Below are 260,137 nucleotides of genomic sequence, written 5' to 3' on the forward strand. Positions count from 1 at the left end.
TTTTAAGCTATGTTTAGTTTTTGGAATATTTGAGGAAAAATATAAGAAAAAAAGAAATAGAGAAGATTTAAAAAAATTAAGAAAAATAAAAGCTAGATTTAAAGTTTATAAATAATTTTTATATATTACTTCAAACTCATTTAACTTATTTTAACTATTTCGTATAAATATTAAATAATATGAAAATATATAAGTTTTTAATTGAGAAAAAGTGTATTTTCTAAAAATAATTAGTGTTTTATGCATTTTTTTGGTCAAAATCACTAATAATTTAAGTACTATTTTTTTTATTGATATAAATACTTTTTTTATCATTCTAGATTATATATATGTGTGTAAAATTTGAATTATTTTTAAAAATATCCTATTTTGTAATTATTTTTACATGAGCGTGTAAAAACATACTTTTTTTTTTAATTATTTAATTTTCTTTAATATTTTCTATAAGAAAATCAAACATAAAAATTAAAATCATTCTTCTTAATTTTTTTTTTCATTGATTAATACTTTTTAAAAATCAAATATAACCTTAAGCAATCCTGCAACCACTTAGCGATTATTGCTGAAAGCAACTTTTATTTAGTTTATAATTTATACCTTGTTTTTTATGACTTTAATTTAATTTATAATTCATACCTTATTTTTCATGTATAAAATAAATTGTAGTTTTATTTAAATACAATGTCCACCAATTTTATTGATTTTGTTTCACAAATTTTGCAACCAACTTGATTGCTCGATCTCTCTTTATTAATTTATAAATCTTTATTTTTATGTTAAAGAGTAATATCAACATGATAAAAATTACAAACATGGTAATAATATTTTCATCCACAAATTATCATAAATATTTATAATAATTTTTTATATATTATTTTATTTTATCATATAATTTGTTGTGTCACATTGCAACACTACATGCACATAGCACAAAAATATGTGGTTTTAATGTGCTATCGAAGCAACATAGGATCCCACATTTTGATGTGAAATGACATATAATATGATAAGAACAAAGTAAATGAGATGAGTAGTAGATGGACATTATGGATAAGTTAGTTTGGATATTTTTATTTTGATAAAAAAAATAAAATTATCTCACATGGATATTATTTATTAAGACCCATAAAAACATAAAGTTTCCCACTAGGCCAAGAGGAATAATTCACCTCTTTTAAAGTATTCCGGTTTGGAATTTTAGTAGGATGGGTGTTACATTATTTTATACATTTTCTAATTTAAAATAATTTTAATTATACCCAACACATGATGATGAAAGAAGACTATATGTTGTGACCAAAAACTTGACCATATCCAAGAATGAAATGTGTATCACCCAAGTGCTAAGCCTTGACACATTCTAGAATCTAAGATCATGGTTATACATTTTTTTATTTTTTTATTTTGGTTAGGATCTTGACCAATTTAAAATTGCTTCATGCTGGCCTGAATTGAGTCAAAACGAGAAACCAAATCAAACCAAAAATCTTGAAAGCTCCAAAGTGTTTTTGCTTTTAAATTTTTGGTGCCGTTTTTGGTATAGTGATGATGATAAATAAGATTCCTGACTGGCTAACAACCTCCACCACTTCCAAAGCTTGATGATGAACCCCCTCTGTACACGGATCCTTGAACTTGCCCATATTAGTTGCCATTTATCCATCTATCCACCACCACCACCACCCCCACCCCAAAAAAAAAAAATAAAAAAAAATACATATATATACATGTATATATAAAAATATAAAAGTGACCCTCAATCTAAATTGGGAATATGACACTATCCATTTAGTTATTTGGGCCCACATTTGCTCCTTGTTCATGCATGCTCCAAGGGAGAAGCAACCATTGGTCAAAAGGGAGTCAAAGAAAAGAGATTTTGAGTGGGGGGTGGTGGAGAAACAAAAGTAGCTTTCAAAGGGTTCATGAGCTCTTATCATTTTGAGAAGTTGGGGTGATCCCCCACATTGCCCCATCTTCTTTTGGGCACCCCATGGCCCATTCAAGCTGTCCGCCTCTCCCTCTCAATGTTATGGATGCAATGCATCTAGCTATCTCCATTGGATTCATCCAAAATTTGAGAATTTTTTTTAAACTTTATTTTTTATTTTATTTTATTTTTTTTTCGAACTTTACCTTCTCAATCATTCACTCCATGAATTGGCAACATCCTTGAGATTTTATGCATTAATCCATTTTTGTCCACGTAGATATGATGAGTGACATGTCATTGCAAAAATTTGTTGTCAATTGGATCAACGCGTATTTCTATGAGGACCTCAAGGTTTTGATTGACTGTACCCCGATTGGTGGCATCGAAGGAAATAGCATTTTCCTAATTAGGCCGACAAATAAGATTTTTTTATATAAGTTGTTGGAAATAATTTGGTTCATATGGTCCTACCTAGTTAAGGAAGTATTGATCAATCGATTCTTAGATTAAAATGGAACACGGTTTTATCAAACAAGTTTTTTGCCAATAATTGAAGAAATTTGATATTTGCAAATATTTATCAAACACGCTTTTATCAATAATGGGAGAAATTCAATATGAAAATCACTTAAAAATTCATTGTTAAAATCTAAAAAAAGGACTCACTATCCCACATTTGAGTCAAATTTACCAGCCTACTAAAATTTCCATAAATGTGAATGAGAAAGTAAATTTTTTAAAATCAATTTTTATTCTACTTCTATATTAATTATTTTACTTAGAACAGAGTATGGCTAATAATTTCTTCAGAAAAAGAAAACAAAAAGAAATATCACAAACTTCCATAACATTCAATTATTGGAAGAATGGTATGCCCCATTTTATTTTATTTTTTTATTTTTTTTATTTTTTTGGGTTTTAATTTGCAGTCTTTCTGGTTTCCCTTGGCTATCATTACTTGAGCTGGAAGCATGAAAATAATTCCATGTCCTCATCAGCAATAAAGGCATTTTCCTTTATGTCCCCTCTGGCATATCCCTTGCTACTCATCTTAACACAATTTCTTTTTGGCTATGGTCCCAAGAAGTAGCAAATTAAATTATTGTAATAACCCAATTGAACAACACTAAACTACAATTCCATGCATATCTTCTTTAAATTGTTGCAATCCATCTCAATCTCCAATCTCAGTATCTTCTAATCATCATTTTGTTACATTAACAAAGAGACACTGACTAAATGTCACTCTCTAATCATCTTTTGTTAGATTCTATCACCCTCTAATCATCTTTTGTTAGCCAAACCACCCTCAACTTAGAAGATCTCGCAAACTCCAATCACTTTCAGCCATCTTGCAATCACTGTTTGAAAGGCTAATAGAATTCAAAGAACCCATCAAACTCAAGTCCAATCAACTTGTTTTTTACTCAAAATCACAATCAACTTAGTTTTTACTCAAATCACCTTTACAAGACACTAATGGGCTTCACTCACCAACCCCATTCACACCCACAATCACTTCCAAATATGAGAATGAGAAAAATAAAAAATAAAAATAAAAATTCCAAGTATTTTTATTGATGAGAATCAATGATCACTTTCCCACAAAGTGTGAGGGTAATACAAATTTCAAGTATAAATTTCCAAGTGTGCTATGTATATAGCATGAAGTGAGAGTACAATTCTTTGTTTTTTGATGTCATGAAAATTTTAAAATGAAGGGAAAATCTTGAGCATCTTCATGTGTTGTATGGCAAAGAGGAGTAAGAGCCAAAAGTCAAGTCAATGGGACCATGTTGAGTTGAAGGAGGTTGCCCTCCATGTACCTTTCCCCTCTGCAACATAAAACATTAAAGCTTAACCATTAGGGTACATTATAATTAACACATAGAATCATATATTTAGTATCTGCAATATTTCATATGTGTTGAGTTTGGTTTGAGCTTCACCTGAATTGTTTCTAAGGTATCTGTATCTGAGTTGAAGTCATAATATTGGCTTGCTGCAGTAAGCTTCATGGAAAGAAACTGAATTCCAAAAAACAAAAAAAAAAAAAATTAGAACTTTGATTTGATAATTGATAATCTTTAATGTGAAAAATGGATTTTTTTTTTTTTTTGGTATTTGGTGGGCAACTTACCTCAACTTGATTTTGCAAGGATTGGACATAATTGATGATTTCATCCAACATGACTGCCATTCCCATAGTCTGCAATTCAAGTTTGAATTAGCCAAAGGTGTTTTCTTGCAACACAAGAAACAATCAATTGAATTCAACCAAAAAGAAAAAAAGAAAAGGTTTCTGAGTAATTAATTTACCTTGTAGCATCCTGGGACAATGTCTTGTAAGCATCTGAGTCTCTCATTGATTTTTCCTCTTCTAACCTGAAATTCATGGCATTAATCCCATGCCCATAATTGCTTCCAAACACAGTTGTTTTCTGTTTTGAAAAACAAGGGTGTTTTGTAAAAATAATTACCCTTTCTGCTAAGCTGTGACTGTCTGTGGCTTGGCCTCTTCTGGCTCTCACATGAACCACCTCCCTTGGTTTCTCATCTTCCTTCTCAATGCTTTTCATGGCTCTCTTCCCTCTTCCTGAACTCTGTAAAAAACACACAACCCATTAATCTTAGCTTTCAAAAGAAAGCAAAAACACTGAAAACAATTTCAAAAAATAGACTAAACCATTACATTTTTCCCCCTCTTAAGCCCACTCTCACAAGCCGGAGTGGAAGAGTTCCCAGAGCTGCTTTCTGATGCATCCACCCTTGCCTTCCTCTTCTTGTTCTCACATAAACTATCTCCAGCGGAAACCTCCGCCTGAGCCACCGGCACCGCCACCTTCTGCTGGAAAATTTCTGCCAGGTTTCCCGGAAACTCTGGCGGTTGCTGTGAGAAGAAGGTCTCAAGGGCCTGGAAATTCAAGTTTGGATTGTCGAAAAAACCTTGGTTCTGCTCTGTGAACTGGGTGCTGATGAGTCCCGTGTTTGGATCAGCTTCAAATAAGGGATATGAAGAGGTTTTGAACCCCTGCAAATCTGCAGTGAAATCAGCCATTGAAGATTGGATTGCAGAGCTGGAGACAGAGAGCCAAATGGGGTGAAAATTGGTTACACAGACAAAGAGCTTGAGTCAGACATCAATTTATAGAGAGTCTGATTCTTAAATTTTTATTTTTTTTATTTTTTAATCTTTTTTCTTTTTGCATTAAAGATGGAAAAAAAAAGGAACCACGTGGCAATTCCAGCTTCTATGGTTGTGTTCCCTTGGGTTGGTCCCACATTCAGGGATATATCCATCTAATAATAATACGTCCCATCATAAGCTAAAAATACATATATATCAAAAAGTTCATCAAAAGCTTTGCCTTTTTTAATTTTAGAATTATTTATTTATTTATTATCGATTTATTTATTTATTTTTATAATGGGCATTTTGAGAAATAGTAGAAAATGACATGAGGGTGAGGGTTGAAGGTAAGCATTGGCTGTTAGCTTATTGTCTTCCAGTCCATAGATTAGTGATAATATTAAGTGGAAGTCTCCTTCGAACAAATTATATCACCATCACATATTTTTAGTCATAGTTGATCATCATGTTCCATCTGAAGAGGATTCAGGATGTTTCTTAATCTTTCTGTCACTTACAAAAATAATTAAATTAAAATAAGTAAAAAAAAAACAAAAGTAAAATTATAATTTGAAAATTTTTTTTTTGTCGATTTTCAAGAATTTTTGCAATACTTTACTTTCTTTATTTTGTAAAATAAATAAAAGGATTTAAGATTTCTTTTTAATTTTTTTTCCTTGGCCCTTAACTTATGAGATCCTGATGATATTGTTTGTCTTTATCTTTATCTTTAAAATATTATTAACTATTTTGTTAAACTTATTAGTGATATTTTACAAATGATCAGAATTTGAGCATTTGAGATGACAATGAGATAAATTTATTTTCAGTATTTATTTCTCTTCATTTTTAATGAAATGTGCTTGGAATTAGAATAAATCGATTAGTGGCATGTTTAAGAGTTTTTTATTTATTTATTTGAGATAGATTCGGATATTGTCTTGTCTCGTCCTACTTTATCATAATTATATATAATTAAATTAAAAAATAGTTTGATTTAACTTTTTTTTTCCATTTTAATGCATATAAAAAATAACTTTCCAACAAAATAAGTTATAAAAATTATAAATTTATTTATTTATAATACATGTATATTTTCGAAATAATTACAGATTTAAAATTTTTTAAATTAGATAGAATGCAAGGGGTACTAAAAGTCTTATACTTGTCATTTCTCATCCCACTTAAATTTTTTTTTATTGGGATGCAGATGAAAATTAATTTATATAAACATAAATGAGTCGAAATGAGGGCAATTTGGTCCAAACCCATCTTGTTATCATCTTTTGATAATTCATGTTGATGGATCATGTTTATATCTTATCAAAATTCAAACACTCAATTAAACGAGTGAACTTAGATATAACAAAATAATAATATAATAGGATTAAAAATAGAAATTTAAATATTATTTAATTATTAAGCAGGTGACATATTATGGAATCCATTTAATAATCATGTTTTATTTAATGATTTTATCAAATTTAATTTTATTTAAGTTAATATGATTAACTTCCCAACCTAATATATTTATAACTCAATTAGCTATTTAATCACAATCAAATTAAAATGAGTCAAAATTTGTATAATAAATCGATCCAAAAATAACCTATTTGTTAAAATGGTTATACATGTCAATATGAATTTAACCATCATATTTAGTTCAAATTTGCCAAAAAATATGTCAGTTTAAATTTGTTAATTCAAATCACATCGATGATTTTACCTGTCCTAAATTAGTAGCAAAATAGAATTTAACTTAACCTATTTAATTTGAGTATGTGAATATGATTTGAGTATGTGAATATGATTTGAGTAATGTTAAATTTCTAGATAATTCTTGTTGAGAAGCTTTTTGTAGGGGATTGGGTCTTGTAAAAGATGAATTACATGGGATTAGTTTTGGGAAAATGGCAAAAGAAATAAATGAGAAAATAAAACAAAAATTTGCAATAAGTTTTGTAGAGACAAAATAAAACTGTGGATGGAGAGGGATTTGTCTTGCACTTCATCATAACCTTTGGCCATGTGGCTTACACTGGATTTGGCTTCTTCTTTCAATTCAAAAGGAAAAGTAAAAGAGGGAGGAGGGTGGCTTAATTGGCTCATGACATGTGGGGTGTGTGTTTGGCACATTGCAATACATTTAATTTAACATAAAGGCATAGATTCATAGTGTTTGAAAATCCAATAAAGAAAACAGAGATGGGTGGTTTGACAATTTCCATTGTGGGGTTTGGATTTGGGTCTTCATTTTACTAAAACATTAGTGGTAACCTTTGCCATCAAACCCCCCATTTCCAGCACTTCCTTCCCCCTTTCCTATCCTTTTCATTTTTGCATTCACATACCCATAAGGCCCTGTTTGGCAACTATGGTAATAGGATTACTCTTTCATTGTACTAGCTAGATTTTGCCTATGATTCATTTGTCTCCCATGTTTGTTTTGTCTTTGGTTTTTTTTTTTTTTTTCTTTGTATATTTTCATGACCATTCAAAATTTTAGTTATAATTAGTGACATCCAAGTTTCCAACGGAGTTATATCAAGCTTGAACTCGTGACTAAATGTTAACATGACATAAAAGGATGTTTGGATAAAGCTTCTAAACATGAATCTCATACTTCTTAATATAATTTATTGGTATTTTAAAGAAGTATGAAAGCTCGTACTTTTCATTGAATGTTATTATGAAACGTAAATTTTTGCATAATTAAATTTATAAAATATAAAACTTATCTTTATTTGTCTTGGTTATTTCTACTTCTATTTTTAATATCAAATGCAAAAATAAAAAATATAAAAAATTAAAAATGATCTTAAATGTATTCTAATTTTCAACAAGTTAATATAGAAATATAATGAGTTTTTAATTTCATAAAGATCAAAGAAAATGTTGTTGTTTACCATATTAAATGATTTTAGACTTCATAATTTCTTTTTATACCCTTCAAGAAAAACATAGATTTTGTTTTGTCTTTAATACCTTTTTAATGTAGACCTTTAAGAGGTTTTGAATCATATTTTTATTTTTTAACTTTAAAAATAAAAAAATAAGAAGTTCATCCAAGTCCAAACTAAGCTTGTAGTCCATGTACAGTTGACAAAAAGCTTTCGATAATTAAAATGTTGGCAAGCAAAATTAAAAGGGGTAGTTAAGAGAAAAAGTGTTGGGAAAGATTTGCCATTTCATATATAGAAGAAGTCATGGAATTGGATCTTGTTTTGACTTTGAAAAAGCATTGCTACCTTAAAATAGCAACATCACCTAATTTTGGGTAAAGGAAAAATGCATTGATAGTTTTTTGAATTTATAGTCACTTTCTCTAGGGTTAGGTTTATAAATGGAAAAAGTGTTCATGTTTGAATGAAATTTAGAAGCAAAATGCTAACATGCATTATTTGTACCCATCGGATTCTAAATCAGACTCATTGAATGTGTGTGATGAAATCTACATCATTTAATGACGATACTAATAAATGAAATCAAGTAAAAATTTATAAACAAATGATATTATCGTAAAAATAAATGAAATCAAAAAACGTTAGATGACATCACTTGATTGATGATGCTCTTTTGGTATAATATTAAAAAAATATCATTTGATGCCATAATATCATAAAATTTAGAATGAAGATTAATAATTTTTTTATTTATAATTTTCTCATTCTTTTTAATCATTTTTATTTGTTTGTCGATAAAACTTGGAATCTCATAAGGAGATCTGCAATGCTAAATAACTTTTATTTGTTTCAAATAGTATTAGGAAATTAATAATTTTAAAATGAAAAAAAAATTAAATAATTTTTACCACATTTTATTTTGTTTATTGTATTTTCATGGAAAATCATATAAGAATTTTTTTAAAAAAATTCCATTTTTTTTCATATTTTTTTCCTTTCCCTACCCTTTTTCAAATTATAGGTATAAATTTAGATTTCTTATTTGGATGACTATTGACAGCATAAATGAAAAATCAAATACAATAAAAATTATTTAAAATCTAAAGATTTTTAAATTCCTCAATATTTACATAAAAGAGAAAATAAGAGGCATAAATTTGAAAAAGCATACAATAAAAATGTATTGAATTCAAACCCAATCTAATTTTTATTTATTTTCACTTAAAAAAAAAAAACCAAAACTTTCTTTCTTCTTACTTTTCCTCAAACTCTCTATGATTGAAAACTAGAGGGCTGAAAATGATGCATAGTGGCTTCCGTCATTCATCAACCAAGTTAGATGATGTGGGACAATTTCAAATGCTATGTTCATGTTTGTGTTTTTTTTTTTATTCACTATGATTCTGAATTGTCCAATAAAGTTTGACCGAACACTTAATTTTTATTTTTAGTAAGCATAAGAACATGTTTTTGTCACATTTTATTCCAATAACTCACAATAAACAAAAATATCCACTAGTAACTTAATAATTAGTTTATAAAATTCAATATTTTTTATTAGTGCTTTTACAATTTCAGCTTAGAGAAAGTTTGAATAAAACAAACATTGTACTTATACTACTATTAACTTATTATCAATTTGTGAAATCTTAAATTTTTATTAATGTACAAAAAAAATTGTCATCCATTTCATCAATAAATATTTTGGATAAAAATCCTAATAATTTAAATTTTTAAGAAAATTAGGAACTTAATATCATATTAAAATTCGGGTTAGTCCAAGCATCCTTTGGTTTAAGTTTAATTTAATTTTTTTTTTTTTTTTTTTTTGTAATGTACTTCATTCACAAAATCTTAAATTTTTATAATGTGATGTTTGTTTTTTGACTGAATATAAAAAACTAAAATATTTAGTTTTTTTATTCAACTAAAAGTAATCTATTAATATCAACCAACATAATTAAAAGTGAACTTGTTATTACTAATAAGTTTAATATAATTATATTTGTTGATATTAATAAGTTACTTTTAATGGAATAGGAAAAACTAAGATAATGTTTGTTTTTTGTTTTTTCTATTCAGTTAAAAGTAACATGTTGACATCATCCAATATAATTAAACGGAACTTATTTATAACAAGTCCACTTTAGTTATGTTGAATAATATCAACAAGTTGCTTTTAGCTAAATAGAAAAAGTTAAATATTTTGATTTTTTCTATTCAATCAAAAAACAAATACCATCTAAATATTTTGACTTTTCTATTAAGCTAAAAAACAAATATCAATGTATAAAATAGCTTTTTATAAAATGTTTTGTAACCTTAAACAAAATATTAACAAAATAATACATGTTCCCAAGAATTTCTTGGTCACATTGTGATCTTCCATATGGTTTCTTTCCTCAAGTAAAGATTGTTACAAATTTTTGAGTTAATAAAATTTTTTATTAGGCTAATGTTTGGCCCACGAAAAGCATTAAGGAAAGAAAAAATACTGAAAATTATTTTATCATATTTGGTTTTAACATAGAAAATGCAAAAGAAAGTAAATAAATTAGAAATTATTATATTTTAAAATTATTTAATATTTATATAAAAGAGGAAAAATAAATGAAATGAGTTTAAAATAATATAAAAAATAATTTATTAATTTTAATTTTTTTATTTCTTTCACTTTTTTTTTTCCTTCTACTTTTTTTCTTTCCTAGTATTTTTCTTAATATTTTCCAAGAACCAAATATAACTTTATGTTATATTTGGTTCCCATAAAATTTGAGGGAAAGAAAATAAAAAGGAAAAATTGAAGTAAAATAAAAAATAAATTTAAAGTCAATAAATTATTTTTATATATTTTTTTAAAAATTTATTTTATATATTTTCCTTAATTATATAAAATTTAAATAATTTTAAAATGTATAATTTCTAACTAATTTTAATTATATTTGATTTTCTTTTATATTTTCTATAATGAAATCAAACATAAAAAAACTATTTTTCTTAACATTTTTTTACTTTTCTTAATATTTTTTTAGAACTAAACATGGCTTAAAGATTTTTTTATTATTATTATTAGAAATAGGTGGAGAAGCTCATGTGATAAGTATTAGATATTAACATAAATTTCTCCATAATATGTTGGAATCAGTTTAATTTACTTATTATGTATTTGCCACATAAAACGAAGATCTATTAAATTTAAAATATGATTTTTATAATTTATTAAAAACTTTTCCATGTAATAATTTCAAAGTACAGTTTGGGGTTGTGGGTCCCTGCAATAATTTCAAATTGTAGTCTGGGGTTGTGGGTTGGTGGGTGAGGTATGATCATTGAAGTGTTGATATTTTTTTTATTTTTTATTTTGGAGTTAACCATTTTTTTTCTTTAACAACATCCACCAATTTTTTATTTTATTTTATTTATTTATTTAATATTGATGGCCCTTTTAGCAAATATTCAAAAATTAAAAAGCTAGAAACCCTAAAGTACAGAACAAATCTTTATCTTTTTCTTTTAATATGCTTTATGTCCCCTCATAAAGATTTATTTATTTATTGGGGCAATGTGGTGTATTATGTTGCAGATTTGGCTTCTAGTGACATTGATATATAAAAAAAAAAATAGTAGGAATTCATTGCACATGAGAATTCAATGAATATGGTGGGCATTTTGGGCCATCCATTGTAGTTGCGATGCCCTTTTTGCAGGGCAGCCTACATTGTTTCTTCTGTTTGGATATTGTTCACTGTTGTACCCAAATTCATCTGTCGGAGTATATTTTCCAGATTCAATTTCATTCCATGCAGTCCAATGACTTTTACGAAATATAAAGGGGAATCTCAAAGTGTGTACTAATCCTTCCTACCCCACTAATTCCTAATCTTAGAAATGATGTACAAAAGGAAAATACAAAAGATACCATTGCTATATTGGAGTCTGAGTTGTTGCAAATCCCCTGTCACAACTCCATCCCCCTTAGAAAGATTTTGGCATTTTCTTTTAACTTCATCCTTTTAATTGCATCTTTGGTTTTATTTTAGCAATATTTGAGTCAGAAGCCTTTAATAAAACTTTACCTCGTCTTGAAATTGTAAGATTTTGTTTGGAATAGTTTCTTTTCTTCTATTTTAATGGGATGAGAGCAGAGTCATAATTTTTAAAAAATAATATTGGATTAATAAAAGTTTTATTAAGTATGAAATAACTTTTTATATAACCTGGAGTTTAGACAAGAAGTAATTTTTATTTTTATTTTTCATATTATACTTTTTTTTTTAAGTCAAAAGTTTTTTGAATAAAATCAACAAGACAAGTATAGAAGTTCTCGTTGAGCTAAAAAAGAACTTTTGATTACTCGAAGTTGATGTAAAGCAAGACTAAGTATAAAATTAAGGAGGTGTTTAGTATGTGGGATTAAGGAGTAAAGATATACATCTCATTTCTTCCCTCCATCGTTCTTATGTTTGGATAAATTTGATAAAGGTAGGAATGTAATAAAAAAATAATTACAAACTTAAGTCAAATATCGCTTATAAGTGAAATTTCAATTCATGACAAGTAGGTGATATTTTTATTCATTCATTCCATAAGCATAAGAAAATATAAAATAATCTAAAATTATTATTTTACCCTTAAATTTCATTCATCAAACCTCATGTCTTTCATCTTATAATAAGACTATTTTTTGTCTTATTATTTAGTAATAAGAAAAAAAACTCTCAAAATTTTTAAATGAAAATAAAAAAAATATTTTAAACTATATGTAAAGATATTATTGACAATTTATTTATTTTTCATTCTCATTTCTATTATTATCAAACATTAAAATGAAAATAAATAATCATTCCAATTTTGAATTCTTATATTCATCCAAATACTAGAAATTGAGTCACCAAATTCATTTCCATTCACCAAAACATACAAATGAAAAAAAATATTCATTTACATTCCTTATTCCTATTTACTAAACACCTCCTAAATGAATAAAAACACTTTTATGTGTTTTTTCAAAATGTTTTAATATTAGAAGGATCATTTTTTTTAATTAAAGATTATCTTAACTCTTTTAATCAAATACATATATATATATATATATTTACTGTAATTTTGACTATCTTAACTCATATATAAATTTGAAAATAATCTTATCTTGATTTCCCTTTTAATTTTATAGGATTAAGTTTTGTAGCTTCTTATTGATTGATTCAAGGTGATATTATTTTTCTATCACATTTGAAAATTAAATATTAAATCAAAACTTTAATTTTATTGACATATAACCTAAGTTTAATTAAACATTGAGTTATAGAGCAAATGTATCTCATTAATTTGTAAAATAAACCATTTCACTCTTTAATTATCTTGTTTATGAAAGTACAAAATTAATTTATTACTTAGTGGGTGTTTGGTAAACCAATTTAATAACTTAAAGTGACTTAATAACTTAATTTAAGTTATTAAATAAATTAAGTATGTTCGATAAAATAATTTAATGGAACAATTTAAAGTTAAAAACAACTTTAAATAATAAGTTAAAATAATTAACTTATTCTTAAATTTAAATTTTTATTCTATATTTTTGTTGTCATTTGTCAAAATCATCTTCATGATTTTTTTTGCTATTTCACGACCTCCATTGCTACTTGATCTCCTTTACTCTAATTATAATTTATGAGGATAAATATATCGATTTGATGACTTATAATAAATTTTAAGTTAATTTTATCAAACAACCTCAATACTTAAAATAGGAATTAAGTAATAAGTTTTAAGTTAATAACTTAAGTATAATTTAACTTAAAATCATTAAATCATTAAGTAATAAGTATTAAGTTTTATCAAACACCCCATTAAATTATGTTCTCATACCTTACAACATTTTACAATAAAATCCTAAAGTAAAATAGGAAAAAAATAAAAAGTTAAATTTAACCTCTATAAACAATAAATAGTTTCAAATCCATAAAACTATTTGACTATTTTTTATTTATTTGTTTTTTTATTGTCCCACTCCATTAAACCAAATAAGAGAATTTGAATTTCCTACTTTTTATTTTTTATTTTTTAATATAAACAAAATTTAACACTAGGTTTGGTTCTTGGAGAGTGAAATTGAAGCAAGAAAAATAGAGAAAAAAAAAAAAGAAAATAAAAAGTAAAGAAAAATAATAAATGAATTTAAACTTTTTCACTCATTTAAATTATTTTTCCCTTTTTATATAGGAATTATATGAAAATGTATAATATATTAATCATCAAAGGCTTCATGGGTGGATGGACACTTTGCCCCCACAAGGTAGAAATTAAGATTTACAAATAACTCATAAGCGAGCTTGGTGGTGATTGGTGATGCAACAAACATGGTGGCAACGCATGATGCTCCTGGAATCGAAATTGAAATTTTCTACTAGAAACCATCATAGTCAAATGGAGAGATAAAACATATTAATGTCATGTTGGAGTACTTAAGACATTATGTCACCTCCATAGTAGAAGAGTTCGGTGAACTCAATGAATATAATTTATTTTAATTATGTTTGATTTCTTTTTATATTTTTTTTATCATGGAGGAACATACTAAAATTATTTTTTTAATTTTTTTAATTTAATATTTGTTAAAAATTAAACATAACCTAAAACTTTAATAATTAATTTTAAATTTTATAAAAATATAAATTCACTCATTTAAAATCAATCCAAATCAAATCTCCTCGTGGGCATAATATTTTTATTAGATTTGAGAGGAATGGTATGTTAAAACAAACATAAACAAATTAAAAAAAAATCTCAATGGAAAATTAGAATTTCCAATAAGAAAATGACATTTTCTTACAGTTGGGGATTTTTTTTTTAAGATTCAAAAGCTTTTATATTAATGAGTCAAACACAAACTTTGAAAAAAAACAAAAAAGATCAAAGAACTTTCAAAATTTGATTTTCGAAGAAGCCAAAATAAAAGATTGATCTCCAATCTCCAATTTTAAATTCCCAAAATATGGAATGATTTCGGGTTGGCCTTGGACCCAACATTGGATTCGGGTCGGTCTGGATTTTGGACCGACCCGAATGAATTCTAAACTATAGCCCCAGCTCGACAAAGTGCAGCTGCTACTGAGAGGGAGAAAGAGCTTCATTCGGCGGCTAGGGTTTCACTTCGTCAACGTCTCCGAAGAAGAGAGCTCCGAACTTAGCAGCCATGGCGACCACCAAAGTCCAGAGGATTATGACCCAGCCCATTGTACGTTTCGTCTTTTTTCCCCCCTTCAATCTTATTTGCTGTTAGGGTTTATGTTCTATTTTATTTTATTCTTTATTTTCACGCCATTTCGTTTCGTTTTTTTACTGATTTTTTTTATGCTTTATCTTTCGATTTCTCGGGGGTTCATGTGCGCCAGAATCTGATATTCAGGTTTCTTCAAAGCGTAAGTCTCGTAATTTTATTCATTTCTATTGATATTGTGTCCGTTCAAGTTAAGGCTTTCTTTCATGGGTTTTTGTTGCTTACTTCTGGGTTTGTTCCAATTTGTTTGTTCTTTCATAGGACTAATTTCGCTTTCTTCGTTTGTTTTTGGCGCTTTGCAGAAAGCTCGAATTCAGATTTGGCTATTTGAGCAGAAAGATTTGAGAATTGAAGGCAGAATCATAGTAAGTATATGCTTTTGAGTTCTTTCTCCAGTGCTTATATCATTGATGCGTGCATGTTCTTAGTGTAGGGTTTTAGTTTAGGGTTTTGGGCTATTTCATCTACAAAATATCGGTTCCTTTATCTTCAAATGTCTTACATTTTTTAAATTATTCATTGAATAACACGAACAAGCTTTCCTATCAAAAAAATAACACGAACAAGCTTAAAACTTAGATTAATACTGATTGAGAGATATTTTTTTTTTGTTTGTTTTTTCTTGTGTAAGTGGAATTGGCTTTTTCATCTGTATCTTGCATAGTCATGAACAGTGAATGCATTCGCATCAGAAGTTTTAGAATTATGAGAATTAGTAGGGAGAATATTGGGAACTGGCTTTTTCATTTGTATCTTGCATAGTCATGAACAGTGAATGCATTCGCATCAGAAGTTCTAGAATTATGAGAATTAGTAGGGAGAATATTGGGAACTTATTGGAGGATGATTTTGATGTAGTGGACATGACAGTATGGGATAATGAGTTGTAAAACCTTTGAAAATTTTCAACTCTATTTGTTAAGCAGCCTCCTTGAACTTTGAATCATCTGTTGCCTTGCCTTTCATATTAGGGGCCTACAGATTATTATTCTCACCTAGTCAAATGGGAGGTGGTGTGCGCGGATAAAGAAAAGGGAGGGTTGGGGTTAAGGAAGCTTGATTGGTTGAACAAAGCTCTTCTAGGAAAATGGATTTGGAGATTTGCGCGTGCTAAGGAGGAGCTTTGGAAAAAAGTGCTTGAGGCTAAGTATGGGCAAGAGGAGTTTGGGTGGAGGACAAGGAAGGCAAATGGGGTGTTTGGAGTTGGAGTTTGGAAGGAGATCTTGAAGGAGTCCGCTTGGTGTTGGGAAAATATGGTGTTCAAGGTGGGAAAAGGCAATAAAATAAGGTTTTGGTTAGATCCTTGGTGTGGAAACAATGTGCTGTCCCAAGGATTCCCGAACCTCTTTTCCATGGCTGCCCAAAGGAACGTCACAGTGGAGGATTATTGGGATCAGAATCTGGGTCAAGGAGGGTGGAATTTAAGGCTGTTAAGAGACTTCAATGATTGGGAGTTGGGGTTGGCAGGCAATCTCTTAGTTGAGTTGAGGAATTATAGAGTAACTTTGGAGGAAGACTCGGTTCTTTGGAAGGAAGGAGCGGACGGGCTGTTTAAAGTCAAGAAAGCGGATAGGGTGTTGGATAATGCTGAAGGAGCGGACTTCCCTCATAGCAATGTTTGGGTGGACAAAGTTCCAACCAAAATTGTTTTTTTTGCTTGGGAAGCTACTTGGGGGAAGGTTCTCATGTTGGATAGGCTGCAGAGAAGAGGGTGGCAATTCCCTAACCGGTGTTTCTTGTGTGGATGTGAAGAGGAAACAATCAATCATATCTTAATTCATTGTACAGTGGCAAAAGGATTGTGGGATATCATTCTTGCGTTGTGTGGTGTACAGTGGATCTTTCCAAATTCTGTAAAGGAGGTTCTTAGTAGTTGGAAAGGCTCTTTTGTGGGGAGAAAAAGGAAAAAAGTGTGGAAATCCATCCCGCTATTCATTTTTCGGACAATATGGAAGGAGAGGAATAGGCTCGCTTTTAAGGGGGGAGTGTTAGCTTTTCAGAAGTTAAAAACTTCGTTTGTGTATAACTTTTGGGGTTGGGCTAAAGTGTACATTGATATGGAGTCGAATTCCCTAATAGGTTTTTTGGAGTGGTTAGCCTCCAATTAGGGGTTGGGTTGTTTTGTTTTCTGATTGAGGGGTTTGTAGCCTCGTATACTACCTGTATGCTTTGCGGCTTCTAAGCCTTCTTTAATACATTTGCTTGCTTATAAAAAAAAATTAGGGGCCTACAGATTATTATTATTAACTCGAACCAGTGAGGAAACTATCCTTTGGAGGAAATGAAAGACTAGGCTTGAGCTTAGAAGAAAATTGCATGTTAATAAAAGACATGGATGGGTTGCCATGTTAGAATGATACATATTTTGGAAGTAATTCTGGATTATTCTAAAAATTGGAAGCTCAGGAATAGGATGGAAACTGTTGAAACGTATGGATATTCCCCCAATGGTTTTGGTATGACATTCTTGCAGTAGAACTAGGAATGAGGGAAACTGCTATGGTTATTATGGATGATTTCATTGTATGGGGCCTTCCAAAAAGAGCTTAAAACAAGTTCCATTTTGCTAATTCAAGAGAAAGGAAATTTGAGGGATTGAGGATTTCAGACCTATTATCTTGGTGGGTTTTATTTACAAGTGAACTGCTAAGGTTTTATCTCAGGATCTAAACAGGTGATTAAGTTTGTGATGTCTGAGGCCCAGCAGCTTATCAACCATTAGATTTGATGATTCATTCGTAAAGTGCTCATGTATGACAACTGGAATAAGAATTTTTTCTCTTGTTCTAGAAGCTTTTGAATTGAACAAGAGCTAAAATGAGTTCTAAAGAGTTTTGTAAATTTTATAATAATTATTGTTGAAATTTTCCAACTGCTTTGAGTTTTTCTGAACTGGGAAGTTCAGACATCATGGTGCCTTGCTTTGGTTGGGTTAAAAATGGAAAGATTTTTTGTTCTGATGAAGATGTTATTTTATTCCCCTGTTACATCTCCTATTCCTGTTAGAGACTCAGGTAGCTCTTGCACTAATATTTTCTCTTCAAAATAGTGAAGATGAGTAAATAGATTTATTTTTGGCATTGCTTTTGGGTTCTACAGGGATTTGACGAGTACATGAATTTGGTTCTGGATGATGCTGAAGAAGTCAATGTCAAGAAAAACACAAAAAAGACTTTAGGTGGCTGACTAGATACTCATTTTTTTCTCTCTCTCTTTCTATTATGTGCTTGCACTGAATTGTTTCTTGTACTTTGATCAGGAAGGATTCTCCTCAAAGGAGACAACATTACGCTGATGATGAATACGTGAGTATAACTGATGCCTCTCTAGCTCTTTGTTAATGGGTTTTTGTTTTTCTTTTTTTGGTGGCCAACTCATCGTTAATGCTTTTCTTTCACATTCCAGGGGAAAATGATGTTTTTGCAGTGCATGTGATCACATGGAGGTTGATGTTTTTAGATTCTGCAGTAGCCTTTTAATTCAACTCGGGTATCGTATATGTCCATAGACATCTTAAAGATGACTAAATCTGTGTACCTTGGATTCATAGCAAATGATATTATTCTCTTCCTACTTATTTTGCCTGTTGTGTAATTGATCTTGCTGTATGTTCACACATGAGACTTCTGATTGGGTAATGGTGAAGAGCCTATACTGCTCATTGGGGGCTCCTTTCATTCCCCATGGTATGATTAAAAATTACCTCAACCTCCAGATATTTCTTTCTAGTTGCAAGCTTGAAGTCAATGGGTTTGTCCACCCTGCTTCAATTGGCAAATGTTAATTAGGAAGCATTTTTGGATCTTTTGACAGATAATGAATCTTTTGGTGATTATTGGATGTCTTCATTCCATGAGCTTCTCTAGTTTGGGCAATAATATGCGATGATTCAATTTATGAGAAGTCAATAGGCAAGATAGCTTTGAAAGACTAATCAACATTGTCTTTAGGAACTGAACTGCTTAACCATTCTCCAAACTGGACATTCCAAGTTTAAACATATGGGGCCACATCAATCATGGTTCAGGAGTGACCTGGAATCAGCAATCAGTGTCTATAGTACCATGGTGATCCGAGGGAGACTAGCTGAGCATATAAGAAAAACCAACTGGGCAGCTTGTTCAATTACAATGTGGCTGCTTGGAAAGCCATTTTATTAGCAATACTGATCAAGACAACATGGAAAAGTGGATTTGGCTGAACTAGGTATTGAATATAGTATTACCAGCCTATGAAACATGTTCCTCCTGGATGTTGCTTCCAGATGCATCATTTTAATTGCAATTTTTTTTATTTTTTGGGTTTGCTTTATTGGATTAAAACCACCTACTTTTATGGTGACCAAATGTTATTTTTGGCTTTGTAAGAGCTGAATATTTTGTTCTTACCTTGAGAGGGGTATCATGTCTGACCTATGCTGGTTTTGAACAGGCCTCTGGTCTAGGACATTGGGGGCAATGGAGCCCCAACCTTGTATATGCCTGGGATGTATGCATATCCAGACTATCCTGTAGGTGGGAAAACTGAATCAACAGGACACGTGCTCCTTTCTAAGTTTTTTTTTTTTTTTTTAATCTTTTGTATTTATTTGGTGACCAGGTTCATCCATCAAAATCAACTGATAATATGACAGTTTATAGCTCAAGCTCTAGCTTGTTCTGATATTTTCTACTCTCTGCTTGGTTGAATTTAAGAAGGAAAGAAAATTGAATTCCCATGAGTTCTGTTTGCTCCCTGGGGAGGCAACACGCTCAACCGTTCGAAACCCTACAATTGTGTGAAACCCAGTTCAACTCTTCTTCATTCCTCTGGATGTGAAGTATGGGTTCAAATTCCTTTCCTTGTTCCTACAGTTTCTCCATTGGCAAAACACAGAACAGGAAGGGAAAACCCCAAAAAGAAAGTGGAGAGTAATTGAGTAACAGAGCCAAGTGGAAGGGGTTTGGTGTGATTGATGTCTAGGTAGCAGTGAGCTGGCCTGGGTGTTGGAGGAAAGTGACCCAGTTGTTTGGGGTTGGGGGGGCTGGGTTGGCCTTGGAAGTGGTGGGGGCTAAATGTTTCTGCTTCCCCTTTCCCAGTATCTGTCAACCAGTTATTTAGACTATCATGTGTCTACCCATGGGGGGAAGCAACCACTCCACCGACCTTGTTCCTATCATTATTAGTCATTGCTGAGATACTGCTCACTCACTCATTCATCCTTTACACATTCAATGTCAAAACTTGTGTTCTTCTGACGTGTTAGTAGTGCTCGATCATTCTTGATGTTTAAAATTTGGTTAACTTTTCTTCAATATTTCCAATTTTCTTATATAGTACCTCCAACTACCATAAAAAGAGCATCTCCAATGGGATGCTAAACGGGTTATTTAGTTATATATATTGCATTTAACGTTATTCCTCTAATGGATAAGACTATTTCATATGGCAAAATGTTAATAATATTTCCTGTACTAAATTTGTCATTGCTTAAAACAATGTCCTTTTGTCTGAGATATACTGGTAACATATGGAGTCTTCTACCATTATTAGCGTCTCAAAATGCTTGCTTAATCTCCCAATTGTACAATTCTGTGTGCCTCTTGCTCTTTTTAAAAACCTCTGGTGGGGTGTGGCAATCTGAATAATTCCTTTTATTTTTGGAAAATTGGATAGTATGTTTACAAAGTTTTAAATTTTTAATTACTATTTTATCATTTGCTCCCAATTTATTAATTAATTTAAATAAATAAAATAAAATATAAATTATTATTAATTAATTTATCATTCATGGCTAGAGCCTTGGTATTATGCCCCCAATTTATTTAAAATAAAAAATAAAAAATCTTATTTTGGGATTACAACGGTGGAGTGATATCTTTTGTGACCCTAATTCTTACAAAACCGATTTCTGCTCTCATGATCCATGAAAGTTCTTGAAACCTATTGTTTTCTTTACTTTTGTTTCTACTTTCATATTTTGGTCTTCATGTGATTGTTTTTATTTCGGATTAAATGCTCTGTATGAAAATATATACATGATAATGATTCTGATCAAAGCATTCTTGTAAGCGGGGAGAGTTTAGTTGAGGTGCGGTGTTATTATTTCGTTCATATGAATTTACTTGAAGCAAATTCTAATCTATGATTGTAATTCTGCGAGATTTTACTTCTAATTAAGGTATAATTTGGATGAGTTGACTCAATCTAATTGATGTGTCGATGAATTTAGATATCATTTTTAATACTTATGTTAAATTTGATTAAATTTTTTCAACTCGAAGTGAATTTTGGCTAGGTTCGGACATGGGTTTGGGCAACCTGGAATTAATTCTTGATTTATTTAAAATATATATCATCCTATATAATAATTGATTCGGGTTGGGTTCGAGTATGGTTTGGACAACCTGGAATTAATTCTCGATTTATTTAAACTATATATCATCTATATAATAATATCTATTTTTTAAATTTTTTTAAGGCAAAATATTATATTATAACTATATTATATAGTTTTTCATTTTTTAGAAATGTATAATTTTTTTTTATTTTTTTTAAAAATTGTATCTTATTTACTATTTAAATCTTGATATAAATATATAAGAAAAAGGTCTTTAAAAAATATTGGGAATGGATTTTTGATATGAATCAACCAAATTAACTCAAATATAATTCAATTAATTTGAGTCTATCAAGAAGGACTTAGAAAAATGAGCTTGGATTGAGTTTAGGTTGATTGAGTTATTGGGTTGGGCTCGAAGTAACCCCAACTGGACCAACTAGTACAATTTGCAGCCTACTTCTAACCAATGATCACAGGGGTTGTTTGGATAATTTAATAGCTAATACTTCAAGAATACACTTGGATGACCCTGACCAATGGGTATTGCCGGCCTGCTTCGGGACCATACGTGGGTAGTCTACTGGTTGAAGCTGAGATCCCTGGGTGTAAATATACAAAAGCAAAAAAATTGTTAAGGAGTCAAGTTTGAAGGAAGAAAAGAAGGCTGCAGCATTGGATTGGCTAAGTGGTGACTTGGGTGATAAGTCCCCACAAAAGTAACATCAGATTCTGGAGAATTGGTGATCAAATCATTCCAAAATCTTGTTTAGTAAAGGAGTCATCAAAAAATGGTTTGTTGTGCGTCCAACAATCATTTCCAGGCATCACTTTTCAATGATAAGCCATCAAGAACCTGTAAAATGACCCTCTGCCCGACAATCCATTGATCAATCCCAGTAGTGACCGGTTTAATCTACTTGGCCTGCAATTTGGATTTCATTATCAAGCATCAATATTTACCATTCATCTACTTTGATCTATCAAGTTTGCATTTTCTTTTGCCTATTTAGGGTAACCCTTTTTTCCCCCCCTTCTAATTCTGATTTGGTAAGAACAAATTTCTTTAAGAAATCAGGGTCTCCATTTAGGCCATGGAAAAGAAGAGAGAGGAGAGAAAAAGGAGGCTGAAAATCACTTAAAATTGGATTACTTTCTCAAGCTATTTTCACCATTTTCCCTTCCTTTGCTTGATTCTTTTTGTGATCTGGACAGAGTTGAAGAAAGAAATTGATCTGGGGAATGAAGGGCCATTCAAATTCTCTGATTATATGACTTGTAACTGCTTCAAATCCTCATCAACCAAACAGTCCTTCCAATTATAACATAATCTAAATTAGCTAGACATCAGCTCCCTCAAAAGCAATGTACGGATACTGAATTAATGTTACTTATCTCTCTTAATCTTTTGGCAGAGCTTGAAGTGTCAAAGGAGCCTCAGTTGTTTCCTCAGTCCAATCAAAGCCCATTTCAGAAATTGCAACCTCTGCAGTTTGTTCCTCAGAGTGCCACTCTTTTTCATCCCCCACTTGCAGGGGCATATAAAATTAATCTATTTTATATTTTGGATGAGCTTATTGGTTGCTGGCACACAAGTTGTACGTTCTCTACCCTACCTAGGCATTATTTTTCAACATCATATTATGGTGAAAATTTGATCATTCAGAATCTGAAAACTTTTTCCAATTTTCCTAACTAGTGACTAGAAGGAATCTAAGGATTTTATTTGAATATGATCCAAAAGCTTGCTCTCACCTATGAATTTATGCTCTCTTACATGCCTTTGTGACATGTCCTCAAAGCTCAGCCAACTGCCTAATATGCATTCAGTATGCATACTCAATCAGGCTCGATGACAGGATTCGAAAATCGAATCACAAAAGATATTGCAAACTTGCAGGAAGATGAAGCACTAGAGACATACCAAAGATCCTTAGCATCCTTGATTCCAATCTGAATAGGTATGGCTCTTCCTATTGATGTTATATTGCTCTTATTAAACAAACCATCCACCTGCATTGGCCATATGATCTGACAGACAAATGTGCTTGAATATGTGTTACACACATCTTTCTTCTCCAATGCATCAAGTGAGTTGCAGGGATCACATTATGAAATTTTCTCATCTTTTTTGGTTGTTTTTCTGGGAAATGGGGACTGGGAAATTTGATCCAAAATATATTGCAAAGTACTACAGGAAAATGATATAACCTGGAATGACAAACCTAAAAGAGAAAAAAATGTTCTGTTGAGTCTGCAGATGGGCTAGGTTATGTGGACCATGAGAAATTGTACTACTTCCCCTGTCAGAACAGTGTGGGGCTTCTCGATGAGTATAAAGATATTTCAATGCAATCTTGAGTTTATGCAAAGAGGGCAGGGCACTGGACATGATAGGTAATCAGGCTCTCAATAGAATCTGTTGCGTGTATATTCCGTTATGTGGTAATTATATTCTTTTCATTGTAGACTTATTATAATCTAGATAGACGCCGCTAATGGCGCTTCATAACTGTAATTTCATCATCACCAATCTGTCATCACCGTGCGCTTCGCCATCTTCATCATTATTATCCTTATCCTTATATTGTCATCTTCTATCACCCTCCTCGTCATCATCTCTCTCCATCTCCCTTTCAACTTTTGTTGTGACCTTGGCTAAATTCTGAGTTGGAGTTCATACCACCACACTGATATTCATTCTTTATTTGTCTGTGTCATGTTCTCGTCAACTTGTTATCATATTCTAGGAATATAATATACTGGGAATAGAGTTAGAATTTTCTACAGCTAGCCCAATTGCTGGGTGGAAAAAGGCTTGAACCCCTGTTGTGAAGAACTTGGTAAAGGGTTTTGGATGAATAAAGTGGATTAACCTGTGGCCCACTCTGTGAAGGGCTCTCAAGATATTTGATTGTTATCATATGAATTAACCTGAATACACGCAAAGGGTGAAGCTGTCGTTTCCCCATTGTTTTATTCCACAGAGTATGCTATTGGAGGATACTGAGTCCTCCCATGGCTATAATATTTTTATGTATTTGTAGATATTTTCCAAACGAAATGAGTGGGTTTTGATTTACAATCAAAATTGATATGACTAGGACCCCAAGGAATCTTCCCAACACAAGTACCACATACATCTCACAAGTCCCCCCAATAATTACCTGAATTACTTCCCCACTTGTGATCAGAAAAACTCAAGCCCATGTAAAGTTAGAAAACTATATTGCAGAATTATAAATCAATTCTCCATCCGTTAACTTTTCTTCTGTGTTTTAACAGCTGAGAAAACATGGTAAACGAAAAAGAGGAGCCAGAAAAATCTTACAACATATGCACCGGCCTCAGATTTCTCACCAAGAAGGATAATGACAGGGAGAATGATAGAAACAATACAGTTAAGGGAGTCAAATATGGCTGCACTGACAAACATGGCAGACTTTTCAACTGCCCATAAGGGGTATGTATGTGCTTGAGGGGCTTTGGAGAAACAGGAATCACATAGGGAAAAGGCACTGCGGATTGTGCAGGGCAGACATCGCATGACAACCAAGTAAAAAGTGGAGGTCATGCTTTAAAATTCCAAGCAAATGCCGCCTCACTTGGAAAACTACATTAATCCCACGTTTTGGTGGAGGCTGTGTAGTATAATACCATATTGTCCAGTCAAGCACGTTTGTTCTATTAAAGAACCTAGAAAGAAGAAGGGCCTCGCAAGTTGAATGACGCATTTCCCATAACAAGACCACCATTTCATTTTCAAGAATTCATAGCTATGCCCTTTGATTCTTCCTCTCTTTAGGCCTTTCTAGGGCCTACAAGTCCTTGAGGATATCTCTTCTTTAAGGGCAAGTCTTCAATTAAAAAAGAAAAAGAGACCAAAGAAAGTCACATTTGAGTAGAGGACTGGAATTCTAAGAACACTGTAAATCATTCTTAAAGAAAATTATCCCTTTGTCTACTTGTTTGTGCTTGAAATCAGATCGTCCTGGTTCACTGATTGGCTAGGACCCACCAGCCAATGGAGTATCACACCATTTTGTATCATTCAACTCACCTCAGGTATTGAAATCATCCAAGTTTATTCTGGTAAAACATCAAAAGGGTGTCGTAACAACCAAAACTGAAATGATTAAAGACTCATGGTTTGATAGATCCCATTTGGTACGCTAAATAAAATCCATCATTTGGTGGATGCCCTTGATGAGAGAAACACTGTTTTATCTATCATTTTATTTAGTTTTCTTTTTTGCTCAAATTGCATAAAAACAGTAAGTCCAATGGTGAGATGCTAAGGATCAAGTCATTTGGGTTTTTGTTTGACTAAAGAGTATTCTACAAGTTAATTGGGCCCTACTATCGTACCTAGGTGCATGCTTATTAGAGACATGGAGTCATCAATCTATAACTGGCTAAGAGACCAAGCCCTCAATCCCTCCAAAAATCCCCAATTTCTTTTCCCAATTTTATAAGGCATAGACACCAGGAAGGTGAATGGAAACTCCATCTGGAGTTTACCGCTGCTATCCACTTCCTTTGAAAAGTTGTAGGTAATACAGTGTATCTGGTAAACCTTTGGACCTCTCCTAGTTTAAATATCTTGGCCCATCTACCTGTTGCTTCTCTAGCCTGGCATCAGGTTTCCAGAGCCCTTTCAGTTGTGTGTCTTCTAAATGAGAATAGCCATGTCTACTTTGAGCAAGAGTGCAAGCAGTTCAAGTGAAGAAGATGCTGAGCTCAGAAGGGGCCCATGGACTCTTGAAGAAGACACTCTTCTCATTCACTACATTGCTTCTCATGGCGAAGGCCGTTGGAATTTGCTAGCAAAGTGTTCAGGTATACTTAACTTTAATTTTACCTCCCTTTTTGCCAGCCCTGATGATTCATATAATCTGGGTGATGATTTTTAATTGTTTTTTCTTGGGTTCAGGACTGAGGAGAACTGGCAAGAGTTGCAGATTGAGATGGTTGAATTATCTGAAACCAGATGTCAAGCGCGGAAATCTCACTCCACAAGAACAGCTCTTGATTCTTGAACTCCATTCCAAGTGGGGCAACAGGTGCTTATCCAATTATCTATCATCTTTGAGGCTTGAACTATGCTTGTGGATAATATTTAAGCTCGTCATCAACTTGACACAGAATACTGCCTAAAAGTCATGTTATTGTGATAGCTGATTACATATTCATGAACAATCACATTTTTGGCAATGATTCTTTGAACAACAAGGAATCAAAAGATGTGGTTATTGGTTGTTTTCCTTTCAAATTCTTGAAACCTCTTTGTTTCCCAATTGTTGTTCTTGGAATATCTTTCCACTATTCTTCACCCATCAGCCAATTTCCCAAGCTAGTTCTCAATTGTATAGTCATTGTATTCTTTTTAACATATTGGATTGTAGGTGGTCCAAGATTGCACAACACTTGCCTGGAAGGACAGATAATGAAATAAAGAACTACTGGAGAACTCGGGTTCAGAAACAAGCAAGGCATCTTAAGATTGATTCCAACAGCAGGGCATTCCAAGATGTGATTCGGTGTGTGTGGATGCCAAGGTTGCTTCAAAAGATAGAAGGGTCATCCTCTACGTCATCCACAACATCCCAAGTGTCCATAATTCCTCAATCTCTCAACCATGCCGATTCTCAGCAGCATTCGGCAGCAGCAGCACCACCAGTAGTAGCACAAGCTCCTGTGCAAGGGCCCCTCAGTATAAACGAAACAATCAACAATTTGGAACATAATGAGAAGAATTCAAGCTCAGAGAACTGCACCAGCCCAAGTATATGCTCTTCGGAATCCATGAACATCTCACAAATCTCTCAAATTCCAGACTACCCAACAAGTCCTTTTCAGGCCATGAGCAACAGTGACGATTACAGCACACTCCTGAAGGGTTATTATAATGTCGACAGCAGTAACTTTGAGATGGAAACCTTCAACTTGGCATCCATGTCAGCGCCACAGGGGGACTTCGAAAATCCAGTTGGGGACTGCCCCATGGTGGAAAGCAATTGGGTGGATAGTGATTTGGCAGATAGCCTATGGAACATGGATGAATTGTGGCAGTTTTGGAAGCTACAAGAGGGGGGACCTAGGCTCTTTTAACTGGGATAACCCCCAAACAGATGTTCATTTTCCATGCCTGTGACATAGATTAGATAACCAAGCTATTTTACTATCATATGATCCATAAGAAATAGTTAAAGATTTTTCTTCCCAGGAAGAAAGAAAAGGAGAAACCCAATTGTTGATAGAAGTCCCATATGTAGAACTTGTGTGGTAAAATCATACTCAGAAGATGATTTATTTTTTTCTTTTTTTGTCCTTTTAGTTTCTTTTGGGAATAAATGCATTTTTTGTATATGGATGCTAGTGAACCACACTTGGGCTTCTTCCTATTAGAAAACTCCCAATGAAGTTTGTTTTTTTTCATTTAATTCTAAATAAAACTTAACACGAAATAACATTTAACAGTGTTAAGTATTAAGTTGTTTGTATTAAAAAATAAATAAAAATTAATATGTTATTTTTATTTTTATTTTTATTTTTTTAATTACTTCAAAATTTATAATAAGTCACCAAAAAGTAAATAAATAAATAATTTAAAACTCGAAAACAAATTATTTTTAATAAAAAGTTAAAAAAACAAACACACTGTCTTATCCCTCCTCATAATTTCAATAATAATAATAAAAAAAGATATTGAAGCATATATAATTTGGTAAAAAAAAATTAAAAGAAAAAAATTCTTAAATTAAATTAAATTATTTTAATTATAATAACATTTCTTTTTTAACGGGTCATAGAAGACATCAAATGGAGCTATAAAGATTTAACCTACCACATATTGTGAACCTACCTACACTCCAATTAATAATATTACATTTTAGAAAAGTTGATAACTTAATATTATTCTATCATCCACTTGTGATTTTGTGCAATTTACTCTTTTATTAAAATTTAACTATTATGTCATAGATGACAATCTCATTTATTTATTTTATTTATTTTGAAAGACTTTCATTTGTACTTAATGGAATATCTTGAGAAGAGAAGAAAGACATAGTTCTAGAGTGTGCAAAGCCCAAGGTGGGCTTCCATGGTCTTCATTGAAAACCCTTTTTTCTGTCTTTGATCTTCCAATTGGTGGGATGGTGGAGAAGTGATCAAAATTGAAATCATTTCTTCTTTGAACATTCTGATTAAATTTTTTGGTCAAAATATATCTGGAAGAGCACTCTAGTTGAGTTTTGACTTTTCTTTCTCTTATGATTTTTCAAATCACTAGATTCCCCTCTTTATACCATATTTAATTTGTTTGCAACCATGATTGAATGATGTCATTAGGCTCACATGCTGAGTTTCCTCAAAGGATCTTTGGGCATTTTAGAGGGATAATAATCCTCTTTATTAAGGCAATAATCATCAAGATTTGAGAGGTTGATCAACCTCCCACAAGTGGAAATTAAATAAATCATTACAATTTTGGAATTAAGCACTAAATATGAAGGGATACCAACCAACTAAAGGTAATACTAGGAGGCAAGTTCAATTACCACCATGCCTCTTATAGAACAGACCCCACCAATTTTGAAACCATCATGAAATGACTAGAATTTGCATTTGACAAATTGGAAAAATATTGTATCCTTCCTTATTCAAAACATTCATCTTGAATTGACCATAACTCCATCACCAACCCCCTCTTGCATGTGACCATGACATTTGTTTGTGTTGAATTTGTTGATAATTTTTTTATTTTTTATTTCTGATGTTTAAAATAAAAATAAATTAAAATATTATGTTAAAATTTGGCTTCTATATCAATATTGAATATGAATCATCCATCTGTCTCATGTCATGCAGCCTCTAGTGATGCTTCCATTTATCACGTGTCAAATTGAAGCTCAATCAACGGAGAATTTAAAAGATATTAAAATTGAGTGGAAGATAAGTTAGAAGCGATGGCCATTTGGAAAGCCACCGACGGAGAATTGACAAATATTAATAATATTTCTTGTCATTGATGAGACATATAAGGAATTGATTTTTTATTTTATTTATTTTTTTCTATGGGGAACGGTCAGTATCATGACAAAGAAAGAAGAGCTCAATTTTTCATTTTGATGAGAAAATGACAGGCTAAGTAATCTGCATCATACAAACGTACAATCCCAACTGCCTCTGGAGAAAATTCTTACAGCCAAATTGACCATTCTACTGCATCTCTAAATTGCTATTTCTTTTAGATGCAAATCCTTTTCATGATTGATGGTTTTAAATTCTCCCACTAGTATGACAAGTTTGGAAATTTCCTTGGGCGTTTGAATTATACTGAAGGGACATTGTGGTGGTAATAATTTGGTCTTTCTTTTTATTATTTTAAAGGTTGAATCATTTTGGCCTTTTCAAAATTTAATTATAATTTCTAAAAATAGATTATTTTTTTTTAGAAAAAGAAATTTTGATATAGTTTATCACCTAAAAATGTCTAAAAAGATATGAAATTATAAAAATTACTTTTAAATTTTAAAGTTTGTAAAAGTAAAAAATAAAAATAAAAATTAGGTTTTTAAAGACCCTTTTAATCGAATAACCCTTCTTATATTTTATGAAGAAGTTAGAATCATTTTCTACAAACATGTATGTAAGGAATGATGCATAAATACATTTTAGTTTATAGACAAAGAAATTGTTTAAAGAACATAAATAAAAAAGTACAAATATTAACATACACGGGAAATATTAGAAAATTTATTTGAAATATTTTTAATAATTAGATAATTAAGATTCAAGCATATATCAAATAAATAAAATAAAATAAAAAGCTAATCGAAAAATAAGCATATGAGAATAACTGTTATATAAAATACAAGAACTTTTAAAAATTTACATTGAAAAAATAATTATTTTAAAACTTTTTATAAACATAATATAATTTATGTAGAATTTTTTGGTTTTAAAAATAAAAAATGAAAAGTGTATTCCAACACACACTAAATTAATAAAAAGTGTTAGTCGGCTCTTCTAATCATATTTTGATGATAACAAACCATAATTAAGTTACTAATTGGTTTGAATTATAAAGAATTTTAGGTATTAATTTGGAAATTCATCAAATGACCTAATGGTTGCAAAATCAAGACTTTTGAAAGACCTTTAATCATAGGAAACATTGTAAGATGAATGCATAGTTGCACTTAGGATTTACATATCATTTCATGCATCTTTAAAAAACTCGGTTTATGCTTTAAAGTTACATTTCCATCAAAATCTGAGTTCTATTAAATGAATCTTAGGCAAAATGTTTCAAAATTAACATATTATTTTACCTAAAGACCTTGCCTAAGTGCTAAAAGCAAAAAGACCAGAAAAAGATAGGTTTTTGGGCCAAAAATGATAAATTGATCGAGGCACTAGTCAACCAACTCAACCGACTAGGGTATCGATCGACCGGTTACTCATTCCCGGTCAAGGTCCGATTGAGGGGTCACCTATCAAACATTAAATGCTCCAACGATTAGTGAATCGATCGACCCCTAACTCGACCGGTAGAGACTGTTTTTTGATTTTTTGTCTCTCGAAATTAGAAACCTATAAGTTGAGAGCTATACTTCATTTATGAAAAAGAGAATATTTGCATTTATTTGTTTACCTACTTGTTCTTACCATAAAAGCTCTCATTTTTTTCTTGGTACATTAAATCTTCATTTGCATATTATTTACTGCACCATTGTGATTCATTTTTGCCTTGAGTTGTATTTGAACCATTGTTGAGGTAGGTCGAGAGATTCATACTCGTTAATTGAGTGTTAAAGTCTTCAAGTGAGTAGAGACTTGAAGAGATTGTATAAGAGCCCATTGAAACCAGAATCCAAATGTAAAAAGTGATAAAAAAAACTTAGTTGAAGTTTCAACTATAAGTGGAACCCTCACTCGAATAGGAACTTGAGAAGAGTGGATATAGGCAAGGAAATGCCGAACCACTATAAATCTAAGTTTGTTTTTTATATCCTTATCTTTTTATATTTGTGATTCTTGTACTTAATTTTATCATGTTTAAAAGGAATTTTTTTAAAAAACTTTAATTCATCCCCTCTGAGGTGTTTTTATCCTATACCATGAAAAGATTATTTAAGACTAATTTAACGTGTTTCTTACAAACAATCATTTTTTCAAATAAATCACCGAATTTTCTTTTTTAAAGTTTTTAAAGATTTCTCTCTAATCCTATAATTAAAGTAATGATAGACAAAGGAAAAAAGAAACGGTGGTAAAGAAAAAGAAAAAGCAAAAAAGTAATTGGTTTTTTCTTTATTCTGTCCAGCCCTTGGGATACGATGGAAACACTATATATATAAAAAATAATAATGATTTTAAAAACTCGAGGTCAAAAAAATTTTACTATCTCAATTTTTGAATGTTTTATTTTTACGTAGCAACTTCTAATTTTAAAAGCCAAAAAAACAGGAACTATATTCAAACCGACATTTAAATGTCTATTTAATTATTTTTAAATATTATCATATTTATTAAAAAAAAAAAAAAACAAGCACCCCTCCCCTAAAAAGTCGCTTTATTGGGGCTTATCACAAATCAAAGATTGGCTATGACCTTTGGTGGGTGTCTCATCAGGAATCTTAGAAATTGGAAACCAGTAATAAAGCAAGTAGGACTGTGGAACTTATAGTATCTTTTTTTATTTGAGTGTGAACTCAAAAAAATTTATGGCAGGAAATAGCCAGAGAAAAAGGGTTGCCCTCAGAACGCAGGACTTGGTAGAATCATGGGCTGCAAGTGGTCCAATTCCAACTCAAAATCTTGGGTTTGAAAGCTCAACCCTCTCATATGGATTTCAGAAAGCGATTTTGGAGATAGCAGCTTTAAAAGAAATCGCTATGGTCACTGTCAAAAGACTCGTGATGAGTTTGAATTCCGCTGCAAACCAGGCTGCTCACTCCCACCCTAATCCCCATATGCATGTATGAATTCATGTGTGTGCACGCGGCCGTTGGGAACTTGGGATGGCGTTTTCCTCTAGGCGTGGGGCCGTGGGCCAAGGAGATCATAATCACAAGCCACCTTCTTAAATTATTATTGAAGCCTTTGCAAGAGTACCTCTAGTCCGCATCGAACACTCAACTTCTCAACAACTTTGTCTTGTTTTAGTTGTTTGTCCATGGCTCCATTCTGGCATTGTCGTATCTTTAAATGTATTTTTCTTCGATTTGAGCTTTCATAGAATTGAAAAAAAATAAAATTGGATAACTACTACATTGAGATTGATTGGTCGACCTAGTGATGTAGTCTATCTGTTGAATGGAGTTTATGGACGATGGCTATTAGTAATGTAATTCAATCACGTACAGCATTTGGTTTCAAAGCCGCCAAATGAAGTAATTCAATCAAATTATATTGACATTGAATTATATTTATATGTATTTTTTTACACTCAGAACTTTCAAAAATCGCTTGATGGCTCCATATTGGAATCGAATTATATATATATATATATATATATATATATATATATATGTATGACGGTATTCATGGACGGTGCTTACTAATCATATAATTCAATCATGTACAACATTTGGCTTCAAAGTTGCCAACTGAAGTAATTCAATCGAATTATATTGACATTGGATTATATTTATATGTATTTTTTTTTACACTTAGAGCTTTCAAAAGTTGTTTGATAGCTCCATATTGGAATCAAATTATATTTATATGTATTTCTTTTGCTATGAGCTTTCAAAAAGTTCAAAAAAACAAAGAAAAGAATAATTGATACTAAATTAAGTTGAGGACCTAGTGATATAGTGGATGGTATTTGTAGGCTATGACGGCTAATCATGCAATTCAATCACATGGAACATTTATTTTCAAAGTCACCACAATATATATATATATATATATATATATAGATGGCGGTATTCATGGACGGTGCTTACTAATCATGTAATTCGATCACACGGTGCACGGTTTCAAAGTCATCAATGTATCCAACACCTCTCCACAAGCATAATTGATGGACTAAAGTGAGCAAGATTAAGCCTCAAGGTGATGACAGTAGACAATGAACAAATATTCGAGATCAACTTGTAATATAGATAAGATATAAGTACCCATTGGATGATAGTTATGGACGGTGACTACTAACCATGTAATTCAATCAAATGGAGCATTTGGTTTCAAAGCCATCAATGTATGTATCACCTCTGCATAAGCATGCACACAATTTAAGTTGATGGGCCAAAGTTAGTAGGTTTGAACTATTTGCTCCATGGTTCTATTTGATCTTGGACCATTATAGACGATGACAACTAATCATATAATTCTCAACCTATAATCCAAAGAGAATACAATACCCATTGGATAGTATCGGTGGACGGTGGCTACTTGATTTCAAAGCCATCAATGTATCCATCACCTCTCGACAAACGTTATCATAAACACACACAATCTAATTTGATAGAGCAAAGTTAGTAGGTTTGAATTTGTTTACTCCATGGCTCTATTCAATGTTGGACCGATGATATCCATCACCTCTCGACAAGCATTATCATAAACATGCACAATCTAATTTGGTAGAGCAAAGTTAGTAGGTTGGAATTTGTTTACTCCAAAAGTTTGTAAGTTTGAATTTGTTTACTCCATGGCTCTATTTAATGTTGGACTATCATAAGTCATTTGTTCAATGATTCCATTTTGGTATTAATTTATCTTTACATGTATTCATTATTAAGCATGTAATTATCATTTTAATTTATAAAAAAAAAAATTAAAACCGTATTTTTCAAATACAATTTTTATGAAAATCTATAAAAGAAAAAAAGAAAAAGAAAAAGTTAAATATAGAAACTTTAATGTAAATTTAAAAATCACATCTAAAAAAATACTAGTTTAACATAAATTTGAGACCTCCATTTTAAAACTGCAATTTAATTAATAAAAAAATTCATAGCACATGAACAAAAAAAAAATGGCATCACCTTAAATCAAACAAAACCGCATTTGGATAATACGACTTTACTTCTTAAATAAACAAGTTTGACTGTCAACTTGACATACACTTGACCAAAAACAACTATTTAGAACACAAGCTTTAAAATAAGTACAAACACATAACTATTTTTTTTTTATCAGACATATTTATTTTAGTAATTAAATATTTCCCACATGGAGATTTATTTCAAGTTTTTATTAAAATATCGTTTTCAGTATATAATATGACTCATAAGAAAGTCTTTTAAATGGGCTAATAATTTTTACCTTATATAATATTATAATGGGACCAAAATAAAAATAAAAATTAACAAAGCCTTTCTTCTCTTGATGCGTGAATATGTCAACGAGTTTGATATCCATCACTGTTATCATCGATCAAACCAAGAAAACACAAAAAACAAAAAAAAACAATGGGGGATTTTCTTCCATTTGATATTCGACAATACCCTATATTAGAGAAAAAATATAAAACTATACTAATTAATTGGATCCAATAGAATTTTTCATTGACTCATGCAGAGTCTTTAATTGTTTTAGTGTTTGATTCAATATTAGTAGGTAGAAAACATCTATTAATGTTTTGTTTAATGTAAGGAAATTAGAAAAGAAGGGTAAGTGAAAAATATAAAATAATACCAATATAATTAGAATTAGTTAAAGGGTTATATATTTTTAAATTATTTAATTTTTATATAATAAAGATAAATTAAGTGAAATGAGTCTTAAAAGAATTTAAGAATAATTTACCAAATTTAATTTTTCTTTTCCTTTTTTCTATTTTTCTCCTTTATTTTCTTTTCCTGGTATTTTCATCAACTTTTTTGGTATCTTTGGCTTGGAAAAAATTTTATTAAGACTATATTTGGTTTTTTAAAAGTACTAAAGAAATTTAAAAAAAATTAAGGAAAATGATTTTTTTATATTTAGTTTACTATGAAAAATATGAAACAAAATTAAACATAAATAAAATTAAATAAAAATTTACATATTTTTAAATGATTAATCTTTCTTTATATATACAAATAATTTATTTTCCAATAACTAAACATAGAATAAAAAATGATTTTACCTTGTTTTGTTTACCATCAAAAAATATAAACAAAAATAAAATATAATTAAAATTTTAAATATTTAATCTTTATATAGAAAAGAAAAAAAAAACTAAATAAAATTAAAAAAACTTATAAATAATTTATTAACTTTAAACTTAACTTTCTTCCTTTATATTTTTCCTAATTCGTTTGTGAATGTAACATACGACACTGAAAAACAAACATAACTAAAAGTATTATAATAGGACAAAAAAAAAATAACAATGCCTTTCTTCCCTTGATATGTGAATATGTCAACGAGTTTGATATCCATCACTATTATCATCAGTCAAACCAGGAAAAAAAAAATGGAGGATTTTCTTCCTTTTGATATTCGACAATACACTGTTAGAGAAAAAAATGAAGAACTATATTAATTGTAGAGTCTTTAATAAGTTCTTTGTTTTTGGTGTTTGATTCAACATTAGTAGGTAGAAAACATCTCTTAATGTTTTGTTTAGAGTAAGGAAATCACCGATGAAAGGAAAAAGGAAGGGTAAGTTTTACTATGAAAAATATAAAAGAACACCAATATAATTAGAATTAGTTAAAGAGTTATATATTTTTAAATTATTTAATTTTTATATAATAAAGATAAATTAAGTGAAATGGGTTTTAAAAGAATTTAAAAATAATTTACCAATTTAAATTTTTTTTTATTTTTTCCATTTTTTTTCTTTATTTTCTTTTACTGGTATTTTCATCAACTTTTTTGATATCTTTGGCTTGGAAATTTTTTTACTAAGACTATATTTGGTTTTTTAAAAGTATTGAAGAAATAAATAAAAAAATAAGAAAAATGATTTTCTTATATGTAGTTTATTATGAAAAATATGAAACACAATTAAGCATAAATAAAATTATATAAAAATTTACATATTTTAAAATGATTTAATCTTTCTTTATATATACAAATAATTATTAATTTTAAATCTTTTTTTTTTTCATTTTTTCTTGCTATTTTCTTTTACTTTCATTTCCTTTAATTTTCCAATAACTAAACATAGAATAAAAAATGATTTTACCTTGTTTTATTTACCATAAAAAAATATAAACGAAAATAAAATATAATAAAAATTAATTAAAATTTTAAATATTTAATCTTTATATAGAAAAGAAAAAAAAACTAAATAAAAAAAAACGTATAATTAATTTATTAACTTTAAACCTAATTTTCTTCTTTTATATTTTTCCTAATTCCTTCGTAAACTTAACATACGACACTAAAGAACAAGCATAGCTAAAAGTATTATAATTCTATGCTAAATAACATTAAAAAAAAATTATTTATCAAAGTCTAGCCAATTGCGTTACCGGCCCAAGATCTAGCCCACCCTACATACCACAATTCAATTTCAATATTATAGCGACTTTCTCTACAATGGCAAATGTTAGATTAAATGGCCTTGAATTAGTCGTCTATCTCGGTTTCACTTTGAATATCTTTTAAAAGTATAAGCGTAACATCAATTGGAGTCTAATCCAAATTCAATCAAGTCAAGTTTGATTAATCAATGCTAACTTAATGTCTAATTACATGATGACTAGATTTGATGTGACTTCCAATTTAAGATATTATTAATTTAGGTCTAAGTCAGTAAGTAAATTATGTTTCAATCATAATTAATTAACTTAATCATTTCAATTACATTATTTAAAAAAAAGAAAGATATTAAGTTACTTTTTTTTCTCTAAGGTCCAACATTAAACCCTAATGGTGTTTGATTATGATAGAAAACATAATTTTTATTTTTTAAAATTTGATCCGCATGCAGAATTCAAGTTAGTCATCCTATTTAGTTGGTAAAGTGAATCATTCAAAGACAAAAATAAAATACCACCCAACTACCAATACAATCAATTAAATGTTTGATTGAAATTATGTTGAGTTGGAATTTCCATGAAGCTTCCTTTGTAATCAGATCAAAATCTGTTACTTCGATGGGCTGCTGAGAATTAAGCCTTACGATTCCATTTTTATTTAAGTCAATGCTTCAAACCTTTTATCCGATAAAGATAATGTCATATACTTAATATTAATGACTTAAATTGACTTTAAATTAAATTATTTGATATTTATTTCTTAAATACTTGTTGTGGTCTCTAATGCCTAATTATCTAGCTCACGTGCCAAATTATAAGGAATTATCTACGAGCTCCAATAAATAATTAGATAGAAGTAGTGTAAAATATTTAACTTTTGGGATCTTTAATTAGATAATATTTGGTAAAAACTTAGGGGGTTTGTTTGGTAACTATTTTCGAAAACAATTTTTGAAAATTGTTTTCGAATGTTTTATAAAACAAAAGTATGTTTGGAAATCTAAAATGTTTTTAACTTGTTTTTAATATTTTTAAATATGATTTTGAAAATAATTTTTATATCTAGTGTTTTATTTTTTATTCTTATTGGGAAATGTCTCAAATTTCTAATTAGTATAGATTTTTTTTTTTGTAAAGAATAATGTATAGAATATTTTGAAGTTGATATATTATTATAATATTAGACTTCCTTATATAATAAGGAAGATTGTTGGAAATATCTCTATAAATATTCTAGATCATAAGAGGAAAAAGTTATGAGATGAAGATCGGCTCTTAAAGAGTATATGAGGTGAATAGAGATGTAATGAAGAATGGGTAATGCCTGATGGAGCAAGATGACTCATGGTAGGGCATGGATAAAGAAGGCTCATGGTAAGGTATAGATATAAGCAGTGGGAAAACATGAAATGTTTCTAGAACTCAATAATTGTATCTAGTTTTATCCTCTTTAATATTCTATATTATATAGTGAAATGATTCTCTCTCATTCGTAGATGTAGGTATAGTTGATCGAACCACGTTAAAACTCATGCACCTTTGTGTTGATTATTTTATCTTTGTGTTCTTGAATTAATATTGTTTTTATTAAAGCTTCCGTTGATACAACAAACTAGTATCAGAGCACCAAGTTGAAGATTTCTGGAAAAACAAAAGCACATAAGATGAAGACAAAAGGAATTTCAGTTGAAGGTGGAGTCGATTGCCCTTTCAGGGTGATATGATACAAAAAACCTATATCATCGGGCGATTGACTCTTTGGAATTTTGTATAAGGTGGAAATTGCTGGGAAATGTCCAAATTCCTAATTAGTGTAGATTATTTTTTGTAAAAAATATTGTGGAGAATATTTTCTAAGTTGATATATTATTGTAAAGATTATACGAGGTGGATAGAGATGTAAGGAAGAACGAAACATACCATGTTTCAGGAACCCAATAGTTGTATTTGGTTCTATCCTCTATAATATTCTCTATTGTATCCTCTATAATATTCTCTATTATATACTAGAATGATTCTCTCTCATTCGTTCTTTCTCATTCGTGGATGTTGGCGTGGTTAGCCGAACCATGTTAAAACCTTAGCATATTTGTGTTGATTATTTTATCTTTGTGTTCTTGAATTAATATTTTTTGCATTAAAGTTTCCACTAACACAATAATTCTACATGTTTGTACAATTATTTTTTTAAACAACCTAAAAAACAAGTGAAAACAAAAAAAATAACTAAAAAATATTCTTTTACTCGTCCATCAAAAAAATAAGTTAGTTCCTCTAATCCTCTTATACCCTTAGTTAAGGATGTTTCATAAAAAGCATCTATGTAACCACGATTATATGACCAATTATACACCTTATTTATTATTTTATCCCAAAAATTCTCTTAGGAGCTTTTTTGGCAACTGAATTAATTAAATCCAAATTTTGTAAAGATGAATTAACAGGATTATATGAAAAGGACACTAAAAATATTCCAAAATAAGATATACTGACTGAAAAAATTGCATTTATAACAAATTCATACCAATCCCCATAGTTATTCAAATTTTTATGTAAAAGGTTTTAAGAAAATAAAGGTTATGCTTGAATGAGAAAAACACCCAAGAGGTGGGTGAATTGAGTTTTTCAAAACTTTTTCAACACAACAAATTCAAACACAATATAATAAAAAATTAAAGAGATAGAGTTAGAGAATTCAAACTCAGATTTTATAGTAGTTCGGCACTTCCTTGCCTACGTCCACTCTCCTCAATCTCCTAACCGAGTGAGGGTTCCACTAGCTTGAAACTTCAACCAAACTTCCAATGCTTTACACTTGGATTCCGGCTCCAATGGGTTCTTACACAATCTCTTCAAGATTCAAACCTCTTGAAGGCTTTAACACTCAAGTTTTACAAGGAAGAATCCCTCAACCTAGCTCAAAGATAGCTCAAATATAAAACAAAGTTAGGATGACTCACAAGGGTGCATTAAAAGATATGTAAGTAATGGTTTAATGCACTAAGAAAGAAATGAGAGCTTTTAAGCCAAGAACAGGTAGGTAGACAATTGATTGCAAGTGTTCTCTGTGTCATAAATGAAGTAGAGCTCTCAATTTATAGGTTTCTAAGCTCGGGAGCCAAGAAAAGCAAAAGGCAGTCTCGACCAGTCAAGCTAGGGGTCGACCGATTCACTAGTCGTTGGAGCATTTAATGCTTTGGTAGGTTACCGTTGCCTCGACCGGATCTCGACCAGAAGTTAACTAAGAAAGATGGAACCTCAACCAGGAAGAGGAAGCTACTAGATGAGAGAGAGTGTTTTTGGCACTCCTCGACCGGACCTTGACCAGACAAGGGAAAATGGTCGACCGGTTCCCCAACCAATTGAGCTGGTTGGCCAAAGCCTCGACTGGTTCAGCCTTTTGGCCCCGAAAACCTATCTTTTTCAATTCATTTCTTTTCTAACACTTAGGCAAAGTCTTTAGGTAAATTAGTATGCTAATTTTGAAACATTTTGCCTAAAGTACATTTGATAAAACTCGGGTTTTAATGAAATAAGAATCTTAATGAATAAACCGAGTTTTTAAAGATGCATGAAAAGGTATGAGAAAACCTAAGTGCACCCATGCATTCATCTTACATTCGTTTCCTATGATCAAAAGTTTTCCAATAGTCTCGATCTTGTATCCCTTTGGTCATTTGATGAATTTTTGAATTTATACCTGAGATTCTTTACCATTCAAACCAAACCAATTAGTTACTTAACCATGGTTTGTTATCATCGAAACCCGATTGGGAGAACCCTTAGGCTAACATGTTTGTAGCCGGACTTAACCATTTCGATAATATATCAAAATCCATTCTTTCTTGATTGAAAGGAATTCCTATGGCTCCAACGAAAAGTAAATAGGGCTAATGCAAACAAAAGGAATATCATAGTATTGTCCGATTCCTGGGGATACAAAAAAGTGTTCTTATTGTCAAATTTATTAATAGCAATAAAGGGTTGTGTCATCTTTCTTACATTACCATCAAGTCGATATACCTTCTTCGAAAAGAAAAAGCCTTTTCGTTTTCATTATTATTCGTTGTTAATAAAGTTAATAAACGAATTTTTTTTAATTGTTTTTTGACCTTCTTTACCCCCATAGAGATATTGAATAGAACAAGCTATTTTTTTTCCACTGTAATTTTTACAATGAACATTAAAATATCCTTCAAAAGTAAGTAAATAGATCTGAAACATATAAAATGCGATTAATCCTATCGTTAAACAAGCTATTATTGCAAAAATAGGTGAATACAACCAACTATCATTAAGAATTTCATCTTTGAACCAAAAACAAGCAAGAGGCGGAATACCACAAAGACAGAGTGTACCTAATAAAAAGGTATTTTTTGTAATTGGCACATGTTTTGTTAAACCACCCATAAGAACCATATTTTGACTTTTATCTGGAGAATATCCAACAATAGCTTCCATTGAATGAATAATCGATCCAAATCCTAAAAACAATAATGCTTTCGAATAAGCATGAGTAATCAAATGAAATAAAGCAACTCGATAAGACCCCATACCTAGGGCTAAAACACTGTCTTCTATTCTTAAAAATAGAAAACACAAAACAATTTTTTGTTGCAAAACGTATTTTCCTAATTTTTTGTTACAAAGAATAAAAAATTGTTCTCGAAAATAGTTACCAAACAAGCCCTTCATGTTAAAAGCTTAGGTTATATTTGGTTTTGAAAAGTTTGAAGGAAAATGTGAGAGAAAAAAAATAAAGATGAAAAGTATAAGAAAATAAAGAGTAAAAATAAAAAATAGAGTTGAAGTTAATAAATTATTTTTATATATTATTTCAAACTTTTATAAAGATTTACCTCTTTTATATAAAATTAAATAGTTTAAATATATATATATATATATATATATATATATATATATATATATATATATATATATATATATATATATATATATATATATATATTAACATTCTTTTACATTTTTCATAGTAAAATCAAATATAAAAAAATCATTTTTTTCTGTATTTATTTTTTTCTTAATACTTTCCTAGAAGAAACATAACCTTAATAGTTAATGGCTTTTTGTTGATTTAAATATTATTGCTTAATTCTTGCTTATTATTTAAATTATTTAGTAAAACCATTTTTTTTAATATATATTAAATTGGCATATTTATATGTAATGAGGTTATGAAAAAAAAAAATGGTTGGCAACGAGATAAATGATATTTAAGATTTAAGAAAAATATTTATTTTTAACTTATTATTTTAAGTCATTTTTAAGTTGTAATACTAAAAATTTGTTTCCTGCTTTTGCTTTTTAATTAAAACTTAGGAAACAATTTTAAAATTTATGTTTGATAGCATTGTTTTTACATTTTGTATTGGTACCTAAATAATGGTATCAATAGTTTGCTCTATTTAACATGACGTGTTAAGTGACGTCATGACCTTGGATTTGATACAAATTATTAGATCGAGTTTTGATCATCTTATTTAAAAATTAATTATCATATATTAAGTTTTTTGTGCCATTTAACATCAGAATTTGGATGAGGCATGCGTGGATGGAGACGTAGAGAAAAAGATTATTGCATCCACAAGGTTCAAAATTGTGTGGTCAGCACTCAGCACACATTAGCAATCCACAGAAGAGGTAGCAAAACCTTGAGAGGACATAACAAAGACTGGATCGAGGGACAGCATACCAACCACTGTGTTCACATGAGAATGGAACTTCGAAGGAGAGATGAATTGAGAGCTAGCTCACTCAAATCTCTGAAGCGCACGTCAACCTCAATGATCAAGTCCAGGTTGGCACTGTCATAAGACTCGTGACGACACTGAACTCTCATGAGAACTGTGCTCTATCATATGTATCATCTCTCCATGTTCATATGAATGCACGCACAGGCACAGCTACAGCTGAGGATACTTTTATCTGAACAGAGCGGTGGGTCTTGGGCATGAAAGTCAGAGTCTTCACTGGGGCCGAAAGTGGACACCATGAGTTATGGTTATGGATAACGTGAGCTTACCAATCTTTGCAGCCGGACTAGGAGGAGTTTGCTGACCATCAAAATATGCATGGATGACAAGATTGACAATAGTCATCATTTACAGCTAATTTTTGGACTTTTTGCTGGACGGCGTTGATCATCGGCCAAGGACACTGCTTAGCTGATGTGCTGCGCATATTTTATATAAAAACAAATAATAACAAACCATGCTTTGCATGTAAGAAAAGGTTGCTGGACAGAAGACGTGTCCGGCCCACGGCAAAAACTCTTAATACTTATGTCTCTTTTCTTTCTCATGACTTATTGTTGTTATTTATTATAATAAAATTAAGTATCTAGAGTTGAAATATTATTAGTGACTTATGGTTTTTGGTTGGAGGATTATTAATTAATGGGAGAATTGTGTTTTAGACCTAGTTGGGCCCAAAAATTAAAATTTGGCCCATAAAAGTTGTATAATTGATGGAAATGATATAAAATGTGAAGAGACCAATATACCCTTCAAAACTATTTTGAGTATTTTCTATCATAATGTTTGACAAACTTTTTTATTTTAATTTTTTTAATAATTATTCTGAAAATTTATTATTTTTAGAAAACTAATTTTTAAAAAAATATATATATATTCTAAAAATATATCATTTAAAAAAAATAATTTTGACATATTTTTAGTTATTTTTTACATACATAATTTAAAAATATATATATTTTCTAAGATGTTTGATTTTTAAATAATAATAATAATAATTTATTTTTATTTTTTTGTAAAATGGTGTATTTTTTTCCAAATCACTAAATTAAAATAAAATTTATTGAGGTTTACAAAAGGAATAAAATTTAAATTAATGTTTTCCTACTCTCTTTTTTTCATAGTTAACAAATGTCATTTTTGGAAAGATAAAAAATTCATTTCTTTCTTCTCAATTTCCACACTTTCTCTAGGTCTTGGGCTTAAATGATGAACTCATATGGACCAAAGCTTAATTTTTAGGTCCAACTAATTCCAAAACACAATTTTCCCTTAATTAATTCCACGAAAGTGTGGTTGCTACTTCATTGAATGCATAGTTTGACTACGAGGAATTCTAGTTTGAACACGTCTTAAAGTAACAACTGGAATCACTTTAATTTTAATTGGTTAATGTGTAATTGAATTTTGATGCCACTACTACTTATATTATTTATAACGCTTCATTCTTATTATGTACATATTATTCACTATAAGTTTAAGAAGCGCTCATTCTATCTATATATATATATATATATATATATATATATATATATATATATATATATATATATATATTGAAAAACTGCAATATTTAGAGGATCGGAATGAATGAAAATTAAAAAGTTTAACATATGAGTTGAATTTTTTTAACTTATCAAAGGGATTTAAGTCAATTTAAATCAATTGAACCGTGTATGATAAAATGAATATCCAACGCAAACACAATTACACAATTGACAAATAATTTTATGTGAAAAATCCTCACACTAACTATGGAGATAAAAATTCACAAGTTTAAAACCTTTAATCAATAATTCACTATATGAAATTAAGATATATAAATTTACATAACAGTTTTATTTTAAAGACTTACTCTCTAACTTGTATCGTGATCCATGTCCACGATGCAACACCTTCAATACTCCAATGCATTCACCTTAACTTCTAAAGGGATGTAGGTCATTCTAACAACTTAAAATTCAATTGATGAATTCTCAAGAGAGTTTGGGAATGATATAACAAGTTAGGATTGATTATCCCAAAGCATATAACCAAAAAAAAGGATTTAGAAAAGGTTTATATATGTACTAAGACCTAAAAGATTGGTACCCTGAAATTTTCCAAAAAGAATAAATCTTTAATGTCCAAAAATGTGATCTACCATATTGTATTAGATTCGGAGGGAGTGTTTGAGCGCATTTATAGTGCTAATGTCAACGCTTGAGATTTTCCAAAAATAAAATAAAGAACAATTTAACTCTAAAAAAAAATTCTAATATAATCCAACCCTTTAAACACCTAATTTTATCACTAAATAAACTTTTTTAGACTTATTTATGATTTTCCGATTGAATGAATAGTAACTTCAAATCTTCAATAGAGAACAAGTCACTATCTAAAAAACTTCTTATACCAAAAAGAAAATGAATAAAATTACCAACAAAAATAGTATAAGACCTCAATGTCTTATCATGTGTTTATATATATATTGTTAACAAAAATAATATAAGACCTCAATGTTCTAACAAAAATCTCATATTTGTTTAAATAATAAGACTATATTTATTTGGATGTTATTATTTGAATAAAAACCAAAATTCTATTATAGTTATTTTTGTACTAAATTTTGATACTTTTGAGTTTAAAAGCTCAGTGATATTAGATTATTAGATTGACCAGCAATTAATAATAAGACATTTGAGATTATGGGTAATAACGAGGTGATACGAGTTACAACTTTGTAATTTTCTTTTATGGTAGAACCACTTTAGGAATAGTTGGGGATTTTGAAAAAAAAAAAAGTTAATATTTCTAAAATTATTTTTTAAAATATAAATAATTTAAAAATATTTTCAAATTTACTATAATAAGAAACTAAAAAGATAATTTCAATTTATTATAATTATTTTTATATTTTAATTCAAACTTTTATTTTTTTTTAAAGAAATTTAATCAAACACGTTTAAAAGCTCTTATTCTATACTAAAAACACAAAGAAGGAAAAAGTTTTCTGAAGTGAAATCATTGAAAACTTTACGTCTAAGATTCCCATTATACATCAGCCACAATTTTTTTTGTCCCATGAACAATTCACAATTTTCATCACCTTTCTAGATCAAAAGAAAGAAATTGGCTCCTTTTTTGAACTTTTTCATCTTACTAACTTTGAAATCCAAATCAAAGAAAGCAAACAATCCTTCAAGTATGTTCAACGTGAAAACAGTAGTTCTAGAATTGTCATCAATGGTGCTTTCAAATCAAAATAAAAGATTAGCCACTAATGGTTTGTAAGAATTCAAACACCCCTTTTGAAAGAAAATTATTGCAATTGTTTGATATTATGTTTGGTTCTAGAAAAAAATTTAAGGAAAGAAAAAAAAATGCTAAAAATATGTTTTTTATATATATATTTGATTTCATCATAGAAAATATGAAAGATTAATTAAAATTTTATATATTTTAAAATTACATAATCTTTACATAAAAAAAAAGTGAAATATGTTTGAAGTAATATATGGAAATAATTTATTGAATTTAAATTTTTTTTTTGTTTTTCTTCATTTTTTCTTTCTTCTACTTTTCCTCTTCATTTTCCTTCCCTCATATTTTCCCCAAAATTTTCCACAAACCAAACATAGCATAAAAAGGGTCCAAACAACTTACATTGACAAATTAATTAGATCCAAAAGCCATTTAAACAATTTGATTTTGTAATATTTGTTTAAGAGCATGTGAAATGAAGGTGGTGTTTGTTTTTTTATCAAATAGAAAAAACTAAAATATTTAGTTTTTTCTATTCAGCTAAAAATAACATATTGATATCAATCAATATAACTAAACTAAACATATCGATAATAAGTTCATTTTAATTGTATTGGTTGACATTAACATGTTACTTACAAATAAATAGAAAAAATCAAATATTTTTTACTTCTTCTATTCAACCAAAAAATAAACATCACCTTAATTTTATTATTATTATTATTTTCTATTGTCAAAGCTTCTTTCAATAACCCAAGAATAATTTTTTATGTTTACAAACTTTAATTAAATAAAAATTAAGTAAACACACTTTTCCCAAAATTTTATCTATATACTCTTAAAATTATTATTATTTTTTTTTGGATGCTGCCCTTAATATTATCGAAGAAGCTATCGTGGAGGCAAACAATCGAACGATTTGGATCTTAATGGTCCGCGATTAATTTTTAGCCCAACAACATTTGAAGCCTGGCTTTATAAATGGGCTTGCCCAAAAGGGAAAATGGGCTTTCCCAAAAGGGACAATGGGCTGTTGAAGGCTTGAATGTGCCATGCCCTTTTATGGTTTCTTATTATTTATCTTGTTAACATACTTTTATGCTATTTTGATTCCGATAATTTGAGGAAAATGCGAGAAAAACAAAATAAAGAGAAAAAATGCAAAAAAAAAAAGGTGCAAAAAGATTAAAATTATTAAATCATTTTCATATACTACTTTAAAATTATTTTATTATTCGAATTTTTTTATATAAAGATTAAATTTTTGAAAAATACATAAATTTTTAATTAATTTAAATTATGCTTAATTTTCGTATTTTTCATAATAAAACCAAATATGAAAAACTCATTTTTCTTGATATTTTTTTCTTTCCTTAAATCAAATATAATATTAAAGTTACGTTTGGTTGAAAAAATTTCAAGGAAAATGCAAGAGAAAAAATACAAAAGAAAAATAAAAACAAAGACAGATATAAAGAAAACAAAAAATTAAATTTAAAATTAATAAATTATTTTTATATACTATTATAAATTTATTTCACCTATTTTAACTCTTCTAAATAAAGATTAAATAATTTAAAAATACATCAATTTTAACTAATATTATTTCTTTAATAAAACTAAAAATAAAAATATAAGAACCTATTTTGTCATGTGAAACAGAAAACAGTTTATAAAAACTTCTAACACTATTCAATTGTTGTCTCTAGAAACAATTTTTGAAAACAAAATGAAATAGAAAACAATTTTCAGAAAAGAAATAAGAATTGTTTTCATCAATTTTTAAAAAGAAAGAAAAGTATGGGTTCGTTTGATCAAGTTTCCTTAAACTTGTTTTTAAAAAGTGTTTTTAAGTTAAAGAATAAAAAAAAATAACACTATATTTCATAAAACATGGCTAAACAATCCTAAATTTCTTTAATATTTTTGCTTTTCTTTTCTTTTCCTTGTACTCTCCTAAAACCAAATATAGAGTAAACCTTGTGTAATCTCTTTTGGATGGTGTGCTCTAAAATATCATGAAAAGGTTTAACCTACTGAACTCAACCCATTGATTAGGCACAATAAGTGAGCTCAAAGCCAACAGGCCAAGTCACACAGCATCTGTTTACCGACCATGCTTTGCTAAATCCATCTCCAAACACAAACTACATCAAAATACAAAACAAAGACTAGATAAAACCAAACATAAAATCACAAATATAATTAGAAAGCTAAATACAGTATGCCATTACCATAGATGATAGAACTAACAACTCACCCATACATAGGAATGCTGTCTGAAGAAGCTAGTGGATGTAGATGATATTTGAAGTAACAAAACAAAAGCATTTCAAATCAACTATTAATCCAGCCCATGGGTATTGAATATGCTTCTGTCTTCTACCATTTGTTGTTTATATAAGACTTGGGTGCCTATCTGAAAAGTCTGTATTATTGAAAACCTCTGTTCTTGTGCAAGGACACTGTAAGTAAACCCTGGATATGGTACTTAGATTCGATACCAATTATAGTCCTGCACAGCGACAATCGCGTGGGCCATTTAACGTAACCATATCTCTCATGCTTTTGCAGATAGTTCTCAGCTGAAATGGGGGAAGAGAATTGGAGGGAAAGCACCTCCTTTCCTTACCATCATTAGTATAAGAGACTTTTTCATGTTGGATGGAAATAGGAATGGAAATGGAGGGTCCCGCTTCCACATCCGATGGGCAGGTAAACAGTTCTTAGCAAATGTACGAGCTTTTCTTGATCATATAAACATGCCGACAATATTTACATAATAGTAATAATGATAGACATGTTTTAAAGCTTCAACCTAGACAATATTTATATAATGGTAATAGTGAGTGGATAGTTACAAATGGTATCAGAACTAACCGGTAACCTGGATATGGTTCTTTGTCTATCTGGCCAGCAATGACCCGTAATCCAATGGAATATAACGTGAATAACGACGGTTAATCAAAGTTTTGAAAAGAGTAGGCTTGGTTTAGAATGAATTTTTTATTCCTAAGAAGTAAATTTCATATTCCATTGTTTCAAACAAGGCCGTGTAGGACCTTGGATCCGGAAAAACAGTTGATAAATTAATTTAAATTTGTTGGGAGGTGGGGATTGGAGAAGAAGCATGAGCTGGCAGTACTCATCCCTCATGCAGAGGACGCTTGTGGATCAGCAGTGCTTGCAGACTAGAACCCCACAAAGGAAAAAAGCAACTAAAAAAGGCAGACAAAAGTGAGAGAAAGCGGGTTTGGAGGAGATCCCGTGGGCCGCCTGAGGATTATATATGTCATATATCGTATGGGGCAGATTGAGAATGATACTGTTATTGAGAATAATACTGTTACCTTCTCTGTACTCCCTAGTCCTTGTCACTCTCGCCTTTCTTTCTTTCATCTCTATGCAAGCCATCAATTATTCCATCTTCTATACTTCCAGCTTATATCAAACATCAGCTAAGAATTATTCCTAAGTTCTATGATCTCTGATGCCTCAAACAAGGTTTCTGATACACTCACATCAAGTTTTTTTCACATACCTGAATTTCATCCGTATGTACATGCCATCATTTTATTTTATCGATGCTATGATGTACAGATAGAATAAGAAAACAAAACAGAACACAATCCCAGTACAGAAATGTTTGTAAAGCTGTAGTCAGCACGACACTGCAACAAATTTAATCAGCATATCATTAGAGAAAATCAAACTCCGTAGACTACTGCATTGGAGAATGCAGAATTATTGGATCTTCCTAGTCAAGAATCATCATCAATCCTGTTTATCACATAAAGTTTGGATTATGATCAAATCCAAGAGTAGGCCCCATCCACTAACGGACAGAATGTATGAAGAATTCTATTATTGATTTTCTATCAGAAGTTTGGCGTTTATGGGTAAAATAGTACTTGCTGGGCTCATTCTTGTGTGTAGACATTCACATGTGTCTTACAATTGGTCGGTTGGTCGCTTATTCTCCTCGAGTTGCGTGTTTTTTTTTTTTAAACAATCTACTTTTTTTCTTTTCTTAACAGCAGCCTGAGTTAAGAAAACAAATTTACACTTCTCAACTCTTAGACAATTACACAGACCTCTCCTCTAGTTTCAACAGATGCTACTCCAATACACATTCATTAATTCAAGAGCTACCTTCATTTCTGACAGTGTACTTAGTAATAAAATGATTTCATGTGTTCTAGAAGCACTGTTGTGAGAACCCATTGGACTAGAAACAGACAATATTTGTATGTGAGGGAACAGGTCATTAGATAATTTTGAAAGAGAGATGCCATAAAAATTCTAAGTTTGAAAGCCTTGATTTGAGAAAACTGGGATGTACCCTTGAAAGAACATCAATTCTCCTCTCACTTTGGACCAATCTGTTCTCATTTTTTCAATGAAAACCTTACCATCTACAGAGCATAGTGCACAATTTTTTTGTGCATATCATGAAGAAGAAAAATGACTTCATTTTCACCCAAGTGAAAATGTCATCAGCTGGGGCATCAAGGACTCAAGGTTGTTAGATTCCATTTTCTAGGAGAGGCAAAAGAGATGGATTCCATGTGATTGCTTCTGTTAGCTCCAATCTGTCGTTCTTTATTTCTTATTTTTGGTTACAAAGTCAGAAGCTTGTGGATTCCAATTAATACTTTTTGAGTGTTCACAAGTTTAACTAGTCTATTCCTAATCTTTTCCTCTAAATATGGATGAATCTTTTCCAACCATTTCCAAAGTTTGACATAAACCATTAAGAAGCAAGTGGCCAAACTGAGCAAAAGAAGATGATTTTTGTGTAGACAGAAAGCATAGGATCCATAACTTTAGTGGGTCAAAAACTTCTTTCCATATTTTAATGGGTGAAGACAAATGTAAAATTGATTAACAGTGGCAATAGAGAAACAATGCATACATGTCCATTAGCAACAAACTGCACAAACAGGAAAAGAGCCTCAGTCTAGGCACAGAGATATAAACTCAGGGCAGCATGAGAGAGATGGGATGTTCCCTTCATAAGCAATCAAAATTTAAGAAGTTCATTCAATCTATAGATGATGCCAGCTCCAATATTGGTTCACATAGACCAGTGGTTGAAACCATTCAAAGTATTGAACTAGGTATTAGATCTGTCTAATTGAAGACCATAAGCCATCAAAATTTTAGTTATACAATTTATAGATGATGCCGACTCCAATTTTCATTTGCATAGACCTGTGGTTGAAACCATTAATAGTATTGAAATAGGTATTAGATCTGTCTAATTGAGGATAGCAGTGAAAAAGACATGAATTCACCTTGAGGAAAAAGAGGAAGGATAGTCCATTTTATTTATAGGGAAAAAGCGTATTCCATTTTGGTTCTAGGTCCTAGGTATTAATTTGCACAACCTACTGTAGTACATATTATGATGCATTTATAATCATAAGAGCGTCTTTTGTAAATGTTTATATATGCCTTCACCTTGATGCAGCTTCATGTCATTAGCCTCCTCCTTGGACGATCCAATGATGGAGGTGAATGAGAGAGACATGGAACTTACTCAACATGGTTTCTTAGAGGAGTTCCTTGATCTAAGGGGAGAAACTTGGAACACATATCCTACTATGGATGAGTTCATTCCTGATGGTTGGAACTTTGATACTTTCAATGAGAATGTAGTTTTTGCTACAACAAATTCTTCATTGGAAGGATTTTCCATGTCAAAAGGGCCTACATTTGAATATCCATTTAATGAAATTCATCCTTCTGTCGGTGGATTTACTGTACCAGAGATTGATTCATTACATGGCAAGAACATGATGCTACAATTTCCAATTCAGTACCCATCAGTGGTGAAGGATGAAGAGATCAGCCTACTCAACAATAGTCCTCACATTGTGGAAGAAAGGGATAATAGCTGCAAATTTGAGATGGAACAAGCTGCCAATACTCCAGTTTTCAGCACAAGTCCCTTTGGAGAGAGAAAGGCTCGAGTTAAGAAGATGGAGGGGCAGCCTTCAAAGAATCTAATGGCAGAAAGAAGGCGAAGGAAGCGACTGAATGATCGCCTTTCCATGCTCAGATCAATTGTTCCAAAAATAAGCAAGGTATCCATGTTATTCTCGTTATGGATTGATCATTTGCTTTTTAGATTGGTAATGATTCATGTACAGAGGAGGTTCCCAAATTTCCATTTTTGACTTGATACAACTAATAGAATTTCGGATGTTAGCAGATGGACAGAACATCTATTCTTGGAGATGCCATAGATTATATGAGAGAGCTCCTAGAAAGAATGAATAAGTTGCAAGAAGAACAAATGCAAGCAGGCACAAGCAGAACCAACTCACCAGGCATCTTCAAGGAGCTAAAGCCAAATGGTATGATCACGAAAAATTCTCCAAAGGTGTGTTTCCTAAACTTTTACTAATTAGAACTGCCAACTCAATGAATCCTCAAGAACCCAAGTCCTGAATTGAATTTTCTACCACTATGCTTTCACAGTTTGATGTGGAAAGAAGAAATTTAGATACCCGGATTGAGATTTGCTGTGCAGAAAAACAAGAATTGTTGCTGTCAACTGTGAGCACGCTAAAAGCATTAGGACTTGAGATTCAACAGTGTGTCATAAGTTGCTTCAATGAATTTTCAGTGCAAGCTTCTTGTTCAGATGTATGTATGTTCATCTTAATTTCCTGACATCATATCTACTTTACATGCTATGAATCGTCTAATCTTTATTTTCAAATGTATGTTTTTTGCTGGTGTTAGGCAGCAGAGCAGCAAACAATGCTAAGTTCTGAAGATATAAAGCAAGCATTATTCAGAAACGCAGGTTATTGAAAACGATGAGAAATAGGTGTTGTCGGTTTGGAGAAGCTTAAAGAGATGGATCTCCAAGCCTGTTCTTAATGGTATTTTTCGAGTGAGAGATTGTAACAAAGTTACTACTTTTGTGTTATCTGCTCCAATTGATATAAGGATGATTTATTTACAGTTCTTTCCTATAAGCTCAAACAACACTGTTGAATTCTTAGTTCTACATCCCACATACTGATAACAACCAGAATTTAAAATTCTCAAGAATAGTGACCTTTAGCTTCTTAATCTTGTATGAATATATAAGACAGAATCGATGAAATCTAGTTAAAAATCTAGTAAGAGAGGCCAAATATCCACTGTAGATTTGACATATCCAGCCAAGAGAATTTGTTTTTATTATTTTCTTTCTGTACTCCATACATGGATCTTGAATGCCACATATACTAAATGTTCTTTTATTAATTCTACATTAGAAATTAATTTGGGAAATAAGGTAACTTGTTTGTCCCTTTATCATATCTATCACAATATTTTGGCAGGTTTACATATTTCATAATTAGGCAGTAAAATTGAAAATTCACAACTAATGGTGAAACAATGCAGTGCCTGTTGACAGGATCGATGTTGTATCACAGCAAATCCAGTGATTTTTATTCTAATCCTGATAATTTAAAATAGAAGCATGCACAAAAAATCATAAAAACCAAATATTTTATTTTAAAAGCTCCTAAATTCAGAGCTTGTACTTGTATTCATAATTGTATATTTCACACTTTATATGACAAAATATACCAGTTTTCAAATGATATGAGGATGTTGGATTTCCAGAAGAAACGAGCTTATTGGACAATTTAAAGGATGATCAGAGTAATATACTCTCCAGTGAGTAGAGTTTTAACAAGAATAACTAAGTAGGGTTTTGCCAATTCTTCACTTGAAAAGCTTAGACTGCCCATAACCCATCAATGGTGGAAGATGAAGAATTTAGTCACCCAGAAATGATAAAGGTAGAACAAGAGATAAGCAAGGCAGAGTTGCACTATTATTATTAATCCCCATTTTGCTCATAATTCTAATTTAAGTTTTCTGGTTCATGTTCATCCATTGACCTAATTTTGTTGAAAAATAGATATATTGATGGTTTCATTTTCCACTCTTGTAATGCATTTTACTATCAACAAAATAAAATGGATAGAGCTGAGAAAGGATAAAAATAAACATATGCCAAAGAAAGGTTTCTGCTCTAGGTTTTATATCAACTCTTACCAGATATTCCTGGGTTGGAATCCTTCAAACAATGCCTAACATTAAACAAAAAATAAAAGATAAAAATACAATTATCAATTATCAATTGCATTATCCAAGACAGTTAAAATAGGAGAGTTCAGTCCAATGCAAAATGTGAAGCAATGTGTTTATCTTCATATGATTCATGGAATATCTCTGCAAGTTGCCTTCAAGTCTAACAAAAGAAGACGTCTTTCATAGTTTGGAGGTAGGAACATAAAAAATAAGCCATGCTTAATTTCCTAGTTCTTGGCAAGTGTGACCCCCTCACAAGTCACAACTAATCAATCGGCTGAAATGAGGACCAATTTGAATCAGGTTTTTGTGGTTGGATTTCATCACATAATGATAATGACCTCTAGCCCTGAATATTTTATACATTCTAAATTATCATTGATAGTTAAGATATAGAGCAAAGTAGAGATCTAAAAGAATAATTGTGAAATGCTCATCATATGTAATAACAAACTTTAACAACATAACATACATAACAAAATCAGTTTCTAACTTCAAACTAACTATACTTAACATCCACCCACAAGTGGAAGTGAGTATTTGGTTCGAGATTGAGCTTGGATGAAAGCTAATCAAAACATGACTTAGGTAAGGACTTCAGAATTATATCAGCTACTTGATCATTAGTTGGAACATGTTGAACATCAAGCTTTTCACTTAGCAACAACCCATTCTCGAACAAAATATACATCAATCTCAATATATTTCTTTCTAGCATGAAATACAAGATTGGAAGCCAAGGAATTAGCACTTTGGTTATCACCACAAAACTGGATTTGAAGAGATTGTGATGGCTAGTTTAATGAAAAGAGATTATAGCCAAACTATCTGTATAGTGGCTTGAGCTAAGGCGCGATACTCTGCCTTTATCAATAAGTAAACCACAACTTTTTGTTTTCTAGAGCTCCAAGTCATTAAGTTCCCTCCTAAGTTGATACACTAGCCAATGGTGGAGTATTGATCAGCAATGCAACTAGCCCAATCAGCATCAGAAAATTCTTCAAGATGAAGGTGTTATGCAGGTTTGAAGAGAATGCTACAATCAATGGTGGCCCTTAAGTAACAAAGAACTCTGTTACAAGCCTTCCAATGATTTTCAGTTGGAACAAGCAGGAATTAGCCAAGTTTATTAATAGAAAATGCAATATAAAGGCATGTCATGGTGAGATATTGTAAAGCGCCAATTGAATAAAGTGGGATTAGAAAGGGAAACACCATCATGAAGGGAAAGCTTTTTGCTGGAACACATTGGAGTAGAGCTAGCTTTGGCATTTGACATTGTAGTTTTCTTAAGTCAAGGATGCGCTTAGATTAAAATGCAAACCTGTTGAAGAGCGATGGGCTTCAAATCCTAGAAAGCAACTCACAGAACCAAGCATTTTTAGAGCAAACTCAGAATTCAGGTCATGAATGATGCATTGAATGAGGCCAGAGTTACTTCCAGTCAAGAATGAAACTAGTTACAAATTAGCAAAGAATAGCCAGAAGCCGAATTCACATTTATATTGCCAAAGCAATCCGGGGTCGGTGGTTATAGCAGGCAGCTTCAATTAGTGCAGAGAACTACTAAATCTCAATATAGACAATTCGATGAAATCAAGAAGGATCTGTTAAGTTCCATCTTCACCTTCGTCATCCTCATCAACATTAACACCATCACCATCAAACTCACAAGAGTTAGATAAGGGATTGGCCTGCAGATATTGGAATTGATTGATAGCATCCCTTGCATCACAAACCAGAGCATTTCTTGCAGCTGTAATCGCATTCATTTTCTGGACATGACTCTCCTTTCTATCCTCTTCTCCAAGAGTGGATTTTGCTACCTGTACTGATGCCATTTTTCTTCTAGCTTCCCTGCTGTGTAATTGATCAATGTATTTCTCATGTAAGGCCCTATTCTTCACTGGCTTTAGGACTGGAGAACTTACAAAAGCACTTCCAAAAGAGGTACTCAATCTTGAAAGGGGTTTCTTATGGTCTGAAGAAGATCTCTCACGGAGCTTCTGAAGAAACGTCGATTTTCCCTGCACATGCTCTGGGGTGGAGAGCATCACACTCTGCTGGGAAGTTTGAGTAGATGGAGTTGCTGTGGGCTCAAGAACCAAGAACAAATCCGCTTCATAATCTTGGTCCACTTCATAATGCTTTTGCAGCAAATCCCTCATAGCTTTCTGGGTACGATGAGTCTTCTTTTTACTGCATCCTGGCCTTTTAATCTTTGGCTCAGCAGGCCTAAGTATTTTACTTGCAGAAAGTGGGACAGAAACCTGAGATGAAGAGTTTGATCTGGTTGCCCTTGAACGAGGCCGATGTGGAGGTGGGGTTAAGTGGTCAGAGTGGACTTTGTCAAAGCAATCCTGTGCAGACTTTCCAGGGACCTGCAATGGATTTTGTATACTTAAAAGCTCACATTTGATACTAAAATAAACATTGTGAGAGAATAACCAATATATTTTTACGAAGTGGGAAACTGATGATTACTTCTTTGTATTAGATTAGTGTAATATTCTATGTTGATGTTAACCTTCAAGAGAATATTTGAAATGTTGATTTTTGAATAATAAAAGCTTACTCTTAAACTCTCAGTTGATACACAACTCCTTTATTGACTGAGGGAGAACCAAATAAACCCCAAAATAAAGCAAATATCAAGGATCACAGTTCCCAAGCCACTTTGCCATGTAGAAGGAAATGACTGACTAATTCATCACTTCCTTCTGCACATGATACACCAATTAGTAGGAAACATCCTTTTGTCTTCAGAAGATCAAATTATTAATATCCTTTTCCACATAGCTGCCCAAATGAAAAAGGCTAGCATCGAGGCCAAAAATCCCACATCTGCCCTTCTCGGGAAAACCATCCTTAACTCTGAGAAATGGCATCTTGGAGAACCACTTTACAGAGGAACACCCATCAGCCTGTTAAGCTTCATACCATGATACCCATGCCTTCAATATAAAGCTGAATCATGAAGGAGTCAAATAGATCCCATTCTAATCATTTAAGTTCCTAATGAACCTTAAATACCAAAAGCTTCCTGTCTGCAAATGACCAGTGTAATCTGTCATCTTTGCTCTACCATTCGCAATGACTGAATATATCTGGGAAGTCTCCTTCCATGGTTGATCACCATACAAGCATCAAGCCAAAACCTTCTCTCTCCCTATTCTCACTTTGAATCAAGCATACATAGTAAACATCCTCTATCCCTTACTGATGAATTTCCATAACCCTTCGTTGCCATTGACCTCCACCACCCTTCTACCTCCCTATACTAATCTACAATCACCCTCCTCCATGGACCATTCCCATCAACTGCAAACCTCCACCACTGTTTTCTTAACAGTGCTCTGCTGAAACTTCCTAGCCTACCAATTGCCAAAGTCTCATACTTTTTGGGGAACAGACAATCTCCCACCTGACCATCCTATGTTACATGCCTAGGCACCCTATAAAAATTCCTCTCCGATTTCTTCAATTCCCACTAAGACTGGAATAGTAAAAGATCACATAAAATAGCAAAGTAAGCTCAACAAAGTAATGTTGACAATCTATATATCTTCCACCCTGCCTAAGAGATATGAGATTCTCTTATGATAAACTTACTGTAGAATTACAAACAGATGTGTGATAAACTTTTTTCCGCATTTGTGAGAGGCTTATTGACATCCTCAAAATAATTTAGTTTCATGGGAAAAACCAAAGTTCATTCTTTGATTGTAACTTCTTTTAATAAAAACAATTCAGACAAAAAAAGGCATGTGTAAGGGCATGTCCGTCTCCATTCCCTGCCTAATAGTTTTAAGCTTGGGTCCTGGACTGCTAGATCTTTCATCTTTATAAACTAATTATTGAAGGAGATGGAGATGTTGTGATTTCTATCTGCCCCAGTTTCAATGACTTGAATTAAATGCATATATAACTTGATATCCGTTACCATGTGCAATTGACAAATGACTCCATTTATGTTGAAAAGACAAAGCATGGAGTAAACCCAGAAATTGGATACTTGAAGGATGCCCCCTTAAATTTAAAATTTTCAAAATAAATTAGAACAAAATAAAACATACAGAATACAACCTTGGTAAAAATAATAGAGGTAAAATGAAAATAAGGTTCAAAACTTCGGTAGCCTTGATTCAATCATATGTAGGTCATAAGAGTTCAAGGTGGATACTGCACAGCAAATTGAAGATAGGTGGGCAATCATGACCAAACACAAAATGGAGAAATTTTACAGAACAATAGTAAGTTGGCAATAACAGAACTAAAATTTTTACACAACTGAAACAGAGCTTAGACAAAGATGTTAGGAAAAATGAATAAAAGCTAGGAAATATGTAAGCTCACTCAAATTCAAGGGGTGGAAAGGACAAAAAAAAAATAAGGCCAAGCAAACTTCGTAGGATGAGTGGAATGGGGATCTAATATATGTAAAGCTTTAACTGAAACTTGATTTTAAAAAACTCAAATTGCAATAAGATCAATGTTTTGAAAGGAAAAAACACACAAACATAACTTTTTTCCCTACTTTTTGTTAATTGAGAAAGCTAAAAATAAATTAATAGAATATCTTGGGTGAGATTGATCAACAAGAACAGGTGGAGCCCCCTAAGGCCTTTGCAATTGCTTGTGTCCCAAGGTGGGGTGGGGTTTGGATAGCCTCCCCACTAATTTTGTCAATTTCAGCAGCTTCTTAGGGTTACCTATGGAGGGATTTAAAAAGGAGATTAGTTCCCTACAGAAGAAATTGGAGTCAAGAAAAGGGCATGGGGTCAAGGTTTCAGGCAAAAAGGGGAGTATTCCCTTGGCTTCCCGTTTCAAGCTGGAAATCCGTAAACTAGAGTGTTTGGTAAATTATAACAAGTCTCCGGCCACTGTTAGGGGAAGGGAAGGCGCTTTAGGGACTTAGAACCTGTTTTGTGAGGTTGGTCAAAAGTTTTGGTCTGTGTTTGGTTTAAGGGGAGCTTCAGGTTTATTGGGGATGGTCGGTTAGTTAGGGTGGTTGGTGTTTGTTCTCTCGTTTCCTTTTCTTCTTTTTGCTTGTCCTTTGGCCTGTTTTGTATATTCCGTGTGTACTTTATTGTGCCATTTTACAAGCACTTTTAATATATCCTCCTTTTTTACTTATCAAAATAAATAAATAAATAAGAAGAGGTGCCTCAAACAGGAGAGTGGGATAAAGGAGTGCTTCAACCAGAGGAAAGAGTACAACAACCTAAGAGGTAGAGGAAAGAGGAAAAAAGTGATACAAGATGGAATTTACCTAGGTTAATGCCTACAATTCTGGTTCTCATAAAATAAAATAAAAAAACCTACTATTCTGGCATATTCCAGAAAGAGCCATTAAGTGCAAGAAAGTGAAAGCCAGCAGGGGCGATGGCATGAATAACGTGCCCAGCAACCACTATCCCAAGATTCTCCTCCCTCTGAGGTGATAACATGTCAAGGCACAGCTTCACCTTACCAGGGTTCTATTCTAAGTTCCTAACCACCAAACCAAAAGCCTAAAGGCTTCCCATGAATTGACAACACAGTCAACTGTGATTTGGTGTGAAAAAGAACCAAGTTGCTGCAAAGCTTGATGGACCTGGATCTGGACTTAGACACCAATCTATAAAAGTAAATAGCCAATTATGTTGTCATGAATGAGGAGACAGGATTGGTGACTATGTATCAGTGGCTTCACAGACACAATCTTCAAATTTTCATTTTGGACATGTAATTGCTAGAAGCAATGGCCTTTTAATAACTTGTAATGCTAAGTCTTCCACCTTAAGAGAACTTTGCTTAAAAGAGTGTATACATTCATTCCCTACAATCAATAATAAAAAGGCATAATGATCCAAAATTAGGCCCTTGAGACCTAGCTCAAGTGGCAACACCAGGGGTGGGGATGGGAAGTTTACAGGTTCTATTCCATGTAACGTCAAAAAAAGGAAGGAAAAAAAATGACTTCCGGATAAAAATATCCATATTTCAGTCAACATGGAGGCACAGCAAATGATGGCTATAGCCAACTCCACTAGCATATTTCCTCTCTCAATCATCCTACAAAATCACTCATGTAAATTCTTCATAATCTAGCTTAGCAATCTTGCTATCTCAACAACAGAGGTCTCCACCCCTTCCATTAAACATGTATCGTTCTTGAATGTTCTACACTTTAGAATTTAGGGAGTATCTAAGTATTTTATGAGCTTAAAAGCTGTCACCATTCTCAATTATTCTATGGATATTGTTTCTCACTATTTTGGACACCTTTTAATTAATCCAATTGTATTAATCACAGAAGATACTTAACTAGTATAGTCCAATGAATTGAGTTACATGAAACTTAAGAAGCATAACTCTTCTCATTGTATCCAATAAATAATGTTAAATTTCAAATATCTAAAATAGAACTAGGGATATTCTACAATTGAGAAAATATGGGCAATGTAAACACCACAAAATCCCAAAAAAAAAAAAAAAATACAGCTATTATTCTGCTTAGAGAATATTTCTTATTGTAAAAATAATTTGAAACATAACGAAAAAACAAGCCATTGAATATCAAGGGATGTGAAGAAATATACCAATTTAGCAACCTTCTTCCAAAAATGGGGTGTAGGATTTACAGCAAAATAAGCCCTCTGCAGTGCTAGTTCTTGCTCCTTTGTCCATCCGGAGAGAAGGCCAATGTCACCCTCCTCCCCTAGCTTTCTTTTCCTGTTACCCTCAATATCCGTAGTGCCTATATTGATATCTTTCCTCTTATTATCCCTTCCAGCAAGTGCGGTGGCTGGAGAAGCAACATAGCTACTACTCAACCTTGTTTCCCTCTTCCCCATTTCTTCTTTACTAACAACCACTAAAGCATCTTCCTTGGAAGACTCAATCAAGACAGAATCACTAAACCTATTACACTTACCGTCAACAGTCTTATCAACACAATTATTGTTGTCTCCTTGACTAGGAAACCTAGGAGACCGTCTGAAGCCCTGAAAGACCTCAAACTCATTATCTAATCTTGCAGATTTTGTCAACCCATCTTTGAGGTGCATCATCTCGACGTGTTCACCCGCGTTTTCTTGGTAAGGATACCTGGGAGACTCCCTGACACCCTTGCTCAATCTTGAGGATTTTCTCGGCCCAGTAACCGATTTTACACATTTTTTCAACTCATCGCTGGATTCCTTCAATTCCCTCCCAATATTTTCCACGCAATTTTTGTGGGTTTTCTGCAGAGAAGCGTATGGTGATGAACAACCCTCGACCCCACCACGCAACCTGGCAGATTTTCTCGGCCCAGTGCTGAAACTCACGCACTTTTGCAACTCAGCACTCGGTTTCCTCAAATCCTTCCCTACTTTTTCGGTGCAACCTTTATGGATTTTCTTCAGAGAAGCATCTGGATTTGCAAAACCCTCAACCCCACTCTGCAATCTGGGAGATTTTCGCAACCCGGTACTCGAACTCACGCACGAGTTCGATTGACCCAACTTCACCGTAATATTTCCAGCGCAATCCTTGTGGGTTCTCTTCACAGAAACATTCGGTTTTGAGCTGAGAGGATGATCCACGTAGCGTGACCGGTTGTTCCTGGACTGGGGCTTAGGGGTTTTGGGGCCTTGTGGTTCTGGAAGGTTGTTGTGATGGAGAAACCTGGGAGATCTTCTGAGAGCAGTGGAGTTGTCAGTGGTAACGGCGGAGTTTCTACTGGGCATTTTCAAGAACATCTGGCGATAGGAAGATGCGACTAAAATTGCAGGGCTCGAACGCGGGATTTTCTATATTTAAACGTTATTTTTAAAATAAAATACATGTGAAAAAAAATGGTAGCCGTAAAAATAATTTAGAAATTTATATCTGAAAAACTATTCTCAAATTACAGTATTTTTATAAGTTGTGAAATAATTTTAGTATAAATTTTAAAATTTAAACCTATTTTTCAATATAGTTACACGATATTTAAATTATCTTTTGAAAACATTAATTTCTTTATAAATTCTAAAATTTATCTAACTTTTTAAAAGTCAATACTCTGGAAATTGTCTTTAAAAAAACCTTTTTTTAAAATAATATATTATAAGTGTGCCAGTTTAATAAAAGTATTTTTAAGAGAATCACTTAAAATATATTTTTGAATGATTTTATAAAATATTTTCAATATTTTTAAAGCTTAAATAATAAAAAAAATTTAAATATTAAAAATATTAAAATAATTCTTATAATCACTTATAATATATTATTTTTAAAAAAGTGATTTTTTTTATCGAATGAGTTATAAAAATGCTTCAAATACTCTTTTTGTCAAATGAGTTAGAGAGTGGCGATTTTTTTCTTAGGGTTTGTGGTTAAGAAAAAATATGTTGAGGTAAAAAGAAAGAAAACACGAGTGTGAGAGAAAATAATCTTTAGAATATTTAAAATATATTTAAAATTATAAATGAATGTATTAATAAAATTATTATTTTTAAGGGGATGTATAAATAAATTGAACGTAGTTATCAAGTGGTGGAAATAAATATAAATTCAGGTGTCTAAATAAAAAGTCACAACAAACTTTCATTTTCTTGATTTCTATGCCAATTTTATTACATACTATTATAAATTTTTAATATAGACAAGGGCTTCAAAATGTACCAAATTTCATCTTAATTTTTCCTTCTCATTTTCTCAGCCAGTAAAAAAATACTATGATTTGTTTGGATGTTTTCTATTTTCTTTTTTAAGAATAGAAAATAAAATGATTATTTTTAAATTATATTTAAAAATATTAAAAATATTTTAAGTTTCAAATATATTTTTGTCTATAAAACATCAAAGTCCAATTTTTAAAAACTGGTCTTAAAAACAATTTTTCAAAACTATTTTCAAAACATGATCTGATTTTTTTTTTTTTTTTTTTGTTTCTACTTAGGTGCATTTGTTCCTTGTTTTTTTAATATAGAAATATAAAATAAAATAAAAAGGGAAAGGTTTAAGTTGGATGATGCCAACTTAGCCTATAAAATTAAGCACCATCCGTTCACTTAATCTACCCTGTCCACGTGTACATTTGACCATCCCAGCCGTTCATTTGATCGATTTAAGCCATCTTTTCCCCCAACCCTAGAACCTCCGTGAAGCGCGAAACCAGAGCTTAGGGTTTTCCTCTCACTCGCAGATCTCTTCGCTCTTCGCTTCGCCTTCAGGTACTTCTTCAATTCACTTGCCCTTCATCAATTATCCATTGTTTGTCTCCCGAGAAAGCTCAGAAACCGTAAACAAATTCTCTAGCTTTTTCTCTTCTGTTCAGCACCCGAGAAAAACTAAAATATCCCTTGTACTTACACAAGTTGATTTTTTCCCCTTTTGTTTTATTTTTATTGTTTTGATTGTGTAGGTTTTGATTTGCTAATTGGGTGTGTTAGACTTTTCCTTTTTGGATGAATGGGTAGATGATTAGATTGTTTATGTTTCACTGATTGGTGTGCATTGGAGTTGATGATTTTATGCCTATACTTTGCACTATCTAATGGATTAGATGCTTTAGGGAAATATAATTATTTTTTCTTTTTGTGTTTGGTTGCCGAGAAGACAACTTGGAGATTTATGATTTTTGGTCATTTATTCTAGAAAGAGTTGAAATACTAAACCGAAATAAGGCCAGTAGTCCTGTCAGGCTTAGTTGATATTTGAAATGAGGTTATATTTTTTTTTGGGTCTTTTACAAAGAGCAATTAAATTTCCAATTATTTGATTGTTTTCTTTAAAATTTTGAGAATAAAGAATTTTGTATCTTCCCTTTTGCAACATTTTAGTAACAAAAATGAAAATCTTAGATCCCGTGGCATGTGAATCATTCCGGCAATGATGGGTGGCTTTCCTCGAACAGGGAAATGTTGGACTGATTAAGTCCTTAATAAATCATAGTATGGGGGTTGGGTTTTTGAGGTAACTATTGTTGAATTACAAGTTTTCTCCGTTTTCTTTTCATAAGTGTCCTTAATTTCTGATTGAATATTCATGGGCTGTCAAGTAGTTTGGGAATGCAAATAATTTTTATGTCTACATTTTTGTAAACTTGAAATCTTGATGGAAGCCAAAGTGCTAAACCATTAATTCAGTTATGTTTTGATTTCACTATCTAAAGAACTGGTTTTTGTTTTTATAAATTGTTGAAGCATTGTATACAAGCACTTTTTAAAATGCTCTTTCATCATTCTATGCAATATTTGGCATGATTGATGCCTTGTATTCTTGTTATGCCTTTACTTAAGTGTGGCATTGCTTTGGTCTCCCACTGGTTCTTGACAACACCTGGATGCCCTAAGATAGCCATTACATTCCATTTAAAAATTATATGGGAAAGATAGTAAACTGCTCACTTCAAACTTGAGTGGTAAGTGTAATGTCATGCCAAAGTAAATTTACACACAAAACTTCTTGCTATAATTTCCTCAATTATGTGTTCTGATTATTATATATCTTTGCATGCTTTTATATGACTTTTTTTTGCATACCTGTCAGCTAATTTTTCCTACTTATTATTGACCTTTCCCTTCAGATTTCTCAAGATGTATACTGCAGCGAGGAAAATCCAGAAAGATAAGGATTCTGAACCCACTGAATTTGAGGAATCAGTTGCACAGGTTATTGTTGTTGTTGTTTTCATTTTTAGTTTTCTTATTTCTCTCTTTCTAATATATTCTTGATATTCTTTCGCATCTGATATCCTGCAATTTATGGGATACATCATTTATATTCTTCCATTTTGTGTTTTCCGCAGGCATTCTTTGATTTGGAGAATACCAACCCAGAAATCAAGAGTGACTTGAAGGATCTATACATAAATTCTGCTCTGTAAGAATGCTTTATGAAATGTATGTTTTTAAAAAGGAATTGTCCTTGGCCATTATTTAGTAGTTTATTCTTGTTCTCTCTGCATTGGTGCAGTCAAGTGGATGTCTCTGGCACCCGAAAGGCTGTTGTTATACATATCCCCTACAGACTGAGAAAAGCTTTCCGCAAGATTCATGTTAGGCTTGTGAGAGAGCTTGAGAAGAAGTTCAGTGGGAAGGTAATATAACCACTACTTTCCTTTGGTTTAATTGCAATTTAATTCTGATTCTAAGGTAAACAAGAAGCTGGAATTTGGTAATGCGCTAGGTGAGACTGAAACAAATTTATGCCAAATGCTGCACTCTACTAGATAATGCTATGGAGCCGTTGCTTAATCTGACTTTTATGAGCTGGTAGCTTGGTTCAATCCAGTTGTCTCTGTCATGCTGATTCAAAGTGTCAGAGACGGTGGTAAAAATATTGGATTATACTTCCTGGTTGTGGCATCCTTGTTTTTCTAAGCTCACCCTAAAATTGTCTGGCAGGATGTGATCTTCATTGCCACTCGGAGGATAGTGAGGCCCCCAAAGAAAGGTTCTGCTGTTCAACGGCCCCGTAGCCGCACACTCACTTCTGTGCATGAGGCAATGCTGGAAGATATTGTTCTGCCTGCTGAGATAGTTGGGAAGCGCATTAGATACCGTCTTGATGGATCCAAGATAATCAAGGTCAAAATAATAACTATCATTGCATAATCAATCACATGTTCCTAGTCTACACCTTTGGTGACATCATTTTAGGGGAACAGGCAATTGAGATCTGGGTATACATATTGTCAATGAATGATTGGTAAATATGTAGCCAGACATGTCCTGGATGAAAGTATCAGGAAAAAGAGTAGCCATTGGGCTAAGGCTCATTATCAACTTATCTAATGAAGCAGCTTACTCTTTTATGAATGTTCTGCTGAGCAATAAATTTCTTGTAAACAAGCTATACCAGCTATACCAGTGTTTTATTTATTTAAATTATTAATTTATTTTTTTGCAAAAAGAATGATGTTTCCTTGGTTTGCTTGCACTCACACTCATCTTAATTCTCTATGTGCAGATTTTCTTGGACCCAAAAGAACGCAACAACACTGAGTACAAGCTGGAGACCTTTGCTGCAGTTTACAGGAAGCTTTCAGGCAAAGATGTTGTCTTTGAGTACCCGCTGACCGAGGCTTAGATATACTCGTTGATTTGTCTCTGTTACATGTCTTTTTCCCTTAACAACTGCATTTAGTGGGCACTATTTAAAATTTTGATGTTAATGAGTTGGCTTAGGAAGCAGGAAACCGTTGTGAAGTTTCTTATTTCTTTTTGATCTACTTTATGCCCCCTGGAATTGTTTGGTTTTATGTAGGATTCCTATCCTTTCAAGGAATTTTCATTATTCTCGGTATGGCATCTTGGAGTTTGGAAATTATTGGTCATACAAGCATGTTAATTTGTGATGAATGTGCATTTGCAGCTTTGAAAATATAATACGTGTTGGTGGATCCTTTAAACCCCTTGATTAAACTTGTTTGCAACATGGTCTGATCATGAAGCAATGGCTTTGAACCCAGATTTGGCGATGATGCATAAACATGAATGCAGCATGTTCTTCTGACAAACACCAAATCCCATGTGTCCCACAACATGCCTTGGCTGGGTTTCCCCTCTTACTGTCGAGACTAATCCAATTGTGTTTTGTGTATGTGTAAGACTAATTCTTGTAAGAAATTGTGTAGCCAACCAGGGTAATTTTGTTTACAGTAAAATGTTGTTCAGTTGGTGGTTCACTCTTCCAATAGACTTGCTTATTTCAATTCCCAATTACTGCTCGTTCAGGCTGCTATGATAAATTTCTTCCTGCTAATAAAAAAGCCGTTTAAAAAAAAAACAAAATTCAGAACATACATGTGTTTCATCATGGCCCAATTCAATACAATGCAATCTATTTTGTGTTTTTTCACTCTACAATGCCAATCATAACACTGTTGAGACGATCTCGAAGCTCTGGAATTCAGCATGGTAGAGACACCTCCAATATTATCATGCAACATCCATAAATAGCAGCATGGAGCATGAAGAAGTCCTTGGTCTCGCCATGATTCACAACCTAATTTGTCAACCTCCTGAAAAATTGACAAATACAACAGAAAAGGATTTCCATAAAAACATTATTTAAGGCGTTTTTTTGTTTGTGATAGGCAACAAATATATAAACCATGGGAGCCAAACCATGCTATATCTCACTCAACCCTAAAGATGATCCTTGCAGATGCAACAAAACAGAAACATAACCAATAAATAGTCCAAGCAGAATGTACCTCAAGACAAGATCACAAGACCAAGGTACATGGCTCCACAAAGAAACAAGAAAGAGATGAGCCCCCTGCAACGAGGTACATCGCTTTATAATTAGGAAGCAAAGCAATATAACATAAACACAGAATCATAGAACTAACCCTTCTAAGTTCAACAAGAACAAAGAAAAAAAAAACTTTTCAATTGGATAAAATGCTCACCAGATAACACCCCAACCTACGCCATTACAAGGGCAAGGACAAACTTCCGCAAACTTCTCAGCATCACTAGAGTTAACTCTTCGGGATATCAGATCATCGTAGATATCTGCATTAGTAGATGCACATTGCAGGTCATTTGTGACTCCAGAAAAGATGGTCATATAAACTGAATTAATTGCTTTGTCTCCAAGACCATACCATAAACTGAAAATAAGCTGTTCATTACACCTGCAGTTTGCCAAAGAAGAGAGAGACAGCAGTCCATTCATCATGAAGAAATGCGAAATGGAGCATTTCAGTGAATGTAAAGGAAAGAAAATGATGAGGATAGTGTTACCGATGAACAGAATGATGTACCGCAGTATGCGGACTTCAGTTGTCTCTTGCAGAAGCCAAACTACAGCAATGAGTATAATGAACCCTGATGCCCGAAAATGTAAACGTGAGCATCATCTAAATATTATTGTGCAGCTTGTGTTATATTTTAGGAAGCAAGATACGTCCAGATCCTGAAAGAACGTACCAATGCAAAGTCCCCGGAGTGTCCACTGTTTAAATAACAGAACAGAAATATTCAAGCAGTCATACAAATATAACATGCCTGCATAGTCTGATTAACTACTAAAAACTTAGGTAAACATGTGTCCACTGTTTAAATAACAGAACAGAAATATTCAAGCAGTCATACAAATATAACATGCCTGCATAGTCTGATTAACTACTAAAAACTTAGGTAAACATGGTCCAACCATGTTTTCCTTAACCTTGATTTGGTATAGGGCTTTGAGAAAGACCCTATTCCTACATTTTGTCAAGATTTGGCATCGAAAGCCATTTGATGTGACAAACTTGTTCTTTCATTTACTAAGAAAATTGAAAATAGTAATTGCATTTCAAAAGGAGTTCCAGTTCGTGAACTCCAGCATCTGTAGGTACAATTTGACACCAAAGTATAATACATCCTTGAGATTCATAAATACTTACATTTTTAGCTACAAAAAGTACAACAAGTAGAGCAAAAGCAAAACATCCAGCAGCAATTTTTGCAGTGAGAACATTTGTGGATGCAATTATCAAGACCATTCCCCAAAATGATGATCCGAGGTCTGGAATACCATAAAGAAACAACAAAACATCAATTCCAAGATATATTGATAACGTCAAGAATCATAAATAGCATGAATTTATATGTGGGATAATAGATGGATCAAATGAATGATGTTACACCCAAGTATGGCATCTGCATGATACTAGATTATGCTTCTTGCGTGAAAACTAGGAATGCATTGTGATGTGACATAGAAATTATCAGAGCAAAAAAGGAGCTACATCCAGCAGGCAAGATTAACCAATATATGCCACCACGCGTTTGTGTGGTTCCACCTTCATCTGCATGAACCTGGATCCCCTCCACCTGCATTCCACAGAGTAAATCAGAATAACTGCAACGGATCCCTGTCTAGGGTTGCTGAGGAGTTGATGGGGGATAGCAGCTCAAGAAACCCCAAATGTAATTATAGCCACACTGATACGCATTAACATGCATAAAGACATTCAATAGAAACTATTGTTGTTACTTTTGTTCAAGTCTTCTCCTGGGGTAGGCACCCAGTGGTAAAGGAAAGAGAACTATGGCTGTATATGGAAGCGCCCCAGTCAGATTCAGAGCACAAAGACCAAACATGTATTTACTCCACCCAAAATAGGCTTAACAAAGAGATGTAGTAACACCATCAATATGAAATCATCAACAGCTATTAGTAAGAATTAGGCATAAAATCACCCATGTCAGACTTACTAACATGTCCTTTTTAAGGTAATGTATTAATTAGCATTTTCAGAGAAATACCACATAGCACATAAAGAAAACTAAACCAAGAAAAAAAGATTAATCATGAGTATGTTAGTTGTACAAGCTTTTTCTCTATGAACCAGAATGTGGAAATGTGTTCCAAGAACTTTTGAGTGGAAAGAATCCTAGTCAAGTCAATATGTCATTCCTTGACTTATTCAGCTAACTTGAAAGTAAAAACAGTGGCATAAATTGATGAAAAGGGAAACTAAACCAAAAATAACTCTCTCCCTTTGTCTGTCTGTTTCAATAAATAAATATAAAATGGAAGGGTGGGGGGAGGGAGGATATGTTTGTGTTTCAGTCTACACATTTTTTCCAAAATGAGTGCAAACATTTTGCATTTCTCACTTGGAATACAACCTTTTCAGGATTTCAATAAATAATCTGATTTCTATTACTTTGTGAGTTTGGTTATGAAACTGTTTCACATCACCAAGTTATACAATTCAATGATATGGGATTCAAAAATAGGCAGACAAATTTACCTTTTAGATAATTTTCATATAGGGACTACATTCAATCAACTGACATCAGACCAAAATCTTATGGCTCAGCTTCTAATTCCAAGTGTTAAGTTCAAATTAAGAAAAAATGTACATAAGCATTTTCTGAAAATAAAGATAAACATTCAAATCAGAAGCAAACAAACTACATTGCTTTACAGACTCCCATGTTTGGATTTTTTTTGTGCAACTCAAATTCAAATAAAAAAGGTTCCTAAACTTTTTCCTTGTGTCACTCATGATTTATACAAGAAAAGTTGAAGGGAGAAAAAGGCTGCTTACATGGCCACATGTTAGTTTGCAAGCGATGGCATGACTGGCTTCATGAAGAAATACAGTGACAAGCTTGAACGGTGTCAGCAATATTGTTCTCCATAGCTACATGAATTAAACAAGATTGAGAACTGCAGAATTGGTTTTCAAATAAAGCAGTACCAATAACCATAGACATGGCCAGCAAAAGATAAAACCTGAGAAGGGGGGAAAAAGTGGTTTGAAAAGGAAATGCTATTCTTGATTAATTCTCCCTTCTTGAATCCATCTCCAAGAATGTGATAATTCCATTTTGAAAGAGGGAAACTGACAGTCCATTTATTGGAACTTCAAAACATATGGCATATCTCTTCTGTTAAAATCACCAAGGACCTGATCTACTGGGAATTGGTAGACTTTGGTTGCTTATTTCACCAGACACCCAGATCCCATGAAATGCATGAATTCAAACTACCACAATTAGAGGCAGTTTTTGAGAACCTTCTATTTATATTCCAGTTGGAGGCTAGGGGTTTTGGTCTTTTTCTTGGAAAATTGAGCATTGCAGTTAAAAGTTGGGTTCTCAGCTTAAAATGGTGTGGAATGAACAAACATTATGATTTTGGTCAAATAAGGGTCAGCTCAACTAATTCGGGGCAATTTTGATCACTTTGAAGTATTTGGCAATCTATTGAAATTAAGGGTTGTTTAAGACAAAAGGAAGGATGGTGGGGAGGTGGGGGACTTCCAGAAAGATAATTTTGGAGGAAAATGAGGGCTTCAAAACACCTCCAAGTGAAAAACTTTTGGGTTGTTAAGTCTAAATTATCGTCATAAAGAATATGATTGGATTACCCTTAAGTTAAGTTAGCTTAAGACCATTTAAGCATCTAGGTCCAAAATTCAATGTACATACAAGAAATATTATATTTCAATTCACCGAACCCCGTGGAATTTCAACATGGATCTACAACTAAATATGTTGAAAAGCAATGCAAAAGAAAAAAAGAACAAGACTAGATGAAAATTAAAAAGAAAAAAAAGTTAATCATTGATATGGTAGAAGAACCAAGACTACTAAAAAAGCAAACTAATGCTCAAGAGCCCAAAAGCCAATTTAGTTTCCAATTAAGAAAGAAATTAACTTTAACTTTCAAATCTCTCCGCAATTCAAATAGATCTCATGACTTGCTACCGTCCCTTGAAAAATCTAACAGGAAAAGCTAAATTAGGCACATATTTAGATCATCCAAATTGGTAAAGGAACACAAAGAAGAACAGTACAAAAGCAAAGGGCACCCTAGATTCTGACAATGCATTCGTGTGAAGTACTGCCACAGCAGATAGCACACAACAAAACACATGAAGAAAGCAAAACAAACTTCTGGGCACACCCAGATTTTCAGAAACAGGTCATCTTCAGTGGGAAAAAGAGATCTGGCCCATATCACACCACTCACCCAACTAGTCCCAACTCCTCCACTACAGGCCATACTCCATAGATACTAATAATATTGACTTTATCCATGCCTTTGCTTAATGGGTATGCCTCAAAAATCAAATGCAGCCAATAATTGATTAAAAACAGAAGCACCCATGAAAGAAGGCATTACCGCGAGGATGACCACAGTGCATATGGAGATTGTGGTGAGAAACACCACCTGTTCATGATTGCAACACTTCTTCAGCTCCCAATTGGCCATATGATTCCCAGTGTCCCCAAAGGGTAGAGACCGGATATGATGGTTCAAACTTGGGAGTCCTGACGTATGGTGTACAGAGAGAGAATGAGAGAAGCTTCTCCTTCTCTCTCTTGTGGGAAAGTGAATGTGAAGAGAAGCGCCAGGTAGAATTACGTGTAGTATTTTCAGACTTTGACAACTCAGAACTCCCAAGTTTGTCTATCTGCCTGGGTCCCTACCCAATGCTTAGAAGGCATTACATAGTCAATGGATTTTCTTATTTTTGCCATTTTTAATATTTATAAAAAAAATTAATAGTTATAAAAATAATTTAAGAATCATAGGCATAGCCATTGAAAAAATATTTTAAAATTTATGATAATTTAATAAAATACCAATTAGGAATTGGGAAATTGTCCTTTTGGATTTCTTCTTCTTCTTTTTTAAACTTTTATTCTAAGAAAATAATGTCACTTTTAGGCAAAAGGTGAAAAGTTGGATGTCCTCTTGCTTTGACCATAATGTATGGTGTCTAATTTTTAATCATTTAGGGCTGAGTTTGGTAGGAAAGGAATCAATTTATAAGACTCAAAATGGTTGAAAAATCTAGAAGTAGTGGGATTGAGAGAAAGAAGGGCATCTTATCTTGGGGGGATCCTTTATTTTATCTATAACCAAACAACCAATAAGATGTGAGTGGGTGTGGACCGTGTGGTATTTACAAAGAATTGACCTCATTTTGTAGTCTATCACTGTTCATGTCCATGACTTCTTCTGTCCATGTTATCTGATATAAAATTTATTGTCACTCTACCAGGAACATTTTGGTGTAAGAATTGGAAGATGTTCCGGCAAGAGTTGGAAGTTCCGGATTTAAAAAAAAATATATATCATTTTTTTTTTAGCATTTATTAAGATATGATGGTTTTACAATTTATGATATAATACTTTTTAAGGTATCAATTCAAAGATTGGGTTCCTCCATAATAAATTTAGAAATATTTTTTTAAAATAATCATATTTTAAGAAATAATTTAAAATATGATTTTGAGTAAATAGATCAATCATAATATTACATGGCCAACTGCAACAACACAGAGAAAGGAAACATATATGAAGAAACCATCTATGAGTCACCTACCACTTGTCAATGAAGTAGTCATGGTATTATTTGAAACATTCTCATTTTCAAGAACAATGGAGGAGCCAGTATGTGATGTAGATGATTCATTTGTGTTTTCTCTGCTGCCCTGAAAACCTAGCCTTCCTGGAGGAGGCATGGTTACTGGATTATTCAAAAGCAGCATGAGTGCAGATGACATGGTCAGTCTTTCTTGCATGTTATCTTGGCAGCACAACAATCCAATATGAATGCATTTCTTTACTTCATCTTCTGGGAATGAACCAATGGTTGTGTCAACAAGCTCCATCAACCTTCCCTGTCTTTCTAGTCTGCGTGTCTGCAACATTTTAACTCGATTAATCAGCAATGGAGATAGCCCAAGTGTGAAAGGGGAGAAAGGGTTGCATTTGCTTTGATATTTACCAGGTTTAGAAGCTCTCTTCTTTGATCATCTAGCTGCGGGTCGTAGTTCTTCCGACCACTTATAATTTCCAACATCAACACCCCAAAGCTGAAGACATCGATCTTTGTTGACATGAGACCTCTAATAGCATATTCAGGAGCCATGTACCCTCTATGAAAAAGGCATACATTCTTTATATCAGAGCATCATCATTAGTAATCTAAAAAACAGAATTAAGGCCATTTTAATAAGTCGTGTTTCTTTGAAGTTGCTATCTGTCATGTTCAATTGGAATGGGCTAGCAAGGTTGTATAGATATGATGTGAACATCGGAAAATGTAAACTCCATTTTTGGTACTTACACAGTTCCAGCTATTCGGCGAGTTCTAAGGTGGCTTTGCTCATCTGGGAAAAGCTTTGCCAATCCAAAATCTGATATCTTGGGGTTCATATGTTCATCTAGCAATATGTTACTTGTTTTGATGTCTCTGTGAATGATTCTGATTTGAGAATCTTCGTGAAGATAAAGAAGCCCTCGTGCTACTCCCACCATGATGTTGGAGCGCTTTTGCCAATCAAGGAGTGCACTCCTACTCTTATCTGTTTGAATGATTTAAGGACAAAAACATAATCATATCGGGATGGTGATAAATTTAGTTGCCAAGAAAACACAGGAAAATTTGCTCTGTTTCTTGGCTATCAAACAGTGTAGTGATGAAGCACAATTGTAAAAACAAAATTTACCGAAGAGGAAGTAGTTGAGACTTTTGTTAGGTAGATACTCATAAACCAACATCTTTTCATCTCCTTGAGTGCAACAACCGAGCAGTTTGACCAGGTTCCGGTGCCTCATTTTCACCAAGACTTCCACTTCATTTGAGAATTCTTCCACTCCTTGCGTGGAACCAACCGTGAGTTTCTTCACTGCTATCTCTTCACCATTATGCATTCTCCCCTATGTATAAGCTTCAACATGTTAGGCATAAGCATCATTTAAATTAAAAACATTGTTATGAGGTCATTAAATCTTCTAAATCAAATGGGCCAGTGTGTTTCCCCTACAGAATTGATTCATTGAACCAATTAATAATTTAATCCCCAATGTCTAATTGAGGTCAATGCCTGGTTAAGAACAAACCAGTAAGCTATCTGCTCTTGGTCAATGAACCCAAATCGTCAAAAAAAATGGCTTGTATAAACCACGGTAGGTAGTGCTACACTTCATTGATTACTGTATATATCCTTGACCAGGTAATGATGATGGTAAATGAAGAAAAACTGACCAGTCAGGGACCTGCATCAATAATTAGTTTCAGGCAAGGCCGCATGAACATTGGATAAAAAGGTTAGACATTTTTGTTTACAAACTCACAATTGACAATTTCTATTAAAGAAATCAGCATCACAGGCCATGTAAAACAAGTGGTATCTTGGGACTTCTCCAATTATCTTGTGCTACAAGATTGGATTCAATCCTGTTGATTAAGGTTGGGGTGGTTTAAGAGTTAAGAACTGAAAATTCCCCCACTCAGAAAAGGAAGCACCACCATTAAAATCAGGCATGGATCTTTCAGTTGGACTAGTTGATTGGTCAAATTACTGGGAAAGCAACCAAATTCCTTCAAGGATTTGATCTCTGATTAAGAGTTTAAGAACAATCTTATACATTCTAAGAACCTCTACTAAACTGATCATCATGCAGTATAATTTTTGGACAATTAATTTTAAAAAACATCCTTCCTACTCAGTTTAGGTATCACTTTCACAAGGAAGAGTTGAACTTTCTAAGTTTTGAAGAAAAATGCTATGATTACCTTATAAACAAAGCCAAATCCACCACCTCCAAGCCGATTAGCTGAAGAAAAATTATCAGTTGCAGCCACCAATGCCTCCATATCATATAAGAAATTTCTCATCCCTAGTCCCTCTCTTATGCTCTCTTCAGCATCTTCCTCATCTCCACTCCCTCTTCTTTGCCCTTTATTAGTCTTATGCCTTCCCTTCATAATCACCCACCCGGCCGCTATGACCAAAATAACTGTCCCAACCACTGCACCTGAAACTCCAATCACTATGCTGCTCCTTCCTCGTCTGCCAGTCTTAGGAGCTTCTTCAGCTTGAGTTTCTGAATCAGTTTTTGATGGCAAATTCAAAAGAATTTCTGGTGTATCAATGGACTGATTAAATATTGGATATCTATCAAATATTATGGAACAACTTGGCATACCACTCCAACATGCCCATTTGTTCCAACAATAAGTGTTCATTTCCTCGGTACAACTTACCAAACAACTGCTGCAACTTTCCCCGCTAAGGTCTGGGGTGCACTGGGCATATCCGTATACTTTTGTGGCTTCATTTACTCTACTCCATCCTACTGCATATCGCCTCTTGGATACGGCATCCAGTGATGATAGGTTCTTCACCATGGCCAACAATGTTTGATAGTAAACATCTGAGCTTTGAGTTTCAAAATCAGTCCACAGTGAGAAGATGGGTGTGCGGTCAACAAGGGAGAGGAAGTCCATGAAAGAATAACGGATCATACACAAGTTGTACCATATCTGAGCTGTTTTCTGATACAGACAAACCTCAAGAATACCTGATGTAGCCGAATCAATGCATGCTTGGCACTCCATTGGAGTCTGGTCAGGCCTGCAGAAGCCTAGAGCTGTGACCGGCTCCGTCCCATTCTCAACAGTGGTGGTGTTGAAGCCTGTATGAGCTGTATATGTCCTTATAGTGTTGAGAGCATGAGCAAGATTGGCTGCAAAAAGGGAATTGTTGGTGTATTTGTCGGCATCAACTCCGCATTTCTGGAATCGAGGGCTTTCATAGGCGCCAGTGAGGTTGACAGAGAAAAACACCAGAGCGAAAAAGATAGAAAGAAACATCTGTTGCAGTGTTAGTATGCGAATCATACTTGAGGGTGGTAGACGAAAAAAAATGAAAGCTATAAATAGAACTCCTCATCCAGAGCTGTGTTGACTGAGCTTTTGTATTGTCATAAAAGAAATGTCAGTCAAATAAAAGAAATTGGTTGTCATGATTTTGGACTTTCAAAGTCTCAATAATGCATTGAACTAATCTATAACAATTGGAGATAAAACTGATACAAGAAAGCCCTATTGCCCTAATCATGAGCGATGGCTAACAGGAAAACCTCACTAAGATAGCCATTTTTGAAAGAACCATCTGAGGGCCAGAGAGGGTTGGAGAAACAACAATCAAAGAACACACTAGTACATATTTTTGTTTCTCTCATTCTTTGTAACCAATACACAGCCATTTGAAAAATCAAGGGAGAAAGCCCATGGTGATTGAATTTTAATTCATGAACACACCAATAGGTTTAAAAAATTCAAAATGAATCGCTAGTGTCCTCTGCTTCCCATGTACACTAGTTCAGGCAAATGATTATATTATAAATACAATGAATAATATTATAATTGATACTACAAACTTTTTACATAAATAGATGGAGCTCTGGTTCTTTACAGAAAGTATAAGGACGTCATCTTCCTTCATCTAGAGAAGAAATGGAGATGGAATTTCTGGAGTATTCCTCAACAAAACTACTACCAGCAGAAGCCTTGGTAATACCAGTGCTGGTACTAGTGGCATTAGTATTTGTGAAAGCTGAAGTGGTAGTCGTCCATCGTCCAGTTCGGCCTTGAATTCCAGGTTTTCCTGGTCTTGGCAAATTAAAGGAATCACTTGATAGCATAAGATGGACAGAGTTCATATCGGGTCTATCTGCAACACTTGCTTGACAACATAACAATCCCAGCTGAATGCACATTGCTGCCTCATCAGGATTACACTTGGCAAGGCTTGGGTCAACTAATTCTAATGCTTTCCCACCTTGGTAGAGCTTCCATGTCTGCAGAAAGTGAATGAAGGGAAATCAAGAGGGTTAGTCAAATCATGTGCAACTCAGAAGACAACAGAACATGCAGACCAACTTTACTTCAAGATTAGAATCCTCAAATTAGATTTATTTACAAAAATACTCGGATTATATGAAATCAGTATAAGGCATTTATCATATTTTTATATAACTTGAGTGGGCATGTCAAAATGAAGATTATGTGGTTCTAGTCTTGTTAGGCAGTGTTGTAAGAGTTCTGTTTAATGTGTGCACATTCCCTTTCATGAATGCAATCAAATCAATTTCATGGTGACGATTCAAGATTCACAACCATTCACTGCTGACAATATGTTTGGACAAAAACATGACTTTGTTTAACTAGACTTATCATTTGGTAAACAACAAAAATGAAATTCCATCTATAATTTATTGGAGTGCTATGCAATGGACATATATCCAACCAAAAATAGGATTGCTGCTGATAAATTGAAGGATTTGCTGAAAAATGTTTACCAAATCCAAGCAGAAAAATGTTTCATCAAGGATTGATGTGTTCTTTACAGGTAGTCACTCTTTTTTGAGGGAGGTTGTTTACCAAATCCAGTTTTTCCCCTGTTGTGAGAATAGTGGGGTTTAGGTGATGCTGAGAAAACTTACATAGCTCAAGAGGTCCGTCTTTTCTGCACTCAGATGTGAATTGTGATTCTTTCTTCCGCTCACAATCTCCAATACCAAAACCCCAAAACTGAATACATCCGTCTTAACAGACAAGTATCCATGTAGTGCGTACTCAGGAGCCATATAGCCACTGCATTCAACAAAAAGAGAGCTGCTTATTTTCATCTTCATCTTAGCTCTTCAACAATAAAGCTATTTAAAACATAACGATACCAACATGATATTGACTTATTTGTAAAGAAACTGCGAGAGAATAAGATACAAAGAGGTGAAAAGAAGAAAGCACTCACTGAGTACCCGAAATCCTAAATGTATTTACATGTGTTTCATCCCCAGGAAAAAGCCTTGCCAAACCAAAATCTGAGATCTTTGGATTTAACTTTTCATCCAACAATATGTTACTAGCTTTAATATCTCGATGAATAATCCTTTCAGGGGCCTCTTCATGTAGGTAAAGAAGACCTCTCACCACACCCATAACTATTCGAAACCTCGTTGCCCAATCCAAGGATGCAGACTTTGTTTTATCTGAAAACATCATGTTCCAGGTCTAGTTTCATCATATAATATAGCTACTGTGCAATTTATATAATTCAGCTGCATATATAACTGCTAAGCAGGAAGATTTTTTACCAAAAAGGAAGCAGTCAAGACTCTTGTTTGGAAGATACTCATAGACCAGCATCTTCTCAGGTCCTTCTACACAACAGCCCAACAATGTGACCAAGTTCTTGTGCTGAATTTTCAATAACAATTTTACCTCATTAGTGAATTCTCTTACTCCCTGTCTTGAATCCAGTGAGAGCTTCTTCACAGCTATTTGTGTACCATTTGGCATCAATCCCTGTAAGGAAAAGGATAATGATCATTCCACATCAATTCACAATACGGCCTAGAAATACAAGATTTTATATTCCCTATAGTTTTTTCTGCTCAAGTGAGCTCCCGATCCTAGTTTTCTTTCCAAGTAAAAATGTCTGTATTGATGTGGCTAATTTTAAATGTCAATATCAATATGAATAAAAGGTTTTTCACAATGCCATTTGGCTTCCAAAGTAAGTTGGTTATGTTCTTTTGTCTTGGTATGTATTGTCATAATCAAATTACAAAACCTGACGGAGGGAGGTCTTAAATGTAAAGATAAATTCAGCACAGTGTAAGGGTAGTGTGACTACCTCCACATCAGGAGATCACTAAACAGAAATTCTAATGACCATATTAGAGGATAACTGGAAAACATGGCTTAACTAGAAATCAAAATGCATGGGGTTTTACTCAAAACAGAGAATCTAGAGAGGTAAAAATGTCAATGCATATATGAATTCCAGGGAACATCCCCTGATTCTAGATGTCCACCATGCCTGAATGTCGAAACTTGAGAAAGATGTTCCATGAAAATCCTCTCAAATACATTCCCTGTTTCCATCTATCTATCCAAACAAAGCATCACCTAAAATCATTTTCCATCATATGTACTAGATTTTCTTATCAACCAATCTGCATAGAAGAAACATCTTCAAATATGATTCCCCAATCCTCAGTGTGAAAGACCTCCAAATCCTTTTGCATTAATCAATATGAACTAAAAATTGGAGACAGACATACAGATGCCTTACAGTAAGTGTGCTTTTTTAAGATAACACACAACTGAAATGGCTCATACTAATATCAACCTGAAGAGTTTTAGAGTCTCCACACCTCAAACGCATAAACCAAAACATGACCAGAAAAACAAGATCAACATAACTATGATTTGACTTACCATAATGCTGAATCTGGATTTGTTGTCAAAGATGATATTGTACTTCACAAATGAATCTTACTACACTAATTTGTAGATCCTTTTATAAGAAGTCTTATCATTTGGCTATTGTTCTTTATTTTATGTGTCAAAATTTAATAGTTATACCATCATTAGCATTGTTTTTTTATGGTAAAAATAATATGAACAGTTATTATTATTATTATTATTTAATTTAATACTACTATTATTGTTATTATTACATAAGCTTCTTGTAAATCACATGCATTCATCACTAGTGTTATTTTTATGCACCCAATATCTAACATAAACTAAGATTTTTGGAATTGCAGTGTCTTTCCCATTTGTGAAACACGTTTTAAGCCATATATAATGTCAGGTGGTGCGTTTGCAAGAGTCCAAGATAGAACTTATGTTTAAAGAGGTGATTAGGAGTTTGTGGAAGGTCATTTCTTGGAGTGGGGAGTTTTGAGCAAGAGAGATTCAGCAGGTTGTTCAGTAATGTTTTAAGACAAGGCAGTTTTATTTGGGTGTTATCTGGGGTTTGTGGTCCACTTATGTGTACTTTGTGTACTTTGGTGCGCCCCTTTTGGTGTTTTAATATGATTTGCATTTACCTATCAAAAAAAAAAAAAAAAAAAGGCTAGAGAGGTTAGGTTTGAAGATTTGGCAGCTTCATTTTGATTTTAGGGGTTCCTTGAATTTCGTGTTGGCAAAAGGAAGCTGAAAGCCCTTGAAAGAAATTTTTGGATGCTAGAATGGTGAGGTACCTGGGATGCAGGTATTCATAAGTCTTATCCCAAGGAGTGGCTTGGTTTTTAGCATAGGAAGGAGCAAGAGAAGGTGCTTTTGTTGGAAGGGGAGACCAGGAGGGCTTTGTTGGAGTAAGCACTTGGTGCTGTTGGGGGAGTTGACTTTGAAACAAAAATCTAGGTGTTTTGGCTCTAGGTAGAGAACAGAAACACTAAAATCTTCCATAGAATAGCTAATTCTCAGTAGCAGGAACTTCAGTAGCAAGTTTTTTTAGCAGCTTTATTCTGATTCCGGGGATAGAAGACGGAGGGATGAGGTGGCTTTTAGTTTCATTGAGGAGGCTAATAGAGGTGTTCATGGAAAAGTGTGTCTGCTGTGTCTGAGATTCTGGCAGCCCTTGCTGATCAGGGAGGGGATAAACCGTCCTGATGGCTCTACCATGGCATTTCACTGTAGTAGCTGGGGTATCGTTCAGGAAGACATGATGAATTTTTTATGTTACTTTCATGAGTTTGGTACTCTTGAGAGGTAGGATTAACAAGGTTGTCAAAAAAGTCAACTTTCACTCCCAAATTTTCCTAGTGAGACATGGATAAATGATTATTCAGTTGGTGAGAGCAAATGAACATTCCTCAGACAGACCAATGTGGCGGAGTGTGCATTAGGGGCTGTTTTTCATTTAAGTCTTATTGTAGAATTCTTTTTCTGGGAGCTTCCTTAAAGTTCTCTTGAAGGAGTTCTATAGCTCAAGAGCTCCCTTGAAGCTTGTGCTCTCTGCAGAAAATTTTGACGATGATGAGAAGATTTCGCCTTCTGGTGAATTAAGGAAACAATAGATCACATTTTCATCCATTGTGAGAAGTTGAGATTCTGTCTTTTCTACCATTCTCTCTTTTTGGGATTGCCTGGGCATCAATAACATAGCCAGTTAATGGGAAGAGGCATTCCAAAGTTTGGAGGATGGCATTGTTATGCACATTATGGTGCATTTGGAAGAAACCAAATAGGAGAATTTTCTGAGACTGTGACAGCTCAAATTATAAATTGAAAGATTCTTTTCTGAAAATGTTGTTTGGTTGGTCTAAAGCTTGTGGATTTGAATCCTTTCTTGTCGAATTTTGTTGATTGCAGGGGGCAGTCGCGTTTGGGCCAGCATTGGCCTCTTGTTTTTAATCTTTCCATCCCTTTATATACTTCTTATCTACTTGTTGGAATCACCATTCATGGATTATTTAGAGTGTGTTTCACAGTGATTTTAGGAAGCGTTTTTAATCTTTTTAACACTTGAAATTTTTCATTCTTCAAGGATTAGAAATGGTAGAAACACTTCCTAAAATCACTACCAAACACACTCTTACTTACCTACTTAGAAAAATCAAAGGTTGTATGAGCCAAATTATTATGATTGAAAATTTAACTTAGGAAGCATTGATTTGGTAAACAAGAGCAGCCATGTGCTGCCATATCATCCTTAAAAAACAAACCAAGAAAATCCAGAACAACCCCCTCAGAAAACAACTAAAAATTGGCAATCAACAAAAGCTTTTTGAAAACTACAACATTGTGATAGACATGTACCTAGAATTTTAGAAACTTTCAAGAGTCACTGGTTTATTCTTTTAACATATACCAATTGTTTTGAGATGGGCTGCAACTCAAGTGGATTGGTTGGATTGAAAACTCATCTAAGCCCAACTTAACCTCATCTCGGGTTGGAGATTTCAAACCAAGGACTCATTGGATTTTGTAAATAATTTTTTTTTTAATTTATATGCTTTACATCTATCACAACATCAGTGATATAACGGTATGAAAAATGCCACGTGACGAGCCTTCCCCGTAAATTAGACCTCGTCAGTTCCGGTAACTCAACCGGAACAGACCACCACAGAAACGAAGCCTGGACGACAGGTGATACCCAAAATGGCCCTAAATGAACACTATATTCAAGAAACGTACCTTGTAGACAGGACCAAACCCACCATGCCCGAGCTCATTGAACTCGGAGAAGAAATTAGTGGCGACCTGGAGAGCGCGGAGGTCGAAGAACAGGTCGAAACTGTCGCCGTCGCTGGCAGCATCTGCTTCATCATCCCCGGCGCCGCCGCGGCCCTTCAGCCTCCTCTCCAGGCAAGAGCAGAGAAGAGAAAGGAAACCCATGGAGGCATCAATCGGAGGATTGAGGCCAATAAACTGGTGGAACCTTCGAGAATATCGTGATCCCGATACACACCTTCGAACTGTAAGGCTTCGTTTTAGAGACGACTGCGTGGAACGAGAGCTTCAAATGAAATGCTGTGTGGTTGCCCTTTCCTCTGATTTCTACTTGTACTGCACATCCTTGACTTGGTTTCAGCTCTCCATGGCTGTTTCGGGTCAACTCAGCTTTTCTGCACTTCCTACCGCTTTCACTACATTTTAATTTAATATTTTCTTTCATTTTTGGTAGCCCTCTTCTTCCTCATCCATCAACCAATTCTGTCCTTTTCATTTTTTTTTTAATTACTTCTTCCAATGATACTTGTTGTATTGTAAATTTGTAATACATCGAAGACCTTTTCCTTCTCCTTAGGGCACTGGTATTATTGCCATTTTTCCAATGGGTTGGTAGGCGGAGGTTGTGGTCTGCGTAATTAGCCCTCAAGCTAGTGACATATTTCCAACTAATTTATTATTTTAATATATTTTTCTGCACTACCATAACTCCACAACGAACAAATCATGGGATGCACAAGCTTCTGCCTATAATGATACAAGCAATCATTGACGTGGACATTATAACTCAACGGACCACAATTGTGTCCATAAAAACACGATCACTAAATTATAAATTTATACGAATATAGCGATGAAAGTTTAGGGAATATTTTATGTTAAGAACGGTTAAATTTCTTATCATTTAGGAGATGACAGGTATACCTAAAAATAATATAAGAATTAAAAAATATTATATAAATAAATAAATAAAAATTTAGTGCAACAACAATCAGGGTCTGATTTTTTTACTTTATTAATAATATATTGTAATTTTATACTTCTTTTTTCCAAGGATAATATTAAAAATTTAAATATCTCGGTTAAACAGGTTTGAATGTAAGCATAAATTTGAGCACATGGGAAAGTGCCACCAGGCTATTTGGAGAAGCCTAGGTAAAAACAAAGACAACGTAGAAAGGGGACAAATAGCAAGACGTCAGATACATTGAAAACGAGAAAAAAGTATCACAATTTTCGGCGAAGTCAAACACAGACTGTAGCCAGAAAATTCAATGATTTAAATTAACCTCGATCTTATTGCTCAGTCCATTGTGCCGTGTTGAATGGGAGATTAGGTGAAATTCAGGTGACCTTAGGCAAATAACCGGTTGATAAATGAAAGGGAAAAAGTCATATATTTTAATTTTTTTTATTTAATAAAAAAATCTAAATATGTATTGGATTTAAATTAATTTATATTTTTTATATAATTGTTTTAGTGGGACCATATAATTAATACTATATTTATTAAAATGTTATGAAAAATAGGAAGACCGCACAAAATATCCGAACGAGGTGGTGCCAGGGTTGACACGCTTTCAAGAAGAGACCTGGGCTCTAGCGGTCAATTCTAGAACGCCAAATGGCTCAAGCAAACCGCATATCGTACTTTTTTTTTTTTTTTTTGAAATAATGATAGATCTTATTAATGAGAAGAAATAGAAACATCAGAGGCTAAGATAGCTCCTAATAGAGGTGGAGCATCCCGCCAAAACTTGGGCTAGCAAAAGAGCTTGCTGCTTTTGCAAGAGCATCAGCAGCAGCATTAGCTTGCCTTTTCACATGACATAGAGTAAAACTTTGATCTAAAAATAGAGATCTACAGTCTTGAATAAGCATGCCAAATTCAGACCTATCAAGTGCTTTAGAGTAAAATGCATCATAAACACCTTTAGCGTCCAATTCTACTATAACATTTGAAGCACGCAGCTCCAATAGCCATCTTGCAGCTTCACGTAACCCCAAAGCTTCAGCCTCCATAGGAGAACTCACACCATTAACAACCTTAGAGTAGCAACCAACAACAGAGCCGAATTCATTTCGTAGAATCACACCCAGCCCGATGGTTTGATGTTCTGAGAAAATCGCTGCATCCACATTACATTTCAACATTCCCGGGGAAGGTTTACTCCATTTGACTTGAGTGTTGGCATTTCCATTAGAAAACTTTTGATCAGAACCCAATCTTGCATCTAACCAGTCTTTTAGGAACGATAAGCTAGCAGAGACTGTTTGAGTAGGAGATGAGGCACTATTATTCCATAACAATGAGTTTCTTTGCCTCCATATACCCCAAATGATAGACCCAACACGCCCCACCACTTCTTTATCAACATTAGTGAGGAACATGAAAAACCAGTCAAGAAAAGAAGAGACACCATTAACTGAGGGAATCAAGTCAACTTGTGACCAACATGAAAGAGCAAACGGACAGGAGAGAAAAAGATGCATTAAATCCTCTTCATGTCCTCCACAGAGTACACACGTATCAGTCACAGGCATACCTCGTGCACATAGAGCAGACCTGGTAGGTAGACATCCTTTGCAAGCACGCCATAGACATAATTTTATCTTTGGTGGGATAGACAAATCCATAGCATATTCCATGCTACAGGCCGTGAAGGCAAATTACCATGCAAGGAAAGCCATCTCGCTATACGATACCCTGATTTCACCGTGTAGTTTCCATGATTGTCCCAATGCCAAATGAGCGAATCAGGTGGAGACTTCAAGCTCAAAGGAATACTAGCAATGGCTTGAGCATCCCTAGGTGAGAATATCTCCCCAAGTAATTCCACATCCCACTCCTTACAGCCGTGGATCCAGAGATCATGAACTTTTAAGTGAGCTAAGTCATGAATAATAGGAGTTTCAACTTTAAAGTTTTCCGCATCCCTAAGCCAAGGGTTGTGCCACACATCAATACTACAACCATCTCCAATTCTCCACCTACTACCCTTTGAGAGAATGGCTCGAGAACTCCATATCCTTTCCAAGTAAAACTTGGATTATGGCCCAGACGGGCTGAAAGAAAATCTCCAGAACGGTAATATCTAGCTTTGAGGAGTCTAGCAATAAGAGAGTCTGGTTTAGTGATCAAGTTCCACCCTTGTTTGCCTAGCATGGCTAGGTTGAAATCACGGAGATTACGAAAACCCAGACCACCTTCTTCTTTCCGAAGGCATAATTTATCCCAACTGAGCCAATTAATACGCCTTCCTCCATCGGACTTCGGGCCCCACCAGAAAGAGTTCATCATTTTTTGTAGCTCTTCACTTAGAGAAATAGGCAATAAAAAGTGCTCATACAATATGAAGGAATAGCCTGACCAACTGCCTTGATCAAGATTTCCTTACCTGCCTGAGAGAGCAACTTACTCTGCCATCCTTGTAAACGCCGCCACAATCTATCACGAAGAAAACCAAACACAGCTCTTTTACTTTTGCCAATCAAAGAGGGAAGCCCAAGATATCTTCCAGTGTTAAGAGGAGTGGAAACACCAAGAATATTAGAGATAAAATCTCTATCCAAAGATGAGACATTTCTACTAAAAAAGATACCTGATTTTTGAAAATTAATAGCTTGCCCCGAATCAGATTCATACTTAGCAAAAATAGTGTGCATGGTTGAACTCTCTACTGCATCAGCTCTAAAGAAAAAGAAACTATCATCGGCAAATAAAAGATGTGAGATCCTAGGAGCACCTCTACAAATCCTACAACCATGAATAGCACCCCGCCTCTCTGCCTGCTTAATGAGGGAAGACAAACCTTCTGCACAAATAATAAATAAATATGGCGACAGAGGGTCTCCTTGTCTTAGCCCGCGCCCAGGAGAAAATGGCCCAACCAGCTCACCATTCACAGAGACAGAATAGGAAACAGTAGAGACACACAACATTATCCACTCCACCCACTTGGAATCAAAGCCCATTCTCAACATGATAGCTTTGAGATAGTCCCAACGTATTCTATCATAAGCCTTGCTGATGTCAATTTTGAGAGCCACATCCCCAACCTTGCCATGAGTTTTTCTTTTCATGTAATGAATAAGCTCAAAGGCAACTACCACATTGTCTGTGATAGCCCTACCAGGAACAAAAGCTGATTGAGATTCATCAATTAAAACAGGAAGGAAAACTTTCAACCGATTGGCCAGTACCTTTGCTATAATTTTGTAAAGGACATTACAGAGAGCAATAGGCCGAAGATCCCTCATTGAGACAGGATTATCATTTTTTGGAATCAAAACAATGATAGTCTCATTTAACGAAGCTGGAAACTCATTGTTGTTTAACCAAGAAGAGCAAGCATGAAAAATATCCTTGCCAATAAGAGGCCAAAAATGCTGAAAGAAAGCAGGATTGAAACCATCCGGTCCTGGTGACTTGTCAGGATGCATTTGTTGAACTGCAATTGAGAATTCTTCAAAAGAAAAGAAGATAGCAAGTTTGCATTATGAGCCGCAGTTACCCTACTGTCCACATAGCTTAAATCCGGTAGAGAAACATTTCTTTCCATAGCAAAAAGAGTTTTAAAATATGATAAGGCCACCCGGCACAGATTAGGTTGATCCTCCCACCAGGTCCCCATGTCATCCTGCAATTTATTAATTTTATTGGCTCTCTTCCTTGCACTAGCCACTGCATGAAAATAACGTGTATTCATGTCTCCCCCCTGCAACCAATGACTTTTTGCCCTCTGTTTCCAGAAAAACTCTTCTTGCATAAGAACATTAGATAAAGCAGTTTTATAAGCTTTTAAAACTTGACTGTTCGTAGGCCCATCCTTGTCCCTATATTGCTCAATACACCTTTTGTAATGGGATATTTTATTCTTAAACTTGAAAGCATGTTCCCGGCCCCACTCTTTTAAAGCAAAAGAGCAAGTATGAATTTTGTCTATCAGGCTCTCAGCATGAGGAGATCTCCATGCATTTGACACTACAAAATCCAGTCCATCCTCCTTGAGCCATCCATTCTCAAACCGAAACCTGTGTTTATAAACACAAGAAAACTTGTCCACCGTATTCAACTCAATTGGGGAGTGATCAGAGACAGGAGCTACTAAATTATTTAGCTTTGCATTAGAAAAAAGATTAAGCCAAGATACATTTACTAAAGCCCGATCAAGACGCTCCTCAACCCAGTGACTTGACCCACGACCTCTTTCCCAGTGAAAGGATACCCCTTGAGAGGAAGATCTTGAAGTTGACAGTCTGAAAGAGCTTCACAAAAACCTCTAATTAACCATGGAGGATGTGGGACACTGCCTTTTTTTTCTTCATTACAGACAATATCATTGAAGTCACCCAAACAACACCATGGAAGAGAGGAAGCAGAATAGAGAGACCGAAGAAGATTCCAAGACAAATGTCGTTGGCTTCTATCCGGGAAACCATAGAAACCAGTAACTCTCCACCGAAGACCATCCTCCTCTGAGACTTCCATATCTATATGTGATTGAGAGTAACTCAACAAAGAAAACATCCCTGCCTTCCTCCAAAGAAAAGCTAAACCTCCTCCACGCCCCACACGATCAACACAGAAAGCACCTTCAAAACCCAGCTTAGACTTCAACTTCTCAACTTGTGCTGAATGTACAAGAGTTTCAATAAGAAAAATAAAATCAGGCTTGCGAGATTTGTTGATCTCACATAGAGCTAGAACTGTTCGAGGGTTGCCCAGCCCTCGACAGTTCCAACTAATGCCTATCATGGCTGTTGGCAGGCCTGGTTACCAGGTCCCGCCAATGAAATGTTGGTAGTGGAGCTTGTTTCCAGCACCCTGTTAGCAGCCACTGCAACTTGACTCACAGTGGCCTGTTCTCCAGAATCAATAGCCATGCTATCTGAATGGCTTAAAAAAATAGCTCGGCCCTTCTGCGTTTTTATCCTCCACAATCTCCAGCCCATTTTCCTTAAAGCCCATATTATCACCTCCTGAAGTAATCACGTGACCCTCTGCATGAGAGGAACTAGATGGCTTGGTAGTGCACGTGGGAAAAGTTTGTAATCCATGCAATATTTGCGGCAATCTGTTAGCAGTTTGAAAATCCTTGATCCCACCAGACTCGGAGCTGATTACTCCTTGAATGGAAAAATCAGATCCATATCCTGATCCCCTAGCAATATTACCATACCCGGAATCGTCTGCATGCGTAGAATTCTCCATTGTTTCCCGCAACCATCGCTCTCCACCATATTCAGAACCTCTTCTCGTTGGAACACGAAGATCCGGACTCCATTCTCTTTTGATATCACCATCAGTTATAGAGAAAAGTTTATCACAAAATTTTTCTGAATGCCCTAACATGCCACAAAGATAACAGAAAGTGCTCAGCCGTTCATATTTGAAGTGAACCAAGGACCACTCCCCCTGAGGTTTTCGAATTTTCTTCCACCTTTTTAATGGCTGCCTCACATCCAGAAGAACTCTAATACGCATGAAATTTCTCCACAGGCCAGCATTGTTATTTATATCGTAGTCAACAAATTTTCCAATAAAGTTGCCAAGTTGCTTACCAACATTAAGAGACATAGACCCCACTGGAATATCATATACTTGAATCCAAAACATAACATGAAATAAAGGTATAGCAGTTGGAATTGCACCTTGTTTTAGATGGTGGAGAATGAGTAGGTGGTTGTCAAAAGTCCATGGACCTCCCTCAAGAACTCTCTTCAAATCAACAATATGGAAGAATTGGAAAAGGAAAAGTTGTTTGTTGATTTCTTTGATACAGATACCTTTTCCGGGTCTCCAAACGCTGGCAAGGCGATGTTTCATAGCATTAAAATTGATCATCCGATCAGTGAGAAACCTTCCAATGAGGCATAGATCAAAAGACTGAGTAGTGCTCCCATCCTCACCCGTATCAAGAACAAGTTCCTCCTCCTCATCAACTGAGAGTGAGAGATTTTCCAGCCGATAATCCATAATAGAAGTAAGCACGCCCTTCACAGAATGAACAAATGATAGGAGAAAAAAAGCAGAAACTCTCACAAGGGGAGAGACAAAATGAAAACTCTCACAAAAGGAGAGACAGATTGAAAACTCTCACAAAAGGAGAGACGGCCGCCGTGGAAGAGAACATCAATTTCACCGCATATCGTACTTCATACCTTAATTATGTTCACATCTGACTCCGCGTTCCTCTCATGAAGTTCAACCACCTCAATTTTTCTCACTGGCCTTTTGAATACATGTCTAAATTTCAAATCAAGTCTAGTTCTCGCCAACGTGTTTTGCTTTTTATTAAATTTTGGACGAAATAAAAAAATTTAAATATTTGCTTTTTTTTAATACTAAAAAATGATATACCCATTTTTTTTATTTTTTAATATTTAATAAAAATAAAATATTAAAATATTTATTTATTTTTAAATAAATGAATAAAACGAACATCACCTTAATCTTATTGACTCGGTATTTTTTTGTTATGAATTAAAAGCTGGTCAATCAAGCCACTTTGATTTTGAATATATGATTTTGAATGTGACATTCTTAAAAAAAATAGATGGATGAAACCTCTTGAAATCATTTTCAACCATTGATATTTGTGCCTTTTTTTTATTGAATTTGAAAAAAAAAGAAGAAGTCAAATTGATGTTTTCATATTTTGCTTTTCTTAAATTTAATTATTCCAACAAAGTGAAGATAATGGATTTGACGTGGTATTCTCAAATTTGACTTTTTTAATAAAGAAGAAAATAATTTAAAAAATAATTATTTAATTAAAAGGGTATTTGAAAATTTAATTTTAAAAATTCAACACTTTATCATTTTTTTTGTCTAGTTTTAATAAAAATGTTTTTGTTATTTTCTTATAAAATAATATTTTTTAAAAAGATAAATTATTTTTCAGGAAAAAATATAAAAAATGTTACATTTATAAATTTAGAAATCATTTCATTATTTTAAGTAATTAACTTTTCAAGAAATTAACGGGATTATTTTTTTATTATCAAATGCATGCCATTATTCTTGTAAGTAAAAAATGTACATTAAGAGTTCGAATACTTTTTCTTTTTAAAAATAAAAATAAAATAATAATAATAATAACTTTAATATAAAATATTGTATTTTTATATAGTTTTTTTATTTTAAAAATTAAAAGAAAATATAGAAAATATATTCAATTGAACATCTATCAATTGATGGGATAAAATTGTCAATCATAGAAAGTCTTACTTTAGAGGGAAAATTCAAAAGTTGTATTTTCCTTCACTTTCTAACTTATTCAAATTAAAATTTTCCTAATGAGATCACAGGATTCATAGTTCGGGTCTTCGCAAAGCCGTAAGACGATACATGGGTGCTGACGCTGCCGAATACCAGAACGTCAATGAAATTTTCATTGATTGACAAGTGTCACAAGTCCCTCTCAATCAATCCCATTTTTAAAATATCCAAATATAAAGATAATATTTGATAAGAAAGGCCTATATATGCAAAAATAATTAAATAAAGTGACTAATAGCGTCTTATAGGAATTTGGAAAAGTCATGTTTGGTAGCGTAGAAAAGGGAGAATTGTGTTTTGGGCCCAGTTGGGCCCAAAAATTAATAAAAGATCCTCATAAGTTTCATATTTAAGCCCAACACCTAAAGAAAGTTTACAAATTGAAAAGAAGGATATGAAACATTCAATTTTCCGAAAATGCCCTTTATTGTCAAAAAGAAAAAGAAAACAACTAATTTCCTACTCTCTTTCCTTCTTTTTTTCCCTCTCTCTTTCATCATTCACCTTATCTTTTTCTCTCACATATTAATTGGTGGGACATGTAAATTAATTCTTTTCTAGACAAGTGTTACTATTTTCATCAATTATTTTTCTCCCAAAAACCATGCCTAATAAATTAAATATTGGAAATCAATGGTTGAAAAGGATTATTACTATATTTTTAAAGTAAATATTTTTTAAATACCTCATAATTTTTTTTTTAAACTTACAAAATATATAATAAATATTTTTTAAACACCTTAAAAAATATTATTATTCTTTTTTATCCAATATATATATAAATATCTTTAAGGTTGTAGACAATTATTTGAATATTTTCTCTATTTTTTGGACAATACATTGATATTGTTTTAATATATTATTTTGTAACATGATCATTTTTTAACTAATGGTGATAATTAATTTTTAATTGAATGATGTATTATAACTTAATAATTTGAAAAATATTCAAATGCCCTTTTAAATCTAAAATAGATGTGGACTTGACATGGTTTAAATTATTAAAGAATAATGTCATTAAGTCAAACAAATGTATCATATTAAGAGATGTGTATGTAAATTATATCATAATTATCTCTTTTTTTATTTTTTTTTCCTCGTACATGATATCTTTTGTATAAAGTTTTGTAGATGAAAAATAAAAAAATCTTTTGTTATGTAAAGAGGCATAACAACACATTAAAATTGAAAAGAGAATATAATGGAACACAAATTAGATGAAAATCACTTTAAATAAGGATATAATAGAAAACATATAAACGTAAGAAAAAACAAGTTTAGATGAAATTTAAAATAAAAAATCAAAGAAAATAAATTAAAAGTAATAATATAAAAATCGTAGAATCTTCAAAACTATAATTACAACAAAAAAAATTATTTTAAATTAACTTGATAATTTAAATTAATGATTTTTTATAAAAAAAATTACAAATGTTACAAAGATAATTTTTTATATTTTTTAATTCTATTTAAATATGATTTTTTTAATATCTACTAACATTATGTTTATAAAGGTAAAATAGTAAAAATATATATTTCATTCGGTTTACTTGTAATAAACACTTTAAATGTAATTAATTTTAATTTTATTTCCTATGTTTTAATTTTGGTAGAGAAGATCTAAATGACATAGTTTGGTAAAAAATATTCATAATTTTTTCTCAACAGTTATTATATGTTGTTTATATTGTCTTAAGTTATTTGAAACAATGACATTAATGTGTTATCCATTTATATTAATTTGATTTCACAAAAAAAAATGTAATACCTAAATATTATGGTTAATTTTCCTTTATATAGGATGTAAATGTAGTAAGAAAAAATATTGTTAAAACTACTTAAATGAAATATGCAATTACAAATTTTGGATGATGAAATTTAAAATTTAAAATTAAAACAATTTTTAGGTGAAGGAATGTGTGAGGGAAAAGTGTTCAATCCTTAGGTGACAATAAAAAAAAAAGTTCAGAATTGATTAAAATCTTGCATAAAGGATAACCTTACCCTTGTATAATTAGTACATTTACCCCATACAGTTAGTACATTGCTTTATATAGTGAGTGGAATACTCTTTTATAGTTAGTGTAACACCCTTATATAATAGTGCAAATTTCATAAACAATTTATGGGTAACAAAAAAAATAAAGAAATGATTCAAAATTAACTAAAATCTTTCACAAATGGTAGCCTTGTACACTCTTGTACACTTAGTATATTTCCCTTGTACAGTTAGTACATTTCCCTTGTACAGTTAGTACATTTCCCTTGTACAGTTAGTGTAACATTATTGTATAATGGTGCAATATATCCCTCTTAAGTTGTGTGTCCACGTAAGTATATTAATCTTATTTCTAATGGTTTGGCTAACAAAATGGTGGATGAATTAGGATTAAATTTTTTTTCCCAGACATTATTACTAAGAAAAGAATCGAAATTTCCATGTGAAAGTTAAATAAATTGCATGACATAGGTATGCAATCTATGGGTGACAAGGAAAATGAAAAAGTGATTCAAAATCGATTAAATTTTTTTATAGATGGTAACCTTGTACACCCTTGTACACTTAGTACATTTTCCTTGTACACTTAGTACATTTCCCTTGTACAATTAGTGTAATATCATTGTACAATATATCTATCCTAAGTAATGTGTCCATGTAGGTGTGTTAACCATATTTCTAATGGTTAAACTAATAAAAGGATTGATGAATTAGGGTTAGTTTTTTTTTTCCCAAACATCATTACTGGGAAAAGTATTGGAATTTCCATATGGGAGTTAAATAAAGTGCATGACATGAGTATGCAATTTGTGGGTTACAAGGAAAATAAAGGAGTGGTTCAAAATAGATTGAAATTTTTTATAAATGGTAATCTTATACACTACTTGTGCACTTAGTACATTTTCCTTATACAGTTAGTAAATACTCTTGTATAGTGACACAAATTTCATATCCCTGTAGTACATATATGCCTATATATGTATTAAACATAATTCTAGTAGTTTGATTAAAAAAATGACGAAAAACTTCAATCCAATTTTTTTATGAACATATTACATTTTTGTGAAAAAAATATACAATTGACCAATTTCTTTATTTAATTGTGAACATATTATATTTTAAAAATAAAAAAGAATAATTAATAAATGAAATTTAATTCTTTTTATTATCTTAGTATTAAACAAGGTCTTCAATTTTCATTTTTAAAAATATTTTTCATTTTTTTAATTAAATGTATTTTAAAAAAAGACAATATAGAAAATAAAAATAATTTTTAAAAATAAAAAATAATAAAAACTAGAAAAAATATTTTAAAACCAAACTCATACATAATCTATATAATTTTTAACTACTTGTTTTTATTTAAAATGAGTAAACATATCATTTAACCCTTTTGTATGAGAAAAAAATCAATCTATACTATACTATGTATTGATATAATCCATTTTTAAATACGAAAACATTTTAGTTGGATATTTAAAATAAAAACTCTTCATCTATCCTCTTTCTCTCTTTTTCTTTTTTCTCATTTCAATAAATTTTCAATTAATTCAAATCATTAAAAAAATTCCTTAATAAACAAATTTGGAACATTTATATAACTTATTACAAAAGTCTATGTTCAAAAAATTATTAAAATATGGAAAGAAAAAGATTAAAAAAAAACTTTAAACTTTTTATTTTATAATAATAAAAAAAATAAACTTTAAAATACTTTTTAGTATAAAAGAAAAAAATAGTAAATATATTTATTTTAAATAGTGTTTTAATCATTAAATTATTTACTTGTAAAATGTAAAAAATAATTTTTATTCATTTAAATTAATATTTTTTTCAAAAGTATGTTCCAAAATAATTTTTGAATCATTAATATGATTTTTATTTATTTATAATTTAAAAATAGAAAATAATGCTGATTTTTCAATTATTTTTAAAGGAATTTAAAAAATAATAAAAAATAAAAAAATGATTAAATAAATGAGAATTTTATGGTGGGGCATGTAAAGAGTGGTGGTATAAAGACAAAATGATGAGTGTAAGTAAAAAGGGATATTTTTGTCTTTTCCAACCTTATATCCTTACAATCAATTATAGGTGTTTGGAGGATCTTTTATTAATTTTTGGGCCCAGCTCGGCCCAAAACACAATTCTCCCCGTAGAAAAAGTCAGGAAAGTGATGGTTGGTCGTATAGAAAGGTCACGAAACAGCTGGATATGCATTTCACTTGCTCCGTGCACAAAAAAAAGAAAACAAAAAAGAAAAAGAAAAAAGGCCATGAACCATTTCTCACGTCAAATCTCGTTGATTTTCAAAACATTTCCACCTCAAAAATAATACGAGGAACATGTAAGAAAAAATAAATAAATAACAAATTTAAAATTAATAAATTATTTCATACATTGTTTTAAATTTATTTTATTTATCTTTTATTTGTTATGTAAATAACTAAATATTAAATAATTTTAAAATATATATAATTTTAATTATATTTGATTTTTTCTCTTATTTTTATGTTAAAATCAAATACAAAAAAATTATTTTTTTAATATTTTTTCTTTTATTGACATTATCCGAAAACCAAATATAATCTTCATCTTTTTATTTTTTCCGTTTGTATTTCCCCTCTTTTAACCACTTATTTTATTTTAATTCTTTAAATCCGTCGATATATTAATATTTGCAATAACAAAATATTTTATAGGAGATCCAGTTTATTTTCAATAAAAGAACTTCTGAAATCCTTAATAATCTTAAATGTCCAACACTGCAAGATTTCAAATGGTATCAGAGTCACGTTCTTCTGCTTGAGAAACGAGTGGTATTATGAGTTGGAACAAGTAGTTCTTCCAGATCTCTTAAGTCTAATGATAGTTCTGCATCTTTATCAAATAATTCTGCATACACATCACTTGCACAAAATATTGTTAATAGTCAAAAAATAAATATAGCACAAATAGAAAATCAATTACATAATGCACAAAATATTGTTAATAGTCAAGAAATAAATATAGCACAAATAGAAAATCAATTACATAATTGGTCAATTTATCACATGAAAATTAATACAATATATCAACAAGGAAATTTCGAAATTAGTTAAAATTATTCAATTAAAACCGAAGAAAAAACTATATCTCTTAATCAAAATTTAGAAAGTCTTCAATTATTTAGTCAAAACACTATTAATCATCATAAGAATAAATTTAATTATATTCATATAGGATTAGTTCAAGTTGCCATAAAACATTTGTTTTGTTTAGGTCTAGATATTCATGTTTTTGTTTGTTTAAGAGACGCTAGGTCAACAAGATTTACTAATTCCGTCCTTATCATGATTGATTCAAACCTTGCCAATAGTCCCGTTTATTTTAATTGTTTTCCAAACTTTTTCATGAATATAAATGACCCAAGTATTCTTTCAAGTTTAACCTTAAACATTAAAACAAAAAATATGAATTTTGTAGAAGAAGCTCAAACTATACCAATAATTTATAGGATGTATTATAAAGTCATGACAACTCAATTAAATCCTAGAGTTATATGTCAATCTGTGAAACATTATTATTACAATATAATCCTAATAATACTCAAACTTTTGTTTCTAAAAAATTAAAATGGAATGAAATTACTCAAGGAGGTCAATGGAAATTAAAAGGGTAGACCCTCAATTTTGTCCCTCGACACTGACATTTATCCTGTGGGTGTCACCTGCACCCATCGTTCTCATATGGCACCACTAGGGCCCCTTTTGGGCTTAGTCGGTGTCCGAGCCTCGTGTGGGCTTGTCTGTGGTCCATTGTGGTGTGTATGTGGTTCATTTTGGAGGGTCATTGTGGCCATTTTCCTAGTCGTTCACATCACCCTATCGGAAGGAAGTAGGGTCATCCCGATGTTTTAGCTTAGTTGGAGTTATAGGGGCATGTTGAGGTTCGGAGCACTCAGGCTTGTTTTGATCATATCTCCCTTTTCCGAACTCGGAATTGCGCACCGTTTTTTTTCATGGATTCCTCACTCTTCCAGGAACATTCTGTCAAATTTTCAAAATTTTTTGCAACCGGTTCGACCGGTTGGCATCCGATTCAGCCGGTTCATCGAGTCAGCCGGTGTAAAACACTAATTTTGGTAATTTTGGGACCCAAATCCTATATGGCTCAGGCCCATAAGCTCCAGATCGGTTTTGGGCAATGTTGTGGGCCCATTTTGGGCCTTGGTTTGGGTTCCTTGCAGCCCACCAAGAATCCATATAGATTCTTGGTGGTGAAGCAAGCTGAAAACTGAAGGGAGTGAGCTGGTCTCGTAAGTGCAAGAGAAATAATGGGGGATGTGTTTTCCATGCTGATGGAGGGGATTTCGGTGCTGAAGGGGAAGGAACCCAAGAGGGCACTAGGGAGAGGGGATATTTTGCTGGTGAGAAAAACAGAAGGTCAGGGCACCTTCTGAGTTAAGATAGTGGGGGAAAGATTCAGCATTATGGTTATTTCGAAGAGGAGGGCTACAACATCTCATTTTTTTGGAGGTCATCATCGGCATACACGGATCATATCTGGTGGAAATTCTGAGGTAAGTAGGCTGAATTTTTTTTTTACCTGCAGTTTATCTTCATTTTCTTCATATGCGTTTTCTCATTCCGCATCATCTTTTATTTCCTTTGATGTGAAGATTGTATTGCTTGGGTGTGGGTAATAAAGGCCACACATGATTGTTGTTGATTGGTTATGAATGGTTTAGAAACTTTCTGACCAAATTTAGGATTTTTCATCAACCGGTTCAACCGGTTCAGCGCCATAGCTTGCTGCCTCTGTCAGCCATGAGGAACCCCTGACCTTTCTTTGTCCAGTTCTCACTCATCCGGGCTCGGAATTGAGAACTGTTTCTTTTGTTTGTTTCCTTATTCAGTTAGAAACTTCCTGGCCAAATTTGGGATTTTTTATCAACCGTCTGAACCAGTTCAACCGGTTTAGCGCCATAACTGGCTGCCTCTGTCAGCCATGAGGAACCCTTGACCTTTCTTTGTCCGGTTCTCACTCATCCGGGCTCGGAATTCAGAACCGTTTCTTTTGTTTGAATCCTCATTCATTTAGGAGTTTTCTAGAAAAATTTGGGAATTCTTCTCAATAGGTTGTACCAGTTGAGAACTAGTTTAACCTGTTCTGCTGGAGGACTTTAGGTAGCCCTCGATTTTGGCATTTTTCGAGCCCTTATCCATTGGGGCTCAAACCCATTTGCTATAGGGCACTTGTGAGCCATCTTGAAGGTTTAAGTCAGTGTTTGATTTCAGTTAGTATGGGCAATTTTGAAGTTATGGGTGGTGTGGTCTAGATGAGTCTAGTTCGATTTGTATGACATTTGGGGAGTCTCTTACCTCATTTCAACCAACTATCTTCCTTTTTGGCACAAGCTTTGATGCTTGATTTTGAATACATGTTGCGTGGCTGACTCACCCTCTGCTGTAGCACATGGCTAAGGACCACAGGTATGCATCGTTGGTTTTGATTGTTGAATCATATGCATGCATGGTTCTTGATCCTAAATGCTTGTTATGTGTTTATCTATGTTTGGCTGACCTTTTATGCAACGCATGGCTGGGGACCACAGGTACGCACCCATTGTTTTGGTTGGTTGAATTCATATGCATGCCAAATACCAATTAGGATGTGTGATTCATGACATCTATTTAGCCTAGGATTTCATCTTTGACCCATATGCTCCCACATACCCAATTCATTAGTAGAGACCGAGTTCCGGGCCTAGAGGGGTGCTACCTTGCATAAGGTACCTTCCCAATGGGTAACTTGATCCCCGGACCCAGAATCTAGTTTTCGCATACCACTTTTTCCATACTAGGGTCATTAGGGGTTTTTGTTCTTACTTAATTTTCCTCATTTTAAAAATAAAAATAAAAAGTAAGTGGTGACTCCATACGACACCGTTCCTCATCGGGGGACGGGTTTTTCAAAACTGGAAAACTCAACTTTTTCATTCTTTCTTTTCTTTTAAAAGCGAGTCGCACTGGTCTGGTGGATCGGGTGAGGGTCCACAAAAAGATTTAACTATTCAAAAACCAATTAAACCTTTAACAACTCCTTCAAAAATTATACAACATACAGATGGTATTATTCAAGTAGAATTTAGTCCAACTTCTAGATATTCATTTAATCAAGATTTTATATCTGCAAGACCTTCTACTTCAAATCCTAGTCTAAATGGTGTTGATTTTACTCCAAAAATTCGGATGGAAAGGTAACGAAACAACTGGATGTGCATTTCACTTACTCCATGCACAAAAAACAAAACAAAAAAGAAAATAAAAAAAGGCCGTAAACCATTTGTCACGTCAAATCTCCTTGATTTTCAAAACATTTCCACCTGAAAAATACGAGGAACATGTAAGAAAAAATAAAAAATAAATTTAAAATTAATAAATTATTTCATACATTGTTTTATATTTATTTTATTTATGTAAATAACTAAATATTAAATAATTTTAAAATATATATAATTTTAATTGTATTTGATTTTTTTATCTTATTTTTATGTTAAAATCAAATATAAGAAAATCTTTTTTTTAATATTTTTTTCTTTTCTTGACATTATCCGAAACTAAATATAACCTTCATCTTTTTATTTTTTCCGTTTGCATTTCCCCTCTTTTAACCACTTATTTTATTTTAATTCTTTAAATATTTGTATTAATTAATCAAAACATGAAAAACTATTGATTTTCATTTCTGATTACTTATACTATAATAAAATCCTTATAAAATAATACCTTCGTACCAAATGAAATTATTATCTTAACAAGTTATTAATTAATTAATTAATAAATATTTATTAATTTAGGAAAAATTTTACGTTCCTACTTTATAATAATAACTTATAAATCAAAAAAATAATCTATAAGGTAAAAAACTAATTTCTAGAAATTCAAAAAGACTCTAAAGAAAATAGTCATTAATTATAGAATGTAGAAATAGTTTTAAGATAAGAATATAGAATAAATAGTTAAATTAAGAAAAGTGAAAGTTGTAAAAAGTTACTTAATACTGTATCATAATTTTTTTTTTACTATTTTTTATGTACTTTATTGATTATTGACTTATATTTCTCTGGGCCTTTAATAAATTCTAAAAAAAGTAATGTTATGTGTATTTAATAAGATTATTAATAAAATATCGAATGGGAACTAAATAATTTTATTATTTAAATGGGGTTATTAATTTATTGAATATTTATTTATGGAAATTTTTGACTATGTAATGGTGAGAAATTATAAACTTAAAATATTTTAATGAATTTTCTTTTAGTTGAAATCGAAATTTTGATTAATTTCATATTTTGACGATAAACAAAAATAGATTTAGATCGGAATATTATATTTAGGTAATAAAAAAATACTTAAAAAAACAACCTAGCTAAACCGAGATCAGACAAGATTTAGATCAGACAAGACTAGTCTTGCTAAACCAACCCTAGTCAAGGCTATTGAATGGTCAAACGAACTTTTAGGCTAAACATGGTTCGGCCACACCACCTAGAACGTTTGTCTGTGGGGACAACTCGACCAGATTGGGCTTCACCAACCTAGATCGGCCAAAGTTGGGCCTAGCTTGATGGTCACTGTTTATAGCCACCCCATGGGCCTAACCCTGGAACTCACATTGAACGATTAGAGCCATGATTCAATCGACCAGCCTAAACCGAAAGAATGAACACATGAGCTAGAATCTCGTCATATTCAGAAATAGATAGTAATCACGATTGAATTTCAACCCTTGATGAAAAAAAATGAAAAAAAGTTACCATGATTGAATGTAGTCCAAGAGCATGACATCATTGGTAAATACAAGTCATCCTCCAAGTCACTGATCAAATGCAATGAGATAATGCTGCGTTTGGTTGTTGAAAATTTCGATGGAAAGTGGAAAGAGAAAAAAAATAGACAGAAAAAATAGAAAAAAAATAAAAAATTAAGAAAAATGAAAAATAAAGTTAAAATCAATAAATTATATTTATTTATTACTTCAAACTCATTTTATTTATTTGAATATATCTATATAAATATTAAATAAATTTATAATTATTTTTATTATATTTAATTTTATTTAAAAAATTTTATAAGATAACCAAACATAAAAAAAAAAATCATTTTTCTTAACAAGTTTTTTTATTTCCTTCCTACTTTCTGATAACCAAACCTAATTTAAAATAATTAAATTAACATTAAAAAAAAAATTCATCAACACTACAAAATTTACCAATGGACCTATTGAAGAGTTTAATACAAGTTTAAGATCTTGGTAAAAAACTTTAATAGATAATGAAATTCCCGATTTGATATTGAAGTTTAAGGAAAGTAGATTCACGTGGAATTGTATTGAATAAATTGTTTGCATTATTTTTATCTTATCTATTTTGCTTGCATTTATAAGAGACATAAATTTCTAATTTTTCAAATTACATTTATTGTTATTAAGGGTGTATGACAAAATTTAATACTTATTACTTAAAATTTATTTTAAGTTTGATAAAATTAATTTAAAATTATAAAATCGATATGTTTATCCTCATAAATTATAACTAGAACAAAAAATAAAATAAAATCAAATAACAATAGAAGTCATGGAATAACAAAAAATATTATAAAGGTAGCAAACGAGAATAACGAGATAAAATAAAAACGTGAACTTAATAATAAATTAATTATTTTTACTTATTATTTAAAATTGTTTTTAACTTTAAGTCATATCATTACTACACATATTTAAAGTGCGTTTGACAATGATTATAGGAAGCGTTTTTAGTATTTTTAATATTTAAATGATAAAATTTTTTAAATGTTATAAATATTATAAATATTTTTTTAAATCACTACCAAACGTACTTTAATTTAATTAATAACTTAAATTAAGTTATTAAATTGGTTTATCATACAACCACTAAATCTTTTTTTTTTTTTTAAATTTTACTTTTTATATCTTTGTGTACACTTCTACATTTAAATAATTATCTATTTCTTATAAAATATTAATTTTTTTCTTATTGATTTATGACATTTATAATTTTGTATCATCTAATTATATTAAATACAAAATATTAATAAATGATGTTTATGTTTATTACTATGAATGATATTCCTTTTTATTATCTATAGATTCTCTTAAACTTTTAAATTTTAAATTAGATTTATAACAAAAAATATTTTTTAATTGAAATGACAAAAGAAATAAATAAAAAAAGTTCAAAATTGAGATAACTGGTTACTATTATAATTAATTATTAAAAAATAAATAAATTTCATCACTACAAACAATTTATTTTTTGAATAACATAATTGGTATAATTTTACAGTACCATAAAAAACTTATGACTAATCAAATTAATTTTAGTCTAATAAAGTTAAAATTGGTTTCAAATCAAATCAAAGTTATAATTTTTATTTTTCAAAATTGTTTTCCACTTTTCCTTAGAGATGTGGGTTCACCAACCAATCAAATAATTCTGTACCGTGAAAATTGTTTTCACAGCAGCCAAACAGGTCTCTTTTGTTGTTGGGATCATTCATATTTCCATCTTTGCCCTCGTTACAAATCGGAATGACCTTGTTCCGTCGCGCTCTTTCTCGCTCGACTCCGAGCCCAAGTCGCCATTGACGACGCTTCCCTGAAGCTTCCGCATCCGAGCGTTAGGGTTCCGTTCCGATCCGGAAAAATGTTGTTTTTGTAGAAAGCAAGAGGAAGGAAAAGAAAATAAAAGGTCACTGCGACGATGCGGCCTTCTTCGGGAGGAATCAACATCGCCGCCAGTGCTCAGAAACTCGATGTCGATAATCGGATTTCCCTCCGTTACTACTACCGTATCGCTGATAATATCCTCAAACAGGTTTCACTCTTGTATCTTCTTCTTTTCTTTTGGGGTTTATTTTTTATCTCCGTTTTTATGAAATGGATTGGTGATTAATAATTTCTCATGAGGGCGTGCCGCGAAAATGTTCATGATGTGCGGGTCCTTTTGTTTTCCATAATTGGGGTAGAATTGTTGGTTGAGGAAACGTTACTGTTTACTTAGGGTTCCGCTTTAATTTGGGTGTCGAAAGCAAGAGTTACATGCAGATGCTTAACAAACAATGCATTAACTTTGTTGGTATCTTAGAAGGGATCTTAATGTTTGGTTGGACGTGGGATTATGAAATTAAGCATAAGAGGAGAAAGAAACGTGAGCATTGAATCTTGTGTGAAGTACTTTTTAATTTGTAATCATTTCGAGTTTTTAGATTTTTTGAGAAAAAATTGTCAGGTAGAGCTATTGGTGGGTTTTGAAAGGGCAGAGTCAAAGGTTTCTCTTCATAAATTGGGTTTTGTGGATTTGTACTGAATTTCTAATTGGATGAAGGGTTTGCTTGATCAATCCAGAGTGTGGTTTAAGGCTTTGCTGATTTGAATTGAGTATGTTGGCAGATAGAAGAGCCTATTTTCTTCCACCTGAGGGCACATTGTGCCAAGGGCTTCAAGGCAAGGTGCCTTATGTCTTCTTGTATTGACAATTTTATGAGTGATTTAATTTTTTTGCATAATGTGGTTCGTGTTGATTACATCTCCATTATAGACTTGGTCAAGCTTGGTTATTGTGTGCTCAAGGCTCTTTGAAGGTCATGGAAGCTTAAAAATCCTAGAGGGAGCTTTTCAGAAGCATTACCAGAGGTTCTAGCTGTTGATGCCCTAGCTACTGGCCAATGTTGCCTTCAGTTGCCTAGCCTTTGGCAAAAGGTTGTAATAGGTGTTAGGTTTTTGTGGTATCAATTGATTTTTGGTCTTTCTTATCCGTGGAGATGGTGGGGATGGGTCAGTTGTATAGCTGAAACAGATGGGTCTGGTGGCCTTTTCTACTTCGGGCACTAGAGATCTTTGCCTTCATTGATCACCTGGTTGGGAATGGTCTAGGTTTACCATATGCATTGGAGGTTACCCATTATAATGAATCAATGGGTTTTAGTGCAGATCAAGTAGCTAGGTCTATTTTTTATACAAAGATATGAGTGTTGGAGTTTGTTTTGATCGTATTTTAGCAGGCCAATCAAGTAATCTTTTGGGTGCATTAAATATGGTATCAACTGGCCATTGAATATCTTTAGAACCATCTATTTTGGATCAGTTTACAACCTTTCAAGCGAAAATTGTTTAAGAGATCATTTTTTGATAAGCAAATAATACAATTGATTTTCAATATCAAAAGGGTAAAATTAGCAAAGAGAGGATCATTGGCAATGTATTTTTGGAGAAGGCATCTTGACCTCAGTTTTGATTAGATTTTGTAATTGTTGGAAGGATTTGTCATCCTTTTTTTGTACTCTTAATCCATTTCAATGAAAATGTTGTGTTTCTAATAAAAAAAGACGAAAAGTGTCATATTCTAGAGTTTGTTGATTTTCTTATTGAAATTACCAAGATTTATATATCTAAAGTCTTGTTGATTTCTTAGAACACCTAAAACATTAAGAGCAAGAATGAATAATGAAGATCACCTTTTCATTATGTCTTTGTCTATCAAAAAAAATAAAATAATGAAGATCGCCTTTGTTAGAATCTTCAAATTGTAAAAACTATTTTTATTGATAAAAAGTAATAAAAATCTCACTAAACTGTAACAATCATAAAGTATTTATAAACCTAATAATCCTAGAGAAAAAAAGGAAATTTTTTTGTAGTTGTAATTGACTTAATTATCTAAAAGAAACATAAAAATAAATAAGAAAACTAAAACAATAGAAGATCTATATGATAGGAAATCTAAAATAACAAGAAGTATTTAGAAGAAAAAAACCATCTTCATGTGTCAGGGCTACATCGGTTCCCCCTTGTAGAAAAAAATCCGTTTTTCAAATTTGATTTGATGATAAAATACTTGATTTATATGTTGTAAGTATTTTCCATAGTAGCACATGTCTTTGGCATTTGGTAATAGGTAATGGGTAATGAGTATAGCATATATTTTAATAGAAAGTAAGTATTGGATGTGGGTTATGGATATGGATAATAGGTATTCAAGGCATATTATAGATAATGGAAAATGAGTATGGGTAGTGTTTAATATAGATTTAAAATATATAAAATGTAATTTAGTTGTTTGTAGTGTAAACTTGAATTCGTTAGTTTTTAGTTTAAACCAATGTCACTGTTAAGGAGCTTAAAATGCATTGTGAACCTAAATTCTACAAGTTTAAGCTTTTAGGAAAATTGGTTGTTCAACAATTACATAATTAACAATTTCTTAAAAGTTAAAACAAAGTTAAAATAAGGATCATGATTAAATTCAATATAAAGTGATTATATGAAAAGGATATGAATTCTTTGTTGTTTCTAGCCTAGACTAATGTTAGAAAATTAGCAATTACTTACACATTAAAACCAAGTTAAAACATAAATCATTGTGAAATTTTTTAAAAATGGTGAATTAAATTTATCATAAATTGATTATATGAAAAAGATAGGAATTTTATTTTGTCATTTTTAGCATTAAATTGAAATAGTAGAATTTTGAATATTAATATTGGCATGAACTAGGCCAAACACATTTTTAATGATCATTTTAATAATGTGAAAGATGGAAATGAGTACCATTGAGGTTTGTAGGAGTTTGATTTGGATGCTCCTCTCTTATCTAGCTCAAATGGCTTAGTAGGCTTTAAATTGCCACTAGTAGTGGTTCAAGGTAACACGCAGACAAGGGCGAAGCCTTCTTAATGGGGGAGTTAGAAATTCCTTTGGTTTTGTAGAAATGTGGAAGTCTCTGTAGAAGGGTGTGAAAATGATATACTAAACGTTTTAATGAAAATTCCTTTAATCAACTTTTTTGATTGGTTGGGTTCTAGATGAGGGCTAGTGATTTTTTGTATCCCCTTTTTTTTTTGTTCTTGCTTTTTGGTGCCTCTTGTATATCCCCTATATGCTTTGGGTCAACCTTAAGGCGCCTTTTATTCTAATATATATATATATTTTTTTTTGTGCGTTTACTTATAAAAAAAAAAAATGGAAATTGAGAAGCAAGGTGGTTTTAATAATATAATTCGTTTAAAAGGTGAGTAGTGGCACTAGTGTTTTTTTTTTTTAATTTTTTATTAGTGAGTAGTGGTACTAGTTTAAGGAAATATAGGAAATTATTCAATTCCATTAACTGTGATGGGAATGAAGTAGAAGGCGTAATGGATGTTTGGTCTTTGAAAAAGGTATGTTTCCAAATTAAGCTTCACATTCTCTCTTGGAACATAGAGGCTTGCATGATCAAGATGACTTGATTTGCTTTCAAGAGACAAAGATCAACTCTATGTCCTTTGGGATACGCAATAGCTTAGGGGTAGGTCAGAGTTTAGGTTGGGGTTTTCTTGAAGGTAGAGGGTTTGTTGATCTAGGATGAAAGAGTATTAGATTGTTTGATAATGGAGTTGGGGGCTTATTCCTTATCTTATAGATTCAAGAACTATGAGAATGACTTTATATTGATTTTTTTAGGGATCTATGGCCCACCCTTAGACATGGAAAGAAGAGAGATGTGGGAGGAGTTTGACACCAGCAGAGGGCTTCAGAAAGATCCTTAGTGCTTAGGTGGTGACGTTAATGTGATTTACTTCCAATTGAAAAACAATTGTAGTATGTTTTCTTCTACCATCAAAGCCCTTTTAGAGTTCATTGATGTTAGGATATTAGCTAGATCAATAAAAAATATTCACCTTAGAAAGAAAAGGGAGTGGGGGGAAGAAACAGCCATATGCAAATATATAATAAACATAATGGAAAAACAATTGCATATAAAGTAAAGAGAGTAGGGAAGAGAGAATGTGAACACAAGATTTTATAGTGGTTCGGCACAATCCGACCTACACCCACTCTCCTCCATCTTCAATCCCAAGCTTGAGGTTCCACTATACCAAGACTTCAATACAAGCCTTTAAGCTTTATAATTGGATTCATCGACTTTAATTGGTGCTACAAAATTCTGTACGAGATGCTTCACTCTTGAACTCCCTAAGTGATACCCCACACTTAGCAAATACTAAGTGATACCTGACACTTAGATTTTTCTCTCAAGTGATACCCCATACTCGAGCTTACCTCATAAAGGTTACAAGAAATGATTGAGAATTAAACTCTCAAAATCTTAGTACAAATTTAAGTTCAGATGGATGTAAGATAAACTAGGATTGATGTGCGCTAAATGGATATGCAAGTTTTGGTCCTTGAGGCCTGACTCAAGTGGTAAAGGGATGGGGAGGGTTTATGGGAGGTTTCAGGTTGAAGTCACAATGGAGACAAAAAATTTACCTATTAAAAAAAAAAAGGATATGTAAGTTTTGAATTAAAGTGCACTAAACAACTTTTCCCTAAGGCTCATATATATTTGAAATAGATTTTGGGATATTAAGCTTTATAAAACAATGAAGATTGAAGTTGCTTTTTAAGGTTTGGAAGCCCAAACCAATTGTTAGGCAAGTTAAGGGGTCGATTGGTTGAGCAACAGGTTCACTAGTTGTTGGGCAATAAATGCTTTGTAGGTGATTATTGGGCTTTTTGAGGCTCAACTGACCCTTGGTCTGTTCTTGATCGGACAAGCCAAAAGCTCAATTGGTTGAGCACTAGATGGAAGAAAAATGGTGCAAAATGCATCTCACCTAGTCAAGCCCAATTGGCTCAACCAGTTCCTTGGCCCTATGACCGGTTGCATTGTGAAGTGTTCAAATAATCTGGTTTTGAGCTTTGAAACCTCTAGAAACTTGTGTAACATTTCTTAAAAACTCTTTAGAGAAGTTTAGAAATGTTTTAATTGAAAACATGAAATCATTCAAATATAAAGGATTTTAAGGCAATTCAACTTTTAGATGATTTTAGGTGTATGAATAAAAATAAGATGCATGATCCTATTGTACCAATAACCTTACAAAATGATCTTACTCAAAATCTTGAAAGCTCTTCTATTTGAGGTGGTCTTCTTTTTCTTGGTTTTCTTTTGACTTGATTTGTTTTTGTAATTGCAAACTCAAGATGAAACATTAATTCCAAACCTTATTTTATTATCATCAAAATTGAGATTAACCAAACCTTGGTTTCACAATTGAGAAGTTGAGCTAGTATGTCCTCCGGTATTTTTACTTCGTGTGGAGGGAAAGGTGGCCTTTGTTTGTCTCGTTTGGATCATTTTCTTTGTAGAGGTGATTGGGAGGGACATTTCTCATTTGTTTCTCAAATCTTGTTCCCAAGACTAGTGCTTGCCCATTTGGGTATAATGCGGTGGGACTAGGAAAAGAAAAATTCCTTTTAGATTTGAGAATTTGTGGTTGAAAGTAGAGGGTTTTGGAGACTTGGTAAAGTCATGGCAAGCACTTCCATGTATGTGCTTGTGAAAAGGTTAATAGCTTTGAAGGACGACTTAAAGTGGTATAACAAGGAGATTTTTGGTAATGTATCCTTTTAGAAAGAAATGGCTTGGAACAAGATTAGCTTTTGGAACAACAGGGAGACGGAAAGACCTTGGCCAGAGGTGGAGAAAGGATAATTAGAGGGAGATTAAGGATGAATTTAATCATCTACTTATGTTGGAGGAAATCTCTTGGAGATAGAAGTCAAGGACCATTTTTTTAGATAAGTGCGCATATATATAGAACGAGGCAAAAAGCCACAAAGCATACAGGAAGTATACATAGCAGCCTGAACAAAAAACAACACTCACCACCCCTTAGGGAATGACAAGCCATTCCAAAAAACCTAAAAGCGAAGAGGACTCCTCTCCCATATACACCCTAGCCCAACTCCACAAGTTACAAACAAAAGAATTCTTTAGATTCTGAATAGCTAGAAAGCCCCCCCTGAAAGTTAATTTATTTCTCTCCTTCCAAACCGTCCAAAAAATACACAACGGGATGGAAGTCCAAATCCTTTTCCTCTTTCTCCTCACAAAAGGGCCCCTCCAACTGACTAACATCTCTTTGACTTTCTTTGGGAACACCCAATTAGCCCCAAATAAGGCCAAGACAATCTCCCAGAGAACCCTTACAACTGTACAGTGTAAAAGAATATGATTTACATTTTCTTCTTCACAACCACACAAAAAACACCGATTTGGAAGATACCAGCCCCGTCTTTGAAGTTTGTCCAAAGTTAGGACCTTCTCCCAAGAAACCTCCCTCGCAAAAAAAGCAACTTTGGTTGGGACCTTGTCCACCCAAATGCTCTTTTTCGGGAAGGTAGTGACATTAGGCCCTGTCAACAACTTGTAGGCATCTCTAATCCGAAAGCGGCCGTGTCCCCCTCCTTTCCATATCACTGAGTCCTCTTCAAGAGAAATCCTCAAATCCCTCAACATATGCAACAGCTCTCCTAAGGCGTCCAGCTCCCAATCGTTAGAGTTTCTAGAGAGTCTTATGTTCCAACCTTCTTGACCAAAACTGGAATCCCACATCTCAGTTACCGAGGCATTCCTTTGGGCTGCCAAAGCAAACAACTGGGGAAAAGCTTGGGACAACACCTCATTTCCGCACCAATGGTCAGTCCAGAAACTAACCTTAGTCCCCTTTCCCACTTTGAACTCTATATTATCCCAACACCAAGACGACTCCTTCAAGATATCCCTCCAAACCCCCACCCCAAACGTTCCGCGGGCCTCCTTTGTTCTCCAACCAAATCCCACTTGGCCATACTTCACCCCAATCACCTTCCTCCAAAGGAATTCTTCCTCAAAGGCGAACCGCCAAATCCATTTACCCAACAGGGCCTTATTCAAGAGATCTATTTTCCGAATACCTAGGCCCCCACTCTCCTTTTGGGTACACACCACCTCCCATTTGATTAGATGGATTTTTCTTTCCGTGCTTCCCCCTCCCCAAAGAAAATCCCTTTGTAGTTTTTCGAGCCTTTTTGCAACTAGCTTAGGCATGCAGAAAAGAGACAATTGGTAGATAGGCATGCTGGCCAGGGTGCTTTGTAGAAGTCAAGGACCATTGTGACTTAAAAGGGACAGAAACAAGAAATTTTTTCACTTTGTGCTTTTCGTTTTGTATCAAATGGTGTGAACATGTCTTAATACTTGAAAAAAATGCATGCCATGATTTTACTTCTGCGCTACACGCTTTGTATCAAATGATTCTTCCTATTGTATTTTTGTTTGGAGAACACTATATGGCCCTTGCACAGTAGAGATTACTTTTTGATCCTTGCTGCTGTAAGGTTCTTATCAGGCATCTCAAATTATGGGGTACTGAACATTTTATTAGGCATCTCAGTAGTCATATTAACAAATTATACAACCAAAGCAATGTTGAATGGCCCTTTTTTCCCTACTTTTTTCCCTATAAAATGGGGGTATTCGGCATTATATAGGTTGGATACTTAACATTTCTATTTTTTATTTATTTATCAGAAACAGACTAATTCATTAATATGGATTTTTAAGTTCTGATGAAGGATGAGAAATCCTTCCAAAATATACCAAAGTTGATTAAAAGAGAAACCTAGAGAACTTCTCCAATTGGAATAAGAGGAAAGCTACACATCAAAACAGCACTGCATGAACTTGTATAAGGTAGAGTGTCTCTACATTCCTCAAGGGGGGTAAAACAGTCCCTTACAAAAGGTCAGTGATATTATTAGCTGAATGAGGAGACTGTCAAAAAGAACAGCCCGAGTCACAAGCAACATCTAGAATTTGATGCAGCCACCCATCATACCTCCAAGGCCCTCTGTTTGATTTTTATTTTTTTGGTCCCCACTAGGACTTGGACCTAGTACCTCCCACAATCCCATCCAATTCCTTAGCACTTGAGGCAGGCCTCAAGGGCAGGCCTTCTCTGTGATAGACACCTAAAATATCAAAATAGTAGAATCCTCTTCCACCTATAAGTTAGAAAGGCAATGAGCCCTGACTGTAGAAAGTTTTCTAAAAGGACTAAAATCTCTGTCTGGATGCCTAAATCCTCTCCTGCTGGTTTTAAGAAAACCCTCACCACTGAAACACTATGGTGTCTGATCACCCTTCCAATCCCTAGCTGACCTAGGTTACGTAAAACGCATTCCTTGAAACTTGAATAAATCCACTGAAAGTACTGAAAGTGGAACCCAAGGTGGAGAGGTTCATACTTGAAATTTAACTTGAATGACCTGGGTTACCTAAATCACATCTAAAAGCACTTCCTTATCATGAACACCTAAAACATTGAAATAGGAGCATTTGTGAATGTCTATTTTTCTGTTCCTTCTCTCTTGATGATTGTGGTATTAATTTTTTGTTGTTCCTTCAATCTGTTTTCCACATTCCCTGTTTGAAGTAACTTCTTTCTACATTACTAATATTATTATTGCTAGTTTTCCTTTTCCTCTCGAGCTTCTTGTTAATAAAATGGTTTTTTAGCTCCTAATTTTTAACCCTGACATTGTAGGCTGACATATTTCGAGAAGAGAAGAACATTATAGATCTCTATATTATGCTTCTAAGGTTTTCAAGGTGAGAAAAGAGAATCAGATTATATAAACTCTTGTTTAAACTAGAGATAGAGTTTGTCGCTGGTTTATAAAATGCAAAACCAGCTCATAAATTCTTTGTTTTAACTAGATATAGAGTTTGTAGCTGGTTTATAAAATGTACAACCAGCTCAGTTTATGGGCATGGTAGGATTAACTTCATGTAGTATCTTCTATTCTTTTCCTGAAGTGTCATCTAATTCTGTTCCTTTTTTTCAGTTTAACTTCTGAGACTATACCATGCCATCGTGATTATAAGGCATCTCTACAAAGCAAAAAGAATTATTTGAAGAAGGTAATATCAGCTTTTGTCGAGTATGCTTTACTATAAAAACAAGTTCTTATTTCATGTCTAAATAGGGTGATATACTTTCTGTAAAATTGTGATAGAACTTATTGAGAGCCCTGTGTGAGTTGGAGGAATTGAAGCCAGCCGTGCGACAGAAGATTGATGAATTGAACCAGAAACATACATATCAAGTAAACAGATGGGGTGCTGATTCCTCACTGGAATGGCCTCATGTTAGGAAACAAACTTTGACGAAACATGAGATGACAAAGGTACAGTTAATGTGTCATCATATCATTGGGAAGTTGCTAGTCATTTGTGATTATTATTTTCTAGGTTGTTGACTGGGCTGTAGAGCCATAACCATACTGTCGATGGAAAATGCTTCTCTTCCCACTTCTCTTTGAGACCTATTTTACCACCTTGCTATATATATATATATATATATACATATGTAGTTGATAGGTAAAAGGATATTGTATTAAAAAAGTATACACGATGTATACAAAACGACAAGAACCAAAAGGGGTGAATACATAAAAATAAGCAATCGCATCCTATGGGGAACCTAACCAATCCACAAAATCTAACAATGACATAGACTCATCCCTAATGTGCAATCTAATCCAATCCCAAAATAGATACAAAAAAGAACTTTTAATTGTTTCGTCCAAACTTTCACAATTCTCAAAAGCTCTCCTATTTCTCTCCCTCCAAATGGACCAAAAAAGGTATAAAGGAGCAACTTTCCAAGCCTTTTGGCTTTTTTTGCCAACTAAAGAGTCTCCCCAACTGAAGAGCACCCCTCTCATAGAAGAGTGCATCACCCATTGTACATCAAATAAAGCAAAAATCAATTGTCACAACATGCAAGCTTTCGGACAGTGCAGGAGAATATAGTCACCCGTTTCTTTTTCTACTTTGCATAAATAACATCTATTAAACATCTTCCATCCCTTCTTTCTAAGTCAAAATCTTAGCCGAAGTTGCTTTCTAAGCAAAAAAGTTAGTTCTTATAAGAGCCCAGGAGTTCCAAACTATACTATGAGGGAAAGACTCCACTCTCCTACTTGCCAAGGAAGAGTAGAAGGATTTAACTGAAAAATCATTGTTTTTTGTCTCCATCCAAACCATAACATCATCAGTACCCAAAGAGGTGGATTGGTCATGCAACCTCTCAAAAAAGGCATCTACTTCCTCCATCTCCTAGTCATTGAATTGTCTACTAAACCTTGGACCCCAACTATTCCCATCCCAAACATTAACCACCTAAACATCTTTAGAAGAGGCTATAGAATAAAGGTTTGGGAAGGAATCCCTCAAAGACAAATCCGCGTACCACCTATCATTCCAGAACTTCACTCGGTTCCCTAAGCCAACTTGAAGATTAGTTCATCTTTGAAAGCCTCCCATCCATTTCTGGTTGCCTTGCGAACCCCCACTCCATGTCTCTCTCCCACCTCTTTTGAGCACCAACCCCCCTCCTCTAGCCCATACTTGCAACAATCACCTTTTTCCAAAGAGGATTCATTTCCCTCTCAAATCTCTAAGATCATTTCCCTAGAAGTTCCTTGTTGAGAATTGAAAGGCTTCTAAAACCCAAACCCCTTTTTTTTGTTTTTCCAAGCAAACCACCTACCAATTTACCAGATGAGGCTTGTTAACCAAAGTCCCTCCTCTCCAAAGGAAGTCCTTTTGAATTGTTTCCAATCTATACACCACTCTTTTAGGGATAATAAAGAGGGACATGCAGTAAATGGGTAAGGTAGATAAAATGCTCTTATTCAAAGTCTGTCTTCCACCTTTTGAAAGATATTGCCTCTTTCACAAAGCAAACCTTTTTTGGAACCGCTTTTCAACTCATTCCTAAAACCCTAATAGACTTGTAAGGAGCACCTAAAGGAAGGCCTAAGTAGGTGGTTGGTTGGGTACCCACCTTGCTACCTAAAACCTTGGCAAGCTCCTTTAAATTTGGGACATCCCTAACTGAAATCAATTCACTTTTCTCCAAATTAATCTTTAACCCTGAACACGCCTCAAACCACATAAAGACTCAATTTAGGTGCTCAAGATTTTCCTTGCTAGCATCATAAAATATGAGAGTATCATCTGCAAAGAACAAATGGGAGACCTCCACTCCCACATCATCCCTTCTTTTGATTGGGGATCCCTCAATAAAATCACCTTCCTTTGCCCTAGAAAGCAAGTGAGAGAGGGTCTCCATCACTAAGATAAACAAATAAGGAGACAAAGGGTCTCCTTGTCTCAACCCTCAAGAGCTTTTGAAAAAACTTGAAATTTTGTCTCAACCCTCAAACCTTGCTATATATATATATATTCTCTTTTTCCTTTTTCCAATCATCACCTATCACCTCAGCAAGGTGGTAAAAGGATTGTAGGAGTAGTTTTTTTCTCAAAGTGTCTGAATTGTATACTCCAGGCAGTTATTATTTTCTTCTTTGCATGTTTCCGGCCTCCTCTTGTACACTGCTGCTCTAGTAAGTTATGTGCTATGTCAAAATAAACTTGTGCTTTTCTATAAGTAATTCCAAATCTGACAGACACCACGACCCACTGCTCGAGATTTTGAATATCAAGGTTCAAAGATTCAGCAGTTCTCGCGAGCCAAGCCAGTGGAAGAGCAATTCCGCAGACTGTAAGTGTTCTGCTTCTTATTTTCTGAAATGAAAGTAGATTAAAAGGCTTTTTCATCTCTCTGTTAAAGATCAATTACCTGCTGAGTTGTGTGTCTAGAACAGAGTTTATGCAATCTATTCATTCAAAATTTTGACATCATTTTTCCCCATCATGCTCCTTATGATTTATGCATTTTTATGCCTTCTATTTTGTATGAGGTGTTTGCAGCTTGGAGAAGCTTGATTACTTAGATCTCTTTGCAAATTCTAATGATTTAAGCAGTATGTTTGCCAAGCATAGTGCACATAAAGTAGTCTAGATAAAAAATGAAGTTTTCTGTAGGATGAAGGGGTTCCTTCTAAACGATGCCACAAAAAAGAAATAAGAAAAAAAAAAAGAAGAGTATAACTCAGGCAAAATTAGACCATGACACCCAGGACAGCAACACTCCAGAAGTTGCCATCTCAAGTTGGGATGTAGACTCCCTTAAGCGCCTCCACGGTCAAATCCATCACTTAGCATGTCATTAAGTTGTGGTCCTCAACCAAGTGCCAACTTGAGCCTCTGTGAGTGATTTAAATATACCTCCTATAACGACAATTCTAAGGACACCTACTACCTTTCTTAATCCAAGAGGCAACAACAGAGAAATCATCCTCAATTTCCTAATGAAGTCATCCCCTATGGGAAAACTTTGTATTTCTATCCCCTTATTTAAGCTATAGTACCCTCGATGTTTATCTCCAAAAGGTTTCTTCCATAATTGCCAGCTTATTAAATTCATCCAAGACCAAATCTCAACCTCCACTTACAGAGCATGATCCTTCTCTTTAGTCTTAACTGTCCCAGAACCTAATCTGTTCTAAGGCAAGATATTTGGCCCCAGAGCATCTCTAAACTTTTTTATTCAAACACAGCATACCCTCTTTTAAGGCTTTGAACTTCCTTGCTAGGATGTAGCTGGGGGTACCCGAGGGCCACGTAATTTTCCCCAGGCACCTTTGCAGGCCAGAAGAACAGGGTTGTGATCAGATACAGGCTTTGGAAGGTAGCTTGCATCACTTTTGAGAAATGCTCTTTCCAGTCCCCTGCAAAAAGAAACTGATCCAGCGGGATGAGGAAAGTCCAACTTGGCCATGACCACAACACCAAGTAAAAGCACTCTATGCAATGGGATATCCAGCAACTTAAAAGCTGGCTAGGATTCTTCCATTCAACTGGAAAAGTGAATGTTATTGAAATCTCCTCCAATACACCAACACTCCTGTAATTCTCGAACAACTCCCAACTGCTCCCATATCTCCTTCTTTTCTTCCCCAGCCACCAAACCATACACCCCAAGGAACATGCATTACAAGAAACAGAAAAAGCCCTCTCTTCCATCTCCAAACACTTAAAGATTTTAGTGTGTCAAAACATTGGCACACCATCACCAGCACCCTATCATCAAGAGCCCACAATTCCAAAACGGTGGTCCACCCCTAAACTCCTAAAACCTTGAAAGACATAGCTTCTGTCTCCGTCTCCTATACTCACTTCAAATAAGCTTTGGAGAACCAACAAATGCTTGATCACCTGCCTTCTATCAAAATCATCGAGACCTTGACATTAGATGAAAAAATTTCAATCTTCATTGAACAACCTCATCTAAGGATCAATTAGCCGCTACATCCTCATTCCTGTTCACTCCGCATAACCTACTGAGCTGAACTGCTTTTGAAGCTTTCTATGCTTTTATGAGCTAATGATTGCACCCTTCCTTTTCGATATCGAGGCGTTTCGTTGACTAGCCTCCCCCATCTCCCCAATCTTCATCAAAGTTCTGAAAGCACCGTCCTCATAACCCTTCCCAGACACTCCCACATACTTACAGGACAACAAAAACTTCCTGTTGAACCAGGTAGGGCATTGTTCCCATAACAAACACAAACAGATCTAAGAAGAGGTTGATCAGTACAGGCAAGTCCCTTGGAATCATCAGGAGTCAACTCACCCACCCTGCCTTGCCCCTGAAAAAGCTTCAGTGCCCCACTCACTTGCTTGGCCAAACCAGCTTGAAAGTTCAAAGCATCACTATTCAGTAGAATCATCCAGCAGCCACGCCCAAAATCTCAGCCTTATCCATAGTCTCCTGCAGAAGAACACCCTCCTCGACCTCCATTAATCCCGCCTAGTTCCCCTCAGACCAGAAAAGGAAGAGCATGAGGGAATGGAAGCACATGAAGTTCCATCATCAAAGAAACACTCCGCTAGAGGAAGAAGAACCAGGGACTCACAGGAGTCTTCTCAAGCACATGAAGTTTTGTGCACTAAAGTATCACTGGTTCTAAGAGGGTAAGTTGACTGATGAAGTGGGAGATGGTTGTGACTTTCAAAATATTTTTTCTGTAGCATTTGATTGGTTTGCCACTACAGCAGCTAATCATTTTGCCAGTATGAATGATTGAATGTGGGTTGAATCTATGGGGTTGCTCTGGGCACCTGTATTTTAGTGAAACCTTGAGGATTCAAAACTGGACATGATGCTTTAGGTTTTCTTCTCAAGTCAAGAAGACTCATGTGAGAGTGAATGGGGGGAGATAGGGGTTGATTTGGGCGTATCTCCTGGAATTCTCGTTATTATGTAACTCTCTGCGAACACTTCCCTTCAAACTGATCTCATCAACTTGCATATGGACAAGTTCCATGCTTTTGTTGCAATAAGTGTGCAAATAAACCCACTCTGTTTGATCAATTTAAAAAATGTTGGTCCTTGAGGAAAGTGTTTCTCCCTTTTACAGATCTGAAAACTTGTTCAACCATTGGACTTAAAAAGTAACAGCAAACCTAACTTAGCTACCATCTAAAAATGAAATAGATGGGAAATGCAATGGTCTCAAACAGGTTTGGGCTGGGAACTCATACCTCTGTACACTTGAACCTGAAAACTCAAGGATCAACTTCAAGTCACTCACTACCAATTGGATTACTTGCTTTGGGTTTATAGGCAGCCTGTCAGAGACAGTCCCTTGCATATTGCCCTTTCACTTTAATTTCTTCTTTATCTTCAATTTCCACCTTAGCAAATTCAAATCAGGCCATGAAGAGATTTCATGAAAGGAAACCAGATTTGTGGAACTAGACTAGATTGACAACTGATCAGAGGGAATTTTGATGAGTTGAGTCCCCATAAAGCACAAACATAAATTGATAACAATGAATCACATAGATTCATGGGAGAGAACGGAAAGCCTCTAACTTATTTTCCAATTTCTAAGAATTAATGGTAAGATCAACAGGAGCAAAACCTTCTCATTTTTCATCTTCAAACAAATTTGAAGTTTTCAGTGTTAATCAATTGGACAGGATCAGTTCATCACACAGCATAAATAGATGGAAATCCGGATACAACTTACAGGGATAGAAAAACATTTAGGGTCAATATTTGAAGGATACATGCCATCTCCTTGTGCCAGCCCCTTTTAGTTTAGGTCTACATGCCATCTCCACCTAATGATCTAGTCCTTGGTCCTCTCCGTCTCCCTAAACCTCAAAAGTCTCTATATCTTCTCTATCCTAGAGTTACGCTTTGTTGGAATCATGAAAATAGTGAGGAATTAGGTGGATCTATTATCTAAATAAGATTCCATTCATGCAATTCTCCCCCCTAGAGATAAGTAAGCCTTTTTACGTCCATCCGGATGCCTTGAATCTTTTTTTTTCTGCAAGTTGGTTCAAAAGTTCCAATGCTCTCTAGTTATCCCCCAAGGCAATCCTAAATATTTCAAGGGTCATATATGGTCTCATAAATAGTGGTCTGTTATGGTTGAGAAGAAAAAATAGTCATCTGCAAACTGGAGGTGAGAGACTCTAATTTTCTCTCAACCCCTACTTTGAAACTTTCTGGTAAATCTCGTGATTTTGCCATAAATAATAGTGTATTAACTAGACCTTCCATGATAATGACGAGAAAAGGAGAAAATGGTCTCTTAGTTATAGGTCCTCTCCCATGTAGTCAATTCGCATGTTGCTTGGTAAGCCTAGAAAAATTGTTAGAAAACGGTGCAAGCTGGTTTTTTACAATAGGTGGTCCTTTATGTTTGTTTTGAACTATCTAGAAGGATAAAATAGAAGATTTTTTTAAATGATTAGAGAATTTGGATTTGATTTTGAATATATGTCTCTCAAATCTTTCTTTTTGTCATCCAAGTACTTGATGGTGAGGATTGATCTTTCCTTGTTGTATGTTGTAGATAGCTTGGATATGGGCTAATCTGGTTTTGGCACCTTGTACACATTCTATGTATTTGGGTTGTGCTATTTTTTGTTAGGCTCCTTTTCATGTCAATTCATACACATAATTTGCATATAAAACATCCTCTTCCATATTTGGGAAAATAACTTTTCCCCTTCTTAGCACCATAAATTTGGTTAGTTTATAGTTTTTCCTTATCCACCCTTTTATTAAGTTATAAACTAAGTTATTGCCTTAATCTTCTCAAATGGTGTCAGTTTAATCAGATTATGGACCATTATGAATTTTGAATTGGTGATGTTTCAAAGATGGGAAATAAATTACCAGTCCTGAGGTGTGACAAGTGATATTTGATTAACCTCATTGGAAGGCCATGATATTTTATGAAACCAGGGGGAGCTTTCTAACTTTACCCTCGATTAATCTAGTAGGGTAATTAGTTCATAGGATGCCTTGGATGGAACAATATTGCATCTTCTAGATTGCTTCTTATATAAACAGGGCTTAATGCTAATAATGTTAAATTATTTGCTTAGCAATATTATAGGGAAGAAGTATTTGATTTTTATAGCAAGTGTTATTTATTAATGCTTAAATAAAGTAACTTTTTTTTTTCAGGCAAATAGATGAGAGAGAATAAAATGAAAAGCACCTTCATAAAGGGATGCAACTTGAGTATACAAGAAGTGTACAAGGTGCTTGAAGGCTAGAAAGGAAAAAATAATGAAAAATACACAATTGAGCCACCTTCCTTAACCCAAACTATGTACAAAATCGAGGGAAAAAATTTTGGGATACCCAATGACCCTACTAGATCACACAAATAATGCCCTTAAAAAGGAATTTTTCACCTCCAGAAGTCTCTTCTATTACATGCTTTCCAAATTGTCCAAACTAGACACAAAGTAGGCAATTTCCATACCAACTTGTGCATGTTAGCCACAAAACCAATATTCTTTTTTTTGATAGGCAAATGAGAAAATGTATTAAATGTGTCTAAGAGAAGGCACAAAACAGTTGACATGAAGTATACAATAAATGCCTAATGTAGACAAGAAAGACAAAAACAAAAAAATCCCTCTCCTTATTTTAAGCTCAACCAATCTATAAAATTCTATGTCCATCCTAGCCCAATTCACAAAATATATATAAAATTGGATTTGATTGCTGCCAACTGCACATAAAATCTTTGAGCAAGGAATCACCCAGGATACTCTGAACAAGCAAAACACCAAGGACCCCAAATTGGAAGTCCACTTGTAATGGATGAGAATCTGTAAAGCCAATTCTAAGTCCTGTTTGCACAGGCAACACCTAGTAACCAAACTATTAATAGAACTATATTTCTTCTAGGCTGCTAATGTAGGGTTTTCTGGAGTGGGCATCTAAGCCCATAGATGGAGTCTTATAAGACATTTGCCCAACAGGCTTTTATTCAAGAAAAGGGTCAATATCAAAACGGATAAAAATGTTGTTATTCAGAATCTTGGAGGATTATCTATCACATGAGGCTTGAGAGAGATTGAGGGGCTTTTGTTCTAGCATGGATATCACCTTTATCAGAATAATCTAATTATAAGAAGGTGATATATCTCTGTGTGCATGTGTGTGTACATGTATATACTTCTTTTGGTTGCTAAAAGAGGAGATTTGACTCTTGAGGAGTTTTAAGAGGCACTTTCTCCGTCTTTGAATGTAGAGCTTTTGTTGTGGGGGGATGTAAGAGCTGGTATTTTTTTTGCCTTTGTTGATGGGTAACATATTTTGTGGTTACGTGGAACCTGGAATTGAATGTCCACATCCCCCCATCCAAATGCCTTGCCACCTAAGCCAGACCTTGGAGACAATGCCAGAGTGGTTTTTCCCCCTTGCAGTTTCCTTTCTGCAGCCTTTCTCATTGTTCTCTCTCTTAATAACTGTTCATTCTCTACCAAAAATAGTTGGATGGAAACTATGGGGTTTTGAATCCATCTTTAGGTTTTGTTTCAGTTTTCTACAAGGCAGAAATGTTTTGAATATTTCCAGCAAAAACGTTTGGAATTAAGACCGTGCCACCGTATTTTCTCAAAGCTTTGCTTTTTTTATGCAAAAGTAAAACAGAATACAAAGCATTAACTTTTGAGTATGTTCAACAATATTAAAAAAATGCAAGTATGTAAGTTTTTTGTAAAAAAAATTATATGTAACATATTCTTTTTGTATAATGCCTCTTCACATTACTTGAATCAACTGTGGAATTTTTACAAAGGGAATCTTCATGGAATTTATTAATCTATAAGAAATCCCTTTTAAAAAAAAAATTATCTATAAGAATCAACATATTGTACTTCTGGCGTTTCTATATAATCTTTTACTTTTTCCAGGTGCTGAGGTATTGAATTATGCCGACCAACAGGAATCTTATATGATGAATGGATTTATATACTGTATGTGTTCTATAGTAAAATAACAAGGCCTAAAATACCAAATGTTTTTTTTTTAATATTTCAAAAAATAATTTACTAGGCTCTCTCTCTCTGTGTTCCTTCTCCTCCCCCCTTTTTTCTCTTTTTCTGTTGATGGAATTACGTTTCGAACCTTTCATCCCCACCACAATTCATTATCACTTGAGCTAGGCGACAAAGGCCATAATGCATTCTTTTAAATATGTGAGCTAAGTATTTGCTCAAAATCTTTTAAACATCTAAGTAATTTGCATTGCCTCTTGATTTTGTCTTAGGTGTATTTTCCTTAAATTAAAAGTTGTGTGCAATTTGGTCCTAAAATTTTATATGCTAAGTTAAATTTTAATTTAATAAATGTGAAAAATGAATTAGCTTATTGCTTTAGCTTATTGTTACATATGCTTTTATTCTTCCATTTTTATTACTTTTAAAATTAAATTGTTTTATTTAGTCCAAGTTATCTGCAGCTTGCACATAGATTTGCTGTATTTCCTTTTTTGAGATGTAACTTCTGTTTTTGGGCATACAAATTTATTTGAAACCTCCCCAGGCCCACCCTAATACTTTGCCCCTAAGCCAGCGGTCAGAGGCTATTTATTTGTTTCCTAATATATCATAAAAGTTTGTTACATCGATCTACCTAATTTCCCTGGAGTATTTGTGCCGGCATGACACAACACAAGATGACATGGATACGTGTATAGGCAGAGGGTTTGGACATGCCTTGTGTTCAAGATTCGTGTCAACTGGACACTACAAAGATATGCATATGGGAAGAGGTTGTGGAGATGACCGCAGTTCCACATTTATCTGGTTGCCATGTCTAACCGAGGTAAGGAGGTGGAAAAGGAAGGGGAAGAGAGCAAAGAAATGCATAACATTTTTACAATTTCCGAATCGCTGAGAGTGCAAGGTCTTGATCCAGGGGGCCGGAGGTGAAGTGAAATTAAGCTTTTTACTTACTGGAGACTACCGGGTGGGGTTTCTTGAAATCTAGCATTTCAGCATTGCTCCTCTGAAGCAGAATCTCTCTTTTCCAGATCTAATCTTCTTTTGAAACTCAATTTCCAAAAGAAACCCTGGATAAAACTTCTGTATCCAAAGAACCCAACCTGACATGTAGTACTTCTACCTTGAGCTGTCACCTGCTATTATCTTATTCTTAGTAAATGATTTTCCCTAACATTTAGGTTCTTTTCTTTTTCTTCTCTCCCTCTCCCCCAAAGAATCCCTTATGTAGTACTTGTATTATGTTGCCTTTATTGGTTCTTTGATTTGATTGCCAATTGGAGAAAATATCCATTTGACACTGTTGCTAAATTCTTGAAGGCATGGAACATCAAATTGTTTAATTTTGAAGAATTTGGCAATCATTTTTGTACAATTTTTGTGCACACTTATTTTTCTTTAGACATTCAAAACTGCAACATTATACTTATATATGTGTAGATATTATTTCTATTCTATTCAATGGACTGAGTACCAAAAGAGACTCTATTTAATGAAAATAAAGATAAGTGTATGACAGAAAAAGTTGGGTTGGTTTCAAGTCACACATGACATCCTTAGGCCTTATTGTGCACTTTTGCTTGTTTAAATGCTTCTTGTAGATCTGTTGGTATCCTGCGCCCAAGGGAGGAAACTCTATCCAGACACTCTATTTTGGGTCCAAATGGACTTCATGGGCAGTGGCAGCCACCTACCATTGATAAAAGGGTATGATGGTATTTAAGTATTTCTTTGGTTTGAACAATGCACAAACTATAATAACTTTTCTCTTGTGAATGTAGGTCCAATATCCAAGCAATTTAGATTTGACTCCAGTTCAATTTCCAAGGTTAGACTGTCAGCAACATTTGTGAATTACTAACTTTTCCTTCCAGATTAAGTCAGATCAGATCTAAAATAATGGGAAATGGCATGAGAAGATACCTTTGTGATGGCACTATATTTTTATTAGACATGAACTTAGTGTTCATAAAGTTTTAATTAGCTAGTCCTATGTCCTTGGCATTGTTTGCGTTTGTTGGTTGTTGCCATTCTTATGTTATCTTGTTTATGGTTATGGATTCATATAACCATGTGGTCTTCATGGGAAACAGTCTGCAGCATCATGTGGAGGATGGACTTATGAATAACAATGAAGCTAGCAGCTCAGAACATGAGCAATCTAGTTTGGAATCAGTCCTTACACTGAACGAGGATAATCAGATTCATCCTGCTGAGGAACTGGGTTCCTTGATTTCTTTTGAAACCACAGAAACTCCTCATACAGAGATTATCAGACAGCCTTCTCCTCCACCTGTTCTGGCAGACGTACAAGATTTGATCCCAGAGACTCCCACCCAAGTTAGTGAGGTAAATGGCCAAATGGAGACCCCATCAACGGATGGGTTAGTTTGTTCTGAAGCTCCCCTCGAAATGCACATTGTGAGATTCTTGACTTTCCTCTTCATTTTGATCATTGGTTTTTTTTTATGCGAGCTTCTGTCGTCTTGTGAGTTATGTGTAAGTCAGTTAAAAATAAGATTTAGCAAGCAGTCTCTTGTTGTAATGATTGTTTTGCTTTGCAGTCAACTGTATTGATGGAAAGCTTCTTGAAGCTTGCTAAGTCGAACACTGTCAGGAATTTGGAAACTTGTGGTATCCTTGCAGGTTCACTTGTGAGTGTTGAACAATGTAACCCCACTACAGTGGTTTTAAGCACTATGTCATATTTAATGTTTTAAAATTTTTTTACTGCAGAAGAACAGAAAATTTTATGTCACAGCTCTCATTATTCCGAAGCAGGAGTCAACATCAGATTCAGTAAGTCAGTTTCTTTAAATGTTGTGTGGAGATATTTCATATCTGCTGCATAAAATTGCACCTCTATAACTGTTAGGATTAATTTGTAATTCCTGATCAGTGTCAGACCACAAATGAAGAGGAAATTTTTGAAGTGCAGGATAAGCAATCCCTCTTCCCTCTTGGGTGGATACATGTAAGTATTTTTTCGTCCGATCATAATCTTATGATCATCTGGCTGGTTTACTATTAAAATTAAATTCATTATAATAAATAACACTTTTTTGGCAATACTTGTTCATGGTTAGCATGTGGGTGTTCTTTAGAAGCAGCTGGCTTATTTCATCTGTTATTAGAAATGTTGCTACATTCTTGGTTCTGTAATGGTATATAAATATAGTATTGGAAAAGAGCTAATGTGGTAAATTTTAAAATTTCATCTTATTACTTGTTTTAACACTCCAAGTACAGTTTGGTACACATTATCCTTGGTGAAGATTGCTGCAATGTCTCAATCCATGGCCGTGGAAACCATGAGATGTTCATTCTAATTTTTATCCTTTTCCCCTTTAGAAATTATTGGCACTTTCTGGAATTAGTGTCTACATGGCAAAGGGTCTCTAAAGTCAAAGAAGCTGTGGAAAAGATGCAAAAAAGGCATGGAACAATATGGTATCCCAGCTGAGGTGTGGAAGCACATGGGTGATGATCTGGAGTTTGGTCGGCAAATAAGGTTATTAGAAAACTGATTTGGTTTATCCCAGGATGATCACACAATGGAAGTTTTTGGCTTAGGTAATTGATGTAAAGGTTTTAGTGAAAAGAAGAAAGGCCTTCCTATGGTATTTATTGGTTTTGAGAAGGCATAAGATGGTTTACTAAGAAGGGTAATGTGGAAGGTTTTAGAAAAGAAAGGTCTAGAACTAAATATATAATAGTTATGTAATTAAGACATAAAATGGAGTAGCAACTATAGTAACAACAATTGAAGGAGGTACAATCAAAGTTCGAATCACTACAAGCTTGGCTAGGGATTGGTAGTGGTCCTTATTTTCTAAAGTCATGGATAAACTTGCAATACATATTAGGAAAACATCCCAAGGTGTACTACATTTTTTTTTTGGGAAACTATGGTTTTAATTGATGCAACTATAAAACAACGTTTAATTTAGAGTCAGAACTATCGTTGAAGTATCATAGAATCTAAAGGTCTTAATGTATAATGGAAATAGATGGATGCTTCAAATCAAACAAGGAGCAGAAATGATGGAATGATGGAAATCGATCTATAGGAGAGAACTGCATAACCATTTTTGTTATCATGGATCTTGATTATCAGTAAGGAAGATGAGATTTATATGCTTGAGTTCCTAATCTTTATATGCTTCCATTGTTCCAATGCAGTGATTTACCTTTGCTCAACCTTTGTATCAATAATGATTAATCATTCACCATGGTTTGACTTTCAGACTCATCCTACCCAGTCGTGTTTCATGTCTTCTGTTGATCTTCATACCCATTACTCATATCAGGTGTGCCCTTTCACCATTTTTTTTTGGGTCCTAAGCATGTCATCTTAAATAATTTATTTGTTTGAATGTTCCCTTTTCCTCCTCAGACTATGCTACCGGAAGCCATAGCAATTGTCATGGCACCAAAGGATGCTTCAAAGTAAGAGTGAATTCTCTCATCTGGTGAAGGAATGCATTATCATCTATGCTATATGAATATTGTTAAGCAATTTTTTTCCTTCTTTTTCACATATGCAGAAAGCATGGCATTTTCCGCCTGACAACTCCAGGTGGCATGTCAGTCATAAGACACTGCGACCAACGTGGCTTTCATCCACATCATTCTCCTTCGGATGGTGGGCCCATCTACAAAAGCTGTACAGATGTTTATATGAATCCCAATATACATTTTGATGTCATTGATCTTCGGTGATAACAATTGCAATGCTTGGGCGAGAAATGATCCACTCGTCCACCTTGCATATACGACTCAGTTTTTTTCACTGTTTAGCCTGTAAAATGTTTAAGTACTTGTGTTCCAAAGACTGAAGGAAAATTTTCCAGTTGACTCTACTATCCTCTGCTGCCATTGTTGGAACTGCAGCTTGCTTGCATCTGGAAATAATTGATACATTGTGCTACTTGTATACATGAAGCTTTTTTTTTTTTTTTTTTGGTTCTTACAAATCTAAACCACGGTTAGCTTTTGCAATTCAGGAAGGCTGGGTCCAGGTATAGGACAACTCAGCTCCATCTTCTAACTTGACCCAGACACTAGCTTGGCTAGAGCAGTAAAGAGTCCAGCATTTTATTGTGCCAATAGAATCTCAAACGGTAACTTAACTAACAAAATGAGTAGAAAAGGGTCAGGCCTGATGCCTGGAGGCTGGTGCCAATGGATGACTGGAGAAATAGGCTGTTTGGTGTTTGATTTTATTTCATAAACTCTGGGGCGTTGGTGTTGGGTGGGGGTGGGGAGTGGAATATGCTTTTGAATGGGTTGAGTTGTTGAATAAAATTTTGTTCATTGCAAATATTTTTCGTAAGAATTTTGGCAAATATTTTCGAAAAATGAATAACCAGCGCCGGCTGCCTACGTCAGAGAATCCTTCTCCACGACTACGATGTCATATTAGGGCCGCTGGCAAAATCAGGAAAATCTAAGCCGTTGATCATGATCAGAAAGAAGGCATGTGGGTCCCATAGGAGGTTTGTCGGTAGTGAATCCTATGTTGTGGTGAGGATCGAAGATTTGAGGACTAGAGGAGCCATACAGAGGGTGGTGTACTTGTCTGCATGCTGCTCCACGTGGATAGTTCGCTGCACATGCCCCATTTGTCACTCCTCAACAGACCACAACTCATCACACCCATGGCTTCCAGACTCCTCCAAACCCTCAAAACTACCAGTCCCACCTGCCGCCTCCTCAGCCACCTTTCTACGGCTACAGCGGCGGTGGCGGCGAAGGAATCGTACGAGGATGCATATGGGATTAGCATGAAAGGGGTTAAAATTTCTGGAAGGCCGCTTTACCTTGATGTGCAGGCAACATCTCCTGTGGACCCTAGGGTTCTCGATGCTATGCTTCCCTACTACCTCTCCAGCTTTGGGAATCCTCATTCCCGGACTCATCTCTACGGCTGGGAATCGGAACTCGCTGTCGAGAAGGCAAGGGCACAGGTGGCGGCGCTAATCAACGCCTCTCCTAAGGAGATTGTCTTCACCTCCGGCGCCACTGAATCCAACAACATTTCCGTCAAGGGCGTCATGCACTTCTACAAGGACAAGAAGCGCCACGTCATCACTACGCAAACGGAGCACAAGTGTGTTCTTGACTCCTGCCGCCATTTACAGCAGGAAGGTTTCGAGGTTACGTACCTTCCGGTAGGGTCTGATGGGATTGTTGATATTGATCAAATTCGGTCCGCGATTAGGCCCGAAACAGGGCTCGTGTCGGTGATGGCGGTGAATAATGAGATTGGCGTGATTCAGCCGATTGAAGAAATAGGGAAGATGTGTAAAGAGTTGGGTGTTCCGTTTCATACTGATGCGGCTCAGGCTTTGGGCAAAATTCCGATTGACGTGGAGAAGATGAATGTGAGTTTGATGTCTTTGAGTGGGCACAAGATTTAAGGGCCCAAGGGAGTTGGGGCCTTGTATATGCGGCGTAGGCCAAGGATTAGGGTTGAGCCGCAGATGAATGGTGGTGGGCAAGAAAGGGGAATTCGCAGTGGGACAGTCCCAACTCCGCTGGTTGTGGGAATGGGCGCAGCATGTGAGCTGGCAATGAAAGAAATGGAGTATGACGATGAGCAAATCACTGCTTTGCAAAAAAGGCTGCTTAACGGGATCAACGCAAAACTTGATGGTGTGGTGGTAAATGGGAGTAGGGAGAGGAGGTATGCTGGGAATTTGAATTTGTCTTTTGCTTACGTTGAAGGGGAGAGTTTGCTAATGGGGTTGAAGGAAGTGGCAGTTTCCAGTGGGAGTGCATGCACAAGTGCAAGTTTGGAACCCTCATATGTTCTAAGGGCGTTGGGGGTGGATGAGGATATGGCTCATACCTCTATTAGGTTTGGGATTGGGAGGTTTACCACAGACGCTGAAATTGATAGGGCTGTGGAACTCACGGTGCAGCAGGTGGAGAAATTGAGAGAAATGAGCCCACTCTATGAAATGGTGAAGGAAGGAATTGATATTAAAAGTATACAATGGGCACAACACTGAGATGAAATGTTGCATTGAGCATGTTGGCAGTGTTGCATTTGGAATGCATGACAAATGAAAACAAGCATGTGAAATAAACTATTCATCTGTATGGAGTATCAATGATGTTTCACCCAGGTTTTCTTTACACTCTGCTTGTACATGCCATATTTATTTATTTATTTATTTATTTTATAGCGTTCAGAAGTTACTAAATTATTAAATTTTGCACTAGATGGCTACTTTGAATAATTGCCCAGTGTTTATGTGCATTACTTATACCTTTAGTTGGTTGAGATATCATATCTTAAAATTTTCAGCTACAGTTGCAAAAGCTGCTTTGTTTAATATGCTTTCCATTGTCCAGTTATTTTAGTGTGTGATTCAATGGTGGTTTCTACTTTTTCAATATGCATGGTGAACATACCATATTTGAATACTCTTGGATAATTGCACCTCCATGTAATATTTTAGTATGTGTACTGTTTACACTCCTAAAAGAAATTAATCATAAGTTTGTCCTGCTTGATAGTCATGATCTAATTTCCCTATAAAACTAATGCCACCTTATATTTGAGACTTTAGAATCTGAATTTACTTAGGAGCATATCCTTTAAAAGGTTGTGGTGATGTATGCAACAAATGGATTTTCAAGACTCTTAGATAGCTTTATGGACTATGTGGTACTTCTCTCATAAGTTGTAATGACTTGCTCCCAACCTTATACATATTGTCTGCTTTGAACCCAAAGGGGCTCTCATGGCTTTAAAACGCATCTACAAAATTAAGAAGAGTCCATGCATATATAGTCTCAGTAACTTTCTCTCCTATCCGATGTGAGATATCACAAAGACTCCTCATACAAACATAACATCCTTATTGTGTCCCATGGGATTACGAAGTCAAACAGACAAACACCTTTCGTGGGGCCAAACAATGCCCCACATTGGGGTTGGGGATCAACTCTAATACCATTTGTAATGACCTACTCTCAATTATGTAGATTTTGTCCACTTTGAACCCAAATGGACTCTCATGGCTTTAAAACATGTCTACAAAGTTAAGAGGAGTTCATACGTATATAGCCTTAGTAACTTTCTCCCCTTTTGGATGTGGGATATCATAAAAGTTTCTTGAAAAAATACATGAGACAAACTTGGCCCCTATGATATTTGGCCAGTACACTCATTTCCTTGACATCATTGGTAGTTTTTTATGACATCTGGTTTAGTTAGTCAAATTATGGAGCATGTGAAATTTTTCCTGTTGTTAGACAAATATTATCTAATTGATGTGATTCTAAGTGAGTAAGATAGATTGCAACTTTTGTTTTATATTTCTCTACACTTCTATTAGGTCTTGTTTGCATTTATTGAAGTTTTCTAGAAATGGATACTTATTACATGTAGCTTCTATGAGCATAGGGGCTAATTTCAACCAAGCATCAAAAAGAAAAAGAGACATGCATGGTAGATGATATCATATTTTCCCGCAATTTATTATTGTTTTTTGTTGGGTTTGAAAAAGAATGTTTGATCTCATAAATGTACAAGCAAATATGAAGGCAAAACTAGTTTTTGAATTATTATGTTATGCTAATGCAAATAAATGCAATAGTTCTTGAGTGAAGGCCTTTATCCAATCTCTTTGTTGGATCAAGCACCCAAATCGTTTCTTGGAGATTCATTGAACCCATGTTTGGAATTGGCACTTAGAATTTGAAGCTTCAAAGGCCCAATCTTGGAGATTGAACATGCGCATTATGAAGATTGCCTCTATGTTTAAGTATTCAATGGCATATAAGTAAATGAACATTTCTTGGCGTATGAGAAACCTATATTCAGTATTAAATTTACTCTAGTTTTGTTTATGGATATATGTGAATAAGATATTGTGCAAATAAAAATAAAGTAATCACAAGTGTGATATATGAACCCATGGACTTTGGTTCTAACACGTGTTAAACGTGGGTACTTCATTCATTTTGAGGTCTCCATGTATTTATGTAGAATCTCCTCTCTTTTTTGGTTTTCAAGTTGGTTAACTGCTTAAACCTTCCAACTGATAGTTATGGTGAAACCATCAATTTTTTGGTTTGTGTTAGATTTGATATTGTTTTATGATGATTGTGGGACACATGTTTACTTGTGTTTTCCATTGCATTCCAATCCTAGTCCCTTTGCTTCATAGTTCGAAAGAACGAATTTTATTATTAGGCGATCTCAGCTAATGCTATAAGCAACTCCATCAGTGTAGTGTAGTTTCAATCTTGTATCAAATTGTTTTTTTTTTTTTTTTTTTCCTTTTACTTGAAAATTCATTAAGATGATTTAGACTAAGGATGAAATTATAGGTTTTACGAATATATTGGTAGTTGGATTTTACAAATATATTAGGATATATTGGTGGGAATTTTGACAAAAAAATTAGTTGGACAAAAATTGATGAGAACTCATAGAAATGTTGAGAAAAACTTCAATAAATGATACAGTAAGAAATAATATACATATTCAAGTTATTTATTTTAAAAAAATTATATATATATAAAATACTTTTGGCATTATGTAATAATATACAGAATTTGAAAACATATTAATAATAAAATTATAATATATTTAGTTTAGATATATTGAAGGATATAAAAGAAATGATAAAAAATGTATATATTTAACTAGTATACAAAAAACATAGTAAGATAGTAATATATGCACATTTAATCTATATATATATATGTTTATATATAACATTAGCAAAATTTAACATTGAAAGAGGTTTGGTCCAATGGTCAGATAAAGCCCATTTCATGCATTAAGACTAGGTTTGATCCTCCTTGTGGTTGTACTACATGAAATTTTTTATTCGTTTTAAGAAGGAACAATCCCACATCGGAAAGTTGAAGGAAAAAATGATGGATTTTAATAAGAAACATCTCTTTCCTTCAACATAAGTTAGCTATGGGTTAGGCTTGGGCTTGGGTTGCTTTGTTGCTTCTCATTTGAGCCCATCACCTTGTGCCTTAAAAATTTTAAAGGTGCAAAAAAATCCGAAAAGTGGGTGAAATATTGGAATATTGTCGATAAATCAACTAAACAACGACGATATATAAAGAACTTCGGACCAACAAGATTTTCCCTGCTACATATTGTAGAATATTTTGCCAAAAAATCGGTTATATTTCTTGACATTTTCAACATTGATTTAGACTAAGTGTGAAAAAGTTCAGATATGGGTAGCAACAAGGTTGAAAAAATCGCAAAATGTTGACTATATTTTGGTGAAATATTGCATATTAGGACTTCTTGATACGATAAATGGTGGAGAAATCTCATTGCGCCAAAGTATATCGTCACTGTTTTGCCGATTTTTATTGATTTATTGGTGATATTCCAATATTTCGCTGATTTTTGCTGATTTAATCAGTGCCACGTTAGCACTAAATCTTCTTTAAAACATTCCACAAATTGAGGAAAGGAACCCTAACCCTATATAGAAGGCCTAGCCCAGACTAGGAAGTAGTTGTAACACATGATGGTGTGTTCCTTATTAAATCTACTATTTTTTCCCTTTTAACTTTCTGATGTGAGATTGTTTCTTAACCTAAGAAAAAAATTAAAGTGTACAACCACAAGGCCAAGGATAATAATTGAACCTAGGTGCTCAAGTATGCCATAGGTTTATTGCAACCATTATAGATCAAATCTCTTGTTGTGTTATACTTGCACATGCAACTATATATATTATAAATTAATTAAAATAAAATTATTATAAATAAGTCAATTTTATATATCTTTCTATGTTTTTTATATAATAATTAAATATAAAACACCTATAAATTTATAAATAAAATTATCAATATTTTTAAATAAAAAATTACTTATATATATACTATCATTTTTTTTTTTTAACCCTGAGGGGTAGCTCAGTTGGTCCGGCCTTGGGTTTGCTCTCCAATGGTCACCAGTTCGAGTCACCTCAGGGCCACTGGAGGTTTTACCCGGTTGTTAACTTCAAGGCCCCGTGCGATTAGTCGAGGTGCGCGTAAGTTGGCCCGAACATCCACGGTTATAAAAAAAAAAAAAAAATACTATCATATTTTTTTTATATCCTTCAATATATCCAAACTAAATATATTATAATATTAAATTTAATGTGTCCTTAAATTTTGTATATTATTAGAGAATGTCACAAAATATTTTATATATATATATATATATATAAAACTTGCATATGTATATTATTTCTTATTTTATCATTTGTAGAAGTTTTCCTTAACATTTTTATGAGTTTTTATTAATTTTTGTCTCACCAACATTTTTTATCAAAATTTCTGCCAATATTTCCCTATATATCCTGATATTTCCATGAAAACCGATATTTTTATCCTTGGGTAGAAGCAATTAGTAAGGATAAATTCAAGAACCATGGGTAACAGCCTATACAAGTTTCTTATTTAGAATGATATTGGACTAGTCATTTCAGTGCAGAAATGCCCTTCTGGATCTGGTTTACATGGAATTGAACTATTTGCTCGGAACAAACTTGTATACTGGAAGGCACTCATGAGACCCACAAACAGTAATGCTGTTATGATGTAGATAGCTTAGTGTTTTCTTTTGATGGGGATTTGGATGGTGATTATAATGTGATTAGCTTAGTGTATATGTTGAAAGGTGCAAGTTATCTTAATATAGTAGACTGAGGCAATTTCAACTGGACCAGAAAATAGGTGCCTTTTAAGAAGATTAAATGTACTGCATTGGAATGCTTGTTTTGGATACCACGAACAGGGTAAGTCTCTAGAAAGGCAGTGGTTTCCTTTCATGTTTGACTGAACATATAGCTTGTCCATACTCTCTTAATGCTCCACATTCTTTTAACCAACAAGGTGATCATGGAACATTTATCAAACTCTGTGTGCATATATATCCGTAACATTGATGTGATGCAGGTTTTTTTTTTCTTCTTATTATATTTCTAACTTGGTGTGCTGGGGATGCATATTAGATTAAACTGAGAAACTCTTGCACTCTGCATAAGGACCTGTTGTTGAAGATCTGTATAAATATCTGTGGTATAGTATTAACATGAGTGTGTGAATTTGTAATTGGTCATAATTGTGTGCCATATCAACTTAGAAAGGGGTCTTTCAGTTGCCTGTTTGTGAATAACTCTATAGTTGTATGCCACAATTTTCTTTTCTTTTTTCTTTTATTGATCTTTGTTTTCCCCTACTTGTTTATGTAGAAGACTCTAGATTTTGTGCTTCTGAATGCTAGAGATAAGATGTGAAGAGCACATATTACAGAAATTGAATTGGAAAAGACCTATCCAAGATGTCCACCTTCAATTTCTGGGGTTGGTTTCCTTCTGATCTTTTGGATTTGAAGTTGTCCATTTCAGCTTAAATGTCATTTACTTCTTCTTCAGGATGCGCCTTATACTTTTAATTTCTAATGGTCAGTGAACTCAAGACTGAAACATTTCATGCAGTATTTCCTAGAGGTCCTGATGGCTAGCTGCTTAAGCAAGTTATGAGTTTTTCCTTGGTTTCTTGTTCACAAGTTCTTACTTTGACGGTTTACCGAAGCGTGTTGACCACTGTTATTTTTCCCAGCACCTGGGGAAGCTACAGGAATTTTGGTGTACATTGGATAATATTGATACATCTCTTTGGCTTGTTTATCCAAAAGAGCCATCTTGAGCAACATCGTGTCGTGAAATCAATTTGGATGAGCTGCTGCTTATTGCACCTGTATTGGTGGGTCTTCATCTCCTGTTGTAATTAATGCTTTTTAGGTTTGTCTTTCTTAGGGAATGATTGCTTTATCATGTTATGTATAAATGTGAACGATACAAGATCAGAGTAAGAATTCATCTAAAATAGTTTACTGTGGATGATACTGCTAGCATGTTTTTCTCTCCTTTTTTTTTTCTCAATCAAGTAAATGGGGTTTTAAGTTGGGGTAGGTGTCGTTTTATGGGTTCAGATCCAGTCGTAAACTCATTGAGAAAGAAGTGAAGGAGAAATAGCAAAAGATGGTTACACACTCAAATTTCTTCATTGGATTTTAAGCCTGCATTCTGGTTTCTGATAGCATTTATAACTTATCCTTGATCCATGAAGTATGTGCAATACTTGTACTGTTTAATCTGAGGTTTTGAATTTCTTGTTCTTCCATAAACTTTTACAAAATAATTCCTCTTCTGGACTATCTTGGGAGTGAATAAGTCCTTCTGGAATGCTTTAAAAAACATGAAAAAAGATGGGAGTGGAAAAAAAGGAGAAAAGTAGAAGAGGAGAGGTGAGAGTGGGTCATAACCTTCTTCTTAGGGTGATGTGTATATGATAAGTCAGTGGGTGATTCTAGGCACACTAGCATAAAACTCAACAGCACATTTCTCTATTTCATTTCTTTTACATGAAGGATAAAAGTGAAACCATGTGCCCTGCTCCTCTCAGCCTCTCTCTCCAATTAGATCATTCAAGGAATATTACCTCCAGCTGTTACTATCTCATGATTAAATTAATTATGCCATTCACCCTATTTAATCACCTTTTACTTTCCTATTCAACACATTTCATGAGCTCAAGTGGTCCTTTTCTATAATACTATATTACTTTGTTATTTGTCCTATCAGAAGGGACACTTCAGAGTTCAAATCTCATATAGTGTTTGTCATGTTTCACCTTGGGTTTTTAATTTTAATTAATTTTCTAGTGTTTTTTTTCAATCATTTTCTCATCTTTTTCTCATAACATTTTCTCTTCCTATGCTGTATTTTTTTTTTTTTTTTGATAATGTAGTTTTAGTTGATGAGACTAAAACAATGTTTAAATCACAGTCAGAACTATGGTTACAGTATCATAGAATCTAAAGGTCTTAATATAGTAAAGACTTGGATGCTTTAAATCAAACAAGGAGCAGAAATGGAGTAGTGAAAATTGATTGATGGGTAATAACTGCACAACCATTTTTGTTATCTTGGATCTTGATTATCAGTAAGGAAGATGAGATTGGAAGGGAAGCTGCCCTGCTGTCCTATTTTCTAGTTCACTGCAATGGAGTTGAGATAAACATATCCTTACCTGTTTGCCTTCGAGAAACAATTCCACATTATGCTGATGAACTGTGAGATTGGCTATATGTTTCTGCAATGTATATGTCACTTCCATTCCCTGTCCGTGTATTTGGTGCATGTGCATAGTACCTAATCTTTATATGCTTCCATTGTTCCAATGCAGTGATTTACCTTTGCTTAACCTTTGTATCAATAATGATTAATCATTCACCATGGTTTGGCTTTCAGACTCATCCTGTCCAGTCCTGTTTCATGTCTTCTGTTGATCTCCATACCTATTACTCATATCAGGTATGTCCTTTCACCATTATTATTGGTCCTAAGCATATGGTCTTAAATAATTTATTCATCTGAATGCTCTCTTTACCTCCTCGGACAATGCTACCAGAAGCCATAGCAATGGTCATGGCACCAAGGGATGTTTCAAAGTAAGAGTGAATTCTCTCATCTGGTGAAGGAATGCATTATCATCTATGCTATATGAATATTAAGCAATTTTTTCCTTCTTTTTCACATATGCAGAAAGCATGGCATTTTCCGCCTGACAACCCCGGGTGGCATGTCGATCATAGGACACTGCGACCAACGTGGCTTTCATCCACATCATCCTCCTTCAGATGGTGTTTGAGATATGATCCACCTGTCCCAAGTGCATGTTCAAATCAGTTTTTTTCTCTGGTTAGCCTGTAAAATGTTTAAGTACTAGTGTTCCAAAGACTAAAGGAACTGCCATTGCTGGAACTGCAGCCTGCTTGCTCCTGGAAATAATTGGTACTTGGTGTTGCTTGTGTACATGAAGCTTGTTTTTGTTTGGTTTTTACAAATCTAAAGTGGGCTTTTGTAGTTCAGGCAGGTTAGGTCCAGGTATATAGGACAACTCAGCTCCATCTTCTAACTTGATCCAGACAATCCCAGCTAGGCCAGAGCAATAAATTACCCAGCACTTTGTTATTGGAATCTGAAACTGTCTGTAACTTAGAATTTTTACAAATAAATAAATTTGTTAAAGGAAAAACTAAAAAATGAGTGGAAAAATAAAATTAAGCCATGCACTGTCTGGAGGCTGGTGCCAGTAGTAGTGGTGACTAGTGAACATATTCTTAGAAATCTGTTTTATTTTTTACAAAGCAATTGGTTTAAGTGTATAAAAATGAGAGCAGCCACACAAGGTGAAGGAATCATGGAATGAGGTGAAAGGCACACGTCGCTAACATCTCATATTCCGAATGCCAAAAGCAAAAGTGAGACCAGACAAGGGTGAATTTGAGATGGCCTCTTGTTTCCTTCTCATATCTACCCCAGTACCTAATATCTGTTTTGGTCCCTACATGTCCCATTGCTTTTAATGTAGACTTGAAATTTTTTTCCTTAGACATTTCACTGTAAATCCATGAAACAAGTGTACGTCCCAACTTTGTTTTGAACAACTACCATCCATCATATAAAATCTAAGATGCAGCATACGACAACAAATATTAACTTACAAAATTTGTAAGGTTTTCTTAGCAACCAAACATAATTTAAAATCTTAATAATCCAATTACTAATTTCTTCTTACGTATATAACTAATCATTATAAAATTTTTATTATAGTAATACATTTTGATAATTTGGGATATTTTAAATTAAACTATTATATTTTCAAATTAAAATAAAAGGAGATGTGATAATTAATTTTATTAATGTTTTAATATACAAAAATAGATATAATTAACACTTAAATAATACATATATTAATATTATTTTATAAATTACATTTTAGTCTTTCTTTTTTAAACACAAATTTAATTTTATAATAAAAAATTTTATTTTATAAAATAAGTAATATAAAAAAAGTAAAAAATTGATAAAATAAATAAATTTATGATATAATGATTGAAAATATGAAAACAAAATTATAAATTTCGTAAAATATATAATATCAAAATAAATACAAAAATTATTTTTATATTTGAGTTAATAAATAAAATTTTACTTCCAAAATAATTTTTTTTTTTTAAATCGTAACAGTATTAGCAAATATTTTCGAACACGTAGGCATGCTCAAGAATGAACAGAGAATCCTTATCCACGAGGATCAAGACTACAAGGCCATGATGTGGCCACTGTTAAAATCAGGAAAATATAAGCCGTAGATCATGATCAGAAAGAAGGAATGTGGGTCCCATAGAAAGTGGTCGGTAGTGAATCCTATGTTGTGGTGAGGAATTAGGATTAGATTTAGAGGGTCAGATGCAGAGGGTGGTGTATTTGTCTGCATGCTAGTCCACGTGGATAGTTTGCTCCACATGCCTCATCTGTCACTTCTCAAATAATAATGCCTATCTTGTTGTTAATGGGAGGTACATCATCCTCAATGGACCCTACCTCCCATCCATCTACCCATCCATCTGGACCCCACCCCGGGCCCCACTCTCACATTTTTCCCTTACTTCTAATTTCACATCTTCACTGCCAACCAAAAAACCCTCAATTTTTATTTATTTATTATCTCATTTTATTATTATAAAATAAGTTATCTTTTCCTTCATTGGTGGATGGCATAAAACCCTTCATGTTGGAGTTGGATGGATGCTTGGATTGACTCAACTCGATCCAACCAACTAAGAGATAAAAGAAGGAAAAATTAAGAGATAAAGAAGGAAAAGTTTTTAGGAGTTGAAACAGTTAGAAACCATCCAAAAATGATAATGACAATAATAATAAAAAAAAAATGGGTCTTTCTCTCTTTCACTTTTTTCTTTCTCGATAAGAAAAGTTCTTTGAGAAAAAGGTGTAAAAGGTTTTTATATTGTGAAATAAAATGGTTTTCAATTTTAGTGTGATTCCATTGAATGAAAAATTGAATGATGAAACAATCATTTTTTTTTTTTTCAAGTCTTAAGTATTTCAAAAAAGTATTCCAAAATTTTCCTATAATTCATGATTTTACTTTATAATTATTATAATAATACACCTTATTATAAAAAAAAAAGTGTGACACATAAAAATTTATAATTTCATATTATTTAAGTATCATTACACTGACAAAAAAAGATTAAGAAGAGATCCAAAACATGGGTTGGATTAATTAGGATGATGGACCCCTCTTTTAATCATTTAGAAGGAGAGGCTTGTGGAGAGATTCTAATTTGGAATAATCAGAATTTAATTAGCTTTGAGTGATGAAGAGACAATGTGGATAGATACACCAATGATTATGCTCTAATTATTATTATTAAGATTGCTACGGAATACTAGTCCTTTTATTTGTACATTTTTTTTTTTTGGGTGAAGGTCAAAGCCCAAGAATATTCAACAATCAATCAATCAATCATGATGGCTCGGGAGAAACCCTCTGACAAATTTCCATTTTTCAATATTCTTTTTACTATATAAATAATCATTACCAACTTTAATTTATATTGAATTTTGAAATTGGTTTAACCATCATTGCCACTTGCCAGCATTGATTTAGAGCAAATTTGTAAAGTCAATAAATTGGGCATCAATGGTGGCAATTATAAGCTGTCATGGTGGGTATCCATCCTAGTATAAATTTCAACATCACTAATTAATAGCCATTTGTTGCACAGATAAAGACTCATTAAAACTTTTTTAATAATTAATTGAATTGGGTTTTATTAGTTGAATTATATTATAAAAAAAAAATTCTTGATTAAAGTTTTATTTTAAAAATTAATATTTTTAATTTATAATTATATAAATAATAGTATTTATATGATAAAATAGTTAAAGTGTTTTTTTTTTTACCGTATTTCTATTGGAAGTTTTTTTAATAAAAATATTTTTCTATAAGTTTTTATACCTATTAAGTATTACCTTATAAATCACTACTAATTTTTTTTCAATAACAATTTTTAAGTTAAAATATTTTTAAAAAATATTATTAAACATAATCAAGTGTATTTGATAGTGATTTTAGAAATCAATTTTATCCTTTTTTTAATATTTGAAATGATAAAATTTTTCAAATATGAGAAACATTAGAAACCTTCCTATAGTCATTATCAAACTTGACTTAATCTGAATTCAAATTTATTAACTCCATATCAATTTTTAGTGTTGATAGATTGCATTAAAACTTATCCCTCCTACAATTTAAATATCAAAAGATATCGGTTTCTCGGTCACACTCACTAATTACTTATATTATCTTCAAATAAGTATAGATTTCATTTTATTAAAAAAAAAAAAAAGGTCTATTTCTTGGCAAATATTGTATTAAAAAGGGTTGAGAAGATGGAGAATCGTCAAAATATAAGATCTTTCCTCAAATGCTTTATTTTGTTGTGTAAATTATTTTAAGAGAAGATGGACTACATGTCTGCAAGTGGAAATACAAAAAAATTCTATAGCCTCTCAACTAGATGTACTCTCCATTATATTGTGTAATATTTTTGCTCACAATCATATATATATATATATATATATATATATATATATATATATAATATAACCATATAAAAAATAAACTTAAAATTTTAATATTAAATTAAAATTTTGTTTTGAATTTTCTTAGAAATGTTAAGATATGAGAGGCTCCTTTTAGTTAAAAACATATTTAGGCCCTTTGGATTATTTTTTAAGAAGTTAAAAATGCTTTTTGAAGTTTAATATTTAGGCTCCTTTTAAGCTTAATTTATACCGGTTTGGGTTAATTATGTGTTAAAAATTAACTTAATATAGAAGTTAGAAAAATATTGTTTTTATAAAAAATTTATTTAATTTATATAAAAAGTTATTTCATATTTAATAATAAATTTACAATATTGATATTAACCTTTAAAAATTATGACTACAACTTTATTTTTTTTAAAGCTAAAATTAAAAATAGAAAACTATCCCAAACAAAATCTTAAAGCTTGTTTGACAGCCGTTTAAAAAAAATACTTTAAAATTGTTTTCTATTCATAATAACAAAAAAAATGGGTGTTTTTAAATAATATCTTTTAATTATTTTTTGCGAGTTATTTTAAAAAATTATTATACAAACATATAGAATGATTAAAAATAAAATATTACATATAAAAATTATTTTAAAAGTATGAAAAATAAGGTAAAAATATTTCAAATTTTCAAATAGGTTTTTGTTCTATAAAATATGAAAGAACAATTTAAAAAAATTATTCTTAAAAATTATTTTTTAAAACTATTTAAATAAACATTTATCAAACAAACCCTTAACTTTTCAAGCATTAGATTACAAAATAAAAGCCTATTCTTAAACATTGAAAGAAAATACATGAAGATGAAATATAAATATATATAGTTTTAAACGTTTGAATAACTTTTTTAAAACACTAAGATTCATGTTTTTCTTAAATGTGGGGAGTAATTTCCTCAAATATAATGTGTAAAGCAATTTTTTAGCCCAACATAAAATTAATTATAGAATGATAGTGATTATTTCTATTTTTTCTTTGCCTATAACTTGAGGCAAAAGTTCAAAGCTACACCCTAACTTGACATACTATAATAATACATTGGTTCTTTGCTCATTGGCAAGAGAGTTACTTGTATGATAAAATATTTAATGATGAGTACTAATGTCACTAGAAATTAATAATCTATCATCTTAAGTTGACATAATTAAATTAATAGTTTTCCTCATTTATTATGATTTAAGATTTTCTTTCTAATTGAAGTAGGAGTTGATATGCTATTTTCACCATTTTTTTTTCATATATAAGATAAAAATATTTTAGTTGTATAAATATTGGAAACAAAGTCATTTATGTATTAGTGTTATTGAAAAGGCACTTGCATCCTTCCAATACCAATTCCAAACTAAAGGATATAAAAGAAATCTAGAATTTGAAGAAGGAAATGTTAATTTCTCCATTTTTTTTATCATTGTGTGTTACCTAACAATTATTATTGTCATTTTTCTCAAATATTAATATAATGAGTGTTTTTATATCCTCGCTGATTGAACAACCCAACCACCAGAGATCTCATACTCAAATATCATTTTGTTTGAAAAACTCAAACATGTATCATGGTATTTTTAATAATAAAAAAACATGATAAGCATACGGAGCTCAAATCCCATAAGTTTAAGTTTTTACGAAAATTAATAGTTTTAAATTGTATTAGAGTTTGATTTGACAAAAAATCTCAAAAAAAAAAATTTTAGGAAAAAAAACATTTTTTGTAACGATCCAATGGTATAGATATTATCTGTTTTTAAAATGAGTATACGGAGCTCAAATCCCGTAAGTTTAAGTTTTTACGAAAATTAATAATTTTAAATTGTATTAGAGTTTGATTTGACAAAATATCTCAAAAAAAAATTTTTAGGAAAAAAAACATTTTTTGTAACGATCCAATGGTATAGATATTATCTGTTTTTAAAATGAGTTGACATAATTAAAATAAGTCCATATAGCATTAAAAACTTTCTCCTTTATCTAATGTCCGATGTGCGATATCACAAACACTTTCTATGCAGACATAAAGTCCCCGTTGTATCTCATGAAATTACGAAGCCAAACAAACCCTCACATTAGAGTCGAATATTGACTCTAATACCATTTTATAAATATTCACATCCAATTATATAAATGTTATCTGCTTTGTGCTCAAAAGATTCTCACGACTTTAAAACATACTTATATAACATTAGAAACTTTCTTCCTTATTCAATGTAGGATATCACATTTTTTATATCAATGCATGACATTTTGCACTTTCAATACACAACTTTGATAATTTTTTTCACATTCATATCATAAAAGAAAAAGATTTAGAACAAAGCGATCTAAATTCAAACCCCTCTAATTTTAAAATTGTCTAACGTGTGATCCAATAGTTCTAAAAACACTTTTAATCATAATTAAAACATTTCCAAAGTGTACATTTGTTTTATGAATAAATAAATTGTAAGATCTTTGAAAGTACCCTTTTGCTGTTTTCTTCCTGAAAGCAAAAATGTCCAATTGCTGTTTTCTTCCCGAAAGCAAAAATGTCCAAAGCTCTTTCCTTTGGGTAAAGTGAAAATTTGAAAAAGGAGGTGAGGGTGAGGTAACATGGTGAGAAAATGTTGAAAAAAAAGAGAAGGGAGGAAGGAGAAAGGTAGCAAATGAGGAAAAAAGGGCAGGTCGGTAGTTGGGACTGAGGGCAGAAAAAGTCAATCAATATGACAAGTAATCTCACCTACTCTCTTTGCTATAAAAAAACAGTCCAGCCGTGACTTGTTTTTTAAAAGCAATCCATCAACTTCCATTGCTCATAAGAAATTCATGCTATCGTGGTTAATGTTTTTAAAAATAGTTTTTGAGACGGCTGTTTTGAATTATCTTTTGATCTGATATTTTATAAAATAAAAATATGTTTAAAAATCTAAAAATATTTTAACTTATTTTTAAGATTTTAAATATGTTTTAAAAATAATACTTTTATCTAGTGTTTTATTTCATAAATCATCTTTAATAAAAGGAGTGTAAATAACGTAAAACAATTAAAATATGTTTTCTAAATATATCATCTGATATGTTCTTAAAAACTAAAAAGAAAATATTTTTTAATTATCAAATATGTTTTCCTAAATTTTTATTCTAGAAAATAAAAAATAAAATTGTTTTCAAAACCACTATATTTTATGTTCTTAAAAATAAAAAAATAAAAAAATAATTTTTGATTATTAAACGTAATTTTTTTATTTTTTATTTTAAAGAATAAAAACTGTTCTTAAAAATAATTACAAAACATTTTATTTTTTTAGAATTTAGTGGTTAGAGGTGATGATGCTTGGAACTTAAAATGAAAGGTTCTATGAGAAGATTATATGTATTTTTGAGTTTTATTTGATATTCTTTAATTTTCCAAAAACTAATAAGTTGTTTTCTTGACACAAAAAAACGTATTTAGACTCTTACAATTGACATATTTTTCTAAAAATGATTCATTTTTTGAAGAATATTTTTTAAAACAATTTCTGAAAATGCATTTTAAACGTTTTTTGGTTATATAGATTGATTTTTTTTTTCTTTCTATTTTCATCCTAGCAATTGGGAAGTCTATCTAATCCAACTTATGTTTCTTTCTGTTTTGGGTTGTAGTGTTTTTTGCTTGCCTTTGTAAGAAGTTAAGTCTTGTGAAAACCACCTTTTACAGGTTAATCTTTCTCTCTCTTTCTCAGCAACCTCCAAGAAGCAAGCTTAAAGTATCTTTTGTTCCCTTCTCCTCATCGTCTCAGAGTTTAATTATACACGGAAGGAAATAACTCCTTCATCTCCAAGAGAATAATTCAAATAGCTCTGATCCAAGATTCTTCTCTGAATCACTCAAATCTTCAACACTTGTAAAAAGCTGGTGCCGTTTGTCCACAGCCTCTGCACATGTCTTCATAGCTCTCTTTTTGACTTCTCTTTCTCCCTCCAACCGCCTCTATCTTCCAAGTCTTCCATGACCCTCTTAGCCTTCCACTTTTGAATCTTTAACCGCTTTTTCGCTTTGGGTGCCACAAAACCTCAATTCTTTCGAACCCTTCAACAGGTTTTTTTTTTTTTTTCCTTGATTCTGTTCATCTTTGTTCTTTGTACCCTCTTCCTTCTTTCATTTTTTATTTGTTTAGTGGCTATGGCAATCAACATCTGCTCTGAAACTAGTCCTAGAATTTCATTTTCTAATGATTTTTGTCAAGCAGATGTTGCATCCATTGATCACTGCAAATCTAGGAATTCAGAGTTGTCCAGCTTGGACTCGAGTCCTGATTTTGATTTCTGTGTCAGCACCAGCTTTGAGCATGAGTCCTCCTCAGCTGATGAGCTTTTCTCAAATGGTATCATCCTTCCCATCAAAATTCAGGAAAGAACGGTTGCTCCAAGATCTGTTGCTTCGCTTCCTCCTCTTCCTAGTCCTAGTACTAATGAGAGTTTGAAGAAAGAGAGCTCAAAGGGGATCGCAGTATCAAGCTGTGAGTCTCAGGAGAAGCTTCAATCATCCAAGTCCTTTTGGCCATTCAAGAGGAGTAGTAGTCTCAATTGTGATAATGTTCATAGGAGGAGCTTAATGTGCTCTCTTCCACTTTTATCGCGAAGCAATTCAACTGGTTCGGTACAAAATTCAAAGCGAACATCCAAGCAGAATTCACAGAAGCAGCCATCAATGGCAAAGTCATCATCATCATCGTCCTCGGCATCTTCTACTAATTTTTATACCTATCCAGTGCCGCAGAAGCCTCCCTTGAAGAAGAATTATGGAGGGTCTTATGGCAATGGTGTTTGGATTAGCCCAGTAATAAACGTGTCTCCTGCATATATTTCCAAAGGAACTGCAAATCTCTTTGGTTTGGGCTCTTTGTTTCGCAATGGAAAAGAGAAGAAGAGTAAGAAATGACTGTAAGCTTGTTGTCATCGATAAAAACTATGGATTGATCATGTTGTTTGTCCATGAGACAACTTGAAATCAAGTATTACAGAGGTTAGTGGAGAAGAAATCTAAGAAAGCCAGTTGTGCAGTAGGAAAAAAAAAATGTATCAAGAGATAATTCAGAGGAATATTGATGGAGAGTCTTGGGCATGTTGATGTGTGTTCACATGTTATGAGCATAGGAGACACAAAGAACAGGTACCTTTGATTCATGGTTGTCTTATTCTTCTTCTCTTTTTGATTTCCCTTCATGAGATGGGTTTCTTCTGTTTATTTCAAAGCTGCTTTTTAGTGTTTGTTTATGCATGTTTTGTACATATATGCATACTTTTGACTTGGTTGTTCTCTCCTTTTACAAGAGAGGATTTGTTTAGGTTACTTGTGTTTCTGATTGTGAGGCTAAGACAAAAAGAGATTCAACCAAGGAGTGGATATGAAGAAACAATCAAACAAATCAATTATGAAATGTCTTTACTTGCTTGATTTCTTCATGTTTGTTTCAGCTTTATCTGCCCAAATAATGAGGTACTTTCCTTTGAATGTGTTACTGGGGTAGTCCCTCTGTGTTTGTATTTTCTTAAAGGAATGCCAACAGGGGTTAAAACTTGGTATTCAAGCCAACCTCTATTGGTAACAGTTGGACCTAATCTTATGCTGCATAAATAATGATCTTTGAGTTCTAACATAGCTATCGGAACAAATCACAGGATTTGAAATCCTAATTAACATGATCAAATTGCACGATATTTAAAATCTTTGCATACTAATTTAATTGGAGCAGGTGACAGATGAACTAAGATGCATATGGATATCCGAAACCAAATCAATTAATAAGTAAGTAGACTCATATATTCTAATCCTCCGTCCAACTTATATCATTAAAAAGCAAATAAATTAAGCTTAAAAGAAGGTTCAAAGTGCTGAGAAAGCAAACCAGGATTTGAAGAAATGGAGATATCTTTTATAGACTTGTTAAATGAATTGGTACAAAAAATGTGGGGACTGACCATAAATGCAAAGGCTCCATGTGCACTTATGTTTTCCATTGAGAGCACTGAAAATGGACAGTTGGGAAAGAAGATTTTTACAGCATTCTTCATTCCAAGAGTCAAACCTTAGAGCTGTATGAAAAGGAAAATATTAATTGATGAAAAGAAAAATTGAAAAATATTAATTAATTGATGAAGAGCTACATTATTGGAGTACTGTTCTATTGGGACACTGTCTCATTTTTCTCTCTGTAGAGAAGGTTGCAGGTCCTGAGAGACTGCAAGCCCCTTTTTTCCTTTTCTTTTTGTTTTTGTTGGGCAGACCTGAGGCATTTGGCTTTGGAAAAGTGGAGTTATTCAAAATTCTTTTATATCAATAATGATACTGGTTGAACCAATATCCAATGAATTTGGACTGAGTTTGTTGGATTCATTTATTGTGTGGGGAAAAAGATTCTTAAAAAGAAAAAAGAAAAAGAAAAGAAAAGAAAAGAACAGAACAGAACAGAAAAGAAAACATCCAATATATTAAGGAAGCATACCATACAATGTTGTATTGAACAGAATGAATTTCAATGTGAAATGTAATAATATGGAGGCTGCCCTCCTGGATTTGCTTTGAAGAGGCCCCAAGTTTAGAACCATTATTGAGTGAAGAAGAAACAAAGCTTATACATGATTTTCAAGCTTAATTCGAGTAGTCATGTTAGTGATTTCAGGTCTCAAGGCCCAACAAGAGGCTGTTGTCGCACGCCCTTTTGGTATATTGAATGGACTGTAGCTTTCCTTTGGTTACTAGTGAGAAATAATCCAAAGGAGAAAAAGGAACTCTCACAGGCTACAGATGGAATCTACATTCCTGGGATTGGGAAGAAGAGCCTCAAGCCTCTAAGATTATTTCCATGAGATCATGAGAATTCATTTGATAAGTTCAATTAGCCTGAGCCTGCTCACTTCTTTTAGGATCAATTAGGTTGTTTGAAATAAGGTTGTGCATGACAAAAGCACCGCCTCTTCTGACTGCAAGTCTGAGACTTTATAGTCATAAAAATCCAAGGTCCCCTGTTTGATTGCTTTAATACATCTGATCTTTCCATACTGACAATGACTTAAAATCTTGATGTGGAATCTTCTTGTTAGCAAGATTTGATGGTAAATGCTGAGTTTTGTTATCTACAGTCTAGCCATTGAACGCAACATTTGTGTCTCAAGGACCCTTCCAGGGTTGAAGTAGCACAACCCTTATCCAAGTGGACTTTGATTTGGGCAAGACTTCAAGCCAAACCAAACCGACTAGGCATATCAGAGTTCAGCCTGAAACTGGCCTAAATAGAAAGCAGTTTGGGCTCATGTTGTGCACAGTGCCCAGTGCCCAGACTGTAGCCTTCAGCACATAAAGCAGGGGTTGGATTCATACAAAAAATTACTGTGTTATTGATAAAAAGTTGTGGCATTAAATATCAGATCAGATAGAACTTAGAACAGCAAAAAAAAAAATTGGTGAATTCTTGGTAAATAATGAAGCAAGACCACTCTATTCTCTTTACTGATACATGTATATAGAGGCTAAACTAGGATGGCCTGTCAATCCTGTGTGACCAAACTCTTTGAATCTAAGACTTGGAACACATTCGTACAGGTCCTGGTCCACTGATGGTGTAGGGTACCTAGTGTCGGAACTTAATAGAGATACGGGGTCTGACTTCTGGGCATGAGTGAGTGGATGTGACCGCTCGACAAACCAATTTCGGATGGTGGTGGCAGATACACAAAGAAGTCACAGGATCTATAGTATGGTCAAGCTGAGTGAGCTTGAGAATGTTGCCAAAATTGAATTGCCTTGAGGCAATAATGGGAGTCCAAGGAAAGAGAAAAGATGCTTGGATCCACACGTTCTGAATTCTATACCGATGTCTTTATGAAAATGCTAACAAGCTTGTATGAGCTACCTTTTGAGCACTAGACTCAAAATTTAAATTTGCAGAAGAAACTTGAAGTTTCCCCACTAGTGACAGTTATGGGATTACTAGGGTTGTTTGCTTTCCTTCTTCCTTCTGTTTGCATTTTAAGCACCCACCTCATCTAACTTGGGACTGGAGAAGCATGCATGCCAAATAACAAATATATGATATTGGGAATGTCCTTGGAGTTGTGTCTGACCGAAAACTGAGTCACAAGGCATGCAAAATTTTCCCCAGACAATCTTCTGTCATACTCATAAAGTTGATTGCAGATGGGCTGATCTTGAAAACTCTAGTCTTTGTGGTTTGGAGAAAGATGCCGTCCTTGCAACTCGCTTTTAGGCTCCAGGATTATGTCTGGAAGTGCTAGGAAGAGGCCAAGGAGATCCCACATAGTGTTAGGAGTAAATCCGTATATACCATAGCACAGCAATACCAAACCAGAAACAAAAAATGACAGAGCGCACACAGGATTTACAGTGGGCTATTCTCCATGTACATCTACTTCAGATTTTCCCTATAATAAAAATTACAGGGACATAAACAGATGTACATGAAAGAGAACATGTCATTACAATATCTCTTTAGAACTGTAAAAGAGTCGGGTTGGATTCGAGCACTCTTGGTAGGGGTTTGAGCCAAGCTCAGGCTGCCCCCTAGCTAGGCTCAAAGGGGCCTTCAAGTCAGGCTGGGAATTTAACTCTAAGCCCAAGCCCAGTCCCAAGCCCTAGTCTTAATATGTACGTTTACAATTGGTAATATTACAAATATTATTTTGATGGTCGGTATGTCAAAATTTTCACTTACCATGTCTAATATTTTTAGATTTTTTGGGTTTTAACTATCAGACAATGAGGCAAACCATGGGCTTCTCAAGCAAATAAGCCAATAGATCATTTCAGCTGCATGAATTTTGGGGTATAAATGCAACTTGAATGGATTGGTATGATGCAACCCAAACCCAACCCAATATTTGAAAGGGTTTGGACAAATAGCTTTAATACTCGGGTCGAACTTGAAATAAGTTTTCTAATTTCAATTCAAACACAATTTAAGTTAAACTTGGGCCAAGGGTTTAAAAAATAAAGTTAAAAAGATCGTTATAGAGAGGTCCAACCCAAACAAACCTGAATTTGTCCAATATAACCCAAATAACTGACATTGAAAAAATCATAATGTGTTGGATTCAGATTGTATTAATTTTGGATTGGGCTCAGGTTAGGTGCAAACCCTACCCAACCCAACCAGCTCAAGTTGCAACCCCAACCATAATTCATAATCGGGCAATTTACTCAACTGAAATCAAAGACAGAAGGGAAGCCAAGCGTTAAAAAAACTGTGCTTCTGGGTTTGAGTCCCAACAAGATGAGAGCTGAAAACTCTGAAGCTACCCAACAATTTCAAACCGCAGAACATAAATTCCCCGGATATAGCATTCTCTTGTAGCTAGAATCCCATTTATTCTGCTATGAATTCAGAAATGCATTGTAAAATCATGAAGGAGAGATGCAATGGAATTTCAAATTTTATTTCACTTCATTCCCAATTTACATTGATGGTGTGTTATTACCGTTAACTTTTATGACCAGAATATTTGAAATTCTGAGTAACCATCCAAACCTCCACCTCTATACCTGCAGAAACAGTTATCACATCAGTAATCCACCAGAGTCAGAATCAAAAAGAAGAATGAATGGATATACAAACTATCTAGAGATGGAGAGAGAGTGTGTGGAGAAATGGAACTAGGAATTGTTACCTTTGTTGATTCAGGTAAGTCGGGGAGTTTGTATGTATCAAGTGTTATTTCTGTCAGCCACAAACCCGGAAAAATTGACTGCAAGATGAAGCCAGAAAAACTCAGGTATTATCAAGATGAAATGGAGAATAATACAGATGAAGCATGAAGAATAAAATCTGCAACCCTGTGTTGGAGGTCGAGAAAACCAAGAAAAAAAAATGGCAAAATAAAATTTTGAATCTATAAAGAGAACATATCCCGAACAAACCCAGATAGATCAATTAGTTTTAATCACCTGCAAAAGATTTCCTTTTCTCAAAGTCTGAAATAGTTCCAATTTCTCTCTTCCTAATTTCTGTTTTCCTAAATTTTGTCAGAAGGGAGCAAAACAAAACAACAGCCAAAACCCAAACTCTAACCCTTACAAGAACGAAGACTGCACAACTATTCGGCCGCCTGTTTTCTCAGGAACCAAACAGCAGAAAACCCAAATATAAAATTAAAATAAACTCACATCCAACTGCTTCTGCACTATCCTCGCCCTTTTCTTGGGCCTTCTCGGCGGCCGCGTACCAACCATCGCCATAAAATCATCGCTCACCTCCTCTCTCGACAGGGACACCGAAAACTTCGGTCTCTCTCTTTTCTTCTTTTTCTCCACTACAGCCGCCTCACAGGGGACCTTACAAGCCGCTTTCCGAGTCCTGAGATTCCAAGGCCTCTCTGAATCGTCCTCCAAAATGGAGAGTCTCATCTTGTCGGCGGCCTCTCTGAGATCGAGCATGAGTTTCTGGTGAATGGCTTCGATTCCACCATTGGCGTCGGTCTCGGCGTTTTGGAACGAAATCACAGATGTGGGTATGAGGGAAGATGAAGAATTAGAGGTATTTGGAGAGACTTTCATGCATCTAAGGAATCTCTGATTGCCCCATTTCAAGCGTGGTAAGGAGAAGTTGTGGAGAGGCTTGGATGATCGGTCACGCGCTTTGGCCATTGTAGTCTGAAACTCTTTTCTTTCTCTCTCTAGAATCTTGGGATTGAAGAGAGAGAAACAATGGAGCTGAGGAGGGATGCTTCTGCGTTTGTTTTCAGCTTAAGGGACGGTTGGGGGTTTGATTTTGGAGGAGAAATGTGGTTTCCAGAGAATTGATTTTCCAGAGAATATAGGGAAATTTGTTTTCTTCGGAATTGGAATGATTTGGGTTCTGAAAATCCCCCGGGAAAATATATAATATATATTTTAATAGTACACGAGCCAGGCTGCCAGCGAGGGATGGTTTAACGTTCGGCTTTGATTTTTTTGAAAGTCAAAAATACTGCTATCGTGGAATATGGACTTGTTTGGTTACAAAGATTAGATTGAGTTTTTGGTCATACCGGCCCTTTGGCATTATTCCGCCCTCTTTTGAAATAATGGTCTAAAATAACATTTTTTAATCACATAATTTACTTTTGATTTTTTTTTTTCAAAAAAAAAATAGTTTGAATTTTGAAACCAATTTTAAAACTTTCAAAAGAATTGTACCTATTTTGTAACAAGCAGATTATGAGATACCATTTTACAATTTATAAATTAAAAACTATTACATTCTTGAATTAAAAAAAAAAAAAGAATAAACAAATAAGTCAGACTTTTCTGCAATCAAAGACAGTAGAAAAAGAATTTTTAGCAAGTAGCAAGTAGCAAGGGTTTCTTTGAAAAAGAAAAAAAATAGCAAGTAGCAAGTAGCAAGGCTATGGATGATGATCAATGATGTCATTTGATATTGTGGTCAAGACTATTCAAATGTACGTTTTTTATAGACTTGGTGTGTTTTTTCTCATTCACCTGCTAGGATTTAGACTAAATACACTCTATCATCGTTAATATGAAAAATCATCAAATATATCCTCTTCTCGTTTTTATTTTCACTCACCTGCTTCTAAATTAAAATAAAAATACTAGTTAATAAAATTTGAAATTTACATTGATTAAGTCATATACTAAGGATGAAGTGAAATTTACCTTTTTTTTAATTGAAAACAAGGATATGAATATTAGTTTGATAGTAATTTTAGAAAACATTTTTAATATTTTTAATACTTGAAAATTTTTATTATTCAAGTATTAAAAATACTAAAAACACTTTATAGAATCGCTTCCAAACGCAATCTTATTATGTTCTAACTAAAACCGGGATCACATTCACATTTATGAACATATGGCATCAGCACCATTTTAGAGACTGAAGACCAAAGAATTACACAAGGAAAACGGAAAAGAAGAGGCGCTTACTCTATTAATATTGTAAATGCAAACTCAACGATACACAGCATTTTTATTTAAACACGAAGGATACAAAATGATGCCACAACCATGAGAGAGAAAAATGTAGGTTGGACCAGTCCAAGCCAAAAAAAAAAAACCTCAAACCGATACAAAGTAACGAACAAAATTCAAAGAAAATCTGCCTACAGAGACAAGACAACTATTTTCAAACGGTATGCAAGCTTTTTATAAAGATGAGGTGAGAAACTTGGCCGAGGACGGACTGTTTAAAAAAGTCATGCATGTAATACACGACATGAGACTCTATGGATTGCTTCTTTTCTTTCTATATTCAGATAAGTAAAAAAGTGAAAGCTGTAGATTTGGAGCATATTGGATGTGATGATGGGCTAGGTTTGTGATTCTAGTATTAAGATTTGGGGGGAAATGAATTAACTATACAAGTATTTACAAGCTCACTGGTGCAAATATTTTTGTTGGACACTTCTCACTGGTTTGATGTGGGGCAATCAGAATTGGTTGCCTCTGTCTTTATCACCCGGGTATTGTATGATCCACAAAAACCACACTTGTGATACAGCCAGTGGAAGCGTGATGTGCCTTTTCGACCACAGTCGTTGCAAAGTATGTCCTGCATTGCCATATTAATATTGTACAGCTTTAGATGGAAAATAAAATCAGAGTACAAATAGAAACAAAGGAAATGGACAAATGATTCTCCATTTTTTCTACACAAATCAATCTCAGAAAGAATAAATGATGCAATGTAATCTCCAGTAAAAATAGTTATGGTGATAGCGTTGCTTTCTCAAGGCCAAATGAACCAGTGAAACAAATCCCAACCAATTTTCAGTAACTTCAATTGCATCATAAGAAGGTCCCTGTTCCCACAAGACAACTGTTCCAAACAGTCTACACTGCCAATCACATGGACTTGAATTATTGAGGCAACCATATGCAACACTACTTGTCACCTAAATTATTTCCATTAAAAACAAATAGAACCTGAGGAAACCGTTTCCTTTAGTTTCAAGAATGGTAGATTTTTTTTCAGGTAACCAGTAATCAATTTTTTGGCAGTCCAAAGTGAGAAGAGAGTGAAGGGTCTTTTAGAAGCACTTCCTAGCTGGTCAACTACATTTGGAGATAGAAAAATGTGAAACTTCATGAGGCACGAAAACCAAGCTCTCAAAGAGTTTAGCTTAAAATGCTAGTGCAACCCACATGGAGCTCCCCACATAATGTGACACATGTATCAAAATTTAGGACAGAAAATTCAACTTAAGAGCGAGCTCAGAGGAAGAGCTTCTCTATGACAGCCATTTCCAAAATAAAATGTTAGAGAAAAGGTACCTGACAACGATCTCTATATTCCTCTGGAAGCTCCTCAGCGACCAACAAAGCATCAAGCATGCCAAAATAAACCTGAGTACATGTAATGCTTTTAGAAAAACCAGAAAAGAAGGATTCCGGTTCATGCTTCATGCATTTATGAATACACTTCTAAAGATAAGGCCACATCTACCATATGGTCTTACCTCACCATCTACCAACAGGTCAACGAAATCATTATTACCCACCAAATATTTGAGTTAAAAAAGGACTACTTGCCAGTGAAGAAATTAATCTTACAATCTATCAAACTAGAGACACCATAGTGAATTGAATTTGACACAAAACAAGCCTGGCTATCAAGGTTGGGTGCTTTTAGGCTCAAAAAATTAGCAACTTACGGGCTCTTTTGTTTCTGAAGGACTTCATTTCAAAATAGACTAATGTTTTAGCAGTCACATCTTTAAACAAGTGGATCTTAAGTTTTCTTGGTAAAGCCAACTCTACAAGACCTGAATCCTAATTTAGATCACCCACATGAACCTTTTCTGCTAGTCAACTCTATCTAGAGATATATTCTCCATTAAATCATTGATAATCACATCTTTTCTCACTGTCTCAACAATTTTTTTTTTATTCTTTTTCAAAATTTTTGGTGTTTTCTTCAAATGAGAAACAAGAAACAGACTATTTAATACTATAAAATGAAAGAATCCAAAGCCCCGTACACCCAAAAGAACATGATAAGGCCCCTCAAGTGGTGATCTAATGTCCTTTGAGTTCTTCCCATGTGGTTGAGAACCTGATTTTGTCTAAAGAATCAGCCTTTTGATTACCTGTTCTTTACCAGCCATGTGGTTCCCCCCTCCAACCCACGCACCATGTTTTGAATTTCCTTCCTATTCTAGCAAAGGAGCAAGGGGCTGTATGCTCTAACTGATCCAACTATCAAAGAGGAAAAACACAAGAATCCCCTTCTTCAACCACAAAGTATGGAAGAACTACATGCAGATTCTCCAAGGATTTTCCAAACGCTTTTGAATTTCCTCCATCATTTTGAAGATAGTTACTGCATTATCTGAACTTATGTCACATTACCTCCATAACAACCCTATCATATGCTAAATACCGAAGGAAGGTTTCTCTCATCTCCAAAGCTTTTCTTTCAATTGCCTATAAGAAGATAACTTCCATGGTTAATCTTTCTCATATAAAACCATATTAATTACCACATTGCCTAATCTTTGTTTAACTTTCATTATGTAACTTCATAAGCTTGATGCCCTAATAGTCAGAAACTTGTGCAACTTTGGATATTACCTCTTCAAAAATGTAGAGGTGCCCACTTTCCCATTTTCTTCTCTAAAACTTCTTTCACTTCAGATAAGTCACCTTTTTCCTAGAATCTATCCTTGGTGGGGTTGCTAAGTTCTCCTTAACCTAAGTTCTCTACATAGTCTTCATTGAATAATTTACTGAAATAACCATTCTACATTATCTTAAGTACATTGACCTTTACTAGAACTCTTTAATGCAATTAACATGATCCGACTCCCTACCTTTTTTTCTGTCTAAATTTTCATGTATGCAAGTGCTCAAACCCCTATCTCTAGTTAACTCACGAAACCTTAAATCACAACTATAGGAGTCAAAATCATGAATTCCTTTTTCATCATTCAGCTCTATCAAGGGTGTGATATCCTCTACTAAAACACACGCCATTGGGTTGCTTCTCACTACTTGGATTCATTTTCATTTTGGCCTTTTGCTTATCCCTATAGCAAAATTCAACTTGAACCAAATTATCCTCATTGGTGCATTTTTTGGTCTTCTTTACACATGATGGAACCACCTAAATTAATATCTTTTGTTATAGAGCATGATATACATTATGAACCTAATCTTAACAGCTTAAACTTTTAGGAAAACCAGTTGTTCAACATGGCTTCAAAACCTTATTTAGAAGCAGGTCATGAATTCAAACCTTACCACATGTTTATTTCTCCAATTTATTGAGTTCATGTACAAGTCCAAAGAAGGCAACTTGTGATTTGTTTATCTACAAGCTTGTGTGTCTTTCCACGTACAGATATGGAGCAGCTCATGAGCTACAGTGTTAGAGAGTATGATATACATTGTAGGTTCAAATCATAATAGTTTAATCTTTTAGGAAGATTGGTTGTCCAACTACTCTTTTATTAGACCCATCTTAAACAAATTTCCTCATCCTGTCTTCAATCGGTGTCACTTCTATGTTTTGGAAAGTGCATCCATCTCTAATTGCACCTTTCCCTCATTTCTAGATTTCATGGGGAAAAAAATGCAATGATAGAACAAATAAATACTTAAAGTTCCCTTATTATCAATCAAACACAAAACAAAAGGAAAGCAATTAAAATTAGAGCTCTATCTTCTCCCAAAGGAGTCAATTAAAGAAATGTATTTATACTACTGCATGAGAACATGTATCATTCTAGTAGAAATAGGAATAGTGTATGATGTAACATTCAATAATTTGCAACAAAGACTATGGCTGAGTGCCTAGCACAATTCCCTAGAAGCATCATTCCAATGGAAGCTAATCTCCATCGCTTTTTTATCATACAATCTCCAGGATCCACTTTCTCGAATATTAGATGGATCATGAATTCATAAAACCATGAAAGCATCCAGTTTAATAATGCCAACACAACCAGTCACCCAGCTCAAAAGCAGATTTAGGCAGTTAACAATGTAAATACACCAATAACAAATTGTGAGAGCCAATAAATCATTTTGATTCTGAGGATTGGCAAAGAGGGAGAGAGGAGTGAAGCAACATTAGCAGGGAAAGCTCCTTGTTCATTTTTCTTTATTCCCCTTTTTCATCCTAGCTCATTATCTAAATAAAAAATTTAAACCAGAGATTTTACTGTCCAAAGGGAACATAATTAACTAGCAGTCATAGGATATCTGGTTAGGCAATTACACCTCTACCATTAATGTAGTCAAAAGGAGAAAAAGTCCTCTTACCGCCATATCTCCCAAGGATTTGCTACAAATAGGACAGGTGTAGTGACTGCAAGTGTATGCCTAACAGAACCAGGAAAAAAAAATGAGTAAGTGGAGTTGTCAATTGAAATATGGAGTGCTTAATCGATTCCTGTGAGATGCATCATAGGATACATTTACATCTTGGAGACAGATATATAAAGACTAGACATACACATACAACATATCTATTGAAATAATGAAACAGAAAGTAATATATAACCAATTTTACAAAAGAAAACAAATAAGAGTTTTTGAACTTCTATTTTGTCTTAAAGGAACTTCTAAACAATAGTTCAATAACTTTTTGAGGAGAATTTTCAAAACTGTTCTTCTTACAAACTAGTAAGAGTACTCAGTTGTGCATTTATCCTACATATCATGTATCATTTACAGTGTAACAGGTACATATACGATTGTAAGATACGATAAAAATGTGATACATACCATTGATGCATATTATTGTACATGAAAGAATATCATATTTAGTCAGAGGAATTTAGGTAATACTTCCAACATTACTCTCAACTGGGGAATCCGGTTATTAAAAGTTTTTGACAGAAGTGGGTGTGAGATTGAGTTCAAGCACTTCAATAAAATCTACTTTTTGAAATCAAAGATGAAATAAGTGTGACGGAGAAATACATGGAATGAAAACAAACATGGGAAAAAATAAGGAATAAATTAATTAATTAATAAAAACCTGAAAGCAAGCTGAATGCATGAAATGGCCACAGGGTAGAGCTCTGACTGCAGCACTTGATGTGAACAAGAAATCACAGCAAATAGGACAATTTGTTTCTAAACCTTTCTCCAGACACTTGTGGTTCACTAACTTCATCCCCAGGCAACAATTGCATGTCATGCAATGAAAATAGTCAATCCCAAGACCCTTCCCAAGGCGACATAAATTGCAAAATGGACAATGATATACGGTCCTGTAAGTAAGAAAATAATAAAGTCAAGGAATTGTTTACAAGCATCACAAAAGAATAACCAATGACACAACTTTTACAAGGCTAGATATAAAAGATACACTAGTTAATATTCCACATCATATCAAGCAGATGATTTTTGAATTTCCTCATCAGATATTATGCATATTTCAACCTTGTATAGTGGAGGTGTTTAGTCTTTTGTGTGGTTTTTGTAGTAAGAGGGGAGGACCTCTCATCCTTCTCTTGTACTTTTTCCTTTTCTAATTATATCTTGCTTCCGATCAGAAAAAGAAAGGCATTACTTCTCCGAAACACATTTTAGAGCAGAAAAAAAATGTGGTCAATTATATTCAGGATTATCATATTTAATTAGCGAAAGTAAAGGAAAACCTTTATCATTGTGTGGCTGTGCCATCATCATAGTCTTCACAATGATAACATATGAAATGCTGAAGTTGAAGTCACGCTTTTCATTATAACCAAAATCACTGATGGTGAGTTAGGAATTGTTAACACAGATTTGAAAATGCAGGCTGAAACTTAAAGTAACTACATTGACTACTGGAGTAGCTACTAGTCAACTATATTCAGGATTATTATAGTCAATTAGTGAAAGTAAAGGAAAACCTTTGTCATTGTGTGGCTGTGCTAGCATCATAGTCATGACAATGATAACTAAGCAATGACATTGACTACACTGGCAGTTAAAGTGACTATATAGACACTGGTAGCGGCTCATCTTGGTTCAGGACACAGTAAAATTTTGCACTAATTGCAGTTACATTCTTTTCAGAAGTATATCCTCACACTACTTCATCAGAGTTCAAGCCAGGTATCAGAGATGGACAAGCCTTGATGCTCTTATCCACTCAAATGATTGTCAAATCAATGAAAAAAACAAAAATATTTTTATTAAAATGGGGCCTATCATAAACACCAATGGGGCTGTTTGGAAAAAATCATTAATCATACAGATGAGAAGATACAGGCTTGACATTTGATCAGTATGCTTTGATCAGTGCCTTTTCAGGTTCCCTATGTTATCCATATACAGTATAGAGCTTACAAAATTCGAAACTGGCATCCTCCTAATAACGCATTAAAAAGAAAATAAGGTTAAAAAAAAAACATCATATACAATTTTGGGTAAAGGAATAAATTCCTCCAGATAGTGCTCAGAATTCTTTGGAATGCATATCTGTCAAATCTATTGATGTTGATAATAGAATTTAGAAAAAAAAAAAATAACCTCCAAAAATAAATTGCGTACCTTTCATCATCAAAAAATTTACATATACTGCAATAGTACTTGGCCATTGAAAGTCCATTGCATGAAGGTGTCTTGCAGATTGGTCCAACTGCTTGAATCTTCAGGCAGCGCATGCACATCATTTCTGATGTTGCTTTTCTACAAAGTGAAGACCAAATAAAAAGAAGTTCACCTGAATGTGTGCATGGACAAACAAAATTAAATTACCTATCCATTGAGTGATCGCTCACTTCATCATGGCAGAATCTGCAAGTGAACAACTTGCCACAGCAAGCAGCACGGAGTTTGCAATTCCTTTTGTAGTGTTCACACCCAAAGACCTGTTTCCCTGGATCCCAATACGATGGTGATAGTCCATGTACATCTTCACCATTAGAACTTTCCCCCATTATTTCTTGAGGCAACTTCTGTTGAGCAGCTATCCAGCGACTAAAATAAACCATTTACTCATCAATTACATGGCACTATTAATGAATAAAACATTTTCATAAAGATGAAAGATTGTCATATTTGAACCAACCTAGTCATAAGATTTTGAACAAGATATGCTTTTCGCCTTGGATCAAGAGTTGAGTCCCGATAAACCTTTCTGATCTCTGATTCAAGCTCACTTTGATTCATACGAAAAATATCTTTCCACCCTGGCTTGAACATCTGATCATTCTCATCCAAGTTTTCTTGGGAATAGATACCTGGACATGAAATGCATTAGAAAAATTCTACCCAATACAAACTGCTCCATTACTCTCTCCAGAAAACAAGACAGAAATCAAAGCACAAACCTTTTTCAGGAATGCTACTTTCCAATGTTTCAGTCTTTAAAGGTGACACTGGAGTTCCTTTCCAGCATTCATTGAGCCACTCGTTGAACATTGTGTTCTTAGTTGCCTGCTTCCATGTGTCCATCATTTTATTCTGCTCATCCTGAGTAAGTGCAGAAGTCACCCATGGCAACATTGATTGGAGGACTTCAGCTCCTGTAGTCCCAATAATGCGGCCAACAATTTTGTCCTGTTCCTCCACAGAAAAATGTTGGCCAAACAGTGGCCACAGCTCAAGTTCTTCCCTGAAAATATGCTGATCCAGTGTGACTCTTATAGATTTGCACATGCCTTGAAGTTTTGTAGCCAATTCAATGTACTTTCTCAGATGCTTGCCATCATGACTCCTGTTTAGATTCTCTGTCATACTGGCTCTTTTCAGGTCTTCATGAAGGAGTGAAAGCTCAGAAAGGACAGAAGCAATATCTTCAAATAAATTTTCCTCCTGCTTGTGGTCAAGCATGTATGAGTGACTTACATTGTGAAGTGCCTCTTTGGATTCCAATGCTGGAAAAACTATTTCATCCTCTGCATTACTATGAGCCCTGTATAAGCCCCACAATAAACGGAATCTTCCAATGAACTGCTGAAGGAATGTCTCATCACAATCAATAAGCTTTCCCGATTCAACATCCAAATACTCCAAGTCTTTGCTAATGGCTTTATGAAATTTAAATATGGTATCAATTGGCCGCTCTGTGCACCCAATATGAGAAGAGCTACTATCTGTTTCCCAGATAAAGAGACTGGAGTTAAGAGAAGGAGCAGAAGAACTGAACGACAAGGGACGCAAAAATTTCACCGTAGAAAGACAACCCAATCCCAGATTATTACCGTTTACACCTAAATCTGGGACACAACAAGACCAATTACTAGAAGACAGTTCATCAGCACTTATCATCTCTGAAGAATCAGTTGCTTGGTCATTTTTGCACGGTACTGATGAATTCCGTTTGACGGTCTTCTGTTCCCATCTATTTGAACAAATACTGGGTGTTCTCTAGGAGACAAGTTAGAAGTGCATCCACATTGTGGTCGAACAAAATCTTCTTCAATATCAGTGATTTCTTTTGCAGGACAGCAACCAATTGCACTTGAGGACAAACATACACCCTTTGCACGAGCTTTGCAAGCCCAACCAGAAAAAAGTGTTACTAGAGCAGTATCTGATGCTGGAGCTGAATCACAGGAAACACATAAGTTAGACATGCAGCATATTCGGTGTAGCTTTGTACTTGTGTATAATCTGTCTACATATTATAAACAATGTAGTGAATGGAAATATAACCTGCTAAATGCATATTTTTAAGAAAGTTCTTGGCTTCATCATCAGTTAATGATCCTACCAGCCATGGCAAAACACGCTCAATCAATCTCAATGGCATCATGCACAAGCTTTGATACAAAAGTTCCCGCTGCCTTTTGAAGCTAAAATGCTTCCGAGCAAGTGGAAGAACCTAGACATGCAGGGAGCTCAGTAGATGAATTCCATAGAGTGAAGGGAATGTTTGGTGACATAGGTCTCAAGTTAAGCAACACTTATCAATCAGTGGAGGGAGTAATTGTAAAGCTTCTAACACCATCTTTCCTTGAGCAGGAAGATAACATCAGATCACTTGTCCATCTTGCATAATCCCTCCACAAGATATCTCACTGCTTAACTCAAATAAAAGGTTTATTTCCATTTAAAATGCAAAGAGGACATGATTTTTTTTATTTTTTTTTTCTGTTTGCTGCATTACTTGACACCAGCTACCAAACATCCCCAGGAACATACTTGTGTCAACAAGAAAGCACACCTGGACTTCTTCATTGTCGAAATGTCTCTTTATAGTTTCCATTATTTTGTCAGCATGTGAGCATAACTCCCCATAAAATTCAGCAGCTGATGTAGAATTTGCTCCTGCACTTTGAATATTTTCAATCAAGCACCTAATCTCATTGAATTTACTATCTTCTTCAGCATGCCCTTGGAAAAAGGAGAGTTCTCCATCTACTGCAGGGAATATTACCTTATCTTCAGCAATGCTGCAAGCATAAAAGAGTTGCTCAAATTGATTAAACTAAGAGAAAAGAAACAAAGGAATTTATTTAAGTAACAACATAGTGATCTCTACTATTATGCTGGTAATCTTTCTTTGTGGCAGGGGAAGGAAACTATAGGAAAAAAGAAAAGAAAAGATACAATCAAGGATGGAAACATTAGCGCTGTACAAGATCATATGGTGATAATGCGAACAAGTCCTAGAAGCTCTACAGCAGTTGAAAGGTCAGTAAGCATCGATAGGATTCCTTATGAAGGGATTGGAATCATAAATTCACACACCCAGTGTCAACCAAAAGAAGCGAATCAATTTTCTAGTGAGATTAAGGGTCAACAGAGGTTTCATTTTTTTCCTCCCTCATTTCTGGTTTTAGGATTCCATGTGAAAAAATTGGTTACTATAGCACCAAAGGATGAATATTCTTTTCCTTTATGTGTGTACACCTGTGCCTCTATATATGGGGCAGAAATAATAAGTTGTTTAAATTAAAATAGAAATGAGAAAAGTCAAAGGAAATATTACACTAGACTAATCAAATTGGCAGAAAAGGCTTTCACAATAGTAAGGGTAAGGAATCCTTCAACATTTTTATATATGAAAGATCTGATAGTTAAGAGGAAAGTGAAATTAAATAGTCCAAAGGCAAGTAACCAAATCACTGATCAACAAGCTCACCATAAAGCAAAAGAAGAAAAAGAATAAGAAAAAAAATTATACCTGTGAAAGATGCAAACTTCAGCAATAAAATGCAACCTCTCGTTGAAGGATGATAAATTAGTAAAATTTCCTGAACGTTGTATCTTCCTAGCCTCCTCAGATATAGCTCTCAACTCTCTTCTAATAGCATTATGCCAATGCAATATCTCATTTATTGGATGTATCCCACCGGTATCGAAAACATCACTAGACTCCAAATATTTCCTTTTCCCAACGTTGGAGGACTCACATGCACAATTTATTTTGTCCATCTGTTGGATAAATGTGCTAGTACTAGAACCTTTACAACACTGGAGCTGAGGATCATCAGTACAATTTTCAACTGTGTTAGCCCAGTTTCTCGCTTCTATCCAGGTGAAAATAACCTTCAATTACAAAAGCTGCAATTAGCCTCATGTATTCAGAGAAACACACCCGAGAAGGATCCAATGCTCAAAATAAACCTTACCTGTCGAAAAAGTTTCTCTTCTGGGACTATCTTGTATAAGCACTTCAGCATATCCTGATATTCATCAGGTGAAATAGAGGATGAAAGCCATGGAAGGAACTTTGCCATCATATTCACAGGAATGCTGCAAAAAAACTGCCAAACTAATGATGCCTGCTCTTCAAATGAGAACTTCTCTGTAAGCAAAGGGAAGACCTGTCATACCCAAAAAGAAACCAGTACAATTCAAATATTTTCCTTTTGATGTCAAAATAAATCTGTTTAGCCTTTGAGGCATAGCACAAGTGGCAAGGGATTAGAACGGGGATGGGAAGTTCCAGGTTTGGTTCCATACAACAGCAAAAAACAAAGAGAAAAAAAACATTAACCATTAAAAAAATTGTCAAAATAAATAAGTCTAGACAATTTCCATAATTTTGGGATTTAATTTTTTTATGTTTACTGTTGGTATATAGATGTAGCAAAATCTAAGACTAACATATCTACAATAGAAAGAAAAACTACATTATTTCCTTTCTCTGACTAAGTAGCATGGACACTGAAATCGAACTCATATTCAATTCTACATAAACAAGGAGCATAATAAATTCCCAACATATGGGTAACGACACAGCAAAAGATAGTTGCAGTCAAATATTTTTGTGTAGTTATGTAAAGTCTTCACACTCCACGTCCATAATTAAAACTCTCATGGCTTTGCTAATTATATTTTTAGAAAACAGGCAACTCATTTGATTTTTTTTTTATAGAAAATTCCCATCATGCCTTTTCTTCACAAATTGCACTCCTGCATTATCTTAACAAAATTTTGCTGTGTTCCAACATGTACATTGCATGCCTCCACTGTAACTGCCATGTGTCAGTGACATATCATAAATTAAAGATTTGATCATACTTAGTTTGTGTCTGACACATAACATTAACATGTCCAGCCAGTCCTGACTGTAAAGTGTGCATGCTAGTTTGGTCTCCAAGCATGCTACCTCACAAATTAAATCATGCATGCATACATGAGTATGTCCACATGCATATGTCATGTGCCTTCTTGCACACATGTACTTAAACCACTTGCACCTGACTGTTAAGTGTGCATGCTAATTCAACCTCCAAGCATGCTACCTCACAATTTAAATCATGCATGCATACATGAGTATGCCCACATGCATGTGTTATGTGTCTTCTAGCACACATGTACTTAAACCACTTGCACCTGACTGTTAAGTGTGTGTGCTAATGCAGCCTCCAAGCATGCTACCTCACAAATTAAATCATGCATGCATACATGAGTATGCCCATATGCATATGTTATGTGTCTTCTTGCATACAAGCACTTAAAACGATTTTAAATTCTGAAACTGCTTGGAATCTCTTCTTTTAGGCTTCAATCCTCTTCTGACTTAAAATACTTCAGTTGTAATCAAACACACTATAAAGCACTTTTAACAAATAGAAAGAACTGTTATACAATCAAGAAGCTGTGTCAAATGGGGCACTGATAACCTCTATCTATATTTAACCAACATCAGCTGAAAACCAACACTAACCATCCAACTGGAAGCAATGTGTACTACATATCAGAAGGTCCCTGTATAAGCTTCGGAAATCTTTTCCAAAATTCTGTACTTTTTTTATTTGAAATTAGTCTATCTTGGATGCAGGTGCACCAAATGAAGACTATAGTAATCACAAATTTGCAAATCTCAGGGTCAGCTAAAAATGTTGAGAATGAGACATTAGCTAAGTTCGAGAATGAATTTGAGTAAAATATTAGTGCTTATTAAGTAGGAAAAAAACTGAAGTGCCCATAATCAAAAACACTAGAATCAGTATCAATTATTAGAAAACTAGTGGATCTAGCCATAACTAATGGAGCTCTTTGCATAAAAATTCACTGTCAAGTGCTGCTACAGAAATTATAGCAAATAAGTAGAATACTGAAAACGTTGTCCCTTAACCATTAAGATAATATATCAATAACTACAGTTATTAAGAAAACTACAAGAAGAATTAAGAAAAATGAGCATCAAGTAAACAATACTTATATTAAATGAACAAATCGCAACTATCGTCCATAATTAAAATAACTTTGGTGTCATCTATTAAATTCATGTTCCAGTGCCAGGTAACGGGAAAGGATGTATCATGTCTTACTGTTCTGAACATTTTTTCACACTATGGTATCGGGTAGTTCAGTAGATAGAATAAAATGAATTGAGAATGTAAATAAAGCCAACAAAAAATCAACTGCTACTCTATACGAAATGAATTGAGAATATTACTAAGGTTAAATAAAAAATACCTGCTCCTCTTCCTTGGACATGTGCTGACTAACTGATGTCTGAAGGGCTCCCGTACAAGACGCCAATTCCCGTGGAAAACTTTCATCATTTTGCATATTTAACTTTAGCAGCTCAAATAAATGATCAAAAAGGTCACTTTCACCCTTGTGTTCAAGGGAGTATGTTTGTGCTACATTCTTCACACGTATATCAAGAGCTGGAAAGATGACCTACAGTTCCAAAATATCATGCTGTCAGAACTTTTAAAATGTAGTAGCACAGATCACCAATCCTCGAAATGTTACTTCCAAGGATAAGGGTATACTGCCAGAGTTGTTTTAGCTGGCAACACATAGGTGGTCAATGAACTGCTTTAGACAACCATAGAGAAGACTTAAAAGATCTCAGGCAACAACTTTAGCTGGATAACAAAGAATCAGCTTCTGTGGACTATCTCAAGAGCTTAAGCAACATTCCTAAGATCACTCTTCCCAGCAACCATTAAAATGGTTGTCATTGAAGATTTAGATTTTATAGCTCAGATCTTAAGGTCTTAAGTTACAACAATTAATCATAGGAACACAAATCAATACCTCCTCTATCAATATTTTATTTCATGCACTGATTTATCTACAACTATTTTTTTAAATAGGCAATTTTCAGTTTGAAAGAATTAATGTGTTTATAACTAGGCGATGCACCAAGTAATAGTTATAAATGCATCAAGCAATGGCTGATTTGTTTATAAATACTGCCTGATGCACAGCATACTTGTTGCACTTAATGCTCTTCTGTAAGCTTGCTTTACTTAATACCTAGAGAGGGAAATCTTGCCAGTAAAATAATTTAAAGATAAACAAATCTGGTGCATGTGTTATCACAGAAGTCATCTCCCCAGGCATTCTCATGAGCTAAAGAGAGAGTTCTCTCTGAAAACACTAAGCATAATATTATTATTGAAGATGTTGGTTGTATACGATCAGATCACACACATGCTTAATAATCCAGACTTTATGATTGCAAGTTCTGATTGCCAATTATGGATATTTATTTTTGATAGATGTTAATTATTGGAATATTCATGTGGTGTATGCAACTAAGAAACTTCATTATGGGATAATGTCAATGTCATATCATACAGACAAAAAGAGAAGCTGAATTCAGCAGCAACCTCCTCTATTGCTATCAATAGTTTATGATGGATGTGTAAGTGCATGCCTGTGTTGCTATCAATATATTTGTTCCCAATAACGAAGACCTTTGTGGCAACATATTAAGTTCGCTAGAAGTAGTTGGACTAACAACAAATAATAGTAGAAGTTTTGATTCCAAATTATGTGTACATACAACCATAGTTGCTGCAAATATAATTCTTCCTAATAACCAAGACCTATGTGGCAACATATTAGGTTGGGCAAAAGTAATTGCACCAACAACACAAAAAAGTAGTGGTGGTAGTACTAGTAGTAATAAGTTTGGATTGTAAACTATTAAGATATTCATTTTCTATAGATGTCAATTATGAGAATATTCATGTGACTTGTGGAGCTAGGAAACTTCGTTATGGGATATTGTCATACTTCACATCATAGAGACAGAGAGGGAAACTTGCATTGAGATTGAGTAACACCCACCTTTTATACTAGTAGTAGTAGTAGTAGTTGTTGTTGTTGTTTGTTCTGATTGCAAATTATTAGAACATTTGTCTTTTATGCCTCTATTAGTGGAATATTCATGTGGTGTATGCAACTAAGAAACTCCATTATGAGATACTGCCAAATTTTACATCATACAGACAAAAAGGGAAACCTACATAGGATAACACCCTTGTATAGATAAAAACACACTTTTGCTCCCAACAGTTCATTGTGCGCCAATCATCAATACCAATGTAGCAACATATTTAGGAGGAAGTAGTCAGACCAACGACACAAAAAGTAGTAGTCGTAGGAAACTATACAGAAGAAAGAAGGATAAGAAATCCTTCTCAAGCATTTTTTTTCTTTTGATGGCCAAAGAGAGAATATATTAATAGGCACCTAACAAAAGGGCAAGAAATCCTTCTCAAGCATAATCATGCCTTGCATTAATTATAGCAATCTTCTATATTAGCTCCTCCTTCCCTTATGAAACATAATTCTGCACTTGTTAGCCATTACTAATTACAAGACTTGATTCTTGTGCCACAGAACCTTGAGTCCTTGAACTAACTTGAGAGAATTTCAAATTATCTAAAGAAAAATTATTCCCAACAATGGTTAGCCAATAATAATTGCCAGACTTGATTCTCGTGTGACAGAACCTTGAACCCATAAACTCACTTGAGAGAAGTTTCCAATGATTCATCTAGGATATAATCTATAACATCATAAAGACAAAGTTGCAACTTGTCAAGTGGGAGTCACTACATAAACTTAAGAAGAATGGAGACTTGTGCTTTGGTATCCTTTTGTCTTATGCCAGAATTTGTGAAGGTTTGCTGCTTTAGAAAGAGACAATTTGTGGATAGGAAGAATGGGGAGTAAACATGGTAGAATAGAGGGGGAGTGGGAAGGAAGAAAATAATTTGGATGCCAATGGGATTGATCTTTGGGAAGGGATCAGAAAAGGGTAGTGAACGTGTTAAGTACTTCTTTTCCCTTCTTGTGATAGTTGGGGACAACACCACAAAAAGATTCTAGACTGATACTTGTGTAAACCAGAGAAGGTAAAATACTAGCAGAGAAGTATGGGATATTTGTGAAAAAGGAAGAAATAAGGAATTTGGAGGGTGGTTTCTCTATTTTTGCTCTGGCTCATTTCATAAGGCACACGACAGTTGATAGGGAGAAGCAGTGCACCTTAAAGCTCAAATCTATGTTTGTTAGCACCCTGTACTACTTGATGTGTAGTGGCAGATTGATTAAAAATGTTACTATGATGAGTGCGTAAAACTATGCTGTATTTTATATGACAGACCTAACAGTTATGCACTTCTTCAAAATGAAGGAAAAGGATTACTCTTTTCTTTCTGGTTTTTGGAACATGGCTTCTTCAAAATGTTGTGTAAATTTTTTTAATGAAATAGCTTAGTAATTTCACAAGCTTGATGATCCACAAACTCAACAAACAAAGTAAAAGAAATTCCATATTTTTTCATATTGTTTTCCGCGAAACAAATGATGTGTTCCTTTCCTCAGCTTTCTAAGAAACCAAAATAGACATAGCAAAGTGTTGGATCAAGAATGTCTCAATTGCATCTCGGAAAGTACTTGAGAAAGAAAAAAAAATAGAAAGGAAATTTTAAATCCTCTTATTTTGGTTCCTATGAAAAATATAAAGCAACATATAACGCAATAAAGTTTGTTTAAAAAAAAAACATTTCAAACTCTCCCTTACTAGCGCTTTTGTCCTTTTGATAGATTTTTTTCTCACTATTTCATGGGATGGAACCAAGAACCTCCCTAATGCCTACTCCAACACCTCTTCACTTGAGACAGTCTCAAGGATCTCAATACAAAAGAGGATAAAAGTTGTGAAAGATTGAGATAAATTTATTGAGCTCACGATAATTTTTTGTTTCCTTAACTCTTTCTTACCTTTCTTTTCTTCCTTTTCCTCGTCCTTGTTCATCATCAAGCCAAACCAAAATGAAACACAATGACAATACAATAAATTGATGGAACGATAGATTTTCTTTGTTCCTTTGATAATTTTCTTGACAACTGAAAAAAAAAAAAATTCTTACCAGAGAAGGCACCAATGAGAAGCATTCAAGCATTAAATAAGCATTCAATGCGCAAGTCAAACTTCAAAAGCAAACAACAATCAGAACATGAGCAATAACAGCACAATCTTCGGTTAAGAAAGAAAAATTCGAAATCTTAAGTTCACTATAGTTTTCATTTCCAAATTCAACGGAGCCAAATAGTTGTATTTGGAAGCTGAGTGGATCTATCAGTTGTCTCAGACTTAAATAATGAAATACTTGACATTTGAAAATTTCAATTCCAGTGCTTTTTCCCTAAATTTCTCTGAAACCAAACGAACCTAAAGCAAACGACTAAAACAAATAAATATTATAATTAAGGAAAGCAGACCTCATCCTCCGCATTGCAGTGGTGCTTATAGATTGATCTCAAGAAGTGGTAGCGCTTGAACAAGGGACGAATATCTGCCCGCTGTCCAGTGGCAAACGCCATGGCGGATTGGTGAAGCGCATCGAGCTCCACACGTATTGCTTTGTGGAAGAACGAGAAGATTAGAATTGGGGATTTCAGCTCAGAATTGTTCGAGCAAGACTTGGAGGAGGAAGACGAAGACGACGAATTCACGTGGCTTGAAAACACTGCAACGCCCGTTAGTGGCGTTGCCATCTCATCAAAACCCTTGATTGTCCAAATTCGAAAAAAAAAAAAAAACTCTCTAAAACTCTCTCTACGACTCTCTCTCAAACTTTCTCTCCCCAGAACTTTCTTTTTCTTTCTCTACTTTTCTTTTCTGGCGTCCCTCTCCCTGTCGCTGTTCGTCAATGGCGTCGTTCTTACAGCCTCTCTCTCTCCCTCTCTAGAATTCTCTGATTCTCTCTATCTCTCTGTTGTCGTGTTCTCCGCTGAGTCCTCTCTCTCTCTCTCCCCAGAGCTATTGTTTAATTTGTTTCAACGGAGAAGGAGGGGGAAGTTTTACTGGGCTCGATAACTAGTAGGGTCGGAAAACTGGAAAGAACCTTTTATAGTTTGTCTGGCAGCCACGTAGCTAAAAACAGCCACGCAGGATATCCGATCTCAGCAACGGCTCTCATAATCTCACTGGCTTTATGAGAGTCACGTGATTCGAGGGTGCCACTGTAGAAACACATCGGTAGCACGTGACATGGGGTTGGTATGTAACTATGTACTGACCTTATCCTTACCTGTCAATTTTTTTTTTGCATTTTCCGCCTTCCCCGTAAATGGTCCTCGTATGAATCGAATAGATAAAAAATGGAAAGGGATAAGATGAGTGAGGAATGTGGTGGAATTCACAGTCAGGAGGAAAACTAGAAATATTGGGTGACCTTTAAATATGATTTACAATCTTCCATCACTTATCCCTTCTTCCAACACTTCTTTTTTCACTGTACAATTTTTTTAATTTCTAGTAGAAAAAAGAAAAAAAAACACCATGCCCTTTACACTTTCATCGAATTCTCGTGGAAACATCAATTTGAGACGAATTTGAAATTTGATAGATTAATTAAGGAAAATGAAATAAAATTATGATGTATATAGTGAAAAATGAATCAATTACTGGCCAAACGCATGTGGACAGAGGCTTTCATTCTTTTGGCACAACTGTAAACAAGGTTGCACTCATCATAATTATGGATTTGGAAAAGTAAGGATAAGGATAAAATATTTTTCTTTAAAATTTGTCTTGTATAAACCTTCTGAAAAGTTACGAGTAAAAATTTGGATTCTTTTTGGGTAAAGGAAAATAATATTAAATAAGGAACTTAAATTTGTATATATATATATATATATATATATATATATATATTTACTTAATTTTAAATATAATTTAAAATTAAATAATGTTTAATAATATTAAGTATTAAGTTATTTGTTTTTTAATATTTTATTTTTATTAATTATTAGAAAGTAAAAAAAAATCAATGAATTATTTTTAATACTTATAAAAAAATTAATAATTTGATCTATTTTTATTCAATTAAAAATTTTAAGAAATAAATAATAAATTAAAAAAAAAAAGAGCAAAAAACAAACATAAAAGAGTAAGCCATTTTTAGTAAAAAGTTATAAAAACGAACAACATTTAGGTGGATACTTGGTTTAATAATTTAATTTTAGTTATTAAGTAAATTAAGTATATTTGAAATATAATTTGGTGGTATAATTTAAAGTAAAAAATAATTTTAAGTAATAAGTAAAAATAATTAACTTATTTTTAAGTTTACATATTTGTTTTACTTTTTTACTCTTATTTTTTTTAATTACCTTTATGATCTCCTTTATTATTTATGACCTTCCTTGTTACTGAATTTGTTTTACCCTAATTATAATTTATGAAAATAAACATATTAATTTGGTTTTAAAATAAATTTTAAGTTAATTTTATAAAATAATTTTAATATTTAAAGTAAAAATTAAATAATAAATTTTAAATTAATAACTTAAATATAATTTAATTTAAAATTAATTTAAGTTATTAAGTAATAAGTATTAAATCATAATTTTTTATGTTATATAATTTTTTCATTTTAACTTAATTTTCACACTTTGTTAGTTTAAGCATAGGGGAGTTTTAAAAAGTCGAACAATTTTTTAGACCCTTATAATTTTATTTTTCCACTCCCACACATGTAAAACATAAAATAACTTTATTTTCCCACTCTAAAAATATAAACATTTAAAAATAATAATAGAATTGTTTATAATAATAATGGACAAACCGATAAATGGAGATTCATACTAATTAGTGACATAAAAAAATTAATTTTAATAATACCTATTAAAAAAAATTTGTTCCAACCCATTTTATCAACTCTCTTTTAAATAAATTTTAATGTTTAAATTTAATTTTTAACAAATATTTCAACATACCGAAAAGTTTCACTAAACAAACACCCATTATTATCTCATATTAATTAAAATATTTATTTTTGAATTTTTTTTTAAATACTATATTATAAATTTCCAGAAGAAAAAATACAATAAATTAGGGTTTATTGATATCATCATAACGTTGAAGAGAAGCAGAATAAGAGTCGAAATCAGAGTTGTTTAGGAATTGACAAGAAAAAGACAGATAGTATCCAAAGCTTGAATTTTGTGGCATTTGGAGGGGCACGTGTTTGGAGCGTGCCGAGGGTTGGCGGCCACCTGACTCGCCCATGCCTTCACAAGTTTCTAACCCTTCTGCCTGTTGACCGCCTCAGTACTCATACTAAACTAATTTTTTGAACGAAAGTGCCCTTATATGTCTTTTTATTTACACCCTTGTTGTAGTTGCCGCATTAATTATTTCATTCCCTGACTTACTAATGATTCTCGAAGGCTACAAAAAATTTTACTATGAAAAATAAAAAAAATAAAAAAATAATACAAATTAGTTAGATATTTAAAAAATATATATGTAAATTTACATAATCGTAAATAGAAAAAACCATGGACAAAAAGATCAATTATTTCAAAAAATGGATATAAAAAGGGAGAGTTGTGATAATTGTGAATGATTAAATAACATAACCCTAAAAACTATACATCATCGTATAATAAGTTTTTCAAGTTTGACAAAAAACAATTTGGATTACCAAACTTTCATATTTTTAAATATTTAATTTTTGTATTAAAAAAAAAGAATAAAATGAATTTAAAGGAGTACAAAAAATAATAATTTATTATTATTATTATTATTATTTTCATTTTTCATTCTCTTTTCCTCCTATTCTCCTTTTAAGTTTTATAAAAATAATCTAATAATTTAAAATATTTTTCTCTATTTTCTCTTTCTATTTTTTTTCTCATATTTTTCCTTAAATTTTATTAAAACAGTAAAAATAAATAAATTGAGAATTGGACCTTTTAACTTGTGTTGGTTATGCATAGCAAACATTCTTGGTTAAGATACTTGAAGATCTTTGAATTGAAACATGATAGATTCCCTTTTCATAAGATGTTTCCTCTTTATTTGGAAGCGTTACATCTCAACTTTAATCAACCTTTAGGCTTAATCATGTCTTTTCCTCCCCTTTTTTTCACTGTGATCCTCTTCTTTTCCTCCCCTTTTTTCTGCTTTCTCTAGTACAAAAACAAATTGCAAACCAACATTTGAGCTCAGCAATGTTCCAAAAAGTCGTTACAAAGCCGTAAAATATAAGGAAAGGGCATTTTGATGTAGGGACATATAATCGTGCGTGGGTGTGAGAAGTATTGCTGGCATGAGGTCTAACATAATAGATTATTAAACTAGACGATAGGGATCATTTTGAGGTTAGGTTTTTGGGTGGTCGTAAATGAATTTGAAATTTAAATAAATAAGTTAGGGATAGATTTAATATATATATTTTTTTTTAAATCTAAGATTGATTCTTGGTAGATTCAAATAGGGAAAATTACCCTTTAGAGTAGGTCGGGGGAAAATATGATAAGAAGGATGGGTAGATTTGATCATTCTTTTCAAGGGTAGGGTGAAATTATGATAATTCCTCCAAATACCTTATTTTGTTTAAATGTCAAAACTGTCCTTAATAAGTGATCTAAAGGTTATGGTGAAATTATGATAATTCCTCCAAAGACCTTATTTTGTTTAAATGTCAAGACTACCCTTAATAAGTGAAAAGCAACAATAAATAATAAAAAAATATTCTTTAACCCAATTGCAACTTATCGATATTAAAGAAAAAAAAAGGGAAAGAGGAAAAAGCTCCAGCACTTCAGGTTATGATCTGAAAGAATTTGTTTCCACAAAGCTTGTTTTTTTTTTTTGTGAATCTAGCAAGTTAAAGGTAGGATTTTTTTTTTAAATGCCAAAAAAACAAAAATACGTCAGTTTATGCAAATAAATAAATAAAATAATTTTAAAATCGGATTAAAAGAACGAAATGTTAATAATTTTAACAATGTAGATCTAAAATATTATATCTGAAATATTGAAAGAGGTTTTGATAAAGAAATTACATTTTTTTGTATAAAATGTTATTTAATTTTTTTTAATATTTTTATATTATTTTGGTCATATTGAAGATATGTTTTTTTTTTTTTTTTTTCGAGTGGGTTATTTGATATGATTATTATTGATTTCCATTGAAAATGTTTGCACTTTAGTTTTGTTGTTGAGACTTGTTTGACATGGTAGAAGAAAAAATTTTCTTATATGCGTCATGTTTGTTTGGGACCACTTTGTTTGTGTATTTATGAATATATTTGGATTTTCATTGAAAACTAAAATCCCTTTTGCATAAGACTATTTTGTATTTTATTATGAATTTTGGTGTAATGTGTTGAATGCCTAGTAGTTTGAAGGTTATGTAAAATAACCATTACTTCAGTTATAAATATACAAGTACAATACAAATACAATATTATTACAATGAAAAAAAATTAACATTACAATATACCAAAATGACAAAATATTGAATTCGTTTTTTTTTTTGAACTAGCATTTCTAGGTTATCATGTTGCAAACCAAAATTATAAAAAGACAACAAAAATATAATATTATAATTTCAATACATGAAGTTGTTGATGGTAATCCAATGATGTATAAAAAGAAAAATCTATAAAATTATATTTTTTTAATATAAAAATATAGAGGTACAATAAAAATACACCACAATTACAATACAAATACAATAACATTATGATAAAGTAAAATTTTGAAAATTTCAAATTTCTTATAAAATTGGGCAGTTGTGTTTTTTGACATTTCCCTGACATGTATAATATACTAACAAATATTGTTCTTTATTATATAAAATATGTTTCAATCGATTATAATTTTCATTTATTTATTTTGTATTTGTTGTAAAATTTTATTTGATTATAATATTATGAAATAAATTGATTTGATTGTCGGTGAAAGAAGACGTACTTCTTAATTGGTAAATGGACTTGGGAAATTCAAGGTAAAGTGGTACAATAAAAATGTTAGGCTTTCAGAATAATTATCAAATCTACCCGCCCTTCTTGGTAATTTTTTTTTTCCAGCCTATCCTTAAGGGTAATTCTCCCATTCAAATATTACCTTATTCCAACCCATTTTGATAACATATAAAATTAATATTAAGAACTAATTTTTTTATTTTTTATTTTTTTAAATTAGTTATAAAAAATCATAACATTTTAATTATTCGTAAAAGAAATTTTATTATAATATAATTAAAATATTTTAAAAAATATTAAAACTATTTTTAATAGGTCAAAGATGAAAATTATTTTAAAAAAATATGATAAGATTGGGATAAGGGTGTTCTGCCACAGTATAATATGATATACTTAAAAAATAATTTTTTTAAAGTGTTATGTATGCTAAATTACTTGGGACCCCAAACATTTTATTACAAAAACTATAAATTTATCAGAAAAATCCTTTATTTTAGACTTACCCTAGTTTGCCATTTTCAAATGTATCGTAGGTTACCAAAACTTTAAATTTTTTAAAAAGATATTATTTAATATGCATTAAATACTATGAGAAGTCAATTGTCATAGGTGAACATTAGTAGTTTTGATGGCAACTGGGATCCACGTGTACGGAGAAGATTGAAATGAAATAAAAAATGAATATAACATAATTAATGACAGAATGAAGTTGTATGAACTATCCTCAATAAGTTAAATATTTTATTTTTTTATTTAATTAAAAATAATATATCAATACCCATCAATATAATTAAAATAAATATATTATCAATAGATTAAGTCAGCTATATTAATTAATATCAAAGAATTATTTTTAATTAGATAAAAAATCAAATATTTTAATTTTATATTCAATCAAAAACAAATAATACTATTAATTATGATTTTTTAAAAGTCTCATAATTTTAAAATTATTTTTCATGTAACGATTTTTTTAAAAATATTTTCAAAAGATACACTGCTGGCTCCACTTTTAATGTGGGTGTGATTCCTTTAATTGGTTACGTGAGGTGAGCTCATGCATGGCGCAATATTCTTAATAAAATATTAACTATCTCCGGATTACCATGAATCCATCAAGAATAAACCAATATACATACTTTACATATAAAATTTCCTCTTTGCTCGGAGAGTTTCTGACTTCTTGACACATTTCAATCTCCAATACTTTGAAGTTTTACAAAAGTATAGTTGGGTCATTTTCCCTCTACTTTTTCTCTGCACTTGCTATACCTATCAAAAAATAGAAAAGTTGGCATTATCACCTTAATAAAGAGACATGGGTTTCTTGAAAAGTATGATTGGACCTGTTGTCCACAGAGAAGACAAGCTCCTGAATAGTATTTTCAGTACTCTTCAGTCTCGGGTTTATGGGGTGTGGTGTCAGCCAGTAATTTGGGAGTTATTGTATCCTTATCCTCAAATCATAATCATCATCACTTCGGGGCTGGAAGGCAATTAGAGGAATTATTGAAGGGTTCAGGCTTTGTCGTTGCAGTGATGTAATGCTAAGTTAATTTTAATTTTTTTCCGTAGAGAATGGAGTTTTGTATCTTTCTTTCTAAGTGATAGGCTCATAGGCAGCCTCTCATTCATTATAAACTCATTTTGTTTTCCTGGTTTTATTTTCCTACAAAACAAACAAACTCTCAAATCAGCCACAGATGGAAAATCAAGACAGCATCTTCGGTTTGTGCCCGCCATTATGGCTGTAAGAATGTGAGTCCAAATCGGCAGCATTTTGAATGGGTAGTGATAAAAGGCATGGAGTAGTCGATATATGTGCATGATGCACTAGAGGAAGCATAATGGCTGTGAAGGATAACGATAACAGCATTAATTTTTTTCTTTTTTTTTAATATTGATATGTAAAGAAAAAAAATATTAAAAGGAAAATAATTTTTTTATATATGACTATACCACTAGAACTATTAAGGAGAGTCAAATATAATTAATATTTAAAAATTGTTTAATTTTTATAAGAAATAATTAAATAAGTTAAATGAATTTAAAATAAAATATAAAAATTATTTATTGATTTATATTTATTTTATATTTTTTCTTTATTTTTACTAAAATTATCATATGTTCTCATAAATAATTATTTTTTTAAATTTACCCGTGGGCTGGACAAATTGGAAAATGTTGGATTCCAAATACTTGTACATTATCCTTAATATATATATGATGATATTTTGAATGATTTGTTCTTATCTAAAAATTAATTGGTGTGTAGAAGATATTCCAAACTTTTATGATATTCAATATTGTATCTAGTAAATTTGTTTTTGGAATCATAATTTGGTGATCCATTCCCAAATATATTACCATTTTTTAGACATTACATGGTATTTGTGTTGAAAATTTTATTTTTATTTAAAAATTAATTAGTATTTAATGAGAATAGACCAAACTTTCAATATCATACTTTATAAACTTGTTCTAAGATTTATCATTTGGATGATCCATCATTGAATTTCAAAATAATGACATTACATTTAAATATATGACCTTTGACTCTTATATAAAAATTTAGATCGATCTTTAATAATCTCATATGAAAATTGATAAACGTCAAAGTAGGTTAAATCTTTTATCACATTTGAAATTATATCTTATGAATATGTTCTTAAAGTTATTATTTGAATGAATCATTTATGAATTTAAGAACGATATTATTGTACCTGACAATACTGGTTCATTTTATTGATATAATCTATAAATAGTAAACCCGAGACAATAACAAAGTATTTGGACAATGTTAGAACTTATAACTTATTCCTTGTTACAAATAGTATTTTAGATAATCAAGTTGGAGCTTATAAAATTACAAAAATCACATGAAAATGCTTATAAACAACAAATGCATCAATTGTCCAAACATAGGAAGCTCACCCGAAAGCACAAATCCTACTTGACAAGTACATACCTTACTATAGGATAAACCTAAATTTTGAAATGGCAGACGCGTGCTTAAGAAAGCATATGCTTATGATTTGTCCTTCCCTGCCATGAAAGGACACGAGGAAGGTGGCCTTTCAAAGGGCATTCATATTCTCTTTTCACGTGCATGTGACTAGGCAATGCATACATATAAAATCCTCCCAATCTGAACCAAATTTGGGGGGCAGTACTCCTTTATTATTGAAAGTGTCCTACGGACCCTTTACATGCAAATGGGACAATATGTACACCCACTAAGTTATTGGTGCTCATTTTATCAGAATACCATGTTTTTATTTTTTATCACCTTGATATATGGGTGCACTTGACCATTATTTGATAGGACTCCACTTGCCCACTCGTGCAACCCTGATTGTGCCTAAGTTTTGCAAGGGGTATTACACCTAAGTTTTGTATTTTGGTTATATTATTTGCAATCTTCTTATTAATATCATATTCTTAAATTTTGATTATATTATCGATACTCTTGATTATATTCTTATTTTACATGTATTCAAATAAGATTGAATGAAAATGATTTAATATAAGTTTGGATTATAGTATTGATTTGATACATATCGAAAAACACTATTAATCATGTCTTATCATATGTATATTTAAGTCTCGTTACTTTATATCAAATTTGATTTTGTTGTCTTATACTTTGGTTTTATTATTTGTACTTGATCTCATTATTTTCCATCTCAATTTTACTATTTGTAATATCATCATCTAGTGATTTAAAATTTATCAATAGATAAATTCCAGTATCTTAAACTTTTTGTTTTTAATATAACACAAAAAATAGTTTTGTTATCAAAGATAAACCGTAATGTTATATGACATATTAATCACATCATTATTTTCTTATTATTCGAGGCTCTAGCTAGATCGGCTAAAAAGGTCATATGGTCCAACCTCTAGGATGGTTAAATAATTTTTTAATTCTCTATGTCCATATTAAACATAAGATCTTACTGCTTCCATTATGGTAACAGTCAAGCGTGGTTCATATGGCCACGTACAACCAATTAAACCTTGTCCCAACTATTTGGTATTGCTTACAGATTCACCTTCCAACATTATCTAGATAATTTCCTCCATGGAAGGCATTTCTCCATACATATCCTTAATGGGCATTTGGAGACCCATAAAGCCAGGAACCAAGGGGAGTGGTCTACAATTTAAGCAGAAAAATAATTGATCAAAAAAAGAAACAATATTTCATTCATGGAGTAAGCCTATCTATAGGAATTATCACACTACATTTTTCCTTTTTTGGCCTATCTATAGACGTATATCAACCCTTTTATCTATGAATGTTCAAGTCATTGAAGAAGATAATGATGAATGAGAAAGTGGAGACCTACCCAGCAACCATATAAATGTTCCCCAACCATTGTGAAGATGTTTGGAGGCTGGGAAGGTGAAGATAAAGTTTGATTCTAATTTGGTAAACAAAGGAGAGAGAGAAAAAAAGGGTTGGGAAAGATGTGGGGCTGGTGAACGACTCAGGAGAATTATTGGAAAGAGAAGGAAAGAAAGGAAGCATACCAGGCAAAGTTGTGGTAGCAAATTAGAGTATGAGACTAACAATTAAAATTGCAAAAAGAGATTTGCTTTAATCCAGAAAGGGTTTGCTCTCGAAGGAGATCGCCTTTAAGAAAAGCCCAGTGGCTCTGGGTCCCATGTCACAACGATTTGGGCCAGAGCTGGTGGCGCGAGGTAACTTGGACATGGGCTTTTCCCAACTGCCAATATGGACACTTCCTATTTAAGCGGTTTCAGCATTTTCCAATTTCAATTCTATGTTGTGTACCAATACATTTTATCTTGTCTTGGCCATTCCTCTCTGTTTCTCAACTAAAAACTTTGAGCGTCAACCTAGTCGTAATATACCAATACATTTTTTTTTTTATCAATTTTTTTTTTTTTTTTTACATTATAAAAGTAACGTAGTTTTTCTTGTATCTTTTCTTATACTTTGTATTTTTTTTTGTTATTTACCTTATTGTCCTCCCTCACACGAGAATGCAACGTAATGTCTAGTGTGAGACACTAGTGTAATTAGTGGTAAAATAAAAGAAAGGCAAATATTTTGCTTACCCTATTGACTCACCCTTTCACAACACACTCTTGCAACCAGGTGGAAACATTAACTACCATCAATAAATTAAAAACATCCTATTGTCTTTTCACACGTGTGATCATAATATTCTTTTGACTTATATACTACAAATAAATAAATAAAAATCATAAAATAATTATATTTATTTAGATAAATAATATCTTCTTTTCCATTTTTATTTAAAAAAAAATAATATATCAAATGCAAATATTAATAAATGTAAAATTAATATTTACCAAACAAAAAAAAATTAGTGATATAAACTTTTCTAAACTAAAGAGTTATTTTTTTTTGTTTTTTTTTTTTAAAATATACATGTTACTATGGGACCCCGCATCTATCAAAGCATAAATCTATTTCTCGTCTAGGTATCAAATAGATAAAGGACATCTAGCATTATGATATGCTCATCGCCATCTAACATGATCCCAACATGCAATCTAGAACAATGCATGTTTTGCACAAGAGCCATGTAGCCTTGTCTATATGACCTTATGGTACTAGATGGACATAAAACCAATTGAGCATTGCATATGTGGTTTGACAATCATTAACTATGATAAAAATTAAGTGTCTTGATTGATACAATCGTGGCTAAAACGCCAATTTTTAAGGCTCATCAAGGCATGAAAGTCATTATGAATCAACAATTATTGACATTAAAGATAGTAATGCGCAATCAAAGGCACCATTAAGACATTTAAGAAGACGTTACATTTGAATAAAAATAAATAACCGCTCTAAATCATAAAATTAACACAATGAATTCCATTGCTCACGTCTTCTCTCTTTGACTTAAGCTTCGAAGAGGTATATTCGAACAATTTGTCCGAACATCCTTTTGTATAGACAATAACTCCATCTACATCTTAGGAACTAAATGGAATATATTGTGTTAATTTTATCCGTTGGGATCTAGTCGAACCTTACTGTTGTTGGTAGTGCATCAACAGCCACAAGACAAAAATATAAATATACTTTTTTAAGATGTCCTTTTGAACAAAGAATATATGTAATTCTTTTATTTTGTCTCTTAAGCAAGTTCACCAAGACTAAAAATTTTTTATCAACTATTTTCTTATTTAATTTCTTTTTGTCTTTTTGTTTATTTATATAGGATTATAGATAAAGATAGATTAATTTTAAAATTGAAGAAATTATTTTAATTTAAAATTTATGATTTTTAAAAAAAATTTAAAACCTAATTATTTTCCAATAATAGTAGGTTTCATAAAATTGGGGTCTACCATTTCTTAAAAGATTATAATTGAAGTATAATTTTAGTTTTGTAAAAGTTCAGAAAATATGGTGTCCTAGTAAAATTTAAGATATTCTTCAATAAAATCCAACATTTAACCGTAATCCCAACCAAACTGTCCACACTAGAAGCGTTTTTAGGAGTCTGGTATCAATTTTGGTTAGAATATTAACTTGTTTAACAACTTATAATAACATTACAAAATCTTTTGAATTCACTTGGCCCAAATCCACGCATGGTACCTCGGCCCAGCCCAACCCATGTGCAGCCCAAACAGCGATAAACCCTCCTCCAATTTATTTCCCATTTTGCCCCTAATTATTTTCACAATGCCATCTTGTTGGATCGAAGTGAACCCGAAGGAAGAAGACACAGAGATCCTCCCAAAAACCTCCGTAATTCCCAAGTAAATTGTTTCAGAGAAAGGAAATTCATCCCAATTTCCCAGTTCCCAAATCACGGATTTTCCATTTCTCAACCATTAACTCTTTCTTCTAGAGATGGAATATTGAGAATTCAGAAATATGGGTTCATCGATCATGGATTCTCTGTTTCAACGCTCCCTCGAAGATCTGATCAAAGGGATTCGCCTTAACCTACTTACCGAACCCACTTTCATCTCCAAATCCACAGACGACATTCGCCGCGAGATCAAGTCCACCGACCTCCACACTAAGTCCGTCGCCCTCCAGAAGCTCACCTACCTCAGCGCCCTGTACGGGCTCGATATGTCTTGGGCCGCTTTCCACGTCGTGGAGCTCATGAGCTCCTCTGCCTTCGCCCACAAGAAGATCGCCTACCTCGCCGCCGCGCACTCCTTCCACGCTGCTACCGATGTCTCCCTCCTCACCACTCATCAGTTCCGTAAGGACCTCAACTCCGCCAACCCCTTCGAGGTAAGCCTCGCCCTCCACTGCTTCTCCATCATCGCCACACCCCACCTCGCTCGCGAATTAACACCGGAAATCTTCACTTTGTTGTCTAGCTCCAAGCCTTCCATTGGAAAAAAGGCTGTGGCGGTCATTTTGAGGGTTTTTAGCCAGTACCCAGATGCGGCTAGGGTTTGTTTTAAGCGTTTGGTTGAGAATTTAGAGAGTTCTGATCCGCATACCTTGTCTGCGGCAATGGGTGTTTTTTGCGAGTTGGCAGTGAAGGACCCTAAATCATATCTGCCCCTGGCGCCAGAGTTTTATAGGATATTGGTGGATTCTAGGAACAATTGGGTATTAATTAAGGCGGTTAAGATATTTGGGAAGTTAGCACCATTGGAGCCAAGGTTGGCAATGAGGGTTGTGGAGCCAATTTGTGAGTATATGAGGAAAACCGGGGCAAAATCATTGATGTTTGAGTGTGTGAGGACTGTGGTGACTAGCTTGGCCGAGTATGAGTCTGCAGTGAAGCTTGCAGTTGTGAAGATTCGGGAATTGTTAGTGGATGATGATTCTAATCTTAAGTACCTCGGGTTGCAGGCGCTGACAGTTGTTGCACCAAAGCACCTGTGGGCGGTTTTGGAGAATAAGGAGGTGGTGATTAAATCTTTGAGTGATGCTGACCCCAATATTAAACTTGAGTCACTGCGCATTCTGATGGTAATGGTGTCTGAGAGAAATGTGGCTGAAATTTCCAGGGTTTTGGTTAATTATGCTATTAAATCAGACCCAGAGTTTTGCAATGAGATTCTGGGTTCCATTTTATCAGCTTGTTCTAGGAATGTTTATGAGATAATTGAGGACTTTGATTGGTATGTATCACTTCTTGGGGAAATGTCGAGGATTCCACATTGCCAGAAGGGTGAAGAGATTGAGCATCAACTTATTGATATTGGTATGAGGGTGAAGGATGCTAGACTGCAGCTTGTTCGTGTTGGCCGGGATCTACTGATTGATCCTGCATTACTTGGTAATCCTTTCTTACACAGGATATTGTCTGCTGCTGCTTGGGTTTCAGGGGAGTATGTTGAATTTTCGAAGAATCCATTTGAACTTATGGAGGCTCTGTTACAACCACGTATTCGTCTCTTGCCTCCATCAATAAGGGCTGTTTATGTTCAGTCTGCTTTTAAAGTACTTATCTTTTGTCTACATTCCTACCTCTTTTACAGGGAAACCATTGCTTGCTCCCCCTCATCTCCTGACAATTTTGTCTCTGAAAGTAAATGCCCAGGTTCTGATACAGCAATTGTTGCAGCTGATTGCCAACAAGATGAAGTGTTCAACCCAAGGGCTTCAAATCAATCCTTTGAAGATGCTTCTACAGAAGATGTTGAAGATATAACTGTTACTCATGCTCAGATACCTAATTCAGCCTCTTTAGGAAAAGATGGTTTGACACATGAATCAATTGGGAACCTGTTGAATCTAATTGAAGTGGCTTTGGGTCCACTATCAGGAAGCCGAGAAGTAGAAATACAGGAGAGGGCGCGAAATGTACTTGGTTTAATTGAGTTGATAAAACAAGAGTTACCTGGCTTAGTCAAGAAAGAAGGGAATTTTGAGAGGGAAGGCTTAAAATTTCCCAAAATCATTGAGTTAATGCATGATGCATTCTCCAAGGAGCTTGGTCCAGTCGCAGCAAATGCGCAAGAAAGAGTTCCTATCCCTGATGGGCTAATACTTAGGGAGAATCTTGGTGACTTGGAAATGATTTGTGGCAATGATCAGCTGCCTACATCAAGTTCATTTTCTTTTGGAATTCCTCATTCTAAGGAGAAGGTTGGTCTTCCCCAAAGCAAAGGAGAATCATCTGAAGCATCAACTGAGTCGACATCTCTGCTTGCAGAACACCGCAAGCTTCATGGACTATATTATCTTCCTTCAGAGAAGAATGATGTATCCAATGATTACCCACCTGCTAATGACCCTAAGTTGCAGGATAATCTGAATGATGATGCTAAAGATCTTGTTAAGCTTACAGAGCAGTCACTTCTTCAAAAGAAAAAGCCAAACCATGCAAAACCTAGGCCGGTGGTGGTAAAATTGGATGAGGGTGATGAAGCACCTATTGCAGCCAAGAAGCTGGAGTTGAAAGAGGATTTGTTGTCTGGTGCGGTGCGAGATGTACTTTTAGGTAATGAAGCTGTATCCACTTCACAAAGTAATCTGACCGATAAATCATCCAGTAAGAGAAGAGGGAAGGAAAAACTAAATACTGATCATCCATCTGGTCCAAAAGAAGTTCTGGGTGATGTAGGAAATCCTAATATGGGAAATCCAAGTTCAAGAAGAAGCAAACACCATGGTCATGGTAAAGAGAGACGGCATAGAAGTCCGAGGAAGAAGGAGAAGGAAAGAGAAGAAAATGGTCAGAAAGACAAGCAGAAGAGTAGTCATCGTCATAATAGGCACAAATCTCGTCAAAGAGCGGAAGGGCCCAACAATGTGGTTACACAAACACCAGTGATCCCGGATTTTCTTTTATAGCATTAAATATTTCTTTAATATCAGCTTTTGCTGAGAACTTTGGATTTTGCTATGCCTTGTATTCTCCTACCTTAAGGGCAGAGGTTAGTTTTTCATTGTAGATTGTATACCTTTTGGTTATGGTTGGGATTTGTGTTTGTTTCAAAGCCGAATACTGAAATTGTTTTTTCATGCTACACATTGTGAAAATTCATTGAAGAAGTGATATTTCCAATTTGAGTTGTCTTCTTTCCTTTGTTGGCAAGATGAAGGTATGCTATACAACTTATCTAATTCTTTTCTTTAATCCCTCTCTTTATGTTTCAAGTTCAGAACTGAATCTCTTAGTGTCAAAGTTCTCTGGTTTTGTTCTTCACTTTTTATTTGCTGAATAAAATTGCAGTTGAACAATTGTATCAATTGTGTAAATGCATGAAGTGCAGCTTGCTTTAATCTAATTGCTCATTGGAATTCTTGTATGGAACAATTATTTTCTTTCTCAAATGAAGCAATATCATTGCTATTATTTTGTAATGAATCAATAGTGCCTTATCACATTGGGTAGAGCCGTTAGGCTGCAGTTTTTTCTTTTTCCGTCTCTTTCCATAACTATTTGAAATCTCACTCCAATTTTTTAGTCTACCATTACATATTCTGTAACACATTGTATCTGGAAATGTGATGGGACATGATCACAACTGATATGAGATTAGGCAAGCTTTCTTGGCACTAACTTCCAACTTCCTACCTGACATTAGCCTTTTCCTTTGTTGAGCTTCTGGCCATCATTCTTTCATTTTGATTGTTCTGTTATTTGCTGCTGGACATCATTAATTGGGGTAAATCCCTACCTTGAAATCAAATAATGGCTTGGGTTACCAGCTTATTGATAGATGCGATGGATACACACAGGGTGGGAACATGATGAAGCCCATTTTCTCATGTTTTGATCATTTCTGAGTTTCTTTGGGTAGAAGGAACTTTAGTATGTGTGCGTGCAAGATCTTACTACATTGCTTGATGATTAAAAGGAATATTTCATGTCTAAATGTTTTGTGCAGCTTTTTGCAGACTCCATGGCAGTCATCATTTTCCTCTTTTTCCAAGTTAGTTGTGGTAATGCCCTGCTAGCTGGTGCTCTTGCTTTTCCTCCCCTTTTTTCAATCTTTTACTGGATCCATGAAATTCTCAAATTGTTTTGAGGAAAAAGGTTGTGGAATCTTGCTTGTTTATTCCGTGGACTTCTTAAAATTTGGATATTGCTTTTTTACTCTTGGGTTCTACTACATATTCAAAACACATCTCCATTGGATTGTGTGAAAATCTGAAATACCCAGGAGCACTGTTCTACCTCGAAATCTTAGCATATAATATAAGATCAACTTGGTTCAGTTAGTTTACTCAATGTTAGCTATCCTTGGCATAAAAAATATTTACTTGCAAATTGCAATACAGATCCATGTTGCCATAATGTGAGGAATGACCATGAAATGGCCAAAGATGTTGTTTAGCATGTCAAATTCTAAGAGTCCTTTATGATTGTTCCTGTTAATAATTTGGTTCCATCTTACATTATGCTTGCTTTATTCGTTTATTTATCTATTTATTTTTTAGTCTTTTCTTTTCTTTTCTCCCCCTCTCTCACTCTCTCTTAATTCAAAGGTCTTATTCTATGAAAATAGAGGAGATAGCTATGCTCAATTGATGTTTCAGCCAACTCCTTGAGATAGTCCAATTGAAGGAGTTTTGGTCTGGAAATTGAATAAGGGCACTAAGTTCTCTGTAAAATCCTACTATAGTTCCTTGGAATTAGTTTCTCAAGATCCTTTCCCAGTCAAAGAAGTTTGGGGTTCTCTGGCTCCTCCAAAGGTGGGTTTCTTTGCTTGGGATGTGGTTTGGGGAGAAATTATGACATTATACCAGCTAAGGAGGAGAGGTAGGGCTATGGCTAACCAGTATTGCTTGTGCAAGAGAGATGAGGAGGCAACCAATCATATCCATTTTCATTGTGGTGCAACTCATAGTCTTTTATCTATTATTCTCACTCTTTAATGTGTTGTGGGTGTATCCTTATACAGTGAAAGATGTCTTGTGGATTTTTTTGGGGAAAAGTGCATAAAAACTTGGAGGTTAGTTCTGTCATGTTTGTTCTATACAATTTGGCAAGAGAGGCACCAAAGAACTTTTGAAGGCATCGATAAGTCAATTCAATTGTTAAAAGATTATTTTATTTGGACATTCCTTTCTTTGTCCAAATTTTGTATTGGAGAGTCCACGTATGATTTGGTGGATTGGGTGGGCTTTCACTAGCTTGTTTCCTTTTCTTGTTTCTTGCCCTATGGTGACCTTTGTATATTTCTTCTGTGCTTGGGTTCTGCCCTTTTTTGATTGATGTTTTGAATAAATTGTTCTTTTGCCTATATATATATATACATAAGGAAAAATGCAAAAAAGATAGGTAGTTTCAGTTAAGGAGGGGCTGGCAACAGGGCTAAATGCTACATCATAATGGTGTTGACTTAAACCTTTTGTAATTGGTTGTGCAATTTTAGCCACATTGTAGTTAGCCAATATTCTGCTTGCTTTATTGTGGTTAGTAGTTAATGAACTATGAACCAATAGTGATTCAATTACCCTACCGTATCTGTTGGAGAATAGAATTAAAGGGTGTTGGCTTGGGCATGGCACTTCAGAATGATGAAGAAGGTGGTGGATGTTTCTTGTTAAGCAGGTGTCAGTGCTGACACAATCATTGAATGATTGATTCTGCCATTGGAGCCTGTAAAGTATGGGAGTTATGGTTGGATTGCATGGGGAGATTGTGGCAGGGGAGATCTATATGATAGATTGCTATGTGAGAGCCAAGATGGTTGAACCAATAGAAAGGCTGGAGGATTGTTGGCTAGATGGCTACATGGAAATCATGCTTAAAATGATGAACTAGAAGTGGAGAGTTGCAGTTTTTGTAAGGTTTATCTTCTTCTACTGAGCAACACAGAGGGTAAGTGAACGGGTAGGGTTTCAAGCAGGCTTTGGTCATGACTAAGCATTCTTTTACATCTGTGATGAGATCAGAACACAGGCCTCTTCAGTTCTTATCAAGCCTTTTACAGGTGGGACTTATTTTTGAAGAAGCATCTACCAAGGAACATGAGATATTGCTCTATGCTCCACATGAACAAAAATAGAATCTGCAAGAGTTGGAGTTCTAGCTGCTAGGCGGAAGAAATGGGTTTGTTTGTTTGCTGAAAAGAGGAAATGAAAGAACAGAAGGTGACCCAAGTAATGAAGAGGGAGTCAAATGACATTCTCACCATTGTCAACCAAATGGAGGAAAAAACAGTTGGAAAGCAAGACCTCAAGATTTGGAGGATATTCAAATTTTCTAAATATGAGGGAAGAAAATGACATTCTGTAGTTAGAATGTGGTATCTATAGCCTTTGATTCATTTTGAAATTGAAAATTCTCTACCCCAATATTGTGCTATTGTAGAAAAAATTAGCCAGTACTACTCAGTAGGAAGCTATCTCAATTGGAAAATGAAACGAAGAAGACATGAGCTGTAATTGATCACATAGGCACATGAAAGGAGTGTCAGGTGGAACTTAGATGAGCCATACCGTGTCAAAGGATGGATAGAACTTACCATGAAATCTGGATGTGCTGGTCACATGAGACATGTTGAGGTGATTACTTCAATGGGAATGTATGGGAGAAAATTCTGAAAAGCATTTAACTAGGGAGGAAAGCCTCAACCAGATAATGAAAGTTGCTGACATCTAAGTATTTATAATATTTTTATGTAGTACTGTCCTTTTATGTTGTGTGGATGGAAAAGAGCTCTGAAAGGGAGAAGCAAAAGAGCAGTCATCATATGGTAGATATCTATCTTAATGAAGGCCTTGTGGACTGATTCTAGATATCCTCTTACAAAATTGAAGATTATGGAGCCATTTGTGTTTGTGGCCACTGTGGCCAAAATAGATGATGGTTGCTGCTGTATTGCATTCCTTGAGATTGAGGGTAAGTTCTTCTTTAGGGTTCAAATTTTGTAATTTCTGATAAGGATTAGTTATTTGCTTTAAAGATATGATGTATGATGTATCATTTGTTTATTGGTGTAGTACAATATGGTGATTATTTTATTTTAATACTTCTCTACTTACTTTCTTCTTTCTTCAACTAAGACAATGTATTTCCTGTGGCTTTCTAAATCATCTTTATTTTTAATTATTTTTGCCTTGCTACTTCTATGGTTGTAAAATCTGCAAAAGGTCATGAAGAACTATGAGTCTTGGTCTTTGTGGTGCCATGTCTGGATGTGTTGTTTATCAACATCTATCTCCTTGCTGTTTCCTACAGGGTTTAGTAGCAGCAGCAGCAATAGTAGTTTTATTCTTTTTACTGTTGTTGTTATTGTTATTATTTATCTTCTTGTTGTTGTTACTGTTATTGTTTCTCATAAAATTAGTGTAGCTGAAACTTGTGATAAGTAGAAAAGGATGAATGGTGAAAGACAAAACTGGCAAAAGTAGTGTTGAAATGAATGCATTGGCAAAGATAATGCTCACCAAGGACAAGATGATAGAAAATTGTCTGGGATGTGCAAGTTACTACTATTACTATTACTACTACTGTGGTATTCCTTTGATTAGTCATTCTTATTATTCCTGTTATCTTTTTGTTCTTGTTCTTTTTGTTGTTATTGTTATTGTTTATCATCAAATTTGTGTATCTGAAACCTGGGATGTAGCAAAGAACAAATGGCCAAACAAACAAAACTAGCAAAAGTAGTGTTATGAAGATGAATGGCTTAACAAGCAAAAATAGTGTAAAAATGAATGTGTTGGTGGTGGTAATGCTTACCAAGGACAAGATGGTAGAAATTTGTTTGGGATGTGCAACAGACTGATGACTGTACTTGTATGGACTCTGGATTGATATGATTTATTTAAATGAGCTTACAAGGACAAGAGCAAGGTCAAGAGGAGGAAGCTTTGAGAAAATGAGTCATCTGACCTGTGGTTTAGTTGAAGAGATGACCCTGGATAAAACTGAATGGCTAAATAGGATTCGTGTGTAGCAGACCCCAAGTAGTTGGAATTGGACTCATTCATTTCTTCTTCTTCTTATGGTGCTTCTTTGGATAAGCTACTCAACCTCACTCTCGCTTTTAGGAATGCATGAGTATGAAATAGAAAAAACTCAGCATTGCACTTGAGATTTAACAAGGTGTTTACTGTAGGTAAACTGATCAACCTCAATTATGCCTCTTAGCCTATATTTTTTGGAAATGAAAATTAGTGTATCCGAAACTTAGGATTGTGAAAAGGATGAAAGGCCAAACAAGCAAAAGTAGTTAGAAATGGATGAACTGGTAAAGATAATGCCAACCAAGGAAAAGATGATAGAAATTTATTTAGGATGTGCAGTAAAAGACCTGTGATTATACTTGTCTGAAGTGGTATGATTTACCAGAATGAGTTACAACGACAAGAGGGAGGTCAAGAGGAGCAAGCTTTGAGAAAATGAGACATCTGACCTGTGATTTAGTTGAAGTTATGACCCGGATAAACCTCAAGATCTGAAGTAGTTGGCTGCAGGCCTTGTTTCTTCTTTTTGTTCTTCTAGGGTTTACTTCTAGTGAGCTACTTAACCTCAGTCGAAATTCTTCACTTATGGATGGATGTATATAAACCAAAAACTTCTGCTTGGGTTAGCTGCTTAACCTTGGTCAAACTTTGCTTGTGGATGCATGTCTACTAGAACCTTCTCTTTGAGTTTTCTTAGGTGTGTAACTTAGTTAAACCTCACTTGTGGGCAATAGACAAGTATAACCTCCTTCAACTCCTGCTTCTCATCTTGAGTTTACTCTAGGTCAGCTGCTGAACCTTAGTCAAGCCTCGCTTGTGGATACTTCTTCTTCTTCTTGGATTTCCTTTAAGTGAGTTGCTTAGCTTGTCTTTCCTTGCTTGTGGATGCATGGTATAAACCAGAAGCTTCTTCTTGGATTCTCTTTAGGTGAGTAACATCAGTCCAACCTCTATTGTGGGAATACATGGGTGTAAACTATAAGCGTCTTTCTTCTTCTTCTTCTTTGGGGGAATGCCTGGGCATAAGCTAGAAACTTCTTCTTTCTTCTTCTTCTAGGGTTTACTTTAGGTAATCGGTTTAACCTGGTCAAACCTCACTTGTGGAAATGCATGGGATATGATCTCTCTCTTTTTCCTTGGGTTTACATTACATAAGCTGATTAACTTCAGGAACCTAGCTTGTGGGAACACATGGGTACAAACTAGTCAAACCTCGCTTGTGGGAATGCATGGGTATACACTTCATTTTTTCCTAGGCTTTACTTTACATGAGCTGATTAAGCTCAGTAGCCTTTGCTTGGTGAACATTGGGACCTATTGTTTGGCATTGATCATGGGGTCTTGCTGTGCGTGTTAAAGAGCAGTTTGCTTGTTGTGGTGTAAGACACTGTAAAATTTAAATGTTTTTCAAGTATAGTATTGGGAGAATGAGTAAAACAAATGAGTATACTAGTATTAGTTCAAGTGGAACCTATACAGGGAGAAGAGAGAGACCAAAAGGCCTATGGGCTAAATTGAGTAAACTAGGGCATTGTTTGCTCAGATAAGAGGAAGGGTGGTTTGGGTGTTAGATGTCTCTCTTTGCCTAACAGAGCTCTTCTTTGTAAATGATGTTGGCGCTTTGTGGATGAAGGGGAGGCTCTTTGGAAGCAAGTTATTAGTGTGAAGTATGGTGTAGCATAAGGTGGGAGGTGCTCTTGCAAAGTGAGAGAGGGTATGGGGTGGGCCTTTGGAAGGCTATAAGGAAAGAATGGAATCTATTGAGTGACAAGATTGTTTTTGAAGTGGGTAATGAGAGAAGGGTGAGTTTTTGGAAGGATAAGTGGTGTGGTAACGAAGCCTTATGTGTGTCATTTCCTTTTCTTTTTGCTCTTGCCTCTTCAAAGGAGGCGCGAGTGGCGGATGTTTGGGACTCCATGATTGAGGGTAGCGGTTGGAATCCGATGTTCTTTAGGTCTTTTAATGATTGAGAGTTGAATATAGTGGGGAGGTTTCTTTCAAGAATCCAACAAAAGAGGGTGTCCCAAGACTTGGAAGATAGGGTGCTTTGGATAGGGACAAAGTGCGGGAAGTTTTCTGTTAAGTCTCTTTAAGTTGCTTTGGAGCCAGGTGGTGCAATCCTGTTTCCAAGGGGTATCATTTGGAGCCCGTGCGTTCCTCCTAAGGTGAGTTTTTTCACTTGGGAAGCGGCATAGGGCAAAGCCTTGACTTTGGATCAGGTAAAAAGGAGGGGATGATCTCTAGCAAACAGATGCTTCCTTTGCCTTGTTGAAGAAGAGAACATTGACAATATCCTGCTTCACTATGTTAAGGCTAGAGTGCTATGGTAGTTACACTTTGCTCTTTGTGGGGTGTGTTGGGTTCTACCCTTGATGGTTATAAAGACTCTTCTTAGTTGACATGGTTCATTTGTGGGTTAGAAACGCAAAAAGGCTTGGAAGGCCCTATTTGTATTTTTTGGACAATGTGGAAAGAAAGAAATAGGATTGCCTTTGATAACAAGGAGCTGTTGATTCAAAGGCTGAAAAACTCTTTTATTTGTACTCTTTGGGCTCAGACTAAGCTGTCTATAGATGAAAGACTTCTTCCTTTAATCAATTTTTTTAAATGGTGGGGTTCTAGATGAGGGCCGGTGGTGTTTTTTGTTACCCCTCCTTTTTATAGATTCTTCTATTTGACGATTGTTGTATACCGCTTGTATGCTTTGGGTCACCATTTGGGTGTACTTTCTTTCTTATTCAATATAATCTTTTTTACTTATAAAAAAAAATAAAAAAAATCGCTGATTTTACTATTCCAATCTCAAATGATGGTGTGAGGTCAGTATTTAGTATCTTTTGATTTAGAACAACTTGTTTAAGGGAGATCAACATAATGATTTAGCCATAAATCTGGAAATTTGGTTATGGTCCTTAAAGCTTTATTTCCTCTCTTGTTCTTGTAATCGTTTTGTTTTATTTTTATTTTTAACCTCCTGTTTCTTTTACTTGCTTTGTGATGGGCAGACATGGACAACCACACATCTTTGATGTCTCGAACCTCCTAACCTTTTGGGCGGTTGGAAAAATTTTCCTATAAAAATATATACAAGCCACTTCCAGGGAAGGCCATTTATGTAGTGCCAAAATGCAGCAGTAGGCATCATTGATCTCAGATAGGTAGGAAGTGCTGAATGCCGTAATGACCTGGAATTACACTTTCAATGTTTGTGATTTGGTGTTTAAAGACAGACCCACCAAAACTAGAATTATTCCAAAGCTCGTGCCAGGCATGAGCTCAGCGTAGCTTGTTTGCCATCTACACAAGCGGTCTTCTTTTATGTATACAACAAGCTTTTCTGTATGAGTATTTCACTTCTAATTTTGTCATTAAGAATATTTTGTCAGATGAGGCTTGGATGAGAAAAGTGACATTAATGCAGAATTCTATCTATTCTAATTTGATATTAGAGCTAGGTAAATTCGGACTCTATGCAGACGAGGTTGAGGAAGTAATCCAAAGCGATATATTAAGATCAGAAGGAATCCAACATTTGTATGAATATCTTCATTAAGATCTTTTAATCACCTTGATTTCCCACATTTGAAATTGATGGGTGGAATGCATTGAACAATGAATTCTTCTGGCAGGTGTGCTATGTTGCAGATGATTTGTTATCATTCTAAGATTTTACTTGATCACTGTGACTTGCATTCATGTAAATTGCTCATGCATACTTGATTTTTAATAAATTATCTAACATACATTTGTATAAAATGTTAATATATTTAGTATAAATAAATTACTAATGAGAATGTTTTTCATGTTTCAAATGTGATTGGCTCAACCATTGCAACTTCGCCAACCTTCGTAAACGACTTGCATTTGGGTGGGTTGACAAATTGGGTCAAGAAGCACTACTCTTGAGTAATGGCCCATTACTTGGCACCTTCCCATTTGGCCACTTGCTTAGTGGAAACCACTTTAACCAACAGTTTGACATTTTGGATCCATTTTCTCTCCATCGACTCAGTAGTCAATATATTATTTGGACCAGACTCTTACGGGTGAGATTGGTTTTATACCTAACTAAGTGTGAAGTCTGGTCTATGTGGTAGAACAAGGACTACCCAAACCCATGGGTAAGAAGTTGGGAGCGATGGGATGTTCGTGAAGCAAAGCAGTGATTACAAATTGAGGTGTCAGACTCTCAGTTCCTGTCAAGAATGATGGTTAATGTTAGCAGCTAGCTTCTCTTGATTTAAGCCGTGGTTGCGTTCCCCTGTTCTTTAAATTACTCTTAAGTTATGAAGCCACCTTCGAGTCATGTTGTACATGGGAGTAGAGTCAAACTCGAAACCTCTGTTTCCGAGTTGGTCTACTAATTTGACTGGCTAGGGTCTACGCTTCCTGTCCCTTTATTCGCACATGCTCTCTCTTTCTTGAGTAATTTAAACTGCGAGGATCTTCATTATTCCTCATTCTATAGACTATTACATAGAGGCTATATGGGAAATGAACATCAGCGACTTCCTATGGTTTCTATGTTTTTCAATTCTAACTCAGTGTTGAGGCATGTCTTTCATCTCCTGTATTTTGTCATTGGTTTATCCCTTGGAATCAAGGTCGGTTTCTATGTCAAGAGTTCCTCATTCGATCCTCAAGCTATTATAAGCTTTACGGCACCTCAACCAGCCGCAGCACCACCACCCTTATTGGTAACGCTGCCACCACCACCGGCACCATCACCTCTGCCACAACCACCATCAGCATCAGCATCGCCGTCACCATCGCCATCTCCATATCCACCTCCTGATGGTACTTTGGCCTCACAAGATAAGCCAACGCTCATGCACAGTATGGATGATGACGAGTTGTTCTGGCGAGCATCTATGGTTCCAAGGATTCAACAATTCCCATATGAGCATGTCCCTAAAGTTGCTTTCATGTTCTTGACAAAGGGACCTATACCTTTAGGCCCCTTATGGGATTTATTCTTCAAAGGGCATGAAGGGTTTTATTCTATTTATGTTCACCCTCATCCTTCCTATAATGATTCAGTGCCTGAAGATTCTGTTTTCCATGGAAGAAGAATTCCCAGCAAGGTCAGTACATATCTTGCATACTTTCTAATACTTTCCAAACTTTCCCACTAAGGTAAAACCCCCCTGCAAGATTCAACCAAGAATTGATCTAGTTGCAGATGACGGTACCTCTCTATCACACATCAAGACTCAACACTGAATATGGTTATGGTATAATTGTCCAAGAGATCGTATGTTAAGAGATCAATAAAAATGAGGGCAAATCACTATTTGGAGATTGCTTATTACATTCTTTTTTTTCCTGAATGCAGGCAGTCAAATGGGGAAGAGCAACAATGATAGATGCAGAGAGACGCCTTTTGGCCAACGCCCTCCTGGACTTCTCTAATGAAAGATTTGTGCTCCTCTCAGAGACTTGCATACCGTTGTTCAACTTCACAACAATATATAGCTACATCATCAATTCTAATCAAAGTTTCATTGCTTCATACGATGATCCAAGGAAGGTGGGCCGAGGTCGTTACAATCCTCAAATGTCACCTGCAATCAACATATCCGAATGGCGTAAAGGGTCGCAATGGTTCGAGGTTCATCGCGAACTGGCCATTGAAATTGTATCAGACAAGAAGTACTACCCCGTCTTTCGAGAGCATTGTCATGTCCCTTGTTACATGGATGAGCATTATATCCCTACACTCATCAACATTCTTGCTCCAGAAAAGAACTCCAACAGGACCATTACCTGGGTTGATTGGTCTAAGAGCGGTCCACATCCTGGCAGATTTATTAGGCAAGATGTTACTCTCGAGTTCCTGAATCAAACGAGGTTTGGTACCAATTGTACGTATGGTGGCAACACAACCTCTATGTGTTTCTTGTTTGCCAGGAAATTTGTACCCAATACTTTGCAGCCCTTGTTGCAGCTTTTGTCCCTCGATTTTAGTCATTAAAACCTTTACACAATTTCAATGTTAATGACCTCAAAAATTTTCAAAATGTGGTATTTGTGATTTTAGGAACAAGATGATGAAATTGAATTGGGTTTAGTCATTTCAGCCAGCCTGTGCTAAGATGAATGTCATGTGTTCAGCCAAATCTTGATGCAGGCTTGGATCAAGCAGACAACGGAAGGCCAAGCTTGACCCAGAAGATAGGTAAAGCCATTAAATTGGTCTTGGCCCAATCCTTTCCTGATAGCATCTTCGATTCCACATTTATTAGTGCGAGTTAGGCCTCGAATTTCAGCTGATTCACTGGTTGGAAGTTAATTCAATCATAGATGCATGGTTAGACGGGATTGTGGTTTGAGTTAGGTTGGCTTGAATTTTCTCAACCCAAATTCTTGTTCTGTAGGTTTGGGGTCAGGTTTGGGTTAGTAACAAAAATAAAACTTTGTTTGGGATAATTTATTTATTTATTTTTAAATTTAGTTAGAAATGCCATGGCCTCATATATGAAATATTAATATTAATTTTTTTATTAAATAAAAATAACTTTTCACTTGGTGCTACATATATTTTTATTTTTATCATATTTTTTTATTAAAGTTTACAAAATTAAAAAACCAAAAATATTTCTGTTTATTAAAGTCCAATTATTACTTGTCACCAAATAAAATAATAAAAACTATAACTTTACGCTACTTTTGGGATAATTTCTTTCCAATGCTAAGAATTATACTAAATTGATTTCAAACATTAGTACAGATTCTTGTTACACCCACTAAATTGCTTTTGGCTTAAAAAAAAAATTCATTTTAAATAATGCCTAGGTTTATTTGATTTGGACATCCTTCAATGTACATGATAAATTATGTGATATCCCATATTGGATAAGGGAGACACTATAAGTATGAACTTTTCTTAATCTTATAGACGCATTTTAAAGTTGTGATGACCCATTTGGACCAAGAATGGACGTGTTATATAAGTATGAACTTTTTTTAATTTTGTAAATGTGTTTTAAAACTATGAGGATCCTTTGGACTTAGAGCGGATAATATCTATATGATTGAGTGTGAGTTATTACAAAATGGTATTAGAACCTATTCTTGATTGACGGTTTATTTGACCCTATGAGAGGTGTCTATTTGTTTCGCTCCAATCCCATGAGACACAACGACTATATTGTTTATGCATGAAAGGGTATTTGTGATATCTCACATCGAATAGGGAAGAAAGTTCCTAATACTATATAAGTATAAACTTTTTTTAACCATATAAATGCATTTTAAAGCTTTTGGACTTAAAATGAATAATATCTACATAATTGGGTGCGAGTTGTTACAAGTGAAGTTTTTTTTACTAGGTTCAAGAATTTAATTTTAGAAAAATGGTTTCAGCATACAAACTGGACAAATGAGTGGAATTTGGGTGAAAAGGCAAGAAGTTGCCAAAATGTGAATATAGATTCAAGGCTTCAAGCCATGCCCAGGTGAACTGAATTGAATTGAATGAATTAGAATGATAATTAGTTTCATAAAACAGTGGTAATTTTTGTGGTTCAGTGTCCTCCAAAGTGATGATCCCCACTGTAAATGAATTTGAGCCTCATAGCCAATCTCATTTGAATATGTGCAACCCTACACATGAATGCATGCTTCTCCCTTGAAACTTCAAAGCAAACCCACTCTCTCAAATGATTGCTGAATTTTGGCTATTTCTATGTTGTTTCTCTTGCTTTCCACTCCTTATTCCTTGCCGGCCAGGTTCGAGACTCCATTGGTAAATCCAATCCATATATTTGCTTAATCTTATTGGCACTAACGACAATGTCTCCCACACACAAAAGCAAAACATCATGACTTCCCAAGGGTCGTCAATACTCTTCATTTTCTCTTTGTCCAAACAATGAAGAATGGACAAGCACAACGCCCATCAACCGCAAATCCAAAGATCTTGAACCTCTTCGATCTCATGTGCTTTTTTCTCTTCTTCGGCTCAGGTTTAGCCATTGGACTAACAGTTAGTTTCTACCTTCAAGATTTCTCCTTCAACATACAACTCAAACAATTCTCTATCCCAATTCCAACCACGAATAGAACTGAAAAATCTAGTCGAATTGGATTGAAAGAGTACTTGAAGCCCCCTAATGTTATACATGACATGAAAGATGCGGAGTTGCTATGGAGAGCTTCAATGGTGCCTCGGGTCGGAGAGTTCCCCTTCAAGCGTGTCCCCAAGATTGCATTCTTGTTTTTGACGAGAGGGCCATTGCCATTAGCTCCTCTTTGGGAGATGTTCTTCAGAGGGCATGAGGGGCTGTATTCAATTTATGTGCATTCACATCCATCTTTCAATGGAACAGTGCCTAAAAGCTGTGTGTTTTATGGCCGGAGTATCCCCAGTCAGGTCAGTTTCTTCTTTTTTACATTTTTTTTTGATGGAGCAAATATGGACATGAATTTTACTACTACTGGGTTAATCCTATATATATATTTTTAATAAATTGCTTAAAAGAATAAATTACTTTTTAATTGATATAAATTCAAAACTTGAATGGATTAAATGAGTAGCTAAGAAAAGAAGTTCAATAGCAGCTAATCGACTTGAAACACTTGAATATAAAAGGAGAGACTGAAACTTTTCCCTCATTAGACTCAATTTTTTTGTATTTTTTGTTCGAAAGTTGATTTATTCAACTATGAATAGGGGCTTTTTATCGAGCATGTGTGACCCAATTATCACTTACATAAATAGAAATGAAACATTTATAAAAAATAAAAATAAAAATAAAAATAAACATGAAAATGATATAGATATTTTAACAATAGTTTTTAACAAATATTATTTAAAAATGAGTCATTTACAAAATTAAGGTAGTGATTTCTAAGTTTTATTTAAGAATTTAAAATAAGTAACAAGAAAATTCATGATTCAAATAATTAAAAAATAACAATCATTGAAACATATTTTTATAATTTATTTTTTATCATTCTCTCTTTTTCTTGGATGGTATGTAATAAGATGGACCTTTTAAAGTAGTCTTTAAAATTTAATAAAGTTTGACTAAATTAAAAATTGTATTTTGGGTTGGTAAAATTTGACATGACTTCTCAAGATAATTTGAATTCAACATTTTTTATAAGTTTGAGTTGAAAATAATTATGTTCGGATCATATTCGTGTTGATTTGTATAACCTATTGAATAAATATGTTATTTTTGAGTTAATTTGTATAATATGAATTTAAATTGGATTGACTTATTTAATAATTGCATTGATTAATTTGATTATAATCTATAAATTATTTTACTTATATTTGATTAATTTAAGATTTGATATTGAATAGATAAATCTATTGAATCATAAATATGTCTGGTGAAGAGGTTGATTATATTGATTCAAAACTTGACTATATTATTCTATGAGTTATATGTATCGTGTCGTGTTATTTATTTAAAAATTATATCGTATCTGAGTTAATTCTTTTAATCCGATTATTACTCGTATCATTTTTGAGTTAATCTATTTAGTTGAGTATTTGACTTTTGAAACAATATGAAAACCACCCACCAATACGGCTCGGTTGTATTGCCTTATGAACTATATAAAAAGAGCTACATGATTCAAAGCCCATCAAAAAGAGCTGGCCTGGGCCTTTGACAAGCCCTGCAAAACAGCCTGCTCCTGTTACAGGTGGGTCACTCTATTAGATTTTCGACATTGCAATTTTGTATATGAATTTAATTAATCTTCAAAATCATTGAGTGAATAACTCATCACCCTCGTAATTAATTTTTAAAATTATTACATGTACAACTTATTATCACTTATAATAATTATTTGATATGTCTTTGAATGATGTAGGAAGTGCAGTGGGGAAACTTCAGCATGCTCGAAGCGGAGCGCCGTCTATTAGCCAATGCACTACTCGACATCTCCAACCACCGCTTTGTCCTCCTCTCTGAGTCATGCATTCCCCTATTCAACTTCTCCACCATCTACTCTTACTTAATGGCCTCCACAAAATCCTTCATAGAGGCCTATGATTTACCAGGGCCCGTGGGGCGTGCGCGTTACGACCATCGAATGAAGCCTATAGTCACTATTGGGCAATGGCGAAAGGGGTCCCAGTGGTTCGAGATGGACCGTGGCCTAGCCATTGAGGTGATATCTGATCGGAAATATTTTGCAGTGTTCCGAGAATGTTGCGAGGCCTCGTGTTATGCAGACGAGCACTACTTGCCTACACTTGTGAGTATCGAATTTTGGAGGAGGAATGCGAATAGGAGCTTGACATGGGTTGATTGGTCCAATGGCGGTGCCCACCCAGCTGGGTTTTGGAGAAGAGATGTGACCGTCGAATTCTTACAGAGCTTGAGGACTGAAAGTCATTGCCAGTACAATGGGAACAACGCCGATATTTGCTTCTTGTTCGCAAGGAAATTCTTGCCTGACACTCTGAATAGGCTTTTGAGGGTTGCTCCTAAGCTCATGAAATTCAATTGATCCATGTAACGCTTCTTTTCCACCTTTTCTTTTCTTTTTTTCATTTTTTTGGAAAAGCAAGTATCTATCTCATTTTTTATTTGTTAAAAATTGATTTTTGTTTTAAGAATTGGAATCAGCAGTTGTTTTATATATATTTTAAAAAAGGAAATATAAAATAAGAAAGAAAACTTAAAAATTATTAATTAAAAACTATATTTATAAGACTGTTACGACTTATCTTTATTCTTTCTTGGCAAATAACCTAACTTGAACTCAATTTTTATTTTATTTCCCATGAATGAGTTCCATGGGTGCCAGGAACATTAGATGAAGTTGGGTCAATGGCCGACTATCTTGCGAGTTGTATTGATGCCATTTGGATAATCAATAGTCAAAGTTGAAGTAATGAATAGAAGTTTAATTAGGTAATAAATAATTTTCTTATAATTTTAAATATTGAAGTCTTTCTTCCACCACCATTTTGTCAATTTTTTTTGCAGCAGACTTTGATGGAATACATTTGAATTAAATAGCTATCCAGATCATATATTTGCAAATAATATTAAACAATATGCTATAAAACTTTATTATTCTTTTAAAAGTGGTATTACTTGAAGTTACAGTTTCAGCTATAAAATTTGAGAGTTTGGTGATGCACTTGGACAAGTTCCTTATTTTTAGAAAGTTGCTCATTATATTGAAAGATGCATTTACAAAAAAAAAAAAAAAATTTATTTTTATTTTGAATAATTATTCAATCACCACATTCTATGTAGGGGTGATAAAATTTGATACGATTCATTAATATGACATGAATCTAATGCGCATTTTTTATGTTTGGATTAAGCATAAATTAGTTTGGGTCAAATTCTATGTCAGTTGTATGATCTGTTTAATAAATAAGTAATTTTTGGGTTAACCTACATAATACAAGTTTGACTTGAATTGACCCATTTAATAATCCTGTTATTAATCTAATATATTTTTAAACCATTTAACCCATATTTGATTTATTTTAAATTTGTTTATAAATAAATAGGTCAATTAGGTTATAAGCATGTTGGGTTAAAAACTTAAAACATTAATCATTTAGATATATATAATATTTAACTTAACTTGATTATTAAATAAGATGACTTAATTATTAAATGGATTAAATGAGTAACATAACGTGTTACCTATTTAATAATTAGGTAACATTTGAATTTATATTTTTGATACAATTATCATTTGTATGGGGTTAGAGTTGAGTTATATAGTAGAATACTTAGCTTTTGACCCGACATGAACATGATCCACAAACACAAATTGCCACTCCTAACTCTATGCATTTCCTTTTAATTTTATTTGTGAATTTGAATTGATCAGAAAGCTTGTATGATGTAAATCAATAGAATTTGATAAAAATTAACAAAAAAAAACATATAATTACCAAATTGAATATAAAAGAAAAAAGTAAGGCAACATGAAATTAAGATTTATTTTTTTATTTAAAAAATAATAAAAGAAAAATTAATATTTGAAGATGTTAGCCCAAGGGTTCTCCTAATCGGGTTTTGATGATAACAAACCATGGTTAAGTAACTAATTGGTTTAATGTTTAAGAATCTCAGGTATAAACTCGAAAATTCATCAAAAGACCAAATGGATACAAGATCGAGACGCTTGGAAGATTTGAGATCATAGGAAATGTATATAAGATGATAGCATGAGTGCATTTAGGATGTTCATACCTTTTCATGCATCTTAGAAAACTCGGTTTATTCTTTAAAACGTGATTTTCTTTAAAACCCGAGTTTCATCAAATATACCTTAGGCAAATTGATTCAAAATTGACATATTAACTCACCTAAAGACCTTGCCTAAGTGTTATAAAAGAAAGGAATCAAAAAATAGGTTTTTCGGGGCTAAAAATGCTCAACTGGTCGAGGCTAAAGCCAACCGGTTGACCGGCTGAGGTCGACCGGTCGAGGAAGGTTAAAAACCTTTTCTCTCTCCCAGTAGCCTTCTCTTCCTGGTCGAGGTGATTCCTTTACCGGTCGAGGACCGATCGAGGTCCGATTGAGGCAACGGTAACCTGTTATGCATTAAATGCTCTAACGGCTAGTGAACCGGTCGACCCCTAGCTCGACCGGACGAGGTTGCCTTTTGTTTTTTTTGACTCCCAAGCTTAGAAACCTATAAATTGAGAGTTTCACTTCATTTATTGAGAAGAGAACAATTGCATTCAAAGCCTACCTACCTGTTCTTGATCAAAAAGCTCTCATTTCTTTCTTAGTGCATTAAACCATCATTTGCATATTCTTAATGCACTCTTGTAAATCATCCTAGCTTCCTCTTGTACTTGAGCCATCCTTAAGCTAGGTTGAGAGTTTCATCTTTGTGTAAACTGAGTATGAAAGCCTTCAAGTGGTTCAAATCTTGAAGAGATTGTGTAAGAGCCCATTGGAGCCGGAATCTAAGTGTAAGAAGATTGAAAGCTTGATAGAAGCTTCAAGTTAGTGGAACCCTCACTCGGTTAGGAGATTAAGGAGAGTGGACATAGACAAGGGAGTGCCGAACCACTATAAACCCGAGTTTGAATTCTCTAACTTTATCTCTTTCCTTTATTTATTTTGTGCTTTTATTATTATGTGGAAAAAGATTTTGAAAAACCCAATTCACCCTCCCTTTTGGGTATTTTTCTTAATTATTCATAACCTTTGTTTTATCAAAAGAGAATTGAACTTACATTTATGATGATTATTGAATTTCTAACTACAATTTCATTCATTGTGTTGAAAAAGATTGAATATGAAACCACACTTTGAGCAATAACATATATAAAAAATGTATGCGAAAAAATAAATTGGAAAAAGAAAGAATGGAAGGTAAGAATTGTCAAAATGATAAGTTTGAATATTTTAATTTATTTTTGTTTGTTTATTTTATTTTATTTTTTTGGTTTTTCTATTTTTTTTTTCTATTATTAGTCTTAATTTGATTTTATTTATGTTGTTCATAATAATTAGTATATTTTTTTTTTGTTAAAATTTGATACAAAAATATCAAGGGTAAAAAAAATGAGATGGTGTATAGTAATGTGAAGTTATTATTATTTAAATAGTAATGAGGTGGAACCATTTTTATGAATATGTAACCATTTATAAGAGGAAAAAGATTGCTTTACCTCTTTTCAAATGGTTAGGGTGCAATAATATCACTTTTTAGCTTTGAAGATATGTTACTCAAATGATGATTTGTACAACAAATTTGTATGAAGTGATATCAAATATCATAAAAGGTTTAATCTATTTTATTTGACATTAGTTAATTTTTAAATGAGATGATCAAAATTTGATTTAACAAGAGATATTAGAGTTATAGGTCATGGGTTTAAGTCAAGTAATAATTCGACTCTTAAGCCTCATGATGAATCATTTAAATCATAATTTTAAAAATAAACCCTGATGATATGATTTTAAATGCTTCTGGAATAATCCAACACAAATATTAGAAAAAACATTACTTAATACTAGTTTTAAACAATTTCAAGCAAAGCACAAACTAACTTTCATGTGATGAGATCATAAAGCCTGTGATTTTAGTTTTAGTAATTGATGAGAATAATAGCCATTAATTCAAAACTTTCAATATAATTAGGATATTATGTTGCATTGGGTACATAGAAAAATAAATAACAGTAGAAACAAGAATAATCATGTGTAAGTTTGACAAACTGTATTATGAAAGTTTTCCAAGCCATGAATAGAATTATTTGACATGGTATGGGTGGCATCATTTCTTGACTATATATATATATATATATATATATATGGCTTCTTCAAGCCCACAATAATTAATCCACCTGTACATATCCCTCCCAAAAACATTCTTCTCTAGAAATCGACATTCTTCATCTTTCCTTACTCCAAACGATGAAGAACGGAAAAGAAGAAAGCCCAGCACCCTCAAGTGCCAAGATCTTCAACACCCCAACACCCCTCTTTAATCTAATGTCCTATTTTCTTTTCTTTGGCTTGGGTTTAGCCATTGGACTAATCATTAGTTTCTCCCTCAACATACAACTCAAACAATTCTTTGTCCCGACTCCTGATCAAACTACATCACCTCTTCCAATTCCCACAGCAAATGAAACCAAGAAAATTAACCGAATTGGGTTGAAAGAGTACTTGAAGCCTCCTAAGGTTGCACACGATATGGCAGATGAGGAGTTGCTATGGAGAGCTTCAATGGTGCCTCGGCTTGGAGGGTTCCCTTTCAAGCGTGTCCCCAAGGTTGCATTCTTGTTTTTGACGAGAGGGCCATTGCCGTTGGCTCCATTTTGGGAGTTGTTCTTTAAAGGGCATGAAGGGCGCTATTCCATTTACGTGCATTCTCATCCATCCTTCAATGCAACTCTAGTCCCACAAAGCTCTGTGTTCCATGGCCGGAGAATCCCCAGTAAGGTTAGTCCTTTTGGCAATAGATATTTACTCCATTTTAACATATAGCCTTACATTAATTTGCCTGTCATTTGGCATGTATCTCCTGACTTGACCTTGATCAATTCTTGATTGCTTAAAAGCCCAGACTTCTATATTGTAAGGTATTTTAGAAAGTCCTTGGCAGGCGTCCAAACACTGTTGGACAAAATGCTTTGGGGAAAAGCTGTCCAGATGAAACCTAGAGACCCATTTCATTTGACTTAAACTTCAGCCAATTGTATTGTGACAAAATGGGATTTGATCAAAGAGCAACATTAGTTGTCAAGAAGTCATGATAAAAAACCCAAAAGGTTGTTTGGATTGGCAAAAGCCTGTTGGATTTTCATAAGTTATCAATTTAATGCCAAGACATTCCATAAGTTAGAAGAGATAGGAATTGGGAACTGTGTAGAGAATTTTGTGGGGAGAGTTGGAAAAGTTTGCTTTTGGATCATGAAGCAATGTTGTTTCGTCCATTACTTGGATTCTACTCCTTTTGCGACCAAAAGAAAATTCTGTCCATCACCACACCCAGAACCCACCTTTTCACACCCCACAGCTAACCCACTACTCTAAATTCCTTTCTTCCCTCTGCTCCATCCCTCTCGCAACATTGGAGGATTGGAATCAATATTCAAAAGTAAGAGAAAAATGCATTTTGAAAGAATAGAAAGTCGAAATGAAAAATTCATTCCATTTCCTATTATTATCGCATTTGAATTACTTACTAAAATCAGAATAAAAACAAAAAAATTATCAATATTTTTATCATCTCCTCACGCATTTCAAGCATTCTTATATCCATTTGAAGCAAATACCTTCAAGTATAGTAATTGTTTGAAAAGATTTGTGTAACCTCTTTGCATAAGCTTTACCCAAAAGGGTTATACCTCCTCCAACTTCAATTTCTTTTATTGGGCTGAGACTGCCAGCCATATTAAATGCCATGTGGGCTTTTACAAGCCCAGGAAGACTGTCCATTACAAAATGGGTTTTTTTTGGTGGGCTTAGTCCAGTTAACGCCATATCGTTTGATATTTGTATAAACAATGTAGGAGGTACAATGGGGAAAGTTCAACATGGTGGAAGCCGAGCGCCGCCTATTGGCCAATGCACTCCTCGACATCTCAAACCAACGTTTCGTTCTCCTCTCTGAGTCATGCATTCCTCTGTACAACTTCTCCACCATCTATTCTTACCTAATGGGCTCCAAAAAATCCTTCGTGGAGTCCTATGACTTACCAGGACCCGTGGGTCGTGGCCGATACAACCCACGAATGAAGCCGCTCATCAAAATGGAGCAATGGCGAAAAGGGTCTCAATGGTTCGAGATGGACCGTGGCCTAGCCATCCAGGTTATATCTGACCGGAAATATTTTCCGGTGTTCCAAAAATTCTGCACGCCTCCATGTTACGCAGACGAGCACTACTTGCCCACACTGGTGAGTGTGAAATTCTGGAGGAGGAACTCAAACAGGAGCCTGACATGGGTTGATTGGTCCCATGGTGGTGCCCACCCAGCTAGGTTTTGGAGAGTAGCTGTGACCGTTGATTTCTTAAAAAAGCTGAGGAATGGGAGCCATTGCCATTACAATGGAAAAAGTAGTAACACCTGCTTCTTGTTCGCAAGGAAGTTCTTACCTAACGCTTTAGATAGGCTGCTGAGGTTCGGCCCTAAGCTCATGAAATTCAATTGACCCATGTCACGCCTCCTTCTCTTCTTCCTTTCCCTTTTCTTAGATTTGATTTTTGGATCAGTTTAACAAATAGAGGAAATAGATTGGTTTTTACTTTTTAGAAAGCAATTTGAGAAATAAAAGTCATATTCTTTTGTAATAAGTGGGGGTATGAAAGAAATGCCCTACCTATGTTGTATGCTCATTTATTTGTCTAGTTAATAATTTTGAGATGTGGGTTTGCTATTTTTCTGTACCACCTCATCAATATTTTCTTTTCTGGTCAAATAGTTGTTAGATATATATTCAATGAAAATGACCAAATCCGTTTTTAATATCAAGAAAACACAAGTTTGACCAATTTTCAAGCTTTCACCAAACTCCATGGTTAAAATCCTTGACTATGGTAATATAATTATTATTAGATTAATAATATGTATCCTAATCAATAAGGCCAGAATTAGTTAACCACCACACAAAATAATTGTAAAATATTAGTCAACAATTGTACAAAAAATTTAAATTAAGAGAATAATTCGAGATTAAAATAAGGGAAAGTAAAAACTTGATTTTTTCTTTTGACGGTTGACTGTTTAATAAAAGTTATTTCGTTTTACTTGTATTTTATCATTTTTCATGAACTTTGAGATCTAATTTGGTAATAAAAAAATTGAAAAATTTATTTGATAATGAGAAAATTGTTTTTTATTTTTTGCTTTTAAAAATAAAAAATATAATATTTTCACCAAATATTTTTTAATTATTTTATTTATTTTTTGAAAATAGTTTTAAAAAATAATTATACAAATATGTAAAATAATTAAAAATAAAATACTAAATATAAAAAATAGTTTTAAAATATATTTAAAAACATTAAAAATATGTTAAACATATTTTAAATTTTCAAATAAGTTTTTATTTTATAAAACTGTCCTACATAAATTTTTTTCAAAAATTGTTCTTCGGAACTGTTTTAAAACCGGTTACCGAATGGGCCTCATTTTTTCCTCTCTTTTCATAGGATTATTCTTCAAATTCCTAACTTTAGATATGTATTTGCCCCAAACGAAATCCTTGATGAGATCAGCCCCGCAGCTTGGGCAAGGGATAAGCAGGAATCAATTCCATCGCTGTTCCAAAGCATGGTCAATTGACCGAATTTTCAAAGGTTTCAATGTCAAGTTGAGAATGGTGGAGATATTTTACAAAAAATAAAAAATAAAAAATAAAAAATCACAAATTAGAAATATATTTCTTTTGTCCATTTTGGATTAAGGGTTTACCAGGGTGGTTTTCATAATATTTTTTTTGGTAACAACACATAAAAATTACTTGTATAAAGAATGAGTCGTGGCTCATGTTTGAAGATTGACGTAGTATTTTATATTATAAAAGTATAATTTTTAAAAGAATTATCTATCAAGTATTTATTTATAAATCATTGTGAATATTTCTATCCCACTTCCTAATTGCACCCTAAATGAACTTTACTACCTTTTACAAAATATAATATATATTTTGAATACGATTAAAAACATTTTGGGATCGATTAGCCACCAATTAAGCAACCGATCTTCCTTAGCTGAACTTTTGATTTAGAAGAGGAAATGATAGAACAACTGGCTAGAATTTGGTTAGCAAGCCCTTGCAGTGATGACAAATTTGGATTCAAAGCACAACTTCAACTGCAAATAAGATAGTTCAACTACAAGCATAGATGGTTTTCTAAATGTGTATAAGCTACAAGGAGTTCATAGACATGTTTTGTTCATATAAGAAGCAATAAATTTTTAGTGAACCAGGCACGAAGGAAAGCCAAATGAAGGGATCAGAGACAAGTTATAACTACTAAGAACATATTCCATAAAGATAATTTATAGATACAAAGCTAAATACACTCAAAATTTTACATATGGAATGCTAGGGAGTCTGAAAACTAAATACTTCACACACTCAAAAGTACATTATATCATGCGGAAGCTGGTCCTACTTCCTAATCCTAGTATATGTATAGAGAGCCTGGTAAAAATCAGAAAGGGTTTGATCAGGATTTTTTGGGGCGAAAATCTCCAACATGCACTACCCCTCTTGGCAGCTTTGTTCCTGGATTGCAGTCCACCATATCCCTGGTGGGGAAGCACTGAGATCCATGGTTTCCTCTCATGTGCAGACGAGGTGCCTTCCTCTTCTGCTCTAGCATAGCTTCTAGGAGTTCGAATGCTTCTTTGCCTATTTTCTGAATATCACCATGAGGTGCCATTCTCACACAAGAAACACTTAAGGGCTTTGTATGCTACGACTGAGATGGTTAATACCAATGCTGGTTATGGTCCTCTTTATACTTGAGTCTAGTCCTTCATCCATTGATCATTTCATATCTACTTTTCAAGGTTCTTGCATATCTAGACTTGCTTTATATACATCATCCTATATTCGATACCAACAATAATGCACTCTGAAATAGATGGATTAAGGATCTCCTCTAGATTCTGTCTAATCTGATCAGATAGGATGCCTCTGGCTCCACTTCTCACCAGGAAGTTGTGGAAAGAGCAGTTGCCTCTCGAACTTGTATGACCAACATTTGAAAATATTTCATAACGTTTTTTTTTTTTTTTTTTAATTTTTATTCTTGAGTAACAACGAGAGAAAAATAGCAAACAATAAATTTTTATTTATTTATTTATTTATAAGAATCTAATTATTATTTTTTTTTTGGAAAAATAAGTTTTGACTTACTAATTAAAAAAAATATGAAAGACCCAAATTTTATATATAATTTTATCTTTATCTATTTAAAAATATTTTAAAATACATAATTTTTTTTTTTCATAAATTAGATAATTATTTCCTTAAATATTTTTTTATTCAATAATATTAAATAAAATTATCAAAAAAATAAAATAAAATTTATCATCTTAATTTGATAAAAGTATCTTACAAATAAATATATTATAATTTTTTTTATTATATAATATAAAATAAAAATTGAGAAAATAAATGCTAATCTTAAAAGAGAAAAACACCTAAGAGAGGGAGAATTGGGTTTTAAAAAAAATCTTTTTTAAACACAATAAATTTAAGTACAAGAGAAGTAAATATAAAGAGATAGAGTTAGAGAAATCAAATTCAGATTTTATAGTGGTTCAACACTTCCTTGCCTACGTCTACTCTTCTCAAGCTCCTAACCAAGTGAGGGTTCCACTAACTTGAAATTTCAACTAAGCTTTTAAACCTTTACACTTGGATTTTGACTCCAATGAACTCTTACATAATCTCTTCAAGTTTTAACTTACTTGAAGATTTTAACACTCAATTAACAGGTATGAATCTCTTAACCTAGCTCAACAAAGGTTTAAATACAACTCAAGGCTAGGATGAATCACAAAGGTGCACTAAAGGATATGCAAATGAAGATTTAATGCACCAAGAAAGGAATGAGAGCTTTTAGGGCAAGAATTAGAGGGTAGACAAATAAATGCATGTGTTGTCTTACTCATAAATGAAGTGAAACTCTATATTTATAGGTTTTTAACACCAGGAGCTAAGAAAATAAAAAAACGGCCTCAACCGGTCGAGTTGGGGGTTGATCGGTTCACTAGTCGTTGGAACATTTAATACTTGGCAGGTGACCGTTACTCTCGATTCGATCGAACCTCGACCGAAGGTTGACCTGGAAAACAAATTCCTCGACTTGGAAGGAAAGACTACTGGAAGAGAGAGAGAGTGTGTTTTCTGCATTTCTCAACCGGACTTCAACTAAGAAGAGGGAACCGATTGACTGGTTGAACCGATTGGCCAGTGCCTCGACCGGTTCACCATTTTTGGCTTGAAAACCTATTTTTTTATTTTTTATTTTATATTATTTTCTCTTCTAACACTTAGGTAAGATCTTTAGGTAAATTAATATGCCAATTTTGAAGTGATTTGCCTAAGGTTCATTTGATAAAACTCGGGTTTTGATGGAAATGTAACTTTAAATAATAAACTAAGTTTTTCAAAAAATGCATGAATGTGTAAATCCTAAGTGCACCCATGCATTCATCTTACATATGATTCCTATGATTAAAGGTCTTAATCTTGCATCCATTAGGTTTTTTGATGAATTTTCAAATTAATACCTGAAATTCTTTATGATTCAAACCAATTAGTAACTTAATCATGGTTTGTTATCATCAAAACCTGATTAGGAGAACCCTTGGGCTAGCACAAATCATTATGAAAAAAATCTTCAAGTGACAAATAAAATCTTTCTAATTTCCTAATTTTTAATGGTTTTATATTTTGTATTATATAAATGCACTCATATTCTCATTTTTTTTTTATAGCAAAATTGAATAAAAATTTTATTAGTTGACACTAACAATAAAATAAAAATTTTAAAAATTAGAAATACAATTAAAGCTAAAATACTTAAAAATTAAATACAGTGAAAACCAAAAAACTTAAAAAATAAAAAATAAAATATTGATTGAAAGTTAATATTTTATTTTTATATTTTTAGTTTTAATTATATTTTTAATTTTAAAAATTTCTTATCTTATTGATCTCAAATAAATTCTCAAGGTAAAAAAAAGAGTCAATTATTGTTATTAACTCAATAAGTAAAAATATACATGTATTTGATTGGAGCCAAAATATGTGCTCTAATGGCACATATTTGATATGATTTGTACACTAAAAGACATTCAAATCACCCCACTTGACCTAAATCAATGCTAAGGCTCTAACCATGAGTTTAATTTGTACTTTGGAGACTTATCTCATGTTCAAGGGAAGAAAATGGTGCAGGTTGAATCACTTTAGATTTTGAAAGATCAAGAAAGGGTTAAATGAGGAAATAAGTGAGTCAAGACTCATGAACCATGATGAAAGGTAAGATGAGGATATCATGAGTTTGAAAGATAAGAAATGACCATTATGGAGTAAGAAAGAAGGTAAGAAAACATAAAAAATGAGGCATGAAGCAAGATTCGACTATATGGAAATTTAGAACTAAAAAATCTGATGATAATATATACTTTGAATTTAAGGACAAATTTAGAGCAATTATCGGAGTCCATTTTATACATACTATATATCGTTTCCAAGGCTGGAAAGTCAAGAGTCCAAGGCTTCAAACATTGTATAAATTGGAGCTGAAATGAAGAAGTTATGACCACTTGAAGACAACTGCACCAAGTTGAAGGGTCATTTCGAAATGATTTCGATATCCAACTTATGAATTCGAAATTCACTTCGAAATGACACCAATTTCAAATTCACCATTGCCACTTTGATGTTTTGCCTCTTCTACCTCGGGAATTGCATTTAGGGTATTCCATTAGCCATAAGTGGACCCCACACAACTAGAAATCACCATTTAATTATTATTTTAATCATTTTAGGAAATTATTTTGAAATAAATGGTCAATGAGAGTGTGCCACATGTTAGGTAATTGATGATATTAAACAAACTCTCTTAATTGATGATATAATAATGTAATTGATGATATTATACAAGAACTTTGGTTTGTTTTCTTTATTAAATATGTTGTTTTAAGTTCTTTTGATTCAATTTATGGATTTTTACCCTATTATGGATTGTGAATGTGACATCATCCCCATGAAAGGCTAAGAGCCAACTTTGGGCTTGAAACATGAAAACCTAAGGGATAGGGAACCTATAAGGACAATGGGTAAATTATTATAACAATGAGATTAATTATTGGTTATGTGACAATTTATCAATTTTTTTATTCTATCATTGTGAGTTAGTTTAGGGAATGATACGATAGGTTATTACCCGATACTAGTGATTTTTGGTAATTCTTGATTATTAGTTATCTTCGTCTTCCCTATTGTTATTTGCCCCAAAACAAAGCTATAAGGAATAGGAATGGTTAAAAAGCCAAATCTTAAACTAGTAATCAATCTCATTCATTTGATGGTTTTAGGAATCTGTTTTAAAAAGGTAAAATTAGGTTTCATATGCAATTTTGAATTATAAAACTCAACTTGATCGCGAGTAGCCAAGAATCCCAAATCCCTAAGATCATATTACTCAAAAGACCCTTGTTTTCTCTAAATTCTATACCCTAGGTTGGATTGTGGAAAATCTCAAACTTGAATAAATTGAATTTAAAATCAATATTCATTTTGTTATTAATTTAATTTCTTTTACTTAGTTTCACATTATTCACATATTGATTTTCACTTTAGGATTTAAACAAAAACAATTCATTTATTTTAGTATTGATAATTTCCATAAGTCAGTCTTTAAAGACGATACCCAAAGTACTACAAAAGCCGTAGTGATTCTTTCTCTAATTTTTCTTGACTAAAGTTGCTACGTAAAAAAGCTAAATATTTTGGTACAAGAAAGAAGTTTAATCAGTATTTTAAAATATTATTAAATGAATGAAGATAAAATTAATTTATAAAATTTGAGGTTTTTTTATTTTTTATTTATTTTTAATATTGCTTTAACTATGTTCAAAGATAATGGAAAGCTATAATAAAAATAAATTTTAAGGAATTTTGATTTAAGGTCAAAATTTCATATTCCACACATCTAGAAATTTAATTTCTATTTCCAATTCTAAATGCCAAAAAATCAAACACATGGTGATGATCTAATCCAATGCATGTAACGATTCTAAATTAATTGATTACTACTATTGAATTTAATTTTATGTGCTGTTGGATGGTAATCATGGAACAAGGTTTGTCATCCAACCATGAGTCTAGGATTGTGGGTGGCCCCAGCTGCCTACTTTTATGCCGATTGTTACATATAGAAAAACCATAAAAGCGTTACGCGCTGCCTGCTTTTATAAAGCAAATAAATCTTTGGTGGGTGTGAACCTATTTGTTCCAATAAAATATGGATGCCGTGTTCTCGATGAGACATCCTAACCTTAATTTCTTAAATGTATATGTATTTGTCATAAATTGTTCCTTTGTCCCAAGTTACACTTCAATAAACGACTAAAATCATTAGATAGAGTTCATGACATTATTAGAATGGCCCATTTCCACTTACATTATTATAGTGCCAAATAGGATGACAATCACAGCAACATAAAATAAAGGTAGCTAGACCCATCACCTCTCCTTGATCATAACGAGAACCTTGTTGGATGGTAGCGTGTGTGCATGAAGGCATGATGGGTGTGTCTGGGCCCTCTTGGCCATAAATAAATAGGACAAGAATTCAGAGGGCTTACGCGTCTGAATAACGCGTCGGCCTTGGCTAGAGAAATTGGGACCCGGAAACAGTGTAAAGTGGGAAGTGCTTAATTGTGGTAGTTAGCCTTTGGCCCCGCAAGCGTTACTTCCCAAAGTTGTGGGCGCTTCTTCCTCAAGCTCAGCTTTTGATTTGTCAAATGTCGCCACGCGTAGATTCAAGGAAGGGCGTATGTGTTGCAGGTGACAATATAAAGAAAGGGTAGTTGAGCCTATTTTAACATCAATCAATAACAAGTTAACTGCATCTATGTATTGTCTTGGACACGTGATTTTCATATCGTTTTCCTGTGCTCCATTTTCAATAATGAAAATATTGTTTACTAAATATGTTTCTTAAGTCTTGACTTAATCATGATTTGGAATGCACTGTAAATTAATAGTAACTAAACAAGAACTTAAAAATGCTGAATAAGATGAAACAACCTCCAGCGTTTACAATAATTATTGGTAATGGTTATTTGAAGACAGCATCATGGGTGGAATACATTTAGTGATTGAGAAGCACTAGTAAATTCCTTGGAATCATTCCAACTACTACTTGTAAATTTCCTTCCTACTTTAAAGGAAGGTGCAGCACCATCAGCAATGTGGATTAACCATCTTTAAAGAACTCATCAAGAATAGATCTTGGCCAATAGCCAGTTTAATTCATGGGTTATATCTTTCTTGATTTGGAAGCCAATCAATTAGATAATTGTTTTTTTTTTGGCAGGCATTATGATGTGATTCTCTTTAATGGGATTGCTAATGTGGAATTTTGCAACACTAAGAAGCATATTCTCCAATATAGAAAAGATGTTTGACACGAGCCATACGGCCATTTGCTTTTGGTACTTTCTCTGCAAGTAACGACTTGACCAAATAGAATAATCAGACCATTTTATATACAGTAGAGGAAACCGTGTGACCGATGCTGATACATTGTTGTGTGCCCTACTGAATTTAAAGCAGATTACGGAAGGATCTAAGGGTTCGCATTGATTGATGATTCCCCTTTAAATGCATCTCAGCCGTCTGATTTCCGCGGAGGGTGGGTTGACTTGTAGTTTGACGTCGAAGTCGTTATGTCATTCTTGTCCACATGCCTCTGCTACCCAGATGTTTCCTTCCTCATTCGGTGAAGCTTCTTTTTATGGTTAATTTTTGCAGTAATAATAAAATTTTATACCTATGAATGGCTTTATATAAATAGGCGAAAAGGTCTGGCTTTCTAATCCCTGCTTCAACTCTTTCAATCTGGTGACTCCATTTGTCTTTCAAGCAGGATTAATGGCAGCTAAACGGTTTCACGAAGAATCGGGTTCTGACCCAGATCAACCTGACGAAAAGCGGATCAGGGGGAGGCCTTCTCTGATGTCGTATGTGTTAGAATTCTATCCAATATCATGCTTGTTCATTTTTTTTATCAATGTAAACTCAAACCCCATGGTTTTTGTGGTGCAGTAAGGTCTATTTGATTAATGATTCTTACTTTGCAATGATTTTTCTCCCTTGACAGAGTATTTGGAGAAGTTCTTACGGGGAATTTCGTGGAGAACTTCTGCACGACCTTGGAGCCAATGCTCAGAAAAGTGGTATATATGATTCTTCATCAATCATATTTAATGATTTTACTTCTTCATTACGAAATCTGTTAAAACTAACATAAATAAAAGAAACTTGTTTGATTTATTTGTCTATTTCTTTTTTGTATTCTCAGGTGGTTGAAGAGGTGGAGAAGGGAATTCGCAAGTGCCGCTTCACCAAGTCTCCTTCTTTTCGAATCCAAGCACCAGAACCATCAACCATGCGGCTGACTTTCACTAAGAACCTTTCACTTCCTATATTCACGGGGACCAAGATTGTGAATGATGAAAACAAACCTCTTCAACTCATTATTGAGGACACAAGTGGTGATAATCAAAATATTCTGAGAGCTTTATCTCATACTCTCAAAGTAGATATAATTGTTCTCGACGGTGACTTTCCTGGAGGAGACCGTGAGAACTGGTCCACCGAAGAATTCGATAACAGTATCGTGAAGGAGAGGGTCGGAAAGCGCCCGTTGCTGGCCGGAGATGTGCATGTCACTATGAGGGATGGGGCTGCGGTGATCGGAGACATTGAGTTTACTGATAATTCGAGCTGGATTCGTAGCAGAAACTTCAGGCTTGGTGCAAGAGTTGTTCCTGATAGCTGCAAGGAATTTAGGATTCGTGAAGCCATTACAGAAGCCTTTGTGGTTAAAGACCACCGTGGAGAGTGTAAGGCTGAATTTCTTTTAATTTTAGTACTTTTCATAATGGATAATCTAGTTAAGATCCAGTAATGATCTCTAAATTCCGACTGTGCTAGTTCGGGTGCTTTGATCTGGCCAAGGATTTCATGCTTTTATTGATTATAGTACTTTAGTTGTCTGATTAATTAGTTTCCTTTTGTTTAATGTGGGCTGATGATAGAAAATCTTATCACCTTCAATCATATATTACAAAACAATAAGACAAATCTAGGTTATGAGTCAAACCTATATATCGATAAAACCAACCCAAGCCCCACTATGCTAATGTTTTTATAGGGGGCAAATATATTTGGACAATATTCTAGGTTTTGTTTCTATCATTAATTTGCTTTAAGGCAACGAGGATAATTCACTTCTGATGAAAATGAAAAATGATGTTTTAATATTGTGGTAGGTAAGATTCCAGTTCGGAAAAGCGACCAGTCTAAGTTTTAAATTCTCTTGTTCTAGGAAAAAGCATAAGAGAACGACTCTTCTGAACTGGCAATTTTTTTTTGGCTCTCCTAGTGGACAATTGAGCAGATTGATTTGGGGTGGACCTGCAGGTACACTAAGGTCCCATGTCTTTGATTAAATGAACCCATTGCACTTGAATGTAATGGGACCAGACCAGGGGTTTCTCTCGTCATTCAGAAAAAGTTTTTTTCCCTTGTCCTCCCAACCTGCATATATTACTTACAGTCAACAAATAGCTTTACTTGGCTTATATATGGTACTTGTAATAAGTTTCTCCTTAACAAAAAGGCTCCAGCTTCATTCTTTTTTTCTTAGTACTTCACTAAATGCATGCTTTGTTCTCGAGCTTATAACAATTCAATTTCTCAAACGAACTATCTGGTAATTATGCTTTTTCCTCTTCATTCAGTGTACAAGAAGCACTATCCACCAATGCTGGATGATGAAGTATGGCGTCTTGAGAAGATTGGAAAAGATGGGGCTTTTCACAAGAAGCTAGCCTCGATAAACGTCAACAGTGTGCAAGACTTCTTGAAGCTGTCAATCGTTGATCCAGCCAAACTAAAAAATGCATGTTTCCTCTCTCTGATCATGTTCCGATATTAGTGTTGTTATGAAAGAATTAACTGGCTTTCTTACCAATATTTTCTGATTATTAATTTTTGCAACAGATATTAGGTGTTGGGATGTCAGACAGAATGTGGGAATCAACCATAAAGCATGCAAAAACATGCATGATAGGAAACAAACTGTATATTTACCGTGGATCCCATTTCACCATGACCTTGAATCCTATATGTATGGTTGTTAAGGTTAAGATTAATGGGCAGACATATGCTACTCCTCAAGAACTATCCCCTATTAGGGTATGAATTTCACATAATTTCTTGTTCAATCTTTATGCTCAATATCAATTCTAGTATCCTTTCATTTAAATTTCCTTTTTTTTTTTTTCGAATATTAATTGTTTGTTTTCATTTGCAGACCTATCTCGAGGAGTTGGTTCGACAAGCATACGCGAATTGGGATTCCTTAGAAGTTGTTGACGGAGTCCTGAACGAGACTGCTCTCCTAACTCAAGGTATTTGATACGTCAATAATTTCTTGACAATTAATTCCTATATATTGCAACATGTACATGCTCAAAACAAAGGCAAGTCAACTCATGACTATTTGATTAGCTTGAATCAGCCATCTCTCAATTTCAATCATCAATTGGGTCTGCTGCTTCAGTTGAACTTTTTCTTGAGTCAGTAACTTAAAACAGATTTATTGATTAAATTACCCTATTTTAATCAGACTACTGATTATGAACTCTTATTATTTACAATATTTTTTCCCCTTAAAATCTGAGGACTGTTTAGTTCTCAAGGAAGGGAAAAAGAAAAAAGAAACAAAGGAAAAAAACACAAATTTACATGCTTAGACCCAATAAAATTCTCTCTTTTTTTTGTTTTATTTTCTTCATCTTCCTATTTTTTAGAACAGCTTTTTGCCATGGTCATTATTTCAAGGTTCAAACATGTATAACCCTAGCGCCCTAGTCTTTTTCTCCATCTTTGGTTGACACCTTGATGGTGATCAACTTCTGTTCCTGTTTTCTTTGCAGTTAAATTATGTCATGGCCATCAAACCACTGGCTGATCTTGGTGTAGCCTTTCGGATTAGATACTACATGCATCTAGTCTCATATTTAGGACCTCAAATAGGGAGTTCCAATAGCCATTTTGTGTCTGTTACCAATATAGAGAACTAACATATGCTTGAAAAATTACAGGTGAGCAGATAGTGGAGCAATATCCCAATCATGAGGTGACCATGGCAATACCATTTCAGCAACTTGGGAACCCAGCTGATACAAGTATGGGGGTGGGGTACACAGATGTAGGATGTAGCCATTGGCAGATGAATCCTTCATACCATGGCATACCATTTGATCATAGCAGCGTCCACTGTTACATCACACGCTCATCATCAGAAGGGGATGGAACATCTTCTTCAGGGGCGCCTTTTCCAAATGGAAGTTGATGGAATATCATTATCCAACAATCTTGGAGTTAATGAATGTCGTCTGGGGCAGAATCCTCTCGTTGCTGCCCAGGGTGAAATCTTGTGGTGGCTTTGGTACTGAGATGTGATTTAAATGCTGTCCTTGTAAATGGTAAAAGAGAAGCAAAGCTAGGAAAATAATAGAAAAAGGAGTATTGTGAATTTTGTTCGACTGTTCCACAAATTTCATATGAATACATTCCGCCAATTTTCTCTTTCAACATCATAGAGTAACCTTATCAAATAAATGGTCTTGTAATGGTCCTCGTTATTTTTCTTATCATTGACATACTAATTAATTTGTTTTCAATTCATGTCAAATAAAATAGAAAATTTCCTTTTTTGAGAAAAAGGTGAATAGATGATATATTATTTTTGGTAAGGTATGTCGATATTTCGTATGATATTTCATTGTTAGGTAGACAAAGACATTATTAATTTCATAAATGAATATCTACTTAAGGTTTGTTTGGATGCATGCATTTCCTATTTTTTATTTTTAATATTAGAAAATAGTATGAACTTTTATATATATAAAAACAGAACTTCTCTCATACTCATATCCTATACAACAAAGCATACAGAGATTAACTATTTGGAAAAATGTAGCTACCAGTCTGGTGATCACAAGCTTTTTTCATTATTGATACCCTAATAACATCCTCACCTTAGCACTCCCAAGTTGGCCTATAGATGGCCCCCTTATCCGGTTTGAGGGGGACCCCAACTTCAAATCACATGACAACTTGAAGGGTCATTGTTAAGGACATGAAGCATATGGCACCAGCCGCCCGCAGGTTTAGATGATGGCCAATGGCATAGGCGGCTAGCAGTATATTTAGACATCGGCCAATTTGGCTTAATTAAATTAGCTCAGAAATAACCACCTTAATAGACCAGAAAAACATTAACAAAAAGCAATAAAATCACCAAATGACAAGTTACTAGCCTCCAAGAGTAGTACAATTAAATAAATTTGACATTCCAATCTCAAGTTAAATGAATCAAATCAACTATACCTAAAAGATGACTAAACAAAATAGACTGAAACAAAAACTCCTCTCACATCATCCTCTGGCCAGATATAAGAATTTTGATCAAGACTTCGATTTTTAAGGCAATGATCAGGGCTTCCAATTGGAGGTGAAATAGGGTTTAGGATTTGAATGATGAGTTGATTGCTTAGGGGTTTAGGGCTTCAAGGGATGAATCAAGGATAGTTGGAACATGTTTTCTAATGCATTTAGAGGGTTGGAGTGATTATTTTAATCCAAAAAATTTATATTTGTACAAGATTTTTAAGCTTTCATTTCCTAGTTGCGTTCAGGGATAAATTTTATAGAAAAAATCATTATAATATTTCAAAATAACGAAGAAAGTCTAGGGGATACAAATATTTAAAATATAGCACGAAAAACTTGAAAACAAAGGGACCTTGGACAAAGACGGTTCTTACATGTTCCTTAAATTAAGATCTTTAAGAGGATTATTAGATCAAATTTACTTTTTGGATCGATATAGTTACCTCTTGAATACATGTCAGCCATTTGACTACCAAATATAGCTCGTGAGCTCACCAACCCACCAGTCAGAAAGAAAGAGAGAATTTTGACCTTTTAGAGTATATGGACGTGAAGTCATTGCATCATTCTATGGTCAGCGTGTATACCTCCTTCGAAGGTGATTCCTCATTGATTCCAAGAAGCTTCTCTTCCATACATTTTCTAATATAAAAGGCCAAAGCTCGGATCATCTCCAACTCTCTCCTTCTCTAGCTATTTCTCTATTGGTTTGCTTATATACAGCTGATTCTCTGAGTTTAATTTCTTGAAAGATGGCAGCTAAACGGCTTTTTGATGAAATGGAACCTGACCCGGATCAACGGAGGATCGGCAGATCGATTAGAACTAGGCCGTTTTTTGCTTCGTATGTGTTATAATTTAATCCAATAAATGTTTTCATTTTCCTCTCTATCTTTGTTTTGTGCGATCAATTTGTAGACCTTGAGGCACTCTTCGGCATGCTTTTTTTGTCCTTGTGTAAAGCTGAAAGAATTGATTTGTGATATTGCAGTACTGGCTATGTGAATTGACTCTTACTAACTTGCAGTGATTCTCTCTCTTGATGAACAGTATAATTGGAGAGGCATTTAGGGGGAATTCATGGCAGAACATCTGTACGGCCTTGGAACCAATGCTTAGAAGAGTGGTATAACATATATCAAAAGCCCAAAACCCTAAAACCCCCTATTATAATTAAGTGAATTTTTATTATGGTAATACCAACATATATGTCATGTATCTTATTGATTGAATTGCTCCTAAATTTTTCGTTCCTATACTTTCAGGTGAATGAAGAGGTGGAACGTGGGTTAGTACGTGGTGCTCGCTCTTTGACTTGGTCTCCATCCTTGAGAATCCATGGGCCAGAACCATCAAACTTGCAGCTGATTTTCAGTAAAAATCTGTCGCTTCCTATATTCACTGGGGCCAAGATTAGAGATGCTGAAAACAACCCACTCCTACTCTGTATAGTGGACAAAAGTGGCGATGAAGCAGTTCAAACAACTCTTCCATATCCAATCCAACTGGACATCGTAGTTCTTGATGGAGACTTTCCTCACGGGGAGCTCACTAACAGTACCTGGTCCATGGAAGAATTTAATAACAGTATTGTGAAGGAGAGAACCGGGAAGCGACCACTGCTTGTTGGAGATGTGCTTGTCACCATGAGGGATGGGTTTGCAGTGGTAGGAGATATTGAGTTTACCGATAACTCGCACTGGATTCGTGGGAGGAAGTTCAGACTTGGTGCAAGAGTTGTTCCGGGCAGCTGCCATGGTGTTAGGATACTTGAAGCCTTTACAGAACCCTTTGCTGTTAGAGATCACCGTGGGGAGTGTAAGTGTCTTTTAATTTTGTTACTTCTTGATCTCTGGAGAGCCTAAATTTCATGATATATATGCATAAATTTTCACATTACAGGTTCTGGTTCTTTGTTCTGGCCATTCACTTCATTAAATTCATTGTGAAAATTTTATTTTATTTATTCTAATTGTGGGGCTAGCGATAGTCTGATAGATGCTTGATCTTACCATCTTCAATACATTACAAAGACAAGAAGACAAAGGTCATACCCTATCTATTGATATGTATGGTACTGGAAATTAACCAGTGATGCAACCTAATGGTAATAGGATAATTCACTTGTGACAGACTGTCGCTTTAAGACCAGTTGTAACTTGTAGTCACCATTAATTTTTCTGTCTAGTGGTGTTTCTTTAACTCATATTTTAGAAAGCTATGGCAACTACTTCAAGAACGGAACTAGTCTAAACAACAAATTCTGTTATAGCCACAAATTAAAAGCAACCCCCATCCTCACTCCCTAAAAAACATGGTGAACCAGGACCACCAAGGGTAGGATCTCTGATTGCAGTTCAATGTAATGGGATCAAGGGCTCCAATATCATTCAGAAAGGCAATTTTCTTTTGTCCCCCCATGCCATATATCTTAATATATACCAGTTGGAAAAAACAAAACCTTCCACTGTTTGCTTAGGTTAGTTCTTGTTTATTAATGTCTGAGAAGGATGCCCTAGCATACGTAGGTTCCAGCTGTAATTGAGCCTTATCTATCTATCTACCTATATAAAAATCACACAATATAAACCTCACTACACATGATGTCATTTTTCTGTCAGAGGAATGACATTGGGGGTTAGGGCACACAATTACAATATTAAAAAAATACCTAACCTAGCCTAGTTAGATTATTGCAAGCATTAATCTCGTTATATTAAAGGTTGGGCATTTTTTTATTCGGGAGTTCGATTAGAATTTCAGTGCCCGTTATTTCATAAAATTAATGCTTTAACCTCAAACACCAAATACAGTGACATTTTCTTATAGATAGAGTAACCTTTCTTTTGGCTTTCTATATATACAAACAGTGTACAGAAAACACCATCCACCTATGCTGAATGACGATGTCTGGCGTTTAGAAAATATTAGTAAAGATGGAGCTTTCCACAAGAGGCTAGCCTCCAAGCATATTGACACGGTGCAAGAGTTCTTGAAGCTGTTCATTGTTGATCCAGCCAAACTTAGACGCGTATGCCCCCTCCTCCTGCTAAAATTCTTCAAATATTATCAGATGAGTTTTTCACAGAAAAGTAATTTTTGTTACTATTATATAATTCTGCAACAGATATTAGGTGCTGGGATGTCAGACAAGAAGTGGGAAGCGGTAATAACGCATGCAAGCACATGCTTAATGGGTAACAAAGTGCATATTTTCCATGGACCACACTATACTGTAACCTTGAATCCAATATGTCAGCTCGTCAGAGCTGTGATCAATGGGCAGATTTATGCTAATAATCAAGAACTATCCAGTATTAACCAGGTATTGGTTTCACTACATTTCTTACAGCTACTGTGCTGCATATATTAATTCTGTTATTATTCATTTATCACATTCATGGTGTTGGCATTTGCAGGCCTATGTAAAGAGTTTGGTTAGAGAAGCATATATAAATTGGAATTCTTTAGAAGAGGTTGATGAACTTTTGAGTGAGACTGCCCTACTAACACAAGGTATTTAATTCTATTTACAACTCATGTATATGCCACTATGTACAATTTAAAAACAAGGCAAGTCAACTCAGGGGGTAGTTGATTTGCTTGGCTCAGTAACTTCAATTGCTAACGTATGTGTGCTTGAAAAATTATAGGTGATCCACGGGAGCAGTGTTTCAATCACCATCAGACCATGGAAAGACCTTTTCAGCAACTTGGGTACCTCCCAGATAAAGCTACGGACATCATTTATTCAGATGTCGGGAGCAGCAATTGGCAAACAAATTCTACTTATCATGGCACATTGATTGATAGTGGCATCGGCTATTACATCATGGACTCAACGGTGGATGGTGATTTAGAACCTTCCAAGCATTTCCCATGTTGAAGTTGATGGAAGATTATGTCTTGACATCTGTTGAATATGAATGCATGAAGAATTCTGAGTCTCAGTTGCTGGACAAGGGTGAAATGTTGAGGCTTTGGGGCAGGGAGATATGCTTAATTCAAGCATATAGTTCCTAGTCATTCTGCCGGGCTTGTGCACTTATCTTTTCCATCTTTATAAAAAACAAAATCTATGGGCGCATGTACATTCTTTTGTCCATAAATAAATTTACATAAAGCAACTGGTGAGCTTAATCCATTTCAAAGGTTTTCAAATTTGGATGCAGGTGGTCCAGGTAAAAGTCAGTGTGATATTCAGATCACCTTGATGAGAGTATGGCTTGGATATGAATAGTCAGGGCCCATAAAAGTACATGAAGTAAACAAAGAAAAAGAAAAAGAAAAAGAAAAAGAAAAACCTTTAAATCTCTTTGGTCAATCTTGGCGTCCCATTCTATACTGGTTAATTTGAAGAGAAGGTTAAGTACAGGGTCATGACCAGAACAGTGGTTCCATTTTAGGATAACATTTATTATGTGACATGCCTGCCCTTTATATTATTGTTTGATATATTATTTTGCAAATACTAATCATTTTGTTGGGGGGAAAAATAGCACTCTTTCTGGCGATTAAGCGGTTAAAAGCTGAGTCTTGTGAATGTGTCAATAAATCAAATCCTTATCAATGAGCTGTTTTCCTTCACTTGCACTCCCAAGTCCCAACTTGGGCTATGGTCGACTCTGCTGTCGATTTCAATTAACTTGAAGGACCCCCCTATCACTTTCTTGCAAGCACAGCTGGGCCCATTAAATATTCACACAGGACAAAATCTCTCTACACCAGAGAAACTATCTTCTTCTCCTATGGTTAGTTTCCATCAAGACAGGGTTGCCATCTTTTATGAAGGATTAAGGATCCAACCCTTAAATCGAAATCGAGTGCTAAAGTGAAGGTAGATATTACCATGGGCATCCTCTTACCAAGCCACGTGTTCCAAGACAGAAAGGTTGTGCTTGGTAAATAGTTGTTTGATTCTAAAAAAAAAAATGTTAAGAACATTTTAATAAACCGAAAGCCTGGAAACATTTTGTGATGAAATACACGGGTAAGGATGATTTTATATTGTTATGGGTACTGTATGTACTTAGTGAACCAATGGAGCCAACATAAGCCTACATCTCACCTAAGGGGAAAGTATTGACTTCTCTAAATTTGGGGCGGCCATCATATTAGACTGATAACTAAGGAGCCTTCCTGCAAGGAAGAGCATAGGAACGATTTTTCAAACCTCAGTGAGGTTATGCCTTCCTCCTTCCTTCTAGCCATCTTCCCCCTACGCTAAATCCAATTCGCCAGTAGGGCTGCAAAATCAAGCTTCACCTACCAACAAGTGTTATAACTAGATACATAATTCCCTTATTCTATTAAATTATATAAAAAAATAAAAATAAATCAAATATAATATTTTTAGGTAAATCTTTATTCATTATCAAATTCTTCATCTTTATATTAAAGAGTAAAGAGGATAAATATATTGAAGAGACACATCATAAAAGAAGAAAGATTTAGAGAGTAGCTTCAAATTTCCTTCCATTTTTTTTTCCTTTTCCCAATATCTTTTTTTTCAAACTCTGGTAGCCAAACTAATTGGCAGTTTAAAGAAGTCAGCTAATTTAGATCACACCCCACTAGAAGAATACTACTATTGATAGGACTGAATTTCTCCTTCCATTAATTATATTGTAGATATATTTTGTTGATTTTTATCTAATATCGCTTTTCCTAAAATAGAATATACGCAATCATGGATAACTAAATTTGTATCTACACAAATGGAATCCATTCCACGACATTAATAAAAGCAAAATTTATGGTTGTACCAAACTTTTTGTCATCGTCTAACTAGTGTAAATTTAACTTATTAGATTTAATTTCCTAGAGATTTCTTGTTGAATAATTATGACTTTCCCTTCTATCACCAATAAGGGTTCATTGAAAATATAGAGTCAATTGACCAATATCAATCATGAATTGACCATGTAATTTGATTGATAGTATAAATCAAGTAAGTTAATTATTTACACATATTATTATAGAATTGATATATCATATAATTAAATATTGTTTATAACCTATAAAAGATAAATAACAATTTTTGTTCTATATGTAGGATACTATGTATCAAATTGACATTAATATCACTATCATTAAAATGGAATCCCCAGTAACTTTTTTTACAAAGAAATGGTTCCATTACTATTTTACTCCAATTTATTTAGTCTGACATTATTATAAGAGATGAATTTGTTAATAAGTGATATTATTCAAACTTATTTATATTTTGAAGTCACAAACCTTTTTAATATTTTTTTTCCTCTAAATGTTTTAAACTTCAATTTAATCGTAACTCCTTCAAAAGGATTTCATGTAAATAGTGCTAGAAGAGTTCTTTTTTTTTAAAAAAAAAAAAGAACAATAATTTCGGGGATAAAGAAAGAAGATTTTGTAGGAAGAGGAAAAGGAAAGAAAATGATCATTTGGGAGAGAGATTGCTTTTCTTGTCAAATGTAGATAAAAGGAGAAAAAGGCCCCTATGGAGGAAAATGGGGAGCCGTATTATGCAAATAAGAGCAGAAGAAAAACACTCCACAAACATGAGTTCCACTCTCTATGATGGAATGGAATGTACAACTGCTGAATACTCTAGTTTATAAAAACACTGCCAATACATTAAAAGGTAACAAGGGGGCAAAATTACAAAATATGAAAGCACATTACATTGATGAAAGTCTTTTGAAGTTAAACAGAGCATAATTCATATAGAGGTCATATGGAAAAATGCTCTAGTATGAAATGAGTTTACTTTTAGGAATAGATTCTTGAGCATGAGAGTATATTCAATGAATTAGAGGAAAAGGCCCATCTTGATCCTAATTATTTGTACATTTATTCTATTTCATTATATATATATATATATATTATAATTATACTTTGGAGAGCTTCTTTCTCTGTATCTTGTTGGAAGTTCTAATGTTACATTAAAGAAATGGAACCTCCAAGCTAAAACATCTTATCCTCTGAAGCTTATGGGTTTTAATCTTCATTGGAATAGGAAAGCAACAAGCCTCTCAATGATGGAAGGGAACAATCCTGGTATGATTGTAAGATTGGTGCAAAATGATACCCTCTTAATAGTTAAAATTAGTGACAAATTTTCATGAAAAGTTGGATGATTTCACTGTTTTTTTTTACTCTCTTTGTTCATTTTCATTTCTTTCTATCATAAACAACTTAATTAAGAATTGACTGCTATCAATCTTTTATACCTTCATACTAATTATCTTTAGATAAATCATCCATATTTGTCTGTACTTATACTTAAAACTTCATGGTTCTCATTTACGTGCAATTTAGTTTCATTTCAATGTACTATAATCTAATCTACCTATTTATTTCATAAAAAAATTATCTCTCATTTTTTTTGTACCTTCAACTATTTAATCATATCTTTAACTCTGTTTCCTTACACTCTAAATAAATTGATTGAGAATTAGTTCATTTAATTTCCTTATACCTTAGGTTTTTTTTTTGGTACTTTAGGCCTATTAATTTGTATCTGATTTTCATTTTTTTGTCATACATCTAAGATACAAATTAGTTTGTCAATTTATTTCATATCTTATTCTTATTTTGTTATACCTTGATCTTGTTAATTCATACCTAGCTTCTACTTCTTAATACCTTTGATACAAATTAATTGATTTTATTTTTTTTAAACCTTATTCGTATTTTATTGTATATCTTAGTGTCATATTTCTTCAACATTGGTACCTTGGTACATATCTTTATAGCATTTTTTTGGCACCTAGGTGAATATAAAAATAGACGTGTAAATGTTTTTGCATTTTATGTGATTATGAATACTTAACACCAAACTTTTAGATTTTTTTAACTTCATATATTTAAGTATTATTAATAACTCTCCTTTACATATAAATATATGGATAGAGTGAGAAGGGATGAAAATGGATGGGGAAAAGCATGAAAACCAATAAACTAAAACCCTATTTGATAATTGTTTTCGAAAATGGTTTTTTGATATTTTGGTAAAACAGAAGTTTGTTTATGAACTTGAAAATGTTTTTAACCTATTTTTAATATTTTTGAATAAGTTTTAAAAATAATTTTTATATCAAATACTTTATTTTTAATAATTCTATATGGTTATATAATTATTTTTTAAAACAATCATCGTAAAACACGTGAAAACAATAGAAACTAACTAAAAAATATTATCTGAAAACACTTTATATTATATTCTTAAGGATAAAAAATAAAAAATAATTTCTAATAATCAAACATGATTTTTTACATTTTTGTTCTGAAGAATAAATTTTTTTTTCTTTTTTGAAAATAATTGTCAAATAGGTCCTAAAAGTCAATTTCTTCTCCATTTCTAATCATCAATTAAATCAAATTGGAAAACAAAACAATTAAAATTAATTAATTTATCAAAATTTTATTTCAATATTAAATTTTATATATAGATATATTTAATATAACATATACAAATATAAATAATAAGACCAAGTGGCCCATGTAGTAAAAGACGATTCACCTTTTGCACGTTACAGATCGTGATAAACGAAAATTTTAGTCGTGTATCAATATCCCAGAAACAAGGAAATTTCTTGGAAATATGAGGAAAATTTTCGCAAGAGAATAAAGAACGAAGTTTGAAAAGTATACATGTTCACATATTACAAAAAATGAAGTTGGAATCCATATGATCATGACACTTCAGATGAGACATGTTTCCTGCAGGTTTCCTATCATAAAAAGTTTTCCGAACTGCCTCCGAAACTTTTCAACGATTTCCTCTAACTTGCAGAGAAATAATATTCTGTGGCTGCACCTTGCATCTTAGTCATTTGATCACACGCATGGTAGCTTCATCACCATGGATGGTCATTGACTTTGAGAGTGGCTTATTGTCAAAGTCATCACATCATCTATGGTCATCATGTTGCTCTCCCACCCTGATGCTTCCTCCATCATTCCGAGAAGCCTCTTTTACATTTATTTTTTATTGACCAACCAATATTGGACCCCGCATACCTTTCACATAAATAGGGAAAGGCTTTGGCCCCTCTTAGCCCTCCTCCACAACTCTCTCTTCCTCGTTATTTATTGCTGTGTTTAGCTGCTTCTATGAAATAGTATTCTTCAGACAATGGCTGCCAAACGATTATTGAATGATTTTGGATCCGACCCGGATCAACCGACTGAGAAACGGACTAGAACTAGACCTTTTTTCACTTCGTATGTGTTGCAGATTACTTCAATATGCTTTTTGTTCTTTCGATCTTCTTTTGGTTTTAATGGATATATGTTCATAATAAAAATTGAGTTTTTGGTATTAAATTGCAGTAATGTCTATTTGAATAAAATCTCTTACTTGGCAATGGTCTTGTCTCCTGACAGTGTAATTGGAGAAGTTCTTATGGGGAATTCATTTCAGAACATCTGTACGGCCTTGGAACCAATGCTTAGACGAGTGGTATGTTGATGAAATTAAACCAATACATACTTCATTTATCAACAGAACTCGCTTCGATTCATTTATATAGTTCTTCTTATGAAAGATTTCTGGATTCTTATTTCTTGATGTTTGCAGGTAAACGAAGAGGTGGAGCGTGGAATACGCAGTTCATGCACTTTCACTAGGTCTCCCTCCTTGCGAATTCAAGCCCTGGAAGCATCAAACTTGCAACTGATCTTCACTAAGAGGCTCTCGCTTCCAATATTCACGGGGACCAAGATAGGATACGCCGAAAACAGCCCACTTCAGCTCCATATCGTGGAAACAAGTGGTGATCAAATGGTTCCAACAACTCTACCTTATTCTATCAAAGTAGAGATCGTGGTTCTTGACGGCGACTTCCCCCAAGGGGACTGCAACACCTGGTCCAGCAAAGAATTCGAAGACAATATCGTGAGGGAGAGAACCGGCAAGCGACCACTGCTAGCTGGAGACGTGATTGTCACCATGAGGGATGGATTAGCAATGATTGGAGACATCGAATTCACCGATAATTCTAGCTGGATACGAGGCAGGAAGTTCAGGCTCGGTGCAAGAGTTGTCCCGGGTAGCCGCCATGATGTTAGTATCCGTGAAGCCATTACAGAAGCTTTTGCTGTTAAAGACCACCGTGGAGAATGTAAGTCTCTCTTTATCACTTCTTAAAGGGCTTAATTTAGCTGTTCAACCAAACTTTGATTCTTCAATATTAAAATGACATAAAGATAACTCTTTTAAAAAGAATTTACCTTTTTAAAAGTCTTATTTAAGCTCATTAGATTTAGCATCACATGTGATCAAATTAAGTACTGCATGATGGAGTATATATTATATATGTAGGTTTATTTGTTACTATGAACTGGTCATTGGCTCACCAGTGATTTTTTAACTCTCTACCTTTTTGTTTAATGGGGGGTTGGTGATAAATGCTTGATCTTATCGGCTGCAACCAAACCCTAAATGCTTATAGGACCAGCTAATTCCCAATCATTTTAGTGTTATTTTGAAAAGACTAGTACAGAAACTTGGTACTACTAACCAACGTGTGTGGCTCACATAGTGGTCAAATATTGATATGAGACTGATTTGTGGCTTGAAGCTGGTTGCACCATGGTCCCTTGTCTTTGATTAAATAGGCTGTATTTCAATGTAATAGGACCGAGGCCTCTCACATCATTCAGAAAAGCCATTTCCCTTCTATCCTTTCAGCCCAAAGATCTCAAATTCCAGTAAAAAAAAGGGCTACTGTTCTGTTCACTTTTGTCACTTCTTGACAATGCGTCTGAAAAGGATGCATCAATGTATAGGCCCCAGTAATTGAAGTATGCCATGGAGCAATCATCTGATCTTTTCCTATATAAGATATCTGCTAATTACTAACTACTTACTTTTTCCCACGTATACAGTATACAAGAAGCACCATCCACCCATGTTAAACGATGAGGTATGGCGCCTTGAGAAGATCGGAAAAGATGGGGCTTTCCACAAGAAGCTCGCCTCCGAGAACATCAACACAGTACAGGACTTTTTGAAGCTGTCCATTGTCGATCCACAAAAACTTAGAACGGTATGTTAATTTCTCTTTTCCCCTTATTTCCTTTCTTGTATGAAATTATTTGTTACAACTCCAGTAATTCTTCAATGATTTTGCCACAGATATTAGGCCCCGGGATGTCAGAGAAATTGTGGGAAGTAGTAATTAAGCATGCCAGGAATTGCGATTTGGGGAAAAACTTGTATATTCTACGCGGATATAATTTCACCGTTACCTTGAATGCCATATGTCAAATTGTGATGATGGATATTAATGGACAGATTTATGCTCGGCAAGAACTATCAAATCTTGACAGGGTATGAACTTAACACATTTTTTTTCTCTGTTCATTTAATCATAATGTTCTTATGTATATATTCATTTGGCATTTGCAGACCTACGTTGAGAAATTTGTTATTCAAGCATATTCAAATTGGAATTCATTAGAAGAGGTCGATGGAAGTTTGAATGAGACTGCCCTACTAACACGAGGTATTTACTTCAAACCTATCCTTTCATTGGAAGAGGAATTTGCCCTTCTTGAATTGGGAAGCTCCAAGAACCTTATATGTGGTACATGTCTATACTAATAATTAAACATGTCTATGCTTGAAAAACTATAGGTGAGCTGGGTGAGCAGCATCCCAATCTTCAGGAGACCATGGCAAGAGCACCACTGCAGCAACATGGATACTACCTTACTGATAAAAGTAGTATGGAGGTCGGGAATGCAGATGTAGGAAGCAGCAATTGGCAGATGAATGCTGCATATCAAGGCACACCAGTTGACACTGGCGTCCGCTATTACCTTAGAGAGTCCTCATCAGGCTGCAATATAACACCTTCAAGGACTTTTAATGGGAGCTGAAGCAAGATTTTGCAACATTGTTTGGTGTATATGAACACGTACGTGTAGTTGAATCCTCTCCATCGCTGCCCCCAGGATGAAATGTTTTGTGGCTTATGGGGGTACAAGGAGCTGAGATTTCATCCAACATAATTCCTAGTTTTTGGCTGGGCACATGCAGCAGTATAGTATTACTATTGTTCCTGAAAAAAAAAAAAAAAGGAAAAGTAGTTGCAGACAGCTCTTGTGTAGGCAGTAAGAAAGAACAATAAATTAAGGAAATCCAATGATATTATGAGTTTTATGAAGAGTTAAGCAACCATTCCACGAACTCCTGAGTCCTATGCATTCGTTCAAAGTTTAGTGGAAGTCAGTGAAGTCCATGGTCAGACACATGACCCTTTTTCCCCCTTTTGGTTTACATTTTGGGTATACACAGATTTTCACAAAGAAGATCAGCTGCAGCAGCCTCAAACCCCCCACAATTGGGGTTTTTGAGATCCATCTCCCAAGAAAAGTTAAACATATATAAGTTCTAGGATATTAATTGGTTCTTAAAAGTTTTGTGTTTGAAAAAAACACGTACATAAACATTGATTATGATTTTGTTTGGGAAAAAGTTTGGTTTTCTCCGGATTATTAGACTTGATTCTTCGCATTTAGCTAATTGGTTTTTGATAACAGTTTCTAGCCTAAAAATTGGAATCCGAAGGGTTCCCTTGCTTAGATGTATCAATTATAGCTAAGGAAAAAAAAGCTAGCTTTTGTTTATGTAAAATCATAAATATTTGCACTTCATTGTCATTGAGTGAATATATCTTTTGTAACAATCCAATAATTTTTTCTTTTTTTAAGAAATACAAATTTGATAAACTTCTTTGATTTTTATAGTCAATTAAATTTTCCTTAAATAATAAATTTCATAATTTTAAAATATTAAAGATCTAATATTAATTCAAGTACTTAAAAATAATTAAAAATAAAAAATAATAATGAATTAATTTAAAAAATATTTTAAGCACGCTCAACGCACTTAAGAGAAGTGCAAAGATTTTAAGGGCATGATTGTTGTTATTCTTGTATGTTTTTGTCACTTTAATGCAGTAGGTTTGTGTTGGGTTGAGGAAGATAACTTCATGAAAAGAAGATGGCTCTCATGAAGGAAGAATACCTTGTTATTCTAATTGGTTTGGGTTCTTTAAATTTATGGGATTTTTGAAAAAATGTTAAGACCCCAAATTATTTCCAGAAAATAGTGGACTCAATGAGGAGTCTAATAAGTAATTTTCCTTTCTTTTGGACGATGTTAGCGCCTATAAGAAAATTTTAAAGTTTTTAAGTCTACTTAAATCTTCTTTTGTCAGGAGAGGATCTAGAATTTGTACACTCATCATAAGTAAGTTTTGATTGTGAGAATTTTTGGACATGATTTTACTAAATTTTTGTTAAAATAGATATTTGTTTATTTTGATTAATAACATGAGATATATATTAAATTTTTATTCAATCAAATGCATTGATTTATATCAAGTTTGTAAAAATAAATATTGCTTTGTCTTATTTAATTCTTGACATATGTTTTGTAACCGATGAAAGTGCACACTTTTGTATAATTTAAATAAATTGTTCGACTTTTGCACTTTGATATTGGATGAACATGATAACACATGTATCTTTGAAGTGTTTAATGCAATTTTACTTTGAAACTCCACACCACTTCCATAACAAACAGGAAGCCATAAGGTGAGGTCAATATTTTTAGAATCGGATCAGTCAATGAATCAAAAAAGTTACCAATTTGCGGTTCACTTGTCAGACCAACGGTCGAACCGGTGATGTCATAAATATATAATTTATAAATTATTAAAATTTAAAATAATTATAAAAATAAAACTAAAATTATGTATATATTATTTAAAAATTAAAATTTTATTTGAAAATCAAAAAATTAGTTTCAAATTAGAAATTTAAATTAAAATCATAATTTTAATTTAAAATATAAAAATTTAATATTTATTTTTAAATAAAAAACTTATTTTAAAATAAAAAATTTATTTAAAATTATAATGTTTTTAATTTTACCATTAAATCATATCTCATACAATCCATGTAAATCCATATAAAAGACATTTTTTACTTTATTAATTTGAGCTCCCAATCTCCCACCCTTGCATAACACCGTTGCTATGAAGACTAATAAATAAACAAAAAATTATAAAAATTGAATATTAAACATAATATCATAATAAAAAAAACACATTAAAATTATTAAATATAAAACATAAAAAATAAATTTGAAAATATCAACCTTCCAGCTATTGGGCAAAGCTGGAAGCTGCACACAATCGGGTTTTTTGGAGGGGAGCTTTGATCGTCGATGGGGTGGGGGATCGTACGGTGAAAGGGAAAAAGAGGGGAGGGGGGTTGCAGCGGGTTTTGCACCGAAGCGGTTGGGCGGGCGAGCAGGCGGTGTAACGACTAAGAAGGTCGCCGATGGGAGCTAGCATGGGTATCGCTACATGTTGGGGGCAACAACTTCTTCACTTTTGGTTCAGATGTAGAAGAAAGATGAAAGTGTTTTTATATCCTCCAAAACGATATCGTTTTGATACTATAAAATAATAATAATAATAATAATAATAATAATAATAATAATAATAATAATAAAATAATAATAAAATAAATAAAAATTGATCAAACCGTTTGGTTCTGGAATCGGTCGCTTGGTCTAGTTCATCGATTGGATCGTTGGTTCAACCGATTCGATTCCGATTGAAGATATTTTCGGGTCAATTGACTGGACTGAACTGAAACTGTGTTCAATCCAATTTTTAAAACCATGGGTGAGGCTATTGGCTCTGATGTTTGGCCAGGTGGTAAAACCCTAAGTGGTAGAATACATTTTACGGTACCTTTGAATGGGATGATAAGGAGATGAATTCCTAAAATATTGCAATCCAATATTTCTAAAAACTACGCTGATGTAGGACTAGATGAATATCATAGGGGTAAGTCTCATAAAAGTTGAATGAAATTAACCTAAAGAATTATTCTATCAACGTTGAAGCTTTTCGTAAAAGATTCTAATTGTCGTTGAACTTTTCAAAGTCTCATTGGAGCGGTAGTTTCATGCCTATTTCCAAAAAGATGTTTTTTTTATATAAAGAAAATTCTGGAAAATTAAATTCTGGCAATTATAAGATGATAAAAAGGGTATAAAAGAGATAAGGGCATGGAGGAGATGTACATTGACTTGGGCTCTTAAGCCCAAAACCACGGCAAAAACCATGGGCTCATACAGTAAGGTCATTACACCAAGAGAAGACGCAGGTTGACGTTTAGAATATGAATTATTATAAATATTAATCTTTGAAAAAATCTGTTCATATTTATGTATATGAGGGCACGGGTTTTGGGGATTAATATATTAAGCCATGGGGAATCTTAAAAACTAAGGGCTGTGAATGGCTATTAATTAATTAAACTTTGTTAACTAGTGGAGATTATTGATTAAAAAAAATCTTGGACTGTCCTTTCAACTTTCAACTTTCAACCACCGTGGAAATTATAATATTTAAGTAGAAAAGCATATAGAGATTAGAGAAAGATTGAACAAAGAAGCCTTAAAAAATTAAAGGAACGTGGAAGCCACACGTCTCTATATTATATTGCTACTTGTCAAGTTTAATAATCTCAACTGGGGAAGCTTGTGAGTCAATTTCGTATTGACTGAGCAATTCGAGGAAACTCCCAAGAAATTTAACTATATATGGATGGATATGTATTGAAAAATCCAAGATGGAGACTACTACGATATGATTATTTTTTCACCTCTGAATTATAACACTAGTTAGGTAACTCAAGATCATTTCTTTGAGGGAAAAAAATATCTTTTAAAGATTAAATTTGCAGATGGGTCTATACCCAAAATCATTAATAAATATTCTATTGATATAACTGATAATATTGTTGAATTATATGAAGACGAGGTTTTTATGTGCAAATATTTTTGTTCACTGGAATATGAAAATGCATATTTAAAAGGTGGATTTGTTGTTCCAACTATGGATCCCACATTTTGCTTGATGCGTTCACACTCGATGACGAAACTCGTTTTTTATTTTATTTGATGAAAATTTAATTTTTAGAAAAAGATTTGGAGTCGCCACTTATTTTTGTTTTATTTTTTTAAAAGGAAAAACTAAATAAAAAAGAAAACCCTAAGTATGACTCCTGAAGGAAAAAAATGGTATGTGAAAAACCAAGTTTAGGTCTAGGAGTCAGGTTACTTATTAGGAAGGTACGGTAGTGAGCCGTAGCACCCTTCTAAGCCCACATACGTACGACCTCTACTAAACGAATTGAGAAAATTGTGACAATTAATTAATTAATTATGAATACAAAAAATAATAATCAATATATAAGTTATGGTGAGAATTAATATGCACAAAAATAATGATGAAATCTAATTACAAAAATACACAAAATAAATAATAAGATAATTATGCAAAATGATTTATTGAATTAAATAAATAAAATATATTAAAAAAAGTTTTAAAGAAATTTCAAAGGATTTTATTAAAAATGATTTTGAATTAATGATTTCCATTTATTTACTTATAAAAAGAAACAATTTATTTTCTCAATTTTAATTGTATACAATTTTCAAAAAAAACTATTTATTGTGTCAAAAGAATTCATTACAAAATTTCAATTTGGGCACAAAAATTATTTTTTACTTGCTTTTACTAGAAAATAATGAATTTTTACAATTTTATTTACGAAAAGTATTTAGATTCATTTTCATTTAAAAGAGTGATTTTTATAAATTATTTAAAATGACATAACTTTATTTACAAAAGAATTTTTAATTAAAAGGAAAAAATAAAAATAAAAGTAAAAATAAATAAATAAATAAATAAATCATCTATTTCTAAAAATGACTTTTAATCCAATTTTAATTAAGTAAAAAGAATTTATTTAAAAAAACATTTTTTGTACGATTTTATTAAAAATTAATTTTTGGGACAACTTTATTTACAAAACAATATTTGGAAAATTTTTGTTAAACAAAGAAATTTTTGGACAAATATTATTTAAAAACAAATATTCAAATTCCATTGAAAACATTTTTTTTTGGATTTTTCTAAATGCATTTTTTTATAAATAAAAAATAAAATAAAATAAAATAAAAACTTTCTTTTATTAAAAATTGTTGTTTTATTAAAACACATTTACTGACTTCTTCCTCTCATTTAAACAAAATTTCTAGTTTGTTCGATATTCAATTTTGTACACATTCAATAACTATATGCGAACGAATATTTATACAAACTAATAAAAATAAAACCAAATAAAAAGTGAAAAATAAAATATATATCCAAATAAACTTACAATAAGCTCCACGTGTCATCAATTCGTACTCAGCCAACAAGATTGCAGAGCGGGTCCATGCAAAAACAAGAATAATACAAATATAAATATCTAAAAATATATAAAATTCACAATGGATATTCAAACCCAAATTCAAACTTTAAATTAACCCAATAAATTTCACCAATTAAAATGAGCTCAAATTACTATAGGTTTTAACTCAGAACATCTAAATTAATAACAAAAAATACAAACACAATCAACCAAACCTAAAATTGGGTAAATAAAAATAAATTCTACTAGACTTAAATTTAATATTTTATAATCTAAACCTAGTTTAATATACAGCACAATTGTCCCATGTCCAAATTAAATAATTCAAATTGGTCAAACTCATATCAAATATTCAAATAATTCAACAAATCCCACCTACATTATGAGCCTCAAAATTCACATCAGTTAATGAGCCTACATAAAAAAAAAATATATATGGTCAAGAAAAATAATATTTCAAGCCCAATCCGGTAAGACTAAACAAATAATAACTTAACAATATACCTAAGTTCAAATAAATAATATACAATTGATATAATCCAAATATCCCAAAATTAATCATCAAACACAATATACCCACAAATGTTAATTTCAAATTAATTCATTAATAATAAATTAAATCAAAAAATTTTACGGTCCCAGGAGATAGGAGGAAAAAAAAGATGTGGGAAGGGGAAAAAAAAAAAAAAAAAAAAAAAAAAAAAAAAAAAAAAAAAAAAAGAGAGAGAGAGAAGAGAGGAGGGAAAAAAAGATGGGAGGAAAAAAGTCTTGGGAATTGGGGGAAAAATGATGGGGAAAAAGAAAAATGGGGGGAATTTTGGGGAATTGGGGGAAATGATGGAGGAAAAGAAAAGTGGGGGCGAATTTTGGGGAAAAATGAAGAATTGACCGGTGAGGAGAGAGAAGAAGTGGGTGGGTGAGGAAAAAGGAAGAGAGAGGAAAGAGAAAAATAAAAATAAAAATATATAATAACATATAATAATAATAATAATAATAATAATAACAAGTAAAATTAATAAATAAAATAAAAAAAATAATTTACAAAATAATGAAAACTAAGATAAAGGATGAGTGGATCTAAAATAACACATGTAATCGAGATTTAAAATTGAACTCAAAATTAATGTAAAAATGAAATTTGGACAAATTTTGGGGTGTACAATGGTCTTCTTAGGTTAATCGAGGTTAGAGTTGGACTTTATGTCCTTAACACAAATTTCACTTCATTAAGGTGTTTATAGTATAAATGATTGTTTATCATAATATAACAATTATTTATTTATTTATTTATTTTTTGTGATGATAGCACTTTAAATCACAAGAAATAACGAATCATTTGGTTATTTATACTTTCTTAAATACAAAGAAAATTTAGTATAAAAAGGAAAATACTAAACTTGAAGTTAAGAAAAACTTGAAAGTTTAAATAATTAGAAAAAAAATAAGAGTGGAGAGAATGAATGAAGGAGACTCTAAATCCCAAAAGGACAAGGGCCCTTATTTATAGATTTTATTGGTGACTAATAGAAGAAATGTGTTTTTAAGATACTAGATATATTCATTAAAAGAAAAAAAGTGTATATGTTAGTAGCATTAAGGCCATGTTTGATGGGGAGGAATGGGGAGTGGGAATGAAAATCTCATTCTCTTTTCATTTATTTCCATGTTTGGAGAATTCAAATGAGTATAGGAATGAAATCAATAATGATAGTAAGGAAATAAAATTCCACGTATAAGTGTGATTTCAATTTATCTCTTAGTAGAAAGTATTTTGATTCCTTAGTATAACTTATTTTTAATTTTTTTTAAAAAATATTTAGAAAATTAGAAACCTTTTTTGATAAATTATTATTTTTAGATTTTATAAAAATAAATAAATTATAAATTCCATTTGTATAATATAAACTAACTTTAATTCAAGTCTTATTAAAAATAAAAATAGTTTTCTAATTATAAATAAATAGTTTTTAATAAAATATGAATATTAATATTATAATAAAATCAAAATCATATTTTTTATAAATATTGATATTAATATATTATTAAAGCATAATTGATTTATTTTTAATAAATAAATAATAATAATATAAAATTAATAAATGCTAATACTATTTTATATTAAATGAATTTTAAAACAAACAACATTTAATTTTTTTAACTTATAAATAAGTCAAAATTTTTATTACATGCATACCTTTAATACTCAACTAAAGATATGATATTCTAATTTTTTTATTTAATCTCTAAAATTTTTTATTTAATCTATAATTAATTAATCAATTTTTGAATTTTAAATTATTCTTAGAAATGAGAAGATTTATTAAAGAATTTAAAATATTAATTATATCTATTAATTTTTATATTCATTATATATATCTTTGAATTTTAAATTATTTTAAAAAATTATTAAACCTTTTTGAAAAATTGTTTTTCAAGAACAACAATCAATAGTGGTATAAAATTTTAAAACAAATACGTTTTTTTAAATCACACGTAAAAGAGTATTCTTTTTTTAAAATATGTATAATTGTTTTTTTAAAAATAAAAATAAATATTTTAACATTGAAATAAAAATAAATAATAATTCTCATCTTACATTCCTAAATATATCCAAGAATTGAAATCGTCAAATTTATTCTTATTAAAATAGAAATGAAAATAGAAGTTAAATATTCATCTCCATGTACCATTTTCACCTTGGTGAATTAATATATATATATATATATAAAGATTCCTTTCTCACATGCGGTCCAAGGTCATTACTAATTCCTAGTATTAATATATAAGCACTAATGCTTCATGACAACAAAGGAAACCAAATCTTTGGTATTAAGCCAGTAGTGCTCCCACAAATTAATTCATTTCTTTCATGAACTTCACCGCCATGGCACACCCCCTCTTCTTCCTCCTGGTTCTCTCCATCTTTCCCACCGCCTCCGGCACCGCCGCAAGCTTATCGTCACCATACTGTCCGACATATGACTGTGGTAACGGTGTACAGATAAGGTACCCTTTCTGGCGCCTAGACAACACCACCTCTACCCAATTTTGTGGGTATCGTGATTTCGGTCTCACTTGCTCCGATTCCGGTGAGCCCATACTGAGTCTACCCGGTGATTCATACTACGTCAAAAATATCAATTATAAAGAATATACCCTTACCCTAGTGGATATTGACATTTTGGACCAACCGTGCCCTAGGGCGCGTCACAACCTTACTATCACTGCCACGCTTCCGTTGTATTACTCTTCTTTGGATTTGAACCTCACTTTTTATTTTAATTGCACTTCCACCTCTTCCGTTTTACAACATATACAGTGCTTAGCATCCTATCCGAGGAAGTCTTATGTTTTTATAGTGGGGGAGGAGACGGACAACTTCGATTGGTTGGCAAATTGCGAGGAGAAGGTGGTGGCAACGGTGATGGAGGAGGAGATCAGTATTGCGAACTTGAGTGGTGGGTTTGGTGGGGCCATGAAGAAGGGCTTTATACTTGATTGGCGAAGTGTTAGAGATTGTGGTGAGTGTGAGGCACATGATGGGCTGTGTGGGTACAATAATGCTCAAGGGGAGGGCTTGTGCTTTTGCAAGGATGGCTCCATAAGCAGGGATAACTGTAAAGGTATGTTCTTCTTTACCTTTTATTAATTAAAATTTAAAGATAGCGACGATGTGATTTTGTAGCCGTTGGTTTTGAGGACTCGTGGCTGGTTCAATCGCATGGTCCGGTGGGCGCATGTAATGGGCTATTTTGTAGTTGGCCCTTTTTGCTTCATATGGTTTTGGGAGCCCAGTGATTGGGTGATATCAACACGGGTTCGGCCCATTAGATGTGCTGACCCAACCATGAGAATAGACACTATGCCGCGTTTGCTTGTTTGGTATCTTATAAATCCTTTTAGCTTTTGAACCTTGCTTTTCCTTATACCTATCTTCACGTCATTAAATTTGAGTCAACAGTCCATTCCATAAGCATTAGTGAGAGGAAAAAAATATTTTTTATATTCTTTCATTTTCCATACTCTATTATCTTGATCATGATTTTATATTTGATATCATTTTTTTTTACCTTCAATAACATTCTTTATATTCTTTATGATAATATTTGAGTCCAATCAATAGTTTAAACATGTTCAAATAAAATTGGACCCCGTACTCGATATGGTCCGATGTCAAAGACTGAACCATAGCTAGAAGATTTTGAAACAAGATATTGGTATTGGAATAGCATTTAAGAATAGTGGAGGGAGGGAGGGAGGGAGGGAGGAGGAAGATATTCTTTGTTAGTATCCAACGGAGGAAGATATTCTTTGTTAGTATCCAACATCCGTTCCTGTTTCTGCCTTCTGACTTCAAACGTTTACCTACCGTAAAGACTTCTATAAAATTGAATTATAAAAAACGTATGGCAATGAATTTAAGAACTTTCCCTGCAAATTCTAATAAGAGGAAATATTAATTTTAGAATTCAGTCAATCCCTAAACATCATTCTCAATCATTTTGCTTTATACACAGAAAGACTTATGAGGCGTTTACCAAGTCAATCCATAACGTCTAGTGGGGATTGAATGGGACCAGTCATTATGCTGTGTACGCATTTTTCCATTTACTGTATATATCCCTCTCATCACTCTACTCATATCTCTGCTTACTTCCCCTCCATTAATTCACTTCCCATGAGCTATATCTCCTCAAGATGCATCCCAAGTTCTTCCCATCTACCCACTTCACCTCAATCCTCATCTTCCTCCTCTCCCATCACTTCCCAATATCGATCCGGTGTGAAGATTCTCCATATGTGAAATGCAATGTTCCGGTCCAATGTGATGATGAAGTGGGCAAAATTGAGTACCCTTTCTGGGTAGATGGGTACCGACCTGATTACTGTGGTCATCCGGCGTTCAAGCTCGACTGCATGGGAGTTAAGGCCACCATAGAGATAATGTACCGAAAATATGATGTCATTAACATCAATTATGAGGCTCAAATCCTGACGATTGCAGTAGTCAATGAATTCTTCTTTAAAGATATTTGTTGTCCTGAACAGAATACAATCATGGATTCCACCCTCTTCAAATACACTTCCAACACCCAGAACGCCACCTTGTTCTACAAGTGTCCCTCAGGGTTTGAACATCCCGCAACTTCGGACTTTTTCTGTTCGAAATACGGTGCTCCAGAGCATGCTTTTTTTGTGGTAAATACGTCTCTGGCCACTGAACTCGTAAGCGTATGCGGGGCTGGTGTGGTCGTTCCGGTCCTTGCAACTGCTGCTCAGGGCTTTATGAATCATTCATTAGCTTTTTATCAAGTTCTGAATGAAGGGTTTGAGGTGAAATGGACAGCAGAAGAGGGACAATGTGAAAGTTGTGCTGAGTCTGGAGGTAGATGTGGATATAATTCGAGTTTGGGCCAACCTAGTTGTTATTGTCCTGACAAACCTTATTCAACAAGCTGTCCAACTCTAAAGGCGCCGCCACCGATTGCACCAGCTCCAACTGCTTTGAATTCGCCAAAGTCAAGTACGCATCCCTTTTCTTCTCAAGATATATTTCTATCCCCATTCTTTCTGAACTGCTTCTTTTATTAGATCAAAACATCTGCAGCGATGAGCTGATTCAAAGTTATTTGGATACCCAGCAATGATTTTCCAAGTCAAATATTCAATTTCAATAATTTTAGGAAGATTTTAAAATATTAAATTGTTTTTTTTTTTTAAAAAAAAAAAACCTTTTATATGTATTTCATTAGAACAGGTCCAGGGATTGGGATGGCTCGAGGGTTCTTATTGCTATTATAGGTACCATAAGATTGTACTCCCCATGTGACGGGCCAAGGCACATCCATACTCCATTTCTCATCTTAAAATAAGTGATGCTTCATTTTCATTTTAAACGAAATAAAGTGAAAACGATGAATCAAAATTAGAAGAGTAAATTTCTCATCTACATCATATTCTAAGAGCTCAAATGATGCGATTGAATAAATCATCCTCTATTTATTGTAGGTTGAGGGCACCTTCTCCTGTCCTTCAAACTTCAATTCTTTATTCTTTATAAAGAAATCATTGACCAATAATAGAATAAGATCCATTTTGTATTATTTCAAAGAAATTCCTTGGTTTGGGTCATAAAACCAATGTCATTGGATCATTATCAAACTGATTGCAATCTTTTTATGTTTATGAGGATCTTATCAAAGTGTATTCTCTTAATTTTTACATTCTTTAATTTTATATTAAGCTTTTAAATTTTTACATACAAAATTATATATAAACTAATATATTTAATATATGTATTTATTTTTAGAATTTGATAAATATAAAATTATATATCTATATACATAGTAATAATAATATAATTGGGATAGAGAAGGAGTGGGGAATAGGTCCCACCTCCAACTGGGTTCGTCTCCCATCCCAATTACTAGTCTCGATCCGATGTTTGTGAGTACTAATCTTTGATTGGAGGGTCACGATTCATGATTACGTGTAGTAGGTGCATGATTCAATGATAGGCTATTTTCTAGTTGACCTTTTTGCCTCATCTAGTTGATCCAGTGAAATCAACAATGAATGGGGCTGTGTTTGGCTGTTAGCAATTACATATTTACATGTCTCCCAAATCCTTTGATCTTTTAACCATGCTTATCCATCCTTCAAATTATTAAAAGAGAGGTTGTGTTTGGGATCACTCCAAATATTATAATTACAATAATATAATTATTTTCTTTATTATGTATAAAGTCATAATCAGGTGTTATTAAAAAAATGCCATAATTGATGACCTATACATTTTGATTTATATTTTAAATATAATAATACAAATTAAAAAGAAAATGATTGCATGCTTTTTATTTATTTATTTTTTAATATTGGTAAAGTTTGAGTTGCTAAAATAGGGAGCTCAAAACTGGTCAAGACTCAAAACACAATAAGACATGAATCTTTTATCATCTACTGTACGATGTTGTAAGTTTTAATATCTGATGGTCGCGCCTAACAAATGGATTTAAATAAACTTTAAATTAAGGATTGTTTGGTAAAACAATTAATTCTAAGAATTCAAGAGTGACTATATATAACTTGCACTGAACCACCAAGTTGTTTTTCTCTGTTCACACACAGAGGCTGCAAGGCTTAAAAGTAGTGCTTGTGAAATGAGGGGTAAGGTGTCTTTTCGGGGGGGGGGGCAGGGGGGGAGGGGGAGGGGGGGTGAGAAAGGAAGAAGCCTTTTTTTAGGTTTCCAATTTTGCGGTTCTATGAAAAGCAACTATGTTTGGGCCAAGGCATCCACGTCTTTTCATCCAGCAAGTAGTATGAAAGTGCCGTGAGTTTTGTGCGCTGTTGTGATTCATGATTTTTCCGCAGAAGTAGGCGTTTACCAAGTCAATGAATCAATTATTCAGGTCCAGTGACCGATGAAGGAATGAAGTCATCCTGTTGTTTATATTTCCATTCTGATTTCCACTCCTAACTCTCCTTCAATCCACTCCCATGCGCTTAGCTTCTCAGGATGTATCTCATCAATTTCTTTCCATCTCCACTCATCATCTCAGTCGTCGTCATCATCTTCCTCCTCTCTCTTAACTTCCCAGAATCTGCATGCGCAGAAGATTTCTCCTATTCAAACTGCAAATCCTTATTTGAGTGCGGCAGATTGCGAGATATTGGGTACCCTTTCTGGGAAATGGCCGACCTTATTACTGTGGGCATCCCAAGTTCGAACTCCGTTGCGAGAGAGGTGAGCCCACCATAGAGATCAAGTCCCAGAAATATCATGTCCTCGACATCCATCATGAGACTCAAATCCTAAAGATTGCCAGACTCCTTGACTTGTTCGATGGGAATATTGTTTGCCCTGAATCCAATGCAACAATGGATTCCGATTTCTTCAGATATACTTCCAACGATCAAAATGCCACTTTGTTCTACGAATGTGAACTTGAGTCTGAACCTCCTCAAACTTGTGATCTTTTGTGTGTGAAATATGGAAAGCAGGAGCATGCTTCTTTTGTCACAGATACAAATCTGGCTAATCAACTTGCAAGCAGATGTGGGTTTAGTGTAGTTGTTCCAGTTCTTCTGACTGCTGCTCAACCCCTTACGAATCATTCTTTATTTACAAACGAGGTTTTGGGTCAAGGGTTTGAGGTTGAGTGGATTATAGACGAAACACAATGCATAGCATGTGTTGAGTCTGGTGGTATTTGTAGATATAACTCGACTTTACGGAAGCATTTTTGTCTTTGTGGTGAGTTCCGTGGCCAAGCTTACCCTACCAGTTGTCCAAATCCACCGGAGCTTCCACCTGCTTCAAATTTTGCTGAATCAAGTATGTGCTCCTCTTCATCTCATGATTTCTACTTGTATAATTCTTTGACTGTTGCCTGATTCATGTGCTTTTGGCGGGAAGATTCTTGTTCCGGTGTTTTTATTTTTCTTTTGAGCTAGGAGAAATGGAGTATTCCTAATAATCTATTTCATTATTTTATCCAATTAAAATTAAATTCAAGAACCCCCATCTCAACTAACTACTTTACGTAGATTACACCCATTATGATTTCCCACCACTTCAATTTCTTCGGGGAACCATCTTCCACCCTTATGCCACAATAGTAAATCCATCCTCATTTGCTCATCATTGGTTGCAATCGTGGTAACATTTTCTTAGATTTAGTTAGATGATTAGGGTGATCTAATTTGATTATTCTTTTTAGTTAGTGTGCTTTTATTTAGATGAGTTTCTACTTCTAGTAATAAGAAATTAACTCTTAACATAATAAACACAAATAGAAGTCTATAAATCTTATACTACAATATAAAGCTAATAGTCATATTTGAAGTTCTTTTGGGCATCAAAGGTACAATGAAAATTTCACCCTGTTTCCAACTTTGGACATTCTATCACTCTTCTTTTTCTCCCTCTTTCCTTTCTTATCGAGAAACAATCAGCCCATGGATGCACACTCTATAAATTAGAGAAAAAAAAGCTCATCCAAGCTCGTATTTTCTATATATGTGTCACCATTGGAGGTTTTGATTAAATGCTAGAATCCAGATTGTAAAGTTTCAATTTGTTGTTGTTGTTCTGCCTATGGTTTCCATCAAAGGCGATTCTATGATAACTCACTTCTAATTCATTTGGGTGCATTAATTTTAATTCTAGAGCATCTTCCTCACCAAACCACTTCCATCACCCTCTCCAGATGCATCTCAATTTTCCCCCACCTCTTCTCTTCTCGGTTTTCATCTTCTTCCTCTCCCATCACTTCCCAAAATCTGTGTCCACCGACGATGTTCAATTCTCAAACTGCAACCCTTCGTTCCAAGGCGGTGGACTGGGCAAAATCGAGTACCCTCTCTGGCTAGATGGCCACCAGCCCCGTCACGGTGGGCGTCCGGGGATCAGCCTGCATTGCCGGAATGGCGAGGCCACCATTGGGATCATTACCGCGTCATCGACATCGATTACAACGCCCAAGTCCTAAAGATTGGTACAATCAATAATGGGTCGAAAGGGGCTTGTCCTCATCCCAACGGAACCATTGACCCATCTCTCATGAGCTACACTTCAAAGGTTGAGAACGCCACCTTCTTATTCGATTGTTGGCAGTATGAAGATCATCCCGGATCTTATGGGTTCACCTGTGAGATGGATGATCTTCAACGCCCATCCTACTTTGTTGTAAACACATCTCTGGCAAATGAGCTTGGAAGCAAATGTGGGGAGAGAGTTGTCATCCCTGTTTTGGGAACTGCTGCTCAAGCCCTTCTGAATCATTCATTAGGTGTGGATGGACTTTTAAGAGAAGGGTTTGAGGTTGAATGGGAAGTAGAGGAGGAAGAAGAATGCGGAGAATGTGTTGAATCTGGAGGTGGATGTGGATATGATTGGAACTTGAATATGCTTATTTGTTATTGCCGGGACAAACCTTACTCAACAAGCTGTCCAGATCAAGATTCAAGTATGTATCCTCCTTCTTCCCATGATTTCTATGTCAGTTTCTTCCTTCTTAGTGTGTTGGAATGTGATTGGGTAGTCAGAATTTGGGGACGACTGGTTCAAGTTCAGATATTTGAGTTGATTTTAGGTATAAACTTAAGAATCCTTTTTCATAGCATTTGAAATTTAGACCAGGTTTTGGTTTTATGCATTTTATCCTCTTTACATCCATATAATTGGCCTTTGTTGAAATTTTATTAGGTTAAGGCTCCATTTTATTTTATTTCTCTCAAATTTTTATCTATTTTTTCATTGTCTTTTTTGAGAAATGAACAAATCTTTGGTTGCTTTTCTTTTTCCTTTTTCCTTTCCCTTACCTTTTTGGGATTTGGACTGGTATTCATTTCTTTCTTTTCAACTAAAATAATTTTGATATAATATAGATGGTTTTGGTTGTCCCATTAATATAAATGTAGCTGTACTGCAGCGTCACCGTCATACTATATGATTATATCATATGTTATAAGTATTCAATGCCTAATTCTTCAGTCCATGTCTTCCTTGCAAACTAGTAGCATCACTCTGAAAACACACCCAAATAGTTGGACTACCTGATTGTATATCACTGATTAGGGTTGTGGTATTTTTGAAGTTTAGCCCCTTAGGAATTTTACATTTATATATTTTACAATATTACTCTCCAAGTTTATCATGTTTGCATTTTTTTTTATTCATGCGTTTTGTAATTTTCCGCGGAGTGAAGAGTGTGAATGCTGAGATTCTTAAATACTAAACCTCAACCATTTGAGAGAGTAGGTTAAGAAAGGTGGTAGAAAGTTTGGATAAGCAACAGTGATTGGAGAGGGAATGAAAAGTCTTTGTTTAAGTCAAGTCGTCCATAAGGAAAGTGTAATCATCGATTAAACGTGTAGACTTACAGGGTATTTGTTTACCCAGTCAATGACTCAATGCATATATTCTATAGAGTAACGGAAATTTGAATGAAAGAAGAATATGGGGCCGCATTTCACTTTCAATTTTTTTTTCTTTGTGTCTATATATCCCCTCTCATTCATTGATTTGCTCATGGTATGTGTGGTTTTCCCACCGGTTCAACTTCATCCTTCCTCCCAATGCATCCCAATTTTTCCCAATCTTCCCTTCTCTTCTCCCTCATCCTCTTCCTCCTCTCCCATCACTTCCCATGCTCCCTATGCCTTGACGATTTTCACTATTCAAACTGCACTTCTCCGTTTGAGTTTGAGTGCGGGTATGAATTGGGCAAAATTGAGTACCCTTTCTGGGTATATGGTCATCAACCTGAGTATTGTGGTCATCCTTTGTTCAAGCTCGACTGTGAGGGAGGCGAATATGCCAGCATAGAGATGATGTCCCAAAAATATAAAGTCCTCCATATCGATCATGACTCTCAAATCCTAAAGATTGTTTCTACGGATGTATTACCCATGGGGCATATTGTTTGTCCTCAATCGCCGCTCATGGATTTAACTCTCTTCAACTATACTTCCAATGTTAAAACGGTGGCTTTCACTCTGACTTACGATTGTTCCTCCGTTGGTGATCATCTTGAATCTTACAACTTCTCTTGCACGATGAATAACCGTCTTCACGAGGCTTACCTAGCAACAAACTTATCTGTGGCAAAGGAACTTCGAAGCAGATGCAAATCTGGTGATATTATTCATAATTTTCCAGTTCTTGTGCCGGAGTTAGAAGAGCTGCTGAAGGGTTCATCATATGATGTGGAGGAGGTTCTGAGAGAAGGATTTGAGGTTCAATGGACAGCAGACAACGCAATATGCAAAGAATGCGTTCGCTCTGGGGGAACGTGTGGATACGACACTACGTCGAACAAATCATGCTGCTTTTGTCGCGACAAACCTTATCCAAATAAATGTTCAGCAGGTATGTATCCCTCTTCTCCTCTTCTATTCCCATCGTTTTTATATCAAGTCTCTGTTCTCTGTGTTGGTTCTTCTGTTGGATTCAAAAATACGGACAGGCATAATTGGGCTATTAGCTGATTCATGGGTCTTTGGTAGGATGAATCTTCCGAATATTTTCGTTTTTTCTTTTCCTTTTCCTTTTTCTGCATCACCTTATACTTTTTTGAGCTAGGAGAGTTGGAATGCCCTGAATTATTTGAACACGTACCCACGGGCGTCCAAATCACTTAACTTTTGTAACCTTTTATCTCCAATACTTTAATTAGATTCTTTTCTACCAATTGCTTTACCCTGACACATCTTCCATCTTTATGCCACCCACATCCATCAACAATCATTCATCTCTAATTTACATCAATAATTTTGAACCATACGTTTTAGTGGAATGAGTGTTCATTATGTTTCTCCTTTCTCCTTTTCTGTCTTCCACATCTAAAAAGGTAGAATTTCCTCTCTCTATCTTCCCACTATAGTATTGTTCCGTACACAAATAGATTTAATCGGTCCCTATTAAACAATTATTAAATAAATGTTTTTTTTCTAAAAAAAAAAGTTTAAAAATAATTTCTATGATCAAATAAAAGTGTATTTAATAATAATTTTAAAAAGTGTTTTTAATTTTTTAATATTTAAAGGTTTTTATCTTTCAAACATAAAAAAGATTAAAAATACTTCCTAAAATCATTATCAAACACATTCTAAATCATAAAATTTAGAATGAAAAGAAATTTACTAATTGCTATTGAAGTATTTGTTTTTCTTTTACACTAAAATAATATTGATATAATAGGTATTATTGAATATTCATTTGTGTTGGAACTTAGTGTCATCATCTACCTATTTGTTTATGTTAACATAGATTATAAATTAGAATGTTTGTGTAATTGTTTGGTCTATGCCTTCCTTTCAAACCAATTCCACTCTCACAAATCACTCAGCCAATGAGTTGACTATCTAATTGTTAGTAATAATCATATAGAACTAATTATGGTTGTGGTGTCTCTAAGTTTGGCCCTTCGGGATTTTAAGTCTATATTTTACCATACACTCTTAGCAAAGCGTCATCACTCGTTAAACTTGAGTAGACTTATGGGTTTATACATTTACAAAGTCAATTGAATCAATCAATGAATTTTCTGATATATCCCTCATCTGTATCATCATATTTCTCACTCCTCCACCAATCCATTCCCGTTATCTTCTCAAAATGCATCCCAATTTGCCCCCTTCTTCCTTGGTCATCCCTGCCATCATCTTTCTCCTCTCCCACCAATTTCCAAACTTTGTATGCAGTGACGAATTTCACTATTCAAACTGCAATTCTCCGGTGGAATGCGGTGGATTGGGCAAAATCGAGTATCCTTTCTGGGTAAACGGCGCCCAGCCTGATTACTGTGGCCATCCCAGGTTCAAGCTGGATTGCCTGCGTGGTGATTTTCCCACCATACAGATCATGCACCGGGACTATCTTGTCATGGACATCGATTATGACACCCAAATCCTAAAGATGGCGACCTTCTATGAATTCTTTTGTCCTGAATTCGACATAACCATGGATTCAACTCTCTTCAGCTATACTTCCGACGTTGAAATCGCCACCGTATTTTACGATTGTTCCTCCACTGATCCACACCCAGGATCTTACAACTTTTCCTGCGTGATCAATAGCTTTCCAAGCCACGCTTACTTGGTTACAAATACGTCAGCGGCAAGTGAATTCGCATCGGAATGCAAGTTCAGTGCTTCAGTTCCAGTGGTCGTGCCAAAGTCAGCAGACGGTGTGAAAGAGATATTGAGTTCCGTGTTTAAGGTGAACTGGACGGTAAACAAGACAGAATGCGATGAATGCGTTGGGTCTGGGGGTAGGTGTGGATATAACAGCACCTTGGACCAACCTTGCTGTTTTTGTCCTGATAACCCTTACCGAAACAAATGTCCAAATCTACGTTCAAGTATGTACCCCTCTTCTCTTTCCATGCTTTTTCAGTCTTTGATCAACATATCTGCAGCAATCGATGTTGTTTCATTTTCTCTTCTTGGTTCCTTCTCTTTTTCTTCCCCCTTTTACTTTTTGCTCTAGGAAAGTTTGGAATCCCCGTCACATTCAACAGCCCTTGTCCCAGCTACTCTAATTAGGATTAGAAAGTTGTTTATTTTATTTCATTTCATTTCTTTAGGTAACAAAGTATGACTAGTGTTTTGATTTGTCTTTCATGAAACGTGTAGTGTGGGTTATTTGCCTAGTCAAGGAATAAGTTCCGGAGGGTATTGAGCTGAATAAAGTCTTTGTGTTGATTTTTTTTTTTTTCCATTTCAGTCACCAGTCTTCTCGTAAATCTCATGATTTCCCCTCTAATAAAAATTTATAATGCCTTACCAATGGGTAGAAAACTAACCTAGAGTATTAGAGTGACTTTTTAGTAAATTAAATGACAAAATTTCTACACAAATAAATGTACTAGATTTTAATAAATGTACGAGATTTTAATATACACGTACAACTTCTTTTCAAGAGAAGTTGTTTCACTGTCAATTGGTCCATTGGAGTGAAAAGCAGCCAATCGAATCTCATCTGACACCTGTTTTTCCTCCATGACATGATAAAATGACATGTCCTGCATAGCAGTCCCTTTCTTAGAGGCTCTGCGAGTATGATAACGCCCCAAATTTCTTCAATTAATTAAAGGATTTTTAAGAATTAAAAATGTATGAAATAATAATCTTCTTCCACATGTAAAAGTATTTTAACAAAAGTTGTAAGTGTTGAATATGATTGATGATTTTTTGAGAGAGTACTCTCCACGAGTCTTCTAAGTCAATACACACATATTATGTGTCTAGTGTTCTCATTTATTTTTCCTGAAACGTGTAGTATGGGCCATTTACCAAGTCAATGATGAATGGATGGTTGGGGGCATTGAGTGAATGGAGTTTTTATTTAGTTTTATCCTTCCATGGCCTAATATATCCATCCACTCATCACTCTTTCTCATTTTTTTCTACCACTTCACTTCCATGCATCTCAAAGATTTCTTCCCTTCTTCCCTTGTCATCTCCCTCTTCATCTCCATCCTCTCCCATGCCTTCCCAATATATGTCTGCGGAATCGATTTTCGCTATGCAACCTGCAATTCTTCAGCAGAATGTGGTAGACTGGGAAAAATTCACTACCCTTTCTGGGTAAAGGGCTCCCAACCTTGGTATTGTGGTTATCCCTGGTTCGGTCTGAACTGTCACAAAGACGAGGCCACCATGTGGATCTGGTTTGAACCTTTTCATGTCATCGACATGGATGATAGGACTCAAACCCTGAAGATTGCCAGAATCCATGAGCCCTCGACGGGGAATTTTTTTTGTCCGGTCTTCAACGCAAGCAGAAATTCAACTTCCTTCAGCTATTCTTCCGATGTTGAATTTATCACTTTCTTGCACAATTGTCCTCCGATCGAAGGTTTATCATCTTATGAGTATCCTTGTGTGGTACTAAACAAGACGCAAATCCACAGTTACTTTGTGGCAAATACATCTTTGGCAAGTAGATATAGAAGCAGATGTGGGTATAGTGTTCTTCTTCCTGTTCTCGCAAGTGCTGCTGAGGGTCTTGCAAAAGGTTCATTAGATGTGGGAGAGGCTTTAAGCAAAGGGTTCGAGGTCAAATGGACAGCAAACGAGACACAGTGCGAAGGGTGCATGGAGTCTGGCGGTAGGTGTGGGTATGACCTGAATAGGAACACACCTTCTTGTTTTTGTCGTGACCAGCCTTATCCAGAAAGCTGTTCACGTTCATCAAGTATGTATCCTTCTTCTATCGATGATTTCTATCTTAGTTTTTTCCTTTGTTGCTTCTTCTACTATTACATCAAAACATCTGCCGCAATACACCTAATTCATGTTTTCTTCTACTCAATCATCTATTCAATTATTTGGATGCACATAGTTCAATTCCGCAACCCTTTTCTCAAGTACGCCTTAATGCATCATTACTTCTTTCTTTCACTTTCCTTTATCAAGGACCCATCTGCCATTCATGTCTGTCATTTATACTTTTCACCTCACTTTCTGACACTTCATCAAATGGGTGGGGCCTTCTATTTTGATTATCTTAACTAGATAGGGTAATTTTAATTATATATTTATTATTGAAAAAATATTGTCTAAACATGGACAAGTAAACTTCTATAAACCCCATGTTTCATACCAATCCAATGATTGACCAATTTTCCCCTATTGTTTTGGAAGATTATTTAGGTTGACATAATTTTTTATTTTTTTTTAAATTATGACCTGTTCTTTGTAAATACTAATTGTTCCTTTTTTTTTATTATTGAAATAATATAAAAAATAAAGTCAATCAATTTTAATTTGAGAGAAATATTGGCAGTAATTAGCTTTGTCACCACCCAATGAAAATGACCACATCTAAAATAATTCTTCCTATTACTTAATTTAATACCCACTATGCATATCTTAATATAAGTAAAACTAAGAAACAGATAAAGCACCCAACAAATCTCAGTATTTCTATTCAAAGTCAATTTAGTTTTTTATTTCAAGCATGTAATTAATCTTATCACATGGTCCCGAAAATATCTTTGAGATAAGTCGAATTTTTCAATCGACTTTTCTTTCTAAGACAGTTGTTGACTTAGTCAATTTAGGAAGTATTTTGAAACAATTAAAAAGATGAATTTCATTTAGGCTTTATATATTCTTAAATTTAGGAAGTTAAATGAATATTATTATGTCGTTGATATCGTAAATTAATAAGTATAGGACTTGGTATCGTATCATACGATGGTGATAGGAACATTAATTTTATTTTCGTCTCTCATAGTCTAAGATGATGCATTATGAACAAGTCACCCTCCTTGTCTCTTTTGTTTTCCATTTATTTACTTTTCTTCATTAGAGGTGTAGTTTAAGAAATCCTAAACTGAATCATCCAGGTTGTACTACGTTGAAAACCGTGGATTCAAGTACCATCTCCATCTCTAATATCTTAAACTTTCCTATCTCTGCTCCCTCCATATTTTATTTTCTCAGCTGCCAAGCTAGCTCTAAAGAATAGTATGCTCACCAGTCCCTATCTTTTATACGCATACGCCCGGCGTTTGGGAGTGGAATACCAATTTCTGCGTAACCAAACACCCTGGACGTTTGAGCTGGTCAACCCGCGCCCACAATTTCTAGTTTTCAACAACTATTCCACTGAGCGGGGGGGCGTTTGTGTCATTTCAAATCTAGTTGTCGGGCTCCAAGTTCCAACACCTACAAGGTCCAACACGTGATATTTCTCATGCGGTATTTGAAGTTATTTGAAGGAAACTACAGGGGTAGTGTTGTAAATTCAGGTGCGGTCAGTGTGCTACGCCTCAGGCACGCCTTCGCTGTTGCTGCGTCGAACCCAAGTTTCTCATGCGAGAAAATGACTCCAAGTCAGGAGTCAAGACTCGACAGCCATTAATCAAATCCCACTGTTATAAAATTCAAGACCGGCCAAATTTCTTTGTCAACAATGCGAATTTGATCTGTTTTACATTGAACGAACATACCAAAAATCTTCTATATCTTTGATTTGAATACTATGCTCAATCTTTAATTCCATTGCGATGCTTTTTCTCCATGAGTTCGGCCAAATGGGTTCCAAGCTTTTTCAATCATTCATCCGACACTCCCCCATCACCACCTTCTTCTTCATCTTCATCGCCATTCCTATGTGCTTCTGCGTTGATAACCAACAATATGAGGAGTGCACAAGTCGTCTGTACGAGTGCGGAGACATGAAAGGCATAGGGTATCCTTTCTGGGGAGATGGTCGACCCCAATTCTGTGGGCAACAAGGGTTCGAACTCAAGTGCCAGAATGATGATTACCCTCTTATAGATATTGGTTCTTTGGAATTCCGAGTACTCAATATCAGTAATTCCACTTATGCTATGAGAATAGCCCGAACGGATTTCTGGGATCAAACTTGTCCTAAAGAATTCCAATCCACGACTCTCAATTACACGTTGTTTGATTATGCTGGTACCGATCGAAACCTCACCTTATTTTACGGTTGCCCCGATGAGGTGTTGTCCCAACTCCCGGCTACCTGGAATATTAGTAATAATTTTACATGCTCAGTTGAAGATATAAATGATACCACTGCTTTCTACGCGGATGAAGCGTTTCTGGGGCTTGATCAGTACCTTGCAATCCTAAGGACTTGCAAAATCAACGTCACGCTTCCCGTTCTAGGAGCCGCTATTGATGAACTCAATGCCGATAGGACAGGGGGCGAATTTAGTAACGGAGAGAGACTGGAAAAGGCTTTGAATATGGGGTTTGATGTGGATTATAGCGTAGTCAGAGGGTTGTGTGTGCAGTGTAATACGTCCGGTGGAATATGCGGATCATCCAGCACGTCTCAATTTAGCTGCCTTTGCCGTGATAAATCTTATCCATACTCGTGTCAAAAATCAGGTATGTTTCCCATCAGATTGCTCTGCATCCATCAAACTGTGAGGCTTGCTAGGGTTCATGGGCTTATGGCAGAATTGATAATTGCGTAACATGACTTTTGGTCTATCAAAAGCTAACCTCGTTGCTCGTGGGTTTTGGGAGGGTCAGATCCGTTGGCCCTGTTCCTTGTTCTAATTTTCAGTGGTCATGAAGTATTGGTACAAATTCCAATTCAAATGTTATCTCAGGAATCACCCATCTCAATTTTGGATGGACCACTATTGAATCTCACTGGATTATGCATCCAAATTTAAAATCTCCCCCTTGATTAACCTGTCTAGCTAGCTGGAGACAATTTTATCTTATCAGATCTTCTTATATTATTGGAATGAAGATTTTTCCGTGCCATAGGCTTCCTACTTTTCCATTATGAAACCTCTCTATTCACCCTGGGAACAAAAAAAACAAAGAGCAGTACATCCGGGAAACACATCTGATCATTGAACAACTTTTTGGGTTCGATAAGTCTAGCTCTAGAATTTCTTTGGCAATGTGGCGGTTTGATGAAGTCTTGACAAGGTCAATAGTGAACCTGTGGCTAATAAACCTTCTACTGTTGTATGAATTCAATGAATAAATCTAGAATTTGCTATGGAGCCAGTAGGCAGGCTTATTAATAAAGGTGTAGATGTCTCAAACTTTGAAATTTAGGAGCCTTTATAAGCTAAGGCCTGCTGAGGCAGGCTGATCTACCCTTAAATTCGTACTCAGGTCCTTTAGGCTAATTTCTGGGATGTTTCTGCTTCTTGGCTTGAAATTTATTTTTTCAGTCAGAAGGTTTTTTCATCCACATTAAATGGTCCCCATGTACATCCTTTCTTTGACTGTAATGATAAAGTCAAACTTGATGAATGGTCATGATGCTCATATCTGCTTGACTTTTGACTCCAAGGTAGGCCCCAGAAGGGGTGCCTGTCAAGCTGGTGGTTCCATGGTTGACATTGACCATGTCACCACCCAAACTAGAAGAGGAACCTTCAACTTGAATACCCCTTAAATGGCCCAAGGTAACATGAGTTTCCTAGGCATGTCCTAAGCATAATTATACTTTTTCTGTTCTCTTTGTGCTTTGGTGAGGTATGATTACTTCCCAACATTTTCCTCGAAACCAAACACCATGTTTTCCAGATATGACTACCCTATTTAAAATAAGGCCTCCAGAGCTTTTCCTTGACTGTATTTTATTGGTAGAACTGTCAATTTTCTCTGCAGACTTGTCAACTGGGCCAAAGTAAATGAATTGAGTTGAGATTTCGTGAATCTAGATAAGTTCAAGTTAAAAAATGATTTACATCACAAAATATAATAATATCCATTTCTGATATATACAGCATCATGGTTTCAAGTTAGATCCAGGTCCAAGCTGGACATGATTGCGAATAGGTCAATCTTGCATCGGGTTTTGGAGTGCATGAATCCAATCTATTAGTATTATTTAGCTAATTATTTATCATGCATACTGTTTATTTATATTTTTCATGTAATTCTTTATATGATTTTTTTTGTATTGTCAAATAACTTTCCTTTTAATCAAATTGATCAGCCTCCTCATGGATTTGAACTGTTCCTATACTTCACCCAGAACAACTTGGGCTAAAAGCTTGTGCTTCAAGCTCACTCCAACTTCATCTTGGGCCAAGGGTAGGCCAAGGGTAGGCCAACCCAAAACTGTGATTGATAGAGGTTTCCTCCCTATTGCTATGTACTCTCTATGATTTGTAGAAATGGTCTGGTTAGAAGGAGTCAACTCAATTGGCTCAATGATGTCAAGGGCTTGCTTGTATTTAGGTGAATTTCAACTTAAGCAACTTCATCATGTGAACTTGCTTGAATAAAACCTCAAACTTTATAACCTCTATTAGTAGACATATAACGAACATCGGCATTCAAAAATCATTCTCATCTTGTGATACACAGCTTTGACTCCTTAATTGGTGCAATAATCCGGTCATTCATGGTCAAGGTTTCCCAATTATCGCTTCATACACCAACCATATATTCTTGTCTAGCTGTCGTTAACTAAGAATTAAGAATAACCCCATATCTAACTTGTTTTCTGAGAGATGGATTCGAGAATGAACCTTGTTTTGTCATGTATGGTTTGATGAAGGGTGTTTTGGTCACTGTGGTCATAAAATTTTGAGTCCCTTGTGTGTGTCTCCGTCGGCTTGGAGTCATCAATGCAATTTTCTTTTGGTTTACTTTCCTGGCATGTGGAAAGAGGGGAAAAAGTTCTGTCTTTCCACACTTTCTTCCAACCAACCACCCCCACTCAGAAGGTCATCCACTTAATCATGCCGTCATCACTCAATTTTACATTCCAAAGATGTCCCTTCATAGTATGCTTTCCAGGGGATACACCATGGGTATACTAGTCTTTCATCTAGCAGATACGTTCTCCAAATTGTCATACTTTTGTCTACTTTAGTTGTTATCTACCTTATGATGTCATTTTTACTTGGCGGTGATGGTGTCTTCATTTGTAGTTATGAGTTTGCTGAGTTCCTGTGCCAAAAAAACTAGTGGTTGTCCAAATTGCAGATTCAGGACCCATTACCAACTTTTTGGTTGAAGTTTGACATTTATTACAGGTCTTATAAAGTTCTATTTCTGAAATTTTGTTAGGTAGTGAATGGGTCAACATCATTGTTATTTATTTATTTACTTTTTTTTTTTTTAATTTAAAGGTTATATTTTATGTGTTCATGAATTTTTCAACCCTAAGGGAGGGGAGAATCAAAGTTGATATTTACTTGAAGCACAAGTTGGGTTCCCCACGCCAAGCAAGCCTTTTCAAACAACAATTATAAGCCAAAACAAAACAGGGGTAAGACTAATGACTTAAAAGACAAAGATACAAGAAGCCAAGCCAACTCCATTGAAATTGTCTTCAAATGCTCCCCTCCAACTCCCCACTTTTCTTCATCTTCTCTGTTTTCCTCTGTTCTCTCTCTCCATTCCTCTTCAAATGGATGCCCAGAACATCTTCATATGGAAAAGTACCTTCTGTATAATTGTAGTCATTATCATCTTCACCAGCTTTGTTATTGAAACCCTATCTGCTGATCCAAAGTTTGAGGCCTGCAAGCCTCACAATTGTGGGACAGGTCCAAATGTAAGCTACCCCTTTTGGATTCCTAAAGAACAAGAATCCTATTGTGGTTTCCCAAATTTCTCAATCACTTGCAATGATGAAAAACCAGTGCTCACTATTTCTGATGATTATTATGTCATTAGAGAGATCTTTTACACCAACCACTCGTTTCTCATGTCTAATTCTGCTGTCTATGATGGTGATTCATGCCCAACTCCTCTGCATAACTTTAGTCTTGATAGGACTCCATTCAATTACAGTCCTTCTCATTATGATCTCTTGGTGTTCTACAACTGCACTTCTGTTCCTGTTGAGACCTTAACAATTCCAATTGATTGCATGAGCAATGCTACTCTTCACTCCTTTGCTAGCTTTCATGAGGAAGCTTTGGAGTACATGAATTTTTCTACAGAGTCATGCCAATCTATGGTTAATGTGCCTGTCGATATTGATGGTGAAGAGGGTTTTGGAAATTTGTTAAACTGGAATTTCACAGAGATTTTGAGGGAGGGGTTTGTTTTGAGTTGGACTGCAAATAATTGTAGCTCTTGTGAGAGAAGTGGTGGGCGTTGTGGATTTGAAAACAATGAATTCTTCTGTTTTTGCCAGGATCGCCCACATCTCAGAACTTGCCATGATGGTAATTCTATCTGATACTATCTGTTTCAATCATCATTTAATTGTTTCATTGTTAGATGATTTGAATTCTGGTCCTAAATTATTTAAAACCCCTAGAAAGCAAGATGTTCTTTGCAGTTTTGTGTTGGTTTTTCTTTGATTTCTTTTAGGCCATTTTGTACAATGATTGCTGAGAGAGCAAGGAAAAGTTGCTGCTTTCTCAACATGTTTAGGTTTTGGTTATATCCAAGGTTTCATTCACATCCTTTCTGCTACCATTAGGAGACAATCCAGTTAATCAAAGGTCATGTTTTTGTTTTTGTGTTTTTTTTCTCCTTTTTTCTTTTTAGTCTGGTCTTGGAGATGACATGATTAGGATCAGCAATAGATAAGCCTATTTGCTTTCACCCAAGTCAAATGTGTGCTTTAGGAGGAACTTCTAAGACAGTTAATGATTATATAAGCTTGAAAGGAGTTCTGGTAAACCTTAGGCCTTACCATCACAAGAAGAAACATATTTAGTTCTCTGTGGACTCCTTTTCATGGACGATTAGATATTTTTCTGCTGCATTTTTTTCTTTTAAGGGCAAGTTAATTTAATATAAATTTGCATGAATGTTTTCGCCTTGGCACATGTATTGATTCAACAGTCAAGCTATGAGGCAAAATGGAACCACAGATCATGCCAATTGGATGTTGAAAATTGCTACTGTTCCAGCTTTTCTATCCTCTGTAAATGTTTCTAGACTCTAGGCACCCCCACTTTCTTCCTCTTAGAGAAACACCCTCAATGCTAATTAACATCTCTTCATGTAAAGTCCTGGATACATCGTGTGGACCAATCACCACAGCATCCTTTCAGGTTTTAGTATGGGCGAGAACCCTAACATGGCTACCCCAAACATCCGTAATCAAAATCATAAATATGATGATTTTATGGCTCTGTTTCATTCTCCTACGATCTTGTCTTCAATCAACATAGCTCAGCTTTTTCCCCCCTTCCTAAACCCTTTAATGGATAAGTGGAATACCAAGAACATGAAAATGTGAAAGTGAAACATATAGAAAATTTGGAACTGCAGGTCCTATCGGTTGTGTATGAGGATACAATGTTCATAAAGCTTGTCATTAATGCGTATATTGGTATGTGATTAGTTATCAATGTTTAAACTAACACTTCTTTTGTATTTCGTTATTGCTATCACAGAGGAACCAAAACATCTCAAGAAGGTTATTATAGGTAATATGCCCCCAAATTGAAAATTTCTTTTGTCAACTTAATTACTTGACCAGATACAGCGAGATTTCTTCCGGGTCCAATCCTCACACTGCTTCTATGCCTCCCTGTTTATTTCCCCGCTCCAGGTGTTTGTGCTGGATTAGGTACTCTCCTTATTTCAAGCATTTTTTTCCTCATGTATCTACGCCGCTACAAGAAGCGCTATCCTCCACCTTTTCTCCCTCGAATTATCTCTTCTGATCCCTCTTCGAAGACAAATTTTGAGAGCCAGGGCAGCTTACACGGTGTCCATATATTCACTTACGAAGAACTTGAAGAAGCCACTAACAATTTTGATTCCAGCAAAGAACTAGGAGATGGAGGTTTTGGCACCGTATATCATGGTAAGAGGAGTTACTCTCTTGTAGTTGGAATTTGCCTATTTTGCACCATTTAATGGAATATTCCTGTGTTCTTGTATGATCTTATCAGGCAAACTCCGTGATGGTCGTGTTGTTGCTGTGAAGCGCTTATATGAAAACAATTACAAGAGGGTTGAGCAGTTCATGAATGAAGTTGAGATCCTCCAACTTTTGCGCCACCGAAACCTAGTCTCCCTATATGGGTGCACCTCTCGCCACAGCAGAGAGCTCCTCCTTGTATATGAATACGTTCCTAACGGTACTGTTGCTGATCATCTTCACGGTGAACAAGCTAAACCTGGATCACTCACATGGCCAACTCGAATGAAAATTGCCATAGAGACTGCAAGTGCATTGAAATATCTCCATGCTTCTGATATCATCCACCGTGATGTCAAAACCAACAATATTCTCCTTGACAACAACTTCTCTGTGAAAGTTGCAGATTTTGGGCTGTCCCGTCTCTTCCCAACAGATGTTACCCATGTTTCAACTGCTCCACAAGGAACTCCTGGATATGTTGATCCCGATTATCACCAATGCTACCAGCTTACAAGCAAGAGTGACGTCTATAGCTTTGGGGTGGTCCTGATTGAGCTTATATCATCAATGCCTGCTGTTGATATCACTAGGCACCGGCATGAGATTAACTTGTCTAACATGGCTATCAACAAGATCCAAAACCATGCATTGCATGAACTTGTTGACTGTTCCCTTGGGTTTGATTCAGACCAGAACATAAGGAGGATGATAATGGCAGTGGCAGAGTTGGCATTTCAGTGTTTGCAAAATGAGAAGGAAATGAGACCTGCTATGGATGAAGTGCTTGAGGTTCTAATGGGCATTGAGAGTGAGGGTTGCAATATAGTAAAGACAGAGGAGGTGGAGATTCCAGCAGACAGTGTTGGG

The 260,137-nt window shown here is 33.8% G+C and overlaps 26 protein-coding genes, 1 long non-coding RNA gene and 1 pseudogene across 31 annotated transcripts in view; 20 read left to right on the forward strand and 8 right to left on the reverse strand.

Annotated features, from left to right (window-relative positions):
* Positions 1 to 3,480: 3,480 nt before the first annotated feature.
* Positions 3,481 to 5,037, reverse strand: LOC117904896 (transcription factor BEE 3-like). Its single transcript, XM_034817705.1, has 6 exons — positions 4,626 to 5,037; positions 4,414 to 4,536; positions 4,253 to 4,318; positions 4,074 to 4,142; positions 3,883 to 3,960; positions 3,481 to 3,768 (listed from the first exon to the last, which is right to left on the reverse strand). The coding sequence occupies exons 1-6, from the start codon at positions 4,989 to 4,991 to the stop codon at positions 3,673 to 3,675; spliced, it is 798 nt and encodes a 265-aa protein (XP_034673596.1). The 5' UTR covers positions 4,992 to 5,037; the 3' UTR covers positions 3,481 to 3,672.
* A 10,027-nt stretch (positions 5,038 to 15,064) lies between these two features.
* On the forward strand, positions 15,065 to 18,959 carry LOC117904750 (small nuclear ribonucleoprotein E-like). Its single transcript, XM_034817507.1, has 6 exons — positions 15,065 to 15,203; positions 15,361 to 15,387; positions 15,548 to 15,610; positions 18,345 to 18,423; positions 18,505 to 18,550; positions 18,651 to 18,959. Exons 1-6 carry the CDS (start codon positions 15,162 to 15,164, stop codon positions 18,658 to 18,660), a joined length of 267 nt encoding a protein of 88 aa, XP_034673398.1. The 5' UTR covers positions 15,065 to 15,161; the 3' UTR covers positions 18,661 to 18,959.
* A 4,279-nt stretch (positions 18,960 to 23,238) lies between these two features.
* LOC117904751 lies at positions 23,239 to 25,833 on the forward strand. The gene is made up of 3 exons (XR_004649626.1): positions 23,239 to 23,525; positions 23,825 to 23,961; positions 24,850 to 25,833. It is a non-coding gene; the product is annotated as an uncharacterized LOC117904751 (long non-coding RNA).
* Positions 25,834 to 25,950: 117 nt separating this feature from the next.
* Positions 25,951 to 27,971, forward strand: LOC117904749 (myb-related protein 305-like). The gene is made up of 3 exons (XM_034817506.1): positions 25,951 to 26,403; positions 26,498 to 26,627; positions 26,970 to 27,971. The coding sequence occupies exons 1-3, from the start codon at positions 26,241 to 26,243 to the stop codon at positions 27,673 to 27,675; spliced, it is 999 nt and encodes a 332-aa protein (XP_034673397.1). The 5' UTR covers positions 25,951 to 26,240; the 3' UTR covers positions 27,676 to 27,971.
* A 23,416-nt stretch (positions 27,972 to 51,387) lies between these two features.
* On the forward strand, positions 51,388 to 53,101 carry LOC117904993 (transcription factor bHLH93-like). Its single transcript, XM_034817846.1, has 4 exons — positions 51,388 to 52,101; positions 52,230 to 52,400; positions 52,499 to 52,666; positions 52,766 to 53,101. The coding sequence occupies exons 1-4, from the start codon at positions 51,490 to 51,492 to the stop codon at positions 52,835 to 52,837; spliced, it is 1,023 nt and encodes a 340-aa protein (XP_034673737.1). The 5' UTR covers positions 51,388 to 51,489; the 3' UTR covers positions 52,838 to 53,101.
* A 2,185-nt stretch (positions 53,102 to 55,286) lies between these two features.
* LOC117903941 lies at positions 55,287 to 61,851 on the reverse strand. Its single transcript, XM_034816452.1, has 2 exons — positions 60,703 to 61,851; positions 55,287 to 56,499 (listed from the first exon to the last, which is right to left on the reverse strand). The coding sequence occupies exons 1-2, from the start codon at positions 61,843 to 61,845 to the stop codon at positions 55,729 to 55,731; spliced, it is 1,914 nt and encodes a 637-aa protein (XP_034672343.1). The 5' UTR covers positions 61,846 to 61,851; the 3' UTR covers positions 55,287 to 55,728.
* Positions 61,852 to 63,196: 1,345 nt separating this feature from the next.
* Positions 63,197 to 66,410, forward strand: LOC117904702 (40S ribosomal protein S7). The gene is made up of 6 exons (XM_034817453.1): positions 63,197 to 63,303; positions 64,659 to 64,743; positions 64,881 to 64,954; positions 65,048 to 65,171; positions 65,479 to 65,661; positions 66,044 to 66,410. Exons 2-6 carry the CDS (start codon positions 64,669 to 64,671, stop codon positions 66,161 to 66,163), a joined length of 576 nt encoding a protein of 191 aa, XP_034673344.1. The 5' UTR covers positions 63,197 to 63,303; positions 64,659 to 64,668; the 3' UTR covers positions 66,164 to 66,410.
* A 414-nt stretch (positions 66,411 to 66,824) lies between these two features.
* LOC117904701 lies at positions 66,825 to 71,953 on the reverse strand. 2 transcript variants are annotated; one of them, XM_034817452.1, is made up of 10 exons: positions 71,714 to 71,950; positions 70,131 to 70,226; positions 68,820 to 68,904; positions 68,475 to 68,596; positions 68,014 to 68,038; positions 67,828 to 67,911; positions 67,689 to 67,718; positions 67,491 to 67,596; positions 67,293 to 67,357; positions 66,825 to 67,097 (listed from the first exon to the last, which is right to left on the reverse strand). In XM_034817452.1, the coding sequence occupies exons 1-9, from the start codon at positions 71,801 to 71,803 to the stop codon at positions 67,294 to 67,296; spliced, it is 702 nt and encodes a 233-aa protein (XP_034673343.1). In that variant the 5' UTR covers positions 71,804 to 71,950; the 3' UTR covers positions 66,825 to 67,097; position 67,293. The 2 variants fall into 2 exon arrangements, with proteins under 2 accessions (XP_034673343.1, XP_034673342.1); XM_034817451.1 differs by lacking the exon at positions 70,131 to 70,226 and having other exon boundaries at positions 71,714 to 71,953.
* Positions 71,954 to 72,815: 862 nt separating this feature from the next.
* LOC117904163 (cysteine-rich receptor-like protein kinase 14) lies at positions 72,816 to 82,900 on the reverse strand. Its single transcript, XM_034816675.1, has 10 exons — positions 82,332 to 82,900; positions 78,491 to 78,701; positions 78,148 to 78,385; positions 77,837 to 77,987; positions 76,825 to 77,191; positions 75,123 to 76,273; positions 74,053 to 74,263; positions 73,671 to 73,908; positions 73,329 to 73,479; positions 72,816 to 73,242 (listed from the first exon to the last, which is right to left on the reverse strand). Exons 1-10 carry the CDS (start codon positions 82,530 to 82,532, stop codon positions 72,916 to 72,918), a joined length of 3,246 nt encoding a protein of 1,081 aa, XP_034672566.1. The 5' UTR covers positions 82,533 to 82,900; the 3' UTR covers positions 72,816 to 72,915.
* Positions 82,901 to 84,095: 1,195 nt separating this feature from the next.
* On the reverse strand, positions 84,096 to 84,911 carry LOC117904164. Its single transcript, XM_034816677.1, has one exon. It carries the CDS (start codon positions 84,909 to 84,911, stop codon positions 84,096 to 84,098), a length of 816 nt encoding a protein of 271 aa, XP_034672568.1.
* A 3,343-nt stretch (positions 84,912 to 88,254) lies between these two features.
* On the reverse strand, positions 88,255 to 89,396 carry LOC117904165. The gene has a single exon (XM_034816678.1). It carries the CDS (start codon positions 89,344 to 89,346, stop codon positions 88,255 to 88,257), a length of 1,092 nt encoding a protein of 363 aa, XP_034672569.1. The 5' UTR covers positions 89,347 to 89,396.
* Positions 89,397 to 102,221: 12,825 nt separating this feature from the next.
* Positions 102,222 to 125,719, forward strand: LOC117904530 (AMSH-like ubiquitin thioesterase 1). 2 transcript variants are annotated; one of them, XM_034817185.1, is made up of 14 exons: positions 102,223 to 102,530; positions 111,067 to 111,131; positions 111,368 to 111,443; positions 111,539 to 111,709; positions 113,999 to 114,093; positions 122,363 to 122,468; positions 122,543 to 122,589; positions 122,855 to 123,182; positions 123,326 to 123,415; positions 123,498 to 123,560; positions 123,661 to 123,735; positions 125,009 to 125,071; positions 125,158 to 125,210; positions 125,309 to 125,719. In XM_034817185.1, exons 1-14 carry the CDS (start codon positions 102,417 to 102,419, stop codon positions 125,481 to 125,483), a joined length of 1,521 nt encoding a protein of 506 aa, XP_034673076.1. In that variant the 5' UTR covers positions 102,223 to 102,416; the 3' UTR covers positions 125,484 to 125,719. The 2 variants fall into 2 exon arrangements, with proteins under 2 accessions (XP_034673077.1, XP_034673076.1); XM_034817186.1 differs by lacking the exon at positions 111,539 to 111,709 and having other exon boundaries at positions 102,222 to 102,530.
* Positions 125,720 to 126,194: 475 nt separating this feature from the next.
* Positions 126,195 to 135,800, forward strand: LOC117904543 (annotated as a pseudogene).
* A 7,134-nt stretch (positions 135,801 to 142,934) lies between these two features.
* LOC117904241 lies at positions 142,935 to 144,751 on the forward strand. The gene has a single exon (XM_034816758.1). It carries the CDS (start codon positions 143,420 to 143,422, stop codon positions 144,176 to 144,178), a length of 759 nt encoding a protein of 252 aa, XP_034672649.1. The 5' UTR covers positions 142,935 to 143,419; the 3' UTR covers positions 144,179 to 144,751.
* A 3,808-nt stretch (positions 144,752 to 148,559) lies between these two features.
* Positions 148,560 to 150,133, reverse strand: LOC117904326. Its single transcript, XM_034816873.1, has 3 exons — positions 149,417 to 150,133; positions 148,921 to 148,998; positions 148,560 to 148,795 (listed from the first exon to the last, which is right to left on the reverse strand). Exons 1-3 carry the CDS (start codon positions 149,894 to 149,896, stop codon positions 148,790 to 148,792), a joined length of 564 nt encoding a protein of 187 aa, XP_034672764.1. The 5' UTR covers positions 149,897 to 150,133; the 3' UTR covers positions 148,560 to 148,789.
* A 1,025-nt stretch (positions 150,134 to 151,158) lies between these two features.
* LOC117904648 (zinc finger protein BRUTUS-like) lies at positions 151,159 to 168,709 on the reverse strand. The gene is given in 15 exon segments (XM_034817357.1): positions 151,159 to 151,802; positions 152,525 to 152,596; positions 155,516 to 155,575; positions 156,237 to 156,471; positions 157,742 to 157,879; positions 157,949 to 158,170; positions 158,262 to 158,433; positions 158,524 to 159,576; positions 159,579 to 159,740; positions 159,851 to 160,019; positions 160,362 to 160,590; positions 161,325 to 161,689; positions 161,773 to 161,967; positions 164,072 to 164,281; positions 168,131 to 168,709. Coding segments are annotated over 15 exon segments (3,702 nt in total). The 5' UTR covers positions 168,407 to 168,709; the 3' UTR covers positions 151,159 to 151,658.
* Positions 168,710 to 180,357: 11,648 nt separating this feature from the next.
* On the forward strand, positions 180,358 to 183,648 carry LOC117904843 (AP-3 complex subunit delta). The gene has a single exon (XM_034817628.1). The coding sequence runs from the start codon at positions 180,525 to 180,527 to the stop codon at positions 183,417 to 183,419; it is 2,895 nt and encodes a 964-aa protein (XP_034673519.1). The 5' UTR covers positions 180,358 to 180,524; the 3' UTR covers positions 183,420 to 183,648.
* Positions 183,649 to 192,418: 8,770 nt separating this feature from the next.
* LOC117904372 (glycosyltransferase BC10-like) lies at positions 192,419 to 194,913 on the forward strand. Its single transcript, XM_034816952.1, has 2 exons — positions 192,419 to 193,576; positions 193,828 to 194,913. Exons 1-2 carry the CDS (start codon positions 192,980 to 192,982, stop codon positions 194,464 to 194,466), a joined length of 1,236 nt encoding a protein of 411 aa, XP_034672843.1. The 5' UTR covers positions 192,419 to 192,979; the 3' UTR covers positions 194,467 to 194,913.
* A 1,452-nt stretch (positions 194,914 to 196,365) lies between these two features.
* On the forward strand, positions 196,366 to 198,965 carry LOC117904166 (glycosyltransferase BC10-like). The gene is made up of 2 exons (XM_034816679.1): positions 196,366 to 196,866; positions 198,324 to 198,965. The coding sequence occupies exons 1-2, from the start codon at positions 196,366 to 196,368 to the stop codon at positions 198,963 to 198,965; spliced, it is 1,143 nt and encodes a 380-aa protein (XP_034672570.1).
* Positions 198,966 to 202,808: 3,843 nt separating this feature from the next.
* Positions 202,809 to 205,197, forward strand: LOC117905055 (glycosyltransferase BC10-like). Its single transcript, XM_034817931.1, has 2 exons — positions 202,809 to 203,395; positions 204,469 to 205,197. Exons 1-2 carry the CDS (start codon positions 202,865 to 202,867, stop codon positions 205,108 to 205,110), a joined length of 1,173 nt encoding a protein of 390 aa, XP_034673822.1. The 5' UTR covers positions 202,809 to 202,864; the 3' UTR covers positions 205,111 to 205,197.
* Positions 205,198 to 213,534: 8,337 nt separating this feature from the next.
* LOC117934495 (protein SAR DEFICIENT 1-like) lies at positions 213,535 to 217,325 on the forward strand. Of its 2 annotated transcripts, none has more exons than XM_034856203.1 (7): positions 213,535 to 213,683; positions 213,818 to 213,893; positions 214,019 to 214,562; positions 215,463 to 215,623; positions 215,725 to 215,919; positions 216,038 to 216,134; positions 216,831 to 217,325. In XM_034856203.1, exons 1-7 carry the CDS (start codon positions 213,589 to 213,591, stop codon positions 217,079 to 217,081), a joined length of 1,419 nt encoding a protein of 472 aa, XP_034712094.1. In that variant the 5' UTR covers positions 213,535 to 213,588; the 3' UTR covers positions 217,082 to 217,325. The 2 variants fall into 2 exon arrangements, with proteins under 2 accessions (XP_034712094.1, XP_034712095.1); XM_034856204.1 differs by having other exon boundaries at positions 213,535 to 213,677.
* A 1,471-nt stretch (positions 217,326 to 218,796) lies between these two features.
* On the forward strand, positions 218,797 to 222,392 carry LOC117904234 (protein SAR DEFICIENT 1-like). The gene is made up of 7 exons (XM_034816749.1): positions 218,797 to 219,028; positions 219,235 to 219,310; positions 219,450 to 220,002; positions 221,055 to 221,215; positions 221,312 to 221,509; positions 221,604 to 221,700; positions 221,838 to 222,392. Exons 1-7 carry the CDS (start codon positions 218,937 to 218,939, stop codon positions 222,068 to 222,070), a joined length of 1,410 nt encoding a protein of 469 aa, XP_034672640.1. The 5' UTR covers positions 218,797 to 218,936; the 3' UTR covers positions 222,071 to 222,392.
* Positions 222,393 to 227,226: 4,834 nt separating this feature from the next.
* Positions 227,227 to 230,362, forward strand: LOC117934485 (protein SAR DEFICIENT 1-like). Its single transcript, XM_034856189.1, has 7 exons — positions 227,227 to 227,391; positions 227,554 to 227,629; positions 227,747 to 228,290; positions 229,057 to 229,217; positions 229,307 to 229,501; positions 229,580 to 229,676; positions 229,808 to 230,362. Exons 1-7 carry the CDS (start codon positions 227,303 to 227,305, stop codon positions 230,050 to 230,052), a joined length of 1,407 nt encoding a protein of 468 aa, XP_034712080.1. The 5' UTR covers positions 227,227 to 227,302; the 3' UTR covers positions 230,053 to 230,362.
* A 7,959-nt stretch (positions 230,363 to 238,321) lies between these two features.
* On the forward strand, positions 238,322 to 240,028 carry LOC117904167 (LEAF RUST 10 DISEASE-RESISTANCE LOCUS RECEPTOR-LIKE PROTEIN KINASE-like 1.2). The gene is made up of 2 exons (XM_034816680.1): positions 238,322 to 239,081; positions 239,976 to 240,028. Exons 1-2 carry the CDS (start codon positions 238,328 to 238,330, stop codon positions 240,026 to 240,028), a joined length of 807 nt encoding a protein of 268 aa, XP_034672571.1. The 5' UTR covers positions 238,322 to 238,327.
* An 8,254-nt stretch (positions 240,029 to 248,282) lies between these two features.
* The window catches only part of LOC117904168 (LEAF RUST 10 DISEASE-RESISTANCE LOCUS RECEPTOR-LIKE PROTEIN KINASE-like 1.2), an 11,990-nt gene continuing 135 nt past the window's right edge, over positions 248,283 to 260,137 (forward strand). The window contains exons 1-4 of the mRNA XM_034816681.1: positions 248,283 to 249,323; positions 258,795 to 258,827; positions 258,953 to 259,210; positions 259,299 to 260,131. Coding sequence (XP_034672572.1) covers positions 248,579 to 249,323; positions 258,795 to 258,827; positions 258,953 to 259,210; positions 259,299 to 260,131 — 1,869 coding nt within the window. The 5' untranslated portion in view covers positions 248,283 to 248,578. The remainder of the gene's footprint in view (positions 249,324 to 258,794; positions 258,828 to 258,952; positions 259,211 to 259,298; positions 260,132 to 260,137) is intronic.
* LOC117904335 (LEAF RUST 10 DISEASE-RESISTANCE LOCUS RECEPTOR-LIKE PROTEIN KINASE-like 2.1) lies at positions 249,331 to 253,104 on the forward strand. 2 transcript variants are annotated; one of them, XM_034816897.1, is made up of 2 exons: positions 249,331 to 251,161; positions 252,415 to 253,104. In XM_034816897.1, the coding sequence occupies exons 1-2, from the start codon at positions 250,297 to 250,299 to the stop codon at positions 252,657 to 252,659; spliced, it is 1,110 nt and encodes a 369-aa protein (XP_034672788.1). In that variant the 5' UTR covers positions 249,331 to 250,296; the 3' UTR covers positions 252,660 to 253,104. The 2 variants fall into 2 exon arrangements, with proteins under 2 accessions (XP_034672788.1, XP_034672787.1); XM_034816896.1 differs by lacking the exon at positions 252,415 to 253,104 and adding an exon at positions 251,282 to 252,407 and having other exon boundaries at positions 249,331 to 251,218.
* Positions 252,520 to 255,303, forward strand: LOC117904336 (LEAF RUST 10 DISEASE-RESISTANCE LOCUS RECEPTOR-LIKE PROTEIN KINASE-like 2.7). The gene has a single exon (XM_034816898.1). The coding sequence runs from the start codon at positions 252,981 to 252,983 to the stop codon at positions 253,923 to 253,925; it is 945 nt and encodes a 314-aa protein (XP_034672789.1). The 5' UTR covers positions 252,520 to 252,980; the 3' UTR covers positions 253,926 to 255,303.
* On the forward strand, positions 255,328 to 258,545 carry LOC117904337 (LEAF RUST 10 DISEASE-RESISTANCE LOCUS RECEPTOR-LIKE PROTEIN KINASE-like 1.2). Its single transcript, XM_034816899.1, has one exon. It carries the CDS (start codon positions 256,844 to 256,846, stop codon positions 257,621 to 257,623), a length of 780 nt encoding a protein of 259 aa, XP_034672790.1. The 5' UTR covers positions 255,328 to 256,843; the 3' UTR covers positions 257,624 to 258,545.

The sequence above is a fragment of the Vitis riparia genome, chromosome 17 (genome assembly GCF_004353265.1).
Source record: "Vitis riparia cultivar Riparia Gloire de Montpellier isolate 1030 chromosome 17, EGFV_Vit.rip_1.0, whole genome shotgun sequence".
In the NCBI taxonomy this organism is placed as follows: domain Eukaryota; kingdom Viridiplantae; phylum Streptophyta; class Magnoliopsida; order Vitales; family Vitaceae; genus Vitis; species Vitis riparia.

Coding starts and splice junctions, on each gene's coding strand:
- LOC117904701 (XM_034817452.1), bottom strand. CDS start 71,803: ATGGCCAATTGGGAGCTGAAGAAGTGTTGCAATCATGAACAGGTGGTG. Junction 67,912..68,013: donor ACTCCGGGGACTTTGCATTG/GTACGTTCTTTC, acceptor TTCGGGCATCAG/GGTTCATTATACTCATTGCT. Junction 67,358..67,490: donor GTAGGTTGGGGTGTTATCTG/GTGAGCATTTTA, acceptor ACCTCGTTGCAG/GGGGCTCATCTCTTTCTTGT.
- LOC117904326 (XM_034816873.1), bottom strand. CDS start 149,896: ATGGCCAAAGCGCGTGACCGATCATCCAAGCCTCTCCACAACTTCTCC. Junction 148,999..149,416: donor TAGTGCAGAAGCAGTTGGAT/GTGAGTTTATTT, acceptor TTCATCTTGCAG/TCAATTTTTCCGGGTTTGTG.
- LOC117904749 (XM_034817506.1), top strand. CDS start 26,241: ATGAGAATAGCCATGTCTACTTTGAGCAAGAGTGCAAGCAGTTCAAGT. Junction 26,404..26,497: donor TTTGCTAGCAAAGTGTTCAG/GTATACTTAACT, acceptor TCTTGGGTTCAG/GACTGAGGAGAACTGGCAAG. Junction 26,628..26,969: donor CATTCCAAGTGGGGCAACAG/GTGCTTATCCAA, acceptor ATTGGATTGTAG/GTGGTCCAAGATTGCACAAC.
- LOC117904335 (XM_034816896.1), top strand. CDS start 250,297: ATGGAGTTTTTATTTAGTTTTATCCTTCCATGGCCTAATATATCCATC. Junction 251,219..251,281: donor TTTTTTCCTTTGTTGCTTCT/TCTACTATTACA, acceptor TCTACTCAATCA/TCTATTCAATTATTTGGATG.
- LOC117934495 (XM_034856203.1), top strand. CDS start 213,589: ATGGCAGCTAAACGGTTTCACGAAGAATCGGGTTCTGACCCAGATCAA. Junction 213,894..214,018: donor AGCCAATGCTCAGAAAAGTG/GTATATATGATT, acceptor TTGTATTCTCAG/GTGGTTGAAGAGGTGGAGAA. Junction 215,920..216,037: donor AAGAACTATCCCCTATTAGG/GTATGAATTTCA, acceptor TTTCATTTGCAG/ACCTATCTCGAGGAGTTGGT.
- LOC117904166 (XM_034816679.1), top strand. CDS start 196,366: ATGAAGAATGGACAAGCACAACGCCCATCAACCGCAAATCCAAAGATC. Junction 196,867..198,323: donor GCCGGAGTATCCCCAGTCAG/GTCAGTTTCTTC, acceptor TGAATGATGTAG/GAAGTGCAGTGGGGAAACTT.
- LOC117904336 (XM_034816898.1), top strand. CDS start 252,981: ATGCTTTTTCTCCATGAGTTCGGCCAAATGGGTTCCAAGCTTTTTCAA.
- LOC117905055 (XM_034817931.1), top strand. CDS start 202,865: ATGAAGAACGGAAAAGAAGAAAGCCCAGCACCCTCAAGTGCCAAGATC. Junction 203,396..204,468: donor GCCGGAGAATCCCCAGTAAG/GTTAGTCCTTTT, acceptor TAAACAATGTAG/GAGGTACAATGGGGAAAGTT.
- LOC117904750 (XM_034817507.1), top strand. CDS start 15,162: ATGGCGACCACCAAAGTCCAGAGGATTATGACCCAGCCCATT. Junction 15,388..15,547: donor TATTCAGGTTTCTTCAAAGC/GTAAGTCTCGTA, acceptor GGCGCTTTGCAG/AAAGCTCGAATTCAGATTTG. Junction 18,424..18,504: donor AAACACAAAAAAGACTTTAG/GTGGCTGACTAG, acceptor TACTTTGATCAG/GAAGGATTCTCCTCAAAGGA.
- LOC117904993 (XM_034817846.1), top strand. CDS start 51,490: ATGTCATTAGCCTCCTCCTTGGACGATCCAATGATGGAGGTGAATGAG. Junction 52,102..52,229: donor TTGTTCCAAAAATAAGCAAG/GTATCCATGTTA, acceptor GGATGTTAGCAG/ATGGACAGAACATCTATTCT. Junction 52,667..52,765: donor TGCAAGCTTCTTGTTCAGAT/GTATGTATGTTC, acceptor TGCTGGTGTTAG/GCAGCAGAGCAGCAAACAAT.
- LOC117903941 (XM_034816452.1), bottom strand. CDS start 61,845: ATGTTCTTGAAAATGCCCAGTAGAAACTCCGCCGTTACCACTGACAAC. Junction 56,500..60,702: donor GGAAGAAGGTTGCTAAATTG/GTATATTTCTTC, acceptor AATCCATTGCAG/GTCCCTGGAAAGTCTGCACA.
- LOC117904372 (XM_034816952.1), top strand. CDS start 192,980: ATGGGAAATGAACATCAGCGACTTCCTATGGTTTCTATGTTTTTCAAT. Junction 193,577..193,827: donor GAAGAAGAATTCCCAGCAAG/GTCAGTACATAT, acceptor TCCTGAATGCAG/GCAGTCAAATGGGGAAGAGC.
- LOC117904163 (XM_034816675.1), bottom strand. CDS start 82,532: ATGGGTTTCCTTTCTCTTCTCTGCTCTTGCCTGGAGAGGAGGCTGAAG. Junction 76,274..76,824: donor TTCTCTAGATGAAGGAAGAT/GACGTCCTTATA, acceptor CTGGATGAGGAG/TTCTATTTATAGCTTTCATT. Junction 73,909..74,052: donor TCTCAACTACTTCCTCTTCG/GTAAATTTTGTT, acceptor TCATTCAAACAG/ATAAGAGTAGGAGTGCACTC.
- LOC117904241 (XM_034816758.1), top strand. CDS start 143,420: ATGGCAATCAACATCTGCTCTGAAACTAGTCCTAGAATTTCATTTTCT.
- LOC117904896 (XM_034817705.1), bottom strand. CDS start 4,991: ATGGCTGATTTCACTGCAGATTTGCAGGGGTTCAAAACCTCTTCATAT. Junction 4,319..4,413: donor GTCACAGCTTAGCAGAAAGG/GTAATTATTTTT, acceptor CATGAATTTCAG/GTTAGAAGAGGAAAAATCAA. Junction 4,143..4,252: donor TTGTCCCAGGATGCTACAAG/GTAAATTAATTA, acceptor CTTGAATTGCAG/ACTATGGGAATGGCAGTCAT.
- LOC117904164 (XM_034816677.1), bottom strand. CDS start 84,911: ATGCCTGTGACTGATACGTGTGTACTCTGTGGAGGACATGAAGAGGAT.
- LOC117904167 (XM_034816680.1), top strand. CDS start 238,328: ATGAACTTCACCGCCATGGCACACCCCCTCTTCTTCCTCCTGGTTCTC. Junction 239,082..239,975: donor AAGCAGGGATAACTGTAAAG/GTATGTTCTTCT, acceptor CTTTATACACAG/AAAGACTTATGAGGCGTTTA.
- LOC117904702 (XM_034817453.1), top strand. CDS start 64,669: ATGTATACTGCAGCGAGGAAAATCCAGAAAGATAAGGATTCTGAACCC. Junction 64,955..65,047: donor CTATACATAAATTCTGCTCT/GTAAGAATGCTT, acceptor GCATTGGTGCAG/TCAAGTGGATGTCTCTGGCA. Junction 65,662..66,043: donor ATGGATCCAAGATAATCAAG/GTCAAAATAATA, acceptor CTCTATGTGCAG/ATTTTCTTGGACCCAAAAGA.
- LOC117904165 (XM_034816678.1), bottom strand. CDS start 89,346: ATGGATTATCGGCTGGAAAATCTCTCACTCTCAGTTGATGAGGAGGAG.
- LOC117904234 (XM_034816749.1), top strand. CDS start 218,937: ATGGCAGCTAAACGGCTTTTTGATGAAATGGAACCTGACCCGGATCAA. Junction 221,216..221,311: donor ATCCAGCCAAACTTAGACGC/GTATGCCCCCTC, acceptor ATTCTGCAACAG/ATATTAGGTGCTGGGATGTC. Junction 221,510..221,603: donor AACTATCCAGTATTAACCAG/GTATTGGTTTCA, acceptor TGGCATTTGCAG/GCCTATGTAAAGAGTTTGGT.
- LOC117904337 (XM_034816899.1), top strand. CDS start 256,844: ATGGATGCCCAGAACATCTTCATATGGAAAAGTACCTTCTGTATAATT.
- LOC117934485 (XM_034856189.1), top strand. CDS start 227,303: ATGGCTGCCAAACGATTATTGAATGATTTTGGATCCGACCCGGATCAA. Junction 228,291..229,056: donor TAAAGACCACCGTGGAGAAT/GTAAGTCTCTCT, acceptor CCACGTATACAG/TATACAAGAAGCACCATCCA. Junction 229,502..229,579: donor AACTATCAAATCTTGACAGG/GTATGAACTTAA, acceptor TGGCATTTGCAG/ACCTACGTTGAGAAATTTGT.
- LOC117904530 (XM_034817185.1), top strand. CDS start 102,417: ATGCGGCCTTCTTCGGGAGGAATCAACATCGCCGCCAGTGCTCAGAAA. Junction 114,094..122,362: donor GAAGAGCAATTCCGCAGACT/GTAAGTGTTCTG, acceptor TGCTTCTTGTAG/ATCTGTTGGTATCCTGCGCC. Junction 123,736..125,008: donor TCCCTCTTGGGTGGATACAT/GTAAGTATTTTT, acceptor TTTGACTTTCAG/ACTCATCCTACCCAGTCGTG.
- LOC117904843 (XM_034817628.1), top strand. CDS start 180,525: ATGGGTTCATCGATCATGGATTCTCTGTTTCAACGCTCCCTCGAAGAT.